Below are 278,266 nucleotides of genomic sequence, written 5' to 3'. Positions count from 1 at the left end.
TTGCAGCCTTGAGGGTGGCATAGCCTAGATAAACACTAGACCTCTGGTGATGGGAGGAACCAAGGACCAGACCCTTAATTCAGCAGAAGTGTTTGCAGCCAGCGGAAGGTAACAAAACCCTGCCTCCCCCTTCAGTCACCGCTGATTGCTTTTTCGGCCTCAGCCCACCTGCACCCAGGTGCCTGAAATAAAGTTCTTTTGATACATGATGGCCTTGCATCATAGGTGAGTGACCCCGGCCACTCCACACCTTGCAGATCTTATTCATCTTAAAATCAGATGCTCCAACAGAAGACACTGGGGAGGGGCAAGGGTACTAACTAGTGCCGGTTTAGCACTTTCTCAGTTTTTGTGTCAACAAAATATATTTCATGCGCCCTGGCTGGTTTGGCTAAATGGTTAGAATGTCAGCCCTCAGACTGAAGGGTCTCATGTTGGATTCCATTCAAGGGCACCTACCTCAGTTGCAGGCTGGATCCCTGGCCCTCCTTGGGGCCTGTCGGAGAGGAAACCAATCAATGTGTCTCTCTCACCGCCATGTTTCTATCTCTCCCCCTCCCTTCCACTCTCTCTAAAAATCAATGTGAAAAAAATACATAAAATGATGAACAAAAATAGATGCAGAGAAAAATGGTGGGGGGGCGGATAGGGGGGTTGGGGTGGTTAGAGAGCAACCAAATGACTTGTACGCATGCAAATTAGCATAAGCAACGGACATAGACACTGGGGCGGTGAGTGCTTGCCCCGGGTGGGAATGGCTGGGGGAGCGGGGGCAGGAGGGATCAATCGAGGGGAAAAGGAGACATATGTAAACCTTTAGACAATAAAAAAAAGACCAAAAAAATTTTAAAAAGCTGAAAAAATATCCTGGGTGAGGATTAACAAAAGAAAAAAATTTCACTCAGGGATTTTCTTGTCAAATACAATTGTGTCCTGTAACCCAAGGTTAGTTCTCTTTTCAATCAAAGCAAAAGAGTTTAATGATAACTTTTTACTCTCACACACCTGTCATCAAAACCTAAAAGTTGGCGTGTCATGTGTCCTGAGAAATCCTGTGAGTGGGACTGTGGGAAGGGCTGTACACTGATAAGAGCTTACAGCTTGAGGATGCAGCATCTCCCACCCATGGCCAGCGCATATCTGTCCATGTTATTTGGACCTTATGTCCTTCAGCTCAACTGGACAATGTCCTCTCTGAAATCTTGCACATGTTTTGTTAGATTTCTTCCCAGGTGGTTTGTAGTAGTCACTGGAAATGCCATCTTCCCGATTCCTCTGCTCAGTGGCCATGGGCCGCGTCTAGAAGGCCTGTGGGATGTCAGCGCTGGGCCTGCATTGATGGTGGGCAAAGCTGCCTCGCCGCACTCAGACTAGTTCTAACATTGTGAACAGATGGTCTTGGGTGTTCCGTGTAGAGCGCCATGTTGCTCCTGGTGGTCTCCTCTCCTCCTCCCTGGTCCTCACACCTTTTGTGTATTTCTGATGGCTGTGTGCTGCCTGGAGTCACCTGCCCTGTCTGGGCCTCCCTGTCCATCATCCTTCATTTAGGGACGGGTCTTCCAGAGTGTGTGTCTCCCCCCGACCCCCCACGCCCGCCCCGGGTTTTGCCCCTCCACCCCAAGCATGATGTTTGCTGTGACTCTGGGAAAAGTCACCCTTACGACATTTAGGAAGTCGCCTTTGGCCCAAGTTTGCTAAGAGTTTTATCACAAACTGTGGTTGAATTTATCAACAAAAAAAAAAAAAAGTATTTTACCATGTCTATTGAAATTATCACATGGTTTTTACCATCTATTTCTGCTCCGTTAATGTGGTAAATTGCACTAATTGGTGTTCAACCACGGTGGTTTAGACCTTCCTGGGTTGTTTGGTAATTGTGTTACACATTGGGAGTTGGGTTGATAATGTTTTACTTGGGATTTTTTCAATTATATTCATAATGGAAATTGGCCTGAAATTGTCCTTTATTCCATGGGCCTAGATTTGTTCTCCAGAAAGTGTGCCCGGGAGCTGCCTCTCTTGCTGTCCCTGGAAGATCGCTGGGCCTTGAAGTCTGAGTGTGATTCTCCAGGAAGCCAGGCTGTGGGTAACTCCCCATGTTGTTCTTTATATGTTAGTTCTGGGTGGATGTTCCCCTCCCAGAAGCCGGTCTTTCATGATTATAAATCTGGTCCCGCTTCCCTTTCTCCTAAAGTCAGTTCTCAGGAGTGATACTCGCCTAAAAATGGTCCATTTCACCTGATGGCAAATTTGTTGGTCACCTCTTTATTAGTAATACTAGGGGCCCGGTGCATGAAATTCATGCACTGGGTGTGAAGGGGGGCGGGGGAGAGTGTCCCTCAGCCCAGCCTGCCCCTTCTCACATACTGGGAGCCCTCAGGCGTTGACCCCCATCACCCTCTGATCTCCTGATCGGCCCCTTGCCCAGGCCTGACGCCTCCGCCAGAGGTGTCAGGCTTGGACAGGGGACCCCCATCTCCCCCCGATCACTGGCTCTGGCCCCCGCCCAGGCCTGAGGTCTCTGGCCCAGGAATCATGCCTGGGCAGGGGACTCCCATCTCCCTCTGATCGCTTGTTCCACCCCCCGCCCAAGCCTGACGCCTCTGACCCAGGCTTCAGGCCTGGGCAAGGGGACCATCATATCCCCCCAATCCCCGGCTCCGCCCCCCACCCAGGCCTGATGCCTCAGCCCGAGGAGTTCACCCTCATCACCCTCCGATCACCAATCACCGGATAGGCCCCTTGACCAGGCCTGAGGCCTCCGGCAGAGGTGTCAGGCCTGGCAGGGGACCCCTAGCTCCCTGCGGTTGCAGGCTCCGCCCCTGCCCAGGCCTAACGCCTCTGGCCTAGGCGTCCGGCCCAGGCAGCGGGGACCTGCAGTGGCAGCGGGGGGCGCCGCGATCGTGGGCTTCGCTTTAGGCCCAGGCAAGGGACCGCTAGCTCCTGGGACTGCCAGCTTCGACCGTGCCCAGCTCCCATCGCTGGCTCCACCCCTACTTCCTGCTATCACTGGCCAGGGCGGCAAAGGCGCCTGATTCTCCGATCATGGCTGGGGGGCAGGTAACTGCCCCCCAGCTCTTACCTCCCCCCTGGGTTTCAGATCACTGTCAGTGGCAGGGGGCTTCTTCCTGCTTTCCCTTTCACCTCCCTGCATTGTGCCTACATATGCAAATTAGCCGCCATCTTGTTGGCAGTTAACTGCCAATCTTAGTTGGCAGTTAATTTGCATATAGCCCTGATTAGCCAATGAAAAAGGTATCGCCGTACGCCAATTACCATTTTTCTCTTTTATTAGTGTAGATTATTTTTGCATCATGTTTCCTGCCTGATGGATCTTGCCACAGGTTTGCCTATTTCATTAGATTTAAGGAGCTCACTTTTGGCTTTGCAACCCTGTAATTTCTTTATTATCTAGTCCAGGGGCTTCTTTTATTTGTTTTAAATTACTCCTGACTTTCTTCCTTTAGTTAGCCTGTCTTTTATTCTATCCTTTATGCTCTCTTTCAGTTTCCTCTGACCTAATTTTTCTCACTTCTTGACTTAAACATGACATTCTCTGTCCTATTTGTACTAAATCCAGAAAGGACTAGTCATTTCCCTGCAGATACAAGTCCCCAAGTCCCTGTGAATATTAGTAACTGGGATTTTCACCTTTGTGAGTTATATATACTTTTTAATAATCATTCTCACATTTCTTTAGAAATATGTTTTTTTAAATTTCCAGATGTAGGAGGGCTTGTGCCCATTTTTGAGGTAAGTGTGAGAAAGCTTAAAATAATGTGGCCTCTTGTTTTCCAATACAAGGCAATTGTAAGTGACCTCTGAGAACAAACATTCAGGCTCAGTATTTACCAAAGAAGTAAACACAGGCAGAGAAATAAAATATCCAGCGTCAGTAACAAAAGATGGTTCACAGGACGCCCCTCATAAACTCAGACAGTGAACTTATTGGCAAGTGGCCTTGTCACACGGTGTTCAGCTATAATCTGTTCCTGGTCAATGTCTATCAAAGTCATATGTCACCATATAACTGCAAGTATTCGGCCCTTCCCAAACCATGCAACTGAACCACCACACACACACACACACACAAACACAGGCGCATACATGCACGTATTCCCACACACATGCAGACGATGATGCATGGGCACATATGGAGGGAGGCCCTAGGAGGACCCAGTGCAGGGAGAAAAGACTGGGGCTGAAAACTCAGTCCTGGGTGGCAGTGTGCCTTCGGGACCCTGGGCTTCCAGCTTCTTCCCAGCCGGCCCTGGAGCCAGGGGGAGAAACAAGGCGACACACCTGGCGATGCTCCTGGCAAAACTGATCTCCTCAGGGGAGAGCAATCCAACAACCAACCAGGACGCTGGGAATGTCCCACAGGGAGGCGGCTGCACCTCCACCTGCGGGGCCTGTGCAGTAGGAGACCAGCAGGCAAAGCCTAGGGAGCCCAGCTGATGCCAGTCAAGATGCCCACCCATTAGAACCAGGTGGGACCAGGGGGCCTGGGTCTCCCGGGGGAGGGAGCATGGAGAGTGGAGAGCAAGCAGGAGGCAGGAGGGGACGGTGGAGGTGGAGCCCCGACAGCCTGAGTGTCACAGGCTGGCACCCGGGTCTAGGACAGAGGGCCTGGCTGTGGGAGGACAGCCACCAGGAGAGGTGCCAGGAGCAGCGCACAGAACTTGGGAGCCTTTGTCAGAGCCCCAGCCGGAGGACACTGGGGAGTGGGTGCTGCCTGGGAGCCAGTCACAGGCGCTGCCCTCGGTGAGGAGCAAGGCCGTCCTGTGGACACAGAGCTGCGCTGTGGCCTGTGTCCCTCTGAGCCGTCGGGCAGAGTGAGTGAGGTCAGTGTCATTGTCAGTGTGGTCACAGGTGTCCCGTGGTTGGTGGGGCCCGAATGGGACAGCCTGTGCCATGAATGAGGGCCTCCAGGAGCCATCCCTGCCCCGGGTCCAACACCTCCATTGTGACCCGTGAGGACCCGTGGACGCTGGCACATTGCTGCCCCCTCAGCACCCCCACCCGCCCTCGCAGGCCCAGCCTCCACTGCAGTGTTGCAAAATGAGGCTGTTAGGTAACAGACGCTGTGCCCTTTGCCCACCTGCCCTCAGCCTTCCCCTATCAGGGCTCAGACATCCTCATCACAGCCCCAGCTTTGATCCTGACCCTGATGCCCACGCAGCCCCACCCTCACCCTGTGCATCCGTTCCTGTCACTCAGACCCCCCACCCTGGGGCCCCCAATGGTGGCCTCAGTCCCGAAGGACTCCTGCTCAGAGCAGCATCCCCTCTTCTTATCTTTTTTGTTAATCCTCAACTGAGGGTATTTTTTCCATTGATTTTTAGAGAGAGTGCAAAGGACAGGGAGAGAGGAGAGAGAAAAGCATCAGTGTGAGAGGCATATCAATTGGTTGCCTCCTGCAGGCACCCCAACCCGGGGCTGGGGATCAAACCTGCAACCCAAGCACATGCCCTTGACTGGGGATCAAACCCAGGCCTCTTCGCTCTGCGGTCCAACACCTCAACCACTGAGCCAAACCAGCCAGGGCCCCCTCTTCTTTTTTTAAATTTATTTGCAGATCCACACCATGTCATAAATATAGACATCATGAGAGCTTTGTTTTTTTCCTTATTAATTTTATCCCCACCCTTCAACTCCCTCCCCTTGGGCACCACCCACTTGTTCTCTGTACCTCTGGGTCTGTTTCTGTTTTCTTTGTTCCTTTGTTTTGTTCTGTTTTAGATTCCACATATGAGCTGCTCATTTCTCAACATCTTTGCAAACATGTGGTTTTGTTGCACTTTTTCATTCTCTCCTCCCTGATGAGGGTGGCACTGCCTGTCCGTTCCTTCCCTCAGATTTCCTCTGACTGTGGAGGAGCCCGTCAGTGCTGGTGGCCGCTCAGGGGCGTCTGAGAATGGCATGCGGTGTGTTTCCCATTAGTGCCTGTTTCCTGTGTCCCACACCATTCCTCCGAGTGAGCATTTCTTCTTCCCGGAATAAATCCTTAAGTAGCTCTGTTAATGAGTGCCTGCGGGTGATAAGACACTCTGGGTGTCTCCTGTTTTGTAATATCACTCTTTTTCCTCCATATTGTGTGACAGTTTATCTGGGGGAAAAATTTTATGTTGATGGTGATGTTTCCTCACCACTTCCAAGGAACTGCTCCAGGGTCTCCTTCCACCTCCTGTTGCTGATCAGCGATCCCCTGTGTCTGACGTCATTTCCTTTTAGGTTAAACTCTCACTTTTCTCTGTGGGCTTTTCATGCGGACATTGTGCAGTTTCACTAAAATGGGTTTAGGGGTAAAATTTATTTGTGTTTATCCTGCTGAATTTCACAGGGCACTTTCCACTGAAGGGTCACAATTTTTCTTTGATTCTAGAAAGTTCTCAGATATTTATGTACAAATACTACGCTTTTTGTTTTTCCAGACAGGTTTTTACGTTCCTAACAAGGGGATCTCAATCTTTAATGAGCCTCTGAAGTTGGAGGCTCTCAAACCATCTAACAAGAAGCGCTTTCATGTTTTATGGGGTTTTTCATGATTCCTCTGTTACTGACATGCTGATGTTGAAAACCAAACAAGCCAACATTCAAGTTCACTTTGTGAATGGTCCTCCAACCACTAAATCCCTTCCAAGCTCAAGCCTCTGTCCCCACCACCTCTGTCCCCACCACCTCTGTCCCCACCTCCTCTGTCCCCACCACCTCTGTCCCCACCTCCTCTGTCCCCACCACCTCTGTCCCCACCTCCTCTGTCCCCTCCACCTCTGTCCCCACCTCCTCTGTCCCCTCCACCTCTGTCCCCACCTCCTCTGTCCCCTCCACCTCTGTCCCCACCTCCTCTGTCCCCTCCACCTCTGTCCTTACCTCCTCTGTCCCCACCTCCTCTGTCCCCTCCATCTCTGTCCCCACCTCCTCTGTCCCCTCCACCTCTGTCCCCACCTCCTCTGTCCCCATCTCCTCTGTCCCCTCCACCTCTGTCCCCTCCACCTTTGTCCCCACCTCCTCTGTCCCCACCTCCTCTGTCCCCTCCACCTCTGTCCCCACCTCCTCTGTCCCCTCCACCTCTGTCCCCACCTCCTCTGTCCCCACCTCCTCTGTCCCCTCCACCTCTGTCCCCACCTCCTCTGTCCCCACCTCCTCTGTCCCCACCACCTCTGTCCCCACCTCCTCTGTCCCCATCTCCTCTGTCCCCTCCACCTCTGTCCCCATCTCCTCTGTCCCCTCCACCTCTGTCCCCTCCTCCTCTGTCCCCACCTCCTCGGTCCCCACCTCCTCTGTCCCCTCCACCTCTGTCCCCACCTCCTCTGTCCCCTCCACCTCTGTCCCCACCTCCTCTGTCCCCTCCACCTCTGTCCCCTCCACCTCTGTCCCTACCTCCTCTGTCCCCTCCACCTCTGTCCCCACCTCCTCTGTCCCCACCACCTCTGTCCCCACCTCCTCTGTCCCCACCTCCTCTGTCCCCTCCACCTCTGTCCCCACCTCCTCTGTCCCCACCTCCTCTGTCCCCTCCACCTCTGTCCCCACCTCCTCTGTCCCCACCTCCTCTGTCCCCACCACCTCTGTCCCCACCTCCTCTGTCCCCACCTCCTCTGTCCCCTCCACCTCTGTCCCCACCTCCTCTGTCCCCACCTCCTCTGTCCCCACCTCCTCTGTCCCCACCTCCTCTGTCCCCGTCTCCTCTGTCCCTCTGCCCGGAGCCTCTTCCCCCTAATGCTGACCGTTGCTCATGATTCATGAGCTGGGCCTGGCAGCTCATCCCCATCCAACCCTCCGGGCAGGTCCAGGCTGGAGAAACACTGTGTCACCCCAGCTCTGTGTTCCGCACTCACCTCCACACCGTGTCCCACACTCACAGCGGGGCTGTGGTTATGTCTGTCCTCACCTCCCTGTGGGTTCCAGGGGCCCAGGAACCCACTCAGTGACTCCTTGACCCCGAGACCTTGTCCATGCTGGGCACATGTGATCAAGGATAATTAAGGGAGGGAGGGAGGGGAGGAGGGAAGTAACACGTATGAAGTAAGAGAGAGAGAAGAACATAGAAGAGCAGAAAAGAAAATAAGAAGCAGTGGAAGGAGGGAGGGAGGAAGACAGGAAGAGGAAGTGAAGGATGGAGGGCGGGACACTGGGACAAGCATAACCCGCATGAGCTCCCAGAAATGCCATCACAGGGAACTGAGCCCTGGAAACCTCCTCACACCCAAACACGGAGACCTGGGCCCCGGGCACTCTCAGGGAGGCCCCCACTGCGCCCTCCGTCACCGCCATTATGAGTCCATGCCACTGTCTCAGCCACGGCTTGGAGTGGCTTTTCCAAGTTTAATAGGAATCAGAGGGTGAGCAGGAGGCCATGGGCCCAGGCCCCTTGTCCTGGCCCCTCTACTGTGAGAGACACCAGCCTGCGGAGCATCTCCTGTCTCTGCCACCCCAAAGTCAGGACAGAAGGAGACCCAGAGGGCAGGAGGCTCTTGACACAGTGGAGGGTGACATGAAGGATGAGGTGGGAGGATGAGGCTGGATTTGGGAAAGAACAGGGGTGCCAACAAGGAAGATTGAGGGTCTCCCCATCATGGGAACCCTGCCTGGCCTCATCTAGGATCCAGGGGGCAGAGGGACATACTTCCGGATCCAAGAAATGAAGCTCATCACCCGGGCATACACCCCAGGGAAGTCGCGATGACCACAGCTGTATCCCCAGCTCACGATCCCTACCTGGACCCAGGTGCCTTCCCAGCTGCACACCAGGGGCCCCCGGAGTCACCCTGTGGGGAGAGGCAGGACTCAGTGATCATCTCCACACGGGCCACTGCATGGAGCTTCTGAGTCCCGATTCCCTGGGCCAGGAGGGGACGGAGGACAGAGGACGGGGCAGGGGGGGCTCACCTGGCAGGAGTCCTGGCCCTCACTCCCAGCACACAGCATGTCATCCCTGATGATCTGGTCAGTGTTGGTGGAAGAGTTCTGGTAGCGCTGGTTACAGACCCTGTTCCCCACAATGGGAACCATCACCTCCTGCAGCTGGTAGAGCCAGAGCCGTGGAGCTGTGGGGAGGGGCTGGCTGAGAACCAGGGCTGGTCCAGGTTTCTGCTCCTTCCCAATAAAAAGGTACTGTTTCCAGTCCTTCTGGGCCCTGACACTCCAGTCTAGAACAGCTACACCTGGCCCTGGGACTGAGCTCCCAGCATCCACTACACCCATTCATTCTAGGACGCAGCACTTCATCAGACACAGTCTGGGCTCCACAGGCCTGAGAGTGTTATCCCGGGATTGTTCTCCTTGAAAAGGAAGGGATCAGGGCTCATCCCAGAGAAATGCATCACAGCAGGAAGGAAACACTTCTGCGCTGATGGGTTGGGTTTTCCTTCTGATTTAGGGCCCTGCCTCTCGCTCCCAGACTGACTCATCCTCAGGAGGATGATCCAGGTCCACCCACCCCCACGGGGCGAGGGGAGGACCCAGGCAGAGCCGCGGGAGGGCCTGTCGCCTGCAGAGCAAACACCTGTGTCCTCAGGGTCCATGACTCTGATCATGAAGCCCCAGCTCTGCACACATTTAGGCTCAACAGGAAATCCCCCCTCTAGTAACCAAATGTAGAATTAGCACATGGCCCAGAACTGCCACTCCTAGTCTGTGCCCCAAAGAACGGAAAACAGGGATCCAAGGTGGAGACAGAGTAGGTGGAAGTGACACTCACCTCCTCCCGGGACCAAATCGGAATCACAACTAAATTATAGACACTCAACCTGAATAACCAACGGAAGACGGATGAAAAGAGGTCTCCTCATTAAGGACACATGGAAGAAGCTACATGGAGAGGGCAGGGAGGGTGGAGACACAGGAAGGGCTGCATTGAGAGTTAGGAGGTACACCTCAGCTGCAAAGGTCCCCTCTGAGAAGGGAGGGGTCTCCACGCCATCCTGAGCCCCCAGCCTGGAACACCAGTGCCTGGAAGAGGAGCTACACAACATCTGGCTGTGACCATCCGTGGGGACTGCACTTGCCAGAGTGAGACAGGGGACTGCCAGGCACCCAGACGTCCTTTTAAAGGGCCAGTGCACAAACATCTCATTGGCAGGTACTCAACCTGACTGGGGTCCGTCCAGTGGAGCGACAGCGGCCCAGAGTGGACAGGACCCACACTGGGAGAGATTGGTTGTATGGCTTTAGGGAGAGGGCTAGAGGGGCAGCCTCTATTGTCCAGGGCTGAGAACTCTCCCACATGCCCACGGAGGCCATCTTACCTGAGTTGAACACTCCCCTCCATAGGGCATCAGCCTGGGGGAATGAACGTGCCTCACCCCGCCACCCCCCACCTACTCCAGGCTGCCAGTTGGCTCACCCAACCAAGTTCATGCCCTGCAGGGGAGTCTGCCAGCTGCAACCAGCCTGGGCCCACACAGTCTTTCTCAGAAGGAGGTCTGAGCAGACTCCAGGGCTGTTGGAGACACACATGGAGAGACTGAGTTGTGTGACTCTGAGGTGAGGGCCATTTTCCCCAGGCACCCGACTAGCTCCACTGCACAGAGCCCTCCCTCCTCATTGCCAAATCCTAATCTGTGTGATCCTGATGAACTCTACTGGCCTCACCCTGACGACTCCCAGAAACCCTCCCCCCCTGCAAAGATTTGAAGACCCCAGGTGGGTGGAGGGTAGTGGTGGTGGCTGGCCTTGGTGTGCCCTGAGACTTTTATTGAGTGATGTCAGACCCAGCACTGGCGCTGAGTTTGAATCTGTATCAACCTGATGAACACCACTCGCTCCAACCCAATGACTCATTGAGAAACTACCTCATGCAACTCAACTATCACAGCAGGGCCCACCTCACCACACAAGGGACATTTCTGGGCACCTAGCTTAGCTGGAGGCTCTATCAATGGCAGGGCCTAATGGCAACTGGCTGGCAGAGGCAGATTTTGGGGTGCTTTGGGCCTTTTGTGCCCTGATGCAGGTTTGGTATTGCAGGGAATCACCTCAGTATGCAGCTTGGCCCTTCCCACGTGCACCCAGGCCTAGCAGAGGGAGCCACCAACTGTGGATCACGTTGTAGCGTCTAACAGGCAGCCCAGGATAGGTCACAGGCAGTGTCTGACCTTGACCTGCACCACGTGCCTCCCTGGAGGCCCAGAACCAGCCCACAGCAGAGTTCAACCAATTAGCTCCACAAGCGGCACACTCAAAGGCAGATCTCTGCTGGGGCAAATTCTGCTTCATGGGGTCAGCCTACTCACAGCAGCTCATACAGTGTGATCGGGGTCAATACTCAGTCAGTCAGCTTGAGGGTCAACCCTGCCTACCACAGGCCAACAACAATCAGGACTCAACTACAACAGCAGGGTTCCCCGAACCCACACCAGGGACATTCCTGGGGCACCCAGCTTAGGGAATCAGGGAGACTGCTCCACTGAGCTCCACAGGACATGTGCTCCAAAAAGTTACCCTACCAAGACTGAGGGACATAGCAGATCTACCTGACACAGAGAAACAAATACAGAGAGGCCGCCAACATGGGGAGACAAAGAAGCATGCCACAAAAAAAAGAATAGGAGAAACCCCCAGAAAAAGAACTAAATGCAATGGAAACAAGCAATGTACCAGATACAGAGTTCAAAACAATGGTCCTAAGGATGCTCAAGGAACGTAGGGGAAGGGTGGATGAGCTCAGTGAGGACTGCAATTAAGAGACAGTAAGCATAAAAAAAGGACTAGAAACCATAAGAGAAGACAGTCAGAAATGAAAAATATGAGATCTGAAATGACTACACTAGAAGGAATCAATAGCAGGTTAGATAAAGCACAAAATCAAGTCAGCAGTTTAAATGACAAGGTAGCAGAAATTACCTAATCAGAGTAGCGAAAAGAAAAAAAAGGATTTTTTAAATTAGGATAGTTTAAGGGGCCTCTGGGACAGCGGTCACCAACTGGTGGTCTGTGAGGCCTAAAATGTTGGCAATCGCTGCTCTGGAACAACAGAAAGCATAACGTTTGCACCATAGGGGTACCAGAAGAAGAGAGAGAGCAAGGGGTGAGAACCTATTTGAAGAAATAATGATTTAAAACTTCCCCAACCTGGTGAAGAAAAAAACATACAAGCCCAGGAAGAACAGAGAGTCCCAAACAAGATGAACCCAAAGAGCCCACACCAAGACACATAATAATTAAAATGGCAAAGGCTAAAGACGAAGAGAGAACCTTAAAATCAGTAAGAGAAAGACAGTTACTGACAAGTGAGGTCCCATAAGACCAATTTCTCAACGAAACATTTCAGGCAGAAGAGATTGACATGAAATATTTAAAGTGATAAAGAGCAAGAATCTACAACCAAGACTACTTTTACCCAGCAAGGCTCTCTTTTGTCCTAGCTGGTCTGGCTCAGCAGCTAGAGTGTCAGCCTGGGGAATGAAGGGTTCCGAGTTCAATTCCAGTCAAGGGCACATGCCTGAGTTGCAGACATGATCCCATAAGGGGCATGCAAGAGGCAGCCTATCAATGATTCTCTGTGATTGTTCATGTTTCTATCTCTTTATCCCTCTCCCTTCCTCTCTGAAATCAATACAAATATATTTAAAAAAAATATATATATATGCCACTATGTTCACTGCAGCATTGTTTACAGTGGCCAAGATGGAAACAGCGGAAGTGTTCTTTACTAGATGATTGGATAAAGGTGTAATACAAGTTTACAATGGAACACTCCTCAGGCATCAGAAAACATGACATACAGCCATTTAGGACAACATGGATGGATCTTGAGAATATCATGCAAATTAAATAAGTCAGCCAGAAAAAGTTAAAAACCATATGATTTCACTCACATATGGAATATAAAACTGAAAGCAGCAAATGAACAAACAAGAAAAAGAAACAAACCAAAACTTATAGATACAGATAACAGTGTGGTGGTTACCAGAGGACAGGGGGTGGGGTGGGAGGAAAGGATAAAGGGGTCAATACAGGTGACGGAAGATGTGACTTTGGGTGATGGGCACACAATGCAAGATACAGAAGATGTACCATAGAACTGCACACTGAAAACCTCTATAATCTTGTTAACCAATGTCACCACAATAAATTGTAGAAAATGAGATATAAATAGCAAAAGAAGGGCATACAGAAAGCCAACAGACATATGAAAAGATGCCCAATGTCACTAATCATTAAAGAAATGCAAATTAAAACCACAATGAGATATCACCTCCAACCTGTCAGAATGGCTGTCATCAATACATCAAGAAGCAACAAGTCTTGGTGAAGATGTGGAGAAGGGGGAGCCCTCACGCGCTGCTGGTGGCAATGCAGACTGGTGCAGCCCTGTGGGAGACAGTGTGGAGGTTCCTCAAAAAACTAAAAATGGAACTGCCTTACGACCCAACCATTCCACTTCTGGATGTACATCTGAAGAAACCCAAAACATAATTGGGAAGAACATATGCACCCCGATGTTCATTGCAGCGTATGTACAATAGCCAAGATATGGAAGCACCCCGAGTGCCCATCAATAGACAAGTGATAAAAACATGGTGGTACAAAGGAGGTGGAGCAAAAGTAGGCTTACGGTTATGAGTAGGCAAAATACAGAGTTTCTTCTTGTATTACTATTTATTTATTATTGTATTATTTTCCGTATGAACAACTATAAACTTACTTTTGCCGCATCTTGTATGTACAATGGAATATTACTCAGCCATACAAAAAGAAACCTTACCATTATGCTAAGTTAAATAAGCAGTCACAGAAACACAAATACCATATGATTTCACCCATATGTGGAAACTAAAGAATAAAACAAACAAACAAACAAAAGAGAAACAGGCTTATAGATCATGGAACAGACTGGTGGTTGCCGAGGGGAAAAGGAAGGATTAAAAAATACAAATTGGTAGCTACAAAACAGTCACAGGGATGTGAAGTACAGATTAGGGAACATACTCAATAATATTGTCATAGCTGTGGATGGTGCCCGGGGGGGTATGGAAACATCGGGGGGAACGACACTTTGTAAAGTATATGATTGTCAAACCACCATGCTGTACGCCTCAAACTAATTCAAAATAACATTGAATAGAAACTGTCATTGAAAATGTTTTAACGACTTGAGAACAGGTTCCCAGGCGGTGCCCGAACACACAGGTCACAGCAGCGTGACTCACAACAGCCAAAAGGTGGAGACGTCTGTCGTTCAGGAAGGACGACAAAATGCTCCCTCCACCCAGTGGGAGGTTCCTGGGCCACAAAAAGCAATGCAGTTCTGACAGGGTTACAGCACAGCTGGGCCTGACAGCGTCATGCTACGTGAAAGAAGGCAAACACGCGGAAGCCACACGTTGCATGATTCACATTGACATGAAACATCCAGAACAGGAAAATGCATAGAGGAGGAAAGGAGCTCCGGGGTTGGCAGGGCCTGGGGAGGGGAGTGACCGTGTCATGGAGACCAGGCTCCGTGTGCGAGGATGAGAATTTCTGGAGACGGTGGTGCTGAGGCTGCACAACACGGTGAATGTGCTGAACGCCACTGAACCGCGCGCTGACCAATGTCAGGTATAACGTTGTGCACATGTTGCCACAAGAAAAAGGTGGAGGATTCCCCCAAATTGCAGAGAATAAAGTGTTGTCAGCAAAGCCACAGCCACACACCCAGCGGGCTGCCCTGTGTCCACATGCCCAGCCGGCTCCCTGAGCCTTACCTCTGAGGCTGCTGTAGCCCCAGCCGGTCACCCAGCACATCTTCCTCTCAGGGACCCTCAGCGAGGCAGGAGGGAGGGGGACCAGGCCGATGCGCTCAGAGAGCGTCACAGGGGCCTCCAGTTTCAGCAGGGCCACGTCCGCGCCCCCCTCTGCAGACAGGCTCTGGTTGAACTTGGGGTGGCGGACGATCTGAGTCACATTTGTCAGTGAGTCATGGTCATAGAGTCTCAGCCGCCCAACTTGAACCCTGAGGCCATAGGCCTCCCAGTCCTCCCTGGGGAGAGGGACCAGGAGCCTCTCAGAGGAGCCTCCGGGGCAGGGCCAGTCTGGGCACAGCAGCAGGGCTGGGGCTGCACTAACTGTGTCTTTCCCCGAGGCCCCAGGCCCTGCCCATAGCCCCCCTCCCATCAGTCCTCCTTGAGTTTCCCACCCCCACCCCTGCCAGGGGGCCTCGGGCTGTGTGGCTCACCGCTGGGTGCAGTGGGCTGCGGTCAGCACCCACTGGTGGTGGATGAGGGAGCCCCCACAGATGTGCTGCCACAGCTCCAGCTCCTTATTGTACCGTCGGACGCTGACCTGCCAAGGCCATCGCCCAGCGGGGGCATTGTGCGCCCCCATGGGGCCACCCTGCTGCCTCCCTGAGCCGGGACCTGGGAACACAGGGGACGCCATCAGGGACCCAGCAGGGCCCCTCGCACTCAGTCTCTGCCAGGACGAACCAAGGAGTCCCACCCTGATTGACGCTGAGGGGCCAGGGCAGCCTGAGCAGAAGATGGGGACAGGGAGTCAGGACTCACCTGGGAACGAGGGCACGGAGCCCCCCAGGCTTGGGAGGCTCAGGAACAGCAGCCACAGCATCTGCGGGGATGGCAGGGGCCTGGGTGAGACCACCAGGGGCCAGGGGCCCCGTGTGAGGATGGAGAAGCCGCGGTCTGAGCAGCGGCATCCTCACCTGGAGGGACCCTCTTTGGGACTCTCTCTGCACCCCTTCATCCCCTGGCACAGGAAGGGCAGGCAGGGGCCCCCTGGCTGGGCCATGGGCAGAGAGCTGCTACCCTCTCAGGCCCGCCCCAGGTCGGGGGTCAGTGAGCAGGCATCGGGGAGCTGCTGCTGGGCCCTGGCGCTGCCTCTCCCGGACCTGCCACTGAGCAGCAGCCATCCCTGGCTGCAAGGATCTCAGCCACAAAGCACAGCCAGGCCTGTGGCTTGAGCAAGGAGAGCTGCCAAGAGGGTGCAGTTTTGCTAGAAGAAGTCCCACAGCGCTGGGCTCAGGCAGACAGGCCCAGTTAGGCAGAGCCCCAGAGCTGCTGCTGGGCCCCTCGAGCCACAGGGCAGCCCCTGAATCCGCTGAATCCTGTGAGGCAGCGGGGAGCTCGCCACCATCTGACCAGAGCATGCCATCTGCCTGGCACGTGGCCTATGGCCACCCTCACTGACACCAGCTGAGGCCATGCACACTGCCCTTTGCAGGGTGCTCCTCGGAAGCTGCACTGAGAATGGCATTCTTGTGGGTACAAGTCAGGGAGAGGCACGTGGGAGGCAGGTGGATGGAGCAGAGATGGGCAGAGGGCAAGGCTGGAGCGCAATGCAGGCTGAAGACCAGCCCACAGGGAGACCCAGGCCACGGCCCCCACTGGGACACAGGGCCAGCCCGGCCACTCCCTGTGCCAGCCTAGAGGGAACTGTCATGGCGAGGCAGCCAGAGGAACTGCCAGGCCTCCCAGACGCTGTCATGAAGTACTGTCCTGAAGGGGGACCTGGCCCGCCTCTGTGTCCGGCAGCGTCCACCGCCTTCTGCCTGGTGTGCTAATGAGGGGCCACAGGACCCCCAAGGAGTCCCTGCCCGGGAAACTGGGAAGCAGAGGGTCAGGGTACAGCTGAGGCCGCCAGGGCCCCTCCACTGTCCACCTGGGTCCCACCCTTTGCTACTAACCGTGACTCTGGGACTTGCCTGGTAGCACGACCCAGACCCGCATTCCTGAGGGGCTGAGCTCTGGTCACAGGGACTTCTCAGGCCGGGTGGCTACACATGTCCACCTGCCATCCCATTGAGGAGGAGGAAGCAAGGGACACGCAAGGGCCCTCACCTTCCCTGCCCCCCATTGTGACACAGCAGCCCTGCCTCTGCCTGGTGCTCAGTGTCATTGTCCCACCAAGATGGTGGCACATCTTGCTCCCTGGACTCCAGACACAAGGAGCTCAATGAGCCCAGACAGCAGCTGTCACTCACATCTCAGGAACAGTCCTCAGTGCAGGCTGCATGGCTGCCCCCCGCGGGGCTTGCCCATCACCAATACTTTTACCACCATCGTGTCTGCTGGGACCTGTGAGGCCAGTGCAGCTGGACCTGCAGCAGAGCCCTGCCCAGCGCTGGGACCACTCCGAGCCGGCGGCCTGTTGTGGGGCCAGCGTCACGGGCTGGAGGGCACTGTGAGGTGGGGAGCACGCTGCTTCCCTGACAGGGCCCGAGGCCCTCACTGGCCTGTTGTTTTGATGGGGCCCCTGGGTGCTGGGCCGTGGGAATCCTAAAGATTTCCTGTGGCCAGGCCCTGCCTCCTCAGGGGCGCTCCCCTCTCAGGAGCACACAGCCTGGCGGCCTGTGGTCTCACCAGTGAGGGAGTCAGTGTGCACCAGCGCGGCCCTCAGAACCTGACCTGCTTTAGGAATCAGTGCAGATGCAACCAGTTCAGATGGGGTCAGAGTGGAGGGGGAGGCCCTAAATGCAATGACGGTTCCTTGTAGGAAGAGGTGAGGATGCGGAGAGCACAGCGGGGTGGGGAGGACGGGGTGGGGGTCCAGGGGTTCCTCCCCAACCAAGGGTCCCAGCACCACCAGTAGCTGCAGGAGGCAGGAGCCTGGGATTAGGTGTGGCCCCAGAACAACTTGAGTGCGAGCTCCTGGCCTCCAGCCGCTAAGAGGATGCATTTGTGTTGTTTTAAGCACACACTCCCCAGTCGTAGGCTGTCACTGGGACCCCAGGACACCACACAGGGGGAGAGCCTGGAAGTGACTGAGGTGTGATGTCCTCGGAAGGGCATGGCCCTGCATGGAGTCTCCATTCCAAGCCCTGAAGGTTCTGCTTGTCACCTCAGACAAGGGGAAGAGGCCAATGCCTGTGGGCCCTCCCAGGGTCCCCATGGGCACTGACCTGGCCTGCAGAGGTCTCTTTTCGGGGACAAAGCCCTGCTGGCTCAGTGTCCCCCACCTCTGCACGCCCAGGGCTCATTCAGAACAGATTTCAGAGATCTGCGGCAACACGCCCTCCTGTCCATCTCCAACCTAGGCATCTGGCTCGCCACCTTCCCTTACTGCTGAGCCCAGGAAGACAGGTGCTGGGGTGGTGATTCCAGGCAAGTGTGTGTGTTGGGGGAGGGGAGGAACAGCAGCCCTGATTCCATCCTCTCATCCTCTGGAGTGAGAGCCCTGCGGGGCCACCCCGTCGCCATGCCAGCAGACACAGCCGCAGGCCCAGGTGTGTCTTACTCCAGCCTTCCTTCCAACACCAAGTTCTAGGTCCTTCTCCCTCCCCTGGGAGCGCTGGCCTCTGAGTGACTCAGACCCCCATTCTTAACCCTGGAAACACTAAAGGTCTGACTGCACCCTCACCCAGGGAGGAAAGCCCTGCAAAGACTCACAGTCCCCCAGAATCCAATGGCAAGGCAAGCAGCCCACACCCTCCTGGCGGGCACAGGGGACCTGGATGTGTGTGGACCACCTGGCAGCCGCCAGTACACCGGGCCCCGTGGACAGGCAGTCACTTAGGCTGGCTGGTCCCGGGCCCCTGCAGGTCCGCCCTGCTCGGGAGAAGCTCCGGATGGGAGACTGAGGATCTGGTGGAAATGAGGCTGCACTTCATTTGGTCCCAGGAGTTGATCACATTGGAAAATGGGGGTTCGGCGCGCCCCCGGGTCAGAGGGAGCAGCGGTGACCATGGAAACACAGCACCTCCTGTTTGCAGGCGGCCACGTCCAGGTCATTAAAGCCTCCATGACACACTGGCTACGACTGAAGGAGGAAGAGGGACGGTCTGCACCCTCTGGGGGCGGCCCTCCGGGCTGTGGCCTCCCGCCCCGGGCAGCAGACTCCCCCCACCCCAGCCAAGAGAGCCGCCAGGTCGCCCTCTTCCAGCTGCAGCCATAGCTGCCCCTCCACCCGGTCCCCCTCCCAGAGCCTGGGCTCCCCCAGCAGCCGGACCGCCCACTGGCCGCCTTGGCCGCGCCCACAGGTAAGTGCACCGAGTCCAGAGCAGTTTTCATGCAGTTTAATGAGCTCCAGAGGGTGGGGAGGAGGCAGGAAACCTGCAGAGCCCGCGGACTTCAGAGCACATCCCGCCTCTCCCTTTTGCCTGTCAGGGGAGAGAGGCTGCTGGAGGTGCTGAGGCGGGAGGATCTCAGAGCAGGTGGGGGTGGGGGGTGGGGGAGGGGTGGAGGAGGCGCTAGGGGCAATGAAGAGCTGGCACTGGGAGGGAGCAGGGCTGGTCCCCAGGCACCCTGGAGGGCCTCTCTTCATCTCATGGGCAGCATCCATGCCCGGCCCCGGGCTCAAAGAGAGGAACGAATATGACCGCGGATCCAAGGCAAGAAGGATGTCACTCGGGCATAGACGGTAGGAACGTTGGGAACACAGTACTTGGGCCCGAAACTCACCACGCCTACCTGGAGCCAGGTACCCCTCCATTTACAGACCAAGGGGCCCCCAGAGTCACCCTGTGGGAAGAGGAGACAGGTGGTCAGTACTCAGGGCCCCTGCGGCGAGGAGCAACGAACGGAGGACATAGTCTGGGGGTCTCACAGAGCAGGCGCCCCGGCCTTCACTCCCGGCACACAGCATGTCGTCCTGGATAACATTGCCATATTGCTGCCGACAGATCTCATCCGCCACAATGGGGACCTCCACCTCCTGCAGATTGTAGGGCGGCGGCAGCGGCTCTGTGAGAAGAAGCCCAGTGAGCCTGTGGTCCTGAGGGGCGGACAGGCACAGGCCGCGGGTTCTAGAACCACCGGCTGAGCCTCAGTGCCGCCAGGGGGACCCAGGGAGTCACCCAAGTCCCCAACTGTCTGCGTTCACTCGAGGCCAATGGGCTGATAATCTCTAGGCTGACACTGTGGGCACCAAGCTCCAAAAAGAAACAGGGAAATATATTTTTATCCACAAATAATTTCTATTGGGAAATATCAGAGCAAGTACTTTCCCCAAGAAATGCAGAGTGAGGGGCCCTACTAACAAATTTGACTTTGTCCATTTATAGTGAATCCTTGAGCTCGTCACTGAAGTTCTCTCTCCTCATTCTCCATCCCACTATGGAGACTCGGGGAGAACGGGGACGCCCGGAAGGGGAGACACAGGGCCTGCTGCAGAGTGAGGGAGAGAAATGCCCATGGCACCCTGGCCAGTGTTTCCAGTGGTGAGAGCACTGGCCTCAAGGGTCCCAGGTGTGATTGTTGGTCAAGGGCAAGTACCTGGGTTGCAGGTTCAATCCCCAGCCCCAGTTGGGAAGACAACTAATAGATATGTCTCTCACATCAATGTTTCTCACTCCCCCTCCCTTCTACTCTCTCTAAAAATCAATGGAAAAAATATTTCAGGGTGATATTTTTTTAAAAAGATGCCCATGGCCATGCCTCACTCTTGCTACTTTGGTCTCTGCTCCTTAACAGACTCCTCTCGAGCTGTCCGCCTCCTACACCCAAGGGAGACCCCGGAGGGACCCCAGCTCAGACCCCAGCTGAGCCTCCTCTGTAAAGCCTGGCCCGGCCCCTGCATCGCCCTCAGTCTCCTCCTCCCACTCCCACATGTCACCTGGTTCTCACCTCCAGGAGCAATGTCGCCCCAGCCAGTCACCCAGCACCGTGTGCCTGGGGGGAATTTGGAGGAGGCTGGCGGGAGGCGGATCCACCTGACGAGGTTAGATGGTCGCACGGGGGCCTCCAGTTTGAGAAGTGCCACGTCCGCCCCACCTACTGCTTTCTTTTCAAGCCTGTACTTGGGGTGGCGGATGATCCTGGCCACCGGCACACTGTCACTGTATGAGGGTCTCAGTCGTCCTAGTTGGACCTTCAAGTCCCGAGTCTCTGGGTTTCTCCTGGGGACAGAAGGCCAAAGGCTTCTGAGAGGCTGTGGCAGGGAGTGGGCCAGCCCCTCAGAGCCCAGAGACCTCCCCTCTGTGGTGGGCAAGGGGAGCCCCAGGAAGCTGAATCCTGGTGGGGGATCTTCAGCCACTCAGCCCAGCATCTGCCCCCCACACATCACATGCCTCCCGATTTGTCCACCCCTCCACCCCCGCCACCGGGTGCTGGCAGAGTCAGACTTACCCTGGAATGCAATGGGCAGCGGTCAGCACCCACTGGGGATGGATGAGGGAGCCCCCACACCAGAAAATCCACTGAGAACTTGTTTGATTCCTGACCCACAGGCCCACCTGCCACGGCCACGCCCCATTGGCAGCATCATGCCCCCCTATGATGCCCACCAGCTCAGTCCCTGGGCCAGGATCTGGGGAAGCAGAGGAGGAGCCATCAGGGACCCAGGCACCGCTGCCCGGCACTCAGCATGGCCCCATCCTCAGTCCCTCCCAGAGCCACCCTCAGAGGGGGATCGCCACCCATCCCAGGGGCGGCCTCTGAGAGGTCAGTCAGGGGTTAGGAGAAAAGCCAGGCTTGGGGGTCAGGACCCACCTGAGGTCACAGGTACGGAGCCCCCCAGGCAGGGGAGAGTCAGGACCAGCAGCCACAGCATCTGCAGGGGGAGAGGGGAGTGTAAAGAGCCAGTGAGGAGATGTGGGGCGGGGACACAGCCTGGGAAGGGAGAGGATGGGGCTTTGAGCAGTGTCCTCACCATGCCAGGTCTGTCTGCCTTCTGTCCTGGACTCTCTGAGCCCCTTTATCCTCCTGCCAGACTGGCCCAAGGAGATGCCACCCTCCTTTGGGGTGGAGCATGGGAGGTGGCGGGACTTATCTCTTCAGTGGGACCAGTGGTGACCAGCAGACCAGCTATCAGATAAGAAATACGGTGTTTCCTCTCTGAGAAGACACTCAGTATTGGTGCTGGAACCCCAGCTGGTTTGGCTCAGTGGGTAGAGCGTCAGCCTGTGGACTGAACGGTCCCAGGTGCGATTGCAGTCAAGGACACATACCTTGGTTGCAGGTTCCCAGCCCTGGTTGGGGTTCATGCAGGAGGCAAACAATCAATGTGTCTCTCTCACATCAATGATTCTTTTGTCTCTCCCTCTCCCTTCCACTCTCCCTAAAAATCAATGGAAAAATATCCTTGGGTGAGGATTAACAAAAATAAAAATAATAAAAATATTGGTCTGGAGATATTTCAGTGGTAAGATGACAGTTTGCACATGAAAAAAAAGAAACGAGATGCTTTACCTCATCCTGTGCACTGAAGGGTCTCCGGTTCGATTCCCTGTCAGACCTCATACCTAGGATGAGGGTTCATTCCCGGATCGGTACAAGTACAGGAGGCAACCGACCGATGTTTCTCACATCTCTCTCCCTTCCTCGCCCTAAAATCCATAAGCATATCCTCAGGTGAGGAACTAAATAAATGATAAGTAAATCAGATGCTCTGAAACAACACAGAGCAAGAGGCACGGATGGGGGCTGGCACCTGAGCCAGGAGCAGGGGCGGGGCCAGGGGGAGGAGAGCAGCAGGCCCAGTGCTCCCCTGCCCCCCTCCTTCTTTTGAGACTCACAGTGTTCCCCAAAAAGGACTGACTCACTGGACCTGCAAACAGAGTTAGCCAGCAACACCATGACATGGAGGAGGCAGCTTCCCTGGAGCCTTTGGAGGGAGTGGGATCTGCTGACACCTTGATTGTAGATTCCAGCCTCCAACACTGTGACAGAATCAAGTTTTATTTAAAGGTCCGGGTCTGTGGCATCTGTAACGGCCGCCCCAGGACACTCAGGCATCTGCTCAGCTGTCCTCATACATCCTATGCATGATCAAGCTTTGTCAAAATGCACAAGAAAGGGTGTGAGAGGTGCCAATTTAATGCTAGTTCTCCTCACCTTTCCTCACCTCCTGCACACGCCAGCACCCCGACAGCGCTGGGAGCCAACCCCCTTCTCACACTCCCTGCTTTCTGAATGGAGGAGCTGTGTCCAACGCCAGGCAGAGGCCGGCCACCTGCCAGGGACAGGCTTTCCTGCCCTTTGACATTCTGAGAATCATTCTCCACCAAGCATGGGACAGGACCAGGCAGTGGTTTGAAAGGAGAAGGAAGAGGGGTTCCCACACTCCTGAACCACTGCCCGGTCCTCTGTCCCCCGTGAGCCCCGGGAGGAGACCATCAAGGGATGCTTTGCAGCACTTAGAGAGCTCAGGTCTCTAGAAACCCTTCATTCCCTCCTGGGGCCAGAGTCCCTGTCATCCTTGCTGAGATGTTGGTGTCTCCGGGGACACCTAGAATCTTTAGCGGACACTGGGGATCTGGACAGGAAACAACCAGGATCCAACATGGCCGGGGGCCCCATGGTGGGGGGAGCGATCACCCAGGAGGGAAGGGGCTGGGCTCCCAGACCCAGCAAGTCCCACAGGCCCAGGGGCGAGACCTCTGGGTGATAAGGGAGGGCTTCCTCCATCCCTGCCTCTGGTCTGGACGGAGCCCCCACCTTCACCCACCTCAACAGTGGATGTGGGTTTGGGGCTGGTTCTGAGCCCAGATGACAGGAAGGCAAGTCACAGCGGTGTCAGCGAGAGGCCACAGGCCCCAACGCCCAGCCTGATGCTGGACCCAGGCTTCCCGTCCGCCGGCACCAGGCTGGGCGATAACCAGCTGGGCCAGACCTGGGAAAAGACGGCATTTGAGCATTAGGAGCAGATCTGCCCGAAACTAAAACAAGAGTTTTGAGGGTCGGGGGGCGGGGGGGGGTGGGAAATGTCATGACTATCATTAGCAGATAATACAATCTTCCTCCCAGAAGAGCCAAAAGCCTCAATGAAAAGGTTTGAAGATTAAGTTTCCCAAGGTTTCTAGATGGAAGACAAACATTTTACACACAAATCAGGAGAGAAAGAAGGAGAAACTCATCTTTAACCTCAGGCATAGCTAATGCGATGCCATATGGTAGAGACCCTGTTCACGGCCAGGTCCATACATTCCTGATCTAGAGTCCGTGACAACCACAAAACTTCCTTAAAGAGGACACTCACATGATATAAAATGTCATTCAATGTTGTTAACAAGAGACGGTGTTATCCAATATCAACTCTTCCAAACTCCCAATAGAATGTGAACTGCAGGCAAGTCTGGAACATTCAAAGTGACCCCCAAGTTTGCCAGGAGGAAAATACAGGTGGGGGTGTCCCAGGAAGCCAAAGGGCAGAGTGAGGCAAACTAGGCAGTTGGTACCATAAAGCTGAGGGAACGGGAACTGAGTGGCCGTCCAATGTCACAGGGCGGGGGAACGGCCCGGCCGACCTGCCCATCCGCCTAGACCAGTGATGGCGAACCTTTTGAGCTCAGCGTGTCAGCATTTTGAAAAACCCTAACTTAACTCTGTGCCGTGTCACATGTAGAAATTGATTGATATTTGCAACCATAGTAAAACAAAGACTTATATTTTTGATATTTATTTTATATATTTAAATGCCATTTAACAAAGAAAAATCAACCCAAAAATGAGTTCGCGTGTCACCTCTGACACGCGTGTCATAGGTTCGCCATCACTGTCCCAGACCCAGCCTCAGTGACAGCACAGCAGCAGACAAATGCACGGTACCAGCTCACAGCAAAGAAGGAGGAGACGGCATCGGTGAGGGGCCCTGGGAATCAGATGGGGGGGATGAAGAAGGGGGGCTTGGGGAGAAGTGCAACCCCCTGTTCTGGTGCTTGGGCGAAGCCACCTCCCTGTGCAGGACACAGGCAGATGGGGCCACCTTGAACGTGAGGGACCCAGGCAACTCAGGTCTTGGCAGGGGCTGGAGAGGGTCACCCAGCTCAGAGGAAGGTGGTGAGAGCCAGGAGGCTGGAAACACGGTCAGGACCCAGGCCGTCCTCTCCCTCTGCAGTCGGGGTCACCCCAGGAGGAGGGTGAAGGATCATCTCTAGAGAACCTCTGGTCCCAGCCAAACAAGGACTGGCATCTGGGAGGCCCAGGTCTCCGCCCAGTCATCTTAGAACAGAATCAACTAGTCCACCAGCCAACCAGGCTGACAGATGCGAGTCAGCATTGGAACTGTTAATAAACGCAGTTGTTTCTGTTCCTTAGAAAAGTGTTCTTGCACCCGACTGGTGTGGCTCACAGGTGAGTGTCAGCCCAGGAACCAAAAGGTCCCTAATTTGATTTTGATCAAGGCACCTACCCACGTTGCTGGCCCAATCCCCAGTTGGGGGCGTGCAGAAGGCAGCTGATCAATGATGTCCCTCTCTCTTTCATTGATGTTTCTATCTCTCTATCTCTCTCCCTTCCTCTCTCTAAGTATACTTGTGTATGGTGGTAATTTATAGAGAAACCAGCCCAAAACTTAGTGATTTGCTCTTACATATGAAGAAAACTGTTGGGGCTGACCAGGAAAGCATTGAGTTGGAAAGTTAGAAACCAAAGTAAAAACAAATGAAAAAAAAGTTATTCAAACCTATTCAACTGGCAATGATGAGAAATAGAAGAAGTTTGAGTAAGTTTTCAGGGAGGTAGGAGAAGACACTGCATTTATGAAACAAGGATTACATACTGTTTTCTTCTTATAGCAGATAATAACCAAGTGCCTTTGGACATTGAAAATATAACAAATTAATCCGAGCCAGTGGTTAGAACAATAGTCAGAACAGTGGCCCACTCACCTAACGGTCACCGGTTGGATTCCCAGTGCAGGTTCCCTGTGTGGGAGGCAACCAATCAATGTGTCGTTCTCACCTCCATGTTTCTCTATGTCTCTCCCCCTCCCTTCCACTCTCTCTAAAAAACAATGGGGAAAAAATACAGAAACTGATGAACAAAAATACATCCAGAGACAAATGGCGGGGGGGGGGGGGCGGGGGGCGGTGGCGGTTAGAGAGCAACCATAGGACTTGTACGCATGCATATTAGCATAAGCAATGGACACAGACACTGGGGCAGTGAGTGCTTGCCCAGGGTGGGAACAGCTGGGGACAGGGGGGCAGAGAGGGGTCAATCGGGGAAAAAGGAGACATGTAAACCTTTAGACAATAAAAAGAAAAAGACACCTAAAAATAAAAAAGCTGGAAAAATATCCTTGGTGAGGATTAACAAAATCAAGAAATTTCACTGAGGGATTTTCTTGTCAAATCCAATTGTGTCGTGTAACCGAAGGTTAGTTCTCTTTTCAATCAAAGCAAAAGAGTTTAATGATAACTTTTACTCCCCCAAACCCGTCATCAAAACCTGAAAGTTAACCTGTCATGTGCCCTGAGAAATCCTGTGAGTGTGACTGTGGGAAGGGCTGTACATTGATAAGAGCTTACAGCTTGAGGATGCTGCGTCTCCCACCCTCGATCAGCACATATCTGTCCATGTTATTTGGACCTTAAGTCCTTCAGCTCAGCTGGACAATGTCCTCTCTGAAATCTTGCACATGTTTTGTTAGATTTCTTCCCAGGTGGTTTGTAGTAGTCACTGGAAATGCCATCTTCCTGATTCCTCTGCTCAGTGGCCATGGGCCGTGTCTAGAAGGCCTGTGGGATTTCAGCGCGGGACCTGCGTTGATGGTGGGCAAAGCTGCCTCGCCCCACTCAGACTAGTTCTAACATTGTGAGCAGATGGTCTGGGTGTTCCGTGTAGAGCGCCATGTTGCTCCTAGTGGTCTCCTCTCCTCCTCCCTGGTCCTCACACCTTTTGTGTATTTCTGATGGCTGTGTGCTGCCTGGAGTCACCTGCCCTGTCTGGGCCTCCCTGTCCATCATCCTTCACTCAGGGGCGGGGCTTCCAGAGCGTCCCACCTCCCCCTTCTGCCCCTTCACCAGAAGCAGGACATTTGCTGTGGCTCTGGGAAAAGTCACCCTTACAACATTTAGGAAGTCACCTTTGGCCCAAGTTTGCTAAGAGTTTTATCACAAACTGTGGTTGAATTTATCAGTCAAAAAAAATGTATTTTTCCATATCTATTAAGGTTATCAGATGGTTTTTACCATCTATTTCTGCACCGTTAATGTGGTAAATTGCGCTAATTGGGGTTCAACCGCGGTGGTTGCGACCTTCCTGGGTTATCTGGTAATTATGTTACATACTGGGAGTTGGGTTGATAATGTTTTACTTTGGGTTTTTTCAATCTATGTTCATAATGGAAATGGTCCTGAAATTGTCCTTTATTCTATGGGCCTAGTTTTGTTCTCCAGAGAGTGTGCCCGGGAGCGGCCTCTCTTGCTGTCCCTGGAAGATCGCTGGGCCTTGAAGTCTGAGTGTAATTCTCCAGGAAGCCATGCTGTGGGTAACTCCCCGTGTTGTACTTTGTATGTTAGTTCTGGGTGGATGTTCCCCTCCCAGACACCGGCCTTTCATGATTATAAATCTGGTCCCGCTTCCCTTTCTCCTGAAGTCAGTTCTCAGGAGTGATACTCGCTTAAAATGGTCCATTTCACCTGATGGCAAATTTGTTTAATGTGGTTGTTCATACTAACCTCTTCAGAGTTTTAAAAATCTCTGCCCTGCCCATGTGTCTGGTCACCTCTTTATTACTAACTAGAGGCCCGGTGCACAAAAATTTGTGCACTCGACGGGGGACAGGGGTCCCTCAGCCCGGCCTGTGCCCTCTGACAGTCTGGGACCGTTCGGGAGATAACGACCTGATGGCTTAGGCCTGCTCCCGGGTGGCAGAGGGCAGGCCCAATCCCTAGGTGCAGCCCCTGGTCAGGCTCAGAGCAGAGCTGATTGGGGAGTTGGGGCACTGCCCCCTGTCACATTCAAGGCAGAGTCGATGGGGAAGTTGCGGCACCACCCCCTGTCATGTACAGAGCAGGGTCGATCAGGGGGTTGGGGAGCTCCCCCCTGTCACGCACAGAGCAGGGCCAATCAGGGGGTTGGGGCGCCGCCCTCTATCAGCCACAGAGCAGGGCCGATCAGGGGGTTGGGGCGCTGCCACTCTCACACTCAGGGCAGGGCCGATGGGGAGGTTATGGCTCTACACCGTCACACACAGAGCAGGGCCCGTGGAGGGGGGCGGTTTGGGGCACCGCACCCTATCACACACAGAGCAGGGCCGTTCAGGGGGTTGGGGAGCTCCCCCCTATCAGGCACAGAGCAGGGCTGATCAGGGGGTTGGGGTGCCTTCCCCTGTCATGAACAGAGCAGGGCAGATAGGGAGGTTGTGGCCCCGCCCCCTGTCATACACAGAGCTGCAGGGCGATCAGGGGGTTTGGGCGTTGCCCCCTGTCACACTGATCCCGGTGCCGGGAAGTCTCTCAGTTCTGCTGATCCCAGTGCTGGGAGGCATATTACCCTTTTACTATAAAGGATAGAGGCCTGGTGCAACGGTGGGGGCCAGCTGGTTTGCCCTGAAGGGTGTCCTGGATCAGGTTTGGGGTCCCCACTGGGGTGCCTGGCCAGCCTGGGTGAGGGGATGATGGCTGTTTGCAGCTGGTCACGCACCCTTCGGGGTGGGGGTCCCCACTGAGGTGCCTGGCCAGCCTGGGTGAGAGGCTGAGGGCTGTTTTCAGGCTGGCGGGTGACTGAAGCTCCCAACTGCTCCTTTTTTTCTTTTTCTATTTTTTCTGGGCCAGCTTTGGCTCTGGCTCCAGCTCTGAGGCCTCTGCTGCTGAAAGCAGGTATCTGGTTTGTTTGGGTTCTATAATCAAAACACTGTATCAACTCAAGCTGAGATCCCGGAGGGCTGAAAGCAGGTTTCTGGGGGTTTGTTTAGCTTCTATATTTGTAACAATGTTTCAAACTGCAAGCTCAGAGGCCAGCAAGGCAGGCAGGGAACGTTGGTTTCCTCCATCACTGAAGCAAGCAAGCCTCGTGTTAGCTTCAAGCTGCCTGGCTGCTGGCCGCCATCTTGGCTGGCAGTTAATTTGCATATCTCGCTGATTAGCCAATGGGAAGAGTAGTGAACGTACGCTAATTACCATTTTTCTCTTTTATTAGATAGGATATTACTTGTGCATCATGTTTCCTGCCTGATGGATCTTGCCACAGGTTTGCCTATTTCATTAGATTTAAGGAACTCACTTTTGACTTGGCAACCCTGTAATTTCTTTATTATCTAGTCCAGGTGCTTCTCTTATTTGTTTTAAATTACCCATGACTTTCTCCCATTTGTTAGCCTGTCTTTTATTCTATGCCTTATGCTCTCTTTCGGTTTCCTCTGACATAATTTTTCTCACTTCTTGACTTAAACATAACATTCTCTGTTCATTCTCTGATCATTTCACTCCAGATAAAAATCATGTCCCTTTGAATATGAGGAGGTGGTATTTTCACCATAGTGAGTTGTATACTTTTTAATTTCATTCTGACATTTCTTTGGAAGTATATTTTTTAAATTTCCAGATGTAGGAGGGCTTCTGCCCATTTTTGATATAAGTGTAAGAAAGCTTAAAATAACAAAGTACCTGTTGTCTTCCAATACAAGGCAACTGTAAGTGACCTCTGAGAACAGACGTTCAGGCTCAGCATTTACCGAGGATGTAAACAAAGGCAGAGAGATAAAATGTCCAGCGTCAGTAACAAAAGATGGTTTACAGGTCGCCCCTCATAAATTCAGACAGGGAACTTGGCAAGTGGCCTTGTCGCATGGTGTTCAGCTGTGATCTGCTCCTGTTCAACGTCTATCAAAGTCATATGTGACCATGTAACTGCAAGTATTCATACCTTCCCAATCCATGCAACTGAACAACCACACCCACACACACACACACACACACACACACACACACGCAGAAGATGATGCATGGGCACACGTGGAGGGAGGCCCTAGGAGGCTCCGGGGCCAGGAGACCAGCCTGGGACTGAAAACTCAGTCCTGGGAGGCAGTGTGCCCGCGGGACCCTGGGCTTCCAGCTTCTTCCTCAGCCTGCCCTGGACCAGGGGAGGCAGCCCGGCCACTGCACCTGGCGCTGCTCCTGGAAAAAATGATCACCTCAGGGGAGAGCAATCCAACTACCAACCAGGACGCTGGGAATGTCCCACAGAGAGGCGGCTGCACCTCCAGCTGCGGGGCCTGTGCAGTAGGAGCCCAGCAGGCAAAGCCTAGGGAGCCCAGGGGATGCCAGTCATGATGCCCGCCCATTAGAACACAGTAGGGACCAAGGGGTCAGGGTCTCCTGGGGGAGGGAGAGTGGACAGTGGAGAGCAAGCAGGAGGCCGGAGGGGATGATGGAGGTAGAGCCAGGACAGCCTGGGTGTCACAGGCTGACACCCGGGTCTAGGACAGAGGGCCTGGCTGTGGGAGGACAGCCACCAGGAGAGGTTCCAGGGAGCAGCACTCAGAACTCGGGAGCCTCCGTCAGAGCCCGGGCGGACACTGCAGAGCTGGAAGCCGGTCACAGGCGCTGCCCTCAGTGAGGAGCAAAGCCGTCCTGTGGACAAAAAGCTGCGCTGTGGCCTGTGTCCCTCTGAGCCGTCGGGCAGAGTGAGTGAGGTCAGTGTCGATGTCAGTGTGGTCACAGGTGCCCCGTGGTTGGGTGGGGCCCAAATGGGACAGCCAGTGCCATGAATGAGGGCCTCCAGGAGCCATCCCTGCCCCGGGTCCAACACCTCCATTGTGACCCGTGAGGACCCGTGGACGCTGGCACATTGCTGCCCCCTCAGCACCCCCACCCGCCCTCGCTGGCCCAGCCTCCACTGCAGTGTTGCAAAATGAGGCTGTTAGGTAACAGAAGCTGTGCCCTTTGCCCACCTGCCCTCAGCCTTCCCCTATCAGGGCACAGACATCCTCATAACAGCCCCAGCTTTGATCCTGACCCTGATGCCCACGCAGCCCCACCCTCACCGTATGCATTCATTCCTGTCACTCAGACCCGCACCCTGGGGCCCCCAATGGCGGCCTGAGGACAGAAGGACTCCTGCTCAGAGCAGCATTGCAGGGCACTGCCCCCAGCCCTCCCACACACAGCTGCTGGCCTGAATGCCCACGTGCACTTTATCTCAGCATCCCCTCTTCTTATCCTTTTTCTTAATCCTCAACCGAGGGTATTTTTCCATTGATTTTTGGAGAGAGTAGAAGGGAAGGGGAGAGAGGAGAGAGAAAGGCATCAGTGTGAGAGGCATATCAATTGGTTGCCTCCTGCAGGCACCCCAACCCGGGGCTGGGGATCAAACCTGCAACCCAAGCACATGCACTTGCCTGGGAATCAAACCCAGGCCTCTTCGCTCTGCGGTCCGACACCTCAACCACTGAGCCAAACCAGCCAGGGCCCCCTCTTCTTTTTTAATTTATTTGCAGATCCACACCTCGTCATAAATACAGAGATCATGTCAGCTTTGTTTTTTTCCTTATTAATTTTATCCCCACCCTTCCACCCCCTCCCCTTGGCCACCACCCACTTGTTCTCTGTATCTCTGGGTCTGTTTCTGTTTTCTTTGTTCCTTTGCTTTGTTCTGTTTTAGATTCCACATATGAGCTGCTCATTTCTCAACATCTTTGCAAACATGTGGTTTTGTTGCACTTTTTCATTTTCTCCTCCCTGATGAGGGTGGCACTGCCTGTCCGTTCCTTCCCTCAGATTTCCTCTGACTGTGGAGGAGCCCGTCAGTGCTGGTGGCCGCTCAGGGGCGTCTGAGGATGGCATGCGGTGTGTTTCCCATTAGTGCCTGTTTCCTGTGTCCCACACCATTCCTCCGAGTTAGCATTTCTTCTTCCCGGAATAAATCCTGAAGTAGTTCTGTTAATGAGTGCCTGCGGGTGATAAGACACTCTGGGTGTCTCCTGTTTTGTAATATCACTCTTTTTCCCCCCTCACTATTGTGTGACAGTTTATCTGGGAATAAAATTTTATGTTGTTGGTGATGTTTCCTCACCACTTCCAAGGAACTGCTCCAGGGTCTCCTTCCTCCTCCTGTTGCTGATCAGAAATCCCCTGTGTCTGATCGTCATTTCTTTTTATGCTAAACTATCATTTGTCTCTCAAATTCTAATGACGACAATTTGCAGTTTTACCAACATGGATTTAGGTGTAGAATTTATTTGTGTTTATTATGCTGAATTTTCACAGGGTATTTTCCACTGGAGGTTCACAATTTTTCTTTGATTCTAGAAATTTCTCAGATATTTATGTACCAACATGATGTTTTAGTTTTTCAAGACAGTTTTTTTTTAAGTTGCTAATAAGAGGTTCTGAATGTCTAATGAGCCTCTGAAGTTGGAGGCTCTCAAACCATCTACCAAGATGCTCTTTCATATTTTATGGAATTTTTAAAGATTCCTCTGTTTCTGAGATGCTGATGGTGAAAACCAAACAAGCCGACATTCAAGCTCACTCTGAGAATGGCCCTCCGCCCCCTCAAATACCTTCCAAGCTCATACATCAGTCCCCACCACCTCTGTCCCCACCACCTCTGTCCCCACCTCCTCTGTCCCCACCTCCTCTGTCCCCACCACCTCTGTCCCCACCTCCTCTGTCCCCACCACCTCTGTCCCCACCACCTCTGTCCCCACCACCTCTGTCCCCACCTCCTCTGTCCCCACCACCTCTGTCCCCACCTCCTCTGTCCCCACCTCCTCTGTCCCCACATCCTCTGTCCCCACCTCCTCTGTCCCCACCTCCTCTGTCCCCTCCACCTCTGTCCCCACCACCTCTGTCCCCACCTCCTCTGTCCCCACCTCCTCTGTCCCCACCTCCTCTGTCCCCTCCACCTCCGTCCCCACCACCTCCGTCCCCACCACCTCCGTCCCCACCTCCTCCGTCCCCACCACCTCTGTCCCCACCTCCTCTGTCCCCACCACCTCCGTCCCCACCACCTCTGTCCCCACCTCCTCTGTCCCCACCACCTCCATCCACACCTCCTCTGTCCCCACCTCCTCTGTCCCCACCACCTCTGTCCCCACCTCCTCTGTCCCCACCACCTCCGTCCCCACCACCTCCATCCACACCTCCTCTGTCCCCACCTCCTCTGTCCCCACCACCTCCATCCACACCTCCTCTGTCCCCACCTCCTCTGTCCCCACCTCCTCTGTCCCCACCACCTCCGTCCCCACCACCTCTGTCCCCACCTCCTCTGTCCCCACCACCTCCATCCACACCTCCTCTGTCCCCACCTCCTCTGTCCCCACCACCTCCATCCACACCTCCTCTGTCCCCACCTCCTCTGTCCCCACCTCCTCTGTCCCCACCACCTCTGTCCCCACCACCTCTGTCCCCTCCTCCTCTGTCCCCACCTCCTCTGTCCCCTCCACCTCTGTCCCCACCTCCTCTGTCCCCACCTCCTCTGTCCCCACCACCTCTGTCCCCACCTCCTCTGTCCCCACCTCCTCTGTCCCCACCACCTCTGTCCCCACCTCCTCTGTCCCCACCTCCTCTGTCCCCACCACCTCTGTCCCCACCTCCTCTGTCCCCACCACCTCTGTCCCCACCTCCGCTGTCCCCACCTCCTCTGTCCCCACCTCCTCTGTCCCCACCTCCTCTGTCCCCACCACCTCTGTCCCCACCTCCTCCGTCCCTACCTCCGCTGTCCCCACCTCCTCTATCCCCACCTCCTCTGTACCCACCACCTCTGTTACCACCTCCTCTGTCCCCACCTCCTCTGTCCCCACCACCTCCGTCCCTACCTCCTCTGTCCCCACCTCCTCTGTTACCACCACCTTTGTCCCCACCACTTTTTCCCCACCTCCTCTGTCCCCACCTCCTCTGTCCCCACCTCATCTGTCCCCACCACCTCTGTCCCCACCTCCTCTGTCCCCACCACCTCTGTCCCCACCTCCTCTGTCCCCACCTCCTCTGTCCCCACCACCTCCGTCCCTACCTCCTCTGTCCCCACCTCCTCTGTTACCACCACCTTTGTCCCCACCACTTTGTCCCCACCTCCTCTGTCCCCACCACCTCTGTCCCCACCTCATCTGTCCACACCACCTCCGTCCCTACCTCCTCTGTCCCCACCTCCTCTGTTACCACCACCTTTGTCCCCACCACTTTGTCCCCACCTCCTCTATCCCCACCTCCTCTGTCCCCACCTCCTCTGTCCCCACCTCCGCTGTCCCCACCTCCTCTGTCCCCACCTCCTCTGTCCCCACCTCCTCTGTCCCCACCTCCTCTGTCCCTCTGCCTGGAGCCCCTCCTCCCTAATGCCCACTGTTGCTTCATGAGCTGGGCCAGGCAGCTCAGACCTGTCAAACCCTCCGGGCAGGTCCAGGCTGGACATGCCCTGTGTCACCCCAGCTCTGTCTTCCGCACTCACCTCCACACCGTGTCCCACACTCACTGCGGTGCTGTGGTTATGTCTGTCCTCACCTCCCTGTGGGATCCAGGGGCCCAGGAACCCACTCAGTAACTCCTTGACCCCGAGGCCTTGTCTATGCTGGGCACATGTGATCAAGGATAATTAAGGGAGGGAGGGAGGGGAGGAGGGAAGTAACACGTATGAAGTAAGAGAGAGAGAAGAACATAGAAGAGCAGAAAAGAAAATAAGAAGCAGGGGAAGGAGGGAGGGGAGGAAGACAGGAAGAGGAAGTAGAGGGGTGGAGGGAGGGACACTGGGACAAGCATAACCCGCATGAGCTCCCAGAAATGCCATCACAGGGAACTGAGCCCTGGAAACCTCCTCACACCCGAACGCGGAGACCTGGGACCCGGGCACTCGCAGGGAGGCTCCCACTGAGCCCTCAGTCACCGTCAGGATGAGTCCATGCCACCATCTCAGCAACGGGTTGGAGCTGGCTCGTACTAGTTTAATGGGACTCAGAGGGTGAGCAGGAGGCCATGGCCCAGGCCCCTTTCCTGGCCCCCCTACTGTGAGAGACACCAACCTGCGGAGCATCTCCTGTGTCTGCCACCCTAAAGTCAGGACAGGAGGCTCTTGACACAGTGGAGGGTGAGACGAAGGGGAGGAGGTGGGAGGATGAGGCTGGGATTGGGAAAGAACAGGGGTGTCAACAAGGAAGATTGAGGGTCTCCCCATCATGGGAACCCTGCCTGGCCTCATCTAGGATCCAGGGGGCAGAGGGACATACTTCCGGATCCAAGAAATGTAGCTCATCACCCGGGCATACACCCCAGGGAAGTCGCGATGACCACAGCTGTATCCCCAGCTCACGATCCCTACCTGGACCCAGGTGCCTTCCCAGCTGCACACCAGGGGGCCCCGGAGTCACCCTGTGGGGAGAGGCAGGACTCAGTGATCATCTCCACATGGGCCACTGCATGGAGCTTCTGAGTCCCGATTCCCGGGGCCAGGAGGGCACGGAGGACAGAGGACGGGGCAGGGGGGGCTCACCTGGCAGGAGTCCTGGCCCTCACTCCCAGCGCACAGCATGTCATCCCTGATGATCTGGCCAGTGTTGGTGGAAGAGTTCTGGTAGCGCTGGTTACAGACCCTGTTCCCCACGATGGGAACCATCACCTCCTGCAGCTGGTAGGGCTGGGGCATCGGAGCTGTGGGGAGGGGCCGGCTGAGAACCAGGGCTGGTCCAGGCTTCTGCTCCTTCCCAACAACAAGGTATTCCTCTCACTCCTTCTGGGCCACCCCGGCCATCAGCCAAGGGCACAGGGAGTCCCTCTGTGGGACCCGATCCTCGGGTCTAGAGCAGCTACACCTGCCCTGGGACTGAGCTCCCAGCATCCACTACACCCATTCAGTTCTAGGACTCAGCACTTCATCAGACACAGTCTGGGCTCCACAGGCCGGAGGAGAGTGTTATCCCAGGATTGTTCTCCTTGAAAAGGAAGGGATCAGGGCTCAACCCAGAGAAATGCATCACAGCAGGAAGGAAACACTTCTGCGCTGATGGGTTGGGTTTTCATTCTGATTTAGGGACCTGCCTCTCGCTCCCAGACTGGCTCATCCTCAGGAGGACGATCCAGGTCCACCCACCCCCACGGGGCGAGGGGAGGACCCAGGCAGAGCCGCGGGAGGGCCTGTCGCCTGCAGAGCAAACACCTGTGTCCTCAGGGTCCATGACTCTGATCGTGAAGCCCCAGCTCTGCACACATGTAGGCTCAACAGGAAACCCCCCTCTAGTAACCAAATGTAGAATTAGCACATGGCCCAGAACTCCCACGCCTAGTGTGTACCCCAAAGAACGGAAAACAGGGATCCAAGATGGTGACAGAGTAGGTGGAAGTGACCCTCACCTCCTCCCGGGACCAAATCGGAATCACAACTAAATTACAGACACTCAGCCTGAATAACCAACGGAAGACGGGCTGAAAAGAGGGCTCCTCATTACGGACACATGGAAGGAGCCACATGGAGACGGCAGGGAGGGCGGAGACACAGGAAGGGCTGCACTGAGAGTTAGGGGGCACACCTCAGCTGCAAAGGTCCCCTCTGAGAAGGGAGGGGTCTCCACCCCATCCTGAGCTCCCAGCCTGGAGCACCAGTGCCTGGAAGAGGGGCTTCACAACATCTGGCTGTGACCATCCGTGGGGACTGCACTTGCCAGAGTGAGACAGGGGACAGCCAGGCACCCAGACGCCCTTTTAAAGGGCCAGTGCGCAAACATCTCATTGGCAGCTACTCAACCTGGGCTCCAGAGGAGCGACAGCCGCCCAGAGTGGATGGAACCCACACTGGGAGACACTGGGCTGTATTCCTCTTTGGAGAGGGCTGGAGCAGCAGCCTCCATTAACCAGTGCCGAGTCCCTCTCTCACATGCCTTGTATTGGAAGACAACAGGCTACATTGTTATTTTAAGCTTTCTCATACTTATATCAAAAATGGGCACAAGCCCTCCTATGTCTGTAAATTTAAAAAATATACTTCTAAAGAAATGTCAGAATGAGAATTACAAAGTATATACAATTCAGAAAGGTGAAAATCCCACCTCCTAATATTCACAGGGACTTGGTGACTTGTACCTGAAGGGAAATGACCAGTCCTTTCTGGATTTAGTACAAATACGACAGAGAATGTCATGTTTAAGTCAAGAAGTGAGAAAAATTATGTCAGAGGAAACTGAAAGAGAGCATAAAGAATAGAATAAAAGATAGGCTAACCAACCGGAGAAAGTCAGGGGTAATTTAAAACAAATAAAAGAAGCCCCTGGACTACATAATAAAGAAATTACAGGGTTGCAAAGCCAAAAGTGAGCTCCTTAAATCTAATGAAATAGGCAAACCTGTGGCAAGATCCATCAGGCAGGAAACATGATGTACAAATATTAGTAATAAAGAGGAGACCAGACACATGGGCAGGGCAGAGATTTTTAAAACTCCGAAGAGGTTAGTATGAACAACCACATTAAACAAACTTGCCATCAGGTGAAATGGACCATTTTTAGGCGAGTATCACTCCTGGGAACTGACTTTAGGAGAAAGGGAAGCGGGACCAGATTTGTAATCATGAAAGGCCTGCTTCTGGGAGGGGAACATCCACCCAGAACTAACATATAAAGAACAACACGGGGAGTTACCCACAGCCTGGCTTCCTGGAGAATCACACTCAGACTTCAAGGCCCAGCGATCTTCCAGGGACAGCAAGTGAGGCAGCTCCCGGGCACACTTTCTGGAGAACAAAACTAGGCCCATAGAATAAAGGACAATTTCAGGACAATTTCCATTATGAACATAGATTGAAAAAACCCAAAGTAAAACATTATCGAACCAACTCCCAGTGTGTAACATAATCACCAAATAACCCAGGAAGGTCTCAACCACCATGGTTGAACACCAGTTAGTGCAATTTACCACATTAACGGTGCAGAAATAGATGATAAAAACCATGTGATAATCTCAATAGATATGGAAACTACATTTTTTTTTTGGTTGATAAATTCAACTATAGTTTGTGATAAAACTCTTAGCAAACTTGGGACAAAGGTGACTTCCTAATTCGATAAGGGTGGCTTTCCCAGAAGCCACAGCAAAGGTCCTGCTTACCTGGGGCACAGTGGCAGCCCCGCCCCTGAATGAGGGATGATGGACAGGGAGGCCCAGACAGGGCAGGTGACTCCAGGCAGCACACAGCCATCAGAAATACACAAAAGGTGTGAGGACCAGGGAGGAGGAGAGGAGCCACCAGGAGCAATACGGCGCTCTACACAGAACACCCAAACCATCTGCTCTCAATGTTAGAACTAGTCTGAGTGCGGCGAGGCAGCTTTGCCCACCATCAACGCAGGTCTCGCGCTGACATCCCACAGGCCTTCTAGACACGGCCCATGGCCACTGAGCAGAGGAATCAGGAAGATGGCATTTCCAGTGACTACTACAAACCACCTGGGAAGAAATCTAACAAAACATGTGCAAGATTTCAGAGAGGACATTGTCCAGCTGAGCTAAAGGACTTAAGGTCCAAATAACATGGACAGATATGTGCTGACCGTGGGTGGGAGACGCAGCATCCTCAAGCTGTAAGCTCTTATCAATGTACAGCCCTTCCCACAGTCCCCCTCACCGGATTTCTCAGGGCACATGACACGCCAACTTTCAGGTTTTGATGACAGGTTTGTGGGAGTAAAAAATTATCGTAAACTATTTTGCTTTTATTGAAAAGAGAACTAGCCTTGGGTTACAAGACACCATTGTATTTGACAAAAAAATCTCCGAGTGAAATTTTTTGATTTTGTTAGTCCTCATCCAGGATATTTTTTTAGCTTTTTTATTTTTTTTCTCTTTTTATTGTCTAAAGTTTTACATATGTCTCCTTTTTCCTCTCCTTGCCCCCCCCCCCCCCGTACCTCCCCGCTCCCCAGCCATTCCCACCCTGGGCAAGTACTCACAGCCCCAGTGTCTGTGTCCACTATTTATGCTGATATGCATGCGTACAAGTCCTTTGTTGCTCTCTAACCGCCCCAACATTCCCCCCACCTCCCCTGCCATTTGTCTTTGCATTTATTTTTGTTCATCAGTTCCTGTATTTTTCCCCCCATTGATTTTTAGAGGGAGTGGAAGGGAGGGGGAGAGACATAGAGAAACATGGAGGTGAGAGAGACACATTGATTGGTTGCCTCCCACACACGGAACCTGCACTGGGAATCCAACCGGAGACCCTTAGGTGAGTGGGCCACTGTTTTAACCACTGGCCTGGACTAATTTGTTATATTTTTAATGTCCATGTGCAGTTGGTTATTATCTGCTATGAGAAGAAAACAGTATGTAATCCTTGTTTCATAAATGCAGTGTCTTCGCCTACCTCCCTGAAAACTTACTCAAACTCCTTCTATTTCTCATCATTGCCAGTTGAATAGGTTTGAATAACTTTTTTTTCATTTGTTTTTACTTTGGTTTCTAACTTTCCAACTCAATGCTTTCCTGGTCAGCCCCAACAGTTTTCTTCATGTGTAAGAGCAAATCACTAAGTTTTGGGCTGGTTTCTCTAAAAATTACCACCATACACAAGTATACTTAGAGAGAGGAAGGGAGAGAGATAGAGAGATAGAAACATCAATGAGAGAGAGAGGGACATCATTGATCAGCTGCCTCCTGCACGCCCCCAACTGGGGATTGCGCCAGCACCCTGCATGTGCCCTGATCAGGACCTCTGATTCCTGGGCTGACACTCAACTGCTGAGCCACACCAGTCGGGTGCAAGAACACTTTTTTTTTTTAAAATATGTTATTGATTTTTTTACAGAGAGGAAGAGAGAGGGATAGTTAGAAACATCGATGAGAGAGAAACATAGATCAGCTGCCTCCTGCACACTCCCTGCTGGGGATATGCCTGCAACCAAAGTGCATGCCCTTGAACGGAATCGAACCTGGGACGCTTGAGTCCGCAGGACGACACTCTATCCACTGAGCCAAACTGGTTAGGGCAAGAATACTTCTTTAAGGAACAGAAACAACTGTTTATTAACAGTTCCAATGCTGACTCGCATCTGTCAGCCTGGTTGGCTGGTGGACTAGCTGATTCTGTTCTAAGATGACTGGGCGGAGACCTGGGCCTCCCAGATGCCAGTCCTTGTTTTGCTGGGACCAGAGGTTCTCTAGAGATGATCCTTCACCCTCCTCCTGGGGTGACCCCGACTGCAGGAGGGAGAGGACGGCCTGGGTCCTGACCGTGTTTCCAGCCTCCTGGCTCTCACCACCTTCCTCTGAGCTGGGTGACCCTCTCCAGCTCCTGCCAAGACCTGAGTTGCCTGGGTCCCTCACGTTCAAGGTGGCCCCATCTGCCTGTGTCCTGCACAGGGAGGTGGCTTCGCCCAAGCACCAGAACAGGGGGTTGCACTTCTCCCCAAGCCCCCCTTCTTCATCCCCCCCATCTGATTCCCAGGGCCCCTCACCGATGCCGTCTCCTCCTTCTTTGCTGTGAGCTGGTACCGTGCATTTGCCTGCTGCTGCGCTGTCGCTGAGGCTGGGTCTGGGAGGATGGGCAGGTCGGCCGGGCCCTTCCCCCGCCCTGCGTCACTGGACGTCCACTCGGTTCCCGTTCCCACAGCTTTATGGTACCAGCTGCCTAGTTTGCCTCACTCTGCCCTGTGGCTTCCGGGGACACCCCCACCTGTATGTTCCTCCTGGCAAACTTGGGGGTCACTTTGAATGTTCCTAGATTTTCCTGCAGTTCACATTCTATGGGGAGTTTGGAAGAGTTGATATTTGAAGACATCGTCTCTTGTTAACAACATTGAATGACATTTTATATCATGTGAGTGTCCTCCTCAAGGAAGTCTTGTGGTTGTCACGGACTCTAGATTAGGAATGTGTGGACCTGGCCGTGAATGGGGTCTCTACCATATGGCATCGCATTAGCTGTGCCTGAGGTTAAAGATGAGTTTCTCCTTCTTTCTCTCCTGATTTGTGTGTAAAACATTTGTCTTCCATCGAGACACCTTGGGAAACTTAATCTTCAAACCTTTTCATTGAAGCTTTTGGCTCTTCTGGGAGGAAGATCATATTATCTGCCAATGATGGTCATGACATTTCCCCCAGGGCCCTCAAACCTCTTGTTTCAGTTTCGGGCAGATTTGCTCCTAATGCCCAAATGCCGTCTTTCCCCAGGTCTGGCCCAGCTGGTTATCGCCCAGCCTGGTGCCGGGGTCGGGAAGCCTGGGCCCAGCATCAGGCTGGGCGTTGGGGCCTGTGGCCTCTCGCTGACACCGCTGTGACTTGCCTTCCTGTCATCTGGGCTCAGAACCAGCCCCAAACCCACAGCCACTGTTGAGGTAGGTAAAGGTGGGGGCTCCGTCCAGACCAGTGGCAGGGAGGGAGGAAGCCCCCCCTTATCACCCAGAGGTCTCGCCCCTGGGCTGTAGGACTTGCTGGGTCTGTGAGCCCAGCCCTTTCCCTCCTGGGTGCTCACTCCCCCCACCACGGGGCCCCTGCCCATGTGGGATCCTGGTTGTTTCCTGTCGAGATCCCCAGTGTCCCCTGAGGATTCTGGGTGCCCCCGGAGACACCAACATCGCAGCAAGGATGACACGGACTCTGGCCCCAGGAGGGAATGATGGGTTTCTAGGGACCTGAGCTCTCTAAGTGCTGCAAAGCATCCCTTGATGGTCTCCTCACGGGGCTCCCGGGGGACAGAGGACCGGGCAGTGGTTCAGGAGTGTGGGATCCCCTCTTCCTTCTCCTCTCAAACCACTGTCTGGTCCTGTCCCATGCTTGGTGGAGAATGATTCTCAGAATGTCAAAGGGCAGGAAAGCCTATCCCTGGCAGGTGTTCGGCCTCTGCCTGGGGTTGGACACAGCTCCTCCATTCAGAAAGCAGGGAGTGTGAGAGAGGGGTTGGCTCCCATGGCTGTGGGTGTGCCAGTCATGTGCAGGAGGTGAGGAGAACTAGCACTAAATTGGCACATCTCACACCCTTTACTGTGTATTTTGACAATATTGGTCATGCATCGGATGTATGAGGACAGCTGAGCAGATGCCTGAGTGTCCGGGGGCGGCCGTTACAGATGCCACAGACCCGGACTCTTTTTTTTTTTTTTTTTAATATACTTTTATTGATTTTTTACAGAGAGGAAGGGAGAGAGATAGAGAGTCAGAAACATCAATGAGAGAGAAACACCGATCAGCTGCCTCCTGCACACGCCCCACTGGGGATGTGCCCGCAACCCAGGTACATGCCCTTGACCGGGATCGAACCTGGGACCCTTCAGTCCGCAGGCCGACGCTCTATCCACTGAGCCAAACCGGTTCCGGCCAGACCCGGACTCTTAAATAAAACTTTATTCTGTCACAGTGTTGGAGGCTGGAAGTCTCCAATCCAGGTGTCAGCAGTTCCCACAACCTCCAAAGGCTCAAAAGAAGCTGCCTCCTCCATCTCATGGTGTTGCTGGCAAACTCTGTCTGCAGGTCCAGAGAGTCTGTCCTTTTTGGGGGACACTGTGAGCCTCCAAAGAAGGAGCGGGGCAGGGGAGCACTGGGCCTGCTGCTCTCCTTCCCCCCACGCCCCCAACCCCCACTCTAGGCTCAGGTGCCAGCCCCCATCCCATCTGTACCCCAGCTCTGTATTGTTTCAGAGCATCTGATTATTTATCATTTATTTAGTTCCTCACCTGAGGATATGCTTATGGATTTTAGGGAGAGGCAGGCAGAGAGATGTGAGAAACATCCACTGGTTGCCTCTTGTACGCGTCCCGATTGGGGAATGACCCCTCATCCTAGGTATGAGGCCTGACTGGGAATCAAACCGGAGACCCTTCAGTGCACAGGACGATGCAAAGCATCTCATTTCATTCTTTTTCATGTACAAACTGTCATCTTACCACTGAAATGTGTCCAGCACCGATATTTTTATTATTTTTATTTTTGTTAATCCTCACCCACATATTTTCCATTGATTTTTAGAGAAAGTGGAAAGGAGAGGGAGAGAGAGAGGGAAACATCGATGTAAGAGAGACACATTGATTGTTTGCCTCCTGCATGAACCCTGACCAGGGCCGAGGAACCTGCAACCAAGGTATGTGCCCTTGACCAGAATCAAACCTGGGACCCTTCAGTCCACAGGCTGACGCTCTACCCACTGAGCCAAACCAGCAGGGGCTCCAGCACCAATACTGAGTGTCTTCTCAGAGAGGAAACACCATATTTTTTATCTGATAGCTGGTTTGCTGGTCACCACTGGTCCCACTGAAGAGATAAGCCCTGCCTCCTCCCATGCCCAACCCCAAAGGAGGGCGGCTTCCGCTTGGGCCAGACTTGGCCGCAGGATAAATGAGCTCAGAGGGCCCAGGACAGAAGGCAGACAGACCTGGCATGGTGAGGACGCTGCTCAAAGCCCCATCCTCTCCCTTCCCAGGCTGTGTCCCCGCCCCACATCTCCTCACTGGCTCTCCTCCCTGCCCTCTCCCCCTGCAGATGCTGTGGCTGCTGGTCCTGACTCTCCCCTGTCTGGGGGGCTCCGTACCTGTGACCTCAGGTGAGTCCTGACCCCCAAGCTTGGCTTGTCTCTGAACCCCTGACTCTGACCTCTCAGAGGCCGCCCCTGGGATGGGTGGTGATCCCCTCTGAGGGTGGCTCTGGGAGGGACGGTGGATGGGGCCATGCTGAGTGCCGGGCAGCGGTGCCTGGGTCCCTGATGGCTCCCCCTCTGCTTCCCCAGATCCCGGCCCAGGGACTGAGCAGGTGGGCATCATGGGGGGGCATGATGCTGCCAATGGGGCGTGGCCGTGGCAGGTGGGCCTGTGGATCAGGAATCAAAGAAGTTCTCAGTGGATTTTCTGGTGTGGGGGCTCCCTCATCCACCCCCAGTGGGTGCTGACCGCTGCCCACTGCATTCCAGGGTAAGTCTGACTCTGCCAGCACCCAGGGGTTGGGTGGACAATGTCGGGAGGCATGTGATCTGTTGGGGGCAGATGCTGGGCTGAGTGGCTGCAGACCCCCCACCAGGATTCAGCTTCCTGGCGCTCCCCTTGCCCACCACAGAGGGGAGGTCTCTGGGCTCTGAGGGGCTGGCCCACTCCCTGCCACAGCCTCTCAGAAGCCTTTGGCCTTCTGTCCCCAGGAGAAACCCAGAGACTCGGCACTTTAAGGTCCAACTAGGACGACTGAGAGCCTCACACCAGGGCAGTGTGAAGGTGGCCAGGATCATCCGCCACCCCAAGTACAGGCTTGAAAAGAAAGCAGAAGGTGGGGCGGACGTGGCACTTCTGAAACTGGAGGCCCCCGTGCGACCATCTAACCTCGTCAGGTGGATCCGCCTCCCGCCAGCCTCCCTCTCATTCCCCCCAGGCACACGGTGCTGGGTGACTGGCTGGGGCGACATTGCTCCTGGAGGTGAGAACCGGGTGACGCGTGGGAGTGGGAGGAGGAGACTGAGGGCAATGCAGGGGGCGGGCCAGGCTTTACAGAGGAGGCTCAGCTGGGGTCTGAGCTGCGGTCCCTCCTGGGACTCCCTTGAGTGTAGGAGGCAGAGAGCTCGAGAGGAGTCTGTCAGGAGCAGAGACCAAACTAGCATAAGTGAGGCATGGCCATGGGCATCTTTTTGTGTTAAATATCACACAAGGATATTTCTTCCATTGTTTTTTAGAGAGTGGAATGGAAGGGGAGAGAGAAACATTGATGTGAGAAGCATATCTTTTAATTATCTTCCCGACTGGGGCTGGGGATTGAACCTGCAACCCAGGTACTTGCCCTTGACCAACAATCACACCTGGGATCCTTCAGGCCAGTGCTCTCACCACTGGAAACACTGGCCAGGGTGCCATGGGCATTTCTCTCCCTCACTCTGCACCAGGCCCTGTGTCTCCCCTTCTGGGAGTCCCCGTTCTCCCTGAGTCTCGATAGTGGGATGGAGAACGAGGAGAGAGAACTTCAGTGACGAGCTCAAGGATTCACTATTAAATGGACAAAGTCAAATTTGACAGTAGGGCCGCTCACTCTGCATTTCTTGGGGAAAGCACCTGCTCTGATTTTTCCCAGTAAAAATTATTTGTGGCTGAGACCGGTTTGGCTCAGTGGATAGAGCGTCGGTCTGCGGACTGGGGGGTCCCGGGTTCGATTCCGGTCAAGGGCATGTGCCTGGGTTTCGGGCATATCCCCAGTGGGGGATGTGCAGGAGGCAGCTGGTCGATGTTTCTCTCTCATCGATGTTTCTAGCTCTCTATCTCTCTCCCTTCCTCTCTGTAAAAAAAATCAATAAAATATATTTTTAAATAAATAAATAAATAAATAAAAATAAAATAAAATAAAAATTATTTGTGGATAAAAATATATTTCCCTGTTTCTTTTTGGAGCTTGGTGCCCACAGTGTCAGACTAGAGATTGTCAGTCCATTGGCCTCAAGGGAACCCAGACAGTTGGGGTCTTGGGTGACTCCCTGGGTCCCCCTGGCGGCACTGAGGCTCAGCCTGTGGTTCTAGAACCCGCGGCCTGTGCCTGTCCGCCCCTCAGGACCACAGGCTCACTGGGCTTCTTCTCACAGAGCCGCTGCCGCCGCCCTACAATCTGCAGGAGGTGGAGGTCCCCATTGTGGCGGATGAGATCTGTCGGCAGCAATACCTCAGGCTCGACAAGGTTATCCAGGACGACGAGCTGTGTGCCGGGAGCGAAGGCCGTGACTCCTGCCAGGTGAGACCCCCAGACTGTGGCCTCCGTCCACTGCTCCTGCCTGCAGGGGCCCTGAGTACTGACCACCTGTCTCCTCTTCCCACAGGGTGACTCTGGGGGCCCCTTGGTCTGTAAATGGAGGGGCACCTGGGTCCAGGTAGGCGTGGTGAGCTGGGGGGAGAGCTGCGGTCTTGCCGACTTTCCTGGAGTCTATGCCCGAGTGACATCCTTCTTGCCATGGATCCACCATCATATTCGTTCCTCTCCTTGAGCCCGGGGCCGGGCAAGGATGCTGCCCATGAGATGAAGACTGGCTCTCCAGGGTTTCTGGGGGGCCCTCCCTGCTCCCTCCCAGTGCCAGCTCTTCATTGCACCTAGCGCCTCCTCCACCCCTCCCCCCGCCCCCATCCCACCTGCTCTGAGATCCTCCCGCCTCAGCACCTCCAGCAGCCTCTCTCCCCTGACAGGCAAAAGGGAGAGGCGGGGTGTCCTCTGAAGTCCGCGGGCTCTGCGGGACTCCTGCCTCCTCCCCACCCTCTGGAGCTCATTAAACTGCATGGAAACTGCTCTGGACGCAGTGCACTTACCTGTGGGCGCGGCCAAGGCGGCCAGTGGGCGGTCCGGCTGCTGGGGGAGCCCAGGCTCTGGGAGGGGGACCAGGTGGAGGGGCAGCTATGGCTGCAGCTGGAAGAGGGCGACCTGGCGGCTCTCTTGGCTGGGGTGGGGGGGAGTCTGCTGAGGGGCTGGAGGCCACAGCCCGGAGGGCCGCCCCCAGAGGGTGCAGACCGCCCCTGTTCCTCCTTCAGTCGCAGTCAGTGTGTCATGGAGGCTTTAATGACCTGGACGTGGCCGCCTGCAAACAGGAGGTGCTGTTTCCATGGTCACCGCTGCTCCCTCTGACCCGGGGGAGCGCGGAACCCCCATTTTCCAATGTGATCAACTCCTGGGACCAAATGCAGTGCAGCCTCATTTCCACCAGATCCTCAGTCTCCCATCCTGAGCTTCTCCCGAGCAGGGCGGATCTGTAGGGGCCCGGGACCAGCCAGTCCCCCTCTTCCCGCCCCTCCCTCCTGCTCCCCCAGCTCCCGGGTCCTGGTTGGTTGGAGGCGGCAGGAGGAGGGGTGGAGAGGGTACCCCGTCCCCCGAGGCCGCTGTCCTGGCGCTGGCGCCCCTGCTGGAGACGCACCGCGGTGCACCGCCCCTCAGGCCCGCAGAGCCCCCCCTTTCTCCCCGGGGGTGGGCGGGGCTCCCAGCGGACAGAGGAGCTTCAGTTTCAAATCCAGGGAGTGAGAAGGGGCTGTGGAGCCCTCCTGCCCCAGGCAGTGACGTGCACTTCCTGCTGGAGTAGGATTTGGGGGGCATGGCTGGTGCCCGGCTGGGGTGGGTCCCGCACCTGCAGGTTGGGGCCAGGACCCATGAGGGCCTGTGGAGCCTGAGGCGGCCTGTACTGTGGGTGAGGGGGCGCCATACCCTGCAGCGACAGGCTGCTCCCCAGTCTGATTGTACAATGGGGTGGCGGCCTTCCTGACCTTTCAGTGCCAGGACCCCTGACCCGAGGGCAGGGTGGAAAGCCCTCCTCTCTCACTGTGACCGGGTCCTTAGGGGAGGCCTGGACTCGGAGTTAGGGAGAGTGGAAGCTGCAGGGTGGGCGGATCAGGAGCTGTGTCCCCCATGTGCCCGGGACTGAAGTCTGGGTTCCTGGCAGCCAGGAGCTCTCCAGGAAAGCCTTTTCCAGGGAAAATGAGCCCTGAGATTCAGCTGGAAGGCACCACCGGGCAGATGGCCCCCCTTGGAGATCTGCTCTGCCCAGGGAGGGAGGAGGGGGTGACACAGCACATCCTGGCCCTGTGCCCTCGCCCTCGGGTTGCAGGCACACGTTCTGCCTAAGTGACTGCCTGTCTACGGTGCCGTGTTGGTGACAGCTGCCAGGTGGTGCACACACATCCAGGTCCCCCTGTGCCCGCAAGGAGAGTGTGGGCTGCTTGCCTTGCCATTGGGCTCAGGGGGACTGTGAGTCTTTGCAGGGCTTTCCTCCCTGGGTGAGGGTGTAGTCAGACCTTTAGTGATTCCTGGATTAATAATGCGGGTCTGAGTGCCTCAGAGTCCAGTGCTCCCAAGGGAGGGAGAAGGACCTAGAACTTGGTGGTGGAAGGAAGGCTGGAGTGAGACACGCCTGGGCCTGGGGCTGTGTCTGCAGGCATGGCCACAGTGTGGCCCTGCATGGCTCTTTATCCAGAGGACGGGCTCAGGGCTGCTGCCCGCTACCCTCACTCCCTCCATCTTGCCTGGAATCACCACCCTGGCTTAGCTTCCTGGGCTCAGCACTAAGGCTGGTGGGCGGAGCCAGATGCCTGGGTGGAGATGGACAGGAGGGCCTATTGCCTCAGGTCTCTGAAATCTGTTCTGACTGAGCCCTGGGCCTGCAGAGGTGGGGGACACTGAGCTAGCAGGCTTTGTCCCCCAAAAGAGACCCCTGCAGGCCAGGTCAGTGCCCATGGGGACCCTGGGAGGGCCCACAGGCGTTGCCCTCTTCCCCTTGTCTGAGGTGACAAGAGGCACCTTCAGGACTTGGAATGGAGACTCCATGCAGGGCCATGCCCTTCCAGGTGGAAGTCACACCTCAGTCACCACCAGGCTCTCCCCCTGTGTGGTGTCCTGGGGTCGCAGTGACAGCCCCCAACTGGGGAGTGTGCTTAAAACAACACAAATGCATCCTCTTACCACAGGAGGCCAGAAGCCCGCAATCAAGTTGTTCTGGGGCCACACCTCTTCCCAGGCTCCTGCCTCCTGCAGCTGCTGGTGGTGCTGAGACCCTTGGTTGGCCAGGAACCCCTGGACTCCCACCCCGTCCTCCCCACCCCGCTGTGCTCTTCGCATCCTCACCTCTTCCTACAAGGAACCGTCATTGGATTTAGGGCCTCCCGCCTCCACTCTGACCCCATCTGAACTGGTTGCATCTGCACTTATTCCTAAAGCAGGTCAGGTTCTGAGGGCCGCGCTGGTCCACACTGACTCCCTCACTGGTGAGACCACAGGCCGCCAGGCTGTGTGCTCCTGAGAGGGGAGCGCGCCCCTGAGGAGGCAGGGCCTGGCCACAGGAAATCTTTAGGATTCCCACGGCCCAGCACCCAGGGGCCCCCCTCAAGACAACAGGCCAGTGAGGGACTCGGCCCCTGTCAGGGAAGCAGCGTGATCCCCACCTCACAGTGCCCTCCAGCCCGTGACGCCGGCCCCACAACAGGCCGCCGGCTCTGAGTGGTCCCAGCTCTGCTGCAGGTCCAGCTGCACTGGCCTCACAGGTCCCAGCAGACAAGATGGTGGTAAAAGTATTGGTGATGGGCAAGCCCCGCAAGGGGCAGGCCATGCAGCCTGCACTGAGGACTGTTCCTGAGATGTGAGTGACAGCTGATGTCTGGGTACATTGAGCTCCTTGTGTCTGGAGGCCAGGGAGCAAGACGTGCCACCATCTAGGTAGGACAATGACACTGACCACCAGGCAGAGGCAGGGCTGCTGTGTCACAATGGGGGGCAGGGAAGGTGAGGACCCTTGCATGTCCCTTGCTTCCCCCTCCTCAATGTGATGGCAGGTGGACACGTGCAGCCACCCGGCCTGAGAAGTCCCTGGGACCAGAGCTCAGCCCCTCAGGGATGGGGGTCTGGGTCGTGCTGCCAGGCAAGTCCCAGAGTCACGGTTAGTAGCAAAGTGTGGGACCCAGGCGGACAGTGGAGGGGCCCTGGCGGCCTCAGCTGTACCCTGACCCTCTGCTTCCCAGTTTCCTGGGCAGGGACTCCTCGGGGGTCCTGCGGCCGCCTCCTCAGCACACGAGGCAGAAGGCGGTGGACGCTGCCGGACACAGAGGCGGGTCAGGTCCCCCTTCAGGACAGGACTTGATGGCATTGCCTGAGAGGCCTGGTAGTTCCTCTGGCTGCCTCGCTCCGGCAGGTCCCTCTTGGCTGGCGCAGGGAGAGGCAGGGGCTGGCACTGTGTCCCAGTGGGGGCCGTGGCCTGGGTCTCCCTGTGGGCTGGTCAAGGTGTCATCAGCCTGCATTGTGCTCCAGCCTCGCCCTCTGCCCAGCTTTGCTCCATCCACCTGCCTCCCAGGTGCCTCTCCCTGACTTGTACCCGAATGAAAGCTGGTCTCGGTGCAGCTTCTGAGGAGCACCCTGCAGGGGGCAGTGTTCAGGGCCACAGCTGGTGGCAGTGAGGATGGACACAGGCCACGTGCCAGGCAGATGGCATGGTCTAGTCAGATGGTGGCTAGCTCCACGCTGCCTCACAGGGTCTAGTGGATTCAGGGGCTGCCCTGTGGCTCCAGGGGCCCAAAGCAGCTCTGGGGCTTCTTCCAGCAAAACTGCACCCTCTTGGCAGCTCTCCTTGCTCAGGCTGCCGGCCTGGCCGTGCTTTGTGGCTGAGATCCGTGCAGCTAGGGATGGGTGTTGCCCAGTGACAGCAGGTGGCAGGTCCGGGGGAGGCAGTGCCAGGGCCCAGTAGCAGCTCCTCGCTGCCTGCTGACTGACCCCCCGTGACCTGGGGCGGGCCAGCGAGAGGAGCAGCTCTCTCTGTCTATGGCCCAGCCAGGCGGCCCCTGCCTGCCCTTCCTGTGCCAGGGTATGAAGGGGTGCAGAGAGGGTCCCAAGTAGGGTCCCTCCAGGTGAGGATGCCGCTGCTCAGACCCCGGCTTCTCCATCCCCAACGGGGACCCCGGCCCCTGGTGGTCTCACCCAGGCCCCTGCCATCCCCGCAGATGCTGTGGCTGCTGTTCCTGAACCTCCCAGGCCTGGGGGGCTCCGTGCCCTCGTTCCCAGGTGAGTCCTGACTCCCTGTCCCCATCTTCTGCTCAGGCTGCCCTGGCCCCTCAGCGTCAATCAGGGTGGGCCTCCTTGTTTCGTCCTGGCAGAGACTGAGTGCGAGGGGCCCTGCTGGATCTCTGATGGCGTCCCCTGTGTTCCCAGGTCCCGGCTCAGGGAGGCAGCAGGGTGGCCCCGTGGGGGCGCACAATGCTCCTGCTGGGCGATGGCCTTGGCAGGTCAGCGTCCGACGGTACAAAAAGGAGCTGGAGCTGTGGCAGCACATCTGTGGGGGCTCCCTCATCCACCACCAGTGGGTGCTGACTGCAGCCCACTGCACCCAGTGGTGAGCCACACAGCCCGAGGCCCCCTGGCAGGGGTGGGGGTGGGAAACTCACAGAGGGCTGATGGGAGGGGGGCTGTGGGCAGGGCCCGGGGTCTCAGGGAAAGACACAGTTAGTGCAGCCCCAGCCCTGCTGCTGTGCCCAGACTGGCCCTGCCCCGGAGGCTCCTCTGAGAGGCTCCTGGTCCCTCTCACCAGGGAGGACTGGGAGGCCTATGGCCTCAGGGTTCAAGTTGGGCAGCTGAGACTCTATGACCATGACACACTGACAAATGTGACTAAGATCGTCCGCCACCCCAAGTTCAACCAGAGCCTGTCTGCAGAGGGGGGCGCGGACGTGGCCCTGCTGAAACTGGAGGCCCCTGTGACGCTCTCTGAGCGCATCGGCCTGGTCCCCCTCCCTCCTGCCTCGCTGAGGGTCCCTGAGAGGAAGATGTGCTGGGTGACCGGCTGGGGCTACAGCAGCCTCGGAGGTAAGGCTCAGGGAGCCGGCTGGGCGTGTGGACACAGGGCAGCCCGCTGGGTGTGGGGCTGTGGCTTTGCTGACAACACTTTATTCTCTGCAATTTGGGGGAATCCTCCACCTTTTTCTTGTGGCAACATGTGCATAACGTTATACCTGACATTGGTCAGCGCGCGGTTCAGTGGCGTCAGCACATTCACCGTGTTGTGCAGCCTCAGCACCACCGTCTCCAGAAATTCTCATCCTCACACAGAAAGCCTGGTCTCCATGGCACCGTCACTCCCCTCCCCAGGCCCTGCCAACCCCGGAGCTGCTTTCCTCTTCTATGCATTTACCTGTTCTGGACGTTTCATGTCAATGTGAGTCATGCAACGTGTGGCTTCCGCGTGTTTGCCTTCTTTCACGTAGCATGACGCTGTCAGGCCCAGCTGTGCTGTAACCGTGTCAGAACTGCATTGCTTTTTGTGGCCCAGGAACCTCCCACTGGGTGGAGGGAGCATTTTGTCGTCCTTCCTGAACGACAGACCGTGTCCACCTTTTGGCTGTTGTGAGTCACGCTGCTGTGACCTGTGTGTTCAGGCACCGCCAGGAAACCTGTTCTCAAGTCGTTAAAACATTTTCAATGACAGTTTCTATTCAATATTATTTTGTATTAGTTTGAGGCGTACAGCATAGTGGTTAGACAATCATATACTTTACAAAGTTCCCCCCTCTAGAGGGCCGCCTGGGAGGCACCTCAGCATTTTCTTTTTCTTTTTTTTTTTTTTTTATATATTTTATTGATTTTTTACAGAGAGGAAGGGAGAAGGATAGAGAGTTAGAAACATTGATGAGAGAGAAACATCGATCAGCTGCCTCCTGCACACCCACTACTGGGGATGTGCCCACAACCAAGGTACATGCCCTTGACCGGAATCGAACCTGGGACCCTTGAGTCTGCAGGCGGACGCTCTATCCACTGAGCCAAACCAGGTAGGGCAGCATTTTCTTATAATTATTGTCAGCTGACCTCAGAGCATAGGCAGAGCCACACCCTGGGAACATGCTTCCTCAATAAGGCTGGACATGTTAATCAGGCAGGGGTGGAACTAGGGGTAAATCTAGGCCTTTAAAATAAACCTGCTGTGTGGCTCAGCCTGCTTTTTGCCGCCTCTCCATCAGAGAGGATGGCGCCCACCTGGCCCCAGCTTAAAATCTATTTCTGCATCTCGGTCTTTCTTTAATTTCTTATTCCCCAGCTCCTCCACTCAGCAAATGGACTGTTTCCTTTCCATGCGGGACATGGAAAAGAGAGAAACAGCCCCCCACATTTGGCTCCCCGAACAGGGACTGAGTACGGAGGCAAAAGAAGAAAGCGAGGGGGTCACTCCCAGAAGCGTGTGCACACAGATTTAAAGGACTAAGGTAAGGGGAGTGTATTGTTGTGAATTGATATGAAATAGCCAGGTGTAAAACGTGGGTAATCCTCAAAAAATGCTTTAAACTATGCTCTGTTCATTGTAGTCAAATTCTTGATTTCTTTCTTAAGCTTTGTTGATGAAACCTGGGGAAAGGTTAGAAAGCAGTTGTGTGACCAATACTCAGCAAAATGTCCAGAGAAAATTCCTATTTTAATTGGTGATGGCCTTGATTCAGCACAGGAGAGTTTAAGAATGTCTAAGTGGGGTGCAGCCATGGCCTTACAGCCTTGAGTGGAAGGGTGCGAGTCTCTAAGAATACCATCTGCACCTCCTCTGCCTCCACGTGTAAACTACTTGTAACCAAGTAAAAAAGGATTAAAGGAATTTCTCAGCAACTGCCAATGATTCTTTATCTTAAAAAATCTTTTCTTTCCTTGAAAAATAAAATAAATAAAAATTGAAAAATAAATAAAATAAAAAGAGTAAATGCCAGACCATTACTGAATCTTCCCCCTAAGAAACAAGGAGGTGGGGGAAGCTCACATGGCCATCCAATATGGACGTCACTCCCCAAAAAAGCCACTTCTTCGCCTCATCTTTGCCATCTTTATCCTTTTTTTTTTCCAGCTAATAACTTAAAGCTTTTACAAATTCATAAATGCATCCCGGATTTCTGTGCACATGTAAAGGGAAAAGGCCAGTTTCTGAACTTGACCTTTTGCTGTGTACAGAATAAAAACCCAAGACTGTTTTGGCCTTAAAAATGGCAGAGATGAACCTAAGAAAGAAATACAGGCTCGTTTCCCAAGGCGATTTAAAGTAGCTCTTTTGAAATTTCCTGCCTTGAGGCAAGTACCACCAGGAAATTGATAGTCAAGTTTATATATGAATAGCTATGGGTTTGCTTCTTGACTTCCCCAGCAGGAAAATTGTGACCATTTTGAAATTTAGCAGCTATTCCAGGCTTATTGGCTGGAAACTTAAAACTTTTAAGTTCAAATCATCTGAAAGTATTGAGATTTATAATACTGACATGTTGATCTGAGTATGCCTAGTATGAAGTCTAGATGATAGAAGTTAATCTATTAATTGAAAATGCCTTATATTTTATTTGAAATGTATCCTTAAATGTAAAAGTATTGATTTGAAAAATGCTAAGTATTTAATTTGCTACCTAAGATTTAAAGCTCTGAAAATTTAAGGTCTCTTTTCTTGCCATTAAAAAGTTTAAAGCTACACCCTTTTTTAATGGAGGGAGAGGTAGACACGCCCTTCCCCCTAGCATGCAGGTAATCCAATTCCCGCCAGCAGCCATCTTTAGGAATGTTAATTTGCATTTCAATGGCTACACCTTTTGCTAGCCCACCTTCCCAGAAAAGGTCAAGTGGCCAAAAGGTGGCTCCTTTGAAATCAGCTTTCCCCAGTAGTCATTTTTTAATACCTACAAGTTTGCTTCTCAGTTTCCCCAGGCAGAAAAAAACATGGTTTAAAGTTAATTATTAGATTTTAAAATTTATTCTTAAAAATATAAAGGTGTAGTTAATCAAAGAACTGCTAATATTTGACTTGTAAGCTCTGAAAGTTTAAAGTGCAAATTGAATCGGGAGAAATTAATTAAATATCTAATGTATAACTTGTTTTTGAAAAAATAAAATGTGTTTTCTCTTAAATAATTAGGAATTCAAAATATGTTACTTCTTGGTCTGATTTTAAAAAGAGGATTAATTTTATGATCTCAACTGAAAATTTTTTAATACAAAAACCAGTTTAAATTTAATTGATATTCTTTAAGATAATTATAAAGGGTATAAACAGCTAATGAGATTTCCATTTATTTGAAATATAATGTTGGTCATCTATCTTTTAGGGGTTTTGGGTTACTCTGTCAAAGAACAGTGTAGACAGCCGCCACTTTGCGCTGCCTGACTTGGCAGCCGCCATGTCAGCCACATGGCTTACTGCTCCCCTGGGGGCTGCCATCTAGAAACAGCAAAGGCCCCTCCCTCTGATTTAGTCAATCACAGAAGGACTGTCTGCTCACTGAGGCAGGATGGAATTTCAGAGGTAGAATTTTAAGGCCGAGTTTTACTACAGAAATACGGATAGGGCAGAAAGTGTACTTGCCTCTCGAATTTATTCAATACTATTTTTAAGAAGATATTTTTAATGCTTAATAAAGTTAGCAATCACGGTCTTAATATAATTTAAGTGATATGATAGACCAATGTTTTGAGCTGTTGGCTTTATAAGGGCCGACAATAGAGCTCATATTCCTTTAAAAGGCTAAGTCATTTTTCTAATCTCTTAAATCTAGAAAACCCTACTTTCCTTAAACTAAGGACAATTAAAGGTTGTATGTTCCCTCCCTAAACAAAAGTTAAATAGCTTATGTCAAAGTATTTAAAAGGGACTGATAGCAGTAATCCAATTTCTGTGATCCCAACCGAAATTTTAAAACCAGTTTAAATTTAATTGATATCTCCTAATAATTATAAGAAGTATATACTTTTTAAATCATATATATATATATATACATACATATATATATATATATATATATATATATATATATATATATATATATATATATATATTTGATGGTCTTTCAAGTTGGATTTCAAAACTATAACCAAGGAATGACTTTGAGAAATTTCACAGGCCCTGAAATGTTTTCAAAAATTTATTCTCTCTTTTTAAAGGATTTTTTAATTTAACCAAATTTAATATACTTGAAATCACATGGAAAGCTTTATCAAATAAAAATTAATAAATAGAGAGAACCAAGATGGCAGCATAGGTTAACGCCAGAGTTTGCTGCTTTGAACAACTACTTCAAAAGTGAAACCAAAAAACGGAAGGGACATCACCCAGAACCACAGGAACGCTGGCTGAGTGGAAGTCCTACAACTAGGAGGAAAGAGAAACGCATACGGATACTCAGAGGAGGCGCAGTGCTGAAGTCAAATTCTGAGGTGCGGAGTGCGCGGAGCGGGCTGGCGGCGGAGGGCGCGGTTGGTGTTTTCAATCGGGAGGGAGTCGCAGACTCTGAGCTCCAGATCCGGGTGAGTCTTTAGGGACCCAGACTCAAACGGGAGAAGAGGGACTGTCTGGCTTCGGTCAGAGCGAGTGCAGCTTTCTCTCCGAGCTTTGCAGCGGGTGCTGGGACTCAGAGAGGCAGAGCCCCTGGGGACAGGACTGAGAGCCGCCATTACTGCTCTCTCCGGCCCACCCTGTTGATCCTGTGCGACCCGCCCCGCCCAAGCCCTGCACAGAGGCATTTGCCGGATAGCCTCAGGCAAAGGCTAGATTAGCACCTCCCTAGAGGACAGAAGTTCTCTCACTGCAGACACAGCTGATTCTCACAGCCACTTGGCCTGGAGGTCAAACCCTCCCTGGAATTAGCTACAACAATCAAGATTTAATTATAAGACTGCGAACAAAGACCACTAGGGGGTGCACCAAGAAAGCATAACAAAATGCGGAGACAAAGAAACAGGACAAAATTGTCAATGGAAGATATAGAGTTCAGAACCACACTTTTAAGGTCTCTCAAGAACTGTTTAGAAGCCGCCAATAAACTTAATGAGATCTACAAGAAAACTAATGAGACCCTCGATGTTATATTGGGGAACCAACTAGAAATTAAGCATACACTGACTGAAATAAAGAATAATTTACAGACTCCCGACAACAGACCAGAGGAGCGCAAGAATCAAGTCAATGATTTGAAATGCGAGGAAGCAAAAAACACCCAACCGGAAAAGCAAAATGAAAAAAGAATCCAAAAATGCGAGGATAGTGTAAGGAGCCTCTGGGACAGCTTCAAGCGTACCAACATCAGAATTATAGGGGTGCCAGAAGATGAGAGAGAGCAAGATATTGAAAACCTATTTGAAGAAATCATGACAGAAAACTTCCCCCACCTGGTGAAAGAAATGGACTTACAGGTCCAAGAAGCGCGGAGAACCCCAAACAAAAGGAATCCAAAGAGGACCACACCAAGACACATCATAATTAAAATGCCAAGAGCAAAAGACAAAGAGAGAATCTTACAAGCAGCAAGAGAAAGACACTCAGTTACCTACAAGGGAATACCCATACGACTGTCAGCTGATTTCTCAACAGAAACTTTGCAGGCCAGAAGGGAGTGGCAAGAAATATTCAAAGTGATGAATACCAAGAACCTACAACCAAGATTACTTTATCCAGCAAAGCTATCATTCAGAATTGAAGGTCAGATAAAGAGCTTCACAGATAAGGAAAAGCTAAAGGAGTTCATCACCACCAAACCAGGATTATATGAAATGCTGAAAGGTATCCTTTAAGAAGAGGAAGAGGAAGAAAAAGGTAAAGATACAAATTATGAACAACAAATATGCATCTATCAACAAGTGAATCTAAGAATCAAGTGAATAAATAATCTGATGAGCAGAATGAACTGTTGATTATAATAGAATCAGGGACATAGAAAGGGAATGGACTGACTATTCTTGGGGGGGAAAGGGGTGTGGGAGATGCGGGAAGAGACTGGACAAAAATCGTGCACCTATGGATGAGGACAGTGGGTGGGGAGTGAGGGCGGAGGGTGGGGCGGGAACTGGGAGGAGGGGAGTTATGGGGGGGAAAAAAAGAGGAACAAATGTAATAATCTGAACAATAAAGATTTAATTTAAAAAAAAATTAATAAATATATATTTTAAGTTTTTGCCTCTGAGAAAGGGCAAAACAAGTTATTTTGTTTAATATTTCTTAAAATACAGCAGTGGAATTTTAAGATGTAATTTGAAATAACAAAAGCTCCTTGCTGCTGCATTTTAAAATATGGCTGGAGGTGGGGCAGCGTTTGCCCCTTGTGAATCAGAAGTATACTAAATTTACTTGCTTTGCCTTTTTAAAAAATACTTACTTAAATTACTATTGTTGTAATGTACCCCGCGAATCACAGAAGGACGCCTCAAGAGGTCAAATCAAAGAGTCACATTTATTGCAATCCGGGACTATGAGGGGTCATTCCCAAATCTCATAGCCATAAGATGGTGGCAAAACCAGACTTATATAGGCAAAAATCACAAAGGTATTGATTACATCCCAGAGTTTGGAATGAGGCACCTGGCTCGCAAAAAAGCAGATTACAGAAGCAGAATTAAGCATATTAATTACAGTTTCGGGTCTCTGGATCACTGAGTTGATAGAAACACATTATCTAGAGCCCTCAGGTCTCCCGACCACTGAGTTGTCAGGACAATTTAGAGTAATTGTGCTGTCCTGGTCTCGGGACCCCTGAGTCAGCTGGAACACACCACCTGTGGCCACTAAAACAATTTAGGGTAATTGTGCTGTCCTGTTTCCAGGTACAGTAAAATGTGTTCTCTAAGGCCAGTATGATAACAATCAATGGGATAGTCATTCAATCGATAAGGCATTCAATCGAATGGGATGACTTATACACTTCAGAAAATCAAAGTAACTTTTCTATTGTTAAACAAAGCAAATAAGTACCATACTTCACTATCCTTGTAAACAATTGAATCCTAGTAAAAGACACATTTTTCCTTTACCTGGGAGGGACAGCACAGCTATCCCAAGGTCAGAGGGCTCCAGTTAATGTGTCGGCTCAGTGTTCTGGAGACCCAAAATCGTAATCTAGATAAAGTACCTAAGTTTAACACAGGTCACCCAAAGATTTGAAACCCAAAACTGAAATTTGGATAACATGCCTAAGTTTAACCTGGGTTACCCAAGGACTCTAGATATGTGTTTACCCAAAACTGTAGTTTTGATGGCATGCTGTCTCTGTTTCTGTAAATTGCTTTTTTTTTTTGCAAACTAGGTTCCTCATTCCAAACCTCGACACAGCCAATTTAAAATTGAATTGTCATGACCTAGAGCAAAGAATATTCTTACATGGTATTATTCTACAAAGTTTTATTAATAATTTTTGATGCTTTACAACAGTACCTTATGCATTTATCTCAAACAAACTTAAAAATTAATTCTTTGAATGTTTTAAGGACATGACAGGATTTATTCCCTCCTGGGAAGGCACTTAAGCATTCTGTATTGACCTCTCTTGACCCTTTTTTTTGCCAAGAGGATTCCAATTGTCTACAGCTGTTATCTGAGCTCTCCGTTCAAACTGAGATCATGAAAAGCTGGTACCATGGATCTGTCTCTTGCCCAATGGCGTAAGCTGGGCCCTCTCTGGAGAAGAAACCTGGGTTCCCTATGATCAATACCGGGGCCCCGCCAGCCAGCGAGGGGATCCAAAGACAGTTGCTGGACATGGAGGCCAGAGGGACATAGGCTACCAAGGAGACAGAACTGAACCTCACATCATCCTACTTGGCCCAGAGTACGGCTGGTAGTCAATGACAGGTAAGACCCCTCAGGGAGGGGCAACCTAAGACAGGCACAGTCGGGGGGGCCAGTAGAAGAAAACTTGGGGTTCAACAGAGGTGGGGCACAGATCCTCACCCCGCCAATGGTTCAGGTGCTTGAACACTTGCCCCTTCTGAGGAAGGTCTCCTGTCCCCATGGCTGCTTCTTGCTTCCCATGCCCAGCCCAGATCAGGAACCAAATAACAAAAGAGACATGGTCCAGCTAAAAATGGTACCCAGAAAAACGAAGACTTAGTTAACAGACCCTAAATTTAAATCTAGCCTAACAACAGGAATGCTTAAGCCTCCTCAAGGATGTAAAGTGATCCTTTCAATTAATATTTACAGTGTAAATTAAGATTATTGTTAAAATATTAAATTTGACAGTAAAATAGTTGTCAGGTTTTCAAATTAAATTTGGCTAATTTGAAATAAATAATTATTCAAAAGGTATTAACCAAAATTTTCATTTTGTGATAAAATTGCTTAACATGCTATGAACCTAAAGCAGTCATATTTTTGTGCAAAAAGTTGGAATTTAAAGTTATCTAGACTGCATTGTAAATTTTCCAAAAGGCCTCCTAATAATTAAATCAAAAAGGGGGGATAGTGGAAAAATACCATGTAAAGAAAAATATCCTATAACTAAATTACGTTTAGATAAAATTTTTCATTTAATGCTAACAGCGAGACACCCGGAAAAAACACATGGTGTCAGGGAAAGCCAGGAGAAGATCATTTCAAAGAAAAAACCCCAAGTAAGGTTTTCTTTATTAACCTTTGGTTGAGAATACGTTTGTATATTTTCAGAAGAACAGCTCCCAGACCATGTGAATTCCTGCAACAACAGATCCCAACTGACCAGATTGCTCCAGCCACAAAGACAGGAAAGACAGTTCAAAGATGGAGATAGTGAAGACGCCTTGTCATGATAGCAGTCAGCACCTGTGCATTGCTGCAGGTTGCCCAGGAAGAAGGAGCAATGCAGCCAATTTGGGTGCCAGAGCGTTACATCCGTCACCACAATGGACTCAGACAAGCTCCTGTGTCCATTCACTCAAAAGGACTAAGTACTGCCCTAATGACAGCAAAGGGAAAGAAGAAGAAAACTAAAAGACGAGACTGTTGTGTCAATATGGAGCCATCTGAAGAAGTTAATGACTGAAGCACAACAGATTGTGGAAAAGCAAGAAGTTGAAGCTACTTCTTCAACCATGTTCCTGCTCATGCTAGCATCTGTTAGCTGCCAGTCTTCTGCAAAGTCTTGCGCAGCCAAGTCCAAGGACTCTGAGTAAATATACACCAGCAGCAAAAGAGACTCTTTTTTCATTTAGTAGCAAAAATGTTAATATGTCCATAGTTCTGATTTCTCATATTGTTGTTTTGCATTGGCATTGTTTTGTTATTATTTAATAACCAGTTTTGTTCTTAACGTTCAAATTTTGAAAATGATAAAATATATGTAGTTTAGTTTTTGCATTTGCATTGTTTGCAATTGTTTTAATTCTAGAGCCCTACTATTAATGTTTAAAATTTTACTTTTATTATAGTAGCTTAAAAAACAAAAATGGGGGAGATGTAGAGGGCCGCCTGGGGGGCACCTAGGCATTTTCTTATAATTATTGTCAGCTGAACTCAGCATAGGCAGAGCCACGCCCTGGGAACATGCTTCCCCAATAAGGCTGGACATGTTAATCAGGCAGGGGTGGAACTAGGTATGTAAATCTGCAAGGGGCCAGCCCCAGCAGGTCCAGGGGTTCCCAAAGGTGTGGACGGAGTCAGCGAAGAATGTCAGGCACAGGGAAGATCCACGGAGACTAAGGAAAGCTAGAGAGTTCTGAACGCTGTCTCCGTGTAAAACATTCTTCGCTGACTCCATCCTCACGTTTGGGAACCCCTGATTCGCTGGGGCTGGGCCCCAGCATAAATCTAGGCCTTTAAAATAAACCTGCTGTGTGGCTCAGCAAGACTTTGCCGCCTCTCCATCAGAGAGGATGGCGCCCACCTGGCCCCAGCTTAAAATCTATTTCTGCATCTTGGTCTTTCTTTAATTTCTTAATCCCCAGCTCCTCCACTCAGCAAATGGACTGTTTCCTTTCCATGCGGGACATGGAAAAGAGAGAAACAGCCCCCCACAGCCCCCGCCTACCCCCTGAATATTTCCATTCCTACCGGCACCATCCACAGCTATGACAATACTATTGACTATAATCCCTGATTTATACTTCACATTCCCTGTGACTGTTTCGTAGCTACCAATTTGTATTTTTTAACCCCTCCCCTTTTTCACTCAGGACCCCAAACCCCCCTCCCCGCTCTGGCAACCATCAGTCTGTTCCCGTATCTATGAGCCTGTTTCTCTTCTGTTTGTTTTATTCTTTAGATTCCACATATGGGTGAAATCATATGGTATTTGTCTTTCTCTGACTGACTTATTTCACTTAGCATAATGGTAACATTTCTTTTCTTTTTTTCCGGCCGAATAATATTTCATTGTATATACAGTGTGGGCAAAAGAAGGTTTATTGTTGTTCATATGGAAAATAATACAATAATTAATAAATAATAATACAAGAAGAAACACTTTATTCCTCCTCCTCATAACCATGAGCCTACTTTTGCCCCACCCTCTATGTCCCACCGTAATGTTATCACCTGTCTATTGATGGGCACTCGGGCTGCTTCCACATCTTGGCTATTGTACATACGCTGCAATGAACATCGGGGTGCATATGTTCTTCCCAATTATGTTTTGGGTTTCTTCAGATGTACATCCAGAAGTGGAATGGTTGGGTCGTAAGGCAGTTCCATTTTTAGTTTTTTGCGGAACCGCCACACTGTCTCCCACAGGGCTGCACCAGTCTGCATTCCCACCAGCAGCGCGTGAGGGCTCCCCCTTCTCCACTTCTTCACCAAAACTTGTTGCTTGTTGATGTATTGATGACAGCCGTTCTGACAGGTGGGAGGTGATATCTCATTGGGGTTTTAGTTTGCATTTCTTTAATGATTAGTGACATTGGGCATCTTTTCATATGTCTGTTGGCTTTCTGTATGTCCTTTTTTTTGCTATTTATATCTTATTTTCTACAATTTAATTTATTGTGATGACATTGGTTAACAAGATTATAGAGGTTTTCAGTGTGCAGTTCTATGGTACATCATCTGTATCTTGCATTGTGTGCCCATCACCCAAAGTCACATCTTCTGTCACCTGTATTGATCCCTTTACCCTTTCCTCCCACCCCACCCCCTGTCCTCTGGTGACCACCACACTGTTATCTGTATCTATGAGTTTTGGTTTATTTCTTTCTCTTGTTTATTCATTTGTTGCTTTCAGTTTTATATTCCATATGTGAGTGAAATCATATGGTTTTTAACTTTTTCTTTTTTTATATATAATAAATTTTTACCCTAGTGTTTTTTGGTTGTTGTTTTTTAAATATATATTTTATTGATTTTTTTTACAGAAAAGGAAGGGAGAGGGATCGAGAGTTAGAAACATCGATGAGAGAGAAACATCAATGAACTGCCTTCTGCACACTCCTTACTGGGGGTGTGCCTGCAACCAAGGTAGATGTCCTTGACTGGAATCAAACCTGGGACCCTTCAGTCCGAAGGCTGACGCTCTATCCCCTGAGCAAAACCAGTTAGGGTGGTTTTTAACTTTTTCTGTCTGACTTATTTAATTTACATGATGTTCTCAAGAGCCACCCATGTTGTCCTAAATGGCTGTATGTCATGTTTTCTGATGGCTGAGGAGTATTCCATTGTAAACATGCATCACACCTTTATCCAATCATCTAGCAAAGAGCACTTCCACTGTTTCCGTCTTGGCCTCTGTAAGCAATGCTGCAGTGAACATAGGGGTGTATATATATTGTTTAAAAATATATTTTATTGATTTCAGAGAGGAAGGGAGAGGATAAAGAGATAGAAACATCAGTGATGACCAAGAATCACTGATGGGCTGCCTCCTGCACACCCGAGACTGGGGATCGAGTCTGTAACTCAGGCATGTGCCCTTGACCGGAATTGAACTCAGGACGTTTCAGTCCACAGGCCAACACTCTATCAGCTGAGCCAGACCAGCAGGGACAAAAGAGAGCCTTGCTGGGTAAAGTAGTCTTGGTTGTAGATTCTTGCTCTTTATCACTTTAAATATTTCGTGTCAGTCTCTTCTGCCTGAAATGTTTCTGTTGAGAAATTGGTCTTATGGGACCTCATTTGTCAGTAACTGTCTTTCTCTTACTGATTTTAAGATTCTCTCTTGGTCTTTAACCTTTGCCATTTTAATTATAATGTGTCTTGGTGTGGGCCTCTTTGGGTTCATCTTGTTTGGGACTCTCTGTTCTTCCTGGGCTTGTATGTTTTTTTCTTCACCTGGTTGGGAAAGTTTTAAATCATTATTTCTTCAAATAGGTTCTCACTCCTTGCTCTCTCTCTTCTCTTTCGGGTACCCCTATGATGCAAACGTTATGCTTTATGTTGTCCCAGAGCAGCAATTACCAACATTTTAGGCCTCACGACCACCAGTGGTCCATGGACCACCAGTTGGTGACCGCTGTCCCAGAGGTCCCTTAAACTATCATCATTTTAAAAAATCTTTTTTCTTTTCACTGCTCTGATTAGGCATTTTCTGCTACCTTGTCATTTAAACTGCTGACTCAATTTTGTGCTTTATCTAATCTGCTATTGGTTCCTTCGAGTGTAGTCATTTCAGATCTCATATTTTTCATTTCTGACTATTTTCTCTTATGGTTTCTATGTCCTTTTTTATGCTTACTGTGTCTTTATTGAAGTCCTCACTGAGTTCATCAACTCTTCCCCTTTGTTCCTTGAGCATCCTTAGAACCATTGTTTTGAACTCTGTATCTGGTACATTGCTTGTTTCCATTGCATTTAGTTCTTTTTCTGGGGGTTTCTCCTATTCTTTCTTTTGGGGCATGCTTCTTTGTCTCCCCATTTTGGCCGCCTCTCTGTATTTGTTTCTGTGTCAGGTAGATCTGCTATGTCCCCATCTTGGTAGGGTGGCTTTTGGAGTACATGTCCTGTGGAGCTCAGTGGTGCAGTCTCCCTGACTCCCTAAGCTGGGTGCCCCAGGAATGTCCCTGGTGTGGGTTCGGGGAACCCTGCTGTTGTAGTTGAGTCTTGATTGTTGTTGGCCTGTGGTAGGCAGGGTTGACCCTCAGGCTGACTGACTGAGTATTGACACTGATCACACTGTATGAGCTGCTGTGAGTAGGCTGACCCCATGAAGAAGAATTTGCCCCAGCAGGGTCTGGTGCCTGCGGAGATCTCCCTTTGAGTGTGCCGCTTGTGGAGCTAATTGGTTGAACTCTGCTGTGGGCTGGTTCTGGGGCCTCCAGGGAGGCACGTGGTGCAGGTCAAGGTCAGACACTGCCTGTGACAAATCCTGGGCTGCCTGTTAGACGCTACAACGTGATCCACAGTTGGTGGCTCCCTCTGCTAGGCCTGGGTGCACGTGGGAGGGGCCAAGCTGCATACTGAGGTGATTCCCAGCAATACCAAACCTGTGTCAGGACACAATAGGTTCAAAGCACCCCAAAATCTGCCTCTGCCTGCCAGTGGCCATTAGGCTCTGTCATTGAAAGTGCCTCCAGCTAAGCTAGGTGCCCCAGGTATGTCCCTTGTGTGGTGAGGTGAGTCCTGCTGTGGTAGTTGAGTTGCATGAGGTAGTTTCTCAATGAGTCATTGGGTTGGAGCGAGTGGTGTTCATCAGGTTGTACAAATTCAAACTCAGCGCCAGTGCTGGGTCTGACATCACTCAACAAAAGTCTCAGGGCACACCAAGGCCACCCACCACCCACCTGGGGTCTTCAAATCTTTGCAGTGGGGTAGGGTTTCTGGGAGTCGTCAGGGTGAGGCCAGTAGAGTTCATCAGGATCACACAGATTCAGATTTGGCAGTGAGGAGGGAGGGCTGTGCACAGTGAAGCTAGCCGGGTGCCTGGAGAAATGGCCCTCGCTTCAGAGACACACTACTCAGTCTCTCCCTGTGTGTCTCCAACAGCCCTAGAGTCTGCGCAACCTCCTTTAGTGCTTCTGAGAAAGACTGTGTGGGCCCAGGCTGGTTGCAGCTGGCAGACTCCCATGCAGGGCATGAACTTGGTAGGGCGGGATCACTTAGGGCCTGGAGTGGCAGGAGGGGCAGCGGGGAGGGGAGGACGTGCTTTCACCCAGGCTGATGCCCTATGGAGGGGAGTGTTCAACTCAGGAAAGATGGCATCTGTGGGCATGTGGGAGAGGGACTCGGCACTGGCCAATAGAGGCTGCCCCTCTAGCCCTCTCCCTAAAGCCATACAACCAATCTCTGCCAGTGTGGGTCCTGTCCACTCTGGGCTGCTGTTGCTCCACTGGAGCCCAGGTTGAGTAACTGCCAATGAGATCTTTGTGCACTGGCCCTTTAAAAGGGTGTCTGGGTGCCTGGCAGTCCCCTGTCTCACTCTGGCAAGTGCCGTCCCCACGGATGGTCACAGCCCGATGTTGTGTAGATCCTCTTCCAGGCACTGCTGTTCCAGGCTGGGAGCTCAGGATGGGGTGGAGACCCCTCCCTTCTCAGAGGGGACCTTTGCAGCTGAGGTGTCCCTCCTAACTCTCAATGCCGCCCTTCCTGTGTCTCCGCCCTCCTTACCGTCTCCTGTGGCTCCTTCCATGTGTCCGTAATGAGGAGACCTCTTTTCAGCCCGTCTTCAGTTGGATATTCAGGCTGAGTGTCTGTAATTTAGTTGTGATTCCGATTTGGTCCTGGGAGGAGGTGAGTGTCACTTCCACCGACTCTGTCTCCATCTTGGATCCCTGTTTTGCGTTCTTTGGGGCACAGACTAGGAGTGGGAGTGCTGGGCCATGTGCTAATTCTACATTTGGTTACTAGAGGGGGGATTTCCTATTGAGCCTAAATGTGTGCAGAGCTGGGGCTTCACGATCAGAGTCATGGACCCTGAGGACACAGGTGTTTGCTCTGCAGGCGACAGGCCCTCCCGCGACTCTGCGTGTGTCCTCCCCTCACCCCGTGGGGGTGGGTGGACCTGGATTGTCCTCCTGAGGATGAGTCAGTCTGGGAGCGAGAGGCAGGTCCCTCAATCAGAATGAAACCCAACCCATCAACGCAGAAGTGTTTCCTTCCTGCTGTGATGCATTTCTCTGGGATGAGCCCTGATCCCTTCCCTTTCAGGACAACAATCCTGGGATAACACTCTCAGGCCTGTGGAGCCCAGACTGTGGCTGATGAAGTGCTGCGTCCTAGAACTGAATGGGTTAGTCCAGTGGTCGGCAAACTCATTAGTCAACAGAGGCAAATATCAACAGTACAAAGATTGAAATTTCTTTTGAAAGCCAAATTTTCTGAACTTAAACCATATAGGTAGGTACATTGTTATTAACTTAATTAGGGTACTCCTAAGGCTTAGGAAGAGCCACACTCAGGGGGCCAAAGAGCCACATGTGGCTTGCGAGCCACAGTTTGCCGACCATGGGGTTAGTGGATGCTGGGTGCTCAGTCCCAGGAGCAGGTGTAGCTGCTCTAGACCTGAGGGTCAGGGCCCACAGGGGGACTCCCTGTACCCTTGGCTGATGGCCAGGGTGGCCCAGAAGGAGTGGAAGGAGTACCTTGTTGTTGGGAAGGAGCAGAAGCCTGGACCAGCCCTGGTTCTCAGCAGGCCCCTCCCCACAGCTCCGCTGCCCCCGCCCTACCAGCTGCAGGCGGTGATGGTTCCCATGGTGGGGAAGAGGGTCTGTAACCAGCGCTACCAGAACTCTTCCACCAACACTGGCCAGATCATCAAGGATGACATGCTGTGCGCTGGGAGTGAGGGCCAGGACTCCTGCCAGGTGAGCCCCCCCTGCCCCGTCCTCTGTCCTCCGTGCCCTCCTGGCCCCGGGAATCGGGACACAGAAGCTCCATGCAGTGGCCCGTGTGGAGATGTTCACTGAGTCCTGCCTCTCCCCACAGGGTGACTCCGGGGGCCCTGGTGTGCAGCTGGGAAGGCACCTGGGTCCAGGTAGGGATCGTGAGCTGGGGATACAGCTGTGGTCATTGTGACTTCCCTGGGGTGTATGCCCGGGTAATGAGCTACATTTCTTGGATCCGGAAGTATGTCCCTCCGACCCCTGGATCCTAGATGAGGCCAGGCAGGGTTCCCATGATGGGGAGACCCTCAATCTTCCTTGTTGATTCCCCTGTTCTTTCCCAATTCCAGCCTCATCCTCCCTCCTCCTCACCCTTCGTCTCACCCTCCACTGTGTCAAGAGCCTCCTGCCCTCTGGGTCCCCTCCTGTCCTGACTTTGGGGTGGCAGACACAGGAGATGCTCCGCAGGCTGGTGTCTCTCACAGTAGGGGGGCCAAGACAAGGGGCCTGGGCCCATGGCCTCCTGCTCACCCCCTGATTCCTATTAAACTTGGAAAACCAGCTCTAAGCCGTGGCTGAGACAGTGGCATGGACTCATCATGATGGTGACGGAGGGCGCAGTGGGGGCCTCCCTGAGAGTCCCCGGGTCCCAGGTCTCCGTGTTCGGGTGTGAGGGGCTTTCCAGCGCTCAGTTCCCTGTGATGGCATTTCCGGGAGCTCGTGCGGGTTATGCTTGTCCCAGTGTCCCTCCCTCCACCCCTCCACTTCCTCTTCCTGTCTTCCTCCCCTCCCTCCTTCCCCTGCTTCTTATTTTCCTTTTCTGCTCTTTTATGTTCCTCTCTCTCTCTTACTTCATACGTGTTACTTCCATCCTCCCCTCCTTTTCTCCCTTAATTATCCTTGATCACATGTGCCCAGCATGGACAAGGTCTCAGGGGCAAGGAGTCACTGAGTGGGTTCCTGGGCCCCTGGATCCCACAGGGAGGTGAGGACAGACATAACCACAGCACCGCAGTGATTGTGGGACACGGTGTGGAGGTGAGTGCGGAACACAGAGCTGGGGTGACACAGGGCGTGTCCAGCCTGGACCTGCTGGGAGGGTTTGACAGGTCTGAGCTGCCAGGCCCAGCTCATGAAGCACGAGCAATGGTGGGCATTAGGGGAAAGGGGGGCTCCGGTCAGAGGGACAGAGGAGGTGGGGACAGAGGTGGTGGGGATAGACCAGGGGTGGGCAAACTTTTTGACTCGAGGGCCACAATGGGTTCTTAAACTGGACCGGAGGGCCGGAACAAAAGCATGGATGGAGTGTTTGTGTGACTAATATAAATTCAAAGTAAACATCATTACATAAAAGGGTACGGTTTTTTTTTTTTTTTTAGTTTTATTCATTTCAAACGGGCCGGATCTAGCCCGCCGGCCGTAGTTTGCCCACGGCTGGGGTAGACACATGAGCTGAGAAGGTATTTGAGGGGGCAGAGGGGCAGTTTTAGAGTGAACTTAAATGTCAGCTTGTTTGGTTTTCACCATCAGCATATCAGAAACAGGAATCTTAAAAAACCCATAAAACATGAAAAAACATCTTGGTAGTTGGTTTAAGAACCTCCAATTTCAGAGGCTTGTTAGAGACTCAGAACCCCTTTTAGGAACTTTAAAAGACGGTCTGGAAAAACTAAAATGTGGTATTGATACAGAAGTATCAAGAATCTTTTAGAATCAAAGAGAAATTGTGAACCTTCATTGGAACATGCCCTGTGAAAATTCAGCAGAATAAACACAAATAACTTCTACACCTAAACCCTTTTTAGTGAAACTGCACAATGTCCACATGAAAAGCCCTCAGAGACAAGTGAATGTTTAACCTAAAAGGAAATGACGTCAGACGCAGGGGATTTCTGATGAGCAACAGGAGGTGGAAGGAGACCCTGGAGCAATTCCTTGGAAGTGGTGAGGAAACATCACCATCAACATAAAATTTTACTCCCAGACTAGAGGCCTGTTGCAGGAAAAGATTCGTGCAATAGGCCTTCCCTTCCCCTGGCTGTCGGCACCGGTTTTCCTCCAGGACCCAGGCCTTCGCTCCGGCCATGGCTGCCTTCAAGCCTTCACTGCTCCAGCCGGAGCCGCCTTCAGTCTTCACTCTGCCACTTCAAGCCTACGTATGCAAAATAATCGCCATCTTTGTTGGTTGTTAATTTGCATATCACTCTGATTAGCCGATTGTGGGCGTAGTGCAGGTATAGTCAATTTGCATCTCTGTCTATTATTAGATAGGATAAACAGTCACACAATATTGAGGGGAAAATAGTGATATTACAAAACAGAAGACACACAGAGTGTCATATCCCCTGCAGGCACTCATTAACAGAACTACTTAAGGATTTATCCCAGGAAGAAGAAATGCTCAGTCGGAGGAATGGTGTGGGACACAGGAAACAAGCACTAATGGGAAACACACCGCATGCCATTCTCAGACGCCCCTGAGCGGCCACCAGCACTGACGGGCTCCTCCACAGTCAGAGGAAATCTGAGGGAAGGAACGGACAGGCAGTGCCACCCTCATCAGGGAGGAGGAAATGAAAAAGTGCAACAAAACCACATGTTTGCAAAGATGTTGAGAAATGAGCAGCTCATATGTGGAATCTAAAACAGAACAAAACAAAGGAACAAAGAAAACAGAAACAGACCCAGAGGTACAGAGAACAAGTGGGTGGTGCCCAAGGGGAGGGAGTTGAAGGGTGGGGATAAAATTAATAAGGAAAAAAACAAAGCTGTCATGATCTCTATAGTTATGACATGGTGTGTATCTGCAAATAAATTTAAAAAAAGAAGAGGGGGCCCTGGCTGGTTTGGCTCAGTGGTTGAGGTGTCGGACCGCAGAGCGAAGAGGCCTGGGTTTGATGCCCAGTCAAGGGCATGTGCTTGGGTTGCAGGTTTGATCCCCAGCCCCGGGTTGGGGTGCCTGCAGGAGGCAACCAATTGATATGCCTCTCACACTGATGCTTTTCTCTCTCCTCTCTCTCCCCTTCCCTTCCACTCTCTCCAAAAATCAATAGAAAAAATACCCTCAGATGGGGATTAAGAAAAAAGATAAGAAGTGGGGATGCTGAGATAAAGTGCATGTGGGCATTCAGGCCAGCAGCTGTGTGTGGGAGGGAGGGGGCAGTGCCCTGCACTCCTGCTCTGAGCAGGAGTCCTTCGGGCCTCAGGCCGCCATTGGGGGGTCCCAGGGTGCGGGTCTGAGTGACAGGAATGGATGCACAGAGTGAGGGTGGGGCTGCGTGGGCATCAGGGTCAGGATCAAAGCCGGGCTGTGATGAGGATGTCTGAGCCCTGATAGGGGAGGGCTGAGGGCAGGTGGGCAAAGGGCACAGCTTCTGTTACCTAACAGCCCCATTTTGCAACACTGCAGTGGAGGCTGGGCCAGCGAGGGCGGGTGGGGGTGTTGAGGGGGCAGCAATGTGCCAGCGTCCACGGGTCCTCACGTGTCACAGTGGAGGTGTTGGACCCGGGGCAGGGATGGCTCCTGGAGGCCCTCATTCATGGCACTGGCTGTCCCATTCGGGCCCCACCAACCACGGGACACCTGTGACCACACTGACAATGACACTGACCTCACTCACTCTGCCCGACGGCTCAGAGGGACACAGGCCACAGCGCAGCTTTGTGTCCCCAGGACGGCTTTGCTCCTCACCGAGGGCAGTGCCTGTGACCAAGGCCCCCAAGTTCTATGCGCTGCTCCGTGGCACCCCTCCTGGTGGCTGTCCTCCCACAGCCAGGCCCTCTGTCCTAGACCCGGGGTGCCAGCCTGTGACACCCAGAATGTCGGGGCTCCACCTCCACCCTCCCCTCCTGCCTCCTGCTTGCTCTCCACTCTCCATGCTTCCTCCACCGGGAGACCCAGGCCCCCTGGTCCCCACCGTGTTCTAACGAATGGGCATCTTGACTGGCATCACCTGGGCTCCCTAGGCTTTGCCTGCTGGGCTCCTACTGCACAGGCCCCGCAGCTGGAGGTGCAGCCGCCTCCCTGTGGTTTCCCATGGAGCAGCGTCCAGCAGAGCGAAGAGGCCTGGGTTTGATTCCCCGTCAAGGGCCTGTGCTTGGGGCCAGGCAGCCACGTCCAGCTCCAAGGCCCCTCCCAGAGTGGCCTCCTCAGGTCCCACCCGGCTCCAGCTGCTGCGGGCTGGGCTCTCAGAAGCCACAGTCAGAGGCTGGGCAGCCTCCACAGGAATCAGGGGTCAGGAGCAGGAGGCCCCTGGGTCAGGGAGGGCCAGGCCTGCGTAACTTCCTGTCATCCACTCCAGGTGCGGACAGCTGGCAGGGGCATGGCCCTGGCGAGCTGGCCCCAGCTGGCCCAGCAGCAGGGCTGGCCCCTCCTTCCTGAAGGGTCCCGAGGGAGGCTTGTCAGCATCTGCCAGGTGCCCGCTCTGAGGAAGTCACCGCTGAGGGCACATTGCATCCATGGCCAGGAAAGCGCGTCAGCTGCTGGCCTTGTTTCTGTCCCTCCAGGCGGCCAAGCCTGGTTCCCACGGGGAAGGGATATGGTGAGGGGCACAGACTGAGGCGACCCGCAACGTGTCTCCGTGTGCCAGAGAAGAAAGGAGGAGTGGGTTCCAGGAATGAGGGAGCAACAAGGGCACACCTGGAGGAGGGGCGCCAAGGAGGGGAGAGGTCATGGGGGGGTCATGGTCTCAGTGAAGGTGCTGTGCAGCCAGCGGGTGCAGGGGACCTCAGAAGAATGGATACCCAGGTCACTGCACTAGCAGTGGCACCCGTGTCCTAGCAGGGGCACTGGCTCCACCACCTCCAACCCCAGCACCCACCCCGCCCCTGGAGGACAGCGGGAGAGGAAGAAAGGGTACTAAGCAGAAGCCAGCCTTTGTGGCCTCCCCCCACTAGAGGGCGAGGGTGAGCCCCCAATGAAACCTGGGGGAGAGCGTGGGTCCCTCCTGCAGAGTCCTCAGCATCTCCCAGCACCTGTCACTGTCCAGGTGCCCACATACCATAGGCCGCCTGCAGGTGCAGCTCGGGGCCTACGCCCCGGTGCCCACAGAGGGGTCCCCTGGCTCAGCGCTGAGCCCAGCCCAGAAGCTGCACTTTTGTCCCCCAGCTCCTCTCTAGCCATTTCCCCCAGAGCACCAGACGTCCTGGGAGCCCTTTGATAGCAGGGCCAAGACTCAGGTTCATCTCTGAACCCCAGGAGCGTCGGGGAGGGGCTGGGAGCAGAACGGGAACTCAGTTTTCACCCCCAAATGTGAACAGAAAACTGCCTAAGAGAGGGCACCCGGCTGACAGGAAGCAGCCACCAGGGGACAGGGGGCGGCAGAGAGCAGAGGCTGGGCTCCTGCAGGGTCCTGGCCCAGAGCTCCCACCAGGGGGCGGCAGAGAGCAGAGGCAGTGGCTCCTGCAGGGTCCCCACCCAGAGCACCCAGACCCTCCCCCAGTCCCTGCTCCATGTTTCCTCCTTAAATTTGATCAAATGCTGTACAAATTGTCAATTATAAAAACAGTCACAGGGATGTACAGTATAGCATAGGAAATATAATAATGTTGTAATAACTATGTATAGTGTCAGATGGGTACCAAACTTATGGGGGCGAGGTGGATGATCCCTTAAGTTATAGGTTATATGAATGTCTAATAACTATGCTGAAGACCTGAGACTAATATAATGTTGTATGTCCGCTGTGATTGAAGTATTTTAAATTATTATTTAAAAATAATAAATTTGATCAGATATTTAATAAAATCTGGAATTTCAAAAATTCTATTACTGTTAGAAATGAAATAAACAGAAAAAGTATGGAAAATAGAAACAATGCGCTATTTTGTGGTCCAGGTAGAGGCTGGGGCTGCCGGCTCCTCCATCCCAGGCAGCTCTGTGTCTGGCCTAGGAGACTGAAGAGAAACAGCCTCCGCTCCAGGGACAAACCCCCACCCACTCAGGCTCCAGCCTCCCGGCCCAGGTGTCCCTCATCAGAGACTGGCTGCTGTGGGGCCCTGAGCAAGGCTTTCACCTCTCTGAGCCTGAGTGTTTCTGACTCAGAGTGAGGGATGATGTCTGGCCCTTGTGCTGTGGGAGGTTGGGTGGGCAGCACAGGTCCAGCCTGGCCAGGGCTGGAGGGAGGGAGACCCGGCTGCCATGAAGGGAGAACGTCACGGCGGCCTCCAGGTTCGGCAGGGTGATGCGCACGCCCCCCACAACAGACAGGCTCTGCTTGAACTTGGAGCGGCAGGTGCTGGCCGTGATCATAGCCTCGGCTGCCTGACCTGGACCCTGTGTTTGGAAGCCCTGCCCCCGTGAGGCGATGTCCTGCTGGGAGAATAGACAGATGATATGCTTTTGGAGCAGGTGAGTCTGGAGAAGTGCATCGGGATAATGGGGTACAGTGGGTGAATTTTGCTTCTCCGCTAACATTTGGAAACAGGAGGTAAGAACCTGCCAGGGATGTTCCTACAACTGCCGGGGTCTGGAGCCCAGGGCCCAGGTGCCCATGGACCAAATGCCCCCGATGGTCCCCTCTACCTACACCACCTGGGCCAAACCTCACATGGGCCAACGGCTGGGGGTTGAGAAAGGATAGGTGCCAGGGATGCTGGACACGCAGGACCCCAGGCACACACAGACCCAAAAAGACCTCGCGTTCAGGGTGTCTGGTTGGCGACCCCAATCCTGCCTCTTGTTGCTTTTCTTTATGCTTTCCCAGCGGCACACATTGCTTCGGAGTCACGCAGTGGGTTTCCTTCTTGACTTGTGTCTGTGGAGTCTGCTGATGTTGGTGAGACCCACCCTGAGGCTGGGGACTGCTGCTGGCACGCCCCCTTGTGGCTCCGTAGCCGTCATTCCCGTACATCTTCCAGCACTGATGCTGGTGGAGCCTGCGCTTGCCACCAAGAATGAGGGAGAATGAGCAACTGTGCCCAGATGCAATGGTGCCTGTGTCCTGGGGGCCCAGGCCGCAACTTTCCCAGACCCTTGTCCATCCCACACTCAGCCCACATGGGACCCTGAGTCATACCCGTGTCAGGCCGCTGGCCACACATCTGCTGACTCCTGGGCCAGGGACGCCCTGGAGACCAGCCACACAAAACTCTGGCGACTGCAGCAGGAAAGGGTTTTCAGGAAAGGGTGCTGGGTGCAGCTCCAACCCCCCAGGAAATGGGTCCATGTGGAGCCCTGCGGGTAGCGCAGCTGGTTAGAGCTGCGTCCCAATACACTAAGGGTGAGGGTTCAATTCCAGTCAGGGCACACGCAAAGATCAGCCAATGAGAGCGTCAGTAAGTGGAACAACAAATCCATTTTCTCTCTCTTCCCCCCGCCCCACCCCCTTTCTCTCTTTCTCCCGCCACCCCCTTCCTCTCTTTCTCTAAAATTAAAAAATAAAAAATACTTTTTCAATAAATAGATCCATGTAGAGCCTGGCTCCCTTTCCCAGGCACAGAGAGTTGGCACAGCGTCCCTGCAAAATCATGCCCACCGTCTTTGCAGATGGAATGGAGTCAAGGTCATCCATGATCAGGGTGAGTCCTGAAAGCCATGGCTGGTGTCCTGAGAAGAAAAGAAAGAGAGGGGAAGGCCATGGGGGACAGAGGCAGAAACCGGAGCGATGGTCTACAGGCCAAAGGATGCCAAGAATTACCCGCCAGACGCCGGGAGAAGCACGAAACAGATCCTCCCTCAAAGCTTCTGGAAAGAACTCACCTGTTGGCACCTTGATTTCAGATTTCTGGCCTCCAGAACCGTGAAAAATTAATTCCTGTTCTTTCAAACCCCCCAGTCTGTGGTCCTTTGTTAGGCAGCCCGGGAATACACCCTCCTGGCCACGGAGAAAGCAGGAGTGAAAGCTGTGTCAGATAGAGGCCAGGGGGCCCCCTGGCGACAGGCAGGGGACAGCAACGGCCTGGTGCTGAGGGGCGATGGCTGGAGGCACCCAGGAGGCCGGGCAAGGAGAGGATGTGAGGGGGTCGGGGCTGCCCCCTGTTGTCTCTGCAGGTCGCCTCCGCCAGGGGCAACAGGACGTCCTGGGAGACTGTGAGCATCTGTCAGGACTGAGGGCTGTCACAGCGCACACTTAAAGCTGGTGCACGTGTCCAGGTACGTGCACCCAGTGAGCCCGCCTTCGTGAAAAGAGGAGGGAAAGCAGGCACCCCCCCACACACACACCCCCAGGCTGCTGTGAGCGTGGCTGGCAGGGTTCTCGGGATCACCCCTGTCAGAAAGGAAAACCTAAACACACAGGCGCCAGCAGAGGTTGGGGGACGTAGAGAAAGGGGACTCCCGCATGCTGAGGGGGTGGGTTTGTTCATTTCCTGGGGCTCCCGCAACAAACTGCCAAACCTGGTGGATGAAAACACAGGAATGCGTTTATTTTCTCTCTTTTTATGAATTGAGGGGCGGCCACCGCGCTGCCCTCCCTGCCTCCGCGCTCACGTTGCCTCTGGGCCTTTCATAAAGACCCATGTGGTTGCCCTTAGGGTCCCCCCCCACCCCGCTCCCCCTAATCCAGGGGAAGCTCCTCCTCTCAAGATCCTTAATCACGTCAGGTGCCGGGTTATGTAATTTCCGTTGGTTCCAGAGATGAGGACCCAGACAGACCTGTGGGAGCCGCTGTTCAGCCCCGACGGGGCGGGGGGTGAGGGTGGGGGGGGTACAAGCACATACACCCAGTCTGGAGGCTCATCTGGCCCCACTCCGTGAAGTTGGGCCCCTGGAAAGATAACCCAGAGGAGATTCTTGCAGAAGAATGGGATCATGGATCATCGAAAGAGGGGAGCAGCCTAGCAAAGAGGAAGCAAAGACCACAAGTTCATCCAGCGACGCAGCGAGCCCCCAAAGACACCATGTTGAGTGAGCGGAGGGATCCCCTGAACTGAATCCCCTACTCAAGGAGGATGAGAGCAGACACCTGGAGTAGGGCCCACGCCAAGAGGTTCGAGTTCAACAGTGGCCTGTCAATCGCGCCCCTAGGAGTCCAGGCAGCCCAGCCCCCACCTGCACAGCGGCCAGGTGTGGGGGCACCTGTCCACCAGCTGCCTGCCCTGACCACACCCATCCCCTCAGAGAGCGTGGGCCCGGACGCGCCCCCGTGTGGCCACGAGGGTTAACTGCAGGCCCCCCTCTACAAGCATCTCAGCAGGCAAGGTCAGCGACCAGCGGAGGTCAGCACCCCATGGTGCTGGCCAGGAGCGGTCCCCAGGGCCCAGCACACCCAGCCCACATGCCGGCGCGGCTCCCGGCTCAGGCCCCTGTGCCCTCTGAGGGGTCCCCACTGGCTCAGCGCTGAGCCCAGCCCAGAAGCAGCTCCAGTTTTGTCCCCCCAGCCCCGCTCCAGCCACTTCCCCAAAAGCACCCGCCGTCCTGAGAGCCCTTCAAGGGCAAAGCTGTGTCTTCGGTTCGTCCCTGGACCCCTGGCATGGAGTGAGCACTCGGTGTGTACCCCCAAACGTGAATAAAAAACTGCCCAAGTGAGGGAGCCCGGTCGACAACGTGCGGCCAGCAGGGGGCGGCAGAGAGCAGAGGCCAAGAGCACAGAGATTTGGGGGGGGGGGGGGGGGTAGGGGGGCGGGCCTTCACAGCCCAGTGAATTCACAGTAGGGTCCCTGCAGACACTGCGTGGGTTGTGGTGCGTGTCGTGAGCAGCAGCCGTGGCTGTGATGCTGGCATCTTGACTAGGACAAATCGGCACAGCCTTGGGCTCTTGAAAGGTGACTTCTGATCTGGTGAGTTTTTTCCAATCCCCATCAAGAGGGAGGGTCACAGCAGCTTGCGGTCGCCTGGAGGGGACACCAGTGAGCACCCGGAGTCTTGCCCGTGATCAGCCACCCATCCAGCAGGGCCCCCCACGGGTCCTGCGCTCAGATGACATCACGGTCATTAGAACGGAGATGCCGGTCTCTAGTGAGACACCCGCCTGGTGTGGGCGTGACTCATCGAAGGCGTTTATGGGTGCAGTGCTTGGCGGTGGCTGAGACACCCCTTCCAAGGTAAAGGGCACCCTATATGTTGCACCTCCTGCCACCAACACAGAGGCTCGGGCCCCGTTGGCTTGGAGGCAGAGTGTGCACTAGGGAGCACGAACTACGCCAATCCAGTTACCAAGTGACACCCACTGGTCACTGCGGTGTGGCCTGGAGCCCAGACAAGAAGGGTCTGCACAGCACAGGCGGGCGCCGCGGCTGGTGCTCAGGCTGTGCGAGGCCTGAAGTGCACGGTCTCCCCAGGGTCCCCAGCCAGCCGGGAGAGCTGGCGCTGGAACGCCGAGTCCATGGCTGGTGGCCCTTGATGGGCACCTTCCGGCTTCCTGCCTGCCCTGCTCCCAGTTCTCACTGCCAGCTGCTTCCCCGGCCTCCCCACCCACCCCTCATCCCGCAGCCCAGCCCTTGTCGTGCCAGGCACCGCAGCCAGTCTGCTGACGTCACCACCACCAAAGCACATACCCCTTCACAAGCCCTGTGTGGTAGGGACCTGCCATCCTATCTTGCCCAGAACTGAGGGGTTTCCAGGAGGAGAGACTTCAGGGCCTTATTATCCTATACTACAGGCCTGGTGCATGAAATTTGTGCACTCAGGGACGGGGGGGGGGGGGGCAGGGGAGGGGGGTCCTCAGCACAGCCCTTGCCCTCTCCAAGTCCATACTTCTCACTCCTTACCGCCCACCTGCCACAAAAGTGGGAGAGGATTCCACCACCACCACTGTGCTCGCCAGATATGAGACAGATTTTGGCTGAGCAACACTCTCCCTGTGGGAGCCCACTGACCACCAGGGGCAGCTCCTGCCTGGAGCATCTGTCACTGGTGGTCAGTGCATGTCATAGCAGCCGGTTGTTCCGTTGTTTGGTCCATTTGCGTATTATCCTTTTATTATATAGGATAATAAAAACCTAATATGCTAAGTGTTCGGTCATCTGGTCATCCATTCAACCAATCAAAGTATAATATGCTAATGATATGCTAAGGCCACTCAGTTGCCTGGGAGGCTCAGGAACAGCAGCCACAGCATCTGTGGGGATGGCAGGGGCCTGGGTGAGACCACCAGAGGCCGGGGTCCCCGTGTGGGGATGGAGAAGCCGGGGTCTGAGCAGCGGCATCCTCACCTGGAGGGACCCTCCTTGGGACCCTCTCTGCACCCCTTCATCCCCTGGCACAGGAAGGGCAGGCAGGGGCCTCCTGGCTGGGCCATAGACAGAGAGATCTGCTCCTCTCTCAGGCCCACCCCAGGGTCAGTCAGTAGGCGGCAAGGAGCTGCTGCTGGTCCCTGGTACTGCCTCCCCCGGACCTGCCACCTGCTGTCCCTGGGCAGCAGCCATGTCTGGCTGCACGGATCTCAGCCACAAAGTACAGCCAGGCCGGCAGTCTGAGCAAAAAGAGCTGCCAAGAGGGTGCAGTTTTGCTGGAAGAAGCCCCAGAGCGCTGGGCCCAGGCAGGCGGGCCCAGGGAGGCAGAGCCCCAGAGCTGCTGCTGGGCCCCTCGAGCCACGGGGCAGCCCCTGAATCCACGGAATCCTGTGAGGCAGCGTGGAGCTCGCCACCATCTGACTAGAGCATGCCATCTGCCTGGCACGTGGCCTGTGGCCACCCTCACTGCCACCAGCTGAGGCCATGCACACTGCCCTCTGCAGGGGGTTCTCCAGAAGCTGCACAGAAAACCCTCTCTGCACCCCTTCATCCCATGGCACAGGAAGAGCAGGCAGGGGCCCCCTGGTTGGGCAGTGCAGCCTGCATTACTTGCGGGTACAAGTCAGGGAGAGGCACCTGGGAGGCAGGTGGATGGAGCAAAGCAGGGCAGAGGGTGAGGCTGGAGCACAATGCAGGCTGATGACACCTTGACAAGCCCACAGGGAGACCCAGGCCATGACCCCCACTAGGACACAGTGCCACCCCCTGCCTTTCCATGCACTAGCCAAGAGGGACCTGCCAGGGCGAGGCAGTCAGAGGAACTGCCAGGCCTCCCAGACGCTGCCATCAAGTCCTGCCCTGAAGGGAGACCTGGCCCGCCCCTGTGTCCGGCAGCGTCACAGCCTTATGCCTCGTGTGCTGAGGAGGCGGCTGCAGGACCACCGAGGAGTCCCTGCCCAGGAAACTGGGAAGCAGAGGGTCAGGGTACAGCTGAGGCCGCCAGGGCCCCTCCACTGTCCGCCTTTGCTACTAACCGTGACTCTGGGACTTGCCTGGGAGCACGACCCAGACCCCCATCCCTGAGGGGCTGAGCTCTGGTCACAGGGACTTCTCAGGGCGGGTGGCTGCACGTGTCCACCTGCCATCACATTGACGAGGGGGAGGCAAGGGACACGCAAAGGCCCTCACCTTCCCTGCCCCCCCATTGTGACACCGCAGCCCTGCCTCTGCCTGGTGGTCAGTGTCATTGTCCTACCAAGATGGTGGCACGTCTTGCACCCTGGCCTCCAGACACAAGGAACTCAGTGTACCCAGACACCGGCTGTCACTCACATCTCAGGAACAGTCCTCAGTGCAGGCTGCATGGCCTGCCTTGTCCTGCCCGCCGTGGGGCTTGCCCATCACCAATACTTTTACCACCATCGTGTCTGCTGGGACCTGTGAGGCCAGTGCAGCTGGACCTGCAGCAGAGCCCTGCCCAGCGCTGGGACCACTCAGAGCCGGCGGCCTGTTGTGGGGCCAGCGTCACGGGCTGGAGGGCACTGTGAGGTGGGGAGCACGCTGCTTCCCTGACAGGGGCAGAGGCCCTCGCTGCCCTATTGTCTTGATGGGGCCCCTGGGTGCTGGGCCGTGGGAATCCTAAAGATTTCCTGTGGCCAGGCCCTGCCTCCTCAGGGGCGTGCCCCCCTCTCAGGAGCACACAGCCTGGCGGCCTGTGGTCTCAGCAGTGAGGGGGTCAGTGTGCACCAGCGCGGCCCCTCAGAACCTGACCTGCTTTAGGAATAAGTGCAGATGCAACCAGTTCAGATGGGGTCAGAGTGGAGGGGGAGGCCCTAAATCCAATGACGGTTCCTTGTAGGAAGAGGTGAGGATACGGAGAGCACAGAAGGCTGGGGAGGACGGGGTGGGGGTCCAGAGGTTCCTCCCCAACCAAGGGTCCCAGCACCACCAGCAGCTGCAGGAGGCAGGAGCCTGGGAAGAGGTGTGGCCCCAGAACCACTTGATTGCGGGCTCCTGGCCTCCAGCTGGTAAGAGAATGCATTTGTGTTGTTTTAAGCAGACACTCCCCAGTCGGGGGCTGTCACTGGGACCCCAGGACACCACACAGGGGGAGAGTCTGGTGGTGACTGAGGTGTGATGTCCACCTGGAAGGGCATGGCCCTGCATGGAGTCTCCATTCCGAGTCCTGAAGGTGGCTCTTGTCACCTCAGCCAACGCCTGTGGGCCCTCCCCAGGGTCCCCATGGGCACTGACCTGGTCCTGCAGGGATTTATTTTGGGTACACAGCCCTGCTGGCTCAGTGTCAGCCACCACTACGAGCCCAGGGCTCAGTCAGAACTGATTTCAGAGAAAAGAGGCAACATGCCCTGCTCCACAATCTCCATCTGGCTCTGCCCACATTTGTTACTGCTGAGCCCAGGAAGCCAGGTGCTCTGGCTGTGATTCCAGACAAGTGAGGTTGCGGGAGGGGGCACAGCCCTGAGCCCATCCTCTGGAGAGAGAGCCCTGCGGGTCCACCCCGTGTCCATGCCTGCAGGCACAGCCCCCGGCCCAGGCCTGTCTCACTCCAGCCTTCCCTCCAACACCAAGTTGGGCCTTCTCCCTCCCCTGGGAGCGCTGGCCTCTAAGTGACTCAGGCCCTCAATCTTACTCCTGGAAACATTAAAGGTCTGACTACACCCTCACCCAGGGAGGAAAGCCCTGCAAAGACACACAGTCCCCCAGAGCCCAATGGCAAGATAGGCAGCCCACACACCCCTGGCGGGCACAGGGGGACCTGGATGTGTGTGGACCACCTGGCAGCCGCCCACACACAGAGCCCCGTGGACAGGACAGTCACTTAGGCAGAACGTGCGCCTGGAACCTGAGGGCGAGGGCACAGGGCCAGGCTGTGCTGTGTCACCCCCTCCTCCCTCCCTGGGCAGAGCAGGTCCCCAAGGTGGGCCATCTGCCCGGTGGTGCCGTCCAGCTGAGTCTCAGGCCTCATTTTCCCAGGAAAAGGCTTTCCTGGAGAGCTCCTGGCTGCCAGGAACCCAGACTTCAGTCCCGGGCACATGGGGGACGCAGCTCCTGATCCGCCCGCCCTGCAGCTTCCACTCTCCCTAACTCCGAGTCCAGGCCTCCCCGAAGGACCCGGTCACAGTGAGAGAGGAGGGCTTTCCACCCTGGCCTCGGGGCAGGGCTCCTGGCACTGAAAGGTCTGGGAGGCCGCCACCCCATTGTACAATCAGACTGGGGAGCAGCCTGTCGCTGCAGGGTATGGCGCCCCCTCACCCACAGGCCCACAGGCTCCACAGGCCCTCCTGGGTCCTGGCCCCAACCTGCAGGTGCGGGACCCACCCCAGCCGGGCACCAGCCATGCCCCCCAAATCCTACTCCAGCAGGAAGTGCACGTCACTGCCTGGGGCAGGAGGGCTCCACAGCCCCTTCTCACTCCCTGGATTTCAAACTGAAGCTCCTCTGTCCGCTGGGAGCCCCGCCCACCCCGGGGAGAAAGGGGGGGCTCTGCGGGCCTGAGGGGCGGTGCACCGCGGTGCGTCTCCAGCAGGGGCGCCAGCGCCAGGACAGCGGCCTCGGGGGGATGGGGGTCCCCTCTCCACCCTCCTCCTGCCGCCTCCAACCAACCAGGACCCGGGAGCTGGGGGAGCAGGAGGGAGGGGCGGGAAGAGGGGGACTGGCTGGTCCCGGGCCCCTGCAGGTCCGCCCTGCTCGGGGGAAGCTCCGGATGGGAGACTGAGGATCTGGTGGAAATGAGGCTGCACTGCATTTGGTCCCAGGAGTTGATCACATTGGAAAATGGGGGTTCGGCCCGCCGCGGGGTCAGAGGGAGCAGCGGTGACCATGGAAACACAGCACCTCCTGTTGGCAGGCGGCCACGTCCAGGTCATTAAAGCCTCCATGACACACTGACTGCGACTGAAGGAGGAACAGGGGCGGTCTGCACCCTCTGGGGGCCGCCCTCCGGGCTGTGGCCTCCCGCCCCGGGCAGCAGACTCCCCCCACCCCAGCCAAGAGAGCCGCCAGGTCGCCCTCTTCCAGCTGCAGCCATAGCTGCCCCTCCACCCGGTCCCCCTCCCAGAGCCTGGGCCCCCCCAGCAGCCGGACCGCCCACTGGCCGCCTTGGCCGCGCCCACAGGTAAGTGCACTGCTTCCAGAGCAGTTTCCATGCAGTTTAATGAGCTCCAGAGGGTGGGGAGCAGGCAGGAGTCCTGCAGAGCCCGCGGACTTCAGAGGACATCCCGCCTCTCCCTTTTGCCTGTCAGGGGAGAGAGGCTGATGGAGGTGCTGAGGCGGGAGGATCTCAGAGCAGGTGGGGGTTGGGGGGGGGGGGAGGGATGGAGGAGGCGCTGGGTGCAATGAAGAGCTGGCACTGGGAGGGAGCAGGGAGGGTCCCCCAGACACCCTGTGGGCCTGTCTTCATCTCATATGGGCAGCATCCTTGCCCGGCCCCGGGCTCAAGGAAGGAATATGACGGTGGATCCAAGACAAGAAGGATGTCACTCTGGCATAGACTCCAGGAAAGTTGGGAAGACAGCACTTGTGCCCCCAGCTCACCACGCCCACCTGGACCCAGGTGCCCCTCCATTTACAGACCAAGGGGCCCCCAGAGTCACCCTGTGGGAAGAGGAGACAGGTGGTCAGTACTCAGGGCCCCTGCAGGCAGGAATAACGGGCGGAGGCCACAGTCTGGGGGTCTCACATGGCAGGTGCCCCGGCCCCGGCTCCCGGCACACAGCATGTCGTCCCTGATAAACTCCTTGATCATGAGGTATTGCCGCTGACAGATCTCATCCGCCACGATGGGGACCTCCACTTCCTGCAGATTTTCAGGCGGCGGCAGCGGCTCTGTGAGAAGAAGCCCAGTGAGCCTGTGGTCCTGAGGGGCCGGACAGGCACAGGCCGCGGGTTCTAGAACCACAGGCTGAGCCTCAGTGCCGCCAGGGGGACCCAGGGAGTCACCCAAGACCCCAACTCTCTGGGTTCACTCGAGGCCAATGGGCTGATAATCTCTAGTCTGACAGGGTGGGCACCAAGCTCCAAAAAGTAACAGGGAAATAGCCAAAACCGGTTTGGCTCAGTGGATAGAGCTTCGGCCAGCAGACTGAAAAGTCCCAGGTTCGATTCCGGTCAAGGGCATGTACCTGGGTTGTGGGCACTTCCCCGGTGGGGGATGTGCAGGAGGCAGCTGATCGATGTTTCTAACTCTCTCTCTCTTCCTCTCTGTAAAAAATCAATAAAATATATTTTGAAGAAAAAAAAAGAAACAGGGAAATATACTTTTTATCCACAAATAATTTTTATTGGGAAAAATCAGAGCAGGTGCTTTCCCCAAGAAATGCAGAGTGAGCGGCCCTACTGTCAAATTTGACTTTGTCCATTTAATAGTGAATCCTTGAGCTCGTCACTGAAGTTCTCTCTCCTCGTTCTCCATCCCACTATTGAGACTCAGGGAGAACGGGGACCCCCGGAAGGGAGGACACAGCCTGGTGCAGAGTGAGGGAGAGAAATGCCCGTGGCACCCTGGCCAGTGTTTCCATTGGTGAGAGCACTGGCCTGAAGGGTCCCAGCTGTGATTCTTGGTCAAGGGCAAGTACCTGGGTTGCAGGTTCAATCCCCAGCCGGGGCCGGGAAGCAACTAATAGATACGCTTCTCACATCGATGTTCCTCTCTCCCCTCCCTTCCACTCTCTCTAAAAATCAATAGAAAAAATATCCTTGGGTGATATTTAAAAAAAAAAAAAAATGATGCCCATGGCCATGCCTCACTCTTGCTACTTTGGTCTCTGCTCCTTAACAGACTCCTCTCTTTCTGTCTGCCTCCTACACCCAAGGGAGACCCCGGAGGTACCCCAGCTCAGACCCCAGCTGAGCCTCCTCTGTAAATTCCGGGTGTCATCCTGGTTCTGGTTCTTACCTTGAAAATCAATGTCACCCCAGCCAGTCACCCAGCACCGTGTGCCTGGGGGGAATGCGGAGGCGGATCAACCTGACAAGGTTAGATGGTCGCCTGGAGGCCTCCAGTTTGAGAAGTGCCACATCTGCCCCACCTGGTCCTTCATTTTCAAGGCTGTAGTTGGGGTGGCGGAAGATCCTGGCCACCGGCACACTGTCATTGTATGAGGGTCTCAGTCGTCCTAGTTGGACCTTCAAGTGCTGAGTCTCTGGGTTTCTCCTGGGGACAGAAGGCCAAAGGCTTCTGAGAGGCTGTGGCAGGGAGTGGGCCAGCCCCACAGAGCCCAGAGACCTCCCCTCTGTGGTGGGCAAGGGGAGCGCCAGGAAGCTGAATCCTGGTGGTGGGTCTGCAGCCACTCAGCCCAGCATCTGCCCCCAACACACACGCATCCCTCCCGACATTGTCCATCCACCCCCACCCACCCACCGGGTGCTGGCAGAGCAGGGACTTACCCTGGAATGCAGTGGGCAGCGGTCAGCACCCACTGGGGATGGATGAGGGAGCCCCCACAATCGAGATTCCACTCGGAATATCTTGGATCGAAGACCCACAGGCCCACATGCCACGGCCACGCCCCATTGGCAGCATCATGCCCCCCCACGATGCCCACCAGCTCAGTCCCTGGGCCGGGATCTGGGGAAGCAGAGGAGGAGCCATCAGGGACCCAGGCACCGCTGCCCGGCACTCAGCATGGCCCCATCCTCAGTCCCTCCCAGAGCCACCCTCAGAGGGGGATCACCACCCATCACAGGGGCGGCCTCTGAGAGGTCAGAGTCAGGGGTTAGGAGAAAAGCCAGGCTTGGGGGTCAGGACCCACCTGAGGTCACAGGTACGGAGCCCCCCAGACAGGGGAGAGTCAGGACCAGCAGCCACAGCATCTGCAGGGGGAGAGGGGAGGGAGGAGAGCCAGTGAGGAGATGTGGGGTGGGGACACAGCCTGGGAATGGAGAGGATGGGGCTTTGAGCATTGTCCTCACCATGCCAGGTCTGTCTGCCTCTGTCCTGGGCCCTCTGAGCCCCTTTATCCTCCTGCGCAGACAGGCCCAAGGGGAAGCCACCCTCCTTTGGGGTGGGGCCTGGGAGGAGGTGGGGCTTATCCCTTCTGTGGGACCAGTGGTGACCAACAGACCAGCTATCAGATAAGAAACATGGTGTTTCCTCTCTGAGAAGACACTCAGTATTGGTGCTAGAGTGTCCCGTCCCGCGGGACAACAACGAGGGAACGAAGAGACACCCTAGGAGAATGAGACAAACAAGGGACACGAAAGAATGGAGGCAAGACAAGTTCTGATCAAGCCTCAAACTTTATTCTCACAGCGGCAGAATATATACTGTTTTAGGGAAGGGGGGTGGGTAAAGGGGTCTATGGGCAGTAACCTTTTGTTAGAGATTGATTAGGCTTTTGATGGCTGTGCTTATCAGCGGAGATGTGTGATTTAGCAGGCTCTGGATGGCTGTGTGTTTATCAGTGGAGATGTGTGATTTAGCGGCTGTGTGAGGGTAGTTTATCTGTAACTGCTGGCCAATTTGCAAGACACAGGTGGTTTCTGGTAATTAGGAGTTTCTGGAGGAACCAGAAACTTATAGTTCTTAAGATGGCTTTGTTTAAGCCAATATCTTTAATTGCTCCCAACAATTCCTCCCTTTTTCTTTATTAAGGGTGGGCTTTAACCGACTGGGGGAGTAGGGACCTGGTTCCTCCCGTGGGATGGTGGGGTCCCACCGTCAGTGGCTCTTGGTATCTTTTGGGGAGGAGAGGCAGAGCCGAAAGTTATGTATGGATACCAACCTCTATGCAAACCAGGTGTGCTCACAGGGAAATCCAGAGGCGGTCGAAAATTTTTGTGACCTTCCCTTGCAGTGCTTTGCCGTGCACCCAGGTCGGTGCCCATGCCTTTCTCCTTCTATGGGGAGTAGGCAAGCATCCCTCTGGCGTCATGCTGTCCCCGCAGGGAGGGAGTTTTAGCAGTCATTATAATCACATTCACGGTCTAACATGGCTAAACGATGGTAGTGTACCTGAATGGGTTTGGCCAGGACGCTATCAACCTGCTCTTTTACAAAGTCTGTTAATTTCCTAAAAGCCCAGGGGCCGAAAGCTAGGATTAGGAGAAGGCTTATAAGGGGGCTGAGAATAGGAAGCAGGTAGGGCAGGAGTCCGTTCAATCCGCTCCAAAGGGGGTTCTCGAATAATTCTTTCTGTCTTTTCACTAGATCTTCTTGTAACTTCTTTATCTTGTCTCGGACGATCCCGGATTTGTTGGCATAAAAGCAGCAGCGTTCCTGTAGGGCTAAGCATATTCTTCCCTGTTCTGCTGTGAGCAAATCTAACCCTCTTCTATTTTGTAGTACTACTTCAGCTAAGGAATCTATCTGATCTTGGAGATCATTGATAGTGCCTGAGAGAGCTTGGACATCATCAATTAGCTGGTTAGATAATTTGTTATAGGTATGCAATGCTGTTCCTAAAAAAAGGTCAAGAGAGGTCAATACAGAATGCTTAAGTGCCTTTCCCTTAGTTAATGGGCTAGGTAATATACTGTGAGCCCTGATGTGGGTGATATAAAAAGGGTATTTTCTCTGCTGCACAATCTGTTGAACTTGCTTAAATAGTAAGAATAAACTTTGGTCACTAAACCATTTCAACCGGGCAGTTTCAATTCTACTTACTAGGCCCGAAGCATAAGAGGAATCAGAAATTATGTTAACAGGCTGTTGGAAATCTTGCAATGCAGCCTTAATAGCTTCTAATTCAATTCTTTGCACAGAAGTATGACTGGTCAGTATGAGTCGGTCAGAATTTATAGTATGACAGGCAGCTTTCCCATTTGATGACCCATCAGTAAAAACAGTTAAAGCTTCAGGAATTGGTTCCTGCCTAGTATTTTTTGGTATAATGATGGAGGTCTTATTTAAAAATTGTAGAAGTTTATCTTTTAATAGGTGACAGCTAAGTTCCCCTGAATATCCACTTAACCCAATTTGTCAATTTACGTCAGTTTGAAATAACATTTATTCTTTTAACTTTACTTGTCCTAAGTTATGGACAGTAAATGACATTAATTAAATTTCTGGTATAGTCTTTAAGTAAATTTACATAAACTTTGTTTAAGGAGGCAAAACATAAATTATTTAATTTAGTTTATGAGGCCCAATATATTGATTCTTAATTTTAGTTAGACATCTGAAGGAAACCTCTTTTTATTTCCTTCTAAACAGCTTTCTTTCTCACACAAGCAACAAATGTAAGGAACATGGTTGCCTTTTGAGATTTTAACAAATACTGTCGCAAAGCTATATATTTCAAGTGATTTTTCATTTATGATGACTAATTATTGTCAGATTTAGTATTTTAATAACAATTTGTAAATGTTAGCAATTATATTTTTAAAGAATATACCCTTTGGCTTATATGCATATACAGAGGAATCATGGGAAGCCTTCAGTAACTTTTTTTAGAAGAATTTTACTTTACTAGGATTCAATTGCTTACAAGGACTAGTAAATTCAGTAAAGTTTTATGACTGATACACGAGGTGCAAACGCTGCCCCACCTCTAGCCTAATTTAAAATGCAGTAGTGAGGAGCTTTTGTTATTTTAAATTACATTTTAAAATTTCACTGCTGTATTTTAAGAAATATTAAACAAAATAACTTGTTTTGCCCTTTCTCAGAGGCAAAAACTTAAAATATATTTATTAATTTTTATTTGATAAAGCTTTCTATGTGATTTCAAGTATAGTTTTGAAATCCAACTTGAAAAGACCATTAAATATATATATATGATTTAAAAATTATATACTGATTATTATTAAGAGATATTAATTAAATTTAAACTCATTTCTCAATCAGTAACATTAAGACTAAACTTTAAAAATGCAAGATATAATCAACCAACAGATTTAATACTGTCCTCTAGATTTTGTATGAGGCATACTCAGATCTCATTTAATTCAGTATTATGTCATTTCAAGATACCTAGGTGTAAACTCCAAGTTCTTAAATTTCCCAGCAGCTTTGGAAAACCACACTTGAGGCTGGCAAGGCAGGCTTGGCGCAGCCTTTGATTTTAAAAGGACCATAATTTTTTCCTCTGGGGAAGGTCAAGAAACAAGGTTTAGCTACATTGTTTTCTGCCCCTTGCTTGCCGGTGGGAAGTTTCAAAATTGGCCTGGGGGGCGGGGAGGCGGGGGAGGAACTGTTTTCCCTGGAAGAACAGGTTTGGCCTACCCTGGATCAATCAGATGTAAATTGACCACATTCTTTAAGAATTTGCTACAGGCGGAAAGCAGCCCCTTTCTCCATCAGAAAGGCGTGGCTAGCCTTTTTAATTAACAAAGGGCCGGTTTTTTACCAGGCTACTTAGATTTTTATAATTAAGATATTTTTAATAATTCTTGGGGTTTGAATTATTTTAAGGCATTTACTTTAGCAAATTTTTGTAACAGAGACAATTATACTGATATTTCTTTTAGAGGTCTTAAAGCTAGCTTTGAATCGGTTTCATTAACATTATTATGGGAAAATACCAATCTTGTTGCTAGAATTTCTACCCTGGGTCAAATTCGCCATTTTATTTAGGAAATAATCAGTCTTGGGTTTTATTCTGCACATTTGTAAAGAGATTCTAGCTTAAAACTCTATCTAAATGTCCAAAATCGGAACTTGCGCGCATCAGTTTCAAGCCAGGTTTTCTCTTTACACGTGAACAGAAATCCCAGACGCATTTTAAATTTTTGTAAAACTTTTCAATTACGAGAAGGAGACTTTAAATTAGAATACTGGGGAGGGGGTGTCCATATTAGATCGCCATGTGCTCCCTTTTTCTTTCCACCACATCCTGCTTTGGGGGAAGTTTCAGCAAATGACTCAGATGGCGTATTTTCCCCAAAGTCATGCTTAATAGAAAAACAGATTTTAAAATGTTTTTCCTTTTTCGCTTTCCAAAGTAATAGCTAGCATCCAGGGTGGCCTTGGCTAGACTTTGCACTTCCCGACATGTTCTCAGCTAATTCTTAAACAGAACATTAGTAATCTCATTGCAGGAGAGCTTGTAACTCTGCTCTCTCTTGCCACCTTTGAATCTCTCCACACCAGAGGCGGATTCGGTAGCGGGATTTCATTTCTTATTACAGATTTTAGATTCTAAATACAAATTAAGATAAGAAAACACATTAAGATGACCATAGCACTATTTTTTCAGCCTGATTTTAAGGAATACCTTTTACTATTCCAATTTCTTTATAATTTGGCCTTTTTGCACAGGTGATTCTATTAACAGCAAATTAAACATTTCAGGATTAGGACATGGAGGTGGAGGGAGCCATGAAGGCCATTTCTCCCATTTTTTTTTCTTTCTGCTCCTCTTAAGGAGCGGAGGGTGCAAGAGGGAGGAGATCTATCCTCCTTGACCTCTCCTAAAGCCTCTAGGAAATGAAATGCCATGTTCCACAAGGGGAAACAATTTTTGGCAAGTTCTGATTAACTTTTTGGCAAACTTTTAAGATCTAATGTACCTTTTTCAAGCAAAACAAAGGTTATATTCTATAATAACATGTAAAAACTGTAAAAGATTTCCTCCTAAAATTTTAACACTTTAAACATGCAAATCAAAAGTCTATAATAAACCATGAGCAAAGGTCAGTGACAAAAGTGAAAAAATTCCTTAAATCTTTCTTTTTAACCCGAAATCCTCGAGCCTTGAGGGACTCCCTGAGCCCCCTGAGAAATGCTTAAATCTTTCTTTTTTAACCTGAAAATCTCGCGCCTTGAGGGACTCCCTGAGCCCCCTGAGAAATGCTTAAATCTTTCTCTTAACCCTTACTCCCCGTGTCCTGAGGGACTCCCTGAGCCCACCTAGAAATACCTCATGAGAGTTCAATGAGTTGCCCATTATTTTGACTGGGTAGTTCTCAAGATTTCCTCCTCCACGTAAGCCTCTGGGACGTATAAACCCCGTGCCAGGTCAGCTGGGAATTTCTTAAATCTCTGGTGATCCTTATGTAACCGCTCTCCTTTTACCTTACGGCCTCTGCTCGCGTGTCATAGGTTGGGATGTATAAGCCCCATACCAGGATGGCAACCACTAAGACTTAACGAGCTCAGAGTTTGCCAGAGAGGGCGACACAGGTCGGGCCAGAGAAGAATTACTTTTCCCAGTGATTCAGAGTTTTCACTGCCGGTGTCGGGTACCCTTCACTCTTCCCCGAACGGCGAGGTGAAGTGCTTATTAGTGGACTGGAGGGAGATCAAGAAAACTAAAAAGGCCAGCCAAAGAGGGTGAGGGCTCTCAAGAGGTATTTTGAAATTCTTGTTTGAAAAGTTTCGTCTGCTTACCTTCACAACGATCTGTCTCACGGGCGGGCGAAACCGTGGCGATCAAGATGCCGAGTCTTCACTCACGAGTCAATACTGCGCGGCGACTCTATGGGGTGCCTGGCCAGGCGCTTCCAAGCAGACGTTCTCGCAGGGGGTCCCCAAGTCGCCACGCGTTGGGCGCCAGACTGTCACGTCCCGCGGGACAACAACGGGGGAACGAAGAGACACCCTAGGAGAATGAGACAAACAAGGGACACGAAAGAATGGAGGCAAGACAAGTTCTGATCAAGCCTCAAACTTTATTCTCACAGCGGCAGAATATATACTGTTTTAGGGAAGGGGGGTGGGTAAAGGGGTCTATGGGCAGTAACCTTTTGTTAGAGATTGATTAGGCTTTTGATGGCTGTGCTTATCAGCGGAGATGTGTGATTTAGCAGGCTCTGGATGGCTGTGTGTTTATCAGTGGAGATGTGTGATTTAGCGGCTGTGTGAGGGTAGTTTATCTGTAACTGCTGGCCAATTTGCAAGACACAGGTGGTTTCTGGTAATTAGGAGTTTCTGGAGGAACCAGAAACTTATAGTTCTTAAGATGGCTTTGTTTAAGCCAATATCTTTAATTGCTCCCAACACTAGAGCCCCTGCTGGTTTGGCTCAGTGGATAGAGCGTCAGCATGTGGACTGAAGGTTCCCAGGATTGACGCCAGTCAAGGTCACATACCTTGGTTTCAGGTTCCTTGGCCCTGGTCAGGGTTCATGCAGGAGGCAAACAATCAATGTGTCTCTCTCACATCGATGATTCTCTCTGTCTCTCCCTCTCCCTTCCACTCTCTCTAAAAATCAATGGAAACATATCCTTGGGTGAGGATTAACAAAAATAAAAATATCGGTCTGGACTCATTTCAGTGGTAAGATGACAGTTTGCACATGAAAAAGAAAGAAATGAGATGCTTTGCTTCGTCTTGTGCACTGAAGGGTCTCTGGTTTGATTCCCAGTCAGACCTCATACCTAGGATGAGGGTTCATTCCCTGATAAGGACATGTACAAGAGGCAAACGACCGATGTTTCTCACATCTCTCTCCCTTCCTCTCCCTAAAATCCATAAGCATATCCTCGGGTGAGGAGCTAAATAAATGATAAGCAAATCAGATGCTCTGACACAACACAGAGCAGAGGTACAGATGGGATGGGGGCTGGCACCTGAGCCAAGAGTGGGATGGGGGGATGGGGGGAAAGGAGAGCAGCAGGACCAGTGCCCCCCAGCCCCCTCCTTCTTTTGAGGCTCACAGTGTCCCCCAAAAAGGACTGACTCGCTGGACCTGCAGACAGAGTTTGCCAGCAACACCATGAGATGGAGGAGGCAGCTTCCCTGGAGCCTTTGGAGGGAGTGGGACCTGCTGACACCTTGATTGTACACTTCCAACCTCCAACACTGTGACAGAATAAAGTTTTATTTAAAGGTCCGGGTCTGTGGCATCTGTAACGGCCGCCCCAGGACACTCAGGCATCTGCTCAGCTGTCCTCATACATCTGATGCATGATCAAGCTTTGTCAAATTGCACAGCAAAGGGTGTGAGAGGTGCCAATTTAGTGCTAGTTCTCCTCACCTCTCCTCACCTCCTGTACACGCCCGCACCCCCACAGCGCTGGGAGCCAACCCCCTCTCACACTCCCTGCTTTCTGAATGGAGGAGCTCTGTGCCCCAAGTCCAACCCCAGGCAGAGGCCGGCCACTCGCCAGGGACAGGCTTTCCCGCCCTTTGACATTCTGAGAATCATTCTCCACCAAGCATGGGACAGGACCAGGCAGTGGTTTGAGAGGAGAAGGAAGAGGGGTTCCCACACTCCTGAACCACTGCCCGGTTCTCTATCCCCCGTGAGCCCCGTGAGGAGACAATCAAGGGATGCTTTGCAGCACTTAGAGAGCTCAGTTCTCTAGAAACCCATCATTCCCTCCTGGGGCCAGAGTCCCTGTCATCCTTGCTGAGATGTTGGTGTCTCCGGGGGCACCCAGAATCCTCAGGGGACACTGGGGATCTCGACAGGAAACAACCAGGATCCAACATGGCCAGGGGCCCCGTGGTGGGGGGAACGAGCACCCAGGAGGGAAGGGGCTGGGCTCCCAGACCCAGCAAGTCCCACAGGCCCAGGGGCGAGACCTCTGGGTGATAAGGGGGGGCTTCCTCCCTCCCTGCCTCTGGTCTGGCTGGAGCCCCACCTTTACCCACCTCAACAGTGGGTGTGGGTTTGGGGCTGGTTTCAGCCCAGATGACAGGAAGGCAAGTCACAGAGGTGTCAGCGAGAGGCCACAGGCCACAACGCCCAGCCTGATGCTGGACCCAGGCTTCCTGTCCCCCGGCACCAGGCTGGGCTATAACCAGCTGGGCCAGACCTGGGGAAAGACGGCATTTGGGCATTAGGAGCAGATCTGCCCGAAACTGAAACAAGAGGTTTGAGGGTCTGGGGGGGAGGGGGGACATGTCATGACTATCATTGGCAGATAATACAATCTTCCTCCCAGAAGAGCCAAAAGCTTCAATGAAAAGGTTTGAAGATTAAGTTTCCCAAGGTTTCTAGATGGAAGACAAATGTTTTACACACAAATCAGGAGAGAAAGAAGGAGAAACTCATCTTTAACCTCAGGCATAGCTAATGCGATGCCATATGGTAGAGACTCCATTCAAGGCCAGGTCCATACATTCCTAATCTAGAGTCCGTGACAACCACAAAACTTCCTTGAGGAGGACACTCACACGAAATAAAATGTTATTCAATGTTGTTAACAAGAGACGGTGTCATCCAATATCAACTCTTCCAAAATCCCAATAGAATGTGAACTGCAGGCAAGTCTGGAACATTCAAAGTGACCCCCAAGTTTGCCAGGAGGAACATACAGGTGGGGGTGTCCCAGGAAGCCACAGGGCAGAGTGAGGCAAACTAGGCAGCTGATACCATAAAGCTGTGGGAATGGGAACCGACTGGCCTTCCAGTGATTCAGGGCAGGGGAACGGCCCGGCCAACCTGCCCATCCGCCTAGACCCAGCCTCAGCGACAGCACAGCAGCAGACAAATGCACGGTACCAGCTCACAGCAAAGAAGGAGGAGACGGCATCGGTGAGGGGCCCTGGGAATCAGATGGAGGGGATGAAGAAGGGGGGCTTGGGGAGAAGTGCAACCCCCTGTTCTGGTGCTTGGGCGAAGCCACCTCACTGTGCAGGACACAGGCAGATGGGGCCACCTTGAACGTGAGGGACCCAGGCAACTCAGGTCTTGGCAGGGGCTGGAGAGGGTCACCCAGCTCAGAGGAAGGTGGTGAGAGCCAGGAGGCTGGAAACACGGTCAGGACCCAGGCCGTCCTCTCCCTCTGCAGTCGGGGTCACCCCAGGAGGAGGGTGAAGGATCATCTCTAGAGAACCTCTGGTCCCAGGAAAACAAGGACTGGCATCTGGGAGGCCCAGGTCTCCGCCCAGTCATCTTAGAACAGAATCAGCTAGTCCACCAGCCAACCAGGCTGACAGATGCGAGTCAGCATTTGAACTGTTAATAAACACAGTTATTTCTGTTCCTTAGAAAAGTGTTCTTGCACCCGACTGGTGTGGCTCAGCAGGTGAGTGTCAGCCCAGGAACCAAGAGGTCCCTGGTTTGATTCCCAATCAGGGCACGTGCCCAGGTTGCTGGTCCAATCCCCATTAGGGGGCATGTAGGAGGCAGCTGATCAATGATGTTCCTCTCTCTCTCATTGGTGTTTCTATCTCTCTATCCCTCTCCCTTCCTCTCTCTAAGTATACTTGTTTATGGTGGTAATTTTTGGCATAAACCAGCCCAAAACTTAGTGATTTGCTCTTACATATGAAGAAAACTGTTGGGGCTGCCCAGGAAAGCATTGAGTTGGAAAGTTAGAAACCAAAGTAAAAACAAAGGAAAAAAAAGTTATTCAAACCTATTCAACTAGCAATGATGAGAAATAGAAGAAGTTTGAGTAAGTTTTCAGGGAGGTAGGAGAAGACACTGCATTTATGAAACAAGGATTACATACAGTTTTCTTCTCTTATCAGATAATAACCAAGAAGATAATAACCAAGTGCCCTTGGACATTAAAAATATAACAAATTTGCCGAAACCGGTTTGGCTCAGTGGATAGAGCGTCGGCCTGCGGACTGAAGGGTCCCAGGTTCGATTCCGGTCAAGGGCATGTACCTGGGTTGCGGGCATATCCCCAGTGGGAGATGTGCAGGAGGCAGCTGATGGATGTTTCTCTCTCATCGATGTTTCTAACTCTCTATCTCTCTCCCTTCCTCTCTGTAAAAAATCAATAAAATATATTTTAAAAATATATATATATAACAAATTAATCCGAGCCAGTGGTTAGAACAATGGTCAGAACAGTGTCCCACATACAAAAGAGTCACAGGTTCAATTCCCAGTGCGGGTGCCATGTGTGGGAGGCAACCAATCAATGTGTCTCTCTCCCACTGATACCTCTCTCTCTCTCTCTCCTTCTCTCTCTCTCTCTTTCCCCCGCACCCCTCTCCTTCCCTCTCCATCCCTTCCACTCTCTCCAGAAATCAATAGAAAGTATATCCTTGGGTGAGTATTAACAAAAAAAAATTTTTTTAATACAACAAAAGAACAAAATAGGGGCTTTCCTGTTCTTTTAACACCCTGAAACAAAAAAGAAAAAAGTGTGCTCAGCTGGCCCACCACTGGATGTTCCATGGGCCATGCCATTCCGCCTGCTTCCCCTGCCACCAGAGGCGCATGGCCAGCTGCGCAGACTAGTAAGAGCCAGGTCTCAGCGGGAACAGCTCTCACAGGTGCACCTCAGACCCGCTGCCCAGCGCCTGGGCCTGGGAGGAGCGGCATTAGGAACAGCTCCCCCGGGAGAAGCGGCAACTGTGAGCCATCAGCCAGGGCGAGTCATTCTGCGCAGCCCCCAGCGTTCCTGGGCCACTCCCTGAACAGATGCTGAGGTGGGCGGGGGGCACTGGCTGGTCTCCACAGGAGCCATGGCAGGTGTCTCAACAGCCTGGAAACTAGAGCCAGGCTCTCAGGTGCCCAAGCAAACGACTCAGTGCCCAGGAGGGTGACCGCCCAGGGCTTCTGTCCCTGGCCCGGCTGGGGAGCAGCCCCTTTGGGCTCCAGCAGACGCTCCTCCTGGGGAAGCCAGAGAGAAGGGCTGGAGGGCAGAGGCCAGCCCTGCCTCTGCAGGGTCCCTATCATGTTCTCCAGGTCCCCTCCCCCTCAGCCCTACCTCTGAGGGCCTGGCCCTGACTTGCACCCCTCAGGGACCTCATTCCTGGTCCCAAGCCCTTCGGAGGCCTTGCCTGCTCCAACTGTCCCATTACCATCAAAATAGGGCAAGGGAGCCTGGGATACCCCGGAGTTCACCTGGTCTACACACCTTCCTCCTGTCCATGGCGGCCACAGCTCTACCCCCTCTGGGTTAACAGAGTCAAGTGTCCCTGCTTTTAGGGGGTACATGTGTCCCCCAAAACATATGCCTAAGTCCTACCCCCTGGCACTTGTGAATGGGACCTCCTTTGGAAATAGCCTTTGCAATGCAATCAGGCTTGGATGAGGGCATGAAGGAGGAGCCCTCATCCAATATGACTGGTGTCCTTGTGGGAAGAGGACAGAGACAGACAGGAGGGCAGACCATGTGGCCATGGAGGCGGAGACTGGAATTAGGCGGTGCAGCCAGGAACACCAGGAATGGCCGCCCCCAGGAGCTGGGAGGGAGCCTGGGATGCATTCTCTCCCTGAGCCTCTGAGAAGGAACCCCCTGCTGGCGGCTGATTTTGGACACTTGGCCCCAGACTCAGAGTAAATACCCGATGTTTAAAGAACCCCGAGTGTCTGGTAATTCCTTAAGCAGCCACAGGACACGAAGACACCTGCCACCTCGGTGCCTCCGCTTCCTACTGCCAGTCCCTGGGCACTGGGAGATCCAAGAGACAGGGCACAGCTATAGCTGCTCAGGGGCCTCTGCTGTCCCCTGGCCGAGTTAGTCCCCTTCTCGGGACCAGGACTGACACCCCTGTGCAGGGAGGGGAGCACCACACCCCCAGGTCCCAGCAGTGACACAGGCAGGGCTGCTCCTACTTCCAGAGTCATTGCCCCAGCCTCCTGGAACCCGGCCCCAGGTGACAGTCACTGGTGGGTGTTAAGGGGTGACCCGCGGAGACGACCACCAGGCACTCAGATCAAAATTTAGGAGCCTTTATTAAGCTGGCCGGCGACTACAGTTACAGCACCCCGCCGAAGCAGAGGCTGAACTGCAGCGCAGACTACAGGAATTACAGCATTTTTATTTGCAAAAACCACAAAGTTACAAAACCTTAGTTCCCGACACAGTATAGTATCAGTACCTTCCTATCTGTGTGTTTTAGGAACAGACAGCACAGCATGACCCATCTGGCCAAAGCGCCAGATATGCAGCCCAGCACATTCCCCACTGGTTTTATGTACATGAGTCAAATCATTGACTCTTTTGGGTCATTGTTGGGGAGGGAGTTATATCGACCCCTGAGGAATTCTTTGCCAAATAATGTCAGTGGGCCTGTTTATAAGATAAGGGCCAGGAGTAATCTCTAGAGGGTCCGAAGAGTCCTGGACTCTCTGTTTTGCCAGGGCTGTCTTAAGCCGGGTGTGATGAAGCCACATCAGGATCCCGTTAACCTTGACTGCCGTGGGAGTGGTCCTTTCCAGGTAGGAGTCAGTCCTTGGGTGGCAAATTTCTTTACCCAAACAGTGTCACCAGGTTGGAAGGGATGAACCGGATACAGGCAGAGCATCTCGGACGTGCTTCTGGTCTGCCTTCTGGGTAGACTGTAAAGCCTGAAAGAACTTGAGTAAAGATTGGTTATGGATTTCAGCTTTTTTAGATTGGGTTTCCAAGTAAACTGGTGGGATGGGTAGTTCAGGGTCTGGAAGAGTCACTAGAACAGCCGTGGGCAAACTACGGCCCGCAGGCCGGATCTAGCCCATTTGAAACGAATAAAACTATTGGAAAAAAAGACCATACCCTTTTATGGAATGATATTTACTTTGAATTTATATTAGTTCACACAAACACTCCATCCATGCTTTTGTTCTGGCCCTCCGGACCAGTTTAAGAACCCATTGTGGCCCTCGAGTCAAAAAGTTTGCCCACCCCTGCACTAGAATCTGTAAAGGCCCCACTGGTTTTAGGGCAGCCTCCCGGGCTGCTTCATCTGCAGCCTAGTTCCCTCTTGCTTCTGGGGAGTCAGTGCCAGTTGGCCCATCGTCCTTGCTCTGATCATGTCTGTCTAACTGCCTACTATTACCTTAAGGATCCTGGCTCTGAATTCTTTCAGGGAAAATGGGCGTTGGATTGCTTCTGTAACTGCTTCGTGCTGAGGCGGGACAGAGTTTTCTCTCAGAGCCAAGAGATCCTTGCTGTCTGTCAGAGGGACTAGGAGGCCTGGGAACAGAAGGAATGGGCTTGTGACCTGGCAGAGACAAACTGTAACAAATGGTTGTGCTTAGTAGCAGCTTGCGGCCTTGAGTCCAGCATAGTTCAGATAAGTAAAAATCAACATAAAACTATCTCTCCCTGCTCTCCCCGCTGATGCCCCCCCTTTTTCTGCATTAACCATTTCCTCTGTCCTTAGCTGCTCTCCCTCCTAGATTTTTCCTTCTTTACTCTAAGCCCCAGAGGCTCAAATCCTTCTCCTTCTTTAACACTTTTGGCCTCTCTGACCATCCCCCTGTCCTCCAGCCTAAGGCTCCTCCATCTCAGCAGGCTGAGAGCTTACTACCCTATCTAGTGAATCCTACCACCACTACCCCATCTCACACCCGCTCCGGAGCAGTTTCCAGCTCTCTTCCTCCCCCAGTTAGAGCAGATGCTGTCCCCAAAAGAGACCTACTGTAAAGAGAAAATGTACTAATCTTAACCTAACAAGCCTTTGCTTAAACTTCTTTTTTTTTTTAATTTTTTTTTTTATATATATATTTTATTGATTTTCCACAGAGAGGAAGGGAGAGAGATAGAGAGTTAGAAACATCAATGAGAGAGAAACATCGACCAGCTGCCTCCTGCACATCCCCCACTGGAGACGTGCCCGCAACCCAGGTACATGCCCTTTACCGGAATCAAACCTGGGACCTTTCAGTCCGCAGGCCAACGCTCTATCCACTGAGCCAAACCGGTTTCGGCTGTTTAAACTTCTTTTGGTTGCAATCTTATACCTTTAAATTAACCCTAGACTTCTAAAATTTTAACCTAACACAGCAAAATTACACATCAGGGAAAAGCAATTAAAAGTTCTCTACTGTCTTCCCCCTATAGCGCAGTTTGCCCTATCTTTAAACAAATTAAACAGAACAAATACTCTTATGTGTACAGCCAGATGGCACAAAGACAACAAAGAAAAAAGACAAAACAAACCAGACAAATGCAACCTAAGGTTGCCCAGACCAGGACCCCAAGACTCCATCGCGTCGGGCGGTCAGACTCTGCGGTTCCGCTGCGTCCAGCCCTCTTTTGAGTCCTAAAGGGAACGTTCCACAGACAGATACCAGATTCTTACCTCCCCGCTGGAGGTCCAGGTGGCTCATCGTTTTCGGATTGCAGTTTGGGGAGGAAAACACTCCGCCTCCCTGGGACCCGGGACAGAGACTGGAGAGTCCTCGCCTGGGGCGTCCGGGGTGTCCACTGGCAATTCAGCCAGAGTGGATCTCACTAGGGGCCTCCAAATGTTATGGGGTGACCCGTGGAGACGACCACCAGGCACTCAGATCAAAATTTAGGGGCCTTAATTAAGCTGGCCAGTGACTACAGTTACAGCACCCTGCCAAAGCAGAGGCTGAACCGCAGCCCAGACTACAGGAATTACAGCGTTTTTATTTGTAAAAACCACAAAGTTACAAAACCTTAGTTCCCGACACAGTATAGTATCAGTACCTTCCTATCTATGTGTTTTAGGAACAGAGAGTACAGCGTATTGAGAAGGGGCCAAGACCATATCTCAAGGCCTGGCCTGATGTCAGTACCTTCCTATCTATGTGTTTTAGGAACAGACAGCACAGCATGACCCGTCTGGCCAAAGCGCCAGACATGCAGCCCAGCACAGTGGGGAGCGTGCCCTGTGGCCTGCAGGACGGGCTTCTTGCCCAGAGAGAGCCACCTTCACAGCTTCAGCTGTGCTTCCCAGGTCCCGACCTGAAGGTGTAGTTTTGATGCCTCCGCTTGGGCCCCAGTGTGGGAGCTGCACCCACAGGCCTAAGCACCACTGTGGTTGGGTGGCCACCAACCACCTGGGTCCCCGGTTGGGAGACGGCAAATGAGCAGCAGGTGGGCCTGGGCCTCCCGCCAGCAGCAAGCTCATGGGGAGGCGGCACCTCTGACCATCACGTCCAGCCAGAAAGGAAAGCCCTGCCCTGGCCGGTAGGGCTCCTTGGTGACAGCGTCAGCCCTGCACTGAAGGGTCTCGGGTTCAATTCCCAGTCAAGGGCATGCACCTGGGTTGCAGTTCCCTCCCTGCGCCCCAGTTGGGTTGCGTGCAGGAGGCAAGCAGTTGATGTGTCTCTCTCACATCCATGTTTCTCTCTCTCCCTCCCTCCCTACTTTGCTCTGAAAGCAATGGGAAGCGGATCCTCAGGTGAGGGTTCAAACAAAACCTGGGCTGTAGGTTCAGCCCAGACCATGGGGGAGGTTTGCCTGGTTGGCTCCCCAGGTGGCTCCCCAGCTTCACTCCCACCAGCAGCCCCTGTGTCCCCACTGAGCGGCCTCCCCTGAACCCGGCACGCCTGCGCTTTTCGGCTTTGCCAATCCGCTGCCTGGATAACAGGACCTCAGTGTGGCTTTAATTTGCTTGTCTCACCAGGTGCTTTTTTCCCCTGAGAGAAAAATGGGCCTTTGACGGCGGGTAGGGGTGAGTTTCCACTGGAAATGAGGGAGTGGGGAAGGGAGTGTGTGTCCGAGAGCGGCTGTGTGCGCCGGCAGGCCCTGCAGGGAGGCCGTTTGGTCACTTCTTGGAGGGGGCCCCACCGAGCCCGAGTGTGACCTTTTGAACCCGGTGCGCCCTGTGGCTGTCAGGTGGGAACTTGCCGTGAGAAAAGCGCTCCTGGGGCCGCGGGTCCGATGGGAGGGAGGCTGGTGGGGACGCCAGAGGAAGAGGCAGCGAGACGGTGGCTACAGGTCCTCACACATGTCCAGCCCACAGGAAGCACAGCGGTGACCCTGCGGTGAGCTGTGGGCTCAGCTAATAACAGTGGGCGCGTAGCGGTTCCTCAGCTGTAAGGAAGGAATCGCACTAATGAGCATCATTCGAGGGAGGGACACTGGGGGGGGAGGGGGGGAGGCTGGCCTTTTGCACAATTTAATGAACCTAAAACTGCTCTAAAACATATTTTTAACCCCCCACCCCCATTTATTAGCGAAAAGGTCTGAGACGGGCTCAAGGCAAAGAGGGAACTGAGGGAGGTGGCAGATGTGGAGGCAACAAGGTGACAAAGGTGACGAGGTGGAGTCTGCAGTCACAGAGCAGAGCTGGAGTGAAGGCTGGGGCACCATCAGAGGGGCAGCCAGGTGTGCACAGTCCCCGGGGACACCAGTGCTGCATCTGACAACTGGGAGGAGCAGCCCTCGTGCCCAGCCCACATGGCTGAGGTGAGGGCTCCGTGGGGGCAGGGGAGGGCGGGGAGGGTGGTCTGGTGTCAATGATGACTCTTTATTGCTTTCAAGGGCATATCCATGGCTGTGACGGTTCACTGCAGGTGGGGGAGGACCAGGGGAGAGGGAGGGATGGGGCACACGCTCTCCCTGCCCCACAGCCAGGGTCCCAGCCTGCAGGAAGCTGCGTGTCATGGGCGTGGATGTGCAGGAGTGTTTGGGTCCGACAGTATGTACCGCCCAGGGAGCCAGGCCCAACCTGCAGGATCAGGGAGGGTGGAGCCAGGTCTCTCGCTGGACCCTTGTCCATCCCACACTCGGCCCAGGTGGGACCCTGAGTCATGCCCGTGTCAGGCCGCTGGCCACACATCTGCTGACTCCTGGGCCAGGGACGCCCTGGAGACCAGCCACACACAACTCCGGCAACTGCAGCAGGAAAGGGGTTTCAGGAAAGGGTGCTGGGTGCAGCTCCCACCCCCCAGGAAATGGGTCCATGTGGAGCCCTGCGGGTAGCTCAGCTGGTTAGAGCTGCGTCCCAATACACTAAGGGTGAGGGTTCAATTCCAGTCAGGGCACACGCAAGGATCAGCCAATGAGAGCGTCAGTAAGTGGAACAACAAATCCATGTTTCTCTCTCTCTTTCTCCCCCCACCCCCTTCCTCTCTTTCTCTAAAATTAAAAAATAAAAAATATTTTTTTAAGAAATAGATCCATGTAGAGCCTGGTTTCTTTTCCTGGGCACAGAGGGTTCACATAGCATCCCTGCAAAATCATGTCCACCAGGAACCTTGGAATGTGATGTTTCAATCACAGGGTCCTTGCAGATGGAATGGAGTCAAGGTCATTCTGGATCAGGGTGAGTCCTGAAAGCCATGGCTGGTGTCCTGAGAAGAAAAGAAAGAGAGGGGAAGGCCATGGGGGACAGAGGCAAAAACCGCAGCGATGGTCTATAGGCCAAAGGATGCCAAGAATTACCCACCAGACGCTGGGAGAAGCACGAAACAGATCCTCCCTCAAAGCTTCTGGAAGGAACTCACCTGTTGGCACCTTGATTTCAGATTTCTGGCCTCCAGAACCGTGAACAATTAATTCCTGTTCTTCCAAACCCCCCAGTCTGTGGTCCTTTGTTAGGCGGCCCGGGAATACACCCTCCTGGCCACGGAGAAAGCAGGAGTGAAAGCTGTGTCAGATAGAGGCCAGGGGGCCCCCTGGCGACAGGCAGGGGACAGCAAAGGGCTGGTGCTGAGGGGCGATGGCTGGAGGCACCCAGGAGGCCGGGCAAGGAGAGGATGTGAGGGGGTCGGGGCTGCCCCCTGTTGTCTCTGCAGGTCGCCTCCGCCAGGGGCAACAGGACGTCCTGGGAGACTGTGAGCATTTGTCAGGACTGAGGGCTGTCACAGCGCACACTTAAAGCTGGTGCACGTGTCCAGGTAAGTGCACCTAGTGAGCCCGCCTTCGTGAAAAGAGGAGGGAGAGCAGGCACCCCCCCCCCCCCCACACACACACCCCAGGCTGCTGTGAGCGTGGCTGGCAGGGTTCTCGGGATCACCCCTGTCAGAAAGGAAAACTTAAACACACAGGCGCCAGCAGAGGTTGGGGGACGTAGAGAAAGGGGACTCCCGTGTGCTGAGGGGGTGGGTTTGTTCATTTCCTGGGGCTCCCGCAACAAACTGCCAAACCTGGTGGATGAAAACACAGGAATGCGTTTATTTTCTCTCTTTTTATAAATTGTAGTGGTGGCCACCGAGCTGCCCTCCCTGCCTCCGCGTCCACGTTCCCTCTGGGCTTTTCATAAAGACCCATGTGATTGCCCTGACTGGTTTGGCTCAGTGGATAGGGCATCGGCCTGCGGACTGAAAGGTCCCAGGTGTGATTCCGGCCAAGGACATGTACCTTGGTTGCGGGAACATCCCCAGTGGGAGGTGTGCCGGAGGCAGCTGGTCGATGTTTCTCTCTCATCGATGTTTCTAACTCTCTATCCCTCTCCCTTCAGCTCTGTGAAAAATCAATAAAATATTTTTTTTAAAAAAAGACCCATGTGGTTGCCTTTAGGGTTCCCCCCCCCCCCCCCGCCCCGCGCTCCCCATAGTCCAGGGGAAGCTCCTCCTCTCAAGACCCTTAATCACGTCAAGTGCCGGGTTATGTAATTTCCGTTGTTTCCTGAGATGAGGACCCAGACAGACCTGTGGGGGCCGCTGTTCAGCCCCGACAGCGGGGGGTGGGGGTGGGGGGTACAAGCACATACATCCAGTCTGGAGGCTCATCTGGCCGCGCTCCGTGAAGTTGGGCCCCTGGAAAGATAACCCAGAGGAGATTCTTGCAGAAGAATGGGATCATGGATCATCGAAAGAGGGGAGCAGCCTAGCAAAGAGGAAGCAACACACCAGAAGTTCATCCAGCGACGCAGGGAGCCCCCAAAGACACCACGTTGAGTGAGTGGAGGGATCCCCTGAACTGAATCCCCTACTCAAGGAGGATGAGAGCAGACACCTGGAGTAGAGCCCACGCCAAGAGGTTCGAGTTCAACAGAGGCCTGTCAATCGCGCCCCTAGGAGTCCAGGCAGCCCAGCCCCCACCTGCACAGCGGCCAGGTGTGCGGGCACCTGTTCCACCAGCTGCCTGCCCTGACCACACCCCTCCCCTCAGAGAGCGTGGGCCCGGACGCGCCCCCGTGTGGCCACGAGGGTTAACTGCAGGCCCCCCTCTACAAGCATCTCAGCAGGCAAGGTCAGCGACCAGCGGAGGTCAGCACCCCATGGTGCTGGCCAGGAGCGGTCCCCAGGGCCCAGCACACCCAGCCCACATGCCGGCGCGGCTCCCGGCTCAGGCCCCTGTGCCCTCTGAGGGGTCCCCACTGGCTCAGCGCTGAGCCCAGCCCAGAAGCAGCTCCAGTTTTGTCCCCCCAGCCCCGCTCCAGCCACTTCCCCAAAAGCACCCGCTGTCCTGAGAGCCCTTCAAGGGCAAAGCTGTGTCTTCGGTTCGTCCCTGGACCCCTGGCATGGAGTGAGCACTCGGTTTGTACCCCCAAACGTGAATAAAAAACTGCCCAAGTGAGGGAGCCCGGTCCACAACGTGCGGCCAGCAGGGGGCGGCAGAGAGCAGAGGCCAAGAGCACCGAGATGGGGGGGGGGGGGCGGGGGAGGGGGAAGGCCCGTCACAGCCCAGTGAATTCACAGTAGGGTCCCTGCAGACATTGCGTGGGTTCTGGAGCCTGTCGTCAGCAGCACCGTGGCTGCGATGCTGGCATCTTGACTAGGACAAATCGGCACAGCCTCGGGCTCTTGAAAGGTGACTTCTGATCTGGTGAGTTTTTTCCAATCCCCATCAAGAGGGAGGATCACAGCAGCCTGCGGTCGCCTGGAGGGGACACCAGTGAGCACCCGGAGTCTTGCCCGTGATAAGCCAACCATCCAGCAGGGCCCCCCACGGGTCCTGCGCTCAGATGACATCACGGTCATTAGAACGGAGATGCCGGTCTCTAGTGAGACACCCGCCTGGTGTGGGCGTGACTCATCGAAGGCGTTTATGGGTGCAGTGCTTGGCGGTGGCTGAGACACCCCTTCCAAGGTAAAGGGCACCCTATATGTTGCACCTCCTGCCACCAACACAGAGGCTCGGGCCCCGTTGGCTCGGAGGCAGTGTGTGCACTAGGCAACACTGACTACGCCAATCCAGTTACCAAGTGACACCCACTGGTCACTGCGGGTGTGGCCTGGAGCCCAGACAAGAAGGGTCTGCACAGCACAGGCGGGCGCCGCGGCTGGTGCTCAGGCTGTGCGAGGCCTGACGAGCACGGTCTCCCCAGGGTCTCCCAGCCAGCCGGGAGAGCTGGCACTGGAACGCCGTGTCCATGGCTGGTGGCCCTTGATGGGCACCTTCCGGCTTCCTGCCTGCCCTGCTCCCAGTTCTCACTGCCAGCTGCTTCCCCAGCCTCCCCACCCACCCCTCATCCTGCAGCCCAGCCCTTGTCATGCCAGGCACCGCAGCCAGTCTCCTGAACTCACCCCCACCAAAGCACATACCCCCTTCACAAGCCCTGTGTGGTAGGGACCTGCCATCCTATCTTGCCCAGAACTGAGGGGTTTCCAGGAGGAGAGACTTCAGGGCCTTCTTATTATTATTATTATTATTATTATTATTACTACTACTACTAGAGGCCCGGTGCACAAAATGTGTGCACAGGTGGGGGGTGTCTCTCAGCCCGGCCTGCGCCCTCTCGCAGTCCAGGAGTCCTCGGGGGATGTCCAGCTGCTGTGGAGACAGGAGAGGCTCCTGGGCTGCGCTCGCCAGCAGTGAGCCTGACTTCTGTCTGAGCTGCACTCCACACTGACCACCAGGGGGAAGCTCCTGTGTTGAGCATCTGCCCCCTGGTGGTCAGTGCGCATCATAGCAACCCGTCTTTCTGCTGTTAGGTTGATTTGCATATTAGCCTTTTATTATATAGGATTCTTATAAAGTAAACAAAACATAAAATTTGCATTGTAACCATTTGTTAAGTAAACAGTTCGGTGGCATTAGAACATTCCTAATGATGAACAGCCACCATCTCTATCTAGTTCCAGAACATTTTCATGGCCCACAAGGAAGCCTGTAAGTGTGAAGCAGCCACTCTTCCCCCACCCGCTGCCCGGAGTAACCACGTTCTGCTTTCTGTCTCTGTGGTTTGTCTGTTCTGGGCATTTCACACAACTGGAATCACACACTCCGTGACCTTTTGTGCTGGCTTCTCTCACTCAGCATGTTCTCCAGATCCATTCATGCTGTGGCGTGTGTGGGGTTCTTCCTTTGTATGGCCTCCTATCAGTCGATTGTGTGGGTGGACCGGTTTGTTAACCGTGTGTCTGTTGATGGACCTGCGGGTTGTTTCCACTTGGTGGCTGTGGCGAATGGTAATGCCATGAACATTCCTTGACATGTTCCCGTGGGCTGTCCTGCTTTCAATTCCTTTGAGTCTATACCTAAGAGTGGACTTGCCGGGTCACATGGGAAAGGACTTTCAATATTAAGACCAAACTGGAACAGGCTGCCTGCCCTCTCAGGCCATCTCCCTGCTGCTCAGCTCTCCTTCGTGCTGCCCCACCTCCCACCTGCCCTGTGTGCATCCTCTGTTGGCTCCTCTGCAGAGCCACTTGCCACCGCCTGTGAATGCTGGTGGTCTCAGTCTGCCTGACAGCAGGCCTTCCTGCCCTCCGGCCACCCTGCCTGGGTGCTCTCCTCCATCCTGGGGCTCCAGGTCCACCTGCACAGCCAGGACGCCCAGGTCTGCACCTGCTCGGGTGTCTCATGGCCCTCGGAACCCAACACGCTCCACACTGGGGTCCACAGACCCGCAACCCCCAGCCTCCCCCGTGGGTCCTCCTGCTCCCAGCCAGCCGGCCTCAAGGCCGGGTGTCACCCTTGACCTCCCCTGCTCTCCCACCCCCACAAGCCCAAGTCCTGAATATCCCTCCACCCACCCACCTCTCTCCTCTTCCCTGTCTGGGCCACCAAATCTCCCCACCCCTGATTTCATCAAGAGTCAGCTGGCCTCCCTGGAGGTGCTGACCTCTTGTGCACACTCTGTGATCTACTAGAACACAAACCCATTCACGTCAACAGGACCCTTCCCACCTCCACCTCCCACAGGACAACACTGAAGTTCCTTGCTGGACATAGCCCCTGCTGTCCACCCTGGCCATTCTGAATCACTCCCCAGCCCCTCCCTCTCTGACTGCACATCCCTTGCCATCAGCTCTGAAAACGCGCCCCTGGCCTCCCAGCACTGCCCCCAGGAGGCAGCCGCCCTGTGTGACAAGGCCTCCACAGGGCTCCGTGAGGCCCTTCCTCCATCCCCCTAGTCATGTGACTCACTGTACGGCCAGCCCCCCTTTGCTCAGCTACCTCACCTCTGGACTGTTCACTCTGGGGGCAGTAGGGATGGGTTCTCACTTGTGACTCCTTGCACCCCAGTTCCACGCTGGGCGCACAGCACGAACACACACTGAGTAAGGATCTGTTGTCTCAAAGGGAACAAAGAATATTATGATGTTGGAGACCCCTCAGGGGTTCGAGCTCATTATCTGGAGGAAGCACAGGGGAGGTGAGTCAGCATGGCAGCCTGCCAGGTGGGAGCCAGTGGGCAAGGCCAGGCAAGGGGCAAACATGGCTGTCATCCCCTGGGCGGGGCCCTGGTGGAAGGGAAGATGGTGGGGCTGGCCCTGAGGCAGGAGAGGCCCTGAGGTGGCTGAGCTGACCTTCCTGCCTCAGGGCTCGGGCAGGGTGTCCGCCGCTCTGAGACTGTCTCCCTCCTCGGGGGCAGGCAGCCAGGGACCCAGACCCAGCTCAGCAGTAGGGACAGGCCCCTGAGGTCTGAGCATCACCGGGACCTGGAGTCCAGGATGTAGAAGCAGCACCAGGAAACCAGGCGGGGACATGTCACCATGGCCTGGGAGCACGTTGAGGTTCACTCTAAGCTCATCGTTTCGAGTGGGAACGTGGAGAACACGTGTCCACAGATGTTTCTTGGGGGTTCCAGCAGCCTGCATTAAATAACTTCGAGTTAATGACTGAAGAAGGCATTCTTGTTTCTTGGAAAATCCTTCTGATTAAAGCAAACGGAAAGGCTCTACTTTGGGCCACGGTGGTTACTTTCACACCTTACCAAGTCTGGGTGTCCGCCCTCTCTCCCTCCCCCTCTCCCACCTTTAACAAGAAAGAACTGGAGCGGCCCGAATCTGGGCGGGTCACGCCATCCTGGTATAAATTAGCGTCATCTGTTCTGCGCTGTTTCTACGGGTGCGAGGGAGGCATGGATGGCTGTCCCTACCCAGTTGTGAGGGAAAGTCTCCTTTTAACACATGTATTTACCTAGATGAGTAAGCAAACAAATGCTCGGTCAGCGGTGCCCGGCTGCGCGCTGCCCACCACTGGCCCCCTCGGCACAGGATGAACCTGCCTTGATTGCGCTGCCACTTGGGACCTGCGGGAGCTTTGCTGCCACCTGGCGGCCACAGACGCCAACGCCTAGAAACGCCGATGCCACATTAGAATAACCCGAGCCCGGTAGGCTCCGGTTTCTGGCATTTTTCCGCCTGGCATATTTTGAACACCTTCTATAACCTGGGCGCAGGTGGGGAGGCAGACTCACTCACCCAGCCCCCGCTGTCCCTCTCCCCTCACCCCCCAAACAGATGGTTATAGCATAACCTGGGAGGATTCCCAGAGGCTGGGGGAGCGGGAGGGGATGTAGACCAGGTAAGAGGGGTTACCTAGCTGCAGTTGGGGGAGGGAAGGGCGCGCCCTCGGAGGGGCTGGTGTGGGCAAAGGCTTGGAGGCAGGAAGGTCGAGATGGGTGTGTTGGGGGGCGGGGCGTAGGAATGATCTGGGCGGAGTCAGAGGTCTCTGCACCTTAGCCTCCCGATTAGGGGTGAGATGGCTGCCGTGAATGAGGAGACTTGCCTCGCCCAGGTGGGCAAGGACGACCGCTGGCAGCGGCTCTGGGGTCCTCAAAAGGCCTCATTTACACATGGGGGGGGGGGGCGGAGTCTGACGGAGCATCCGGGGGAGATGCTGGGCCAGGGCTCTGAGAATGCATTCATGGGTGTGTGCACCTGCAGGGTATGAGGACTGGTACCTCTAGGTGTGCCCATTTCTCTCTCTCTCTCTCTCTCTCTCTCTCTCTCTCTCTCTCTCTCTCTCAAAACAAACCCTTCCTTGGCCCCATGTTCAGTAAGCAGGGAGAGATGATGACTGAATGAGTACATGCAATACATGTATGACTCGGTGGGAAGCAGTCTGGAGAGAGAAGGCAGGCCACCAGCCCATGCATTCTGCTCCAAGCCTTTTTCTGCTGTTTCGGGAGTTTGGGGGCCAAGCTGCTGGCACCAGGTTCTGTCTGCGCAGTGGTGAGGGGGCGGCCCAGCCCCACCTGGTAGTCCTTTATTCTCTCCTTTCAGAGGAAACACTCAGCTACGGTCTCGCCCTGGAGGCTCAGCTACCTGCTGGCCAGGGTGGAGCAGAAATGGAGATCCCCTCTCATGGTCCCAACCCCTGTGGCTGGGAGGGGGACACAGCAGGAGGCAAGCTGCCGCCAGGTTCTGAATGCTCAGCCTGGTCACAGCCTCTCTCTTTGGTGACTTGATCTGGCAGTTGGCAATGATGGCACCCAATGACCCTCTTCCTTTCTCATTGGGGGCACAGAGAAGCACAGGCAGACAGAGCCCATCCCAGACTGAGCTCCTTCCTCAGTTCTAATGCAGGAACCACCCAGTGGATGGGACTGTGCAAGGTCGAGACCAGCCGACCAGCTTCACACGTGCACAGATGGGGGGGGGGTGCATGATACCTCCCCTCAACCCCAGCACCGCAGCTTGGGGACACTAGACTGTGCTCCTGTCCCTGTGGGGCCAGGCCAGGAGCTGAGGAGCCAAGGAGGGATGAGGGGTGCCCCAGCCCTTTGGGGATAGAGGGTTCCCTTGGGGGGCTTGCAAAGAGAGCCTCTTGGAAGGGAGGCAGTGGGACCAGAGTCCCAGCCAAGTCACTGCTACACAGGAACAATGTGTGAAAGGCTCAGCCTGGCAGGCTGGGCTGCAGGGCAGGGAGACCCTCGGAGACCCAGGGTGTGTCCCAAATGCAGCTGCAGCCAGGAGAGAGCACAGCACCTGCTAGGATGGCGGAGAGGAAGGCTGCGGGGAGGGAGCCGTGGGCACAAGTGCAGTGCCCCCCGCCAGGGTCCCCTTGCAGTCTGCCTGCACCCCCCGCCCCAGAGCTGCAAGTTGAGATTCTTGATCCTCCGAGGATGGATGGTTCCCCTGCTCCAGGAGACGAGTCCAACATTTCTACAGCAGCTGCACCATTTCACATACCCACCAGCAACGCACACGGCCTCTCCTCCCCCACATCTCCACCAGCATTCATTATTCTCCATTTTAAAATATATAAACCACCTAATGGGTGTGAAGTGGTGTCTCTTGGTGGCCTTGATTTGCGTTTCCATTATGACTAAAGGTGTTAAGCTTCTTTTCATGCGCTTCTTGGCCGCCTGTGTATCTTCTTTAGAGAAACGTCTATTCAGACTCTTTGCCCGTCTTTGAACTGGGCTGTTTGTTTTTTTGTTGAGTTGAAGGGGTTCTTTATACTAGGATAGTATAGAGCAGTGATGGTGAACCTTTTGAGCTCGGTGTGCCAGCATTTTGAAAAACCCTAACTTAACTCTGGTGCCGTGTCACATATAGAAATTTTTTGATATTTGCAACCATAGTAAAACAAAGACTTATATTTTTGATATTTCTTTTATATACTTAAATGCCATTTAACAAAGAAAAATCAACCAAAAAAATGAGTTTGCGTGTGACCTCTGACACGCGTGTCAGAGGTTTGCCATCACTGGTATAGATACTAACCCCTCATCAGATATATAATTTACAAATATTTCCTTCCATTCTGTGGGATCTCTTTTTACAATTGTTAATTGTGTCCTTGGATGCACACGTTTTTTTATTTTAATGAATCCAATGTATCTATTCTTTTCTTTAGCTGCCTGTGCTCTTGGTGTCATAGCCAAGAAATGATTGTCATATCCAGCGTCATGAAGATCTCCTCCTATTTTCCCTAAGAGGTTTATAGTTTTGGCTCTTATGTGGAGGCTGTTAATTTTGTACATGGTATGGGTAGGGGTCCAACTTCATTTGTTTGTATGTAGATCTTGTCCCTTTTTCATTCAGCCCCTGGAGCAGGGGCACCTGCACACAAGCCTGTGTGCCCACATCTTGGCCCCCAAAAGGCAGCAGGGAGAGCTGGGAGTAGGAGATGGATGTGTTGGGGGGCGGGGCGTAGAAATGATCTGGGTGGGGCTCCTACTCCAGACAGCTTCCAACCATACTGCCCCCTCCCACAGGGTGGGCATGCGACCTGGGACAATCAGCCAGAATCCTTCTCCTGGGTTTGATATTCACCGACTGTCCACAAAGCCCTCACCCTCTGCAGCCTCAGTTTCTCCTTTGTACCCAGGGGGCTGAGCCCAGGGAAATACCCTCTCTCTCCCCGATGCACTTTGGACACACGGCATCCTCCTTAGCGCACTGGAAATGCCATGTAAGGTCTGGTCCCAACTGCCTGTTCCAGCCCCATCCCAGACCACCCTTCCCCCTGCTCACCCCACCTTCCGCTCCTTTTACCCAAGTCTTTCCCCAGCTCTCCCCACAGCTGCATGCTGCTCCCCCTTCAGATCTGTTTGGAGGCCACCCCCTCACAGACCTCCCTGACCACCTGTCTAAGCAGGTGCGTTCCTTAGCTGTTACCCTGTAACAAATCACCACAAACTTGGCAGTTTTTAATGAGGCACATCTATTATCAGAGGATCTGTGCATCAGGAGCCCAGGCTGAGGAGGGTCCTCTGCTCAGAGTCTTGCAAGTCTGGGGTTGCATTCTCCAGTCCTCCCCTGAGGCTCAGGAGCCTCCTGCAAACTCACTGGTGGTGGCAGCATTCAGCTCCTGCTGTTGAAGGCCCAGGGTCCAGCTTTCTTGCTAGCTGTCAGCGAGGGGCCACTCTCAGCTCGTGATGCTGCCTGCTGTTCCCTACCACGGAGCCCTGTCTACACAGCAGTGTGCTTCTAGAGGCCAAAGTAAGTGCTGGATAAATGCTGTGAATTGACTTTTGAATGGGTGATCAAGCCATTACCAAGAACATGTGTGCCACCCTAGCTGGTTTGGCTCAGTGGATAGAGCGTTGGCCTGCGGACTGAAGGGTCCCAGGTTCAATTATGGTCAAGGGCACATGCCCGGGTTGCGGGCTCGATCCCCAGTAGGGGGCGTGCAGGAGGCAGCCAATCAATGATTCTCTTTCATCATTGATGTTTCTTTTTAAAAAAAAAAAAAAAAAAAAAAAACATTAAATTTTAGTATTAATATCTCAGTTTTATTTTTTTTTAATATATTTTATTGATTTTTTACAGAGAGGAAGGGAGAGAGATAGAGAGTTAGAAACATCGATGGGAGAGAAACATCGATCAGCCACCTCCTGCACATCTCCCACTGGGGATGTGCCCGCAACCCAGGTACGTGCCCTTGACCGGAATCGAACCTGGGACGCCTCAGTCCGCAGGCCGACGCTCTATCCACTGAGCCAAACCGGTTTCGGCAACATCTCAGTTTTAATCAGTGATCTATAACAACTTCCAAATAAGTTCTTTAGAAAATTAAAAGCAACATAAGCCAATAACTAAAAAACTGATGTGCAAATACTATTTAAAATTATTGATGTTTCTTTACCAAGAACCTACAACCAAGATTACTTTATCCAGCAAAGCTATCATTCAGAACTGAAGGTCAGATAAAGAGCTTCACAGATAAGGAAAAGCTAAAGGAGTTCATCACCACCAAACCAGTATTATATGAAATGCTGAAAGGTATCCTTTAAGAAGAGGAAGAAGAAGAAAAAGGTAAAGATACATATTATGAACAACAAACATGCATCTATCAACAAGTGAATCTAAGAATCAAGTGAACAAATAATCTGGTGATCATAATAGAATCAGGGACATAGAAAGGGAATGACTGACTATTCTTGTGGGGGAAAGGGATGTGGGAGATGTGGGAAGAGACTGGACAAAAATCGTGCACCTGTGGATGAGGACAGTGGGTGGGGAGTGAGGGCGGAGGGTGGGGCGGGAACTGGGAGGAGGGGAGTTATGGGGGGAAAAAAGAGGAACAAATGTAATAATCTGAACAATAAAGATTTAATTAAAAAAACAAAAACAAAAAATAAATAAATAAAATAAAATTATTGATGTTTCTAAACATGTGTGCCAGGGTCCTGGGCTGAGGATACCAGATCTGAGGCAGCTCTCTGCCCACCCCCTGCCCTCCTCCAACCCACCCTCCAGGTAAGTGCTCCCTTCTCCTTCCGCCAGTCCCAACACTCTCCTTCCAGCGTGAGGGCCTTTGGGCCTCACACTGCTTCCCACCAGGATGGGAGTTCTCTCTGCTGGTTGGAACTCAGCACCCAGGGCTGAGGGGCCGGGTCTCCTCCATCTCCAAATACCCCCTCACCACACACAAACGGAACCAGGACATCGTCTTGCATCTCTTGCTCCACCACCTTCCATGACTCCTCAGGGCCCACAGGATCTGGCCCAGGCCCTCCACAACCACATGCCACACCTGGTCACCCCAAACTACACCCCTCCTTAGCCCACCTGGTCAGCACCACCCCCTCTCTGCCCCCGCCCCCCGCCCCCCAGCTGAGCTGAGCTCACGTGGGCCTGGTTCTCCTCTCTTCACTCCAGCAATGGCCACCACCTCTTCCCTGGCCCCTGCAAAGCTCCTGGAATCGGAGTGAGAAAGATGGGGTTGGAGCCAGAGACCCCTGTGCCTCAGCAGGAAGCTGTGTTCTTCCCCTGCAGCTCAGCAGCCACGTGCTGTGCAGCAGTGAAGCATGGTAGCAACCATGTTTGGGTAAATGTTTAATATTTTAACCCTGCTGACTTGGCTTCTGTCATTATTCGCTTGCTAAAATAATAGCAAAGTTATTTTGATTTTCTGAATTATATAAATCATCCCATTCGATTGTAATGTGACTACCCCACTGGTTGTGGTCATACTGGTTTTAGAAAGCACATTTTTCTGTACCTGGGGACCAGGACAGCACAATTATCCTAAATTGCCTCAGTGGCCACAGATAATGCGTTCCCGTTGACTCAGGGGTCCCAAGACCCGAGGGCTCTAGATAATGTGTTTCTGTCAACTCAGTGGTCTGAAGACCCAAAACTATCATTAATCTTTGTAGATAACGAATCGGCTCAATTTCGCTTCTGTAACTGCTTTGTGCAAACCGGGTCCCTCATTCCAAACCCAAAGGTGTAATCGATACCTTTGTGATCTTTGCCTATATAAATCTGGTGGTGCGGCCATCTTATGACTGCGAGATTTGGGGAGCAAAATGCCCCCTCGTAGTCCCGGATTTGCAATCGATGTGACTCCTTAATTCGACTTCTTGAGGCGTCCTTGTGTGATTCGCAGGGTACATTACAACAGTGGGTCCACCTGGGGCAACTGTTACAATGCCCAGTTCCAGGACCACCGATGAACTAAAAACTGGGAGCCCCGAGAACAGGTGACTCACACAAATCCCTGAGGGTCCTGCACCCCAAAGTGGAGAACTGCAGCTGCCTGGTGAAGGGAAGGATGGAGGCACGTCCCCAGCCCAGGCCCAGCTTGGGGAACCCAGAAGCAGGCAGCCCCTTTGGAATTCGGAGTCCGGGATGGATTCGGGATGCTCAAATTTTGTTCAAGGGGGTCGGCCCTCTGGCTTTGTCACCTGAGACCCTGGTCACTACCACCACCAGGCCCTCTCTCTGGGCCACTGTTGACCAGGAATTACCCAAGGCGAACCCCCCCTTCAGCCAGCAGAGCCACCACACCCCCAAGACCCCCAGCCTCATTCTACTCCCGCAGAGTAAAGGAATGCTGGGCGCACATGGAACTCATCCACCGGCATTGCTAGGAGCACTGGGCCAGATGTGGGCCATAGGACACCGGACCTGTGGTCCCCGCCCCGGGACCAAATAGGAGGGGGGGGTGGGAGCTGGGGGGGGTAAGGAAGCAGGGAGAGAGAAAGAAGGGAGATGGGGGGACGTGGGGGGGGGGGCAGTGAGTGAAAGCAGGTAGCCTCCGCTGTCCTGGGCCCCCACCCCCGCCTCTGGCGCCCAGAAGCCCTCCGCACCCACCGCTGCCTGATCCCAAAACGCCCACAGACGGGCTGAGCAGGCGGACCTATCAGGCGCCCTCTCCCCACCCAGAGCTGGGGTTTGGCTAGCGAAGCTGGCCCGGGGGGCTGGGGCTGGGGGCGGCCCCACCCGGAGGTGCCTAGCGGGGCCAGTGAGGGCCTGCGTTCCCACGGGGCTAGGGGTGGGCCCCAAACCCTGACTGCAGCGGCGGGGGGGAGACGGGGGGCGGGGGAAGGTTGGGGGGGGCTCCCAGCTGGCCCCTCCCCCGCCCGCTGGCAGCTCCGGAACCCCTCCCTCTGGGCCAACACCAGAGTTAGGGAGCGTCCTCAATTCTCTTCCCGTCGGTCAGGCCCGCTCGGGGCCGTTTGTACCGGGCCAGCTCATTGGACGGATTTGACATACGCCCCACCCAGCGCTCCGAACTGGCCAATTGCAAAGGGTGTCACAGGGCGCCGTAATCGGAGGATCGCCGCCGTGCTGCGACGCTTCTGGGATTCCTTAGGCCTCGGTGGCCTCTGTCCCCCAACCCTGGGCCTTAGCCCTAAGGAGACCAATGGGATCCGTGCCCGGAAAGGTGCCCGCGGGGCATCCGGGGAGCCCTTGGAGATCTCGGTCTCCGCCTCCCCCCGCTGCTTACCGGCGTGTCCTCGAGTGGACGCGCGCATCGCAAAGGGGAGTTTGCAGACACTCCCTCACATTGTGGATGCGGCTCCTTTAAGAGCACAGGTGTCCAGGGCGCCGCCTGACTGGAAAGCAGCCCCCCCGGCTGGGCTCCCTGGGCGAGCCTGGGGCGCGGACGCGTGGCGGCGGGGCGCGGGCAGCACGTGGCATGCGGCGGCGAGGGCCGATCGGGACGCCGGGCGGCGGCGGCGGCACGAGATATGGGCACGCGGCGGACAGACCCCCGCAAGCCCCGCCCGCGCCCCGCCCGCGCCGGGGTCCTCGGAGCGCTCGGGCTGCGCGCGGAGCGGGCTCGGGAGGGAAGTCCCGAGACAAAGGAAGTGCCGAGCCGCCTCCGTCGCCGCCGCTTCGTCCGCCTCGCTCGCCGGGCCGCGGCCGCCCTAGGTGAGCCCAGGTGGGAGGCGCACAGGGTGCGGCGGCGGCGGGACGGGGGCCAGACCTCGGCAGCGCGGGCCTCCGCCGCCGTCGGGCCGGGCTCCTCCACCCACGGTCCCCTGGGCCCCCACCCCCGCCTCCTGCGCGCCCCCCGACCTGACCCCGACCCCGCGCCCGGGAACCGTCCGCCTGGGAGCTGTTGACGCCGCGGGCTACGGCGCGACCCAGCTGGGCCGGCCTCGGCGGCTTCCCGGCCTTGGGGCTCCGTCGCTTTCCCTTGTGAAAGTGTCGGCGTCCCCTCCGGCGTGGGCTCGCGGTGCGGCCGGGAAGCCACGCGGGGTTGACAGCAGCTTCCCCTCCGCGGAGGGACGTGCGTTTCCTGGGTCACGGGTCCGCACACAAACCTGTGGCGCTCAGAGAGGCCCAGCGGAGAGAGTTAAAAGTCTTGGATTGCAAAATTGCTGGTTGGATTGGGGGTGGGGGGGAGGTGATGCCTGAAATGCAAAACAAGTCTGAGTTTTCCTGCGCCTCGAAGGAGCTCCCCTGGCCGTTGGTGGGACCCTGAACATCAGCACTCGGCTGGAGGGAGAGTTTCCTTTTGTGTTTAAGATGGCTTTGTACCCGTTGAAGGGAGCTTGGAACTGATGTTTTCGTGAGTAGGAGGGAAAGGAAGGGAAGGCGGATCACGGCCTGCAGTCGTCCCTAAATCACCTTTTTTTTTTAAGTGGTTTGGTTGGTATATTTTGAAAGCATGCTTAGCTCCTCGGTTTGCAAAGTTACTGTTTGGCTAAGTTGGCTTTTCTGTTTCTTTTTCCAAGAATACAGCTCTGAATGCAGCTGGCTGTTAAGGACTCGCCACCTTTAGGTAGAGAACATGTCCAGCAGGCAGAGGAGATGGACACTAGTTTGTCCTGATTTGCTTGTGACCTTTTGGGTGGTTCCGGGGTGAGTTGTGCGTGCTGTTGTGTGTCTGGCGAAGTCTCGGGGTTGGAACCTTGCTTCTGAAACAGCCTGGGATCCTGGGAGATTTGTCGAGAAAGAACCGGAAGTGCAGCCTGGGCAGAGATCAGGCAAAGTGCATACCTTCCCCTGAGGGAGTTTGTGTTTGTTTCAACCTGGGCTACCTATGCCCATGTTACAGATGAGGAAGTTGAGGTTGCGGGGAGATGAACAACTTGCCACACTCACAAAGCCAGTAAGTGGGTCTGAAGTCTCTGCTGTCAGCCAGCAGAGCTGATCTGAGAAGCCTGGGCTCATGGGCAGACCTCCCCACTGAGCCTGGGGAACCCAGCCTTTGTCCCGCGGGCTGCCGTGTCTAGTAGTTCATGGATGTTTTATCTTTGCATCTGCAACTTTGCTGCTCTGAAGCATCTAGTAACTTAGCTGCTCCTTATGTGGGAAGGCGGAGTCAGTTCTAAGTGGGATTCTGAGTGAGGCTTCTGTTTTGTAATTAAAATGTAACAAACTGGCTGCTTTCTCCTGGACTGGAAAGGCTCCCAGGAGTGGAAGCACCATCTTGAAGACAGGTGTCTGCCTGGGACACTGCAGGTAAACACCTGTGGCTCTTTGCCCTGATGGCGGAAAGCATCTTATTAGGGCTGGATCTGGTCCATTGGCACTCCTGCGGAACTGCCGCTCACTATGAACCTTTCATACCTGGGACCACCACGGCGAGGCACGGGGTCTTCGTGTGCACTTTGTTCCAGCCTCAGCGCAGAAGAGGCGGGTCCTGGCGCGGTCAGCAGGAGGCAGGCCACGCTTGGGATCACCCTGCCGGCCTCAGCCCCTGAGCATTGTGTGGCCCTGCCCAGTATCCATGGTTGCTCGGTGTCCAGAGCTGGCCTGGGCTTCAGCAACCAGCTTCGACGCCTGGCTACGGGCCTTGTGCCTCACTTCAACAATGCTTCCCAGGTTGCTTGTCTTTGGTCACTGACTTCTGTGTTAATTCGGCAGAAGCATCCTGCCAGCCTGTGCTGTCTGCTTTGCCATGGCCAGCGATGAGGGGCAGGGGCAGTATGTGGGAGGCTAGCATGTGCGGTGCCCTCCAGCCCGGAGGCGGGGTGTGGATAGCATGGGGTCATGCCATTTAGAACCAGTTGAAGTGAAGACTTTTCCGACATCAGGGCTACAATCAAGCCTCCCAGGCAGTCCCCACTGTCACTGCCCACTTCTGACAGAAGCTGCTGGTTTGCTCCTCTGTGCACCCCCCCGGAGGCCCTCACGGCCCTCATGCAGGCCTTCCCTTTCCACGCTCCTCTGGCCCACCAGCCCCACTGTTCCTGAACCGTGTTGCCTGGCACGGTCTCCTGCCAGGCGGCCACTGTTCCAGAGCAGGTGCCTCTGGTCCCCATAGTGCTGCTTTGCATCTCCAGCACCTCGCGCTTCCCAGCACGTAACTTCCTCCCCTGTGAGCCCCCAGGGCAGCATCCTGTCAGGCTCTTCATGAGCACCTCAGTGGTTTGGTCAGACATCCCTGGGCAAGAAATGGGCAGACCAGAGCTCGGGGTTGTGTGGTGCAGTGAGCAGTTCCACTGGGTGCAAGCCTGATGTTAATCTACTTTGGACTTAATCTTGGATAAGGTGTGTTCTGGAGTCACGGTGCTGGAGCTGGGGACCACAGTCCAAGTTGGTGCACCTGTTACCCTTGACTGAAGGGCTCTGATTTTTCCCCCCACTTTTCTTGTGATAACATAAGCATACCTGTTTCTTGAAAATGTACTACATCCAGTTGGTCTGGCGGTTTATATAGTAACTGGCTCCTGAGACCTGGGTTCCTAGGTGGGATTGGAGGCGACAGTGCTTTTCTTAAATTAACCCCATACCCTCCTTCTGTGCCTACTTCTTGGGAAAATAGTCATTCAAGAGCTGCCCAAAACCCAGAGCCCTGGGGCCTCCCAGAGTTCCTGACTCCACAGTCGCCTCTGAGCCCTGGGAATGTGCATTTGGTGCCTGCTGTTGAACTGTTGGCCTGACCTAACACCTCTTCCACAAATAGTGTGAGCCTTGGGGGACTGCGCAGGACAGCCAGGTGGTGTGGCTACTGGGGTGAAGGGCGCCATCTGGGTTGCCGAGGGAGTTGTAGATCAGCCTGGGGTGGGGTGGGGTGGGGTGGGGAGGTTGAAATAGTAGCTACTAAGCGAGGGGCACTGCAGCAGGAGAGAGAGTAGCCCTGCCACCCACCCCCTCGTCAGAAGACCACCTGGGTTTGCGTTGAGGCCCCGGCCTCAGGGCAGGTCCTTCTGGACCACCGTTCCTGTCTCCAGAACAGGCCTGTGTGGCGGCTGGGCAGTGGGCCGGCTGGGCAGGAGAGCACGGCTGCTGTCAGTGATGCCCTGCTGGAGATGTGTTTTTTCCGTGCAGGGTTGAGCACCCTGTTGTGGTTGTGGAGGGCACCCCACATTGTACTCAGGCCCTTGTGCCGGCCCTTTTCCCTGCAGAGGCAGAGAGGAGACCTCTCCCCTAGCCTCAGTATCAACCTGAAGGCTTGGGGAAGCCTTTTTATGGTAAATGCATGTGCTTCATCCAAGGTATCTTCAGTGTTTCCATGGACTTTGAGGACCAACCAGCACACTTAGGGTCAAATTCTCCAGCAGGTTTTGTGACCATGTCACCTCTGCATCTGCTTTCTCATGGGCAGCCGGAGGCGACGTTACGATTCAGTGCCCTGCAGTCTGGTCTGGTGTGCCAGGCACCTGGAGATGCTGCTTTACCTAAGGGCTCCAGGCTGTTAATTTGAACAGCTAAAGGCACGGAGCCTTGGGAGTCTGTGGTCCTGGCCTGCTGAGGTCTCACTGCTGCCTGGTGCTCCTGAGTTCCTGGGCTCTGTTAGCGGCTTCACTTTTGTTGACTTTCCCAAAGTACATGGGAGACGGGCCTTGACCCATTACTTGTTTTGGGAGTGCCAGGGTGGGGCTATAGGGTGAGAAAGTGGAGGGGGCAGAGGAAAGAGCCCAGGACCCTGGGGACACGAGGGTCTGTTGGTTGCTGGGGCCCGGTGAGCTGTCTGGACGTGTCCACAATGAAGCAGAGCTGCCCTCTGCCCTGGTGCACTTTTCCACTTGGTTGCCTTCAAGAATAAGGTCATCCTGGCTAGGCCTGAATCTGAATTCTGAGCCCTGATGCCACGTCCCGGCATCAGCAGAGGGAAGCGATTCATCCCTGCCCTTCCCAGGTCTCAGCCAGCATTCTGGGTATCCCCGCCTGGGCTGCCTTTCCTGTGTATATGATGGTAGGACTGGACCCCACTGCTGGGTGTGACTAAAGTGGGGGTTGGGGGCACGGGTGCCAGGTGTCTGCTGGGAGTACTCGGCATCCCTTCCTGCACAGCACCCAGCAGCTCTGAGACCCACGCCTGTGGCTTCGCCTCTCCGAACCTCTGTGTCACCATGTGATGGAGCGTGAGGGGTTGCCGTGGAGCCCTGGGGCAGGCAGTTGACAAGGCACCCACATGGCGGTGTCCAGGAGGCCCAGGCCTCTTCTCTGGTGATCTGCCTGTAGGAGAAGGCTGGAGTCGGGGCCTGGGGCCTGTCCAAACGCTGGGTGGGGCCGCTTGCTAAGAGCATGCATGGTCTCTATGGGCCATGTGAGAGCCTTCACTCACCCGCTTTTCTTGGAAACAAGTCTGCTCGCTGGGCCGGTGAGGGAAGGGGCCGAAGGAACCAGGTTTTCCTCCTGATCGCGTTTCTGCTGTCTCTTTCAGGACTTTGAATATGTCGGGGATCGCCCTCAGCAGACTCGCCCAGGAGAGGAAAGCTTGGAGAAAAGACCACCCATTTGTAAGGAAAGCTTGATTTCTCCATGTAGCTCAGTGGGTCCTCTCCCTGACGGGGTGAGAGGCACAGGGTTCCTGTGGGCAGCGAAGATGAGCTGCCACAGAACTGATGCGCCTGTGTGTGGTTTTCTCGCAGGGTTTTGTAGCTGTCCCCACAAAAAACCCCGACGGCACGATGAACCTCATGAACTGGGAGTGTGCCATTCCAGGGAAAAAAGGGGTAAGAAGCACCCGTGCTCAGTGTGGGGTGGACTGTTGGGAACACTCGGACCCTTCAGAGGGACTTAGGTTCAAGTGTACATAATGTGATGGTCACACAGGCCAGGGGACATGAAATGGTGGGGCAAGGTTAGTGTGACATGTGGCACCACCCCACCCACCCCTGGCAGTTTTAATGCTGAAGGAAGGAACTGAGCTGCGGCAGGGGAGTAGGCCCAGATCCTGCTGCATCTTTGGGAGCAAAGGGAGTCTTGGAGACAGGATGGAGAAGGGGCTGTAGGAGCCACGCAGGCCTTCAAGTTTATCCTGGATGTGCTGAGACTGGAGCAGCCCAGACCGCAGCACTGAGGGGTGTGTGAGCCCGGACTGGTGGCCAATCCCTGACCCTGTGATGGCTGCATGGGGCCCCACGTGTCCTTCACACACAGCACCGCCCTCCCAAGGTGGTGTCCGCTGGGTATCTGGGCCGGTTAGAACCAGTGCGTGTGAGGCGCTAAGGAGTGAGGGTCTCCAGCAGCCCAGCGTGTGGCTCTTCCCGGTGACTCCAAGGGAAGGAGGCGGCCCCGGAGGCGTTTGGGTTGTGCTAAGCCCTCGTGGCCTCCACTTCCCCCTCCCTGGTCTCCTGAGAATCCACGATGCTCAGCCATGGTGTTTTCTTGACAGTCTCCTTCCCTTGCATTGAGCTGGCAGGATTAGGACTTTGTCCACAAGAAAATGTGGTCTGGGTTTGCTTCAACTGAGACTGTTGAGGGCCCAGCATGCACCCCAGCCTCCATTGAACCCGTACGTGGCCCTTTTCTTAGGTGAGGGAGGCTGGTGGGCTGTAGCCGTCTCCCTCCCAGTTGGGAAGGAGTGTTGGACTGAAGAGCTGGAGGCTGACCAGGGACAGGCGGGACCTGAGGGAGGGGGTCTGCATTTGAGCTCACTTCAGGCCTTACCTAGCTGCTCAGGTACAGACCCTGCACCCCGCCATGGGCCACTTGTCTGCTCCTCTCCAGGGAAGACTCTTTCCCATTGGCCCTCAGGACTCCTGGAGGTCCCGCCAGTCCTGTTGTGGGGTCATTGAGCTGTGGGCAGGGTCACCGGGCCGTGTAGCAGCAGCATGCCCCTCCTCCTGGGCGTCTGCAGCAAGAGGCGGCACACATCTCATCACAGCTTCATTTCCCAACAGACCCCTTGGGAAGGAGGCTTGTTTAAGCTACGCATGCTCTTCAAAGATGACTATCCATCCTCACCCCCGAAATGTAAGTACAACGAAGTCCTCAAAGGTTGGCTTTGATCGTCCTCCAGCAGATCTCCAGCAGAGATCTGAGTCCTCTTCAGAGAGCCCGGCCTCCGGGGGTGCGGTTATTGCACACGCTGCTCCACACAGGGTGGCCCTGGTGCTCTGATCCCTGTGGCTACGTCACACTGATCCTTATGGTTGACTGTGGATCTGAGTGTTTCTAGCCCCGGGGTGGGAGGTGCACCTAACAGACCAAGTCTCCAGTCTTCGCTCTACAACTGGGAAGCTCCAGGCCCTAGCGTGAATGTTCATGAGATCCAGGGGAGGCTCCTGAACCCTTAGTGCCTGTCAGGGATGAGGCCACACATACCTGCCCCGGATGGGGATGGACATGCAGGAGAAGCACCATTCAGAACCTTACTCCTCAGAGGAATTTTTTTGCTGTGTCCTGTCATCTGTTAGAATTTCACACCCAACTCCGGGCCTGCATCTGCAGCCTGGATGGATGGCACACGTAAGCCAACAGAAGGCGGCAGGAAGAAAAGGCCACAGCCATGTTTAAAACGGCCACGGGTAGACCATGATGCAGTTTAACAAAACTCAGGATGAGGGGGAGAAGGCACCAGATCTCTCTCCCTTGGCAGCTAGACATCAACAGATACTGTCCACAGCTGGTTGATTGAATGCGTTGACATGCGCCTCAGTCTGTCGGAAAGTGCCCGGCATGTGGGAAAGCAAGACTACATGTTAACTCGTGGTTAGTGATTTAAGAGATAGAAGTATGTTTCCCATTAAAATAGCATCTAGCAGAAGACTTACTTAAATTATCAATTCATAACGTAACCACTGGGATGGAGACTTACTTCATTTGGAGTGGTTCTTTGCTGTTTGAATTTTGTGTGTGTATGTCATGTGTAGGTATTACTTTAAATAAGAAGTGAGATAGCTGCTTTCATCACTTCTATGCAACATTATATTGGAATTCTAAGCAAATGTAGCAAGGTAGGAAAAAGAAATCCCAGCAGAGAAATGGAAAAGGAAGGCTTACACCATAGACCAGGGGTGGGCAAACTTTTTGACTCCAGGGCCACAATGGGTTCTTAAACTGGACCGGAGGGCCGGAACAAAAGCATGGATGGAGTGTTTGTGTGAACTAATATAAATTCAAAGTAAACATCATTACATAGAAGGGTACGGTCTTTTTTTTCAATAGTTTTATTCATTTCAGACAGGCCGAGTCCGGCCCGCGGGCCGTAGTTTGCCCACGGCTGCCATAGACCATCTTTCTCTAAGTCTGTTTATTAAGGTTGCTGAATAAAACGTTAACATATAAAAACCCATTTCCATACAGTTGCAACAAATGAAAGTTTTTTGTGTGTGTGGGTTTTTTTTGTTGTTGTTGTTAATCCTCACCCAAGGACATTTTTTTCCTTCATTTATTTTCAGAGAGAGTGGAAGGGAGCGGGAGAGAGAGAAAGAGAAATATCAATGTGAGAGAGGCACATCAATTGGTTGCCTCCCACACGCACCCCGACTGGGGCCGGGAATCAAACCTGCAACCCAGGCACGTGCCCTTGACTAGAATCGAACCTGGGACCCTTCAGTCCTCAGGCCGATGCTCTATTCACTGAGCCAACTGGCTAGGGCTACGAATGAACATTTTTAAACTATACCTTTTATAGTAGCATCAGGTACCCTGGATTAAATCCAATAAAAGACATTTAGGACCTCTATACTGAAAACTGGAACATTTATGAGAGAAGGAAGGAAAGCCTAAATAACCAGAGGTGGCCAGGTTTACGGATGAGAAGGCACGCTGTTAGGAAGATGTCAGTTCTCTCCAAGCTGATGTACAAATTCAGTGTAATCCCAGTCAAAACCCAAGCAGATTTTTGTGGAAATTGTCACACCGCAGGCTATAAAATGTAGGAAATGCAGAGTGCCAAGACTTGCTGTGGCCCTTGGAGTTCTAGGAGGGGAGGATGGTGAGGCCTAAGTTGGGGCTCACTGGGTAAAAAGTACCCAGACCCGTTAGCAGGACAGGCAAGACATGAATCCGTTGAGACCTCCTAAAGTAGTTGAGATGCAGAGAGTCCAGAAAAACGCAGGTGTACAATGGAGTGACTTACGAGAGGTGAACTGCAGTGCGTGGGGAGAAGATGGTCTTCTCACGCGTGGACTGGACAGCCGACTGTCCTAGTGGAAGAATAAGGAGAGCTCAGTTTCCCCCTATAGACCAAAGCCTTCCTGGTGGATTGTGATGCCCAGTGGGAAGGTGGGTGGGACAGGAAAGCAGGAGGATGTCTTCATGACTTGGATAGGCAGAGCTTTCTTAACCAGGAAGGCTCGAAAAGTGCTTTTACCCAGAGGGGGAAATGATCGATTGGACTACACTGAAATTAAGACCATCTCTTGACCCGGCTCTGCACCAGCTTTGCGCACCGAGAGAGTACCTTCTCCGCACCAGGGAAGCCCCACCCACCTGAAGCCAAGATGTCTAGTAAGCGAGCCAAGGTCAAGACCACCAAGAAGCGGCCACAGCGGGCCACATCCAATGTCTTTGCGATGTTTGACCAGTCGCAGATCCAGGAGTTTAAGGAGGCCTTCAACATGATCCGCCAGAACCAAGATGGCTTCATTGACAAGGAGGACTTGCGTGACATGCTGGCCTCCCTGGGGAAGAACCCCACGGATGAGTACTGGGAGGGCATGATGAGCGAGGCCGCTGGGCCCATCAACTTCACCATGTTCCTGACGGTGTCTGGGGAGAAGCTGAATGGCACAGACCCCGAGGACGTGACCCACAATGCCTTTGCCTGCTTCGGCGGAGAGGCTGCAGGTTTTACCCATGAGGACCATCTTCAGGAGCTGCTCACCACCATGGGTGACCGCTTCACAGACGAGGACGTGGACGAGATGTACCACGCGGCACCCATTGTCAAGAAGGGCAACTTCAACTACGTGGAGTTCACCCGCATCCTCAAACACGGTGCCAAGGACAAAGACCACTAGGCCTCCCAAGGCCCCCATGTCCAGCCCCTGTCCCACTCACCTGCTCCACACACACACAGTCCACCTCCTCATGCCCAGGGGACCCACTCAGGGGAGCCTCCCTCTGAGAGGTTAGGGCCCAACTCCCAGTGGAGGAAACAGGCCCAGAGAGGCGGTGCCAGGCAAGGATCACACAGCCACTGTGAGGCAGGTGTGCCCACTGACCCTCCAAGAAAGGATCACCTAGGGAGCTGGGCCTGAAGATGCCAAGGGAAGGCCGCAAAGGAGAGCCCAGGCTCAGCTGTTGCCTGCCCATCCCCCGGCTGTCCCCCCAGGAAGGGCCCTGTGCACCACTTCACGTGCTCCCCATGGGGCATGAAGCCCTTTCCCAGACACTGCCACAAACTCACAAACCTCACCACACATGGTCCTCCCAAGGACAGGGTGACAGAGCCCCCCCGCCCTGCCCAGAACACCCCACCCACAGGGAGTGGGCTCCTCCAAGGCAGAGTCTAATAGAAGGCTGAACACTGAAAAAAAAAGACCATCTCTTCACCAAAAGACACCACTGGCAGTGAAGAGGGGAGAAAATTATATATTAATACTTATATTGAATATATCAAGAGCCTCCACAAATCAATAAGACAAATACAACCATTTGATGGAACAGGCCCTTGGCAAGAGGTTCTCCACCTGGCCAATCAGCACAGAAAGAGATGCGTAACTTCTTACCGGAGAAGGACAGTTACAGCCACGGAGTGAACAGGCTGCCGAGCAGCAGAAGCCCACGTAGGTGCACTAGAGAAAGAGTAAATTTTGAACATTTCCTTTGGAAAGCTGTCTGCCATGTCTGCTGAAGCTAAACTTATCCCTCCCCTAGGACCCAGCTGTTCAACTCAAGTAAATATTCAATAGAAATGCATACACATGTCCACCAAAAGGCATGGACAGCATGTTTATGACAGCTCTGTCTGTAAAAGCCAAAAGCTGGAGACAGCCCAAGTGTCCATTCAGAATAGAACGGGCAAGTGCAGCAGCAAGAATGAGGGACCTGCAAGTGCTCAGCAGGAGTGAGTCTCCCAAACGTGGTGTTGAGTGGAGAGAGCCAGGCACAGAGGAGCGTATGCTGGAGTCCTGTTACGAAGGTCAGCAGGCCATGCGATGAATGATGTGCGGAGTCGGGAGGTGACTTCATATGGAAGAAAGCCAGAAGAGCCAGGGAAGTGGGGCTGGGGGGCCTGGGGAATGCTAGTATTCATCATTGGTACACTTCTCTAGCTAAGAAACAAGATTGATAAATCAGATTAAATTCAAATTAGGAACTTGTGTTCACCAAATATACAATTAAAAGAGCAAAAATGCAAACTCAGAGTGGGAGAAGATATCTGTGAGACATGTAATTGACAGAAGGCTTGTATCCAGAATATCTAAAGAGCTCCTGCAAATCAACGAGACAACCCAATAGAAAAGTGTACAAGAGACTTGAACAAGAACTTCTCCAAAGAAGTAGCCAGTTTATCCCAGTAAATGAAAGGAGCTCACCCCCACAGGTCATCAGGGAAATATAACTTAGAGCCATGAGAGGCAACCACGATTCATTTAAGAATGGCCGAGTCGGGGCCCCAGCCCGGTTTGGCTCAATGGATAGAGTGTCAGCCTGTGGACTGAAGGGTCCTGGGTTTGATTCTGGTCAAGGACACATGCCTGAGTAGCAGGCTCGATCCCCAGTAGGGGGCGTGCAGGAGGCAGCCAATCAGTGATTCTCTCTCATCATTGATGTTTCTATCTTTCTCCTCCCTTCCTCTCTGAAATCAATAAAAATATATATATTTTTTAAAAATAATAATAATGGCCGAAGTCCACAGCTAATACACCAGGTGTTGGCAGTACTGTGAAGCAGTGAGTTGTAAGTAGGTACAGCCACTTTGGAAACTGGCAGTATCTATCCACATTCAACACAGACACCCTGTGATCCAGCATTTCCACATGGAAATGCACATGTGTGCACCAGAATTCACATCCAGGAGCAATCACAGCTGTATTAGTATTCACTCACATGTGCACCTGCAGTGAGGTGGGCAAGTTGCGTGCGGCCAGTCTCCCAGGGGCTGCTGCGCGGCAACAGGAGTGAGTAACTGCCACCGCCTGTGAGGGGGCGTGACCCATGAGTGGGGGTGGGGAGGGGGGGCGAGCCTCTGTGGTTTGTGCGCAGACAGTTCAAGATGTGCTTTCTGGGATTACAGGTTGGCTTAGTTGGGCAAATGGAGTGGGCGATCTATGAGGGAGTTTTCTGAGAAGCTGCTGCTGTTAGTGGATTGTGTTTATTTTTTGTCAGTAATTCATCAGGTTGTACTAGACTTGCTACACTTTTCTAGGTAAAATTAATGTTTAAAAAAAAGAGAAAGTACCCAGAAAAAAGGATAAAGAAATAATGCTAAAATGTCAGCTGTGGTTAATGGTCCCTGGGTAGTGCTCATGGCAATTTTTTTTCCTGTTCTTTTATATTTTCAAACTTTTTACATGTGTTAATTTTTTAAAAAGAAAATAAACTCTCATTTGGAAGGACCTTGGCTGCTTCCCCGGGACCTAGCCACCTGCTGCGGCAGCCCCTTCCCATCTTCCCAAGCCCAGACCGGCCGGGGAGGCCACCTGGGCTGTGCTCTGCCTCTCACTGTCCTGAAGCAGGTCCCGGGGAGTGATGTGGCTCTACCGCTGCGTCCACTGGAAGGACACTTGCTCCTCTCCTACCTCTGCCCACCTCCTCCTGCCTTGTGGCCAGTTTTGTTTTTGTAAACAGTTTTTGGGAAATGCCTGATGACCAGCAAGGTGCAGGGAAGATTGGGGGGGGGGGAGGGGTCATCAGGACAGGACGTTCTGTAGGACAGCTGTCACCAAAATACATTCTCTTTTCCATGTGGCCTAGGCAAATTTGAACCACCATTATTTCACCCGAACGTGTACCCTTCGGGCACTGTGTGCTTGTCCATCCTCGAGGAAGACAAGGACTGGAGGCCAGCCATCACAATTAAGCAGGTATGCGGCCTGAGGGCCTCGCCTCGGCTTCCTTCAGGACCAGAGTTTGCCTTTTGACTGCTGACCTCCCACCTGGCTTTGTTTTTCTCTCACACAGATCTTATTAGGAATACAGGAACTTCTAAATGAACCAAATATTCAAGATCCAGCTCAAGCAGAGGCCTACACAATTTACTGGTTAGTGATCTGGCCCCTCTTGCTGTGACCTCTCTCATCAGCTCGCACAGCCTTCCCCTGCCCCAGAAGTCCCAGCCTGGCTGCCTGTAGGAAGGGGAGCAGTAGGCAAGCTGTGGGCGGGTGGATAGTCCTGACCCTCCCAGCAGCCTCGGAGGGCGGCCTGCACACAAGCTCACCTGGCAGGTCACCTGGGTCGGTGCCGAGAAGGGGGGACTGAGGTGACCAGGGAGGCTTCCGAGGAGGAGCTGCATGTGCAAAGGGCCTATGGTGACAAGAATGGGCGGCCAGGGCTGGTGTGGCCAGAGCCATGTTGGTGGGGGTTGGCAGGCGGCAGCCCGATGACATGGGCTCCTATTGGACTACTTTGCCCCTGATGGGATATCGCCAGTCAAACACTGTGCCTCCTGGAGCCCGTTTCAGCTCAAAGAGAAGGGTGTGGACACTAGAGGAAGAGGCCATGGACCTCCCACTCTGCCCTCCTTGGGCCCAGCCTGGGTGTGGCAGGTCCAAGGGGATGGTCCGCTAGGGAAGTGGCGTTCCCAACTTGCTCTTGGTCATCTGGGTGCTCTGGAAGAGGGCCTGGTGTTTCTTAGTGTGAGCAGTGGCGCTAGACCTGGCACGTGGGGCTGGCAGGGTGGACAGTGGGGAGGACGCTGGCCTTCCTGGCCAGCCTCCCCAGCTGGTCTGGGCAGGGTGCTCTGCCAAATTGGCAGCTTTGACCCTATTGCTCCACTTACCATGTTCAGAAACCTGACCCACAGGGAGAGGCTGAGCAGGGGCTTGTTCTTTCCAAGGGGGCGTTTCTGGAATTGCAACAGGTAGGCCTCTCTGAGCAGGTGGCCTGACTTCATCTGAAGAGAAGCACCAGGTTGCAAGAGGTGCCCCCTCCCCTCCCGTATGGCTTCAAGTTCCTGGGTCCAGCCCAGTTTTGGCCCGGGGCGCCCCCTGGTGGCCAAGAGTGGCAAGCCGCTCCTGGGCAGGGGCCGAGTTTCTCCTCCCAGCCAGAGGAATTGCTGTGAGTGATTCCAGTGGAGCTGCCTTAAATTTACTTGGCTGCTGTGCGTCGGCAACTCCAGGAGTTCTCATATCTTGGCCCTTGAACTGGATGCTGTGTCGTTTGCACTGCAACATCTGTCTGCATCAGGCCATGTCAGCCTACGCCTCTGTAAATAGGGCCACTTGGGTCCTTAGTATCTGAGCCATTGCGATAGGCCCACAAAGCCAAAATGTCTTCTGGCTGGCCTTAGAGAGAGCTTGCCAGGCCCGGTGTGTTGCCGTGTGGGTGTGATGCCTTGGGCGAGTTGTGCATGTCTTGTTGGTGCGCCACTGGCCCACAGCCCCGTCTGCCATGGCGCTCACTGTTGAGCTGTGGTATTGCGGCACTCGCAGCATGGGGTCAGCGGGCACCGCTGTGTGCCAGCGGATGCTCCCAGCTGGTGCCTACTCGGGATTGGAGCATCTCCTTTGTACTACGGGTCCTTACATGCCAGGTGGCATCATCCACTACTTCACAGGAATGAGACATCATTTCTCCTGTAAGCATGTTTAAAAGCACCTTCTGTGAAATATGCTTAATGTCTTTTTCCAGATCTCTTTCTTGTGTTTTCGGAAGGTCGCAGGGTGTGCCCTACACTGGCAGGTGCTCTAGGGCAGACACCCTGTGCCAGACCTCGCTTGGTCAGTGGCAGGGCTGGACTGGGCTGCCTCTGCTATTGCCTCCAGCTCCTTTCAGAGCCCTCCTAGCTAGCTGCCTCCACCCTGGGGGTCTGGGACCTCGGCCAGGGGGGAAGCACAGGAGTGCAGACTGCTCGCAGCACGGCCTGGCACTGGCGGTAGAAGCTTGTCCTCTGGCCTTCACTCTTGGCTCTCGGCCAGGCATGGTGCTGACACTGGCCTCCTGGGACCGTGTGCACCTGGGCACCATGCCAGCTCAGGGCAGGCTCCAGGCAAGTGTCCGCCTCTCCTGGTGCGGGCATTGGAACCTTTCCCCAGAGAGGCTGGAGAGGAGGCCTGGGGTACCAGGCCTGTGGTCTGCACTGGGCAGAGCTAAGAGAAATTCTGTTGGCCCCTCTGTCCCAACCCTGGGCCTGCACCGTGGCCACAGACCAGTGATCTGAGGCCTACTTGTTGCGAGCACAGCTTGGAAAGAGCCCTGGCTTTCTTATCAGGGTATGAGTACACACACTGCGCCTGAGCTTCAAGGAGGGCTCCTGACCGGCCCCTGAAGTATTTGATGAGACCTCTGACCTGGTGTGTCAGGGAGCCCTGTTCATAAATGCATCGTGTACCCAAGGGCCTCAACGTCACAGTGATCCCCTGGTGGCATCTGGTCTCCTCTGATGGCAAGTTTGCTGCACTTCCCTGGCCTAGGGCAGTGCCCACCAGCCCCCTTCCCTTGGCAGCTCATCTCACACTGGAGTCCCAGCTGAGGTCCTCCGACCACCAGAAAGCTGCCCCCACTCCATACCTTCACACTCGGGACTGAGTCCCCTGGGAAAACCCACCAGATGTCTGTGTCTGTTGTTAAAGACTAGATGAGCAATCCATATTTTCTCCAAAATGACTAATGCTGTTTCAAACAGAAGAGAGAGAAAACTGCTGGTCACTGGTTAGACCAGCCCAGGCTATTCTAACCTGTCTCTCTCTTGACCTCCTCAGCCAAAACAGAGTGGAATATGAGAAAAGGGTTCGAGCACAAGCCAAGAAGTTTGCACCCTCATAAGCAGCGACCTGCGGCAACATCAAAAGGAAGGGATTGGTTTGGCAAGAACTTGTTTACAACATTTGCAGATCTAGCGTTGCTCTATACAATAACTAGTCACCTAGGGGAGGTGGGCGGGCGCCATTTTCCATTTCCGCCACTGGTACACAGTTCTCCACTTGCTGAATTGCCCAGTTTTTCATACAGGGTCTCTTCCTTCAGTCTTTTGTATTTTGATTGTTATGTAAAACTTGCTTTTATTTTAATATTGATGTCAGTATTTCAACTGCTGTAAAATGATAAACTTTTATACTTCTATGAGTCCCTGAGGAGCTAGTTCCCTTTGCTCGCGGGTGCAGGCATGCTTCCCCTGTCAGAGCTACACTACCCTCCAGCTGGCTGTATGGAAAGGAAATCGGCCTGTCCCCTTCCCTCGCGCCTCTGTCCTTCTCTCCGCAGAACCTGGGTTGTGTTGCTATGAGCCTCAGATCCAAAGTCAGCCAGCCTCTTGTTTTCGCATCACTTCCTTTGTGTTTATATGGCGTTTTGTCTGTGTTGCTGTTTAGAGTAAATAAACTGTTTATATAAAGGTTTTTGTTGCATTATTGTCATTAAAAGTATGAGGAGGCAGCCTCAGGGGGTATCTCCCCACCCCCTTTCCACAGCTGCAGGCCCCACAGAGCACCGCCTTCGGCCCCAGCAGGCCTCGCTGCCTGTTCCTGGGTCCTGCGTGCCACCTGTCCTGGTCCTTTGTAAATAGCGCTGTGCACAGAGATGCTGTGTGTCGGGGTTTCTGTCCACCCCACCTGGGTCTTTGGGCCGTTGAGCACTGGAGTTCAGATCTGGGCAAGTTGGAATTGGTGTCGAGACTCTCCTAAAGCGCGCTCTGCCTGAGCCATGGAGGAGATGCCTAAACCCAGGCCAGGGTGGCTGAGCCGTGGCATGGAGCCTCCTCACATCCGGCACTGCCCTTGGGCCTCTGCATGTAGCATCCTGGCCCTCCACGCTCACCGCATAAGTCCCCACCCCTGGGTGCAGGTAGTCTCGGGCACCGGGACACCCCTAGCGAGCAGCTCCGGGGACCACTGTCACCGGTTCTTTCTGTGTCCTGAAACGCTCTGAACCTGGGAGCCCAGGGAGAACCCTGGAACATGAGCCCACAGCGGATCTTCAGGAGTCCCGAGTCCTGGCTCAGTGGGGAAGTGCGTACATGGAGACAGGAAGTGACAGAGGGGACCTGGCCTCGGTCCCAGTGAGCACGCTGACGAGTACAGGGGTCCAGACGTGGCCCTGGATCAACCAGCCTCGCCCTCCCGCCCGAGGACCCTTTCAGAACCAGGCTGCCTGTGGCTCTGGCATGCAGACTGAGGTGGGGATGGTCCCCCAAGGGGTGAGGAACACTAGGTCAGCCAGGAAGGGGTGCCTCTGTTCACCCTAAGAAATGTGGCCCCTCAGCCAACAGCATGGCCCAAGGGCCCAGTGCCTTGTTCACTTGCTTAGCTGGACGTCTGTTGGGTTTCTGAGCTCTCGGTTTGATGTTCATGATTATTTCTAATGCAGAGGGTCTCGTGGGGGGTTCAGTGGGTCATATGTGTATAGCCCCTCCCAGAATGTCTTATTTTGTAATGACTGAATTACACTTAGTAATAGTTACACATGTATATGGTTAATATATATGGAAATGCAATATATTTTCTAGTTAAAGCATTCTAAAGTAATCGATGTTTCTAGCACATTGTCGTGACTTTGGCTAATGAAATGTCCTTTTGTGCCACAGTTCTTGGCTTAACAAAGATGTGAATCTTGTAACAGGAGAACTATGAAATGTGATCATTCTGTTTCTACTGTAAGGGAAGAGAGTGTGTTCCCAGCATGAGGCGCCTAATTAGTGAGGAATTGTGGGCAATAGATTAACCACTGTATCTAAGAATCCTCTAATTAAAACATTTCCACAAACTGCTGCCTGCAGGGTGTGTCCTTTCCTGCCCCCTCCCACACAGGCCACCCCCTGCTCCCTATTGCTGTGGTCTCCAGATTAGACCCTCAGTGACCCAGGGGTGGGGGTGATGTCCCCTGGTGCTGTGGTCAGATCCCTCCTGTGCCCGCTGAGACCCTGGCATGGGCAGGCAAGGTTGGCACACATCTGTTCTGGCCACTGGCCGTGCCCTGCGTCTTCGTGGCCTGCTGGAGCATGGTCTCCCAGCTCTGGGGCTGTTGTTGTCACCTAGATGGACCTTCTCGGGGAGCAGGACGCCATCCTCACAGCCAAGGTGCACACAAGCTCTCAGTTCAGACCCTGATGGGGCCCCTGGGGTGTTGTGTCCAGGGCTGGCGGGGGCTTGGTCCGGCCATGGCCTGGGTGCAGAGCAAGGAGCCGACCACGGGTGGGATGGGGCTAGCTAGCCCTCAGCCTCCATCTCCCCAGGGGTGACTGCTCAGAGGCCCAAGTCGTCTGGCCAGGCTCGGGGTCCCCTGTCCTTCCTGGGCTGTCCCGGCTGGGCCAGTGCTGTGTCCTCACACCTGTCTGCCCACACAGGCCACACTGCTCCCTGACCTGCTGGCCCAAGGCCTTCCCACATCAAGCTCTGCCATGAGCAGCCTCCAGTTTGAGACTGAAGACAAGTTGGCAGGTCGCAGGCCCGGCATTGGTAGGCTGACAGGTCTGAGTCAGCTTCCGCTGGGAGGCCGAGGGCACCTGTGTGGCAGGGGCCCAGGAGGCGCAGGCTTCCAGCACAGTGACCCCATGCGGAGGCTGTGGGCCCCACGGGGCTGGAGCACCAGGGTCCCATTCTCCCTGCTGCCCCAGGCCCACAACTGGCTCCAGCAGTTTGGCCCAAAGGCTCCGGCATCTGTTAGGAGGCCGTTTTCCCTGATCTAGAAGAAAATAAAGCAGCAGTCACAGAGCGCAGACCCGGGTTCCACACTCCTGGGCTCTGCCCTTCCAGGTGCCCACCCACCCCTTCCAGGATGCCCTCCTGCAGAAAGGTCAGCTGGGTGCTCATGCTGCCCCTTCCATTCCTCCAAGGAGGAAGGACTCGAAGCCTCCAGAGCCAGGGACAAGGCATCTCAGCCCTCAGCTGTGCAAAGAATGGTGCTGTTCTGTGGAGGAGCGGCCGCTGGGTCCACCGTTCGCTCTCTCTCCTGATACTGCCCTGGCCCCACCAAGGGGTGAGTGCCGGAGGTGTCCTTGCCGGGGAGCCACACCTCTGCTCCTGGGCCAGAAGCTGACAGAAAGGCCAGCGGACAGACAATGGATGGTGCTCTGCTGCCATGTCCCAGGCCTGGCACAGGCTCACCTGTGCAGGTACTGGCAACAGCAGGACCCCACTGAGCTGCTGGTGACTGCGCCCCAGGAAGCAGCCTCTCAGGCAGGGGGCCATTTGGGCCAGACCCCTTCCCACCTGGAGCCACCTCTGCTGGCAGAACCACTCACAACGGCCCAGGCAATGGAACAGATTCCCGCAGTCCTCAGGGTCCTGCCACGAGGGCAGGCAGGAACCCTGGCCCCACTCCCATGGCCCACCCCTTTTCCTGCCTCTGTCCTGGACTGGCACAGAGGCTCAGAGGGCCTGGAAGGACCCTGACTGCCAGGAGGCGGGGCCTGCAATTCCAAGGGCTGCCCCCAGAGAGTGTGAGCTGGTGGGTTATTTAAGCCTGTAGGGGTGGGGTGGACTCACCCATGTCCTCATCTCCTGTGCCAGCCTTTCCCTGCTCTGCATTGGCCTTCAGAGTGCTTATCCAGAGCTCAGAGCCTTTTTTTTTTTCCTGGCCCTAGGAGGGAAAGCCACACCCCCACACCCCCAACACACACACACCTGCTAGGCGCTTTCCTGTCAGAGCCCAGAGGGTATGACCCCCACCTCCCCACCAGCTCCACAGAGCCCTGACCTCTAGGCAGAATGTTGTGCCCTAACAGCTGCTGTGACGTGACCCCCTCCTGCCCCCCACCTCCCCTTTCCACCTCCAAAGCAGGGCACTGGCCGTGCTGCGCAGGACCACTGTCAGGGGCCTGGGCCAGGGGAGCCAGGGTGACACCGACTCAGGTGGGCCTGACCTCAGCCTCAGAACAGGTCGGGAGAATGAAGGGATCAGCTACAAATGGGACCGTCGCTCCAGCCCCTGGCAGTGTGTGTGGAGGGAAGTCCTAGGGCTCCTCCTTTCCTAGGGAAACAGGCTCAGGGCTAAGCTTGGGACCCAGCCTATTGCTGTGTGGCCCTAGACAAGCCCTTTCCCCTCTCTGGGCTTCAGTTCACTTATCTACAGAGAATGGTGAAGTCTCCTGGGGCCTTCTGCCATCTGGCTAGTTAATTAGTTTCAGGGCTGGTGCCTCCGCCCTGGGCCGCCCCTGGGTCCCCCAGGGCATGGGTGGGTGGTACACGCAGGGGCCTCCTCCCCTAGCAGCCGCCCCTCCTAACTTCCTGTTTACAGCTGCTACAGTCTCAGTTCTTTCTCCCAAGCCATTATGATCACCATGGCAACCGGACTGGTGTTTGTTCCAACAGGTTGATAGAACCTGACATAAAATCGCAGGGGTGGGGGCACCAGTTCCAAAATCCTGGCTCAGGACCTGCCAGTCCCCCAGGGAAGGACAAGCTGCCCCCATACGGATTGCTGCACCCTGCAGAAGGAAGCCCAGGAGCAGCCGGTGGCCTGACTCCAGGCCCCGCTCCTGCTTCCGTGACTCATCTCTGTCCCAAGCAGCCCATGCATACCCTGAACAGCCTCTGCCTCATCTCCCGGCTGTGCTGGGTGAGGATGGAGGTAGGGCCTCGGGACAGAGCTTATAGGAAAACCTAACCTGCAATTCTGTCCCCGCACCCTGTAATGTGGTCTCTAATCCCCCTGCAGTGCCTCTCTCTCTCTCCCTCCCTCTCTCTCTCTCTCTCTCTCTCTCTCTCACACACACACACACACACACACACACACACACACACACGGTAGTTCTTTGTTTCTTCCTACGACGATGGGTGGGTATAGGGCAGCATGATGTGAGTCTGGATCTGGAAGCTGCGACAGGTGGTGGCCCCATCAGAGAGATGTCCACCCCACCCCTGTGTACGGGGAGAAGCACCCTGTGGGTGGGCAATTCGCTGAAAGATGCAGTGGTTAAGGTTGGTGCCTCCCTGCGTGGAGCTGTGCTCTGGAGCCCTGCTATTCCAGCCTTTGGGTCTCCCTTCAGCTGGCCTGACCCCTGGCCTTGCCTCTGGGCCTGAGCTATGGGTTCCAGGCTTGTGTTTCTGTCCTCCAGGGTGAAAACTCCAAATCTCTGTCTGATCCCCAAGGACAAGGTGCTCTGAGGATCCAGCAGGGTGAGCCCAAAGCAGGGCTGGGATCCGGGGACCCTGTGCACCGCAGGAACAGAACCTCTGCACAGCCCCCACAACCCTCCAGCGTGGCCAGACGCCCAGCAGCACTGGAGCTTGGAGACCTGCAGATGGCCCGCCCCAACCCAGACTTTTGGAATCAGCAGGTTTGGGGTGGGCCAGCAATCTGTGTTAACAAGCTCTCCAGGTGACCGCGGTCAAGTTCCAGAATGTTGTGTGGATATGGAGTGGGGAGCCCAGAAAGGGACCCTAAAAGTGGGCTGGGAAATGCGCGGGTGGGGTCCAGCTCAGGCTCTGGGGTTCCACAGGCCGTGTGACCAGGACTGTGGCTCAACCTGGGGTGGATGGGGCCTCATCGGGACCATGGGGACGATCACCTCAACAGGTAGTCGAGGTCGTTACGGGCATCCTGGGTGGATGACTGCAGCACCCCTCGCCCCTGGTGTGGACTCGCCCCCTTGAGAGGAGGGAGCCGTTAGGCCCGAGGTGGCGAAGTCCCCAGACCCAGGCCTGCTCCAGGTTGCCACCGGGGACAGCGCGGGGCTGGGAGGATGACTCCGGAGGTGGCTGCACAGCCCTTCCCCAAAAGTCTCTGGTTCGGTCTCGGCGACTCTGGCCTCGGGAGGGGCTCCTGCCGCGGAGCTGAGCCTGCTTTCAGGTCGATGGGTTGACTGACAGCTCTGCGCCCCGACCCCGGGGGGAGGGAGCTCCTTGGCCCCGGCCCTGGCAGAGCAGGGACCCTCGCCCGGCCTCGCTCACGGTAGGGCACGCGGGGGTGCGGGGGAGGGGGAGGGGGCGTGCGGGGGTGGGCCCGCAGGGGCGGGGCGAGCCGGCCAGGTCCCGCCCCCACCCCCACGCCGGCCGCAGCCGCGGTGGGTCAGCTGCGCTCAGTCGTAGGCGCGCCTGGCTGCGAGCGGTCGCTGTCCAGGGCGTCCCGGAGGGTCCGTGTGAGAAGGGGGCCCGCAGGGACCCCATCCCCGCCGCAGGACCCCAAGCCCACGGTGAGTGTTGCGACTCCATCTCGCGCCGTCGAAGCTTGGCCGGCGCCCACCCGGATGGACCTGGGATGCCGACCCCTTACCTCCTGCGTGGGTACCTCCAGGCGGCACTGGGAGGCCCCCCGGCGGAGGGCGGCGGGAGGTCGCAAAGACTCGCCCCCGGCCCCGGGGAAACTGAGGCCGGTGCGAGCTCGGAGGAGCGGATCTCCGGCATTTCTACCCCCCGCGCCCCGCTGTGCGCCCTCCCCCGGCGGTGCGCCCTCCCCCGGGAGCACAGGAGTGGGAGGGGGTCGGGGGAGGGGCGGCTGGTCAGTCTGCGGCGGGGGTGGGATCCGGCTGAGGACCCTGAAGACGCTTTGCGGTGTTTCCCAGGCAACCGGCCGGGAAGGAAGACGCCCCAGCGCACCGTCCCTCCCACCCTCCCACGATCCTCGTAGGATCCTGGCCTCCCCGAAATCCGAGTCAGTGAAAGCCCCGCCCATCTCCTTCACCTACCCCAGGGTGCTAGGGGGGTTAAAAATATACATACTCATCTGATCATCTTCCGAACTTCCTGGACCACCGTCCCTCCATTGGGGGAAAGACCCCTGCAAAACTGGTGGGGGCCCAGGCTCCCGTGGGCAGCACGGAGGGGTTGGGGAGGGGGGTCAGTAAGAGAAGTGGGAGGAGGAATATTGCATGGAGAACATTGCGTGGAAACGGGTAAGGACGGTAAGAGGGGACCTCGAAGGAATAACGAACTCACGGGGTAAAATCATTGTTCATGCGTTCATTCCAGAAGCATCTAGCGACCCTTGACAGCTGGTCTCATGGAGCTCTAAGAACACTTGCAGAGCTGGTTACAATTCATACTCCTGGGCCCCTCCCCAGGGACCCGGTTGGGCTGAGACCCCAGGGAGCAGCATTTGTAATGGGCATCGCCCTTCGGGTGTGCAGGCTTCCACTGTCTGGGAAGTCACTGCGGCCTGGGAGAGATGGGAGTCAGGAATCAATGAAAAAGGGGAAGGGGTAGTAAGGGCCAGGCTGGAAAGAGAAGACCAAGAAGATGGCGTGGAGAACTAGCAGGTGAGGCCAGACGTCCTGCCACTCCCTACCCCCACCCCCAAGTTGCCAGGGACCTGATTTCTGTGAGAAGGGCATCCAGCGCCCTGAAGGTGTTTATCCCTCTGAGGATGCCCAGCTGGCCACGGGGGACGCTGACGGAGGAGCCGACCTGGCTTTTTGGTTCAGCTCAGCCGCCCCAGACTCACCTGCCTCAGAACCACCGAGAGGCTAGTGGGAGACAGCCTGGCCTGGAGTCTTGGGTTTGAATCCTGGCTCTGAGCAAGTCACCCCAGGCCTGGGCTGTGAAATGGGGCATCCACTTTGCAGAACTGTCATTTTCCATTCACCCCGGGCCTTGGAGACAGCCAGGGGACCGAGCAGACCCGGCCATTTGGCTTGGTCCAGTGCCACCATGGCTGGCCTCAGTTCGCTGGCTGGCCCAATGGGAGCTGTGGTTCTGGCCCTGGTGCCTGGGCACGAGCAGGGGTGTTCTGTGCTGCTGTCCAGGCCCTGAGGGTTGGAGGCAGGGACAGCTTGGGAAGCAGTCCCACTGGGGCCCATCACACAGGTAGAGGGCTCTGTAGCTCTGCGCCAGGCTCACTCCTGCCCCATATGGGCTGAGGGGCCTTGGCAGCCAGTGAGTGCTTCCTGGGGGGCTGGCCACAGGCCCACTGTCGAAGCTCTGGGTGAGGTGCTGGTTGGCTCCCAGGCCCGAGGCTGTTGGGTGCCACGAGATCACCACCAGCCCAGGATCCCAGGGGACCCTGAGGCGACTCTGAGCACTCGGAATGAGCCGTCACTCCCAGACACCTGTGCCCAGACACCGCTGTGGCGCCCATCTCGGCATTGGGCTAAGGGAGGAGGGAGGTGCGGTCAGAGAGGGGTAGGGTGGCCCTCCTAGACCCTAGGACTCGGGATGTGCCGGGAGCTTAGTGCTTGGACACAGGACCCAGGGGGGCCTGGCCTCCACCACCGGCTGCCTGCTGGCTCTGTGGCCTTGGGCAGCTTCCTAACCCGGGGCCTGAGTTTCCTCATCCGGATGAGGGGAACAGAGCAGCACCCCTCTCCAGGGCTGAGCATTATGCAGGGAGATGCTGAGTGGAAAATACAGGTAGGGAGCGCCCCCCCCGCCCCTCGCCGCACCACCTTGAACATTTGGTTCTCACAGACACGTCCATCCCTGCAGCTCAGGCCACTGGCTCCTGCGTCACGTTTGCCTGTGAGATGTAGAGCCCCTGGAGCCCCCGTCACATGCAGACACAGCGGCTGGCGGTTGCCCTGGCAACAGCTCAAGCAGCCGCTGCTACTCTGGCTTTGGGGGCTGCAGAGGGAGCAGCCCCTTCCACTCAAGTGGAAATGACAGTGGCCCTCTGCCCAGGCTGATGACTTAGAGAGACCAAGTGACTTGGCAGAGTCCGGGGCGGGGGGTGATCTCCCGGGCCTCTGCCCTCCCAAACCCCCGGCCTCTGGTGGCCATGATAGTGCCAGCCCTCTCTTTGCCGAGGTGCCCTCTCCTCCTGCCTCAGGCTGTCCCCAGGATCATGGCTTCTGTTGGTTTTTGGTTAATTTAGTAATTGCTAAATCTGCTGTGCGAAGCTTCTTGGGGAGTGTATGGCGATGCTGCTGAACTGACGGAGGCACGGAGGACCGGAAGGCACAGCCGTGTTCTCTGCCCGCAGGCCCCCACCATGTCCACCTTGCTGGAGATCAAGAGCAGCGTGCTCAGGCAGGTGCAGGTCTGCCCGTCCTTCCGCCGCAGGACTGAGGAGGAGGCGGGGAGCGCCAGTGCTGACCCGCAGGAGCCTGCCACGGGGGCCTGGTGGGTGCCCCACGGCCCAAAGGGAGCCCGGGAGGGTCTGGACCCAAGAACATGGGGTGCCCTGTGGACATCGCGCTGTGCCCAAGGCCTGCCTTCAGTCACGTGGGTGGTGGCCGGTCCTGAGCCGGCAGCGTGTGCTGTGAGCCCTGAGCTTTGGGGACGGGCTGTTGATCCCACGCCTGGCCTTTCTCGGCAGGAAACCAGGGGATGGCGTGGAGTTCTTCACCCAGATGCGCCTCATCCTGAAGAAGGAGGAAGGCAGACGGAGCCTGCCATGCCCTGAGGTGAGGATGGATCTCGGGCACTGCTGTGTAGCATGGGGGCATTGTGCCAGGCCTCCTCACCTGCCCCCTCCACATCTGGCCTCCATCCCTCCCTGGATCACCCCCCACCCAATCAGCCACAGGACCCCCACCTTCGGAGACCCTCACCCCAGCACCCCCTCTTAGGTCCTATTGCGCAGCAGCTCGCCAGCCCCCACCGAGCCTGTGGACCCCAACCGTGGCCTGAGAGCCCTGACCCAGGAGGAGGTAAGAAGGATGGGGTTCCGGCCCTAGGGTGAGGCTGCGAGCACCTATTGTGTGCCAGGCCAGAGTCTGGGGCTTGGTGGACAGTAAACGTGTCTGGGTGGTGGGCCAGGCCTCCCCGTGCAAGTGAGTAAGGAGCAGAGGTCAGGGATGAGTAACAGCCCCCAGCAGAGGGCTAGGCAGGTGCAAAGGCACTGAGGCAGGGCGTGGATCTCTGCCAGTGGGAGGAGCTGCTGAGGGCTGGGGGCTGGACACATAGAGGGTGGGCCCAAGGGGCCTAAAGGGAGACAGGGGTGTGGTGGCAACAGACTCAGGATGTGCTCCCCACACCACCCACAGGTAGAGATGCTCTATGAGGAAGCCTTGTACACCGTCCTCTATCGAGCAGGAACCATGGGCCCCGACCAAGTGGACGACCAGGAGGCCCTGCTGAGCTACCTTCAGCAGGTGAGCCCCATTGGCCCGGTCTGTCCTGCTCTGAAAAGGACCAGGACCACTGCCCACCACTGACATCACTATCAGTCACCTGAACAACACACAAATGTGCACCATGTACACAACATACACGTATGTGTGTGTGCACAGACAGACACACATACAGGCTGACCGGCACACTGGAAGGATGGACACACACACGCACACACAGAAGGGTAGGAAGGACAAGCAGACACATCTTTTCTCTCTCCTGTGTGCTACCCCCACCCATGACATTTGCAGTCGGGCATCCCTGTCTGGGGCCATGCCTGAGGCCCCCATGGGGATGGCCGGCCTTGCTTTGGGGGTCATCTGGGCCCTCACACCTGCCTGCACCCCACAGGTGTTTGGCACCAGCCCCGAGGAGCATGCAGAGGCCATTGAGAGTGTGAAGAAGGCCAAGGTGAGGCTGCCACCTGCCTGTGCAGAGCTGACCAGCCACATGCCCATGTTCAAGGACTTGGGTGGAGGGCACAGGGCAGGGCTGAACCCCTAGAGGCTCCTCAGCATCTCTCTGCCCACAGGCCCCCACATATGCCCTGAAAGTGTCGGTCATGCGTGCCAAGAACCTGCTGGCCAAAGACCCCAATGGTGAGCGAGGACTGACCCGGACGGGTTCGCTGCTCCCAGACCTGGTTACGATGGAGAGGAGGGGGTCTGGGGTCAGGGACTGAGGCACCTGCTGTGTCCCAGGCTTCAGTGACCCGTACTGCATGCTGGGCATCCTGTCCGCCTCGGGCACCCCGCGGGAGCCAGGCCCACACAAGGAGCAGCGCTTCAGCTTCCGGAAGGGTGCCAAGCGTGGCAGCCCGCAGCCAGCGAAGAGCATCCAGGTCACCGAGGTCAAGAGCAGCACCCTGAACCCTGTCTGGAAGGAGCACTTCGTCTTGTAAGCCCCCTCACCCAGCAGATGGTCAGGGAGGCATTGCCTGTGGTGCCAGACCAGCCCTGGGACCACGGGGGTGGCTGTGACCAGAGGATGACCCCTGTAAGTAGCCTCAGTGACTGCCTAGGAAACAAGGTGGCTTCATATGCCCACTTGCTAGAGGAGAAACTGAGTCTCAGAAAGATCCGTGTCCTCAGGGACACACACCCTGTCATGGACGCTTCCCTGTGTCTCCTAAAATGGTCCCTGCCCAGCCCTGGGCAGCCCCTCACGGATATCTCTCTTTTCCTTGTAGTGAGATCGAGGATGTCAGCACAGACCAGCTGCACCTAGACATCTGGTATAGACCCTGTGCCCTGCAGGCAGGGGCTGTGGGTGCCTCTGGGCTGAGGGGAGTGGGAGGGGGCACTCAGGCTGGGCTGGGCTCCAGACAAGCCGGGTGCCCCTTCCTCAGGGACCATGACGATGATGTGTCCCTGGTGGAGGCATGCAGGAAGCTAAATGAAGTCATCGGCCTGAAGGGCATGGGCAGGTACAGCAGGTGGGACCCTCGTGCCCTCCCAGTGCTGGTGGCTCCCCAGAGACCACACGTGTGATGCCCACCCTGCTGTGCTCAGGTATTTCAAACAGATCGTCAAGTCAGCCCGGGCCAACGGGAAGGCGGGGCCCACAGAGGACCACACCGATGATTTCCTGGGCTGCCTCAACATACCCATCTGGGTGAGTGGGTGCGGAGGCTTCACTCACGGAACACCTGCTTGCGGGTGCCTAGGCTCCTGGGGCACTGCCAGTGGCTGTGTCCTGTAATTCCCCCCCCCCCCAGTCCTCCATCCTTCTAGGGCCATGGGGGAAAGCCTCACTGAAGGGGGGCGCAGGGCTAGTCTCCTTGGGACTCTGTCCCGGCACCCCCGAGTGCTCACTCTGTGCTAGTCACCCCAGTCCCCTGGGAAGCGTGGAGGCCTGTGTTCTCCCCACAGCCCCACAGCCTCTGAGAACTCGCCATTCTGAGTTCCCTTTCTGCAGGAGGTGCCCGTGGCTGGCGAGGACCGATGGTTCAAGCTGGAACCACGCTCCAGCGCCTCCCGCGTGCAGGGAGACTGCCAGCTAGTGCTCAAGCTGATCACCACGCAGGTGGGGAGCCGTGGGGAACCGTGGGGACCCCGGCCCTGCACCCCAGCCCATGGCTCGGGCCCCTGATGAAGGGCCCTGTGTTCCAGAGAGATACGGGCATGAGCCAGCGCGGGCGGTCGGGCTTCCTGTCCTATCTGCTGCTGCTCAGCCGTCTGCTGCAGTTCGAGCACCGAGCCGACGAGGTAGAGGCGCCCTCGGGTCCCCGCGGCAGCTGGGCACGGCCTGGGGAAGGCAGGCGACGGGGACCGCAAGCGGGAGGGGATGGGGGTCTCCCACCTCCACCCACGCCCAGTCCCTCCACCAGCCCAACTCCAGCAGCTGGCGGGGCGACCTCAGCGCGCCGGCGGCCACTGTGCTCTGCCTGCACGGCGCTCAAAGCAACCTGTCTGCCCTGCAACTGGCGGTGCTGTGAGTGGGCGGGGCGCACGGCGAGGGGCGGGGCGGACGAGGGGCGGGGCGGTGGCATTGGCTGGGCGGGGCATGAGAAGGCCATTCCCGTGAGTGGGCGGGGCGCACGGCGGGGGGCGGGGCGGTGGCATTGGCTGGGCGGGGCATGAGAAGGCCATTCCCGTGAGTGGGCGGGGCGCACGGCGGGGGGCGGGGCGGTGGCATTGGCTGGGCGGGGCATGAGAAGGCCATTCCCGTGAGTGGGCGGGGCGCACGGAGGTCTCTTAGACGTAGGGTCCTGTCCGACACCGCTGCCCTGGCTCTGGGCTGGGGGCCCCCATAGGCACTGGCAGGTTAGCAGCCGCCACCATCAGACCTGCACCCTGGACTACGGCTACCTGCTGGGGCTGCTGGAGGACATGCAGGCGCACTGGGAAGAGGCGGCCTCACTGCCCCAGGAGCAGGTGGGCTTGGCCGTGCGGCCTGAAAATGTTCTTGGAGGGCGTGCCGAGGGCCTGCTCGGGCTGGGGCCCGCAGTGAGGGGCAGTCCTCTCTTCGTCGGGTTCATGTCCCGCGAGGGCGTTGATTTGGGGAAGAGCGGTGGTGTGCAATACTGAGACGGGGCGGGGGATGTTGGAGGGGGTCATGCCTGTCAGCAGGAACAGCAGAGGGAGTTCTGGGCGCTGCAGGGACAGAGCAGAGGGAACAGGGGGTGGTGCAAACGCGCGGCCGTCGGTGCCGCTAGGCCCCAGGGGAAGCTGTGGAGGCTGAGGTTGGAGAGGGCAGCAGGGAGAGGTCAGTGGGCTGGAGGCTGCTCCTGGGGCAAAGCTTTGCTGACTCGCTGGCCCCGCCCTGGGGGAGGACCCGAGGGATCAGCTCCAAAGGGCCCTGTGCCCCCAGGAGGAGAGCCTGGCCGACAGCTTCTCTGCCTTCTCCGAGTTCGCGCTGCGGCTGCTGCGCCAGCTCCGGGACTACTTCCCTGCCACCAACAGCACCGCCATACATCGCCTGGAGCTGCTGCTGAGGTGGGTGCGGCTGCTAGCACAGGACGGGCAGGGGGCCAGGCCCGGCAGCCGCCCGGCAGCTGTGGCTCCTCCACCAGGTGTCTGGACAAGCTGCAGCTCTTCCAGCCTTCCTTTGAAGTCTGCCCCTTCGAGACGGAGCTCAACACGGACATCACTGCTGCCCTGAAAGTGCGTCTGGTAGCCTGGTCAGGGCCACCTGCCCCGCCCCGCCCCTGCCCTGCACCTCTCGCTGCCAGTGCCCCACCCTCTGGCCCTGGCCCTGGCCCTGCTGTAACCCAGGCCCTCTGCCCTTCTTTCCCCTCCCCGTACTGCCGCCATGCAGAGAGGAAACCGGGAATGGTACGACAGGCTCCTGAACGCCAAGAGTCCTTGCGAGCAGGTACAGCTCAAAGAGGGTTTGGCCACGGGGGCAGGGAGGGGAGTGTGGCAGGGGCGCAGTGTGGACACAGTGTGAAGCCTGCTTCCTTGCAGCCGGGGCCGCAGCGACTTGCTGGGCTGGTGGAGCTGGTGGACGCCGTCTATGAGGACCTGCAGTCCTGCTATAGCATCTATGCCAGCCTCTTCCACAGGTGCCCCCGGGCTCTTCCTGCCGCCCCTGCGCCCAGCCCCTCAAGTGCTGCCGCTGGGGCCGGGGGCCAGGGTCGAGCAGGTGTCTGAGATGTGTCCTTTGCAGCATCATCAAGATCGACTTCTTTACCCTCACCTTCCGGCAGCTGGAGCGTCTGGTGAGGCAGGGGGATGGGGAGAGCCTTTCTGGCTGGGAAGGGGTCTGGGTTTCCTTGCTGCTGGCAGCTTGACTCCACCTTTCGGGGCAGGTAGCTGAGGAGGTGTGGGTACTGACGGAGGACTTGAGCTCCAAAATGACCCTCGAGGTGGCGTCCCGGCTCTTTGAGCTCTACCTGTCCCTGGCAGACATCCAGCGTTTTTGGAGCAGCATCCTGGGCCGGTGGGTGTCCTGTCCCCCTCACCCCTCCCTTTCCCCCTCCACCACCTACTCCCTCCCTCCACTTCCCCCTCCATGCACCTGTTTCCCTCCCTCACCTGCCCCCTCCCGTGTTCTCTAGTTTCCTCTAGGTGGGCTCTGGAGCAGGAGCCCAAGGGCCCTGTGCAGGAGGCTCTCCTGGGTGCTGCTTAGCCCAGGGACCCTAGGCCACGCTGGCTCAGGGTGCCTGAGGTGGGCGTGCTTTGACTGCTGGCCTCCTGCTGCAGGGACAGCTGCTCCCTGGCCCTGGTCGGCATCCACGCCCCATTCCTACCTGCCGTGAAGCTTTGGCTGCAGGTGCTGCGGGACCAGGCCAAATGGAGGCTGCAGGGAGCTGTTGATGTGGACACAGTGAGTGAGCACCTGGCTCGAGGGTACTGGGACCCATCCAGGGCCCCCCCAAACCCAGGCTGCCTTTTGCCTTTCCAGCTGGAACCAATGGAGAACTCCAAGCACAGCAGCTCGGTGGCCACTGCAAGTCTCTGCTTCAGCCACATCCAGGAGCTGTGGACCTGCTTAGCATGGCCAGACCCTGTCCAGGCCCAGGGGCTGGGCACCCAGCTTAGCCAGGTGGGAACTACAGCCCAAGAATAGGTCGGGGTCCGCAGGGCCAGATGTGGCCCACAGCTCTCGAGCCCCTGTGTCCTCCCAGGACCTGTGTGAGGCTGCCCTCTTCTACACTGAGCTGCTGCGGAAGAAGGTGGACACTCAGCCCAGGGCCTCAGGCGAGGCAGTGAGTGAGCCGGTGAGTGGGCTGGCAGGCAGGTGGATGGGGGTAGGAGGTGGGGGGGCCACCATATGACCACAGGAACACTAACCCCCCCAACACACACAATCTGGCACATCTCTCCAGCTCTGCGTGGTCCTCAACAATGTGGAGCTCCTGCGCCGGGCTGCTGGCCAGGCACTCCGAGGCCTGGCATGGCCAGAGGGGGCCGCGGGGCTCACAGGAGGGCTCCCGCGCGCTCTGCTCAACTGCACACAGGCCCTGGACGAGGACCTGCAGCGGGAGGCCTGCACTGTGACTGCGCACCTGACCTCCAAGGTGGGCAAGGAAGGTGGGGGTAGGGACCTGGCTCCCCCTCTCCCCCCACTCCCCTCAGTGCTGAGCCCTGCTCTCCCTCAGATGGTGGGTGACATCAGGAAGTACGTGCAGCACATCAGCCTCTCACCTGACTCCATCCAGAACGATGAGGTGAGTGCTCGGCCAGCTGCGGGCTCAGCCTGGTGGGGAGCGTGTGTGGTGGGGCCCGGGTGCAGTCTGGCCCTGAGGACTCTCCCCGCAGGCTGTGGCCCCACTCATGAAATACCTAGATGAGAAGCTGGCCCTGCTGAACGCCTTGCTGGAGAAGGAGAACCTGAACAGGTATGGACTGGGCCGGGCGGAGCAGGGCGGGCCAGGGTCCAGTCACGGATGCTGTGTCCCTGCAGGGTGCTGGAGGCCCTCTGGGAGCTGCTTCTGCAGGCCATTCTGCAGGCGCTGGGCACCAACCTTGACGTCTCGGCCGACTTCTACAGCCGCTTTCACTTCACCTTGGAGGTAGGACCTTGTGGAGGTGCCACCCTCTGCTGGGCTGCGAGGGCAGGGGGGCCGGGGGGAGGCTGCTGCCCCAGGCCAGATGCATTGGCTTGCCGAGTCTGGACAGCTCTTCCTCGAAGCACCCACCAGGGCATTGCTCCCTGCCAGCCCACCTGGGTCAGTAGCACCTGTGCTACCTGTTAAGGCAGTGTCTGGCTTCAGCATTCCCCCAAGCTGCTGGGGGCCTTTGATATGCCCCTGGTGTGACAGGTGGCTCTGCCCGGGGCTCCCAGGACCCTGGTGCTACGCAAACTCAAGGCTCCACCTGTTTTGGTCCCCTGCCCCCAGCACACGCCAGTCTGACATCTCTCCCTTCTTGCCTCGCCCTAGGCCCTGGTCACTTTCTTCCACGCAGATGGACAGGGTCTGCCCCTGGAGAACCTGAGGGACGGAAGCTACAAGGTGAGGCCTCACCTGGGCCACTGCCCTGCACGGCCCTGCCTTCAGGGAGCTGGCGTCCACCTTCTTCCCTCCTCTCCCCGCAGAGGCTGGAGGAGGAGCTGCGCCTGCACAAGTGCTCCACCCGCGAGTGCATTGAGCAGTATTACCTGGACAAACTCAAGCAGGTACGTGGGCCAGGAGTGGGCACGTGGCCTCCCCCGGGCCCAAGCTGAGCTCACGGGCCCACCGGCCTTCTTGCAGAGGTCACTAGAGCATAACCGGTGTGGGCGCCTGAGTGTCCGTTGCTACTACGAGGCAGCTGAGCAGCGGCTGGTGGTGGAAGTACTGCACGCCGCTGACCTGCTCCCCCTGGACGCTAACGGTAAGGGGCAGAGGCACGGCTGGGTGGGGACAGGCCAGTGGGATGGCGGCAGCTGCTCACTGCCCTGCCCCCCAGGTCTGAGTGACCCCTTTGTGATTGTGGAGCTGGGCCCGCCGCACTTTTTCCCGCTGGTCCACAGCCAGCGCACCCAGGTGAAAAGCCGGACACTGCACCCGGTGTATGATGAACTCTTCTACTTGTGAGTGTTGCCCCTCCTGCCCGACGCCCAGCCAAGCAGGCAGCAGGGCTCTAGGTGACTGCCCTCTGCCCGCCTGCAGCTCCGTGCCAGCAGAGGTGTGCCGCCGCCGTGGTGCCTGTGTGCTCTTCACGGTCATGGATCACGACTGGCTGTCCACCAACGACTTTGCAGGGGAGGCAGCTCTCGGCTTGGGCAGCATTGGCGGCATCGTGCGGCCCCAGGTGGGGGGGAGCGCGAGGACTGGGCAGCCCATCACCCTGCACCTGCGCCGGCCCAGAGCCCAGGGTAAGTGGGGAGCCAGGGGGCAGAGGGTCTAAGGGCTGGCGGGGCCTGATGCTGCCCCTGCCCTCCTGCCTGCAGTGAGGTCTGCGCTGAGGATGCTGGAGGGCCGCACCAACCGGGAGGCGCAGGAGTTTGTCAAGAGACTCAGAGAGCTGGAGAAATTCATGGAGGCGGACCCATGAGACCCCTGCGGCTGCGAGCCCCAGAACCCCCCCAAGTCCCCACGGTGCCATCTCACCCTGTGACCAGCTTAGTGCAGCCAGGGCTGTGGTGCCCCCTCCCCTGCTATGTGGCGTTCGTGCTATAGTTGGGTCCCCCAGCTCCTGTCTGCCCTGGCGTGTCCATGTGGTATGTGCTATGAACTCCCTGCACCCAGCAAGGCCCCTCTAACCCTGTATCTGGGCAGTCAACTTGGTGGGGCCTGGCCAGCAGCTACCCGCTGGACAGGGAATACAGGAAGCCTGGCCACCAGGTGAGCTTCCCCAGCTGCCCCCCCGGGGTTCCATTGCCCCCAGGCACTCGATTCTCAGTGGGAGGGGACATTAGGTCATGTTGGGAGATATTTTATTGTCACACCTGGAGGTTGAAGGGGATGCTTCTGGTACCAGTGGACAAAGTTCAGGGATGCTGCTTAATATCTTCCAATAAACCAGACAGTCCTCTCCCCAACTAAGAACGGTCCCTCCCCAATGTCACCAGTGTTGCAGCCGAATTGTCTTAGAAGTTGGGGTTGTGGGGAGGGCGCTCACTAGGCTGAGAGGCAGGAAGGCCAGGGATTGAGTCTGAACAACCCAAACCTTGGAGTGAAGCAGCTCCCAGGGCACCAGGTGGAGGGAAAGTGACAGCCAGAGTGTTCTCACCCTCTCTGGGCTCCAGAACCCTCCACCCAGGGAGGGCATGTGGAGGTTTGCTAAGAATATCACAGGTCTCCAGTCCCCCACCTGGACCCTCAGCCCAGGAGGGGGTCCCTTGAATCACTCTGTGAGGCTGGTGGGTCAGTGTAAGGAGCTCCACGCTGGCTTCTCCTATCACACACATGTTCGCGCCCACACAAGACCTCCTCCGTGGCCCGCCACCCCCCTGTCCAGACCTTTCCAGCCAGGGTCTGCCTCAGCAGAGGCTGAGAGTTCCCCCAAGCGCCGAGGCCAAGTGCAAAGAAACAGAGGCTCACGGAGTGTCCCTGCAGCTTCATTAGGGACTCTGAGGCAGGACCCAGAGCAAGGCTGTGACAGAAGCTTTGGGAGAGAACCTGACAGAGCCCAGTGCTGCTCGTAGATGCGATCGATGAGCCAGGACCGCCAGGCCTGTCGTTCCCACCAGTTCCGCTGCTGTCGCTAGGTTTCCTCATCACTCTGCCTTGAAAAATACACGCCTGGAACCTTCAGTCTCTCTGCCGTTTCTTGATTCCTTTCCAAACCTCGGCAGGGGCCCTGGCCTCTGACCCCTGCTCCCACGTCTCCTCCTCTTCTGGGCTGCTGCTGCTGTGGCCTCCATCCTCAGCTTCGGGCCCCAGTGCCTCAGACTCCTCCTCACTGTCACTGTCATCACTGTCCCTGGGCAACCTGGAAGTAGTTGTTTCACTAAAGGCACCACCTGCCCCACAAGAGCCCTCAGGCCGGGTACAAATTCCTCTTACTCCCCGTGTTCTTGAATCCAGAGCCTCTCAGTGGGACGTCCACACCCCCCATCTCCACAGCCAACCCTCCCACCCGGTTTCTGCAGAGCAGGAAGGGCTGAGGCCAGAGGCTGAGGACAGCCTGGGTCTGAGCTGTCACGAAGGTAGGAAGCCTAAGGACCTACCGGGTGCCAGCCACGGGCCTGTTGGGATTTGCAAACTCTCGACCTGAATCCACATCAAAGGGATCTGAACAGAGGGAGCAGAGAGGACAGTGACAGGTGAGCTTTGAGCAGAACCCAGCCTTCCACCTCTAGATCTTCTCAAAGAGGTGGCAGGCATGGAGGGTCCTGGCTCCCAATTGGGGGGGCGGGGGGGGCCTCACATCCATGCCAGGCCTCACCGATCTCCTCCTCTGGGCGCTCCTTGGCATGGGCCAGGAACTCCTGCTCTGCCTGCAGCACCTCCTCTGGGCCACAGCAGGCTGCATACTTGTCCAAGAGCTGACGGTTCAGGTCTAGGAAGGCCTTGCCCCACTTGAACTTCCGCAGCAAAATGACAGCAAGGTCTGAGAAGCCTGATGCCGCAGAAACAGGAAACCCAGGAATGTCAACAGTCCCTTTCCAATCCTGAGTGTGTCCCCAGCGTACCCAATGCTGTCCCAGGAGCTAAAAGCGCCTGCCAGACACTATCCTAAGCCCAGACAGCCCATGCCTGCCTCTGCAGCCCACTCAATCCCCCTGCCCATCTGGGCCTCTATTGGGACCATAAATTCCCTGAGGATGAGTTGAAGGGTGCTGGAGGACTCTCAGGGCAGTGGTGCCAAGATAACAGGCAAATCTGAGTGCTTGCAGGCCAGCTATTCATGTTGCCACCTCAACCCCACAGGGGGAGAACTTTTAAGTGGGAACTGGGATAGAAACCCTGACCTTTCCACCTCAACCACCGCTGCCCACACCCTCACGGCTTCTCCTGGGACTTGCCAGCAGAAAACACCCTGCTGGGAGCACAGCCAGCTGCCAGGCCGACACTCACCCAGGATGCAGAAGGTAGCCGCAAATGCCTCCACACAGGACAGTTTGCAGGGCCGGCCATAGTTCACAGGGTTGGCAGCCACCAGGTGAGGCAGCAGCCGAAAGTGACTGCCCCGCATCTTCCCAAAGGGCGTCTCCTCCAGTCTGGCCCAGGAGCAGTCGATGACAGCCACGCCCGACTGTGCCACCAGCTGTCTGCCAGGAGCAGCATAGGGTTCTGGGGGCCAGCACCGCGTTGGCGATGGCCCTAGAACAGGTGTGTCCCTGGAGACTGGCCTCGCCAGGGATACAATAACGCCATCCCCTGCCCTGAACTACCTCCAGGGGCCCTTTATAAGCCAAGCTGTGGGGCAGCTGGGAACTAGAACAGGCTCATTTCTTCACGTTTATTTGAGATCTACTATATTCTGGGCTCTACGCTGGGCAATGGGGGCAAACTAGACAGATAGGTATCAATAGGTGAGCCCTGAAAGGGTGATGCGCCAGAGTCGGGGGCTTATTAAGATAAGGGTCAGGCAGGCACCCCGCCCTCCCGGCTCCTCGCGCCTACCTGTCAGCGGGGGACACGTACTGGGAGCCCATGGGGCTGAGCACGAGGCCGCCGAACCTGTGACCGAGGCGCAGGCAGCGCACCAGGCCTAGGCGGGCCAGCTTGCGGCCGGTGCAGCGCCGGGGGTCGCAGTGGCCCAGCTCCCACATGGCTAGCGTGCAAGGCAGCGGCGCCGGGCTCCGGCTGTCCCTGTCCTCGGCCGTCTCTGGCTCCACGGACGCTGCACCGGGCGGAGAATGGGGCCGGGTCACGCGCGGCTCCGCCGACCTGCCCTGGCCTCCGACCCCAGCCCCGGGCCCGCCGCCGATCACACCGTACTTACCGCGCAGCGCGACGCTCACCTCCTCGGCGAACGCTTCCAGAGAGCGGCCCGCGGTTCGCCGAGTGCGGCCGCCTTCGCCGCCCGGCCCGCGCGCTGCCCTCCGGCGGCCCATGGTGGGAGCAGGGCCCCGAGACCCGCGGGCGAGCCCCTCCACGGCAGCCCGGCTACACCGCTACACGCGCTAAGCCTGCGACGGGCGCGCCTACTATTTCCGGTGCTCACGTGACCCGGCGGCGCTCACGTGACCCGGCGACGTTCACGTGACCGCGCGCCTTGCCAGCGCCGGGAGTGATGGCGGCGGCGTTGGCGCGCCTGCTGCTGCTGGCACTCGCAGCGTACGGTTAGTGTCCTGGCCCCTGGCGCGGCCGCCCTGCCCAGGCTCCGGTGACCCCGAGCCCCTTCCCTTCCTGTCCCCGGGCGCCCCTCCCCGACTCGTCCCCGGGCCCCCCTCCCCGACCCGTCCCCGCCTCCTCACGCCCCGTTCCCCATAGGACCCAGGTACGCGGGCGCCGCCAAGATGAAGGTGGTGGAGGAGCCCAACACGTTCGGGTGAGCAGCCTTGCATGGAGCCGCGGGCCGGGCCGAGGGGCGACCCAGGGCCCGGTTTCTTCCTGACCCTGCCAATTCCCGCAGGCTCAACAACCCGTTCCTGCCCCAGACCAGTCGCCTGCAGCCCAAGAGGGACCCTTCCCCCGTGTCTGGTGAGTGCCGCCCCTGGCCGCTGACGTGGTGGTGGCCAGCGGGGAGCCGGGAACTGGCCTGGATTCCGGGGGCACCGGGACAGCGCTCGGGAGCTGGCCCCAGGGGGGGCCAGGTAGGGACGGACGGCGTCGGATGAGGGGCCCTGGGAGTTCGGGCTTAGAGGCTCATGCATTGGTTTGTCAGCCTTTTAAAATAATTTTTGAGTGCGTGACATTTCAGAACATTCTTGTACCAAGTTAAATAGTTGCCCCCGAACTTAGTGCTGTATTTCCTTCTCTAGAGGTGACTTCTGTTAATAGTTTGGTGTCTGTCTTTCCAGACGACTTTTATGCTTTTTCATGCATAAGTATACAAGTAAGAAAAGTGTAGTACTTTTTCTGTGGCCTTTGCATTGTGTTTTTTAAAATAGTGCCACTATATGTATAAGTTTGTGCATTTACTGTTGTCATTCACTGTATGTCTTGTATTCTTCATGGTGGTGGATGTAGGTCTTCATTCTTTTCACTTGATGCTTGGTATTCCATATGATGGCTCTGCATTCTGCTATTATTAAGCAACTAGGGGCCCAGTGCGTGAAATTCATGCACTGGTAGGGTTTCTAGAGGCCACCAGCCGGGACCTCCCTCCCTTCCCCTGGCTGGCCTAGCCCCCTGGTCAATCTCCCGGTGGAACTCCCCGTGGAGGGGACAATTTGCGTACTATGCTTTTATTATATAGAATATGTTGTTTACATTTTTTGGCCATTAGAAACAATGCTGTGAAGAACATACCTGGTAGGGACTGCCTCTTTGTAAGTCATGTGACAGGATCCCAGAAGTGGTTAGGTTGATAAGTATTTTTTTTAAAATATATTTTACTCCCCGGTGAGGTTGAGACGGCCCCTGTGAGGCTGCGACGGCCCCTGGGAAGCTGAGAAAAATACCACATGATCTCATTCATTTATGGATAATAAAGACCATTATAAACTGATGAACAAAAATAGATACAAAGGCAGAGCAGCATTGAACAGACTGTCAAACTACAGTGGGAAGCCTGGGGAGGGTTGGGGGGCGGTGGGTAAGAGATCAACGGAAGGACTTGTATGCATGCATATAAGAATAACCAATGGACACAAGACACTGGGGGGTAAGGGAGGCCGGGGGAATATCAAAGGGGGGGGGGAAGGAGACATGTGTAATACTCTTTGTAATACTTTAAGAAATAAAACAAAATTAAATTAAAAAGAAAAAGAAAAAAAATATATTTTACTGATTTTTTACAGAGAGGAAGGGAGAGGGATAGAGTTAGAAACATCAATGAGAGAGAAACATCGGTCAGCTGCCTCCTGCACACTCCCCCCGCAACTGGGGATGTGCCCGCAACCAAGGTACATGCCCTTGACTGGAATCGAACCTGGGACCCTTCAGTCCGCAGGCTGACGCTCTATCCACTGAGCCAAACTGGTCAGGGTGATAAGTGAGTATTAAATATGAGAAACAAATTGCAATAATTTTTTAATTGAATACTATGTGTGTTAGGGTCTGTGCTGAGGATACAGAAAGAACAAAACGTACAGTACTTGTCCTCATGGACTTGAGAATTTAATGGGGTGTAGGCAATAAACAAAGAAGTAGGTGAAGTGTAGAATGTTTGATGCTCTGTAGGTATGATAAGTGGAGTGTGTGTGGGTGTGTGGGTGTTTTATTTATTTATTTATTTATTTATTTATTAGAAAAACAAGCAATAACATATTGAAATATGCCCTTGGTGATTTAATAAGGATTGCATTGAATCTGTAGATTGCTTTGGGTAGTATGGACATTTTAATAATGTTAATTCTACCAATCCATGAGCACGGTATGTTCTTCCACTTGTTTATATCTTTCTCTGTCTCTTTTTTCAACATCCTATAGTTTTCCAAGTACAAGTCTTTTACCTCCTTGATTAAGTTTATTCCTAAGTATCTTAATTTTTTTGTTGCAATGGTAAATGGGATCGTTCAATTTCTCTTTCCGACAATTCATTATTGGTGTATAAAAATGCCATAGGTTTTTTGGGTGTTAATTTTGTATCCTGCTACACTGCTGGATTCATTTATTAAATCTAGTTTTTTGGTGGAGTCTTTAGGGTTTTCTGTGTACAATATCATGTCATCTGCAGATAATGAGAGTTTTACTTTCCAGTTTGGATTCCTTTTATGTTTTCTTCTTGTCTGACCACTGTGGCTAGCACTTCCAGTACCGTTGGGATTTGTATTTGGATTACATTGAATAACTAGGCCACTTTCGGTAGTTGAGTTCTTAATATTAAATCTTTTTATCCATGGACACAGGAAATCTTTCTATTTATGTATATCTTTAATTTCTTTCAGCAGTAGCTTGTAGTTTTCAGGGGATAAGTGTTGTGCCTCCTTGAATAAATTTATTCCTAAATGTTTTTCCTTTTCTATTTGATGTTATTGTAAATGGAAACATTTTCTTAAATTTCTTTTTTTGGATTGTTCATTGTTAGTGTATAGAAACACACTGGGTTTTGAGCATCAATTTTATATCCTGCAACTTTGCTGAATTTATTTGCTCTAGCAGATTTTTGTAGGGTTTTCTACATTTATAAATATGCCACCTGCAAACATGACAAAATAATTTTACTTCTTCCTCTCCAACCCATCCTTTTATTATTTTTATCACTATTACTACTACTACTACTATTTACTACTAGCCTAATTGCTCTGGCTAGAACTTTCAGTATGAAGTTGAATAGTGAATAGCAGTGCTATGAGCATCCTTGTCATGTTTCTGATCTTGGGGGATGCTTTTAGTTTTTCACCATTGAGTATGATGTTAGCTATGGATTGTGCATAGATGCTGTTACTACATTAAAGAAGCCTCCTTGTCTTCCTCATTTGTTGAGTTTTTTATGGTGAAACTGTTGAATTTTGTCAGGTGCTTCTAGAACAGTTGAGATGATCATGTGATTATCCCCGCTTTCTGTTAGTGGGTACACTATTAGTTGATTGGTTTTTGTCTTTTGGACCATCCTTACATTCTAGGATTAACCCTACTTGGCCATGGCGTAGAATCCATTTAATGTGTTACTGAATTCAGTTTGCTAGTATTTTGTCGGGGGGTTTTACATTAATATTCATAAGAGATGTTGATCTGTAATTTTCCTTTCTTGCATTGTCTCTTTCTGGCTTTGTTGTCAGGGGAATGCGGCCTTAGAAAATTGAGTCAGGAAGTATTTCTCCCCTTTAGTTTTTTGGGAAGAATTTGAGAAGAATTGATAATTGTGTGTGAATTGTCCAGTTCATCTAGGTCAGTGATGGCAAACCTATGACACTCATTTTCTTGGTTAATTTTTCTTTGTTAAATGGCATTTAAATATATAAAATAAATATCAAAAATATAAGTCTTTGTTTTACTATGGTTGCAAATATCAAAAAATTTCTATATGTGACACGGCACCAGAGTTAAGTTAGGGTTTTTCAAAATGCTGACACGCTGAGCTCAAAAGGTTCGCCATCACTGATCTAGGTTATCAATCTGTTGGTTATCAAGTTGTTCATAGTATTCTTATAATCCTTATTTCTGTAAAATTGATAGTAATGACTCTCCTTTTATTTCTGATTTTAATAATTTGAGTAATCTTTTTTCCTTAAACAGTCTAGCTAAAGATTTGTTGATTTCTTTTGAACCAGCTTGATTTCAAGAATGAACTTTTGGTTTTACTGATAAATTTCCTCTTTCTTCCTGCTGCTTTGAGTTTAATATGCTCTTTTTCTGACATATTAAAATTTAGGTTATTGATTTGAAATCTTATTTTTGAATTTTTTAATATACTTTTATTTACTAGAGGCTCAGTGCACGAATTCGTGTACGGGTGGGGTTCCTCAGCCTGGCCAGTGAACGGTGAGATCAGGGCTGCGATCAGGGCTGCGGGAGGTTGGCTGGTAAGGGGGAGGGGCCACCGGAGGTTGGCTGGCCAGAGGGAGGGACCGTGGGAGGTTGGCTGTGGGAGTGTCTGCACCCTGGTTGTCAGTGTGCATAATAGTGACCAGTCCTTCGGTTGCTTAGGCTTTTATGTATATAGATTTATTTATTTTAATCCTCACTCGAGGATATTTTTTCCATTGACTTTTAGAGAGAATGGAAGGGAGAGGGAGAGACAGACAGAAACACTGATGTGAGAGAGAGACACATCGATTGGTTGCTTCCCGCATGCTCCCCGACCAGGGCCGGGAGCCTGCAATGGCGGTACATGCCCGTGTTCAGAATCAAACCCCGAACCCAGCAGTCCACAGGCCAGTGCTCTATCCACTGAGCCAAACCGGCCAAGGCTTGGATGTTTTCACAGCTATAAATTTCCTGCTTAGCATTGCTTCCACTGTATCCTGTAAGTTTCGGTATCTTGTGTTTTTGTTTGAATATATTTTCTAACTTCCCTTGTAATTTCTTCTTTGACCAAGTGATTAAGATTGTGTTATTTAATTTCCATATAGTTGTGAGTTTCCCACTCTTTATTGATTTCTATTTTTCAGTGTGATCAGAAAAGTAACTGTGATTTCAGTCTTTTTAAGTTTATTAACAAATAGTTTTGTGTCATAATATGTGGTCTGTCCTGGAGAATGTTCCATCTTTTCATTTTCAACCTGCTTGTGTAGGTTTTCCACTTTTCCCCCTTTGTGTATATTTTACATATAGTTATTTTTATCAGTGGTTACTATGGGGATTATGTAACATTCTAAAGCAAGTCTAAACACCTAAAGTGAGTCTCATATAAGTAACTTATTTTCAGTTCATTTGGCCAATCTGTGCCTTTTTTATTTTAAATACATTTTTATTGATTTCACACAAGAAGGGAGAGGGGGAGAGAAAGAAACATTGATCAGCTGCCTCCTGCACACTCCCTACTGGGGATCGAGCCTGCAACCCAGGCTTGTGCCCTGGCTGGGAATTGAACTGTGACCTCCTGGTTCATAGATCTGTGCTTAACCACTGAACAACACCAGCCGGGCCAATCTGTGCTTTTAAGAAATATGTTTTTATTGATTTTGTCCTTTGTTTCTTCCATTAGTTTTTTGTTGTTAATCCTCACGCAAGGATAGTTTTTCCATTTTTAGAAAGAGTGGAAGGGAGGGAGGGGAAGAGAGAGAAAGACGGAGAGACATCAGTTGGTTGCCTCTGTACACCCCCCAAACTAGGCGGGGAATCAAACTTACAACCCAGGTATGTGCCCTTGACAGGACTCGAACCTGTGGTCCTGCTGTGTGTGGGCCTAAGCTCTAGCCACTGAACCACACTGGCCAGGGCTTGTCCATTAGTTTTTATTGATTGTTTTTCTTAGGTGACATGTTTGATTTTCCACTTTCCCCCCTTTGTGTATATTTTACATATAGTTATTTTTATCAGTGGTTACTATGGGGATTATGTAACATTCTCAAGTTCTTAGTCTATTTGAGTTTATACCATCTTAACTTCAATTGTATATAAAACTACTCCTACACAGCTGTTTCTCTATCAGCCTTGTTGTTTTTACAGATTACCTCTTAAACATTGTGCACCTGCTAACATAGATTTATAATTTTTTATGCATTTGTCTTTTAAATTCTGTGTATTTACAAAGCAGAATTGCAATGCTGGCTTTGTAATTTGCCCTTTACTGGAGGTTTTTATAGTCCTTTCATTTGAACTTGAAGGACTCCCTTCAGCATTTCTTGTAGGTCAGGTCTAATTGACAGTGAACTTCCTCAGCTTTTGTTTACCTTATTTTTGGAGGATATTTTCCCTGGATATACTAGTAGAATCCTCGGTCGAATTTTCATCCCACTGCTTTCTGGTTTCCAAAGTTTCTGCAGAGAAATCAGCTGATAGTCTTATTGAAGACAGGTCACTTCTTACAGCTTTCAAGACTTGTTTTTGTTTGTTTGTTTGAAAAATAGTTGTAGACCATTTTATTTAAATATATGAACAACCAGTGGGCTACTTCAGTCCAAGGAAGCTCTTCACATTTAGAACCTTGGTGAAGTATATATAGTAAGATAAAGTAAGGCTGCTGGTCTTTTATAGATGCCTCCTGCCCCCCAGACCGGGACATAGAGATACAGATAAATGTTTATATAGTTAAAGAGCGGAGGCCCAGGTGAAATTCCCCACCCCAAACTGGCTCCCCAACTCAAAAATTACCATTGGCCCCTGGGAACCGCAAAGACCACCCTCCCAGGTTTCACACAATATCAATTGCAGGAACAGTCGTGCATAGCAAAGTGTAAGTTCTATGCATTTCACAGCACAGAAAACCCTTCTTTCAGAGGGCATGCAAGTTGCCGGAGATTACGCCCCCAAGTCTGGTGCTCTTGTGATGAGCAACTTACTGGCAAACACATCTCCCAGTGCTGTAAGCAGGCAAATACATTCAGCACATTTTGCTGTAATTCCATCTACTTGTCAAGACTTGGTTTTTGACATTTGTCTCGTGTGTCTTGATGTGGGTCTGAGTTCATTATACTTGGAGCTTCTGGGATTTGGAGATTCATGTCTTTTATCAAATTGGGAGGTTCTTGACAATCATTTCCTCAACTAATCTGTCCCTCTTTTCCTTGGGGGGACTCCCATGTGTCCCACAGGTTTCTTAGGCTCTGGGCTCTGATTCTTTCTTCTGTCCAGATCTACCTCTGCCCACATCATTTTCCTGATATCTGTTAGTTATTTGTGTTTTCTTTTAGTTTTTGGAGCATATTTAAGATATTTAAGTGTTTAGTAGCCCTGGCTGTGGTGGTGTGGCTCAGTTGGTGGAGCATTATCCCATGCACCAAGAGGTGGCTGGTCGCCAATTTCTGGTCAGGGCACATACCTGGGTTGAAGGATTAATCCTCAGTAGGGAGCATGCAGAAGGCAGCCAATTGATGTTTCTCTCTCTCCCTGTACTTTCCTCTCTCTCCAAAATCAATAAAAACATATTTAAAAATAAAGTTTTTAGTAAATCCACTGTTTGGGCTTCTCTCAGGTGGTTCTGTCAGTATTTGCCTTTGAATAGGCAGTGTGTTCCTGTTTCTTAGTATGCCTTGTAATTTTTATTGAAAAATGGGTCTTTGAAAACAGATACCTCTGCCAGTTAGTTTGCAGACTGGCTCTACGATGGGGCAGATCTTCACCAATATCTGGGCATATTCTGAGTGTGGAGAGCAGCCTGAGGTGCATCTTGCTATTAGGCATGTACATGTCTTTACTTCCTAGAGTCTTGCCTCGAACTTCTGAGTCTCTAGGCCCCCTGCAGCTTTCATGAGCAGGGCCCACTTTTCCCACCTGAGGTCTGAGGTAGGCAAAACAAAGACCAGGCCTCCGCAGCCCCCAGCCAGGTTGGAATGTTGCAGATACGGTCGGCCTGCTCCTTGTGACCACGCAGGAGGGTCATGGGGGTGGCACAAGACACCTGTGCTACCTACCAGCTTGAAGGTGCTTTTGTTCTTCTGTCCACGTGGTTGCTGTAAACCTGTTTTTCAGAACTCCTCCTAGGTTAGCCCAGCCTGTTCCTGCTTGCTCTTTTGATGTTTCACAGGGAAACGAGCTTGGAGCTTAGTCTAAGATTTTGCTGACATCACCCAAACTCTCGTGCTCCATTTTTAAAGTTTAAACCAACCTTTTTCCTGAATGGCCCCAGTTTTGTGGGTTGTCAATTTTTTCTGCCTGGTCTGCTTTTCCACGTGCCTGCTCTTACACGGGACTCAGCATGTTGCATTTCCCCCCTTCTAGGGCCTGCGCATCTCTTCAGACTTTCTGGCAAGTGCTTCAGCCTGGTGGAGTCCACGTGAGTGAGGGGAGGGGTGGCAGGGGCGGGGGCTGGGAACACCCCTGACAGCAGCTGTACCCCCAGGTACAAGTACGAGTTCTGCCCATTCCACAACGTGACCCAGCACGAGCAGACCTTCCGCTGGAACGCCTACAGTGGGATCCTCGGGTGAGCTGGGGATGGGGATGAGTGAGTAGCTACAGGCTGCTTGGTGTGGAGCACTCCCCAACCCAACCCAAACTTACGCTCTGCTCCTCCTCAGCATCTGGCACGAGTGGGAAATCGCCAATAACACCTTCAGGGGCATGTGGATGAGGGACGGTGACTCCTGCCACTCCCGGAGCCGGCAGAGCAAGGTGGAGCTGTGTAGGGTGTGGCCTGGGGAGGGGGGGCACGTCTGCTTTACCCACTTACCAACCAATTCTCCCCCAGGTGGAGCTTACCTGTGGGAAAAGCAACCGACTGGCTCATGTGTCTGAGCCAAGCACCTGTGTCTACGCGCTGACCTTCGAGACGCCCCTTGTCTGTCACCCCCACTCCTTGTTAGGTAGGACGCTGGAGCCCGGGGAGGGGGGGAGAGGGGCTCAGCCAAGTCTGAGTTCACTTGGATCTTAGTGTACCCAGCCCTGCCTACGGCCCTGCAGCAGAGGTGGGACCAGGTGGAGCAGGACCTGGCCGACGAGCTAATCACTGCCCAGGTGAGGTGCTGCGGTGGGCACCCCCTTGGCTGGGTGCAGCACAGCGAGGAACTTAAGAGGGGTTCCCTCTTCATCTTTGACCTGCAGGGCTATGAGAAGTTGCTCAGAGCACTTTTTCAGGATGCTGGCTATTTAAAGACCCCAGAAGAAAGTGAATCCACACAGGAAGGCGGTGCTCAGGGTCTGGTGTTTGAGACCTTGGACAGCTGCAGTAAGGTACAGATTGGGAGGGTGGGAGCCGAGTTCTCTGGACACAGACGGCCTCCCGCCCAGGGGCCTGACGTGCCCTTTGAACTTCTCTGTTTCAGGCACATAAAGAACTATCAAAGGAGATTAAAAGACTGCAAAGTGTGCTGACCCAACATGGCATCCCCTACACTAAGCCTGTGGGTAAGTCGCGCCTGGGGGCCCAAGCCCACCTTGGGACCTGCTGCCTGTGAGCCAGATCCTGACCTGTCACCTCCTGGTGTTTTGGTAGAAACTTCCAGCTCTGAGCACTTGGGCTCCAAGATACCCACAGACAGGACAGCAGAGCAGCTGCTTGGCAGCCCAGGGCTGCTTGGGAACACCTTATGACCTGGGAGGGGGCTGAAGACAGACCAGATGGGCACCTGTAGCAGGAAGGAGCAGCAGGCCGGGACCCTGGTGCAGAGCGAGAAGGCCCGGGAAAAGCACGCGGCAGGCAGGTGTGCTTCCTCTCTGCCTTCCAGGCCAGTGGCGCTCAGGATTGTACTCAAAGACACGGACAAATAAAGATTCAAGGTTTTAATTCCATACTGATAAAAATAATTCCATGAATTCTGTAAACCATTGCATAAATGTTGTAGTGTAAAAAAATTTAAACAAGTGTTAACTTTAAACAATTCACTAAAGTAAATGATTATGCCTTATAAATACTACCTTCTGGGTTAAGAAAATTCCATTCCAATAACATTCTCATCTAAATACTCAGAACAAACATACAGATGGGGGGCTTTCATAAATTAGTCCACATGAAGCGTCCACACACTGAGTGAGGTTTGCTGATCAGCTGCACAAGTAGTATGACAATAATATTACTGCTAATATTGAGCACTAGAGCTGAGACACTGAGCACCACACGGCTTTCACTGCTACACCCAGCACTCCCCTCCCACCCACAGAGGGGATGGTGAGGCCCCTAAGCCCATGAGGCCTGCAAAGGGTGGCTCCCTCATAAGATCAGGGCCCCTGCAGGTGGTGGGGGAGGACCCCAAGGAGCAGCCCCCTGGGAGTGTACCACAATGACAGCCCTAACTGCGCCCGGGCACCCTGGGAGTTCCATTCTGGATGGTTCTTTGGTCTTCCCACCACACATCTATTCTCAGAGCCAGTCCTGACCTGAGAAGGCTAAGTGCTCAAGGGCTGCGCCCGAACACCAGCTGTGATACCCCTGTGGGCACTACACCTATGGCCCCCAAACTCCACAGAACTGACCGAGTAGCTTATAAATAGACCTAAAGCTTAATTGTTCTTAATTGTTTATAATTGTAAAATGTCTAGGCTAGATATCAGTAATAAACACCGTCCTGTTATCCCCAAAAAGGCCGAAGGCCTAACATGGAAAACAAGTGCATAAATATTAATAAAAAATAATTTTAAACAGTGATAACAGCACAAAATATACGTAATTTCTAAGACCTAATAAATCATCATCACTATAATTAAAAACAGGATTAAAACCAAGTCAATAGTTAACCTTTAGTAGCACACTAGCTGTGGAATGTCATAGATCCACCTTTAAAATGGAAACTGTTTATCAGTTTGTCTTATGTTAAAAATGTTTTAAACTTATTATAGTAAATACATTCTAATTTGGTCACTGATAAAAATTTTTACCTAGTCACTTTGCACTTTAAAAATGCTATTAAAATTCTTTGGCAAAGCCCCAGGCAAGTAGAAACACAAGTGTTCACTTCCAGGCTAGAGGGGCCAGTACCTGCTCCTGCCTCCCAAATGGCAGGTTCTGCGAAGACTTCCTCACAGCAATCTAGATTGGCCTCACTGAGCAAAGTTGGGGTAAACTACAGACATCTTTTACTTCTTCCCAGATTTCTAGAAAAAAATGACCCATCACAGACCAGAAAAGACTCAGGTCATCACTAAATCAGACCTGTTCTCGGGCGTTTCCTCCATGGACCCGAAGCCAGGCCGCTACTTGGGGGCCTGGGGACCAGCATTAGAGCCAGGTCCTCAGGGCAGCCCCCTGCCCTGGCACAGCAGGTCTTCACGGATGACTGACAATACCTAGACACAACAGTTCAGACAACAGTGTCCCAGGTGTGGGGAGCGCCCAGGGGCCAGCTCCAGGAAGCTATGCAGAGCGGCTTGTAAAACAGATGTACCCCCTTGGTTGCACTTTTCACGAGTATCAAATTGTCTTACAAAGTTTCAAGGGAGAAAATAAAACCAAATGAACCATTCTCCTTTTGCAAGGCACAGGCACTTAGAAAAAGTGGCCACGGGTCGTAGATGCGTGACTGAGCTCCCTCATTTTGCACGGTGTTGGGAAGTAAAACTCCAATTAGTGTGCACGAGCACATGGTTAGGAACAGTTCCTTTCATAAAATTAAAAACATCTAGATGTATGTCTTTCAATAATCACTCTGCTATAAATACTATTTGCACTTAATTTAAAACCTATAAAAATCCTAGGCATTTCTCACTACTAGATAAATGCTCATTTCATAAGTACTAATTTCCGAATATGAAATCTAATATATTTACCATACTATGAATTACAATAAACTGATAGGAAATACTTTTAAGTTCACAGTACACATACAAAGCTTCATATGGCATATTAAAAAGACATGAACCTAGAAAGCAGCTTATAGCAGCTGAGACCGTCCACGTAAATTCCTCTGCTTACAAAGTGCTTGGCCGGGACGTGAACTCCCAGGATGTGGTCACAGTAGTGTCAGGACCGCAAACCCCATGTCTTTACTGTGCCCACCCGAAACCTGGGCTGCAGGTGGGTGCGTGGGTTTGCCTTTAAGGTCTACGAGAATACCATGAAACGATGCAGCTGGGCTGGGGTCCCGACGTCGGTGGCACCAGGAAGTGAGGCCACCATGGCTGCTGTCACCACTGGAGGGGCTGGCCCTCGCAGTAGGGGCACTCAGGCGCACTGGTCACACAGGGCTCGCAGAGCACACGGTGCTGGCAGGGCTGCAGGACGGCGCCGCGGGCCGGCTCCCCGCACACCACGCACTGCTTCGCTCTGAGCTGGAAGATCACCTGCAGGGGAGAGGTTGGCGGGTCACAGAAGGCCCCTCCCACCACTGGCCCCCGAGGTGACCGAGAGCACGTGGCGAGCGCAGGAAGGCTCAGGGCTAGGATGGGACATCCGTGCCAGGGGGTCACCCCGGGAACACAGAGATGGAGGTAGAGCTGCTTTTCCACAAAACCTTTAAGTGGAAGACTGGCTCCTGGGGTCCAAGCCTGCGTGGGAAGGACAGGCCAGGATGGAGGCCCGTGACCTGTGGCTGGTGGGTCCAGACGGGCTCAGTGGAACCCTGACCCGAGACCCAGCCCTCTAACCAGGGAAGAGCCGCAGCCCGCAGACAGTGTCTCGGAGGTGAAGCGATCAGGTATGTGCACTGCAGCCAGACCTTGGCCACAGTCAGCAGAGGAGGAGAGTGTCAGGAGGCAGGGCTTTAGAACCTTCCAGATGCTCTGAGTTCTAACAAAATGCCCGGTGTGGAAGAAGCTTGTAGCTGAGCTGAACACCAGGTTTTTGCTACTCCAGAAAAAATGAAATCGGGCAAAGAGGTGATCAGTGACATGCCTCAAACATAACCGTGGTTCCAACTGTGTGAGGCAAGAGGGCTGTGATTCTATCCATGAGGGCACAGGAGCAGGCTAACGTGGAAGATTCCAGAAAGGAAGGGAGGGCCAGACTGGCAGGAGAGGTGGTGCACACGCTCCTGGGAGCAGAGCATGAGCTGCCATCTGAGGAGCCGATGAGAGAAGGACCGCACGGGAGGAGGAGGAGTGGTAGGCCAGGCCCCAGCCATCACCTGTCCCACACACGGCCAGGGGCAGACATCAGGTACCTTGGAAGCCGAAACCAGGACTCACCCCGTCCACCGCCTCCAGATCCAGGCGTAGCTGACTCTGCAGCGACTGTAGCTTGGGCAGTGAGATGGCACCGATGTCGCTGCAGCCCCGCAGCCCCGGGAGTGTGGACATGCCCCGGCCTTCCAGCTCCTCCTGCAGCTGCCTGAACTGGGCCTCCACCTCCTCCTTCTTCTGCAGTGCCAGCTGCCGGGCACTGTCCGCTGCCAGCGCACGCTCCTTCGCCTCCTTGGCCTCCCGCTGCCATGCGTCACAGGCCTGAAACCCAGGGGGCTGTAGTGGCTGGCACGGGGCAGGGGCACCCTGCATACACACTGGTCTCCCCTGAGCTTGGCACCTCCCCAGGACTCACCTGCTTCACTTGCTGCCAGGACTCCTCCCACTGCCTGATCTTCCTCTTGGCCTCGTCCAGCTGCCGCCTGACCCGTGCCAGTTCGGCGCCATTTGGACTTGCACTTGCAGTGGATGTGGGGCCGGCATTCAGAATGGGGGACGGGCTGGGAGAGAAGCTGCCGGAAACAAAGTCCCAGATGCTCCCAGGGACGCCATTCAAACCTGAGTGTGGAGGAGACAGATGTCAGCCCCAGGCGTGCTGAGACGTCACGGACACCCAGGCAGGACCTGGGACCTCTGGGGTTCCACAGACAAGGCTGCTGCCCCTGCCCTTCCTGCCAGGCCCCCCTCCAGCCACCTGTGGGGTTTAAACAGAAAGAAATGAATTCAAAGTTTCTGTGACTGCAGCCTGTGGAGCAGGACTTCGCAAACTCTGGTCCTCGGGATCCTTGAAACATGTAGGGTCCTGAGGCCCCGGAGAGCTTGGGTTTAAAGAGCTCCCACAACAGACAACGTGACACTTGTTGACAGAGTCACGTGTCACTTAACAACAGGGGAAACTTTGAGAAATGCACCATCAGGCAATTTCGTTGTTGTGTCAACAACACGGAGTGCACTCACACAACCTGAAATGGTGTCGTGTAGCCCGCTGTACACCGGGGCCGTCGGTACAGCCGACTGCTCCCAGGCTACAGGCCTGTACCGCGTGTCACTGTATGGAATACTGTAGGAAACGGTAACACAACGGTAAGTTTTTGTGTATCTGAACAGAAGACACAGTAGAAGTACAGCATAAAAGGTGGACACTGGCACACCTGCGAGGGCACTTTGTGTATCTGAACAGAAGATACAGTAGAAGTACAGTATAAAAGGTGGACACTGGCACACTTGCAAGGGCTTAGTACTGAGCTGCAAGCCTGGCAGCAGTTGCTCCGGGAGAGTGAGTGGTGAGTGCATGAGGCCCAGTTATTGCTGCCACTGCCGCAGACTTCACAGACACCGTCCCACACCCCTCCCAGCGGGTCAGAAGCAACACTGACGCTGTCAGTGCTGCTCCCTGAACAGATGTGGGCTGGACCGACTGGAAGTACACGGAGAGACTGTTTGGGTGAGACCTGATCACAACAGCGACTGCCAGGAGGGAGGGAGGATTAGTCAGAATAAAAGTGAAGCCGGAGAGAGAAAGGAACATGCACTGTCGTGGCCATGTGGTTTTGGCTACTGCATGTTGGAGCAGTGGTCAGATTAAAGAACCCTGTGGTTTTCATTAAAAAAGGGGGTGTTTAACATGGAGAGGGGGTAGAACTGAGGACTCAGTATTTTGACTTTGGGAATTTGGTTCTATTGACTCATCTGGCATAAAGGGCTCTCATTGGCACTGAATTAATGGAAGAAAAACCTTATCTATGCTTTACAGCATTACAACCTGAAAATATTTCCAAAGTACAGGGACAGGCTGGCTCCACAGAAACCATCTTCTAAAGTGACTGTGTGGCTGGCGTGGCTGTGGTTGAGCTTCAACCTATGAACCAGGAGGTCACAGTTCGATTCCCGGTCAGGGGCCCATGCTCAGGCTGCGGGCTCCGTCCTCGGGGGTGGGGGTGTGTGGGTGTGTGGGTGTGTGCAGGAGGCAGCCGATCAGTGATTCCCTCTCATCACTGATGTTTCTATCTCTCTCTCCCTCTTCCTTCCTCTCTGAAACCAATACAAATATATTTGAAAAAAGAAAAAAAAAAAGTGGCAGCGGCACTTAGTCCTTGTTAAGCCCCTCCTGTGGACCGGACAGGAGCTGAGGTCCTCAACAAACAATGTACAGCGATTACCCTGCAAGGCGGGCGCCCTCTGTGCTGACACAGGCCGGTGACTGACGGACGGGACTAACCGACTCTAAACAGAGGTGCTGAGAGGGGAAATCTGCCAAGCTCCACATGTACTGCTCCCACCAGAGAAGACAGTTCCCCCTGAACCACAGAGCCTCCCATTTCTCACAGAAGTGCAGCTCCATCAGAACCCTAAGGACCACGTCACATATGCAGTCTGTTGACCAAAAAGTCGTTAGGTGGTGCATGACCAGCTGGGAATTAAAGAGATATTTAAAAATACTAATTCTTTTAAAGGGTAACAGGTTACATAAAACAAACACTTTCAATGAAAGGATAATGTAAAACAAGAAATGGCACTGTTCCCTGTTTTTGCAAATCCGCCTGCTCCTGCGTTGGGTCTCTGGTGACGCCGCCCCTGCACAGCCTCCGAAGCTCCACTGCACGCGTGAGTGCGCACGGCAGGTCGCGCTGCAGTGCTGTCGCACCACGGCCGGGCACAGAGCCCCTGACAGAGGTAGACAAGCGAATCCGGTCCGAGCCCCAGGGCACCACCGGCCAAGCAGCAGAAGTGTGGACAAGGGGTCGCCTGGGATATATGCCAAGGCCCACACCACAGGGAGTGTGCAGGCGGCACGATGGAGCCTTAAATGAGAGGGCAACCAAGTGGGGACACCCACCCGCACCTCGGTTTGTTTAGCAGTAAACTGCCGCCATAGGGTAGCCCCTCCCCCACGAGCCCCAGCTCACCTAGGGAGTTGTAGGACGAGGCCGAGGAGCCCAGCACCCTGGGCTCCGACTTGAGGGGTGGCGGCTGCTGGGGGGGCGTCATGGCCGAGGAGACAAGAGGCCCCGACAAGGACTGGGAGAGCGAGCTGAGCGGGGAGGTGGACAGGGATGACGAGGACTGCAGGGATGGGGAGCGGGCCAAGCAGCCAGGAATGGTGACGGGCTCTGAGCCCCCCAGCGACCTCTGACCTGTGCAGAGTGGAGGGGCCGGGTTAGTGAGAGGCAGCAGCAGACCTCTGCCCAGGAAACAGCACAGCATTGCCTCTGAGCTGGGGTGCAGCAGCCAGGGCGAGGGGGCACGGGGTGGGGGTGCTGGGGGTCCTAGACCTGCAGCGACCATGTGGCGGTGCAGAGACAGATGTGTCCATAGCTCCCAACCACTCAGACAAGTGGCAAGTGCACAGGACAAGGGTTTCAGCAGGGATCCCACAGAGACAAGACACCCACTAGGACCCGACAGCCAACGTACCCACTGGCATGGTGGTCCCAGGACGTTTAGGGCCCCCAGAAACATTAATGTGTTTTAACATCAGAAGAAAAAGATAAGCCCGTCTGGGGTGGCTCAGTGGTTGAGCATCGGCCTATGAACCAGGAGGTCACAGTTCCATTCCTGTGAGGACACATGCCCAGGTTGTGGGCTCGATCCCCACTAGGGGGTGTGCAGGACGCAGCCGATCAATGATTCTCATCATTGATGTTTCTACCTCTCTCCCCCTTCCTCTCTGAAATCAATAAAAAACATATTTTAAAAAAGAAGAAAAAGATGAGCTTTTAGGCCAAAGAAAATGATTCAGTATGTGTTTATATCCGTCTTCATGCCAATGCAGTGGTTAAACATTTCGGAAGGCTGTGAAGGCTGGCCGTCCGTGGCCCCCATTCTGCACACCCCACCCCCATCCATCTCTGCAGGGGCCGCTTTGCTCAGATGGAGGCAAACTGAGGAGATGTGAGGCTGGTCCTGCCGGGGCTGCAGGGTCCTGGAGGAGGGGGATGGGACCTCTCCCACCATAGGACCATGTAAGGATTCTCGAAAGGAAAGGCCCGGCCAGCCCCAGGCACCCTGACAAGAGCGCCAGTGTCTTCGTTCTTACCTGTGGGTCCCAGGTCACTTCCGTCCTGCTCGTCCAGCTCCTTATCCAGGGGAGCGAGGCTTACATCACTAAGATGGAGATCTAAGGCAGAACCTGTCCAACAAGACACCTGTTATTGCTCAGAAACACTCAGCTGCAGCAGGGAGGATGCCTGGCTCTCCGGGGAGCGGGGACACCCCGCCTCAGAGCTGGGGCGGGGAACACACCCCTGCCCGCCCTCCACAGCTGGACTTACTCCTCCTGCACAGCCAGAGCCTCCAGGCGCCCCACATGTGGGCCCTGAAGCACGGCCTCACCTCAATGACGTCAGCTTCTACATTTAGATTTCACGGGACGACATTTGACCAAGTAAACACACTTAACTAGTAAAAGAAAATTCCAAGAGGGTGATACCCACGGGAATGCAGTTCACAGTCCACGGTGCGACGCTGCACTCGCACTAACACAGGGACCACCGACCCCCGCACCAGGGTGACCCGCATCCTGCTCTCCCACCCTAACACTGAGCAGGTCCCTCCCATTCCCTCTGTTCACCGAGGACACCATACACCCCAGGCACGTCAGCTCAACAAAACGGAACGAACGGTGGGGCCCTCGGAGCTGCCCCGCCCCCAAAAGCTTTCCTCAGAAACCTGCAGGCAGGACGGAGGGAGGAGCACTGACTCGGCACACGAGCAGGAAGCTGTCTTAGGGTGGCCGAGGTCAGGCCAACCAGCCCCCTAAGCCGGAGCATGACTCAGGAGTCTCTGGGGTCCCACAGGATCAGCTCAGGGAAGGGGTGGCCCCAAGACCCTTGGGAAATGCCCAGGGGAGGGGCAGCAGGCAGAGAAACCCTGGGACACACCCCGTGAGCCAGAGCAGCCTTCCCACCCCAAAGTAGGTCTCATCTACAGGAGAGCGTGGTGGCATCGAAGGCACAGCACACAGGAGTTCTGCCTCTAAGCACCTTTCTCCCTCCACCCCCCCACCTCTGGGGACCCTCTCGCTCCCCTATAGCACCCCCTCCCAGAAGTGGGCCTCTCCTATGTAGCTGAGCCCTGTCCCCGCTGGTGGCTGAGGGTCCCCTAAGTCCCCCATGATGCCTGGTCAGATGCACCAGGTCTCATTTCAAGAGGCCACAAAGTTACCCTACCCTGCCCCTGCCCCCAGGACAGACATCTCCACAGCCCAGGGGACACACCACGGGGACCCTGGTCAGACCTGCTTCTCTGGGTGAGCGAACTGGGCTTCTGGAGGCTCCTATCTCCGCCCTGCCACCAGCTGCCTGGTGCCAAGTGTCCCAGAGTCCCCTGGACCACGTCCTACCAGCAACATCAGGTTGAAGCTGCCCAAGGAGAGGAGCCACTGTCCAGTCCGATCATGTCCCGCACTTGGCTTTGCCCAGACTACAGGCCACGTCAGAGGCACAGCCATGTCTCCTGCACAGCGTCATGCAGGAAGCAGCTGGGCCCAGGCTGCAGGAGGAGCTGCTGGGCTGGGCGGTTCAAACAACTGCATTCAAATATAAGAGTTGAGCAAAGTGCGACTCAAGGGACAGGGGAACCTGCCTACGTTGGGGAGGGGGCTGCTGCCTTTTTAAATGAGACGCACTTACTGTCATCAGCAGGAAATATGGGACAAGAGATGTGTGACTTCCAAAGAATGTAAGTCCTCAGCACAAGCAAATCTACGGGGAGCCCGCTGTGGTACACATGCAGAGCGGACGCGGGGTCCAGCCCAGACAGGCATCCCCAGCTACTGTCCTCAGCCGCTGGGGGGACTATGTGAGTTGACCACAAGATGGCTCCTAGCCGATGAGTGTGGTGTGAGGTCTGCTGCGCACACTGACAGGTAGGGGGCCTCGTGTCCAGGATGCAAGGGAGCAGCACTGCCTGGTGAGGCCCAGGGCCTGCATCTGTCCCCTTGTGTCATCACTGCTGTGTCATCACGACATGGCCCCGCCTGGGAACCAGGGCCCAGAGCAAAGAGTGAAGACCATGCTCCACTGACCAGAGAGGGTGTTGGGGGATCACTCTGCGCGCCCCGCCCCAACCTCAGCATCAGAGCATCCCAGCCAAGCTACCAAGTCACCTGGAGAACACTGTCTCCCCCCCCCCCCCCCCCGCCCCCGATAACACACACTGTTTGTTATCTGTCACCAGGAGCAGTGGGAGGTACCAAGGCCATGCCCACTCCCAAGGAGAACTACTGACACAAAGGTGTTAAAGACTTTGAAGGTCTTATCTGGAAAAGTGGGGTTCTATCCCCCCCACCCCCCTACCCCGCAAGAATCCCTAGATTCCATTCTGTGAGAGGCGGGAAGGTGCTGGGAAGGTGCCGAGCTGGAGACATTGACCCTACAGATACCTAACTGTGCAAGGACGACAGTGGGGGCAGCAGACAGCAGGCCCCAGGCCAGCAGCACCTCAAGCTCTTTTGTCCCTGAGAAGGTGATGGAAAGACAATGAACATTCCTCACTGTGGCCTGAATGTGCCAACAGCAGCTCAGCTGGACCAGCTCCTCCAGCAGGTTCTCCTGATGCACCCCACGGCACAGCCAGGCAATGTGCAAACAGCCTGACACCACAGTCCAGACCTCAGGAAGACCTTGAGGCAGGGACCCACAGGGGCAGTGCCAACCTCTGCCCTGCTGCCTCCCTAAACCCCCCCCCCCCCGCCCCCCCGTCAGCTGTGCTGCTCAAGTCCTTCTCTGCAGCCAGTTCCTCCCTCTCCACAGGCAGCTCCTTCATAACATCCAGGGCCCAGGAGCCTCTGTGTCTGGGAGCTGCTGAAACCAAGCACCACAGGCCGGGCAGCTTCAAACACCACAAATCCATCCTCCCAACTCTGCAGCCAGAAGTTGAGATCAGGGTGCACAGGGCTGCATTCCCTCTGGAGGCTCCATCCTGCCTCTTCCAGCTTCGGCTTCGACAGCAACCCTTGGCCTTCCTTGGCTGGTGGGTGCATCACCCTGTCTCTGCCTCCATCATCACATGGCTGGCTCTCCTCTGTTCTGTGTCCAAATCTCCTCCCTCTTTTAAGGACAGCAGTCATCTTGGATTAGGGCTCATGTTAATGACCTCATTTTACCTATTTGGCAAAGACCATTTCCAAATAAGGTCATGTTCCCAGGTCAGTGGCAGGGGGTAGGACTGAGGCATACCTTTTTGGAAAACATAATTCAACCCACAACAAAGGAGATTACCTGGGGACATGCCCACCTGATCCATCCCCTCAGGCTGTGCTCTGGTGCTTGAATGGGCACCTCCCACAGACCCGGAGCCCAGACCTCCGGGGGGTCCCTCCACAGACCTGTCCTGTTGCTGCGAATTCCAGTCTCTCGCTGGCACCTACTCCCCAGGACACTACAGCCCTGCAGGCTCTGCAGCATCTCACACAGCCTGTCGCTGTTGGCCACCCCCCTCCTCCTTGCCATCCTCAGTTTCCAATTCACTTTTAAATCTGCCGCCCAGGCCTTGCCCTCCGGCCCTGTGCCCCAAAACCTCTCCGTCAAACGCAGCCCCTGCCTGCTGCCAGTCCCTCTCCACCCTCCTCTGCCAGGGGCAACTTCTTAGCCCTCCCACTCGCCTCGGAAGGGAGCTCAGCAGCCCTTCCAGGCCCAGACACACATGGTTTCTGCAGTCCTCACAGCTAGATGCCCCAGATGGCCCTCAGTACAGCTGCACTGCCCCCTCCATCTGCGCACAGGTGCCTCCCTCACACTGGTGCACCTGGGATCACTCACTGAACAGGAGCCCTGTGGGCACCCTCAGCTCCTCCTCCTCCCTCAGCACACATCGGTTAGGCCCCACACTCCAGCCATTTCTGCAGGCTGCCCTGCCCCTTCAGCCTGACCTCAATTGTCTCTCAAGAGTGGCCTTGGCAGTAGCTAATCCTGCCTCCCAAAAAAGAATGCGCCACCTTGGCATGCAGGTCAACACTTCCCGGCTGGACTCTGCCCCATTCTGGTCCTGCCAAAGCAGCCTTTCCACCCCAAAATGGTTCCTCTTTTGTCCTCAAGCCGTGACACTGCTGCCATAGGCTGCGGCTTCCATTAGCCCCACTAGTCCTGGGAGAACTCCTGCTCAGCCTCCAAAACCCTCTTAGAATCTCCCCTGCTCCATTCCTGCACGTCAGCCTAGACTATATGAGTGCACCCGAACCAGAGCTGACTGATGTGCGGACTCATCTTCTAAGAGCACTGACCCCCCACCCCCCACCCAACCCTTCCACTCTGCCCTGCCTCCTCCATCTCTCCAGGCTCCCAGTGCTGCAGCCAGAAGAATGGAGGCCCACATGCACCCTTCATGAGCTGATCTGGCATATCTGCTCAGCCTGGGGCTCTGAACGTGCGGGTTAGTTGGGCCTGAAAACATGGACTCAGCCCTCAGCACCTGCAGTCCTGGGATCAGATTAGAGAAAGTCAGCTTCGAAGCTAACAGAGTTCCAGAAGCACCGTTTGAATAACACAGGCACAAAGGGGGAGGCAAACTTGACTGCTGGAGCCTTTGCTCACCTGGAAGCGATTTATTTCCCGATGCTCCCCCAACCCCACCCCATGACTCGGCACCTAAGTGCACCCCTCTGCCCCCTCGGGTGCAGAGGAGCATCAGAGGGGCCAAGCCTGGCCTGGCAAACCACAGTCTGCTTTCAGCTTACAAGGCAGACCAGGCTCCCAGGATGTGTCCTGGCCCACTTTCTCACCAGCAATACTTCTTTCATCCTACCACACCTTGCTGCTCCCTGAGCGCAGGACCCAGTCTCCCAAAATAAAGGAAGAACTGACTTTTAAAAGGCTCCAACGCTCAAAATGCAGATAAACCCACCTACATACATAAATTGTGCCATCTGACCCAGAACCGGTCTTGCCAAGATCCAGGGACCTCCCCGATGGTAACGAAAAATTAGCTGAAAGCTGCTGAGTAATGGCTCTGGCAGAGCCCCGTTGCTGACGTGACACAGCACATTGGAGAGGCGCCGCGGTCCCAGGGTCAGGGACTCACGGGGACAGCGCTTACCGTGCACAGAATCAAAGGCCAAACTGGGGGACCCGCGGCCGGGGGAGCTCCCCGCACCCACCCGGTCCGCGCCGTCCTCCCCCAACTACAAGACAGAGAAGCACCTGGCACACCTGCTACTCGCGGGTCTCCCTTCCCGACAGGGTAGGCGCGGGCGGCGATTCGCGGATGAGACGGGAAACCGTCCTCTCCCGGGAGCAAGACGCCCACCTCCGCTAGGCGATGAAGGCTCCGCCGAGCAGCCTGGCGGCGGGCGCCCACGCAGGGACCCGCGGGCGCCTCTGCAGAGCAGCTCCTCAGGCGGGCAGACCGCCTTCCCCTCACGCCGCAGCCCTAGGAAAGCGGGTGCCCACCCCTGCTCTCCCACCGGGCGCGGGCACCGAGGACCAGAGCAAGCATCGGGAGGGGAGGGCAGGCACACCTGAGGGGCAAGGTGCGCGAAGGAGAGGTGGGGAGACGCACCTCACCTGGGGTGTGGGCGCGCGGAGGGGGCGCACCACACCGGAGGGGGGCGCACGGTCCGCTCCGCAGCTCCGCCTAACGACGACCCGCTCCCGGAGGACACAGGGCTGCGGATGCTGACTCACGGTCCGCTCCACTGCTGCCGCCGCCGCCGCCACCGCGGATTCAAATACGGCCCGCGGCCCGCCCACCGCGCGCCTGCCCCGCCCACGAGTGACGCAGGCGTTTGACGCACCCCGCCTCCGGCCCCGCCCCGATTACGCAAGCCTTAGGGGGCGGTGCCCCACCCCGGCCCCGCCCACGAGTGACGCAGGCCTTCGACGCGCCCCGCCCCCGGCCCCGGTCCGCCCCACGCCGACCCAAGGTGCTGGGAATCATGGCTCTCGCTGCTCTTTGCCGCTGGCCGCTTCCAGCAATGAGCTCCTCTGGTTACTATTTTATTTTATTTTTTATTTTATTTTTTTTTGGGGGGGAGGGCTTGGAGGCTGGAAGAGAGGGAGGGAAGTGTGGTGTACCTGGGGTGGGGTTTGGGGCAGCAAGGGAAAGCAGGGTGGGAGGAAGGGGTAGGGGATGGCAGGAAGAGCAGATAGCAGGATCCTCTGGTTACTATTTTAATGGTCACTGTTTTTAAATTTTATTAATTAATTTATTTATTTTAATCCTCACCTGAGGATATTTTTCCATTGATTTTTAGGGAGAGTGGAAGAGAGAAGGAAAGACAGGGAGAAACATCGATGTGAGAAAGATTGGTTGCCTAGACCAGGGCCTGGGGAGGGGAGGAGCCTGCAACCAAGGTACATGCCCTTGACCAGAATCCAACCCGGGATCCTTGGGTCCACAGGCAGACGCTCTATCCACTGAGCCAAACCGGCTAGGGTTGATGGTCACTATTTTTAAATATATATTTTTTTTATTAATTTCATAGAGGGAGGGGCAGATAGAAACATCAATGAGAATTATTGCTTGGCTGCCTTTTGCATGCCCCCTACTGGGGATCTAGCCGAAACCTGGGCATGTGCTCTGACCCATAATTGAAGCATAACCTCCTGGTTCATAGGTCAACACTCAACAACTGCAGGACTTAATGGTCACTATGATGATGATGATGATGATGTTAATCCTCACCAGAGGATATTTTTCCATTGATTTTTAGAGAGAGAGAGAAACATGGATGTGAGAAAGACACATCGACTGGTTGCCTCCTGCATCGGGCAGGATGGAGCCCTTCAGTCCATGGGCTGACACTCTATCCACTGAGCCAAACCTGCTTAGGGCAATGGTCACTGTTTTAATCTGAAACCTGTTCATATGAAGTGAAAGGAAAAGGAAATGAAATCTGACTTGAGATGATTCCACAAAATCCATTAAATACAGAATAGTCGGGAAACCACACCTATTTTTTTAGTTTACTCTAAGTGAATAAATGAATAATTTTAAAATGAATTTTGATTCAGTGCATTTGTAATAATATAACCTGAATGAAACTGTACCCCAGGAGGAAACATCCAGTCTACACCTGTTAGCCCCAAAGCACATCGGTGGTAGGAGTTCTCAGCAGTGGAAACACTGCCCAGCGAGGGCCCTCCTGGGGCCAGAGGGCAGTTACTGCCATAACTGGGGCAGTATTAGGCCATAATCTTACATGTGATCTCAGGGGGGTGAGCACAGAAAACGTGAGGATCACACTGATAGTAGAAGCTCATTATTTTAACAGCAGCAACAGGAATGTATTATCTGTAAATGGAGGCAATGTTGATCTTGATCAAAAATTCACCTCTTTACCTCCTGGTAGTTGTTGGTTCAAGAATATTTAAGTCAATGAAAGTATACACAGCAAGATGGTCAATGATATACTAAAACAGGCTGAGGACGCCCCCTTAGGTGTTAGATGACTGCAAAAATTACTACAAATATGTAACTCCAATCTTAAACCTGTCCACCGAGGCCCCTTTCAAAGCATAGATGCACCTGGTTCTATATTTCGCTCAGGTGAGCAAAGCCTCACCTATTTAGGGGCAGGAATTTCATTTTCCTAATTAATTTTCTCTTATGATCAAATTTTACTATTACTATCTTTATATTGGGGAAAAGAAGCTTTCCTTTAAGAATTGTTTGTGCTTATCCATAACAATAAAATTTTGTGCTGCCCAGGCTGGGACTCTTATCGGAGCAGCAGCCAACTCCTGGCCAACAGCCACACCTCCCCAGCCAACTCTGGGACAGAGAGTTTGGAACTTCCACAAACAGAAGGCCTTCCCTGAACCTCCCGGTACCAGGACAGAGATGTGTGTGAGGGTCAGCTGAGCAATGCAGAGCACCCTCCGCCGGTCCCAGGTGCCCCACCACTCCAATGTGGCCTGAGGGGGCCAAGGGGACAGGCACAGCCCACCACCACCCTCTTAGCTGTCAGTCCATCTTGCTCGTCCCTACATTTTCACCACAGTTCCCACCTGAGCCCCAGGCCTCCATCCAGGCCGTCAGGCAGGTTCCCCCAGCCTGGCTCCAATCACAGGGCTCATCAGTCCACAAACCCTCAATAACTCCTAGCAGCTAGGGAACCACTAGAGTCGGCAGCCGTGCCCAGTGCCTTCTGCACTCATCCCTACTCCCTCCCACCCTCGTCATAGCCCCCCACCCTCCAGTGCCCTGGCCGTTGCCCCCAACTCCCACTTCAATTTCCAGAGCCTCCCATTCTCTGCCTTGCCCTGAGGCCTGTGCAGTTGCCCCACCCGAGGGCTCCTCATCAGATCTGCAGCCCCAGCCCTGGGCTGCTGGTAAGGCAGGTGTTTCCACAACCACGTGCCAGACAGCCAAGGTGACAGATGACCAAAATCACAGGTGGGTTTTCCACCTTATTCCCCAAATGCGACAAGGTAAGTGCTAAGAGAAGTCAGGGAAACCAGAGTCTTGGGCTTACCTGGGATGGACTCGAGGGCACTGCCAGTGGGGTCCAGTGGGTGGGCACGGGCCGAGAGAATGGGCAGAGCAGTGGGGGAGGAGCCGCTGGAACCAGCACTGGATGCCAGGCTGGATGCCACGCTGGAGCTCACGCTGGGCGCAAGCGGGTGAAGCACTGTAAACACCGCCAGGTGGTTCTGTGCAGAGACACAAACAGGATGAGCAGACGCACCTGCACCGACAGGAGCAGCATGACCTTAGGGCAGTCCCGGGCAGACAGAAGCTCTGGCTAACTCCACCCCCAGAGCAAAAGGAATGCAAGTGGACTTGACCCCTAAATGTCTACTTATTTACAATGACCTAGACAAGCAGACTCACTAGCTACCAATCGCCTAGGGACAGGAACAAATGTATCTAGGACAGTGGCCGGCAAACTGCGGCTCGCGAGCCACACGCGGCTCTTTGGCCCCTTGAGTGTGGCTCTTCCACAAAATACCGACTTCTGCGCATGGGCCATGAAGTTTCAATCGCACTGTACGTGCGCGCCCACACGTGGTATTTTGTGGAAGAGCCACACTCAAGGGGCCAAAGAGCCGCATGTGGCTCGCCAGCTGCAGTTTGCTGACCACTGATCTAGGAAGTCTCATGTAATGAACTACTCTGCAGAAAGCGGTTTTCAAAAGTAGGCATTCAACACTAGAAAACAAACCACCCACAAAGAGGTTGAGAACCAGCCATCTTCTGAAAACTGATGAAATGGTCCCATAACCTCATCACCGAAGAAAAATAAAAAATGGGGACATTCACGTTATCTTTATATGATAGACAACAGATGAAACAGAGAGAGCTGGCCCAGTCTTGGATGAAGAGCCACGAATGTGCAGGGCGCTGTGCACAAGAAAAGCCTGCAGTGAAAATGCCCCGGACAGAGCTGGGAGCCAGCCCACACTGTGTTTATTATTTCATTTTATTTAAAAAAAAAATTTTATTTTTATATTACAGTTTACTGTACATTCAATATTATTTTTATTATTTTCAGGTGTATAACATATTGGTCAGACAATCATTCTAGGTGTACCGGTTAATAATGCGGATTTTGTAATCAAAGAAAACACGATAATTTCAAGAGAAACATCAAAAGTGCTTTATTCAAAGTAATTCCATCACTAGCTACACATTTCCCCCATCTTTCAGGTAATCTGTAGATACTGTCCCAATAGAACTTTTCTTATTTTGAGGCAAACCATTTAGAGACCCAATTTTCCACTTCTTTGTACGTTTTGAAGTGCTGCTCAGAAAGTGTGTGTGTGCCATCGGTCGGAACAAGTGGTCATCTGAAGGAGCAAGGTCTTGTGAATACGGTGGGTGGGTTAATATTCCCAGGCACGATCTTTTAACGTGTCTTTAACTGGTTTTGAAGTGTACACCTGGTATACTTTACAAAGTGTTCCCCCTGATATTTCCAGTGCCCCATTGGTACCATATAGGTTTGTCCCTTCAGCTTTGTCTCCAATCCCGAAACCCCTCCCCTCTGGCAACCATCAGTCTGTTCTCTGTATCTATGAGTCTGTTTCTGTTTTGTTTGTCCATTTATATTGTTCTTTCTTTTTATTGATTTTATTTATTTTTAAATATAGTTTTATTGATTTCAGAGAGGGAGAACTGGTTTAACTGGTCATGAAGCAAAATTACTTTGCTGTGTCTTCTGGCACATTCTGGTCGTTTTACGATCAAAGCGTGGTTCAAGTTGATTATTTGTTGTTGGTAGCGATCAGTATTAACGGTTTCACCTGGTTTTAGAAGCTCACAATACACCTCACCTTCCTGATCCCCCCAAACGCAGAGCATTGTCTTCTTTCCGAAGCGATCGGCCTTGCAGTCGATGTTGATGGTTGACCTGGATCAATCCATGACTTTGTGCATTTGGGATTCTCAAAATAAATCCACTTTTCATTGCCAGTCACAATTTGATGCAAAAAAAAAAGAAAAAAAGACTTTCTTTCGTGCCGCTGAAGCAACATTTTACTCATGACTTTTCGATTTTCCATTTGTCTTTCGTTCAGTTGATGTGGCACCCATTTTCCTTCCTTTAAAGTCTTTCCCATTGTTTGTAAATGATCAAAAATTGTTTGCTGAGCAACGTTTAATATTTCTGCAAGTTGTTTTTGAGTTTGACACGCACCTTCATCCAATAATGCTTGTAATTGTTGGTCTTCAAACTTTTTTGGTTGACCTGGACGTTCTTTGTCTTTCACATCAAAATCATCACTTTTAAAGCGTTTAAACCAGCGTTTACGCCCTGACCGGTTTGGCTCTGTGGATAGAGCGTTGGCCTGCAGACTGAAGGGTTCCGGGTTTGATTCCAGTCAAGGGCATGTACCTTGGTTGCGGGCACATCTCCAGTAGGGGGTGTGCAGGAGGCAGCTGATTGATGCTTCTCTCTCATCGATGTTTCTAACTCTCTCCCCCCGATTCCCTTCCTCTCTGTAAAACAATAAAATATATTTTTAAAAAATAAAAAATATATAAACCAGCGTTCACAAGTATCTTGAGATGGAGCATGTTCACCATAAGCTTCCCGAAGTATATGATAACTTTCAGCAGCACTTTTCTTCAGAATAAAGTAATGAATTAGAACTTCCCACAAATGCTCTTTTTTTTTTTGGCACAAAACTCGACATTTTTAAGTGTAAAAATATCTATGATGTTAACACCTTCAGAAAACGACATATGAAGTTTTTTTTTTTTTTAAATATATTTTATTGATTTTTTACAGAGAGGAATGGAGAGAGATAGAGAGCCAGAAACATCGATGAGAGAGAAACACCGATCAGCTGCCTCCTGCACATCTCCCACTGGGGATGTGCCCGCAACCCAGGCACATACCCTTGACCGGAATCGAACCTGGGACCCTTCAGTCCACAGACCGACGCTCTATCCACTGAGCCAAAACGGTTTCAGCGACATATGAAGTTTTAAAGCTTGATGTCAATTCAACAAAATAGCATACATATCAAATTGCATATATATCAACATATGTGTAACTCCATCTATTGAAAAAAATCCGCATTATTAACCAGTACACCTGGAATACTTTACAAAGTGTTCCCCCTGATATTTCCAGTGCCCCACTGGTACCATACAGGTTTGTCCCTTTAGCTTTGTCTCCAATCCCGAAACCCCTCCCCTCTAGCAACCATCAATCTGTTCTCTGTATCTATGAGTCTGTTTTTGTTTTGTTTGTTCATTTATATTGTTCTTTCTTTTTATTGATTTTATTTATTTTTAAATACAGTTTTATTGATTTCAGAGAGGGAGAAGGAGAAAGATAGAAACATCAATGATGTGAGAGAATCATTGATCAGCTGCCTCCTGCACGCTCCTACTGGGGATTGAGCCTGCAACCCAGGTATGTGCTCTGACAGGCATGTACCTATGACCTCCTGGTACATAGGCTGACATTCAACCACTGAACCACACCGGCCGGACCGCACTGAGTTTAAAGGCAGACTCTGAAGTTACTAGGACATCGGGAGTCAGAGCTCTATGGAGGTGAAATGATGTGATGTCTGGGTTCTGCCTCAAAATAATACAGAAGTTAACCTGGGGTTGGGGCAGCTACAACAAGACCAACGACAAGGTGGGGTTACCAGTTTGTCACCTAAGGGAAGTTTTCCATAATAAGGAGTGTTACTATGCATTTTGTCAGACAGAAATCTGCAGAGAACAGTTTTTCAAAGTGAATATTACTTGGCCCCACGGCCTGTGTTCATGGGCTCCCAACCCCCTCCACTGGTTTTGCTCAAGAAAGCGCCCCTTGGCAGACCACGGTCCACAGGTGCAGAGACCCTGGAACTGATCACCACTGTATGTTTGAAGTGACAATCCTATATAATAAAAGGCTAATATGCAAAGCGACCAATGGCAGAATGACCAGTTGCTACGACATGCACTGACCACAAGGGGGAAGACGCTCAATGTAGGAGCTGCCCCCTGGTGGTCAGTGCGCTCTCACAGGGGGGAGTGCCGCTCAGCCAGAAGCTGGGCTCACATCTGGCAAGCGCAGCGGCAGTCGGACATCCCCCGAAGGCTCCTTAACTGCAAGAGGGCGCAGGCCGGGCTGAACCCCCCCCCCAACCCCCCAGTACACGAATTTCATACACCGGACCTCTAGTTTAAAAATAAAAGCTCAAACTGCAGAAGTCTGGAGAGTTGTGTCCCCTACGCTCCCTGAGGTCACCCACAGCAAGCGTTCCTGTCCCTCCAGCCGTGGAGGTGTGACCACAGGCCTCCCTGTAACCCATGGAGGACATTGCAGATGCCCAAATTAAATCCCACACACAGCCTGACCCGGAGCCACCAGCCTGAGGCACGCACTGTGACTTCACTTACCCACACAAATCAAGTCACACTGCAGGAGGACATGCCCAGTGAAAGACACCAGGGACAATTTGTCCTGGAATTTGATGACAACATCCTGTTGGGCCCTTTCACTGAGGCCATGGTAGTTACACATGTACCAGGATGGGCCAAGCATGGGGTCCCCATCAGCAAGGGAGTGTGACACACATGGCAAGATGGGGAACCCTGCCCATAATAGCTTTGTCTGCCTGGTTCATTTTCTTCTTTCTTATGGTAAAATACACTAACATAAAATTTACCACTTTAACCGTTTTTATGTGCACAATTCAGTGGCACTAAGGACATTCACACTGTTGAGCAACATCTCCACCATCCATCTCCGTAACTTTCCCATCTTCTCAAACTGAAACTCTCTCCCCATTAAATACTTACTCCCTCCCCCTACCTCCCCCAGCCCCTAACACTACCATTCCACTTTCTATCTGTATGAATCTGACTCTTCTAGGGACTCTTATGCATGAAATCATACAATACGTGGTCCTTCGTGTCTAGCTCACTTCACTTAGCAAAGTTATCTTTTTTATGGACTGAATGTCTATGTCCCTCCAAGACACCAGTGTTGAAGCCCTAACCCCCAGATGACTGTGTTTGGAGACAGGGCAGTGAAGGAGGTGATTAAGGTTAAATGAGGTAGTAAGAGTGGGGTCCTGATCCGATGGGACTGGTAAGACTGGTATCCTTATAAAAAGTCAAAGAAATACCAGGGATGTGCACACACAGAGAAATAGAATGTGAGCACATATGAGACTCGGGCAGTCTGTAACCCAAGAGAGAGGCCTTGGGGAAATCAAACCTGCCTACCCTTTGATTTTGGACTTCCAGCCTCCGGAACTGTGAGGAAATGAATTTGTTACTTTAGCCAGCCAGTCTATGGTGTTTTGTTATGGCCCAAGCTAATAGTCTTGAAGGTTCACCCAAGTTGTAGCCTTTTTAAGGCTGAATAATATTCCATGGTATGTATACACCACAGTTTGCTTATCCATTCATCTGTCGATGGGCACTTCGGTTGCTTCCATCTTTTGGCAATTCTGAATCATGCTGCTATGAACATGGGTGAACAAACATCTCTTTGAGACAGTACTTTCAATTCTTTTGGGTATACAGTATATCGAGGTGAAATCGCTCCATCATATGGTAGTTCTATTTTTAATTTTTCAAGGTACCAGCATACTGTCTTCTAATGCATAAAAGTTGAAATTTCTCCACATTTTCACCAACACCTCTTATTGTCTGTTTTTGTTTGTTTCTTACAGCAGCCATCTTAATGAGTATGGAAGTCATATCTTATTGTGAATGTGTTAGATAGGACAAGAATCTCAATGGACAGTTCTAAATGTTATTTCTTGCTAAATGTTAAAATATAGCACAGTATTTTGCAGATGCAGCAGTGAATAGGATAAGCTGAAGGGGGAACTCAAGACATGACAGTAGCCAACTGCAAAGAAGCAATCAACATGTCATTGACCAAATAATGTAGGTAAGCAATGGCCAAGCCCCCTTTGAGGAGGCTTAGCTTTGGATGTGAATCCTCTCTCCTTTACTTGCTGCAAGTAAATAAAACTACCTCGTGACAACCACTTCTTGTTTTTTGTTTTTTAATTCTCTCCTGAGGATATTGGTTTTTAGAGAAAAAGGGGGAAGAGAGAGAAAAAAACATTGATATGACAAGCACTAATCTGTTGCCTCTCATACGTGTCCCAACCAGAGATTGAACCCGCAACCTTTTGGTGTATGGGATGACACTCCAACCAACTGAACCACCTGCCAAGGCTCACCTCTGTCTTTTTATTTTTATTGACTTTTAGAGGAAGGGAGGGGGAGAGAGAGAGAACCATCAATGTAAGAGCATAACACTGATTAGCTGCCTCCTATACGCCCTCTACCAGGGATCAGCCAGCAACCCCAGACATATGCCTTGACCAGGAATCAAACCAGCAACTCTTTGGTGCCCAGGCCAATGCCCAACCAACTGAGCCACACCAGCCAAGGCCTCTTTTTATTTTACTTTTTTAAGATTTTTAATTGATTTTTAGAGAGAAAAGAAGAGAGAGGGAGAGAAACATTGATGTAAGGGCAAAACATCAATCAGCTGCCTCCTGCACATCCCTCGTGGGGATCGAGCCCACAACCTGGTCAACCCTTTGGTGCATGGGAGGATGCCCAACCGACCGAGTCACACTGGCCAGGACTCACCTCTTGCTTTTAAATAGAGTACCCCAAGTGGCGAACCCCTGGAGTTTGGTAACAGATGTGAATTGTATTTCCCCAATGACCAGTGGTGTTGAGCATCTTTTAATGTGCTTATGAGTTTTTTGTATATCTGCTTTGGAGAAATGTCTATTCAAGTCCTCAACCCATTTTTCAGTTGGATTGTTTTATTGCTGTTGAGTTGTAGGCGTTCTTGTTAAATTGTGCATGTTAACCCCTTATCATACACATGATTTGCAAATTTTTTCTCTCATTCCCGTGGGCTGCCCTTTCCTCTGTTGACAGTGTTCTTTGACACAAAAGTTTTTTTGTTTTCCAGCATTTTTGTACTAATTTGAGAGAGAGAGGAAGGGAGAGCAAAGGAGAAACATCCATGTGAGAGAGAAAAATTGACTGGCTACCTCCTACATGCCCCCTATTGGGTATGTGCTCTGGCTGGGAATTAAACCGATGACCTTTTGGTGCACGGGATGACACAACCAACTGAGCCACACCGGCCAGGGGACACACAAGTTTTTAATTTTGATGATGTGTGACGTCTATTTTCTCTTTTGTTGTCTGTGCTTTTGGTGTCATATCCAAGAAACCATCACCAACCCCAGTGTCATGCAGCTTTTCCGCCTGCCTGTTTTGAGCGGCAGGCTGGAGGAGAGCCACTCCCACCAACATGAGACACTTGGCCAAGTGGACCTTGGAGTGACTTAGGGTCTCACCAAAGTGATAACCTTGAAAGTGTGCATGTTACAACAGGCTGACGTAGTTCAGAGAGAAGGGGGGTCAGGAAGAATTAACCAATGAACTTACAGGTATGTATGCAAAACCCACGGACAGACAATAGTGCGGGAAAGGCCTGGGAGGGGACGGGTGCGGGTGGAGGGGATCAATAGGATGATGACTGTCCAACCATGGGGCTTGCACAGGGTGTGCTCTGGGCCTGGCTGCCTTACACTGGGTCTCTTGGGAGGAGCAAGAGTGAGTCCTGGGCTCGGGCACACCGGGGGTAGCGTCTCCGGCCTCTGCAGCCCACATGGATCATCTCCTGGGCCACGATGGTGCCTTAACTCTTCTGAGTCATGTGTCCCACCACGTGTGGCCTGGTAAGCAGGCTTCTGAGGAGGAGACCACCAGGAAGGAAGACGGGAACTGGGGAGGGGCCAGACTAAGCAGCAATTGAGCCACCTCAGTTTATCAACAAAAACTCTGGACAGAGAGGCACCTGGCACCCACTCCCACCAAATGGCCGAGGCCCCAGAAACAAGAGCCAGTCAGGGCTGGTAACACAGGGACAGTGGGGACCCATGGACCTGCAGCTGACACAGAGGAGATGGGAGGGGTCCCAGGGATGTATTGACCGGTGCCCATGTGCAGGGAAGGGGTCCCCAGGGCAGCCGCCTGTCTGAGAGAGCGCTGTGCCGCCTCAGCGTACCCTCCAGCCTTTCTACCTGAGCAGGAATCTGGGGGCAGGGAGTGAGGGGTGGGAGTAGGTCTTGGGGGGGTGCGGGGGGGAAGGCTGGCAACACTAACCTAGCCTAGGGACCCTTGCAGCTGGCCCTTTAATCCTGCCACCCTGGCGCTCGCTGCCCCTGGAGCCAGGCTTTGGGACGGAGTGGACGGGGTCTCTGAGCACAGGCAAGAGCTGGCTTGCAGATGAACGTGGCCAGTTTACTCACAGCGCCGAGTGGGGCAGGTGCCACCATGTGAGGCACAGCAGCTGGTGGGGGCAGCGCGACCCCAGGGCGGCTCACACACTGGGACCGCCCACCCTTTCCGGGGGCTGCTGGGCCCTGACTGGCATGGGGGTCTCTTGCCTTGCGACTTCCTCCCGCAGCCCTGAGACAGGCAATGTGCCCACTGGCCGCCTTATTCCTCACATGTCATGTTTCAGGTTCTTAATGAACATTCCGTCAAATTTCATCTCTTAAGGAAAAACCATCACAAAATAACTGAGTTGCATTTTTCCTTTCAACTAACTATCCTTCTGCCTCGTTCAAACGCCTGCTTCAGAAGCTCTGAAGAGAACACGTGACTACAGAAGCTGCTCAGACAGCCATTTGGAGAGAAATCTGCCCTGCGGGGAGGGGGGCGGGGCGCCCAGAAGACCAGGGAGAGGGGCTGTCAGGTAGGACCTTAAAGATCCCCAGACAGTGTGGGCCGATGAAGTCCTGCCGGAGGGGAGCCCCTGCTGCCTGCCCCCCTCGCCAGGCCTTCCGGATGTTTTCAGCTCTGCTGGTTACAGGGACGGATGAAAACAAGTGTTCTGAGTCCTTAAGGCACCGGTTTTGAAAAAAAGAAGAAAAAAAAAAGGTTTCTCCAGACAGACTAGGTTTGAACAAGCCTGAAAGCTGGGCTGGGCAGAACAGAGAGAAAGGTCCCGACTTTGCTGAAGCCTCGGGACAGGGGGCTCCGCTGGAAGCTCCCCCTCAGCCTCCCCGAGGAGGGGAAACAGTGAGCAACACCCCAAAGAACATCCTGACCATCATCTCAGGATGTGACAATAAGCTGTGGCCTGGAGCAGCGGTCGCCAACTGGTGGTCCGTGAGGTCCAAGAGGTTGGCGACCGCTGACCTAGAGAGACCAAGTCCATGATCCTGGATGCTGTCTGGGCTGACCTGTGTCCCCAGACCCTCCTATGTTCGAGTCCTGACCCCAGAACCCCGAGTGTGACGTTACCTGAACACGGGATCTTTAGCGCCCTGGGAATCGAGTTAAATTAGAGTGGGTCCTCATCACTGTGACTGGTGTCTTTATGAAAAGGGGAGATTTGGAGACAGACAACAGGCACAGGGGAGATGCTGCGAGGAGACAGGGAGAAGGCAGTGTCCCTGACCCCAGGCTTCCAGCCTCCACACTGCAGAGGACCCACTTCTGTTTCAGCTCCATCTGCAGCGCTTTGCTACAGCGGCCCCAGGACACTGATCAGAGCAGCTACTGGTGCTCATCTTACTTCCCCGCGGGGGAAACGTTCAAAGGTTTGGGTCTTATTATTTCCAAGGCACAGGCAGACCTTGTTTTATTGCACTTCGCAGATGTTACCTTTTTTTTTTTTTAAAACAAACTGAAGGCAAAACCCTCCAGCAGGAAAAAGATTACAACTCACCTGACATACTCGCTTTATTGCAGTGGTCTGGGAGCCAAACCACAACTTCTCCAAGGTCTGCCTACACGATGCAATTTTTTAAACATTAAAACAAAGGACACATGGAACAGACGACTTTAAGAAGATAATGAAAAACACAGTTAAACGCCCTGGCTGGGTAGCTCAGCTGGTTAGAGCATCATCCCGATATCAGGTTGCAGGTTTGATCCCCAGTCAGGGCACAAACAAAAGATGTGTGTGTGAATGCATAAATAAGTGGAACAACAAATTAATGTTTCTCTCTCTCTCTCTCTCTCTCTCTCGCTCTTTCTGTCTCACACAATCTCTCTCATCAATAAATTAACTAAGTAAATACGTAGTTAAATTACACGTGAACATTAACCAGGCCACTTTGTGTCAGGAGTGAGCATGACCAAGTTAGGAAGCCATAACCCAGGCCTGCTGTCCCGTGACCACAGGACGATGGAAATCCCGCCACAGGGGAATGGTACCTGCTTACTGTCGTGCTCACTGGCTTTCTGGCTGCCGTCAGCAGGTGAGTCCCTCCACTTTGCCTGCAACAGAAAAAAGAAAACATAGTTGATTAAAAATAAAAATACACAGAGACCCAAGCTTTGACAAATACTAAAGTCTCCTAACATAGAAAAAGCATTCAGATCTGCTAGCTCTGCATCGGTCCTCCTGGATTCCATTTCTTACACCTGGACTTTGACCTCTGACCTCCAGGCTAGGCTGTGTGAAGGTAGCATGCAGCTCCATACAACCTGAACCCACAACGGGGACAAACCCCAGACAAGCCTTTCACTACGGGGTCCCCTTCAGAGCTGGGGAGTTTTGGAAAGACTGACACCTGAGGCCAAGAATGACTTAGGGCAATCTCCTCCCCACCCCTGGGCAGGCGGCCCCTCCCCTCCCCTTCCAGAACACCACCTCTTTCTTTTGTTCTTTTTTTGTTAATCCTCACCGGAGGATATTTTTCCATTGATTTTTAGAGAGAATGGAAGGGAGGGGAGAGGCAGAGAGAAACACTGATATCAGAGAGACACGTTGATTGGCTGCCTCCTGCACGCCTGGCCGGGGAACCTGCAACCAAGGTACATGCCCTTGATTGGAATCGAACCTGGTACCCTTCAGTCCATAGGCCGACACTCTGTCCACCGAGCCAAACCGGCTAGGGTGAGGAGACCGGGTATCGAGCCTGCAACCCAGCATGTGCCCTGACTGGGAACTGAACCAGTAACCTCTTGGTGCAAGGGCCAACACTCAACCACTTAGCCATACCGGCTGGGCTCAAATCATTTTAACGAACACTTCTTAGAGGATTTTAGCTTCTTCCTCATTTTTCACTCCCAGCCCTCGGGTCCATGTGAATTGTCTCATGGAAAGACAACCAGGGCTGAGTCCCGCTAGAGAGGTGGTGGCTGCATCCTGTGAATGCACAAGATGCCACTGTTGTCCAGCTGGTGTGGCCCAGTGGTTGAGCGTCGACCTATGCACCAGGAGGTCACGATTGGATTCCTGGTCAGGGCACATGCCGGGGTTGGGGGTTCGATCCCCAGCCGATCAATGATTCTCTCTCATCACTGATATTTCTATTGCTCCCTCTCTGAAATCAATAAAAATATACATATAAACAAAAGATGCCACTGTTAACTTCGAAATGATTAAATTTGCATATATGAGTCTCTCCCAGTGTAACCGAAGACCTGTGAGGTGGCAAATCCAGGTGCAGCCCTTCCTACCCTTCCTAAGTGCTGGAGGGGCTCCCAGAACCCGGACCCTCAGTGCGGGCCTGACCCAGGGGGACCCTAAGTGTGGGCCTGACCCAGGGGGACCCTCAGTGCAGGGCTGACCTAGGGGGACCCTCAGTGCGAGGCCTGACCCAGGGGGACCCTAAGTGCGGGCCTGACCCAGGGAGGAGGATGGGCTCGCCTGTAAGAGCAGCCCAGCTCGCTGCCAAACTGAAGGAATTCAGCCTCGTCCGCAGCCAGATGCCACTTTCTTGGTGACTCCAACAGGACAAATGGAAACGCTCATGCACCCACGTCACCGAGCTCGCCTGAGGAAGAGGGTCCTCTCTGCCCCTCAAAACACCCCGCGTGAATGCACACATAGGCGGCCACGACCTTGGCAGTGAGGGCGGGACACCAGGTCTGAACCCTGTCCCCAACATCGTACTCTGTCCTCAGCGACATGGAGGTCCTAACCCAGCAGGGCCATCAGCTCCCAGAAGTGACCCCCCATCTCTCACTGCCTCTGCAAACCTCTAGGACCACCCTGACTGAGACCCAGGGGTGCTCAGGGTCAGGGACCTGCCCACGCCCGCCCTCAGCCGGCACCTCCCCTCCCAGGGGGCAGACAGCCCTCAGAGGACCCTGCTGGCTGTGGGCCCTTCCTTTACGGTCAGCCCAATACCGTGCATGCATGTGCGGGCAATATGCGAGCGCCTGGCAAACGGCAATCCTCTAGCGCAGCGGTTCTCAACCTGTGGGTCGCGACCCCTTCGGCGGTCGAACGACCCTTTCACAGGGGTCGCCTAAGACCATCCTGCATATCAGATATTTACATTACGATTCATTACAGTTATGAAGTAGCAACGAAAATAATTTTATGGTTGGGTCACAACATGAGGAACTGTATTTAAAGGGCCAGAAGGTTGAGAACCACTGCTCTAGCGTCTTCTAGGAGCTGCCAACCCAAAAGCAGATTGTCTTCAACTGCGTTACTCAGGAAGCACAACCATCTGCCCCTTACAATTTGATTTAAAACCAAAGGACAGAGTCAGCCGCCCACCAGGCAGCCCCCTCGGGGTGCCACCCACTCACGTTTCCAGGTGGGCCGCTGCTGGCCGTGGAGCTGCTGGTGGGCGTGAGGTCTCGGCAGCCCCAGTCGGTGGCCATTCCCAGGTTCTCTGGGGAAAGGGAGAGCAGGCTGTGAGCGGCTGCTGGCTTCGCAGGGTCATTGGCTAAAGGATCCCCTACAATTAGGGAAAGAGCCTGCACTGGCCTCGGAGAGGGCGTCTGAAACACCCGGGAGCTGTCAGGGCGACAGGACCCTCTAGTCTTCGGTGTGAGACGCGAGAGATTTGAGCATCAGAAACAATGTGAACTTTCAGCAAGAACAGCCACCCTCCCCACCCAAAGAACAAGCAGAAAGTAAACTGGAGCTGGCCAGTCTACACACACCTGGATCCCAACCCGCAGGCGTTCAGGAGGAAGCCGAGGGACACCAAGGGGGGGGGGGGGCCGGTCTGCGTGCACCCCCGTCACAGAGGCTCGCTTCTGCCTTTGGGAACATTCTATGGGCCCATCTGGCATCAAAACTAGCCCCGACCCACACAAACTGTGCCAGTGCCCAGCCACTGTACTCAGGAGCCCGGAACACCTGGAGGCAGGGCCCCTCTGGGCCCCACAAGGCCCAGCCTGCAACAGCTCCCACCCCAGGAACCCTGCTCCCCCGTCCTGAGAGCCGGCTCAGGATGAACAGAGTCGATGAGCCTGTGCGCTGTCTCCCCTGATGGGCTTACGGCAGCGGCTAAGCCAGAGCCCGCTGGGCGTCTGTACTTACTTTCCACATGTGCGAAGGCACAGAAAGGACCCCGAGGGCAGTAGCCGGTTTGGCGCATGTCGTTGCACTTTGTGGATTTGTAGATCTAGGAACAAACATAAAATAAAGTGGAGACTCGATTGGAAATGGGTTTCCGTGGGCAGCCCAGAGAGGATGCACCACAACATAGAGGACTAAGCTCCCAATCGCAACGGGAGTCTTCAGAAGAGAGGGGTGTGGGCGTGGCCTCCTCTCTGAAGGCCTGCAGTCCCAAACCCCCTCCTCAGCACAGGGCCAGCCAGTCCGGGGACGAGGGCCTGGAGCACCTGTCCTTAAAGCCACACACTCAGCTTCTCCACGTGGCGTTTTCTGAAAGATGCACCTGCTTCAGTGCCTGGTACACAGCAGGTGCATTTCAAGAAATGCCTGTTAAATGAACACGTGTCCACTCCATGCCCAGACCCAATCCACCCCACTTGGGTCGAAGATACTCTCGTGCTGTCAACAACACCGGGGTCTGGCCCCGCAGCACATGGGACCCAGGAGCAGCAGACCAGCCTCAGGGCTGCAGATGCGCCTTGTGGGCGTTGCCACGGCAGGATCTCTGCACTCCTGCCCAGACCCCACACCGACACCTCACCACCCTCCTTCCTTCCCCACCTGCTCAGTTCCCTTGACTCAACTGTCTGCTAGGCAACCACACCAACAAAAACAATTTCAAAGGGTCTCAAATTCACTAAAAACATCAGAAAGCTACATGTCATTGTATGTGCATTTTAAAGCACAGCGCTTTCAGGAAATAAAATGCAATGACCACCCTTTGGATGAGGTCCCCACCCCTTCCTGCAGCCCAGGGCAGCCTCTAGTGCACACAGCGCTAGGCTTGCTGGTGCTCAGTGACCCCTGAGGGAAGGTCATGCTAACTATTCTGAGTTTTGTCTTGCTTAAGTGTCAACAAATGTAATGTATGCACCAAGGCGTGTGTGTAAAAACAGATGGACACCCCAGAGCTAACATGGTATGTGACACAGGACATCACACGTCAATCGGTGCGGCTGCAACTCCACAGGCAGGCCTGAAATAAGACCAGGTGCAAATGCCCCAAGGGTGCCACTGGTTCACTCATTTTCTTCTCGATTAAGTCACAACATTAAGAGTAAACACAGTTAAGTAAAAATTCACTGGTGTCCATGGGTTTTCAGTCCCAATTCTGCACCTACATGAGCCATATAAAAAGAAGAGAATGAGCCCCGACCGGTTTGGCTCACTGGATAGAGCGTCGCCTGTGGACTGAAGGGTCCCAGGTTCGATTCCGGTCAAGGGCATGTACCTTGGTTGCGGGGACATCCCCAGTGGGGGGAGCGGGGGGGGGGGGGTGCAGGAGGCAGCTGATTGATGTTTCTCTCTCATCGATGTTTCTCTCTATCCCTATCCCTTCCTCTCTGTAAAAAAAATCAATTAAATATATTTAAAAAAAGAAAAAAAGAGCATGAGCCCTGGCCAGTGTAGCTCTGTGGTTAGAGCATCGGTCGGTGCACCAAAGGGTCGCAGGTTTGATTCCCGGTCAGGGGCATGTACCTGGATTGCAGCTTCAGTCCCTGGCCCTGGGCAAGGGTGGGAGACAACTAATCAATGTGTCTTTCTCACATCAATGTTTCTCTCTCCCTCCCTCCCTCCCTTCTCTCTATTTAAATCAACTGAAAAATGTCCTTGGGTGAGGATTAACAAAACAAAACAAAAAAAAGGAAGAGCATGAGTCTGGGAAATAGGTAAGAGCCAGAGTGCTGAGCCACAGAAATGAACGGGACAGTCGTGACCTCAGGGTGAGAGCCAGAGGGGAGGTGAGACTTTTTATTCAAACACTCTGGTGTGAACAAGCACAGCATTTTTCTGAGTTTCCAAACTCCAATGAAGAAATGATCATGTGACTAGAAGAGGAGAAAATAAAAACCTGAGACCGGCTGTGGTGGGGCCTGCAATGCAGGTCTAGGCTTGAGAGAGACGGCCTGGAGGTGAAGGCTGGACTTCTATCCAAGTTCACACAAGCCCGGAGCCTGCTGCTCAGCAACAGCTCAGCGCCTTCCGCCCAGCGCCCGAGGCAGCCATTTGCCCGAGGAGGACAACTCACTCCTGACCAGGCTGTGCAGGCCCCCGGCAGCCCTCCTCCGCCACCCACTGGCCCTGCCTCCCCTCTAGGCCCGTGGAGTTCAGCACATGAGCCCACCCCTCAGTTCACAGGGATCAGCACACACATTACCATCCCTGTGGGTGGACATCCACCCTCTCACCCTTGACCCCTCCCGCAGCCCAGCCCTGGCCCCCACCCTCCTTGGGCGCCGTGCTCTCCTGCAAACTCAGGCTCTGAAGGGGGTTTGTTGGCTTAGTCATTTTGAACACAAATCCACGTGAGCTCTGGCTAGCTGAGCAGGCTCTGGCTGTCACACCCTGCACGATCCAAAGGAAGGACTGACCTTGACCAACTCCTGGGAGGGGACCTCGGTGCCCCTCGAACGTCTTGCCCGGTAAGTGTCTGTTTGCCTGGCCTTGGCCACTCGGGATAATGACAACGTGACCTACGGCGGGGGCCCTGGGCCCCACGGCATCAACTCGACCCGGTCAGCCACGTCTCCACAGCCGACCCCCAACAAAAACCCGAGACACCAAGGCTCAGGTGACAAAGGCCCCGGGAGAAGTGAGTGCTGTCCGTCATTCCCTGGGAGAGGACAGCTGGAAGCTCACGCCGGGCCTCCCCAGGCCCTGCCCCCTGGGGATGCTGCCCTTTGCTGACTTCACTCTGTGCCCTTACAGTGTAACGAGCCCTAAATGCGGACCTAATGGCTTTGCTGAGCCCTGTGAGTCTCTAGAGAGACCCCCCCAAACATAGCAAGGAGCCACCAGACCCACCCTCTCCAGGCTTTGGTTACGCTGACCGGCTAGCTGGAGCCCCGCCTCCGCGCTCGTACCTCAGGGTGGAACTGCTGCTCCGTGCGTGAATGGCAGTACTGACAGCTGTCCCCACTGTCACACCTCGAGGGCTCACCCCACTCATCGCCGTGCTTCACGCTGGGGCACGGAGTGGACCTGGGCGACAGGGGGAGTCACAGGAGGGTCTAGAGAAGACCAGCTTTGTGCGTGCCGGGGGTGCTGGTCTACCCGCCTGCCGCCGGGCTCGCCTCTCAGGACGGTGCACCCACAGGCACACGGCCCCTGCAAGGGCGGCCTCTTTCCCTCTGAGGACAGGCAAGCGCAGGGTGAGTGTCATCTGGACCCAGACAGTACTCAGGAGCCCCGGGGTTATTTTCCACAGAAACTAAAGGGAGTCTAATTCGGGGCTCCCCACGCTGGCGTGAGCAGCATCTCGGAGAAGCGGCCGGACCTCCCGAAGCCAGGAGGCGGCGAGCCCATCTTTTCTCGAGGTTGTTTCAGAATTGGATGTGAGGCCCTGGCCGCTTGGCTCAGTGGATAGAGCGTCAGCCTGCGGACTGAAGAGTCCCAGGTCCGATTCCGGCCAAGGGCACATGCCTGGGTTGCAGGCTCGATCCCCAGTAGGGGGCGTGCAGGAGGCAGCCGATCAATGATTCTCTCTCGTCATTGAGGTTTTTTTTTCTCTTTCTCCCTCTCCCTTCCTCTCTGAAATCAACAAAGAAATTTTAAAAAATTGGATGTGAGACTTTTCCCTACACTATGAAAAGTCTAACCGAAATCCTCCCTTTGTCGTGTACTTGGCAGCATTATTGTAACTTGTTCGGTTTCATAGAAAAAATACCACCAGTGGTAAGACTTTTTGTTTTCTTGGTTTTTTTAATCTTTATTTTCTAACCCTTCCATATGCAGTAAACTCACTTTACCTTCTCCAGCTAGTATTTGGTCACTAAAACTTAGCCTACTAAGTTAGGCTCTCTGCTCCCTGACTGTGAAATGACTCAGAGGAAGAACAATGACAGGAACCCAACTCTCCACAGAGACAGCGGATCCCCAGGCAAGGGAGGGGGCAGCAGGTAAGCAGAGGGGCTCTTTGCTCAAAGGAAAAGAGGGACAAGAAGCTCAGGGCCTGGAGGGGGAAGGAGGCAAAGGCCCAGGGGCCTGTGGGCACGGGCTCACCGATACTGGAACCTCCTGGGGTTCCGCCGCCTGTCCCTGCTGTTATGGTAGTGGGGACACGCATAGCCCTGGCGGCAGAGGCGTGGCGGCTTCGGGCACTGCTCGGTCTTGTAGCTGCCCAGCACGAAGTTGGTGTCTGAAAAACAGGAGTCCACATGTAACCGAATACACGCATGCTCACAGCACATGTGTTCGTAGCAGCCCTAGTCATACAGCCAAAAGGATACACACCCAAGTGTCCATCCACAGAGGAAGGAAGAAACACAGTGCTCCATCCGTACAGAGGCATAGTGTTCGGCCATGAAAAGGAATGAAGCACAGACACAAGCTACAGTGTGGGTGAACCTCAAACACATGGTGCTCAGTGCAAGAGGCTACACACCAAAGACCACATATGTGTGATTGCACTTATAGGGAATGTGGAGAACAGGCAACTCCACAGACAGAAGGTAGACGAGTGGTTGCCGGGCTGGGGGAAGGGAGAGGAGGGAGTGACTTATGATGGCTATGGGGCTGCTGTGGGGAAGCCAGACAGAGGGTGGAACCAGAGAAAGGTGTTGGTTGCACATCTGAATATACCACAAACCACTGAGACACACACTTCAAAATGGTTCGCTTTAGCCCTGGCATAAACAATGGACTCTGGGTGATCACGCGTTCACACAGGTTCAAGACTGTACCCAGTGTCCCTCTGTGGTGAGGACGTGGGCATGTGGGGGCAAAGGGCTCTCTGTACTTTCCACTCATGTCAAACCTAAAACTCCTCTAAAACCTAAAGTCTATGTTTTAAATGATTAACTTCATGTATCTGGATTTTATCTCCAAAGCAAAAACACACAGAAAGCCACCAGGGTCATTTAAAAGCAGTAGCCAGCCCTAGCTGGTTTGGCTCAGTGGATAGAGTGTCGGCCTGCGGACTGAAGGGTTCAATTCTGGTCAAGGGCACATGCCCGGGTTGCGGGCTCAGTCCCCAGTGGGGGGGACGTGCAGGAGGCAGCGGATCAATGATTCTCTCTCATCATTGATGTTTCTATCTCTCTCTCCCTCTCCCTTCTTCTCTAAAATCAATAAAATATATATTTTTTAAAAAAGCTGTAACCAATGAGAGGATTCCTAAAACTCCTATCCTCTCTTGGGCTGGTTAATAACTAATACCTTATTACATATCTGGGTTTTATTTCAATTACAGCTGACATTCAATATTATTTCATACTAGTGTACAGCACAGTGGTTAGGCATTTACACAATTTACGAGTGATCCCCCCGATAAGTCTAGTACCCACCTGACAGCAGACATAGTTATAATATTGGCCATGTTCCCTATGCTGTGCTTTACATCCACGTGATTATTTTGTAACTAGCAATTTACTTATTAATATGCTGTTGTTTTTAAATGCATCTGCTCGGTGGGCTAAACATTGGTAACTGAGGAACCAGCAGGAGGGTGGGAGGGGCGAGTCCTGCCCACGGTGCAGGTGAGAGCAGCAACGCTATGCACAGGGTACGTTACATGACCATACCACCCGTCCAGGCCACATTCAGCTTCAAATTGCTTCTTACATGACAAGTGATGCTAGCCACACAGCAGGGCATAGAGACAACCAAAGGGGTTTGAGCAACAAGAAAGCTGACTTTAAGACATTTATTCACAAGTACTGACTGAGTGCCTGGGACAGATACGAGGTCCTGTGCCAAGTGGCATGAAACACACATAAATGAACTGCATGACAATAATCGTGAGACACAGAGGCTCACAGGTGTCCTTCAGTAGGTGAACGGATAAATAAACCACAGTCCATCCACACCAGGGAATATTATTCAGTGACAAAAAGAAATGAGTTATCAAGCAATGAAAAGACAGGAAGGAACCTTGAATTCATATTACTAAGTGAAAGAAGCCAGTCTGAAAAGGCCACACTTGGATGATTCTGGAAAAGGCAAAACTACCAGAGACAAAACAATGGAATAAAGATCAGTGGTCATCGGGCCTGTGTGGCTCAGTGGTTGAGTGTCGACCTATGAACCAGGAGGTCATGGTTCGATTCCTGGTCAGGGCACAGTCCCCCGTAGGGTGTGTGCAGGAGGCAGCCAGTCAATGATTCTCTCTCTCTCTCTCCCGCTCCCTTCCATAAAATACATTGAAAAAAAAGAGAGAGAGAGAGAATACACAGCTCCATGTGAAATGAAGTGAAACAGTAAAAACAATTTAAAAGGAAAAAAAAAAAAAGAGAGAGAAAAGCTCAGTGGTCTCCAGGGGGTGGGGGGACAGAGGGACGACTAGGCTGACAGAATTTTTAGGGCAGTGACACTACTCTGTGCGATGCTACATGAATAGATACACATCATTATACATTCGTCCAAATCCAGAGAATGGACAGCACCAGGGTTAGCCTAAAGTAAACTGCGGAGGTTAATAATAATGCATCGCTCTTGGTTCACCAACGGTAATAATGCACATAATGCAAGATGTTCAAACTGAGGGAACCTGGGAGGGGGCATGGAAACTCTGTACTATCCGTGCAAGTGCAAATTTTCTGTAAACCAAAAACTTCCCTAAAAAATAAAATCTACGGCCCGAGCTGTTTGGCTCAATGAATAGAGCATCGGCCTGGGGACTGAAAGGTCCCAGGTTCGATTCCAGTCAAGGGCAGATGCCCAGGTTGTGGGCTCGATCCCCAGTAGGGGGCGTGCAGGAGGCAGCCGATCCATGACTCTCTCTCATCATCGATGTTTCTATCTTTCCCTCTCCCTCTCTGAAATCAATAAAAATATATTTAAAATAAATAAATAATTAAAATAAAATGAAATCTACTAATTAACAATCTAAACCACCACCTATGGGTGAAAAACAAAAACATGGAAAGACAGTGTGCAATGGCTCTTCTGAAGAAGAAGGTGGTTTCAGCGCCACTGGTGGTGTCTAGAGCAGCGGTTGCCAACCTTTCGGGCCTCACGGATCACCAGTGGTCCCCGGACAGCCGGTTGGCGACCGCTGATCTCGAGCACTTGGAAAAGGGAAGCCAGAGCACCTGAACCAGACAGACTCCTGACCCAAACCCAGGTGCAGGCACCAAGGTTACTCCGTAGGGCCCTGCGAAGCTTTGGGCCAGCCTGCCATCACCTCCTCCCACTGTCCTTCCTCAAGCTCAGCCCCTGATGGTGCTGGGGACCGTCGCCCACACCTGCGCTGTGAACCAGAGCACCGGCTTTAGCAGGTAGAAGTCAGGGATTTTCCGATCAGGGAGGCCTACCAGCTGGGAAACAAGAAATGGAACGTTCTCAAAGGCGTTTTCCAGAAAAAAACAAAAAATCCTGAGTGAAGCAATTATCCTGGATGCTAGGGAGCGGGGAGCTGGGCACACAGCGTTTCCCGTGGGGAGATCTGCCCCCAGCAGTGACATCACAACATGGGGAGGACCTCAACAGCACACGCGGTCGCCCTGAAACTTGGAGCAGGGCCCCTGGGCCCCCTCCACATCCCAGACGAGGCCAAGGCCATGGTCCTCAGTCCTGGTTGAGCCAGGGGCCCAGTCCCGAGTCCTCGGTGCTGGCCACGCAGGTGCCACACACAGTGCCAGGGCCAGAGCGGGGGAGCAGGAGGTGGGAGGGGAATCCGGAAAGGCCTGTGCCATCACCTTTATTAATTCACCCCTGGAACCGCAGCCCCAGCACAGACATCCTGTGAGCAGAGGAACTCACTGCTCACGGGACTACAGCCCCGCAGCGTGGTTCATGCATGTTCAAGCATGAGAGTCAGTGAAGGAAGGTGGGGGAGACACAGCATTACTCAGAGGGGTTTTCTTAAACCCTCACTGCTCTTTGGGATGCTCTGAAACAGGCAAATCCAAGGACAGAACGCAGACCAGTGGGGGCCAGGGACCAGGGAGGGACTACTTAATGGGGACTGGGTTTCCATCCAGGAGATGGAATGTTCTAGAACTAGAGAGTGTTGGTCGCACAACATTGGGAATGGACTAAATGCCACTGAATCGTTCACGTTAAAATGGTTAAAATGACAAATTTATATGATGTATATTTTACCACAAAAAAAAAAGATTTCACTGCCCATCGCCATCATCTGTGGAGGCTGCCAGGGGTAGGGCCCCACAGTCCCAAGGGATATGGCCATATTTCAAACAAACCCCCAGGGACCTAAGGCTGCTGATCTGAAGGCCATGCAGAGGCCCACAGGGCAGGGTAGGGAGTGCCATGAACAGCAGCCCGGTTCTGGGAGGGCCCATGTGGTAAGGAGCTGTGCCAGCTGTGCACCCTCCCCCCAGAGAAGCCGTGGTGTGAAGTGGCCGGGTGGCCGGATGCCTGAGCTCAGACCCCCCTCAGTCCCAACAGCCCCCACAGCCCCAGGACCGAGGGTAAAGTACTCGACTCAGTGAGTCCCAGTTTCCCCCATCTGATCTACAAACGAGGTCACTTTACAAACAGTGCTCGGGGCTGCCCTGCCCACCCTCAGTGGCGGCCATGGGGTTACCTTGCCACCGGGGGTCCTCGCCCAGGATCTTCTCGATCATGGCCTGGCTGGCTAAGACCCCAGGCTGCAGATCAGGGATGCCATCCCCACCGCCGAGCTGGCCGTTCTGCAAGGCTTCCTGGGCCTGCAGCTCCCTGCGACCAAACAACACAGCGATTACGGCTCTGGAGTGTGTCCAAGCCCTTCCCGAAGGTGGAAGACTCATTTGGTTCTATCACTTTAAGGAGCCCCCATATGTCCCTGGAGGGGCTGGCGGGCTGGAGGGTTCAGGACAGTATCCTGCATCCCTCGGGCACCCCCCTGCCCTGGGACAACGGTCTTGACCCAAATCCTAATGACTTGAGAGCTGGGTGTGTTTAGTAAGGATTCGCTCATCGCCTTCATCCCCTAGGGAACTCCCCATTGCACGAGTCAGAAGGAAGGAAACTTTTTAGAATAAAATCAAAGCCCAGGAAAAGAGCTGCTTAGGACCAGTGATGCCTAAAACTCTGGGGAAGTGAGCCGGTTCCCCGCCTACCCGGGGCGGGATGCCCACTCACCGGATGTCACACACTGGGGGCCGCAGGTCCAGGGGGCCGTGGGCGAAGGCGCAGTGCGGCCCGTTCTTCACGCAGTGGCCCCGGGCGTCGGTCTCGTGGATGCACGTGCCCGTCTTGTAGTAGCGCAGGTGGTACTTGCGCTCGGTGTCGCCGGTTGTCCGGTGCAGGTACGGACACCTGGGGAGCAGAGGGGGGACACAGGCCGTCTGGGCCTTAGGGCCTGGGAGCCAGGCCATGGCTGGAGGAGGACGCTGGTGGGAGACAGGCCAGGAGAGAAGCGAATGGGATGGAGGGACGAGAGGGGCAGTCACACAGGCCAGGGGCGGCTGCGAGCCGCTCGCTCCCTGAGAGGGCCACACGGTCTCAGGCTGCCGAGCACTGACCCGGTCCCACGCTGCAGGGAGGCAGCAGCTGCAGATGTGGTTGAGAAGGATTCAGTCCATGTGCAACATGGGGACTGCGCCTGCCGTGAGGTGGTCCCCCAGACAAGGCACACGGCAGGAGGGGAAGAGAGACACAAGGGATCCTTGTGGCAATGACCCCTTGAGCAGCCTGAGAGTCAAGGCAGGGCCAGTTGCTACAAGTCCCCAAATCCAAGGACAGTGAGGCTTGGGAAAGGTCCACTCCCACCTTGCTGTCTGGCAGGCTGTGGACTTGGACCTGGATGCTGGGGGGGCCCGGTGGGCATGGCTCCCCACGCAAAGCACAGATGGGTGGCGCTTTGCCACCTTACAGGACCCAAAAGTAAAGTAACAAACGACTTAGTGAGCATCCATTCTAAACCCTTATCTTATGAGGAAACTAGGCTCAGAGTGCAGACAGCTCACCCCAGACCTAACTGAGCACCTGGGTGGGCAGGGCCTAAGGGGAGACAGACACAGGGCGCCAGGTAAGTCCCAGGTCACTGGAGCCAACCAAGCAGAAGGCAGGTTAGAAGGCCGCTGGGAGCCCAGATCACACCCAGAAGAGCTGGATGAAGGATTTCCAGAGATGTCTGTGCACCACGATCGTGGCAGCATGATGCTCACTAGCTCAGAGCCGGAAAGGACCCAATGCCCATCAGCTGATGAACAGATAAGCAAAGCGTAGGCTATGCAGACAACAGAATACTATCCAGCCATAAAAGAACAAAGTACTGACACACGCTACGTGGATGAAACCTGTAAAACCTCATGCTAAGTGAGAGATGCCAGGCACAAAAGGACACATATCACGTATTCCACTCACATGGGGTCCCTAGAACAGTCAGATTCATCGGGACAGGAAACAGAGGAGGTTACCAAGGGCTGGAAGAGGGGCGAATGCGGAGTGACTTCTCATGGGAACAGAATTTCTGTTTGCCGTGATGGAAGGAATTTAGAAATAGTGATGATGGTTGTCTAACACTGTGAATGTAACTGATGCCGCTGAAGTGTACGTTTGAAAATGGCAAATACTGCCCTTGTCGGTTGGGCGTCGTCCCATGTACCAAGAGGCTGCCAGTTCTATCCCCAGGCAAAGGCCCAGGCCCAGGGTTGCAGGCTCAATCCCTGGTAGGGGACTGCGGGAGGCTGCTGATTGATGTGTCGCTCTCACATCAATGTTCCTCTCTTTCTAAAAACCAATTAAAACTCTTTAAAAAAAGAATTACTATCGTATCACTATGTATTAGTATGAAAAGGAGGTGTTGTGCATACACACAGCACTCTACGTGCCCACAGAGAAGATGACTGTTCCCTTTATGTTCCCAGCAAGGAGTTCCAAGAAACATTTTGGGGAGATATAAGGGACATGACAAAATATTAGCATAATTACTATCTCCTAATTGACACACCCTTGCCTAAAATCCCTATTATAAAGTTACAGTTTAATATATATACGATATATTTTATATATATTTCAAGCTCCTCCAAGCCCTTCCCTGTGTCCGCACACAGCGCTGCCATGTAACAGAGTTTCTGGCACCCGGGACCGGAGGATGTCATGGAGAACCCTCTGCCACGCCAGGGAACCTGATCTAGAACACAGGACCCCTCCCCGTTTACTCATACAGATTGCTATCATCATAAATAAAGAACTTGAAGAAATAAAGAGGCCAGGAATTCACAGAACAATAGACTAGGGAAATAAACAAAGAATCTACAAGACAAAAAAATGTCATGGGTCATGACCACTGGGAGGCACTTGGCATGGAAAGCCCCCTGCTCCAGGGCAGGACCCAGAGCGGGGCTGCGGCTGCGGAGAAGCAGACGCCGTGGCCGGAAGAAAGCCAGAGCGCAGCGACTTCTCTGGAGGGGCGTCTGGTGACACGGAACGAGACGGCAGTGCATTTACTCTCCCCGAATGACCCACTTCTAGAGACCGGCCCCCGAGACAGCTGGCAAAAGAGAAAAAGACGGCCCCCCAACACGATCTCTGCAGGGCTGTCTGTCACCCTCAAAGGCTGCAGACAGCCAAAGTCCTGGAATAAACAAGATGGCAGTGCAGCTCTGAGGAACAGGGGGTCAGTATGGACAACCAGGGAAGGGGCGCCAGGAGGTGTTGTGAGGGAAAAACATGAAGAAATGGGTGTTTATATCGGAAGATGGGGAACAAGAATACCTATATTATTTGCTTATATCAAAAATTATGGAAGGAGCAGCAACTGTTTAATGGGGAGAGAATTTCAGTTTGGAGATGGAAAAGATCTGGAGATGGATGGTGATGACGGCTGCCATGTGAATGGACGTAATACCACTGAAGTGGACACTGAAAAAAAGTTAAGGTGGTAACTTTTATTACGAAGTAAACAATTGAAGCTACTAGGAAAGCCACCATTTTACAAAAGCAGTTCCAACCTTCAGACCTACCTATGCATGTACTACAAGTCAGGCATAAGAAGCCCACAGTCTGGGGAGAAGGCACCAGCGCACCAGAGCTGAGGCGGCCTTGAAGTTTCTCTACAGAACTCACTCCAAACAGCCGCAGCACAGCAGCAGGCTCCCCACTTCCCTAATGTTAAATCTAAAGTGTCATTTGTTCCCTAATGGCCCCTCAGGGTAGCTCTGTGCATCATTTGTTTCTTCTCCAGTACCATTGCCACGGCAACTAGAGTCAGGCCAAGGCCTCTTGTTCCCCAGCACTGAGCACCAAATAGACACTACAATGTCACTCAGAGCATGTCACCTTCTTCATGAATTAACCCTTTGCGGTCGTTTGTCCACTCTCAGCCACCAAAGCTTTTTTACCGTTCCGGTTGTATGTCTGCTCTCAGCCACCACAGCAAGGAACCGTACGAATCTTAACTCTATTCATTCATGTATCAGTTCATAATTTCTCTGAAAGCTCTTAAGTGTCTAAGCGACCCTGTCACGAACCAAAACACTGCCCAGACAAATCGGAGATATCGAAACTCAACATAAACAAACGCAGTCGTCCCACACTCGCCATGCAAAACACCGTGGCGAGTCAGTCGCCTTTTGAGAGTGAAGAAATCGACAAGCTTCAGAGATACTTCGCAGAATTTCAAATAAAGCTTTACAAATGACGTTTAACTGTAATTAGGCATTCTCGCTTGTTAAGATATTTCAAAATAATACTCCAAAATGGCAAAAAGAAAGTTACCGAAAGAAGTGTACTGCGAATCTGAAAGTAACAATGAAGAGTTCTATTTTGGCACCTTGAATACTGACTCTGACGTAGAAAGTGATAACGTTTGTAGTGATTCTACCAGTAGTGACGTAGTTCCAAAAAAGAATTAATAAATCTTGTTTATCCTTCATAATCTTGCATGGTATGTATCACTGCTCTTTCGATGGAAATTAATTCCGACCAGTACGACACCCATGTCCAAACTGAATACGACCGCAAAGGGTTAAAACATGAACTGACCTTAAAATACTGGAGAACACTTAATAAGAAGAAATTGGCTTCACCTTAAGAACATTTAAGAGGTGAAAGGGGAAACCTCAGAGATTACCCAGTGACAAAGCCAGGCCCCCTCCTGGGCTAGGGAAGAGGCCCCCAGGGACGGCCTGACACCACGTGCAGATTCCTCCTTGCGCCCGAGTGCACTAAGCCATCCCCAGGACGGCTGCCAGCCTTGCAGCACTCGCCAAATTCAGGGTGACATCCATGGTTCTCAAACTTGTCCACAACAATTAGTGACCTGAACAGTGTCACTAAAACAGGGCTCCTGATGGCATGGCGCAGGGGCACGCGGCGTGGTGCATGCCGGCCCCCGGACATAGCTCTACCACAGGGCTGTGCAACCACTGAACCAGGAGGGGAGGAACAGGGAGGAACACAAGATTGTCCCTAACCAGCCCAGGCCTGGCAGCTCAGTTGTGTAGCCAAGGCTGTGGGTTTAACCCCTGGTCAGGGCACATATAAAAACCAACCAATGAATGCATACATAAGTGGGACAACAACAAAGGCTGCCCTATCCCTAAGGCTCCAGGAGAGCCTAAAATTGCCCCTTTCTCACCCGAAACAAAACTGGACCCACCAAACTCGGACCTACTGCACAACAAGACCAGTCTATGTGTGTGAGACCAAGGTGGCCACCGAACTCAAACCCACTGCGCATTAGCATCCACCTGTGAACTGGACTGGGCCTGGACCAGGGCTCCCACACGGGAAAATGGGTCAGAATCACCTGGAGGGCAAGTTCCCCGGTGATACTGCTGCTGCTAGTCTAGGGCTGGTCCAGGAGACACACTGGGCTGAGAATGACAAGGAGGATGACCCCCTCCAAGTCCTCCAAGCTCCGGCGCAAGTGGGAGAGCAGAACACAGCACAGAAATGACTGAGGCGCAAAATGGAACAGAATGAAGCAAACGGATAGGAGTTTGGAAAATGAGCAATGGCAGAAAGACCTGTGTGCTGCATACAACTGGGGGGCAGGGTCAGAGGTCCTGAGGTCAAGGTGGGGGGATGGTAAAAGGGTGGAGCTTATAGGGAGAAGCCAGTGTGTCCTCTTACTGCCTCTCCTCTCAGACACTGGGAGTGAGGGTTTGCCAGCCCCCCATGTTGACCACATCCATCTGTTCATCCCTGGGCCCTGCAGCCTCTGGCTTCCAAGGGCTGGCCCTGAACTCCTGAGCCAGGACAGTGACCCCTCATTAGTCCCTAAGGGGGAGCATCAGCTCCAGCAATGAGTGCACCTCCTTCCTCTGCACCCAAAGAGCTACCACTCTCTCCCAAGGACAGAAACGTCTCTCCACCGGCCCCAAGGGGCACCTGATCTCCCCGGGCCAGGCCTTTCATCCTGGTCACCATCTCTGTCCCAGCCCTTCACCAAAAGCAACAGGAACTGAAGTGCTTGCAATCAGTCAGTGCTTTTAACATTTTTATATGGGTCTCTTACAGATCTAACTCAGTCACCTAATTGTAATTCTCTTAAGCTGGTTAGTTTGTAACCAAAACTCTGTTTTCACCCTGGCCCACATGCTCAGTGGTTAGAGTGTCGGCCAGAGCACGGAAGGGTTGCAGGCTCATTCCTGGCCCCGGTCAGGAGTGTGCAGGAGGCAACCAATCAATGTGACTCCCTCAGAGGGGTGTTTGTCTCTTTCTCCCCTCCCTTCCACTCTCTGAAAATCAATGGAGAAAATATCCTGGGGCGAAGATTACAAAAAAAAAAAAAAGTGTGTGTTCTCTTCTAGTCTACAAGTAGCCCCAACTATTGAATATGATGCTCTAATAGTCTACACCTGCCCTTGGCTTTCACCTTACCCAAAAAGCACAAGCAGAATGCACTTGTAAAATGCTTAAACAACAAATTTATAACCACCCTGAAGAGAACGAACTTCCATCTAAGCCTCAGGTACTAAGACACTCAACTTTAAAAAATTAAACATTGCAAAAGTATCTTTCAACAAAAGGTCAAACTATACACAAGTATGATACAGCAGGGACACCAAACTTCGGGCATGTAGAAAGGCTTCCTTAAATCAACAAGCTACCACCAGGATTCACAAGGGAAAGCCCGCTGAGTCACACATCATCTGCTCCACCTGAGAGGCCTGTGCCCCCAGCTGCCCGAAGCGCAGGGAGCAGGGAGGTATCTATGGTGAGAAATGGCAGATATCCAGAATCAACCCGTAAAGTTACTCCACATAATGAGCAGGCCCATCTATCTATCTATATACCTATATATATAAAAGGCTAATAAGCAAAGTGTCCCCTCCGGCATTCCAACGGGAGACTGGGAGTTCGATAGCTCGCTATGACCTGTGCTGACCACCAGGGGGTGGTGCAGAACAAAGGAAGGCCCGGATTGCCCGCCAGGACTAGGGACCCTACCTGTGCATGAATTTTGTGCACCAGGCCTCTAGTTTCTTATTAAAACAAAAAAACGTGTAACTGTGCGGGTCAGGGACAGCCTGTCTAGGGGAGGAGGAGGGTTAACAGAGAACAAAGCAGAAAAATTCACTCAGCGCACATACAGTTAGGAACTGCCTGAATTGTTTTCCAATAAAAATGTTCTTCTGGAGGAGCGCTCACACCCCTGGGGAGGGCTTTTTCTTTTTAAATGTCAGAGCCCACACCTGTAAGTGCCTGACCAGCACCGAGAACTCCGCACACGCAGTATCCTGTAGCGAGAGGTCTCAACCAAACCTGGGTTCAAGGTACGAAAACCAAGACCGAAGCTGGCAACTCTCAGTCCCCGCGGGGAGCAAGCCGGACAGCAGGGGGCCGAGGGCCGTCCACACCCGACGCCTCTCTCAGGGCAGTTTTCAATACGTGGCTGGACCCACAGAAACTTCCGGACAAAAGCCGCTTTCCTGGCAGCCCCAGCCTCGGAAATACCTGAGGTGGATCCGCCCAGGTGGGAACACCGACCCTGTGGAGCTGGGCCCGCCCCGGGAGCGGTTTTCTGCGCGGCCAACTCTGTCCGCAGGTTAGAGAAAGCGCACAGCGCCCGCCGCACACACCGCACACAGCGAGGCGGACCCAGGCGGTCCCACCGCGCCCGGGAGAACAGTTCCCACGGGGGCGGGGCGCGGCGCGGTGCACGTGACCCGGGCGGCCAATCGCGGCCCGCGCCGGGTAAGGGGCGTGTCCACCAGAACAAAGGGCAGTGGGAAAGGGAGGACCGCTGCACGCCAGCGCAGAGGGGACCCTCCCTGACTAAGGGGTGCCCGTCCGCCGAGGAAAGGGGGCGGCGGCGGGGCCGTGACAGTGGAGAAGGCCGCAGACGGAGGGGTGCGGGAGGTAAGAGGGTGACTGCCTGCCCAGGAAAAGGGGTGACAGTGGGGTGGGGCATGACAGCGAGAGATGAGAGACGCAGAGGTGACAGGGAGAATGCCCATGGAGGGGAGGGTGTGACAGCAGAGGAGACTGACCGCCGGCCAATGAAAGGAAGTGGCAACAAGAGAAGGGGTCACCAGAGAAGAGGTGAGCGCAGGAGGAAGGGTAACTAACTGCCTGTCAAGGAAAAGGGATGACAGTAGGGGGGCCCACGGAGATGGAGACGAGGAGGGGGGCTCTCAGGAGGTGACGGCGGGAGTGGGGGGTGACATCAAGGGAGGGCACCACTGGGAGGTGGGTGATAGTGAGAGGGGGAGTGTGACTGCCCGCCAAGGAACAAGAGTGACAGTGGGGGTGTGACAGCCAGGGAGGGGCCCCTGGAGGAGGGTGATGGCAGGTGTGTCAATCCTCCTGCAGGCCTCACCCCTTTCTGGCTGGGCCCCATGTTGCCCCCAGCAAGTGTCAAGAACAACATTAGATGCTTCTGTCACCTGACAGAAGGGTTGGCTGGAGGGTCTTTGTTCTTTGATACATAGTCATGTTTTAAAATAATAGGTTGACAGTACAAATGCTCAAAATAGAAATTTCAAGAACCAATGAACTGAAATAAAAAGGAAACAGATACTACCTGTCCTTGCTCTGAAAGGTAGTATCTATTTACAAATCCATGGCAACCTTTTGTGGACCAGAATATGTAATTCCACAGGACAAACTCCAGGGTATTCCATTTGTAGGTGACAGGAAAGTCCCTCTCCCAGAGAATGAGTAAAACGAGCAGTGATTGCTAAGGAGAGGGCCCCTGGGGAGATGTCCGGCTGTCAAACTCATCCTGAAGAGCTGAAGCAAGTCATCTGCTCAAGAGAAGTTACAAACATCTTTAATAAGACACATGTGACTTTCTTACTGTGCACAGATGTACAAAGGATGTATCCAAAACAGAAAGTGCCAAACAAGCATCTTGGTCCTGTTTCTCAATGATAACCGTATACCATTTAGACTACACAAATATTTTTATTTTAATAATATTTTATACTTTTATAATGAACAATTGCATATCACTTGGTTACTATTTGCGCCCAGCTTAAAATGACCAGCTGCAGGTAGGTGTTCACTGCAGAACTCTCATCTCAAAAGAATTGGACCCCATCCCCAGCAGTGGGACTGAATCAACATCAAGACATCCAGACTCTGGGACCCAAGACAGCTGTTAAAATATGCTTTCTTTTCACGTATTAAAAGCACCACCAATGAATACTGTCGCTTAATCCCGATACGGGACTCTAGGATGGGGTCAGACATGCCAGGAGACTGGATCCCCAAACCACGGTCAAGCAGCAGGGCGACTCAGGACCCCAGATCCAGAGAGGTGACAGACATGACCACGGGAATTGGGGGACTGATACCAGGCCTCGGCTAGACAAAAACATCTCTCTTCTGAAGAGTCATCTGCAGAAAACATCGGCTCAAGAACCATACAAAAAGGCACTTTTCAAACTTCACAGAAGTAGAGCAATCCTAACCGTGGTGGAGCAGTCCACATGATTTCAACAGACTTCAAGCTGCCTTAACAATACCATGGAATTAGATGGTGTTCAACGAAACACCTTTCAGTAACTGAATAAAGTCTATAAAATAATGACCACAGATTAAAAATGGACTTCGTGGCCTAAGCATTCTGGAAAATGAAGGAAAACAGACTCATCACACCAGACTCTGTGTGTGGGGGAGTGAAAACTGTCTTCATAACTGAATCATCTCCCTTCAGAGGATCAGGGGATAGAGCCTGAAGACCTCCCCAAATTAGACCCCCTTCCAGACAGAAGCTGAACAAGCTGCTCTTTTCAGAGGATCGGAGGGCACAGTGATGCCACCCCACCTCCTGGCAGGAATGGATGTCCCCCAGCCCCATCAAACAGCCCACAGGAAAAAAGCAAAACCCACTGCTGCCTACCAAGCTGTCTATGAATATACAAGCTGACTGTACTTTTCCTGTTTTCCCATTCTATACACAGGGTGGGGCAAAAGTAGGGTTACAATAGTTCATAATGCAAGAAGAATCTGTTATTTCATGCACTCACAACTATAAACTTGGTGTTCAAAACACCATTAGGAAACTTGTAAAAAAAAAAAAAGTCAACACAAACAAAATCTCAAGTTCCTAAACTTTAAAAGTGCTGCATAAATGGCAGCCTGCAAATAAAATTGCTTAAAAAAAACAACTAAACATGTAAACAGCAAAAAAAGGAACATTCCAGATACATTTGCATAGTGTGAGTATACGTTCTAACTAACGCTCTCGTTATAAACACAATGGACAACTACAAAAATGGTCCTAAACCTAAAAGCTGTACCTCCTTTGGGCTGGTTCTAATATAAGAAATTTGGAGAACTGTAGCAATCAGAAGTGGGAAGTGAAGCAAATTCGGTTTGAATCATGCAAGGTTTATTCCGTGAGACACACAGTTCTTCCCACACTGGCCTAAAGATAGGAAAATCCTCCCCCCCCCCGCCCCCCAACCCCCATCAAACCAGTCCTGGTCATCGGAAAAACTTCAGAGAAAAGAAAGGATCCCCTGTACAGGTGTGCCAGATGATGAAAATAACCAGGGGTCCGCCCCTCCCCAGCCCCAGCCCACCCCCTGCAAGGCCAGGTCCAGGGGCAGAGCAGCTGGTGCTGCCCCCTGAAGGCCAGCACTCCCCTCCTCCCCCCCCGCTCCCCCCCCCCCCACAAATACACACACACACTCACTCGTCGCCGTCGGGGCACACGCCACTGGCCTCGTCGTACTTGGAGCAGTACACGTCTGGGCTGTAGTTGAAGGTGCCGTCGCGCCTGCGGAGCGGTCTGCGCCGACGCTGATTTAGGAAATGCCAATGGAAACAGGTAAATGGCCTGTGCTGGGTGCACTTGTGCTGCACAAACAGGGAGCACTGCTCTGTCCTAAACTCCTTTAGATACCTAAAAAGACAAACAGTGTTGCGGGTCGCTTCCGCCGCCGCCGCCGCCAGCAGGCAGCCGGAGACTCGTGGGTTGGGGCAGGGACGAGGGTTGGCCTGACCCGTGGGCCCAAGGCAACGCGACCCCAGGTGCGGCCCCCATTTCGAGTCCAGATGGCCCCAGGCTGCCGCCCTCCCCCACCGTGAGCCGAGGCGCGTTTCCCGGATCTCAGGCGCGATCCCCCAGAACCCACGCACAGCCCCCCATTCCGACCACAGGCGCGACGATGCAACTCCAGGCGCGCCCCGGCCCACAAGCCCAGGTGCCATTTCCGACTCAGGTGCAGCCCCCCATCCGGACCCCAGGTGCAGCCCCTCACTCCGCGTCCAGATGACCGCCCCGGCCCCCCTCGTCCCCAGCACAGGCGCATTCCTCCGATCCCGGCCATGGTTCACCGATTGCAGGCACGACCCTCAACCCCAGGCATGGGCCCTCCAGGCACAGCCCACCCCCATCCCCATCCCCATCCCAATGCGCGACTGCCACTCGGACTACGATGATCCCAGACGGCCGCCTGCCCGCTCCGGGGCCAGGAGCGTTTCCCAGACCTCAGGTGTCATCCTCCAGACCCCATGCATTTACCCGCCATCCCGACCACAGCCACGACTGCCCACTTTCAGGCACGACACCGAGACTCCAGGTGCGCCGGACCCCAAAGCCCAGGTGACGTCTCCGACCCCAGGCAGAGGCAACCGCAGCCCAGATGGCCGCCCTCCCCGCCCAGGCACGGTCCCACATCCCGGCTCCCAGGCGCAGTCTCCGCGCCCCTCCCCGACCGCAGGCTCTGTTCCCCGACCTCCAAACAGAGGCGCGTGGACCCCGGACCCCCGGGCGTTCCCCAGCTACCAAGCCCCGGTGCCACCCAGACCCTGGGCACCGACTCCGACCTCAGGCAGTGGCAGCCCGAGTCGGATGGGGATCCACCCGCCCGGAGTCCAGGCGCCACTCCGGCGGAGGCCGGGCGAGGCGCACACCCGGGATGGCGCGGGGGGCGGGGGACGGGGGCGGCACCGGGCCCCAGGCCGCACCGGGCGGTGGCACCCAGGCCCAGGAGCGCGGGGGCACCGGCTGGGAGCGCACGGGGCCGCTCCCGACCCGCTCCCGTCCCCGCCGCGGCGGCCGAGGCACTGACCTGTAGTGGGTCGGCTTCTCCGTCTGCGGGGGGGACCCGCTCAGCGCCGCCGCCGCTGCTTTCGAAACAGACGGCATTTTCAGTCAAAACAATGCAGCGCGCATGCGCCGCGCGGGCCCGCCCCCGCCCCTCGGGATCTTCCCCCACGCGGAGCCCACCGGCGCCCCCGGCCCCGCGGCCACGCCCACCCGGCCGCCCGGGCGCCGCCTGGGCTGGCGCCTCTCGGGGAGGGGCAGCTCCGCCAGCGCCCAGCGGCCAGCTACCATCTCCAGGCGACCCTCGCGGACCCTAGACCAGGCCCCGCCGGGGACACACCCCGGACATGGGCCGCTACCACTCCCGCATCCCCCGTGCATAGCGTTTCCCCCACCCCCGCGGGCGCCCGTGGTCCAGCTGCACACCCATCCTGCGCTCGCATAGCTCTCCTCTGCCCACTGCTGCCCTGAGCATTCTGCTCGCCCGGTGCGACCGTGAGCTGGGCTCCAGGAGATGGAGCCAACAGGTCTCGGGATTTAGACAACCTACACAGGCTGCTCGGTCACACTTCACTCACTCACTGACTCTGATGCCATGCTGGGTGCTGAGGCTGGAAGGATGGGTCCAACTGCTTAGGGCTGGATGTGGGAGAGATGGGGAGACATAGGGCATGTTGCTCGTGGGAACGGAGTTTCTTTTAGGGAGTCCGAACATGTCCTAAAATTAGATTGTGGTGATGGGTGCCCCCTGTGAATATACTAAATATCTTTAATAGGATATTTAAATGGGTGAGTTAAGCTGATTTTTAAAGAAGAATCCAAAAGACGCATGGACACCAACAGGGTGGGAACTCCGGGAAGCAGGCAGCAGCGGCCCCAGCTCAGCTGACCCTGGAGTAAGAACCAGGGTGTGCATTTCAGGACACAACCCAGGCCCCAGAGTACATTATTCTGTAAACATTTTTTAAAATGTTCAACTTCTCGTCAGGCATGGCTCAGAGGTTGAGCATCCATCTATGAACCAAGAGGTTACAGTTCAATTCCTGGTCAGGGCACATGCCCGGGTTGTGGGCTCGATCCCCAGTATGGGGCATACAGGAGGCAGCTGATCAATGATTCTCTCTCATCACTGATGTTTCTATCTCTCCCTTCCTCTCTGAAATTAAAAAAAAAAAAATGTTCAACTTCTCTAGTAATTTAAAAAAATGCAAATGAAAACAAGGCAAGAGCCCTGGAGTGGGCGGAACAGCATTCTGCAGTGTTGGTGGCCTGCAACCAGATAAGCTGCAGCACAGCTGGGAGGACAAACAGGCGCTGAACTTCACAGAAAATGATGTTCCATGTCTAGGAACGGACCTAAAATCAGATTCAGATAAAGATCATTATCAGTCACTCAGCAAACACTTGAGAGCGCCTAACAGAACAGTATTGGTGACACGGTTAAGTTCGAGGGCTATGCCATGATTGAACAACAATGCTCCCACTGACATGAAAAATGCTCCTATTTAGGTTAAAAACAAAGCAAGGTATAACAGTTCCACATATTTGTTCTCAAGTATGTAAGTTATTTTTTGAACTACAAGTATTACAGTAAAATAAAAGCTATCATTTGCTGGTGGGGTAAATGATTATCTTCTTTTTATGTTCATTTTCCAAATGAATTATTACCTTTACAAACATTACATTTAAACCTGGGAAATGGCAAAAAATCAATATGGTATTTTCTAAGAAAATCAAGGAGGAGAATGAAGCAGAGGACAGGACTCATTCGTTGGAGGAACGAACAGATCTTGAAGGCTGCTAGTAAGTGGGGAAAGAAAAATAAGTCTAGAATAATTTCAAGGTCCCTAGCTTGGAGGAATACATAACAAAGAAACAGGTTTGGGAAGAGATGAATTCCATTTTGCACCTAAGCTGTTTGAGGAACCTATGAAGTCCAGTACTGATGTACAGAGAGCCACTTTGGAGCTCAAAAAACGAAGTTGGCTCAATTTAAAAATTAGTGGTTGGGCATTGTCCCATACACTGAAAGGCGGCTGGTTTGATTCCATCAGGGTACCAAGAAGAAAAATTTTAAAAATCTGGGGATCTTCACTGTAGAGGTGGGAGTAAAGGTGCCTACTGTTCCTTCTTACCCATGAGATGTCTTCCTTGAAGAGATCAGAGAATTGTGCAAGGCTGTGAAGACCCAGAGTAATTTTTTGTGCTTCCAAAGACCTTTTTTACTTTTTAATATATATTTTATATATATTTAATATATATATTTAATTGATTTCAGAGTGGGAGAGGGAGATAGAAACATCGATGAGAATCATCGATTGGCTGCCTCCTGCATGCCCCCTACTGGCCATATGCCCTGACCAGGAATTGAACTGTAACCTCTTGGTTCATAGCTCCATGCTCAACCAGAGTCATGCTGGCTGGGCCCAAAGACCATTCTTAAATGGCTGGGGGAGTACCTAGACATATAAAGTAACACTTCACTGTAAATTTAGAAGTGTTTTACTTTTTCGGGGGGTTGGGATTGAGGGAAATGCACAGCACTTCCGAAATTGCTCTGCTGCTTGAAAGATGTGAGGCCATTTAGTTAACCTCTTCTTCCTCGAACTTTCTTTCTTTTTTTAAAAATATATTTTATTGATTTTTTAAAGAGAGGAAGGGAGAGAGATAGTTAGAAACATCGATGAGAGAGAAACATCAATCAGCTGCCTCCTGCACACCCCCTACTGGGGATGTGCCCGCAACCCAGGTACATGCCCTTGACCGGAATCAAACCTGGGACCCTTCAGTCTGCAGGCCGACGTTCTATCCACTGAGCCAAACCGGTTTCGGCCTCGGATTTTCTTTAAAACAATTTTCTCCTCCTTCTGCCCAACAATTTCTCATCTCATGAATCACTGCAACTGCTTCTGTTATAGCATGCTTACACTAGTCCTCTCCTGCTCAAATCCTCATCGGGTGCTTATCTCGGGAAGCGAATGTGCCAAGCACCCTGGGAAAAGAAAAGCTACAGCCAGTTGGGGAATAAGATGAGCACACTACAAAAACTGCTAAATAATGAAAGGATTTCAGTAACAGTTCACCTGTCTGCCTACTCTGCTGCCAGCCCTTTGCCAAATCCAGGTATGGGAGGGTCTGCCTACACTTGCCAGCGAGCCTGGGGTTCTCCTTTAGCTCATGACAAAACCCGTAACAGCCTTCACCGATAGCCACCCTGGAGGCACTCAGGATCTGTTGCATGTGGCATGATGTGTTTTCTCTTCCTTTTGCCTAACAAAGTTAGTGTCTAGCTTCCAGATCAAACACATTGCTTTTCTCATATGGTTTACTTTTTCTTTTATTGGAGAAAAAGATCGATTTGTTGTCCCACTTATTTATGCATAGATTCTTGCATGTGCCCTGAACAGGGATTGAACTTAACCTACAACCTCGGCATAGTGGGATGCCGATCTAACCAACTGAGTGACCTGGCCAGGGCTGAGTCACTTTTAATTAACATAAAAAAAATTTCTCATTAGTTCTGACATTTTTTTTTCTGCAAGAGCTAGTAAGAGTAAATTAAGGGTTTGAGTGTGAATGCCTGTTGCTCAAACGAGAGTTCACAACTGTCGGGCCAATGTGGCTCAGTGGTTGAGGGTCAACCTATGAATCAGGTCACCCTTGGATTCCTGGTCAGGGCACATGCCCCAGTTTCGGCCTTGATCCCCAGCAGGAGGCAGCCAATCAATGATTCTCTCTCATCATTGATGTTTCTCTCTCTTCCTCCTTCTTCCTCTCTGAAATGAATACATAAATAATTAAAAAAAAAAAAAAAGAGGCCCTGGCCAGTGTGGCTCCATGCTGGAACATCTGCCCAAGGACCAAAGGGTCTCAGGTTTGATTCCCAGTCAAGGGCTCATACCTGGGTTGCAGGTTTGTTCCTCAGCCCTGGTCGGGGCATGTGCAGGAGGCAATCAATTGATGTGTCTCTCTTACATCAATATTTCTCTCTCCTCACCTCCCTCCCTTCCACTCTAAAAATTAATTTTAAAAAATATCCTCCGGCAAGGATTAACAACAACAAAAAAAGAGTTCATAACCACAGTAGGCCAGAGGAAGGACATCTTAGTTCTTTGTTCCCACTAGGGACTAACAATGTAACTTGAGCTGATTAGGTCAATCTTTCCAAACCTTGGATTCTCCATCTTTTGTTGTTGTCATTAATCCTCACCCGAGGATATTTTTCCATTGATTTTTAGAGAGTGGAAAGGAGGAGTGAGACAGAGAGAAACATCAATATGAGAGAGAAACAAGGATTGGTTGCCTCTCGCATGCACGCTGACCAGGGCTGAGGATCAAGCTTGCAACCGTAGTATGTGCCCTTGACCAAAATCAAACCCGGGATCCTTCAGTCTGAGGGCTGATGCTCTATCCATTGAGCCAAAACTAGGACTCTCCATCTTTAAAAAAATGCACCCACTGCCCTGGCTGGTGTGGTTCAGTTGGTTGGAGTGCCATCCTGTAAACCAAAAGGTCGAGGGCTCAATTCCTGGTCAGGGCACATAACTGGGGTTATGGGTTCGATCCCCAGTCAGGGTGCATACAAGAGGCAACTGGTTAATGCTTCTCTCTCTCTCCCCCTTCCTCTGTCTAAAATCAATAAACATATCCTCAGGTGAGGATTACAATGAAAGAAAAAAGCACATACTTGTATGAGTCCCACCTCCCTGACAAGCATAATTTACCAAGGTGCGCCAGGCACTTAGAGAACTTCAGCAAAGGCCTTGTGAGAAGCCCATATACTCATACAGCCTTTAAACTTCCTCGTGAAGGAAACCTCCAATTAACTTCAGCAGCGTTTACTAGTACATGCCACGGTAAAACCTTTCACTAGAAGCTTCTGTAAATAAGATCTTCCTTTTATGTATCTTGTATTTCAGAATTAAGCAGGATTCCTACGTAGTACTTGAAAAACATAATTTAGTACCCCAAATAGTGTATTTTGTCAAAAGAAAAATTCATCGGTTTTATTTTATTCAGAAAGTTTGTTGCCTTGATAAAAAAAAAAAAAAAAATAGAAGAAAAAGAAAAACCCACAAAGGAGCCCTGCCAGTGTGGCTCAGAGTTGAGCATCGACCCATGAGCAAAGAGGTCACCAGGACTGAGGTAAAGGCACATGCCAGTTTAGGGCTCAATCCCCAGTAGGGGGCGTGCACGGGCAGCCAATCCATGATTCTCTCTCTCATCATTGACTTCTCTCTCTCTCTCCCTTCTTCTCTCTAAAATCAATTTAAAAAGAAGGAATTGAAAAAGGACTAAAAGGCTCCCTTTGTTTAATGAGATGCAAAAGGGGGGGGTTGGCTTAATTCCACATTAGCTAATTAACATTTATCAATGTGTTAGTTTGTAAAACTAACATCAATTTATACATACCACAATACATTGTAAAATAAAAAGCTTAACTCGTCTGAGTTATTCTGTCTCAAAAGCAAACTAGATTACACTGGATTACAAGTGTGACCAGACTTGCTTTGGAAACATAACGTTGAACAAAATCACAAATCCAAAACCTTTCATATGGATCTAAAAAAAGTCTTTTGTGCATATTCGTTGGGCATCAAAGTATCAGGCCAAGAGCTGGGTCCCGTCTGCTGACATTCTGCTCTCTCCTCCCCCGAGGGTCAGTGTGGCCAGGTGCGCCATCCAACCCTTCAGCCTGGGGACGCACAGAACCAGACAGAAACTATCAAACGCGACGTCAGGCCTAAGGGCGGCTGCCTGGTCCCTCGCTGCCTGCCCCCGCGGGCGCCTCTTTAAGTTCTCTCTCCACAGGCAGCGGGAGTGCCAGGCTCCTCGGAGGGATCGCTGAGCTCCGGCTCCTCTTCCTCCAATACCTGTTTCAACCAGCGGTCCGTGCTGGTCTCGTCCCTAACGACGCACCAAATGAGCAGAATCATGAGGGACAGGCTTATGGGCAAGACCCTCCACCAGGATCGCTGCTGCTCCTTTCCCAGGGAATGCTCCACCGTCCAACGGGACGGGTTGGCTTTGCTGGTGGAAAACGGAATGGGGCGGTCAGGATCGTCCTCTTCCTCGCCCTTGGCTGCGGACTGGGCCTGATCCCGGCCACCGGGCGGCGGATGCAGGCTTCGGGAAGCCCAGCGCACGAGCCTCAGCGCCCGGGCAGCCCTGGAAAAAAAAGAGCAGTGAGCTTGCCGCACGCTGCGCCCGTCCTCCGCCCCGCCGAGAAGGAACAGAGCTCACCCAGCCGCCGGCGCACACAGCACACAGCTCATCACGACCTCAGCTCTGCACTCGGCTCTGCGTCGCGCGCCGCGCACGTCAGTTCCGTCGCGCGAAACCGGAAACCAGACGCAGTTCCAGGTCTCCACTCACGACTACAGAACGTGGGACCACTTGCGCAGCGGAACTGACGCATAGTCTCTCGGCGGCCACTTCCGTCGCAGGTCGGATCGAGGAGCCGCGAGGGAATGATGGGAAATGTAGTTTTCTACCGGCCCGAAGAGGAGGTAGCCTGCGGGTTCCTAACCTGCGGTGCAGGGATTGAGGCCAGCCGGCGGAGCGGGGTACTGGCGTCTTATTCCGACAAACGGGTTCCCTAGCGGGCAGAACCGCCCCAGATTGGCGCCCTGAGCCTGCACCCCTCGCGCTGTGCTGGCGTAGTCCCTGGACGCTTCCTCGCTGCCTTGCGACGCCCCAGTTGGCTCTCCTCGTGGGACTTTGAGTCACAGGAGTCACCTTGTTCCCTCGATTAGTGTTCCCCACTAGGATCGAGTTCCGTGAGCACATAGCCTGCCCATGGGTTCCCCCCTGGCAGTGAGCACCCCTGCGCCCTGGGACCGCAGGCATCTGCACCCAAAGCTGCTCAGGTCCCAGGGCTGGCCAAACCGCTCTGCAAGACAAGCTTTACCGCGCAAGGCCATGATTCCCTAACCCTACGCAGCAGGGCACACCTAGAATCATAGGAGCCATCTATCTTGCACTTGGACACATCCGCCTCTCCAGCCCAACGGAATCACGTTGCACGAGATAGCACTAATCCTCTGCGGCTGCAGTGTGCTCCGGTTCACCTGGAGTCAGGCTGGGAGGGTGTCCTGCGGGGATCCCAGGGTTTCTGCTCTACCTGGTACCCCAGTTGGCTTCTTGGGAAAGTTGCTGGAGTATTCTGCCCTCAAGGCAAACTGGCCCTGGCTCTGTCCGAGCCATCCTGTCTGAAGACCACATAGGGAGGGAGGTACAGGCATCATCACAGACTCTGTGGGGATGTGTGTGTGTGTGTGTGTGTGGGGGGGGGGGGGTTGGGGGGCGGATGATGGGGGTAACTTAGTGACAAAAATCAGGTCAGGAGGCCACCTTGTGGGCTGTAATGTGCTGCCTCCCTAGCTCAGCCTCTTTGCCTCTGGAGCGCCCCTCACCTGCACCTTTTTTCTGGCAGAAGCACCAGACTCAAGACCAGTTTTGCACCCTCAGGAACTCTCCAGACATTAGAGCAAGGGTGGCGAGCTAGAGGTGTCCTGAACTCAGCAACATCTGGGAATGTTCCCCACCCCAGGAAACCTAGCTCCAGATGCTTGGCAGCAGTTCAGCTCCCCACCTAGGAGTTCCAAGTTGCTGTGTCAACAGATGGATCTGTGTACCCAGATCCTCCTCATTGGGCCCCACTCCACCATTTCCACCCCAGAACCCCGCCCAGAATCACTGCCCAACCAAATGGCCCACAGGGACTCCCAGGAGCACCCACTGTGGGTGGTAGGAGGAGAGGGCAGGAAGTGGGAGGAGGGGCCAGAATCTTTTTGGAGGAGGTGGAGATCAAAGAGCCCTGGAGTTAGGTGTGGAGTTGCTGATTAGGCTGATGCAGCTACCTGGTTGGAATGCTTTAAGGCAGTGGCTCTCAACCTTCCTAATGCCGCGACCCTTTAATACAGTTCCTCATGTTGTGGTGACCCCCAATTTCATTGTTACAAATTGAACATAATTAAAGCATAGTGATTAATCACAAAAACAATATGTAATTATATATGTGTTTTCTGATGGCCTTAGGCGACCCCCGTGAAAGGGTCGTTCGACCCCCAAAGGGGTCAAGACCCACAGGTTGGCGACCCACAGGTTGAGAACCGCTGCTTTAGGGCATCAGGGCACAAGCTGCGCTGGGACAGCAAGTGGGGGCAGAGCCGGGAGGCCAGGACAGGCACTCAGGCTTCACTCTGAGGGGCCACTAAGCCCGTCTCAGTCTCGATGACTGCCCCGGATGGGTGACGGAAAGGGTGACGGAAAGAAGACACCTTGCATGGGTGACTGAACCCCTCCAGCTTCTGTTTCATCAGCTGTAAAATGTCACGCCTCCTTAGCAGGCTGCTGCTAGGACTGCTTCTGTGCCTGGGAAGCCCTTGGTGGACCCCAGGACAGCTGTTATGATTAATAACGGGACAGCATAGAAATGTCCTATCCTGAGGCAGTGGAGGGAATTCTTGTTGTGCCCAGATTTCAAGATCCCCAAGAAAACCACACCAGGGGGCCAGCCAGTCCGATGCAAAAGCAGAGGGTCCTTTACTGAGCTAGCTCGACTCCCGCTCCTGGCCGACGCAGCGACCGGAAGCAGAGTGAAACCGCTGTAGGAGAAACAGGGTTTTAATAGGGGGTGGAGTGAGGGGAGGGGAGCTGACTGTGGGCCCTGCCGATTGGCCAGGCACCAGTCGGATCTTCTTACACAGGATGTGCTCATCTCTATGGCGCACACGTCCCTTGATTGTCATTGGTTAGTTTAAAGAAATTCTCGGCGTGGCCAGCAGGGGCCTGGGCTTCCGGGAAGAAGGTACTCTCCTGAGCACGTGGCGGCTGCCCCAACATGGAGGGTACGGGGCAAGATGGAGGGCATAGCCCTCGCCCTTTCAATTCTTACCGCCACTGGCTCCTGGGGCGCTCTGAGGCCAGGGTCTGGAAGGAGCAGCTCATGGCCATAACAAGGAATGAGCAAACCCGGGTGTCCGGATGACCTGTCCTTTGTCCCAAGCTCCTGCTGCACCTTGGTCTCTGTTGTAGGTAAAGGCCTGATGCAAAGATCATAGCTTTGTGGAGTCTGAAGAGGATGGCAGCCCCTGGCCCCCATGGGGTGCCTGGTGCTCAACGGGTCTGCTGTTGGACATAAACTGTCAGAGGACATCCGCACGAGACCAGGCCACGCCATGACTGTGATGGCTCCACATGAAACACACCCTCTTGTAATCACATCTGAACACAAACAAGGACACAGCCCAAACCTCAAAAAGGAACAGACACCTGTTCTGGCTAAAGGAGGGAAGGCTGTCCTTTACCAGCCATGGGGGAGCCTTTCCTCCCCTGCCCTCCTTCTGATAAGATATATTAAGACTAGAGGCCCGATGCACGAAATTCGCACAAGAGTAGGCCTTCCTTCTCCCGGCTACAGGCACCGGTTTCCCTCTGGCACCCTGGACCCGGGCTTTCCTCCGGCCTACGGCAGGCACCCAGGACCCAGGCTTCTCTCACAGACCTGGCTTCATCTGGAAGGTTGTCCGGAAGGATGTCTGGCCTGATTAGCATATTACCCTTTTATTATTATAGATGCTGTACTAGAGGGCTGGGTGGAGGTGGGCGAAGGTGGGGGAAGAAATGGGGACATCTGTAATAGTGTCAAAATAAAAATAAAGTGGCCCTAGCTGGTTTGGCTCAGTGAATAGAGCATCAACCTGCGGACTGAAGTCCCGGTTTTGATTCTAGTCAAGAGCACATGCCTGGGTTGCGGGCAGGATCCCCAGTAGGGGGCATGCAGGAGGCAGCCAATCAATGATCCTCTCTTATCATTGATGTTTCTATCTCTCTTTCCTTCTCCCTCCCTCTCTGAAATCAATAAATATATTAAAGTAAATAACTAAATAAAAGTAAAACCAAAAATAAAATATGCTGTACTGGGCCGAATGGTGTCCCTCACAAATTCACATTCACCCAGAACCTTGGCACATGACCTTATTTGGAAACAGCATCTTTGCAGATGTAATTTGTTAAAATGAGGTCATAGGGGACGGGGTGAGCCCTAAGCCCAATGACGGGTGTCCTTATAAGAAGAGGAGAGAGCCGAAACCGGTTTGGCTCAGTGGATAGAGCGTCGGCCTGCGGACACAAGGGTCCTGGGTTCGATTCCGGTCAAGGGCATGTGCCTGGGTTGCGGGCACGTCCCCAGTGGGAGATGTGCAGGAGGCAGCTGATCGATGTTTCTCTCTCATCGATGTTTCTGACTCTCTATCTCTCTCCCTTCCTCTCTGTAAAAAAAAAATCAATAAAGTATATTTAAAAAAAAAAAAAAGAAGAAGAAGAGAAGACCCTGAGCACACAGGGGAGGAGGACGTGTGAAGAGCCAGAGGCCAAGGCGTGCCCGGGGTTGCCAGCAGCACCAGAAGCTCAGACAAAGGCCTGAGGAGACTCCCCTGGAGCCTTCAAAGGAAGTACTGGTGTGTCCCTGCTCACACCTTGGCTTTGGGTTTCTGGCCCCCAGAGCTGTGAGAAGACAACTTTTCTGTTGTTTTAAGGCATCTGGTTGGTGGTCCTTAGTTAGGGCGCCCCAGGAAACTGAGGCAGGCACCCATTCAGAGAGCCGCCTGCTTCCTGACAGTGTGTAACCCAGGGCAGAGCCTCTCACCCAGCCCTGGCCTGAACCCACAGCCCTTCCTAACTCCCTTCTACCGAGACATCCGTGTCCCCGGGGACACATTCTCCTGGCTGCAAGCAGATAAACTCACCTTGTCCAGCCACAGGTGTGCTCCGGCGGGGGGCAGTGACAGCCCCACCTACTATGGTGCACTGGACCCTTCGATGCCGTGGGGCCCACAGTGGGCAAAGCCACAACCAGATGGATCGAGGGCCTCCTCTGTCTCTGGGGCCCTCCCCTCCTCCCCCCACCCTGACCCCAGCAAGCCCAGCCGAGCACTGGGTGACAGGTACCTGGTACGGCCAGCCCTGCCTGCTCTTGGTCATGGTCCCCCTCCCCGCCTCCCAGGGACATAAGCTAACACCTCAGCCTTCATTATCTCAAAGCACACAGAGAAACCTCACAGGAGGCCTAATGTCCCACTAATGGGCAGGAAGGCTGCAGCCCTTGTGTGCCCAGTGCCGGGAATAATTCATCGTAGCGCCACTTGAGAGCTGACATATTGGAGCTATTGATTTTCCCTGGGACGATCGATACGGGATGCGTGGAGACGGGCAGGCCCACCGCCTTTGGAAGGGCAGAGCCTTTCTCCTGGGGACTGAGGCCTGACAACAGGTGGGGGCTGGTGGGGACAGGATGGGCACAGACCTCCGAAAGGCCCAACGCTGCCCCAAATGGGAAGCTGGCTGGGAGCAGATGCTGGGACATATGCTCGGGCTCCGGGCCTGGCAGTCAGAATGCCTGTTCCCCAGCCCCACTCTAGGGGCCCGGTGGGCCGCAGGGGCCTGGGGGACACCCATGCCACTTGGCCTGGCTGGCCACCCAACATGGGCTGGACATGTGTAGGAAACTGGGTCCCTCTGCCCATCCAGGGTCCCCTCAGGGTGTACCCCAACCCAGCCTCACCAGTAACGAAAGCGAGTCCACCTGCCAGACCCCTGCCTCCATCAGGAACCTGGCCTAGGGGCAAGGAAGTGGGTAATTCTCTGACGCCTACTGAGGCCCCAGATCTGCTTCTTTAAATCCTCTCACATCTGCCCCCCCACTCTTAACCCCTCAGACTCTGCCTTGTGGCTCCATCACTGACGGCTGGCACGGTCGTACCCCTGCCCCGGTCTCTGGCCTCAGGCGTCTCCTGTCCGGATGTCCTGCCCACACACCTGTGTGCTCCGGTCCCCCCGCCCCGCTCCAGAAGTCTGTGTCTTAGGCTGGGTTCCCTCCTTGGTCTCTGGCCAGCAGAGACAAGCACTGGGTGATGCCAGCAGAGAACAGGGGCCGCTGTCTGTCGGCGGTATTCCCATGGCTGGTGAGAGCGGACATCTCCTCCCTGGGCCGCTTACGGGACCCAAAGCTGCTGCCGTGACTCCTCTGAGCAGGGGCCTGGGGCAGAGGCCAGGAGGGGAAAGGAGTCCCGAGGAGGTGCAGCCGCACGGAGGAAGGGGCAGGCCCGGGGCTGACCACCGCGGGCCCCCTCCCCATGAGCGCCCCGACCTCAGATCTGGTTTCCGTGACCGGGAAGAGCTGGTGCTTGGGCTCCCCTGGGGCTGGGAGGAAGGTCCAGACTCCACAGCTGGGCCCTGGGGTCCTGCGGCCGCCCAGCCCCACTGTCCAGCCGGTGCTGCCGCCTGGGAGTTCCCTTCTGCTGCTGAAACCAAGGAGCACAAGCCGAGCGGTGAAAACAACACGGGTTTGTGACCGGGCTGTGGAAATGGGCTTCCCCGGCCGAAATCAAGGTCTGCGGGGCTGCGCTGCGGGGAGCCAGTTCCGTTCGCTTTGATTCTAGAGGCCGCGCCATTCCTCGGCTTGGGGCAACCTTCCGCCTCCAAAGCCAGCAGGGGCTGCTTCTGTGCTCACCTCTCCTCCTCTCACTCGGACTGCTGGCCTCCCTTTGACAGGGACCCAGTATCCCCTCCTCGTCACGGTCCTTCCTCAGCCACCTCTGCAGGTTCCTTTGCCATGTGAGGTGACGTGGCCGAAGCTGCTGGGGCTTAGGGCCCGGACGTCCTTGGGGCCATCGTGCAGTCGACCACAGGGGTGCCCGCTCCTCGAGGTCTGGGTCCTTGCAGGCTGTCCCGTCTGCAGGACCCTTTTCCTGCAGTTCGGCCAGATGAGCTCCTGCTCCCATCAGCACCCGAAAACCGCCTCCTCTGGCCAATTGGTGGGGGGACCTTCTTGAGGGCAGGGTGGCATCTCATCTTCCTCAGTGCCCCCAGCACCCAGCCCATGCCTGGCACGGAGGAGGCCTGGAGGCCAGAAGCGCGGGCCTGACACCGGTCTTTCCTGACCGGCAGCAGGGGGCACTGTGGCTACAGCCTGGGCAGCTGCTGGCCTGAGGGCAGCGATTTTCAACAGGTTTCATTTCATGACACACATAAACGAATTAGGGAAGTTCTGTGGCACCCCAAAAGACACGCTTGTGGCCCATCTGACAAAAGAAAAGACCCGCTTCACACCGGACGGCTGTTGTACTGGCTGTTGTCGACTTTTCACTTGACAATCTAAGGGAGCAGGGGTCAGTGCTCCTGACTGAACAGTTGGGTATTGCATGTGTAAAAAATTCTTGTGTCGCGACAGTGTGCTAGGTGGCAAACCGGGTGAAAATAGCTGCCCTGGGGTAGGGCAGGTAACAGTGGGCAGCTCCCTGGGCCAGCAGGAGGCAGAGCAAGACCTGGGCAAAGAGAGCCCAGGGGCCCCAGCAGCCCCGGCACCACCTGGGACCCCACCCAAGGCCTCCTGCAGATCCTGGCTGACAGCTGGGCAGCGAGAGCCTGGGGCAGGGCCCCCTCACAGGCAGGATCTGGACAACAGTGTCATCAGACCACGGAGTCTCGGAGAACTGCGGCTACGACGGAGGTCAGTCTCCAGGGGACTGAGGTCCAAACACGGACTGGACCCATGCAGCAGATCCTCGCCAGACACCCCCACCTGAGGCCGGCTTCACCCCAGGCCTGCTGAAGGGTGCGTGATGACCAATGGTATCCATAGGCCTTAGGGAGGCCTGGCCTGTCACACACCCCTCCTTTCTCCCTGAAGCCTTTCCCTGGGCCTGCGGTGGCCCTGCCTCCCCCCACCCTGGTCCTACTCCAGGCAAACAACATCCGCAGCTTCGAAGACCCACGCATGGCAGGTCACCAACTTGGCCCGGGCAGGACCTGTTCCTGGGGTGGCACCGCACGCCTACATGTGACCCTCCAGATGCCTGAAAAGTGACTGGCAGCAATCAGCAGGGCAGACCCCCCCTCGACCCCCGTCTGCAGGGAAGTCCTGGATATCACTGGTGGGATGGCGTCATCTCCTCCTGAAGGGGGTGGGGCCTGGGGCTGAAGGGCAAGGACCCAGGGAGAGGTGGGGTGGCATCCGACACCCTCCCATCCCCTTGGATGGGTGGCCCCCACTTCGGGGAGTAACAATGGGGCCCGGGGGCGGGACACATGCCAAGCGGGGAGGGGCTGCTGTTCTGCCCTCAGAACCTGGACCACAAGCGGTGGTGGCTTTGGGAGCCACAGTGGATGGGACGCTGGGGTCCTCCCAGCCAGCCCCACAGGGGCTGGTCCAGGGCAGCAAGGCTCTCGGCAGTGGCCACAGTGATGGGTGGGGGTGGGGGGGCATGGTCACACATAGAGGGCCCTCCCTGGACTGAACAATGTACCCCAAACTCAAGTCCCCCTGGACATCAGAATGTGACCTGATGTGGAAATCGGGCCTTTGCATTTATGATCAAGTGAAGAGGCATTCAGGCTGGAGTAGGGTGGGCCTGACCCAGTGGTGGTGCCCCTGTAAGAAGAGGGAGCATGGACACGGGCACTGGCATGGGGACAGCCGAGTGACCAGGGAATGCCAGGGATCGCGCGGTGACACCAGAGCCCAGGAGAGAGGTGTGGGCCGGTTCCCGACCAGAGCCTTAGAGAGGAGCCAGCCCCGAAAACCCTGGGTTTTTTAAATTGGTTTTAGAGAGAGAGGACGGGAGAAAGACCAATTTGTTGTTCCACTTATTTATGCATTGCTCGGCTGATTCTTTTTTTGTGTGTTAATCCTCACGCGGAGATATTTTTCCATTGATTTTTAGAGAGAGTGGGGGCAGGGGGAAGAGAGAGAGAGGGAGAAACATTTATGTGAGAGAGATGCATGGATTGTAGAGATTGAGCCTGCAGTTGAGATACGTGCCCTTGATCGGAATCGAACCCGGGATCCTTCAGTCCTCAGGCTGACGCCTTATCCACTGAGCCAAACCGGGTAGGGCAGCTGATTCTTACATGTGCCCTGGCCAGGGATCGAACCTGAAATCTTGGGGTATTGGGACGATGCACTAACCAACTGAGCTACCCAGCTAGGGTCCGAAGAGACTCTGGACTTTAGAGGTCTGGCCTGCAGACTGGGAGAATCCCTCTCTGTTCTCAGCCGCTGCTTGTGGCGATGGTTACGGCGGCCTCAGGACAAGATGCAGCACCACAGGGCAGAGGGGCTGGGGCCTCCGGGACATGGGAGGTTGGCAGGGGGCAGACCCTCGGGGTCCTGCTCCTGGTTGTAACACATTAGGGAGGTGTAGCAAGTACGCCCTGCAGGCAAGCTCCACAGGCTGGGAGGGGGTACACCCCGCCCCCCCCAGAGGAAGGTGTGGGAGCCAAAAAAGGAAGCAGAGAAGGGAGGTGCTGTCTCCGCCTGGACCCTGGGGAGGAAGCCCTGGGGGAGGAGCAGGGGTTCAATGGCAGCTCTGGGGTGAGTGAGGTGGCAGGAGAGGGCGAGCAGGGGCTCCAGGGGCCCCGCCAGCATGAGCCCCCCACCTGGGCCCGGTGGTGGTCCCCGGCCTTCCTCCCTCGGCCTGCTCAGGTGCGCTGCTGGCCAGAGCCCCGCGCACCCAGAGCGCCGCACAAGCAGGATGTCCTCTAGAGAAGGCTACTCCAGAAGTCAAAATAGCATGAAATTTAATTTTCCGCCTATTTGACAAGGCTCGGTCGGGGCCCCAATCAGCGGCGGAGATAAGGGTCCTCGGCCGGGTGTGAGCCAGCTGGGTGCGCAGCAAACACTCTACGGTCCCCAGGCAGGCCGAGGCTCCCCCTGGCTGGGCCCTGGTTGCTGGGCGCTAAAGCAAACGGATTCTATTTGCCCAGTCTGCGATGACAATGCAGTCCCCAAATATTTGCCAGCCTGGCCGGCAGCAGAGCGGCTATAAATGCTTGAGCCCAGGTGGAGGTGGGCCTGCCCCGCAGAGTTGCAGGCCTCACAGGTAAGAGCAGCGCCGGGCAGCAGGCGGGAGGCTAGGGGGTCTCCCTCCCGGGAAGGCTGTGGGCCCTTCTGACCAGGTGGCCTTTGGGGGCCACCTACCCACTGTGGGGGTCACCAGCAGGGTTGCGCAGGGTCAGGCCATCTAGGCTGGGACATGGGGCGGGGGTACTGTCCTAGCTCCACATGAGCAGCCACCCCACAGCTGGGGCCACTAGATGCCCCCACTAAAGGGCAGAGGGACCCAGCCCTGAACCAGATGGGAGCACGGCATGGCCAGCAGGCTGCAGGGAGGGGAGGCCGTGCCCCCCAGGTCCGCCTGACTCCCCGTGATGCCTGTGGACTCACCCGGCCCCCAGGGAGGCGATTTCTGACAATGTAGGAGCCCCTTCTCCTGCTCTCCACATCACAGTCCCTTCCTTCCTTCCTTCTCTCCCGGGTTCACTCATCGGCTTCCCAACTGCAGGGGGCAGGCCAACAGGCCCCTGGTGGGGGAGGCTTTGCATTCAGAACCAGCCCCCAGCCCCCTGCTTGGCTGCAGGTCAAGGGGAGAGCCAGAGGCACCCCTGACAGTCTCTTCCTCAAGCCCCCGCCCGATCCTCCCAGCCCCATCCTCCCCGCCCCATCCTCCCCGCCCCATCCTCCCAGCCCCATCCTCCCAGCCCCATCCTCCCCACCCCATCCTCCCAGCCCCATCCTCCCCGCCCCATCCTCCCCGCCCCATCCTCCCCGCCCCATCCTCCCCGCCCCATCGTCCCGCCCCATCCTCCCAGCCCCATCCTCCCAGCCCCATCCTCCCTGCCCCATCCTCCCAGCCCCAGCCAAGAGGAGGCCACCGGCCCCTTTCGCCTCCTGCTGACCCGCTGCACCATGGAGCATTGTTTCATTCACCCCTGGCTCCCAGAAGGGAACAAATGAAAGCCTGGCACTGTGACTGCTCTTATTAGAATTAGACGGGACGGCAGAAATGGGGGTGGGAGAAGCCCCCTGAGGATGCCAAGCCCAGTCCCCTGGCTCAGTGTGGGCATCTCAGGGATGGTGGGATGCTCCCAACCCAACACTCCTATGAGGGGGCAGACACCACCTCCGTGAGCCATAGCAACCTCGGGAACCATAGCAACCCCATCCTGGGGCAAGGGCTCTGCCCTCCAAGGCCCCAAACCCACTCTCACCCCAGTGCCTGGACGCCTGCTGCCCACCTCCCCTGCTTCTCTCTTCTGTGACTTCTCTCCCCAAGTCGACTGTTCCATGGCACCACCCTGCCATCTACCCCCCACCCCACCCCCACCGACCACCCTTCAGGATGCGCTGCTCACAGGACTGACCATCCACAGGCCGCTGGCTGTTCTAACCCCCTCGGCCTGCACTCTGCAGGCTCCCCCCACCCTGCTCCCGCCACGCCCACTACCATGGTGCCCTGCCCCATCTCTCCCAAATCTCACCCACTTCTGAGCTCAGCACCCTCTCCAAGAACCGGTGGCCCTAGTGCCCAGTTCCACCAGGGGCTGCAGGCCCTGACTGATAACCTGCCCCCTCTCCACCCCCCTCCCCGCAGGCACCCGCTGCCCGGAGGTCCCCGAAGCTCCAACGTGGAGGACATGGCTGCAGGCGTGATCCAGCCTCTCTGTGACTTCCAGCTGCCCCTGCCCTCCCTTCGGCCCTTCCTGCCCCCAGACCCAGAGCCCCCGGACACTTCGGAGGAGGAAGAGGAGGAGGAGGAGGAGGATGAGGAGGTAGGGGAGGAAGATGAAGAGGATCTGGAGGGTGAGGGGCCAGGGGCCCACAGCCCAGCCCCGCACAGCTCAGGTTGGGCCATAGTTGCCCCAGAAGAGGCCCCTCCAGGTCCGAGCAGCCCCGAGATGCCACTGCAGCTGCTGCGGTTCTCTGAGCTCATCAGCGGCGACATCCAGAGGTACTTTGGCCGAAAAGACGGGGGGCAGGACCCAGACGCCTGTGACATCTACGCCGATGGCCACCCCGCCAGCAGCTCAGCCAGGGAGCTTTACTACGCAGACCTGGTGCACCTGGCCCAGGGAGGGTCCCCCAATGATGACAAGGCTGCTGAGCCTGGGGTCCACTCTCCCAGGGGTCCCCAGGGGCAGGTGCATGAGACAGGCCTTGGCGGAGAAAGGGTGCAGCCGCTGGGGCCCCTGGCCGAGTTGTTTGACTACGGACTACGGCAGTTCTCAGTGCCCAGGGTGTCCGCCAGCCACCGGCTGAGGCTGGAGCAGAAGTACGGCCACATCAGACCCATGACGCAGAGGAAGCTGCCCCCCTCCTTCTGGAAGGAGCCGGCGCCCAGCCCCCTGGGCCTGCTGCACCCCGGTACTCCCGACTTCAGTGACCTGCTGGCTAGCTGGTCAGTGGAGGCCGGCCCAGAGCTGCCAGGCAGGGGCGCCCAGGCCCTGGAGGGGGTGCAGCTGGCCGAGGCCCAGTGAGCTGTGGCAGCGGGGGTCTGGAATCTCCAGCTCTGGGCTGTCCTGGGAGGGACTGTGGGGCCCTTGAGGATGGGTGGCCCTGGTGGCCACCAGGAGGACAAACCAGTTTAGGTGGGGACTTTCCAGGCCCAGGAAGAGGGCCAGGGCTCACCTGGGACCTGGAGCTGCCACCACAGAGGCCACCAGGGCAGGGATGGCAGGGGCTGAAGGCTGCGGCACCCGACCCGGCCACCCTGGCCCCCAGCCCTTGGAGCTCTGCCCACAGGAGGGAGGACAGGACAGGAGCTGTGGCCACTCAGAGGCTGTGGGCTCAGGAGGTCTAGACACTGTGCCCAACCAGCCCAGCCCCGAGATTCCCCAGGCGAACGCGCCCACTGCCCACCCACTGGCCGGTCCCAGGTGGCCCCTCCTCAAGCCCTGAAGCCGGTGGCAGGGCCAGCTGCCCAGAGGAGCCACGTTTTCTTGGCAAGGCAGGAGGAGGGCGCTGCTGAGTGTGTGAACAGACACTGTTTGCTCCCCAGATTAGGGCGGGAAGAGCCGCTTCTCTGCTGGGCACCTGGCAGGTGTGGAGGGCATGGGTGACAGACACAGGTCCTGAGGCTGGGGTGGTGGTGGGGGAGGGGCGACCAGGAGTGGCTGTGGATCTCCGGCCCAGGAACACGGCGGGGGCTGGGCTCCCCTAGGCTTGGGCAGGAGAAGGGCATCCTGGGAGTCTGGGGACAGACAGGCTTCAGGGATGGAGCCTCTTGGCCACTCCCACCGCCTGGGTCTCCTGACCCCCTGGAGGGAATGCCAGGCCCTGACATACAGGAGTGGCATGTTTATTTCTGGAAAAGGGGCAAGATGGGGAGCTGGTGGGCAGGCTCCTGGCCAAGGGACCTCTCCAAGACTGTCCGTGGCCTCCGCTTGGCGACCTGGTTCATGAGGACCGCCTTCCACTGCAGCCACCTGCCCGGAGACATGGCTCAGGGCCCACGGGCCTCGGGGCCTCCCCACCCCTGAACCTAGACCCCGAGGCAGCTCCCCACTGCTCACCTCACGGCCTGATACACGCCCCAGCGGTTCATGGGGACCAGCTCGCCAGAGGCCACGTTCTTGATGAACTGCTGTCTCACCAGGGACACGAGGACCTTCCTGCTGTCCAGCGTCAGGGCCCGCGGGCCCTCCAGGCACTCCCTCAGCGCGGCCATCTCCTCCGTGCGCTGGGGGCGGGGGCAGGGGCGGCCCGGGCAGAGCTGAGGTGGGAATGAGGGATGGGACCGAGGGGGGCCTGCAGGCAGGATTATCTTCCTCTGGGCAAACCAGGGCCTTATCTGCCTGGAAACGGTGCTCAGGCCAGACATGCAGACAGACAGACAGATGGCAGGGAAGACAGAAGACAGAGGGTGGGCAGGCTGGGAGGGGCCAGGGGAGCTGGTGGCCGGGCTCTGCACAGAAAGCAGCCCACCCTCTGGCCTGGGAGCCCCGGAGCCAGCCCAGGCCGCTTCTCACCATCTTGATTTGCGAATTAAACTTGAGGTTCTGGATGGTCTTGTTGTCCTGGATGCTGTTTTCCAATTTTATTATTTGGTTCTGAAACTAAATACTGCCCCTCATTCGTGGACATGGAAGCAGCCCCCCCCACCAAGAGCAGGACCTGGCCCCTTGGTGGGATCGGGGGCATTATAGCCCCGTGATGGGGGGGGGGGGCAGCCAGTGCTCAGGGCGCTCCTTTCACCGCGACTGCCGATGCCCCCAGCGTGTGGGGCTCCAACAGTGCCTCCACTTGGAACTTCCAGAGTCTAAGGTGGGGAGTCCCCCAGCAGGACATCCGTGAACCTCCCTGGGCACCCTCCACAGGGGGCTGCCCCCCTCTTCTTAGCGTGACGGGCACTGGGGCCCGAGAGGGTACCGTGGCCAGCTTGCCCTGGATCTCGGCAATCTTCCGCCCGGGGTTGCCCTCCCTGAGCAGCTGCACGGAGGACAGCAGAGCAGCCAGCTCCTGCCGCATGGCCTCAACCTCGAACTCTCTGTGGGTACGGGAGGCCAAGGCTGCCAGGCTCGGGGGAGCGCTCTAGGGTGAGGGGCAAGGTGAGTAGAGGGAGGATACCCTGGGCAGAGTAAGGGGCGCTCTGCTCTGCCACACCCCTCTAGTGGGGGTTGGAGTGACAGAGGGAAAGATTCGGGAATCCATGCAGGCTGCCCCCAAGCCAGGGCTGGGAGGGGTTAGGGCTGCCACATGCTGGGAGCTCAGGTAGGAGCACCTGAGAGAAGGCTTGTTGGTGCAGCAAGTGGTTCTGAGGCAGCTGTGCCCTCCCGGCCACTCCCTGGCAGTCAACCCAGTGGAGTTCCCTCCCCTTCCCAGGTGCGGTCCTGCCAGACTTGCTCTGACAGCGGAGCCTCACCTGGCCTTGCCCTCAGCAGAGATCTTGAGGTCCGAGTCACTCTTGTGCAGGACGCACCTGTCAGAGACAGCTTCTATCTGAAACGGAGCAGAGGCTGCGGTGGGCTGGCGACTAAGGGTGGGCACGCAGGGGAAGGGCGGTCCGACCCCAGCCCTCACCCACCTGCCGAGGCAGGCTGTCCACTGTCTCCCGCACCTCCCTCAGGTAAGCTTGGGCCTCCTTTCGACACCAGGCCAGGCCCTCCATCGATCTCCGCTCCGCACCTTCCCGCTCACTCTTTGCCTAGGACACAGACACCCAGTGAGGCCCGGAGTGTGGACAGACAGACTGGGCACGCCTCTGACCCTGAGCTCATGCACACAGGCCTCGCACAGGCCAGCCAGGCCAGCCACGCACCCTCCAGGCCTGGCTCAGCCCCTCCCCACCCCTGCGGCCCCCGGTGAGTCAGTGGGGATAGGGACAGAGAGAAAGACAGTCCTCCCACACTGCAGGAAGAGGAGGCGCAGGCAGGCCGGTGGGCGGCCTGCCCCACAACCAAAGGGTGTACGTGTGTGCTCACAGCAGCGCCCTCCGTGTCACCAAAAAGGGCAGCCGCCCAGTGCCCATCACTGACAAATGGGTAAACAGTTGTGGTCCATCATATGGTGGAACAGCCAGCACTCAGCCCCCAAAAGGACAAAAATGCCACAACACGAATGGACTTTAAAAAAGCCATCAGCAGGGCGGGGGGGAAAAGGAGACATACGTAATACCCTTTGTAATACTTTAAGCAATAAAACAATTAAAAAAATAAAAAATAAAAATAAAAAAAGCCATCAGCGAGGGAAGCAGACACAGAAGGTCACACAGTGTTTGACTCCATATCTTCGAAGTGCCCAGAACAGGCCAATCCACAGAGACAGGAAGCAGATGGTGGGTGCCAGGGTCCGGGGGCGGGGCGGGAGTGACTGCTAGGGAGGACAGAGCCTCCTTTTGGGCTGATGAAAACCTTCTAAAAGTGATTGTGGTGGTGGCTGTACAACTCTGAATACATGAAAAACACACTGAATGACACACTTCAAAGGGGGGAAGTGTACGGTGTGTGGATTAAACTTCAAAAAGGAGAGAAAAGAACCCAAGGGGCAGAGTTGCTGTGCTGGCCCCTGCATGGAGCCCGCTGTGTGGTCAGGCCTTTGGGCCCCTGAACGTCTCAGCAGCTGACCTGGGCTGCTTGCTCCGAGCAGGAGGGCTCTGGCCTCAGAGCCGCCCTCGGCCTCACAGACCGTCACTGGGGACTTCCGGGACCTGCCGGTCCGGCCTCCACCCTTAGGGAGCCAGAGCGGCGCCAGGACCCCAGCTGTCTAAGCTGCCTTTCCCCCGGGCAGCCTCACCTCACACAGCTTCTGGGTCAGCGTCTTTTCCTGCAGGTCCAGCCTCCAGCTCAGGGCCAAGAAGTGGTCATTCAGGTCCCCCACCTGTCTGACCAGCTCGGCCACGGACGCTTCCAAGGCCTGCCTCTTCTCTTGGAGCTGTGGGAGGTCGGGCCGAGTGTGGGTGCTGGGCGGTGGGGGATCCCACAAGGAGACTGGACCCAGCGCCTGCAGCCCTCACCAGCTCCAGTGTGCTCTGCATCTCCTGCCGAGCTTGCTCGCTGGCCAGCTGCATGGCTTCCATGTTCTCCTGCAAGTAGGCAGCCAGCTCCCCAGCCTGGCTTTCCTCCAAGTGGCCCTTGGCGTCCCTGGGGGTTGGTGCCACTGAGAGAGACTGTCCCTCAGCGGAGATTGGCCCGCCGCTCAGAGCTGGGCCAGGGAGGGGAGCCTGGCTGCTGGCTCCAGAACCTTCCAAGAAACTCACTGGAGCAGAGGATGGGAGTGCCGTCACAGGGGCCACCAAAACAGGGCTGCGTCCATCGCTGCCACAATGAGTCCCCCCGTGAGGGGCAGGCTGAGGGTGCGTGGCTACTCTGCCAGGCACCCCACTGGGCCTGACACTGGGATCAGGAAGCTGGGGTCCAGGGAGAGGGGCCATTTCCATCCACCCAGCCTGACAACTCCCGCGTTCTCTGCCCGCTGCCCCGTTTGGATACCCACTGGGCCTTCTGCTCGGCCAGCAGGACGCGGTTCAGTGACACCTGGTTCTGGCGCACAAACTTGGTCAGCTGGACCACGGCCCTGTCCAGGCCCCGGCACTGCTCCAGGAGGTAGCACTCTTCCTGCTGTAGTGCAGAGGTGGCCTGAGACCTGGGCCCCCACCAGGTGCCCCGCCCGTGCCCAGCCCGAGCTGCCCACCTTGCACTGCTCCCGCAGGGCCTGCAAGCGCTCCTCGGCCAGCTCCTGGAGATTGCGCCACCTGCTTTCCAGCTCCTCCCGCAGGCTGCTCTCCACCTTCAGCCGTGTGCTCTCCGAGGCCTTCATTCTCTGGGGAGACCCCGTCCACTGCTGTGAGCCAGGGAGCAGGGGCACAGCAGAGCCCCGCCAGCTGCCAGCTCCCACCTTCTCCAGGGCCAGGAAGCTCTTCTGCAGGAAGCCACACAGCTTGGCCTCCCTCTTGAGGAAGCGAAGGCTCATCTCCTCACCCAGTTTGGTCACCTGGGCCTGTGGAGGGGGCACATGGGCACCGTGCTGCCACCGTGCTGGGCGCCCTCTTCCCACAGCTGCCCCCGCCCACCAGGCCATCTCAGACTTGTTTTCTTGCCCAACCGTCTCCATCAGGGGGGCTCTGTGCCCTGTGTCCCTGGCTGTCCCTGAGCCTAGCAGAGCTGGGCCCGCCACACCCTCCTTAGGAAGAAAGGCAGGGGTCACATGTCCTCCCAGAGGGCCAGGCACAGGGTTGTGAGGGGTCTGCAGGCCAAGCTCATGTAGGTCTAGAACACACTTGGTGGCCACAGCAGTGACGATCGGAAGAAGGCATAGCAGCTACCACCAAACCACACCCAGAGCTGGGAGCCTGAGGAAGGGAGGTCGAATGCATGTGCTGGTGCGCACCAGCCCTGGCCAGCTTCCCTGCCTGTGCAGGGTGACCCGGAGCAGGACTGGGCAAATGATCTGTAAAGAGCCAGAGAGTAAATGTTTCAGGTTTATGGGCCACAGGGTCTATGTACAGCTCCTCAGCTCTGTGGTTCCAGCGCAAAAGCAGCCGTGGACAATAGTAAATGAATGGGAGTGGCTGTCTGACGATAAAACTTTATTGACAAAACCAGGTATGGGCCATAGCTTGCAGACCCGGGCCCTAGAGTGGGCTGAGGGAAGAGGCAGGCATCCCACCAGGCGCCTGTCATGTTGGGAGTCCCCGGGGCCCAATGCCACCGGAGCTCCTGGCCAGTGGGCAGCAAGCAGCCACGTGAGGGAACCAGGCGGGAGGGAAACTCCCGAGCTGAGCAGCCGAGCTATGTGGGCAGCAGCTGGGGCCGCCCTGGTGTGCAGCGCAGTCCCTGGTCTCTATTTGCAGAGCGGAAGAGGCTGCCCCATCCCCTGACCCACCTCCTAGGCCCGTGGTCAGCAAACTGCGGCTCGTGGGCCACATGTGGCTCTTTGGCCCCGTGAGTGTGGCTCTTCCTAAGCCTTGGGAGCACCCTAATTAAGTTAATAACAATGTACCTACCTATATAGTTTAAGTTTAAAAAATTTGGCTCTCAAAAGAAATTCAATTTCAATCGTTGTACTGTTGATATTTGGCTCTGTTGACTAATGAGTTTGCCGACCACTGGCCCAGGCCCTCCCACCCCCGCCTCCCGCTGGAGGGGGACCTGCAGCAGCCCAGGGGCCCGAGCACTGGGAGGTGCGTCTTCAGGAAGGTAAGCTCTGGGGTGCATGAGGGCAGCACCAAGGTTGAAAATGGCCGAGGAAGGGGCTTCGGGCTTTGAGGTTGTTTCTTACTTTGGGTGCTGGTTGCACAGGAAGGGGAGGAGGAGCGGTGGCTGAGCTGGTGCTAACGACACTTTCTGTGATGAAGATGCTCCATCTCAGCGCAGCCCCATCTGCAGCCACTGGCCACACGTGGCCGCTGAGCATTTAAAATTTGGTTCACATGATGGAGGAACCGAGTTTTAAATTGTCTAAAATGTTAACTAATTTCGCCCTGGACGGTTTGGCTCAGTGGATAGAACGTCAGCCTGCGGACTGAAGGGTCTGGGGTTAGATTCCCATCAAGGGCACGTACCTTGGTTGCAGGCTCCTGGCCCTGGTAGGGGACATGTGGGAGGCAAATGTGTCTCTCTCACATCAGTGTTTCTCTCTGTCTCTCCCTCTCCCTCTCCCTTCCACTCTCTGTAAAAATCAATGGGCAAATATCCTTGGGTGAGGATAAAAAAAAAGTTAGCTAATTTCAATATACAGGGCCACCTGTGGCTAGTGGCCACTGTATTAGACAGCGTAGGACTTGGGGTTACCCCCCAAGTCTGATCACGTGGAGGGAACTAAAAAGATAGCTGGAGAGAGGGAGGAGCCTGTAAGGGGAAGGACACAGGCTGGGCTGGGCGTGTGGGGGTTTCCTCCAGACGGACCCTCTCTCTGGCAGCCTAGCTGCCTGCCCGCCCTGCCTGGTACCTGCAGCCTGGCCACCTCCTGGTCCACCTTCTGGCTGGCCTCCTCCTGGCTCCTTTTCAGGGCACTGCAGGCCACCTCCCGGTTCTGCTCCTCCTGTTCCAGCTTCCTGGCCAACTTGGTCAACCTAAGGGCACTGGCCAAAGGTCACAGCAACCCGGCCAGCCGGAGGGGCTAGCTGGGGAGCCACAGGGAAGCTGGCAGGGCCTTTCTCAGGCCAAAGCTGCACTGGGGGCCCTAGGCTGACCTACAGGCCTGAGGAGCAGGAGGTGCATAGCTCACCTGAGCAAACACAAAGAGGGGACAAGACGCTGGTGTTCCTGCAAGCGCCGCCCCCCACCCCCCCCCCCGCCCCCCGGCCCCTGACGTGGTGAGAGCTGGGCCCTGGTAGGGAGGGACCTGTGGGAAAGAGGATGGTTGGGGACCCAAGTTCAAGTCTCTTTTTCCCACAGAAGACCCACAAGGTGTCTGAGGCTCCCTGTCAACCGCAGCTTGGCACCGAGGGTATGTGAACACCTCCCTGCCTTGGTGACGCCCACATGGCCACACACAGCAGGTCCAGAACCAGCCCCTGGGGAGGGAGGTGAGAGGTGCCCACCTGAGGTTGGCCTCCTGCTTGGTGCCCTTCCGCTCTGAGTCCTGGAGTGCCTGCTTCTTCCTGATCTGGGTCAGGGCCTCCCGGACCTCCACCAACCTGGCACACAAGAGCCACTTCTGCCTGGGGCCTGCCCGGCTACCCTCCTGGTGGCCAGGAGAAGCCCAGAGCAGGCTGGGCAGCCTTCAGGGTCTGGAAGCCCAGCCAAGGGCCCCAGCAGCAAGCTTCCCACCCCTTTCCCAGGCCTCTGTAGGCTGCCAAGGCTCACACAAACCCAGACCTTTTGAGTTCTGCCACGGGCATGTACTGCTTACCGGGGCAAGACAACTATCTGGGAAAACAAAACCCTGTAGCTGATGCTCTGAGCGGTCCGGCACCAGCCACTGCTCTCCCCAACCCCTTCCCTCCTGCTGAGACCGACACACAAGCATGGGGATACCTCTTGTCCAGGGCCTGCATCTTGTTCTGGTTCTGGGGGCTGGGGAACTGCAAGGAGGAGGGTGTGGGCTGAGTGTAGGCCTGGGCCCTCACAGCCTGACCAGCACAGACACAGCCTGTGGGATTCTCTGGGCTCCCAGCCTGGGCAGCAGCATGGAGCTGGGCTCAGGGTCCAGGAGGCAGCTGCCCGACCCCTGGGAATGGGGGAGCCCGGCCTGTGGGTGGGGATGAGGTGCCTCCCAGCCGGTGGGTGTCTCACCTCCAGGGCCTCCTTTTCAGGGGCCCAAGCTGCCTGTTGTAACTCCTGCTTCAGCTTCCTCAGCTCCGAGTCTTGCAGCTGCACACGGGCCTGCACCTGGCGCAGCTCTTGGAGAAGGCTCAGTGTGGCACGCTCACAGTCGTTCTTGTGTCCCCGTAGGGACACCACCTCGGCCTGCAGGTCGGCCACCCTGGCCAGGACGAGGAGCAGGCCGAGTCGGCACACGTGCCTTGGGGCTGACGTGTGGCTCTCCCACTCCGCCCCCGCGGGGCTCACCATTGCTCCAGCTGCTTCCAGCGCTTGGGGGTGTCCTGCTCTGGGACGGAAGTGGAGGACGCCAGGCAGCTGGGCTCATACCTCTCTGAGACCTCCTCCAGACTCAGGAGCTCGGGGCTGGCCAGCCCTTCCTCCAGGAGGAGCCCCAGGTCCTCCAGGGTGATAGTGCTTAGCTGAGAGGGGGGCGAAGCCCCGGATGAGGAGTTGCAATCAGCCAGCTCTGCAGGAAGGCACCTTCGAGCTCGCCACTTGGCCTCCTGGGCTGGCAGGGACGCTGGTTCCTGGATGGAGCCTAGGGTAACGGGCCCAGAATCAGTGTGACTGCCACGGAGTGTGCCTGGCCAGCTCACTGGGCTCCTTCTGCTGTCACACAGCCCGGCCCAGAGAGGGCTTGGCTCTCACTGCTCCACCGGAAACTCGGCCTCAGAGGTGCACTCCCTGCCTGAGGACACAGCACTGGGCAGCAGAAATGGGACAATGTCCTGCCTGACCAGGCCAGAGGGAGCCCCCAGGCTGTGAAGCTACCTGGGGATCACACCCCTCTGCAGGCCCCTCCCTGGATCGTCCTCCTGGCTCTGACCCCAGTTGCACCTGGTTCACTGGACCCAGCTTCATCAGCAGCCACTGTTTTGGCTTCGGCCACTGCCAAGAGACCCTGGCCTAGTACCCTGTGGCCGTCCAGAGCTGGAAACCAGGGTGGTTGCAGGGGGAGAGGGGGAGTGGCTCGGGGAGGCAGGGAAGTCAGCCCTGGACCTTGGGGGGACACATGGGGTGTGAAGGGATGAGCTCCGGTCCTCATATCTCACCTCCTTCCAAGACAATACCAAGGTAGGTAGGGCAGCGGGGCTCTTCTGGAACCTTTTCCTTACCAGAACTTCGTGAATTTCTGGCCCAACTGCCAATGGAACCTGAGCCCTCAACTCTCATGTTCCTGCAAGGCCTCCCCAACTGCCTGTTTCTGGAAGGATCTGAGGTGGCACCAGAGGTTAGGGTCAGGAGACCTCTGGCCTGGGCAGAGGCAATGCCAAGGAGCAACTGCTGGCTCCATGGTCGTTAAACCAGAGCAGGAAGGCCGGGACCCCAGACGGACTGAACACAGCCAGTCCTGCAGCCAAGAAAACAGGCCCTGAAGGACTATCAAAGGAGACAGGGTGTTGCCATAGGTGTGGGCTACATCGGGACATTAACTTTCTTAGCAGCCACAGTAAGGAAGTAGCCAGATGGAGCCTGGCTGGCATGGCTGTGGTTGAGCATCTACCTCTGAACCAGGAGGTCATGGTTCAATTCCTGGTCAGGCACAAGCCCAGGTTGCGGGCTCGATCCCCAGTAGGTGTGCAGGAGGCAGCCGATCAATGATTCTCTCTCATCGTTGATGTTTCTATCTCTCCCTTCCTCTCTGAAATCAATAAAATGTTTTTTTTTTGGTTGCTAAGAAAGAACATGACAGTTTTAAAATAGGAGTAGCACGGTACTGCCTTTGATTCAAATATTTCAAGTTCTTGTTTTCTGTAACTGAGTGCTTGCTGTTCCTGAATATGCAAGAATAACTTTTACACCATTCCCACCCAACACTTGATTGGCTTTGCAGAAAATAAAGTTCTAAAAAATATATAAAATTCATTAAAAAAAGAAGTAGCCAGGTGGAGTGAACTTCAATAGTCCATTTAACCCAGTTCACCTAAATACCATTTCAACATGTACTCAACACAAAGTGAGTGACATGCTGTCCTCGCTTCCTCCCCACCGCGTGCGAAGGCTGGGGAAGGTTAGGTCTCACTTCAGGCCAGTGCACCAGCCCCTCTAGCCCCTTCCTCCCCATGTCACCTAGACCTGCCACTGAGGGCTGGCTGGGGCTTCCCTGGGACAAGAATGCTTGTCAACTTCTCCTCCAGGGGGAGCCACACCACACGCCTCGTGGCCAAGCAGGTCAGGTTGGAGACATGCGCTGAGCCGCCTGCTGACAGAAGGGCCTCAGGTTAGAAGCCCTCCCCACCGGGCTCTGTAGCTGCCCAGGAACAACACTGCCCATTCAAATGAGGATGCGTGGATGGTGCCTGGGGGTCCCCTCCTGAGGAAGTGTGAGGGCCCAGCTACACAACCCCCTGGTTTCCTGGCCTCTCATCTGTGTCTCCCTCCCAGTGACATCCTCTGGGGTGCTGCCCACCCGCATCACGCAGAGGAGGGTCTCATCCCAGACACCCCCACCCCATGGCCCTGGAATCCCGGGCTGCTAGACTGTGGTCCATGCTAAGCAGAAACAGGAAGCTGGCGCAGGTTGTCTGGGTACAATTCCTTTATTTCTCCTGCTCAGACTTCCCACATTCAGATCTGCTCCCCCCACAGAGGACTCCCCACCAGGACTGGCCCCACCCCCTTGAAAGGGGCTAAAACCAAGGCGCAGCACCCACCAGCTCCCACTAAAGCATCTGAGTCACCTCATCAGAGATGGGTGGGGACTTGGGAATCACCTTTAAAAATCTTCCTCGGAGGGGAACAGCATCCCTGCTGCAGGCTCGGCAGCTCAGCCCAAAGCCCAGCGGCGTGGCCCGGAATCAGAGCCGCCCAGAACATGGCTCCTGGCCCACCCCAGCCCCCATGCTGAGAAGACCCGCCTTCCCAGCCTCAGTCCCAGTGGCAACAGCTGTTCATCTGGACTCCAGCTCCAGAGGGCTTGGGTGGCATGTGTGACAGAACTCGGGTTCAGGCCCACGGGTGGTTCTCAGCTCTCCTCTGGCCAAGACTTCCTCACAGAGCCCATGGCCTCCCGAGTGGGGCTGCGGCCCAGGGCACAAGCGGGAATCTGGAGAACAGCTGACTTCCTGACAGCCTGCTCCAGTCTGCTGCCCCAAGCCCTTGCCTTTGGTCCTTCGGCTGGGCCTTTGCCCAGGTAGGTCCCAGATGCACAGGCCTATCACCTCACGGCCGCAGACTGGGCCGTGGGGACAAGGCCCGAGGCCTCCAGCTGGCAGTGTCCAGGCAGCGTGGTCTTTCTGTCCAGCACTGAGAGTCATGAGGAGCAGAGAAGCAGGATGGCCCCGCCCTGGGGGGCCTGCAGCACTCAAGTCCACAGGGCCCAGCCTGCTCGCTGCCTCACACACGTGAACACACCATGAACACACGAAAACACGCACTGAGACGCACACATGCACACGCGACCTCTTGCTGGCTCTGAGGAAGCGAGCATTTGCATGAACATCTGCTCCCTGAGGGCGAAGAAACAGGAGGATGGAGAGTGACATCCAAGGGGCTGAAGCAAGGGGGAGGATGGGGAACATTGACAAAGTGCCCATCGATGGTCACGCTCACACACCAGCTGGGCCATCCCGAGGTCTGAGGACAACAGATCTGCTGCCGCCCGAGGAGCGTGTTCAGGACCCCAGGTGAGGTGCCAGGGCCAGGGTCTCACGTCTGGGCCAATGAGAGCTCCTCCAGGCCCCCCTTCCCAAGCCGGTACCTGGCCAGGTCTTTCCTGGTTACCAGCCCGACCACCTGTGGGAACAAAGCCAGGTCATAGGAATCCAGTGGCTCCACTCCTCCTCTGTGGAAGCATGTGGGGGGAGCAGCACAGTTTAGGGGAGACCCGGAGGTGGACATATGGCCAGTCTGTATCCTGGGACTCAGAGTCTCCTGCAGAGAGCACCTGTGCACCTATGGCCAGGGCAGGCAGGCCAGCAGGAAAAGGGGCCCTCTACCCTCCCTGGCTACTCACCTGATTGTGGTTGTCCACGACCACCAGATGCCTGAGGCCCAGGGCCCGGAACAGCTTGAACACCCGAGGGAGAGACGCCTCCTGCAATGTGGTCAGGGCCTCAGCTTGCCCACTGGCCCAGACTGGCTCCAGCCACGAGCAGAGGCAGGACCCACAAGCTCAGGGCTGGCCGTCTCCCATCACACCCGCCGTGACCAGGACATCAAGATGTGTCCTAAAGCACCCCTTCCCCCCATGCCAACCAGCCCTATCCCAGTCATGCTGCTGGTGTCTGGCTCTACAGCCATGCCCATCCCCCAATCCTTGTCCTGGGTGTAAGGACGGAGCTCTTCCCATTTCTCCATGGATTCCACCCCAGCCCTCCCTGGCAAGCCACTGAAGGCCACTCAAGACCCTGCAAGTGGGAATCAGGCACCTGGGGCACCGTATACGGGGAGGGGTTCATGAATTCAGAGAGGTCCATGGTGCACTCGCGCTCATCCTGGGACACATGGATGGACTGGATTGGGGGGAAGCGTGGGTAGGCATCCCGGAAGTCCTTCAGCCTCAGCCGCCGTTGTACCAGGCCCCTGTTGGACCGCTCAACAAACACCTGTGGGCAGCAGGTGACAGGCAGTGGGCAAGGCATGTCAGAACCCCAGCTCCCGGCCTGCATCTCCCACCACCTGGAGGTGCCGAGGAGCCTACCTTGTGCTTCAAGAGGACAATCAGCTGGGAGCGCAGGATCAGGCCCTGGAGCCGAGCTGACTGCAGGGAAGAGACAAATGGCCTTGTCTGCGAGCAGAGCCCAAGTCCTAGCACCTGCCTGCCTGGCTGAGGCCCTGCTGAAAGTTCAGAGGTGCGAACGGGAGGGCAGGCAGTGTCTGAGCAGCAGGTCCAGCACGTCTGCTCGGGGACCTTGGCTCTAGTCAGGTTCCCCGTCACAGCCCCCATCAACGTATGGTCAGTCGACGGGCACTGGCTTTGCCGAAGGCACAGGCTTGCTAACCCCCAAACACCTGGGAGGGGCAGGGGGACTCACAACTAAGAGCAAGGAACCAAGTGCCTGGGTTGCGGCATGTGCTGGGGGAGATGCAGACCCGGCCCTGACAAAATTCATCCCAAACCTTTGGAGCTTGGGACTGGGTGGGCCACATGTGTTGTCAGGCCTCTCCTGACAGCAGGCACAGCCACGGCTGACGGTGTGGCGTGGGGTATGAGCATGACACTGGGCCTGGCCTAACCTACCCACGGGGACAGCGCTCACACAACTGTGGGACTCGGCTCCTTTCAGTTAGTGGACTTCTACCATAAACCCAGACAAGTCTCTATGTCCCTACAAACCAACCCTGCCCACGCCCTGCTTGACAGGTACAGGGGAAGAGTATGGCTTCCCTGTGAGGGAGGGAGGCAGGACCTGGCCTGAGGCCATGGGCTCCCGTGGGACAGCAGCGGACCCAGGTCCACCCACCCAGGCCCTGTACCTGGGTATCGTCAGTGGACTCCACCACAGGGAACCCGTTGTGATTGGACGCCGTGTTGCTGAGCACATCCACGATGACGCCCACTTTCTCCCTCCTCCGCAGGCAGGTGACCGGCGTGCTCATCACCTCCCTGTGGGAGAGCACACACTTGTCCACTGTTGGCCACAGGGTCACAAACCATGTGTCCCTGGGGGTTCCTGAATGGTCTCTCTTCACAGCAGAAATGAAGTTCAACCGGCAGGAAGCTGCTGGATGCAGTAGCCACGAGAAGGGAAGTAGGAAGCCCGGAGGCCACAGAGCCCCGGTGCTGTCCTGGGAGAACCGTCCTGGGTGGTGCCTGCAGCCCCGACACCTGCAGAGCATCTCCCAGATGTTCGCACACAGGCGGGTGGCTTCCTTCCTGCTTCTGGCTGCCCACACCCACCCTGCCAGAGCGTTGGCACCACTCACTGTCCGCGACCTAAGTGTGGAGAGGAAGCCCCAGGCCTGCAGGCCATCAGCCTAAACCAAGACAGGGAGAGAGGTGATACCTGGCGGTGAGCGAGTGCGAAGTAACCGGGGCTTCCCAGTGCAGGAAGGGCACACTTTGCAGCTGGATGTGCATGTCGTACAGGCCCTGGGGAGGAGCAGACAGGCATCAGGCACAGTACTGACATGAGGGAGGGGTTCCAGGGTGCAAAGACCAGCTACCAAGGGAGGATTCAGGGAGAGCACTGTGCCTGTCTCTGCGGGAGGGGTCCAGGCACACTGTGCCTACCACCAACGTGGGGGATGTCTTTGCAGGGGCCCCCTTCCCTCCTCTGCTGCTACAGAGCCCAGTCCCCACATTCTCAGGCTCTGAGACCCGGGCATGGGGATGGGACCCACAATGAGGGCTAGGCAGGCAGGCCTTTCCCTCCAGCTGCACCTCAATGAAAATGTCTCCCACGATCTTGGCGGTCATCAGGACCAGCATGATAGGGAAGCCATAGGTCACATTGCTGGTGGCCTCCATCATGATAACTGTCAGGCTCAGCGTCATCCTCACGATCCCACCTGCCCAGGGAGGGAGAGGTGGGCTGGGGTGAGGTAGGGTGGTCTCGAGCCCCTGTAGGCCACTCCACCCCGCCCCTCCCTGCCCACGTTCTCTGTGCAGGGCCCATCACCATCCATTCAGGGCCCAGCTACACCCTGCAGGGAGTGGTCGATGACACTAAATTGAACACCCGGCCTTCAAGCTCCATGAGGTACCTGCCCCTCCTGACCTTGGGTTGCCCACGTGGCAGACAGGACTCACCTAGTTGGGCAGCTGCTCCCATCAGGGCGTACTTGCCAGGGTCTGCCCAGATCTGTGGGGATGACACAGAGGTGGTGTTGGGGGTGGCACCCCCTCCTCAAACCCACCAAGATGCACGAGGCTGCCTGGGCTCAACAATGTCACATCCAAGAGAGCTTATGCACATGTGCAAACAGCCTGCTCCTCCTCAGTAATACAAAGCCTGGAAATACCCACTGAGTGGCCCAATCCAGGACGCCCTGCATGAATCACGCCGTCGGCGTAAGCTGGAGAACCCGGGAGCACGAGGCAGGAGGACACTCTGCGTATGGAGGAGGCAGAGCTACAGGTGCGTGCAGGGACAGAGGCCAGCACCATATGTGCAGTGACTGTCATCTGCAGAAATGCCTGCACCACACAACTGGGGAGTGCCAGGAGTGACAATCCAACACGTGCTACCACACAGATGAGCCCTGAAAACTGCACGCTCAGTGAGGGAAGCCAGACACAGATGGCACCTGGTGTGTAACCCACTCACATAAAACGGACAGAACAGGCAAGGCCACTGAGACAGAATGCAGATACGGTGGCCAAGGGCTGAGGGGCATGGGAGTGAATGCTGGGGGACAGATTTCTTTTTGGGGTAATGAGAATGTCCTGAACCGACAGTCACAATGGTTACACTCTGAACACACCATAGAACCACTGGATTGTACTTTTAAAGGGTGGGTGTATGCTGTGTGAATCATGTTGCAATTAAAAGCCACAAAACATTGTGTCCGAGAGGAAACCTGAGACCCGAGGAAAGCCTGTCCCACGTCTGGCCAGGGGAGTGGGTGGTGGGACAGTGCGGGAGAGACTCACCTGCTCTGTTTAGTTTTTAAAAAACCCTTACTTGAATAACTAACGTTAAAAAAAAAGAACTGCACATAAAATTAAAATCATGCTGTCCATGGTGGCAGGTGGAGAGGGAGGCCAGGGAGGCCGCGGGCGCAGGGCAAGTCCTGTCACACACAGAGCCAGTCACCAGTGTCCGCAGCCTGGGCGCCCAATCCTTCCATGTCACCTTCGCTCACTGATAACCACTGAGCGTCTCCCCCTGACATTGTCTCTGGACCACACACATGGACGGCTACATTAATGGCATGTTCCTATCGAACAGCAGCAGCCAGAAAACTGTGACCACGTAAAAGGACCAGAGGCTCTGAGGCGCTGACCACTGCACTGGGAGCCCACTGCCCTCACTCACAGTGGCCCCGAGGCCGGAGCACCAGAACTGCCCCTTCCCTCCAGCCCAGCTCTGGTCCTGCGTGCTTGTTGCATGGAGACCCTACTTACTGCGGCCCCGGTGAGGTAGGACAGTGAGATGCCGAAGAGCCGACCCCAGGCAGCCCCAATGAGCAGGGACGGGATGAAGACGCCAGCAGACACTGTCAGCCCATAGGTCCAGCAGGCCAGGAAAAAGTAGACGAGGGTGAAGAGGCCAAGGGTCATAGGGTTGTAGGAGCCTAGTAGAGAGAGGCTGGCCAGTCAGCACCTCTAGGTCATATCCTGACCCCTAGACACCTACCCCCATGAGCCCCCGGAAGTGTCCCCATTTTCAGAGGCCAGAGCATGGGGTTTTGGGGTCTGGGTCCTTAGAGGCAGGAGGATGGTTGCCCTGCCCGGGGACGGAGGGAGCCAGGGCAAGTGGGGCCCAGTGCAGCCAGCAGGACAGTGACCTGAGGCCAAGAGACTGTGACCATTGAAATCGGTGTACAAACAGCTGGCACTGCAGCTGGTACCACGGGGGTCAGGGGAGAAGGCCACCAGCCACATTACACACTAGGTAACTTCCAGAAACCCCAGACCAGCATGTCAGGAGGCCTGGTGCCAACTGCTGGCTTTACTCAGCACTTTCTAGAAAGGGCGTGGCCTTTCCCCACATGTAAATGCTTCTCTGTTAAATGTGTGGATTCCTGTCACATGCATAAGGACCGGAAAAGTCCCAGCAGTCTTATTTGTGACAGAAAACCATCAGAGACAGCCTAAGGGTCCTAAGGGGCGAGATGACGCTAGAGCAGCACCAGGCAGTAGCACCATGGAAGAGTCTGACGCCATCTACTCTGGCTTCTGTGCCCAGTGTCGGTGGGCTGTTGCAGATCAGGCCAGAGGGGCAGGGCCCGTGGCGATGTGCATCTGACAGCGCTGAGCACGGGCACACACCTGGGGGGTCGTGGAAAAGGCCGACCACGCTCTTCTCCGGGGTGTTAAAGAAGGCGGCAGCCATGGAGTTGTACTCGCCATCTGCACAGAAGAGCTGCAAGGTTGGGAGAGAGGACGGGCCAGTGGAATGGGGCAGTCCTGCCCAGCATCAAGCGCCAACCACGTGGCAGGATGAGGTCGGGCTGCTGCCTCGGAGGGGAGGCAGGCTGCGTTTCTCGGGTCCATACCACAGCCCCCACTTCTGAAGTCCTCCTCGGTCCTTGTCAGGCCACATTCTGGGAGGAGGGCCAGGGAGACTCCAGCCCGAAAGAACACCAGCTTTCCCGACACCCAGCAGGCTGCCTGACCCTCTGAGGACACACCAGCCTGTGCTGCCCAGAGCTCTGAGTTCCGCTGTGCCAACAGCTCTCCTGCCGGGACTGGGGAGCAAGTGCTCCTCCTCAGCGGCCTGCCCTGCCCCCTGCCTGGTGGCCCAACCTCCTACCTGGAGGGGGTAGGACACGGAGTTGCCTTGCAGAGGCTGGCAGTCCCGGGACGAGTAGATCAGCACAAAGGCGACAGTGGCTGTAACAGCGGCCACCAGCATGGCCTCAATCACCTGGAGGCAGGGCCGGTGGATGTACCTAGAGCAAACACTGGGATGGACCAGGCCTCTGGACACCTGGGCAGTTACCAAGGCAACCTGGGCCTGTGATAAGAGCTGATAATACTAAGAGCTGATAATACGACACTAATTAGGCGGGTGATGCAGCACGTTTAGTCATCAACCTACCCAGACTCCTGCACGTCCTCAGATCATCTGGGTGCTCTCCAACATCATTTAAGTTTTTGCAGAAGGAGGAAGTGCTTCCCCAAGCCCAGAACTCGCCTCCACCAGCCCCCCGCCCCAAAGCTCCAGTAATGGCTCTCCAAATGGCAAGAGAAGCCGTGCCAGCTAACTATGCCCGGGCTCAAGATGGCCCTGGGCAGACCAGACTGAGGCCAGAAAGACCCTGACCCCAGGGCTGCTGGATCCACAGGCAGTGCCTCCCCTGCCAGGCCTCCCCTAGCCTTACCCCATCCATCCCCCAGCCCCACGCTGTCCCCTCACATACAAGCCACCGCAGAGCAATGCACACTGGCAGGTGGCATTCCATGTGGCCCTGTGGGCACACGGCCCACAATGAGTCCATTTTCAAAGGCCCCAGGAGCCACAAATCAGGTTTCTCACCTGATTCGAAACATCGTCAGCCAGTAATTCAAGGCATTGAACACAGCCCCAAGAACACCACCTGCGGCCAGGAAGGAGTCCCGTGTAAGGACGGCGGGCTGTCCCGCAGCAGAGGGACTGGGAGGGGTCTGTGGAAATAGCCGCGCTCCATCACCACGCTCTGATGGACAGACAGAGGGGCTTATTTCTGAAAGGCTTTGCCTTCCTTTCAGGGAAAAGGTTTTGGGAGTAATGGATGCTGTCGAGGGGCCAGTCCACTTCTTAGATGGGCTTCCCAATGGAGAAGCAGAGCTCTGGTTTCTTTATGGTGCGGGTTTCTCCCAAGGTGGCCCTGGAGGAGCCATTTCAAAGCGGGCCCTGACCCCACCACATGCTTTGTTCCCCCTGGGGGCTGCCATCTCGAGTGATGGAGAAGTGTGGGGCCAGGTGGGTTGGTGTCCTTCTGGGGATGGCCCTTACCCACCACGCCCATGGCGATGAAGATGGGGATCTCGTGGATCGTGTACACCATCGTCTGTGCAAAGAGGAAGAGCAGATGTTCTGTGAGGAAATGTGTCATCAGCTTCTTGCCACTCAGACTTGACAGATGGGGAGGCAAGGGGGCAGGAAGGAGAGACCTAGGAACACGTCTAGTGACCCAAACAACCCAAGAGCTCCACTGTGTCCCTGTGCAAGGACGTCCCAGGAGCAGGGCCCCCTTGCAATGTCTGGCAACTGCAGTGTCTGGTCCCGGCCTTCCTAGGGGCGCCGGCCTCTCCTACTCACCCTCCCTAAGCTGGTGCATGAGCGCCCAGGACCACAGGCTGTGTCACTGTCCAACAATCTGCAGATGGTGGAGGCAGCCCTGAAGGTGCCCCCGGGCTGGCTACCGGGGCATCCTCCCCTGCACAGCCAGGTTGGATGTGTGCTTCCCAAGAGCACCCCTGGCCCTGGTGCTTATGAACAGAGCTCCATCTCAGCGACGAGATGGAGTTTCCCAAAAGCCCCAGGTCTCGGGCTGAACCTTAAGTAAACAGCCTGGCCGAGCACCGAGAACCAGAAACAGTGACTGGGACAACGGGCCACATTACCTCCGTGTCAAATCTTCCAAAATTGATGAGGCCGGGGCTGGACAGGTCCCAGATGTTTCCATGGTAAATGCTTAAGACGAAGTTCAGTGTGAAGGTGGAAATCATGGAAGCAAAGAACTGTGGGCAGAGAGAGAAACAAGCACCATCAGAACAACAGTGCCCACTGAGAGGAACCTGGGAGCTGGGGGGCGGGGGGGGGCTGCCGGAGAAGGGGCTGCTTCTCCTTTCACTCAGGAGGCACCTGGAGGCCCTCCAAAAGCTAAAGGACAGGAGGCTGGGCAAGCCAGGCCACTGTGGGATCAAGCCAGGACAGAGCCGAGGAAAGGTGTATGAGGTCTGGGGGTTCCCAATGAGGAGTTCAAGGAGCCCCAGGGTGGAACAGTGACCCGACTGACAGGGGAAGGGCAGGAGGCAACACTTCAGGGTCAAGTGAGGTAGAGCTGGGCCATAAAAATCCAACGGGGCGTGGCTCCAACCACAGCTCAACAGGCCCCTCAGGAGAGGGCACCGAAGCGTGGGCCCAGAGTGTGGTGTCCACTGGACCACGGAGGACACCAAGGTGAGACGTGGGCGCTGCCTGACCTGGGGAGAGGCGCCGTCTGTGGGCACTTACGATTCTCCACGTCAGGAACTGGTTCCAGAAGGAGGCACCTTCCTCCAAGCTGAAGAGGACCCCGCCTGGAACGCAGTGGCCCAGCCTGAAGTTTCTACCCAGGCACAGGGAACCCCGCACCCAGAGCCCCTCACACCCAGACCCACGGCACCAAGCCCGCATGAGAGGCAGCCATGGGGCCTTTCGGGAGGCACCCCACATCCTCTCCACCACCCAGCACCGAAGTCTGCAAACACCAAAACTATTCCTTCTCAAGGCACGGACAGCCTGGCTTGCCCAACACAGGCCGTCACTTGTCAACCAGGCAGGGCCCCTGCTCACCCACAGGGGCCCCAAACGCAGCAGACACTCCCGCCGCGGCTCCTGCCGAGACAAAGTCCCGCTTCTCCGTGTCTCTGCGGAAGTACTCAAAGATCTGCAATGGGGCAGAACAGACAGGAGCAGGACATTAGCCAGCTTCCCCAAGGGCACTTCTCAGAAAGGGACGGGGAGAGAGGCAGTGGAGGGAGAGGAAGAGTCTCTAGACAGTCAACTCATCAACTCCTGGGTTCACAAAGACTGCAGAACCGAAGAGGCAACAAGAGAGAACTTCCTTGCACACCAACAACCATGAGAAAACAATGAAGAGATTCTATCACAAGAATTAAACTTTAGGCCCTGGCCGGTGTTGCTCAATGGGTAGAGCATCAGCCCACGCACCAAAGGGTCTTGGGTTCCATTCCTAGTCAAGGGCACATACCTGGGTTACAGGTTCAATCCCTGGCCCTAGGGGGGGGCATGTGGGAGGCAACCAATCAATGTGTCTCTCTCACATTGATGATTCTAGCTGTATCCCTTCCTCCCTCCCTCTCTTTCTAAAAATCAACAGAGAAAATAAAGTGATGGATAAAACAGATCCAGAGACATAGAAGCATGGAACAGACTGATGAATCTCAGAAGGAAGGCAGGGGTGAGGGGTGAGGAGTAGAGATTAACCAGGGAACTTATATGCATAGCCATGGACTCAGAAAATATGCTGGTGAAGGCCTGGGAGGGGTAGGTATGGGGTGGAGGGGGTCAATGGGAAAAATAGAGAACATCTGTAATACTTTTAACAATAAAGATAAATTAAAAAGAAAAAAACTAAAAAAGATCAATGGAAAAATATTCTCAAGTGAGGATTAACAACAACAAAAAAAAACCTTAAGTGTATTCTTGATTTTAAAAGACTGTTCTGTAAAAAAATGTTAACTGTCTCCAAATTCGTATATACATTCAGTGCAATGCCCATCAAAAAGCTGGTGGCTTTCTGGGGAAACGTGACATTATTCTGAAGCGTATCTTGGAAACGAAGCATCTTCTGTCTGCCAGCACGTCACTCCTGACCTCTTTCTAGGTCACACAGGCCTTTGAGGCCATTTCCTCAGGGAAATGCACACCCACCAAACCCTGCGAACCAGGCTCCGAGCAGACTCCTAGGCAGGCCAGGAGAGCCACCCAGCACAGAACTCTGTGGAGACCCTCAGATGCGAAGTCAGGATGGTCTTGATACAGAGCAGGAGGGACCCGCCTTCCAAGGAACATTCATGGTCACCCTCATTGTCGACATCTGCATCAGGAGGACTCACCTTGAAATCTCGCTTCAGTGACGTTGACCTCCCCTGGGAAACCCCAGCAGCAATCACGGAGCCCGAGTGAATCATCGGCCCCTCCTGGAAAGTGCAGGACAGCCCCCATCAGGCGAGTTCAGGGAGAACATGGAGGGCAGAGGGACTCAGGCCCGAGCAGCGCTCCTCCGGCTGCATTACCTTTCCCACCGCCAGTCCTCCCACCACGGACAGGATCACACCAGATACTTTAATCACCAGCGTCTGGAACACAAAGGAAAGAGTGTCAAGTCTCTGATTACAGACTGCATGCTGTCTGAGAACCTGAGCCACAGCCCTGCACACAAAGCAAGACTAGTAACATAACAACCAGCACCCATGAGCGACAAAGGCACTCGGAGGGGCCAGCACAACCGCTCCCCCTTGAGGTCACTCTGCTCCCCAGATGGGGGCGGGAGAAAAGCATCGGCGGAGGCACGCAGACCAAACACCGGAAATGGCCATGGAAGGAAGCCTGACTTGCCAGCCCCTTGGAATGAGTGTGTCATCAAGAACATTAAGCATGAGTGTTAGGAAAACTTTGAGAGATGGAAAGAGCGCACAGCAAGGCTCCCACTCCACGCAGGTGCTCTCATTCTGGAATGCTGACCCCTGTGAGGAGCTGACAAACACTGTCCACAGCGGTGGTCACAGCACGCACACCACTGAAGCATTTCTCTGTTACATAAAATGTGCAGAGAAAGTTTTCATCACTTTCCAAAGAAAATGTACAAAATCTTCCAGCACATCCATGCACATGCTCGTCAGCAGCATACAACATGGTCTGGTGAATTTAGGAGGTGCAGGTGGACAAACAAAAGGTTTCTAACCCAGCAAAGAATCCCCATGATGGGCACCGTGCTCCCAGCCCAGGGGTCACCTCCTCACCTTGAGCCGGACCACGTGGGGGATCTTCACCCCGTTGAGGAAGCACTTGATCTGGGGGATCCCGCTGCCAGCAGCAACTGGCTGGAAGGAGAGAGACGAGAACATGGAGCTGGCCAAGCTGAATGAATGGACGTAGATTGGGAGGCCCAGGGAGACTCAGCCTCATGGTGCTCAGGGTGGGGAGGGGATGACATGGGACTGGACAGGACAGCTGCCTGGGAAGGGGCTTCCCACTTCTCCCCACCCCAGATGTAGAATGACCACTGAGGGGTGCAAATGCTGTGGGGTGTGGGGGGGGGGTTGGGCGTGGAAATGGAAGGAGGTGGTATCTCCCACAGGGGCAGAGTGGGGACGCACTAGGACAGACCGGAGGCACCTATCATGCACTAGCTGAGAGGAACCAGAGTTCCTCAATCCCCCTTGGGAGGGGGGCACCGCACTGCACACCAGATAGAAGCTTCTGGATGTTTCCCCCTCTTCCTTCCAACACCTCATGATAAGGGAAGAGCACAGAAAGAGGCAGGCCCTAGGAAGGGCTTCTGGGAGAGTCCTGGAATGAAGGGATACCATAGGAGGGTCTGATCCCCTCAGGTGGGTGGTCCCCTCCGTTAGGGCCACTGGGACCTCCTAGAAGTGAGCTGTGTGTTTCCCCATGGTCTTTGCCGTGTGGGTGGGCGTGGGTGCACCAGCAGGGTAAGGAGGGTGTTCTTACTGAGCCGTTTAACATCTGTACTAGTGTGACCGCGGGAACCTCACTGCAGAAGCTGCAGTAGGTGAGCTGGAGCAGTTCCCACCATCCAGGGCTCCCTGGTGGCCGTACCTCTATGAAGGCGACAATCATGGAGCCGACCAGCACGAACGCAGAATTCAGCGTGGCCCACAGCAGGAGGGAGAAGGACAGCCCCCCTTTCTCCGTGAACTTGTCGATATCTGGGCTCATCAAGGACGAGTATCAGCTCCACCATCTGAGTACATCCCCAGCGTGCCGCACCCTGATATGAGCATGACCCCCAAGTACACAGGGGGAGTACACAGGCGGGGAGGGGGTGATGCACTAACTGCACATCTCAGAGACATTCCACTGCCCAGTCCCAACTCTCCCAGTTGGAGGGCAAACACCCAGGCCAGAGATATCTCCTGTTGGGCCCGCTCTGGGATGCACAGTCACTCATGGGACTCTACGCTCTGCTCTAAGCTCCACCCTGTCTGTGCTGAGCCCCCTCAGAAAAGGATACTGTCCTTGACGACCTTGTATTTCAGTCCGGCCAAGTTCTCCACCATGATGTCGATGAAGCAGGCCACAAGCCCCGTGAGGATCCCTATCATGGCACAAATGACCCAGCGCTTGATCTCCACTGTCCGGAAGGCCTGAGGGGGAGGCACTAGTCAGAGGTGAGTGCAGTGGCAAGACATCAGCCATAGGCTGCTCTAGTGGCGACATGACTGGCCCTGGAATTCCCCAAGTCCATGATGGCAGCCTCAGGTCAATGTCTACGAGATGATGGAGCATTGGGGTGGGGTGGGGGACGACGTTCCCAACCAAGCCACAATCAGTTGTTGACATCTTGGCCACTGCATCTGACATCTAAGAACAGCCTTCTTTGTTGTATTTGAAATGTGACACACACGCCCTTTCCTGTATCAGGTGTTGGGTGTCTCTTGCTCCAGAACACAAACCAGAACCTGCGGCACAGGACTGAGGGCAGGGAGATGGAGGGGACCCATCACCACCCCCAGGTGGGAGAGTAGCACCAGCCCAGCCCGTGGGTCCCTAGGGCGGTGTCCGGGCTGCCCGGCCAGACTCACCATGTGGTTGATGCGCCGCTCCTCCTCCAGAAACAGCTGGTTCTCACTGTTGTCATAGTCCAAGCTCTGCAGACCAGGGTGACACAGACAACACAAGGACTGACCCTGGTGTCCCGGGTTCACGTCGGGCAGGGGGTGGGGGTGAGGCTGGAGGGGAATGAAGTGCCTGGGGCGGTGTGGGGCAGGGGCACCCAGGGAGGAGGCCCACCTCATACTTGAGGGACAGGAGCTTCTCGTTGTGCGGGATCTCCTTGGGGAAAGGGTGAGGGGGATCCGTATCCTGCAGAGGAAGAGGCAGAGTCACACACTGACAACCCAGCACGTTGAAGAGCAAAGCACAAATGAGGAGAGGACAGAGCACGTGCCTACTCATCTCATGAGGTCACTACTCTCCTGACCCCAAAGCTAAACATGGATGCCACAGGAAAGGAAGCTCACTACAAATACACACCCTTCGTGAACACAGACACAAAATTCTCAACAAGACGCCAGTGGGTTAGATCCTACAACACACCAGGAATGCAAGGGTAGTTTAACATCTGAGAATCAATTTCTGTAACGTCTGTGGTACATTGGAGAATATATTATTGGTCTTTGTGCCAATTTCTAGCACCCGGCTCCTAAAATCCTGGGCATCTCTGGGTAGTGTCTTATGTGAGCTAATGAGAGCTGGAGGGACCATAGGGGCTCCCAGGCTTCAGGATGGGGCTAGTTGCCAGAGAGATCAAGGTGTGATTAGAGGACAGGAACTTTCAGTCCCAACATCGGTGGAGGGAGAGGGGCTAGAGATTGAGCTAATCACCCAATGACCAATGACTTAATCAGCCTGTGTAATGGAACCTCCATAAAAACCCTAAATGAAGGGGTTTGGAGAACTTCTGGGTTGGTGAACATGTGAGGTGCTGTGGGGTGGCGCTCCTGGAGGGCATGAAAGTTCTGCATCCTTCCCTGTGCACCTACTGTCTGCTGTTCCTGAGTTGTAGCCTCTATAATAAATCAATAAACATAAATAAAATATTTCCCTGAGTTCTGTGAGCCCTTTAGCAAATTATGGACCTAAGGAAAGGGTCTGGGGAACTGTGATTTATAGCTGGTCAGTCACAAGCACAAATGACAACCTGGACTTGTGACTGGGGTCTGAAGTGGGGGCAGTAGGACTGAGCCCTTAGCCTGTGGTGTCTGTGCCAACATCATGCAGTTAGTGTCAGAATGAACTGACTTATAGGACAACCAGGTGGTATCCGGAAAAACAGAATTAGTTGGTGTGAGGAAAAACCCCCACATATTTGTTATCAGAAGTTTTGTGAGTGAAACAAGTGTAATGCCACTTTAATAGAATAAAGGACAGAAAATACATATGACCTCAATAGACACAGAAAAAGCATCTGACAAAATTCAACCCCTCCTGCCTTAGCTGGTAGCTCAGTGGTTAGATCATTACTCTCTGCACCAAAGGATTGTGGGTTCAATTCTCGGTCAAGGGTATGTACCTGGGTTGCGGGTTCACTCCCGCCCCCGGTTGGGTGCATGCAGGAGGCAACTAGTTGATGTGTCTCTCTCACATCGATGTTTCTCCCCACCCACCGCTCCCTCCCACTCTCTCTGAAAAGCAATGGAGAAAATATCCTCAGGTGAGGCTAACAACAACAACAAAAATCAACTCCTCTTCATGATTAAAACACTCAACAACGAGGAATAGAGGGAATTTCCTCAACCTGATAAAGGCATTTAGCAAAAACCCACAGGTAACATCACTGTCAATGGTGGAAGACTAAGCTTTTCCCCTAAGCTCAGGAACAAGACAAGGAGACTTGCTCTTGCCACTGCTATTCAGCATTGTCCTGGAGGTTCTACCATGGCAATTAGGCAAAAGAATGAAATAAAAAGCATCCAGATTGTAAAGGAATAAATGAAACTCTATTTGCAAATGACATGATTTTATATGTAGAAAATCCTCCAAAGTAGACAAAAAACTGTTAGAATGCATTCAGTAAGACTAAAGGATACGAGATCAGTATATAAATATAAAATTTATTTCTATGCATTGGCAACGAACCATCTGAAATGCAATTAAGAAAACAACCATAGCCCGGCCTGTGTGGTTCAGTAGTTGAGCCTTGATCTATGATCCAGGTCACAGTTCGATTCCTGGTCAAGGCACATGCCCGGGTTGAGGGCTCAATCCCCAGTAGGGAGCATGCAGGAGGCAGCCAATCAATAATTCTCTTATGATTAATGTTTCGCTCTCTCTCTCCCTTCCTCTCTCTGAAATCAATAAAAATATTTTTTAAAGAAAACAACTCTATTTACAACAGCATAAAAAATAAAATATATAAAATAAAATTTAGCCCTAAAATACATATAACAAAAGTGTAAAATTTGTATGCTGAAAATTATAAAACATTGTTGAAAAGAAGGAACCGAAGACCTAAATAAATGAAAAGATATCCTGTGTTCATCAGAAGGCTTAACATTAAGATTAAACACAATCTCTAAATTCCATCTGGAAGCATTAAAGAAATTGACAAGCTGATCCTAAAATCAACATGGAAACGCAAGAGCTGTCTCAGGGGCAGAACAACCTTGAAAAAGAAGAGCAAAGTTGGAGGACTCAAACCTCCTGACTTCAAAAGTGACTATAAAGCTACAGTTGTTATGACAGTGGTGGTGCTGGCTCAAGGACAGACCGAGATTAACAGCAGACAATCGAGAGTCAGAAATAAAACCTCACATTTATGGCCAATTGATTTTCTGCAAGGGTGCCAAGACAATGCAACAGGGAAAGTATAGTCACTTCATGAAATGGTGCTGGGAAAACTAGACATCCAAACGCAAAACTATGAACCTGAACCTGTACCTTACACATTTACAAAATTAGTGAAAAACGATCAAGACCTAAAAATATAGAAGTCTTAGAAGAAAACACAGCAGTGAATCATTATGACCTTGGACTAGGCAGTGGTTTCTTAGATGTGACAACAAAAGCACAACCCAAGAAAATAGGTAAACCAGACTTCATCAAAATTATAGGGTTTTGTGCTTCACAAGGCCCTGTCAGAAAGTGAGACGACATCCACAAAACGGGAAAAAGTTTCTTCGAATCATGTATCTGATGAGCAATTTGTGTCTAGACTACATGAAGAACTCTTACAGCTCAATTATTAAAACAGGAATAACTTGATTACAAACGGGCTCAGAATCTAAACAGACATTTCTCCAAAGAAGACATACAAACGGCCATCAGCACATGAAAAATGCTCAACATCACTGGCCATCAGGGGAATGAAAATCAGGACCACGAGACACCCGAGGAGGAAGTCAAATGCAAGTCTGGATGGACATTTTCAGGACATGTTCCCCTGGTAGCTGTTGGACAGTCCAAGCCTGACACAGGGGCAGAAAAGGACATCACCGCTGTCCAGGGACATCCACCCCGAGATGCCCGGCCTGCCCCCAGGGCCCTCCTCCAGCCTACCTGGCATCCGTCTTCCACCCACAGCACCCGCCCTGGCCTGCTTCCTCTCTTTCCATCAGCATTCAACACCTGTCACACACTTCCCCTACCTGGATTGGCCTTGGGGAACATGGCCCCTCAGAATAGCCTTCCCTGGTCACCTAGGCTCTGGGGGCCCCAATGTCTGCTCCTCATTATCTCTGAGCTCTGCTCAGCCCATTTCTGTCTCCGAGTTCTGTATGGCCCTGTCCGTATCTGTCCCTGAGCTCTGCACAGAATTGTCCATGTCTGTCACTGAGCCATACACAGAACTGCCTGAGGTCTGCACAGATTTGCGCACGTCTCTCACAGAGCCCTACACCCGCCATCCTCTGGGTTTTCATTTACTGTCTGCCTCTGGCTAGGCTGCAATTCCACCAAGCAGGCCTCGTCTGTCCTTCCTGGGTATAAACGGGAATGACTCCCACTCACTGGGTCCAGAAGCTCATCGTCCGGCTCCACGTTGCTCATCTGTCCGATCTGGAAAGACGCCGAATGGGGCGACTGGAAGCAGAAGAGAAATGACAGGGCACTTAGCCACAGGCCCAAGCTACACTGAGCATCACCACCCCACCAGGACAGCCTGGCCTCATCTGGCCCTGCCGGGAGAGCACAGACCCACACCTACTGTGTGGAGGACGACAGCAGGGCCAGTGCTGGACCCAGGCCTGTCCCCACCACCCACAACCTGTCATCAGGATGTCCAGCCTCAGAATGGGAAGCCCAGGCCTTCCCTACAGCAGGGGCCCTGCCCTTCCTTGTTTTAGTGAGCTTCAGAGATTAGACACCAGAACCCAGGGCTGCAGGCAACCTTGCGGGTGTCCTCCTGGCCCCCCTCCCCTGGCCAAGAAAAACCCGGGCCCAGAGCGCCCCCAACCCACTCTCCATGTGTTCCCCCATCATGAGACAGTGGTTCTGCCACAGGCCTCCAGGCCAGCTCTCAAGACACGTGGTCTGAGGCCCTCCTCTCCAGGGGCAGGAATACCCTCAAACCCCAGAACCCTCCCACTTTGAAGTGAGGCCACATGCTGGGATCCAGGAGGCAGGTCAACCACAAAGGACAGAAAACCAGAGGCGTGACTTCTCTTATGCCCACTGCTGGGGCATGGCAGAGGCCTGGACTAGGAAACAAAACACAGGCATCAGTTACCTTTTCATTTCAGAGAAGCAACAAACCATGTGTTAGCTCAGTATGCTTCAAATATTGCATACTTGACCTCAAATATGATTCTTTGTTTCTCTGCAATGCAAATGCAGTTGGGTGCCCTGCATTTCATCTGGTAGCTACACATGCAGTGGAAAAACAAGCAGCCAGCCCAGCCTGTGTGGCTCAATGGTTGAACACTGACCTATGAACCAGGAGGCCACGGTTCAATTCCTGGTCAGGGCACATGTCCGGGTTTAGGGCTCAATCCCCAGCAGGAAGCAGCTGATCAATGATTCTCTCTCATCACTGACTAGAGGCCTTGGTGCACAAAATTCATGCATGGGTAGGGTCCCTAGGCCTGGCTAGCAATTGGGCTCATTAGGGCCTTCCAGCTGCCAGTCGGAGGGCCTCCCTTCCCGGCTGCCGGCTGGGGCATTCCTTTGTTCTGTGTCACCCCCTGGTGGTCAGTGCACATCACAGCTAGTGATAGAATGCCCAGTCTCCAGTCGAACTCCCACGGGGGGCACTTTGCATATTAGCCTTTTGTATATATAGATAGGTGTTTCTATCTCTCTCTCCCTCTCCTTTCCACTCTGAAATCAATAAAAACATATTTAAAAAAGGAAAACAAGCAGCCATGATAGGACCAAAGTCTGCCATACACTCAACAATGGACCTCAGAGGGGTATTCAGCCAAAGAGTGCACTGTGACTCCAGTATAGGAAGTTTACAGTCAGGTGAGAACTGGCTACTTTTAGGGGGACAGGAAAAGTGAGGGCACGAGTGGGCTCAGAGGACATCAGCTGACTGGAAGTTGTCTGAATCTCCTGGCACTGCTGTAAACAATTGCAACAAATTGAGGGGCTTATATCAAGAGAAATGTATTCCTTCCCAACTCTGGAGGCCAGAATCCAAAATCAAGGTGTCAGCAGGCAGCACTCCCTCCCAAGGCCCCCTTCTGCCTCTTCTAGCTTCTGATGGGTGCTGGCAGCTCTTATTCCTTGGCATCTGGCCGCATCACTCTAATCTCTGCTTCCGTAGTCACACGGCCTTCTCATTGTGTGTCTGTCCAAATTTCCCTCTCCTTAAGAGGACACCTGTCACTGGTGTCAGACTATGCCAATCCGACCTCATCTTAACTTGATCATGTTTGTGAAGATCCTATTTCCATGTGAGGTCCCATGCACAGGTTCCAGGGGCTAGGAGTGGACAGATATCTGGGGAGGTAACATGTGAGGTGCGTGTTCTACTTGAGAACATGCTCCACTTGCATAATGTGCACTTCTCTATGTACATACGGTGAACATCCGCAGAACAGGTGATTAATGAGAGAAAGAGCTGTTTTCTCTTCTAAAAACAATTGACAATGCCCCCAAACGGCTGAATCTTATGAGAAAGGCTGTGTTGACCCAGAAAGGGATCTCAGCTAAGAGTGAACTCGAAACAGGAGGTGGCCAGGCACTGGCTGCAGTCCCCACGCTCCAGACAGGACACACGTCATCTGGAAGCATGCCCAAGCTGCAAGTCCAACCACAGCAACACCAAATACACTTCCTTGGGGACATGCCCACACATGCAGACTGGCCAAGCAGACAGGGCACAAAGACGGACAAGCCCAGCAGAGCAATGCCCAGACAGCGTGAGTCTGACTGTGAAAGGAAAATGGGAAAACCGATTTGCCATCCAACCTGACAGATGGAGCCCACATAAAGAGGCAGTCTGACCACTTTATCTTATTTGTCGCTGATCGTAAAAGCAGCTCAATTACATCAGGCAGTCCTTCCCACCACACCAAGGCAGCCCAGAGTTGAACCCCATAAAGCATTTCCTTTCACATCTAAACGTTTCTGGGGCCAGGCTGTGACCTCACACACAGCCTAGAGAGAGAAGGGGCAGGACTCACTTGTTCAGGTGACAAAAGGTCCTCTGCACCTGGCCTTGATGCCAGATGAGCAGGGGACGGCACCCTGCGGAACCGTGTGGACCCAGGAGGGCGGATGAGCGGGAGGGGCTGAGCCCTGCCGCTGCCTTGGGCTGGGCTCTCTCCCTTCTCCACACCTTCATGCTTTCATCACCTCTTTTCTGAATTTTATGGGCATCTTTTAGGAACTATCTTTTGTGGTAAAAAGGCCATTTACTCAAAGTTCAATAATTTATTGGGTGTTGCATCTGTTTTCTTCTCTTTCCTTAAACACAAGTTAAATTGAATACTGATTCTTCTAACTATGGACATGCACAATAGCCTGGCTGCAATCTTCCAGGACAGGATCTGAGTGAAAGATTTACATACTGTGCGGTTCCACTGACCTAACACTCTCAAAATGTCAGGCTGCAGGGATGAGAACTAATCAGTGGGGGAGGGGTGACTGTAAGAGTAGGACAAAGGGCTGTGCATGGTAACGGGCATGCTCTGTACCCTGACTGCAGTGGTGTGCTCACACAAATCTACACATGGCCTAATAGCAGAGAACCACATACACGCACTGTGCCGATGTCAACACGGGTTTCTGTACTGCACAATGAAAGATGGAACCACTGAATGAAACTGGGGGGAAGGTATGCAGGCCCTCTCTATACTGTCTTTCAATGTCCTGTAAGCCCATAATTATTTTAAAAATGTAAAAGTGTATACACAAATGGGACATCCAACTGAAAATTCTGTGCATCAAAGGAAACAATTAACAAAGTAAAAAGAAAACCTATAAAGTGGGAGGAAATATTTACAAATTATAGATTTGATAAGGGGTTAATATCCAGAATATATAAAGGACTTGTACAACTCAATAACAAAAAAAACCCCACACACCTAATCTGCTTAAAAAATGGACAAAGGACTTGAATAAATATTTCTCCAAAGGCATACAAATGGCCAATAAGCACATGAAAATATTCTCAACATCACGAATCACTAGGGAAAGGCAAATCAAAACCGCAATGAGCCTGGCCGGGATGGTTCAGTGGTTGGATGTCGACCTATGAACAAGGAGGTCACAGTTCGAACCATGATTTCCTGGTTAGGGCACATGCCGGGGTTGTGGGCTCGATCCCTAGTTGGGGGCACATGCCGGGGTTGTGGGCTCGATCCCTAGTTGGGGGCATGCAGGAGGCAACCGATCAATGATTCTCTCTCACTGATTCATCTCTCTCTCCTCCCTTCCTCTCTGAAATCAGTAAAAATATATTAATAAAAGAAAACTACAGCCGTAACCAGTTTGGCTCAGCGGATAGAGCGTCGGCCTGGGGACTGAAAGGTCCCAGGTTCGATTCCGGTCAAGGGCATGTACCTTGGTTGCGGGCACATCCCCAGTAGGGGGTATGCAGGAGGCAGCTGATTGATGTTTCTCTCTCATCGATGTTTCTAACTCTCTATCCCTCTCCCTTCCTCTCTGTAAAAAAAAAAAAAAAAAAATCAATAAAATATATTTTAAAAAAACAAAAAAACTACAATGATACCACCTCACACCTGTGAGTTTGGCCAGAATAAAAACCCAAATAGAATAACAAGTGTTGGTGAGGATGATGAGAAGTTGGAAGCTGGTGCATTGTGGGTATGAATGCAAAATGGTGCAGGCACTATGGAAAACATTATGAAAGTTCCTCAAAAAGTTAAAAATAGGACTATCATAAGATGCAGCAATTCCACCTTTGTATATATACCCAAAAGAATTAAAAGCAGGATCTCAAAGAAGTAGTGTACACTCATACTCATAACAGCATTATGCATAACAACTGAAATGTGGAAGCAACCCCAATGTCTATTGGTGATGAGTGGGTGAACCAGGTACAGTATATACATACAATGGAGTATTATTCAGCCTTAAAAAGGAAGGAAATTCTACAATATGCTATAACATGGATGAACCTCGATGACATTATAGTAGGAGAAAGTAGCTGGTCACAAAAAAACAAATACTGTGTGATTCTCCTTATTTGAGGTGCCTGGAATAGTCAAATTCATAGAGAGAGAAAGTAGAATGGCGGTTGCCAGAGGCGGGGGGAAGGGGAAGTTAGTGTTTAGTGGGCACAGTTTCAGTTTTGCAAGATGAAGAGTTTTGGGGATGAAGGTGGTGATGGTTGTGCAACAATGTGAATGTACTTAACACCACTCAACTGTACACTTAAAAATGGTTAATATGGCCCTGACGGGTATGGCTCAGAGGATAGAGCGTCGGCCTGCGGACTGAAGGGTCCCAGGTTCGATTCCGGTCAAGGGCATGTACCTTGGTTGCGGGCACATCCCCAGTAGCGGGTGTATGCAGGAGGCAGCTGATCAATATTTCTAACTCTATCCCTCTCCCTCTCTCTCTGTAAAAAATCAACAAAATATATTTAAAAAAATGGTTAATATGATAAACTCTGTTATATGTTTTTACCACAATTAAAACAAAATTTAAAAACAACTTAAAGGTTGTTTGCTGTCCTATTCGGCTGCTCTGCATTCTAACATCCTCCAGGCTCCATGCTCAGCGCTGAGCGCGCAAGACCGCCACAGCTAGGGGCTCAAGTCAAAGAAAACAAGTTTCCCAGAAACAAGGAAGTGTAAACTATAAGACTTGAGCTCAATGAGGGGATGAGGAGGAGGCACTGAGGCTGAGACCTACAGGAAAAAAAGGAGCAAGTTGTGCAGGGGAGGGGCAGATGGGGTGGGAACTCTGTGGAGGGGGTGTGGGGTGCCTCGCAAGGCCTCTGGCTAGGCCTGGGGTCACTCTTGTCCCTGAGCTCTCTGCACTGTCAGGCCAGGGGTTCTATCTGCCACTCCAGACTGTGAGCTTCCTGAGGGCAGTGGCTGTCCCGTCCACACTGGTCCTGGACAGGAGCCCTTGGGGAGGAAGCAGGTGGCCAGTCGGGACCCTACAAAGTGGGGCTGAGGGTCAGTGGATAAAGAGGAAGGACAACAGGACAAAGACACTGAGGCAGAGGAATTCCTGGAGGGGATGCCCTGGTGGTGGGAACCACCTAGAGAAAGGCAGGAGCTCACTTAGGATGAGCAGAACTCAAGGGGCCAGATGACAAATGACGGGCCCGCAGCTTCCCTGCAAGCTCCCCACCTCCCTGGCATGCTTAGATGTGTCTGTGGCTCTGGGCCACCAGGGCAAGGCACAGTCTCATGTGGTAACCCCAGTTCCCAGAGAAGTAAGATCCCCAGAATGATTCTAAACACCCACTGGGAATTCTCAGACACAGCTTCCCATAGCAAAGGTCCCCAGAAATGTCCTGCACTTACAACCACTGTAAATACCCAGCCCCCGCCCCAGAGCATCTGTTTCTGGCTCAGATTTCCTTCTGTAAGTTCTTAAAACTGTCCACTTCCTACTGCCCACACACATGACCATGACTTGCTGGCTGGCCTCACCCTCTCCGTGCCCCAGCAGCAGACAGGAACTCACTGGCTAACCAATATCCCACACGAAGGGGACCGCAACCTACAGGTAGCTCTGAACGCCTGGTCCTGGATGGACAGAGGCTGAGCTCAGGCTGGTCCCCAGCCCACCATGCCCAGGGTCGCGCCTGCTCCTGCTCACTCGGCACTTAGCAGCCTGACCTGGGCACAGGGCAGCCACCTGACCTCACTCTGCCCGGAGAAGCTGCTTCAGGAGCGGGGCAGGCTGTGCCTGTGCTAAGGTGGCAATGACACCATGATCCAACTCTGGACATCCTGCAATAAAAACCCTAAGGGCCAGGAGGTGATGAGGTCAAGTTCTCACGTCCGGCTGACCAGAGCATTCCCATAGGGCAGTTGTTGGCCTGGGTCTTCATTTTAGTTCAAATGGCCCTGGACTGAGAGCAGCTTCCAAGCTGCCTTCTGCTGCAGCACTAGGAAGGGTGCACGAGGCTAACCGTGACCTCAGCCTGCTGGTCCAGAGCAGGCCCTCCCTGCATGAAAGCCAACATCGAGTGGCTCAGCTGCCAGGGGAGCTGCACATGAATCGCAACCCAAAGACAATCACTTTTGTTCAGCTGGCTATTTTGTCTGGGCTTTTTTAATCCTCACCCGACGATTCGTTTAGAGAAGGGGAGAGAGAGAAACAGAAACATCAACACCAGAGAGAAAAACAACCATTAGTTGCCCCCTGTATACACCCTAACCAGGGATGAACCCACAACCTAGGTACATACCTTGACTAGGAATCAAACCTGCAACCTTTTTGGTGTGCGGAATGGTGCTCCAACTGAGCCACCCGGCCAGGGCTGTGCAGCTGTTTTCAGGGTTGTGCAGCCGAGAGTGACTAATGTTTTCTGTCTTGTGACAAGCACTGTGCTCAGCGCTGCACATCTATTAACTCCTTTGCAGATGAGGTACCTGGGGCACCTGGCCCAGGGAGGTGCTCCTCATACAAATGCCTCTAGTCTCCCCTTTGCATTTGTTCGCACAAGGTGGGCCAAAGATTCTTTAAATAAAGGATGCTTTCTGTGTCTTGGCGTAGGTGGTGGGGATAAAGCAGCTGTCCCCTGCAAGTCTGACCTGACTTCTCTTTCCAGTCTCCACTCCGATTCACTTTCCAAACTCTCGCAGGGTTGCAAACACACATTCCCTTGTTTCCCATCTGGCTGTTCACCTGAGGCTCTTGCACTCTTTAAAAATGTACCCAAATAGGACCTCTCCTGCCCTTGGGGCCCCTTACACAGTCCTCACAGAGCACTGGCCTGTTTCTCCGTGAGTCTGGAGCTAGTAGGAAGCTGCTTCGTGCAACTCTGTGTCCCAGGCAAATTGCATGCAGCCAGGACAAAGTAGGTGCGCAATAAATTATTCAAAAAGCGTTTAAGAGCAGCTAATCTGTTCTTATTAAATGCAAAACAGACAAAAAAGCTCGCATAGGTTTAAGGGAACGCTTTTTAAGGGAGGAGATCAACAGGCTCCTTCAAAAAAAGCCAACTCAAGTATCTAGTTGCAAAGAGAAGTGGGAAACCCCAACATATTTGTTCAGTCCCGAGATAAACCCAAATCCAACCTCAAGGTTTCCAATCCCTTTACTTGTCAGCCCTTAAAGCCAGTTTTATACTTCTTTTTATAGACTTCAGATAACTTTATTTTTTTAATTCTCATCTGAGGATATGTTTTTACTTATTTTAGAGAGAAAGGAAGGGGAAGAGAGGGAGAGGGAGGGAGAGGGAGAGGGAGGGAGAGAGAGAGAAACACCAACGGGAGAGAGAAACATCAATCAGTTGCCTCTGGCACATGCCTTGACCGGGGATTGAACCTGCCATCTTTTGTTACACGGGAAGACGCTCCAACGAACTGAGCCACACCAGCCAGGGCCAGATAACTTTCTTGAAAGAAAACCAGAAATGTTGCAAGAAAATAACAAAGCACCCACATTCCCACCAAGGCAAGTTTGCGACTTTAGACCTGACACAGAAAGCATCTGAGCAGGCTTCTCTCAAATGAAGCTGAGCAGCACCCTCCCAGCAAAGGGCAGGCTCTGACCTTCACTGTCTAATGAATTTCTAAGGGGCTGGGGAAACCTAACCATAAGTTCTAGAGAAACAGCCTCCTCTCCCTCCTAGTCCTTAAACACTATACAATTATGCAAAGGGCAGACCTAGAACAGGAGGAGAAAAAGTAAAGAATAAGCACAAAACAAAATCAGACCCAGCAACAAAAGTAGTGCATTAACTAAAAATTAACACAACACCTAGGAAAACGTTTAAAGACACAAACTGCATCACGGGCATGTTGAGTACATTTCAACCACCCTGACTTGTTGCTTAGTGTGTCTGGGTGCAGTGAACCGCTAAGGGAAACGGAGTGCAAGGACTTATTCCTGAGATCGCCCTGATCCCTGTAGAGAAGAGCGGCGGACTTCCTCAGTTAATCTCATTGAAAAAGAAAACTCTGCAACCTAAACTGTTAAAACCTGGGAATTGTTAAACTAGTTGCTCAGGCATCTATCACAATTTTGAGAGGAAAAAAAAAAATACTGCAGAACCGGATTCACCTGAGCAGAATTCCATTTGCCTTCCCTTTAAAGCCATTTTGGAGTGAACTGTCAGGAAATATATTAGCTTCGCGCTGTCAAGGACGTGACAGCAAGCGTGCTAGCCCGCCCACCTCGCCCATAAAACACCCGCGTGCAATGGCGAGGTCCACCTGCTCCTGGATCCCTGCTGGGCAGCTGGCCCAGAACTTACTCCCGAGACTCCGGAACGCAGGGCCTAGCTTGCGATGCCAGCTTTGCCATTTGCCAAGGGAGACCTTGGGCGCGTTCCGGAACCCGTCCGCGGCCCAACTTCCTTGTCTTTACAACGGGGATGAAGCACCGAGTCCCCGCGAGGCTCCGCTGGGATCGCGCACCGCGGAGCGCACGCAGCACCGGCCCAGCAGAGCGCCGCCGTCGAAGGACCCTTGGCCCGTCAGAGCCCCAGACCCCGACTCGCAGCGGCCCACGGCCATGCGGCTCCCGCGGGAGGGAAGACTGATGCGCGGACCCAGGGCCGGCCCCGATCAGCAGGAGGCCGCCCGGCCGCCCGGCCCGCGCGGGGCCCGGAGGTGTGGAAGTCTCTGCCGGCGGGCGCCCAGGCGCGAGGCCTCAGTCCGCCCGGGTTCCTCACCTGGCGGGCGGCCGCAGGCCCTGCCCCGTTCAGCAGCGGCGAGCCCTCGCCGGCCGGCGCCTCGGGCCGGGCCACCCTCCGCAGCAGCGGCGCCGCCTCATCGTCATCCCGGTCGCGGCCGGACCAAGACACCTTCTTGGAGACGTTGGCCATGGCCCGCCGCGGCCCCGTGTTTGTTCTCGTGACCCGCGCCGATACCACGTGACCCCGGACAGCGTCCGCAGGACTTTGGTGGCGTCCACGTGACCGCGGACGGGGGAGAGGGCGACCGCGCTGGGCCTTCTGGGAGTTGTGGTCCAGGCGCCCGGCGCGGTGTGGCGGGCGGGACCCGGCTCTGCAGCATTCGAGGTCTAGAAGGGGGCCCACCCGAGTCTGGTGGGAGCAGAACCCCCTCGAGTAGCTCCAGGCTGTCAACCTAGTCCCAGTCCGTCAGACCCAACCAACACTTAGCGGAGGGAAAGAGGACCCGGAACAGGAAGGGAGGGCGGGGAGAGGTAAGGGTCTCTCTCTCCCAAATAATAAGTGTGGAAGAAAGGATGGAATTATTAATTATTAATTATTATTCGCCATTTGCCACCGCCGTAGTAAGGACTGATTTAGGCCAGACTCATTAGTGCAAGCTGAAGCCGTTGGGTTAAGGTTTGTTGGGAAACAATATGTACGCAGTCTCACAGTATCTCCCTGCAGATTATTTATAGTGAGGAAGGGAAAAGAAACCTGCTGTAAGAAATCTGGCAGACTTCATCTGAACCAAGGACAGGCTTAGCATCACCATCATACGCTGGCATCGTCACAAACCTCCAGCTGTGCTGCACTGGGCAGGGCGCAGCATCGCTCCTGTAGCATTCCTGTAGAAAATACTTTTCTGCCCTAGCCGGTTTGGCTCAGTGGATAGAGCCTCGGCCTGCGGACTGAAGGGTCCCGGGTTTGATTCTGGTCAAGGGTATATCCCGGGTTGCAGGCTCGATGCCCAGTGGCCAGGGGTGTGAAGTGCAGGAGGCAGGCGATCAATGATTCTTTCTCACCATTGATGTTTCTATCTCTCCCTCTCCCTTCCTCTCTGAAATCAGTAATTAATATATATATTTAAAAAAGAAAGAAAGAAAATACTTTCCCTATTCCCGTGGCACGGAGGGGAATCAAATAAACCCGAATGGAAGGAACAGCTGCTAACGACTAGGCAGCTCTATTCCGTAGTGTCAGTGTCATGAAAGACAGAGAAAGGCCAAGGAACAGTTCTCCCCTGATGAAAGGAGAGGAAACAGGGCAACCAAAGGCTGCTCTGTGGCTCTGACATTATTGGGACTTTGGCAAAGGTTGGCTGGGCACTGTGGGTTAGGTAGGATTATTATAGCGTTGTTCAATCCCTCATGCGGGCTTACATCAGAAAAGCTTGGTCTCAGGAGATGCATACTGAAATATGTAGGGGGATGTGTTGTGATGCAATATCTGCGACTTAATCTCAAAAGATTCACAAGATAATCAATCATAACATGTAGATGCCCACATAGAGAAAAAATGTGATAAAGTGTTAACACGATGAATCTAAGATAAATATATGCGATATGGAATGTATTGGTCTCACAACTTTATTTAGGTTTGAAAATTTCCAAAAAAAAAAAAGAAAGAAAAAGATTTTTAGAGTTTTTGAAAGGTTAAAGTCGGTGGTGCTTGGGCAGGCTAAATAGCCACCACACATGGTGATTTTTTAAAATTTAATTTATTTAAGGTAAAGGGGTTGGGGGATGGGGAGAACCAAAAGGGAAGGGCTACACAGCACTGAGCCAAAGGGCATTGGGTCCAGGGTGGCAGCAAAAACATACTTAGGACAGTGACACAGGGAAGGGCAGAGAAGAAGCAACAGGAGAGCCCAGGCTGGGTTGCCTCGGCTCGCTGGGAAGTCAGAGAAAAGGGGACCTTGGAGAGAGGTTCACAGGGTTTGCCCAGGAGGAGCTGCCACTGCCCACTGCTCCCCTGGTTGCAAGTCTCATGGGGTCCCTTAGAGGTTGGGGGTATGTGCCTGTGGAGGGTGGGAGGGGCGGGGAGAAGAGAGGACAGGGAATGGCACTGGTGTGCTCCTTGGAGGGAGAGCACGCCCTGGGTCCTTTGTCCTGCGCACGTTTCTCTCTCTCTTGCAGGTAGAACTTTGAGGGGAGGACTCAGGGGAGGACTTCCTAGAATATTCATCAGCTTTCCAGGTGTGCTTCAGGGTTGTGGTCGCCACTGATGGGTCGGTGCCAGGACAGGGGGTCATTAGTCAATGTAACTGGTCCGGAGGCAGGCCAGGTGTCACTTATCTGGTTTTGCTGCTCTTCTGGGCCTGGAGCTGAAATACAACTGAGGCCCAGATGTTATCTTTAGGGAGGAAAAGGCCAGGGGGTGTAAACCGCCTGATCAGCGATGTGAAACATCAGAGGTCCAAACTGCATGGCCAGTGGCGTGCTCGGGGAGGATAGGTCACCCGGGTGAGGTTCTTGTTCCCCAGTTTTGCCCCTTGCGAGGCGTCTGGGGCTTTCTGCCCTGGTGAGTGTCTGTGCCTGGCCCATCGTCCTTGCTCTGCTCATGTCTATCTAACAGTTTTTTAGAGTCTCTGAGGCTGAGAAGATAAAGGAGCCCTTCCTACTATTTCAAAATTTAAAATCAAATCAAAACTAAAACCAAAATAAGAGGAAGGAGATCCAACCGGGTTGTAAATTTCCCCCGTGACTATTGGGCAACACTTTTTAGGAAATACTCAAAACAACATTCTTTCAAAAAAGGTGTTTCCTCATTAGTATGACCTGCCTTTGCCCCTTCTAGTGGTGGTGTCTAGAGTGCTGGCCCCCATTAGTGTACGAGGGCACAAAGGCTGGGAAGGGAAGCTGGTTCACACAAGGCCCTGAGCAGCAGGCAGGGTTGGACCTGGCTGGCTGGCTGACGTGAGTGGCTGCGTGTGGTTTGTGTGAAGGCATCCAGGCAGGCAAAAGAGCTGAGCAGAGCACGGTGTGTGTGTGTGTGTGTGTGGGTGTGTGTGTGTGTGTGTGTGTGAGAGAGAGAGAGAGAGAGAGAGAGAGAGAGAGAGATGAGAACAGTCCCTGGAATGGCAGGCTTGTGCAGGAAGAGTGGACCATCCCTGTGGCTCAACATGGCAGGGCTGGTCCCAAAGGTCGCCCCTGTCAGACAGGTGAGGAGCCTGAACTTGTCCTTCTGCTGGACAAGGGCCCTTGCAGAGGACAAACGGGCCAGGGTAGGAAAGGCGGGGGAAGAGAACGCCCGGCCTAGGCAGCTTGTCAGGACCCAGCTCCCACCGCAGGAGGAGGGGGCTGTGGGTCCTCTTGTCCTCCTTACCCAGAAACCCAACAAACTCAGGTCAAAGGTGAGGTATGATGGAATTAGAGGTGGACGTGGCTCATGCCTCGAAATGCACATGGACTTTGCTGCTGACCCCACAGGAATGGTGGGTCATGTGAGACCATCAGACTCCTCCGCTCCAAAACCTGGACAGTCTCTCCTTGTCCCGTGGGGCAGAGCCCAGACTCCTCAGCTGGACAGGCCAATCCGTATCAAATTCCCAGCCACCTGAGCTCCCTCCAAGTTGTCTCAGCCCCCACTCCAAGCCCTTGCCACAGCCACTTTGCACTCTTCGACGGCCCCATCCCCACTAAACGTCCCAAATGCACAGCCCAGGGTGAATACCCCCTCCACCAAATTCCCATGGCTTTAGGGTCTTCAGACATGCAGCAAAATGCTGCTGTGAAGGGTGACATTATAAGTCCCCGCAGCATTATAAGCACCCGAAAGCAGGGGAGGGGTGGGATAAAATGCCCTGTATGATCTTTTAATGCTGCAGACCTTTTGTTCCTCGGGAAATAGTAATCAAATTGCCAGTCGTCCCAAAGGAAAGATGTCATCCCACCTCCCTTAACACCAGACTGGGATGGAGTAAGGGCTCCAGAAAAGGCCAGAGGAGACGGGTGTGTCCTGGGACAGTGCAAAGGGAAGCAGAAGCCAGTGACCCAGGGGGCCTTCACGTGGCCACCCAGGGGGTTTCCAGTTCTAGATGCCTTCTCTGACCTTGACTCATGAAAGGTGGCGTTGCGGGGGGGGGGGGGGGTGGAGGGGGTGGGGCATGGAGTTGGAGGCTCTGGGCTAAGTCAGCTGAAGGCCTGGAATTGCTGGGACCACAAAGAGCTCTGCAGGGATAGGAACCCTGCTAAGGGACCCAAGGGACTAATTTAGGGCACCTCCCCAGGGAGAGGAGGTGCATTTGGATCTTCTTGGGGGGAATTTCCAATATTATAGGGTTACTTTACAATGCACTGAAATGTAAAGTAAGCCATGCCTATTCTAATTGTGAAGACATTTTTTTTTTAATGTACAACCAGATTCTACAAAAGAAAAAAGTTACGCAAAAGACAGATAACCTCAAGTGTTGGTAAGAGTGTGGAGAAATGGGAGCCTTCATATATTGCTGGTGGGAATGTCAAATGATAACAGCCACTTTGGAAACCAGTTTGGCAGTTTCTTTAAAAGTTTAGACATGAATGGACCATATAACCCAGCAATTCTATTCCTAGGTATCCACTCAAGATACATAAAAATATATATCTAGACAAGGACTCATACGAGAATGTGCATAGCAGCTTTATTCACAATAGCCCCAAACTGGGAACAATCCAAAGAGCCATCAATTGCTGAATGGATAAGCAAAACTGGCCCAACACCATAGGATGTTATTGAGCCAGAGGAAGGAACGAAGCACTGATGCACGCACTACAAGACGAATGAACCTGGAGAACGTTTGCTGAGTGAAAGAAGCCAGACTCACCAGGACAACTCCTGCAGGATTCCATTTATTTGAAATGTCCACAGACGCAGAAGCATATCAGGGGTTTCCAGAGCTGGGGGGAAGGGGCTGGCTAGAGTCAGGAGTGACTGCTAATTGGCATGATTTTTTCAGGGGGAGGGAGCCACAGAAATGTCCTAAAACTGGATTGTGGTGATGATGGCATAATTTGGAAAATTTACTAAATATCTTTGAGCTGTACGCTTCAAATTAGTGGATTTTTATAGTATGTGATTCTACCCCAATACAGTTGCTTTGTTTAAAAGCATTTCCCGCCGAAACCGGTTTGGCTCAGTGGATAGAGCGTCGGCCTGCGGACTGAAAGGTCCCGGGTTCGATTCCGGTCAAGGGCATGTACCTGGGTTGCGGGCATATCCCCAGTAGGAGATGTGCAGGAGGCAGCTGATCGATGTTTCTCTCTCATCGATGTTTCTAACTCTCTATCTCTCTCCCTTCCTCTCTGTAAAAAATCAATAAAATATATTAAAAAAAAAATAAAAAAAAAATAAAAGCATTTCCCGTCCATCCTGAGTGTTTATTTCTGAATAGACTGTGCTGCTTGCAGGGCCGCTCTCCTGGAGGCTTAGGTAACCTCAACAGCCATCACAGGACCTTGAGGGAACCCCCAGGACTCCCCGTGAATGGGGGGCTGTGGTGTTGGGGGCCAGGCAATGAATTCTCTGGCCCTCTTCCTGAGGCTTTGGAACAAGGACCAGCAAAGGGAAACTTCCATAGCCACCTTGAGAGACGGCGATGACAGTCCACATGCTGCCCATGCAGTTTCGGGGAAAACAGTTCTCCCCAGAAGCAGCCTGAATGGGAGCGAGCCCACGCCCTGAGGAGAGGACCCATGGGAGCCCCGCTCTCCCATCGGCCTGGTCCGGCCTTGTTAAAATCATGGCACACCACACAGAGGGCAACTGTAAGGATGCTGCCGCAAGGGAAAGAATGCAATTCTTTTTTTTTTTTTTAATATATTTTTTATTGATTTTTTACAGAGAGGAAGGGAGAGAGATAGAGAGTCAGAAACATCGATGAGAGAGAAACATCGATCAGCTGCCTCCTGCACATCTCCCACTGGGGATATGCCCGCAACCCAGGTACATGCCCTTGACCGGAATCGAACCCGGGACCCCTCAGTCCGCAGGCCGACGCTCTATCCACTGAGCCAAACCGGTTTCGGCAGAATGCAATTCTTAGGGACCCTGACTCGTGTCTCTGCCCGCCGCCCTCTCTCCCCATCCCGGTTCCTTTGTCTCCCCACCCATGGGATGCCCGCATTCTATGTTAGGCGCCAGGTGTGCCTGGCCCAGTGGCAGCATCCTGCCCCTCGCTCCCCAGTCTGGGTGGGGGCCCTCCGTGGAGTGTGCTGGGGTCAGGGATGGCTGAGCACAGCTGGAGACTTGCTCCTCTTGCCAGCCCAGAGCATGACCACAGCTCCTGGGGGGGGAGGGGGGGGTCATACCTCATGGGCAGAGCTCAAGGCAGGTGCAGTTCACCCTCTGCACAAATCCACCTACCAGGGCGGCATTGGCCAGTGTCAGGATGGCGCCCGGCGGGAGCTCCTTGCCAGTGGCAAGGTGTGAGACTTCCCCGGGGACCAGCGCTCGGTCCCAAATGGCTAGGCCAGCGATGCTTCCCACAAAGGCCTCAGAGCCATCAAACCCACCCCCTAGGCTGTCTTGCTCCTGGCCCAGCACCAGGGAGCCCCCGGGGGGGATCTCATAGCCCTCCCTGAAGCGGGAGCCGGTGGCGACCAGCCTGCGGTCCACGTGGAGCCAGTACCTGCCCAGGAGGGACGTCCAGATGACGCACACGTGGTGCCACTGGCCGTCCAGCAGCGGCTGCAGAGGGAGCTCCCTGAAGGCCGGGTCTCCAATCACAAAGTGGATGGAGCCAGGGACCAGCGAGTCGCGGCCGTGCAGCACCAGCTTGTTGTCATTCTCGGTGGTGGCGTAGGAGAGGAGGGTGCCCAGGTGGCCCGAGGCTGTCCGGACCCAGCTGCAGACAGACAGGGCCCGCAGGCCGGCGAGGAAGCCGGGGCGGAGGAAGACCACGTTCTCAGTGGAGGTGTTTGGGAAGACGAGTGTGGGGCCCACGTTGCAGACTGGAAACAGAGGGGGAGTGGAGAGAGTCAGGTCCTGCACCACCAGGTCACCCAGAAACACCCAGAAGCTTCCAGAAACATACATGCTACGGGCTCTTCCTTTGCACCAGGCAGGCGGGCCTAAGACCCTGGCTGTCATCAGGCACTAACTGTGAGGGCTGCGTCTCATTGTATGACAGGCAGGAAAATGGAGCCAGGCAGGCATGTGCCTTGCTGGGGAGCAGGCCTGCGCCCACACTCCTCACCATAAGGGAGCCTCTGTATGAGTTTCCTGTGGCTGCTGCAATGATTCTCCATAAACTCAGTGGCTCAAAACAACACAGATTTTGTACCTTATAGTCCTGGAGGTCAGGTCTCACTGGGCTAGAATCATGGTGTTGGCAGAGCTGGCTCCTTCGGGAGGACTCAGGGACAAGCCCTTTCCTGCCCTTTCCAGCCTCTAGAGATGCCCACATTCATGGCTCACGGCCCTTCCTCCATCTTCAAAGCATATCCCTCTGTCCTCTGCTTCTGTTGCCCGGCCCTCCTCTGACCCTGATGCTCCCGCCTCCCTCTATAAGGAACGCTGTGATGACCCTGGGCCCACGCTATAAGCCAGGATCAGCTCCCATCTCAAAATCACATCTGCACAGTCCTCTTTGCCACATGAGGTGACATATCCACAGGGTCCCAGCATCGGGACATGGACGTCTTTGGGGGCCACCATCCCGCCCACCAGATTCCTGCCAGGTCTGTCTGTCTGTCTGTGTGTGCGGGAGGGGTGGAGGGACGGGGCGGAAGGAGCAGGGGTAGCCTCCAGTTGCTGCACCTGGTCTGAGGTTCTGATTGGCAGGCTGGGGGCGGAGCCTGGAAAAATGCTTTTCTAGACCCATCATCCCATTGAGTTTGAGGATGGAGGGCCTCCTGTGGCTGGCCTCCAGCTCCTCTCTCCACCTCGGGGCTCCTGTCATAATCTAGGGCAGTGGTCCTCAGCCAGAGGTGACTGCGCCCCAGGGTACATCTAGCAGGGTCTGCACAGCATTTTGGTTGTCAAATCTACAGCCTCCATTTCCAAGAGGTCAGTGGGTTGATCCTGTCCTATTTTTTAAAAAAATATTTTATTGATTTTTTACAGAGAGGAAGGGAGAGGGATAGAGAGTTAGAAACATCGATGAGAGAGAAACATCGATCAGCTGCCTCCTGCACACCTCCTACTGGGGATGTGCCCGCAACCAAGGTACATGCCCTTGACCGGAATCGAACCTGGGACCTTTCAGTCCACAGGCCGACGCTCTATCCACTGAGCCAAACCAGTCAGGGCTGATCCTGTCCTACTGGCGAGGCCACCAGCATGCCCGGATGAAGGGAAACCCTGATTCCGAGGAAGGGGCCCCAGAGGCTGCTAACCAAGGCAGCGGGAGCCACCTGGTCAAAAATGCAAGTGAAAGATACAGGGCACTAGTGGGTGGAGGCCGGGGTGCTGCTGAACACCCTGCAATGCCTGGGGCAGCCCCACAACGAAGGACCGCCTCGCCCCAAATGTCAATAGTGCCTCGGTCGAAAAGCCCTCACCTGGGGAATCAGAACTGGCTTTTCAAAGGCCCGGGCCCTCCACGGGCGGGCACAAGCCCCACGAGGTGCCAGCTGAGCCAGGCCCTGCAGAGGCTCGTGCGGCGATAGTTGGGAGCATCGGTGGGATCCCGCCAGCCCTAATGAGGCCAACCTCGGCCATGGAGCGGCGTATGCTAACGCCAGGCAGCACCCCGTGTGTGCATTCACCCCTCATGCCCAGGCCAAGGGGACCTACAGGCTGGCTGTCACCTGGATGGCCCCTTTCTTCTGGGACGGGGTATGTGGGGCGAGAGCCAGTGTTCCCTCCACACAGAACAGGGGAGAGGCTCATTGGAGGGGATCAGCGGCCTACCTCCTTAGTTAGCGAGAGGGAAAGTGGAGGTGGATAAGGGAAGGCAGGCCCATGAGACTTACCTTCTCCCAATCTCTCAGGGCGCCGTGCCCACTGGCTGTTTGGGCCTGGCGGCTCCCGTGTCCCCTGGAGATGGCCAGCAAAATCCCGAGGTAGGTCCAGGGGCTCAGGCGAAGTTCTGAGCACCTGCCTGCCCTCCTGCAGCTTCGGGGAGCTTTGGCTTGGCAGCGCAGGCCGGGCAGGGGGTGTGGTGCCAGGGCAAGCCACAGGAAGCCACTCCTTGAGAGCATCCAGCCTGGCGCCCTGGCTCTGGACAACGTGCGTCAGGCGAGCCAGCGTGTCCTGCAGGGCTCGCATGTCCAGGGCCAGGCTAGACAGTGCCTCCCTCTGCGCCGCCTGCTCCTTCCTCTCCTGGGCGAGCTGCTGGCTCCTCTCCCTCAGGGCGACACCCAAGGCCAGCAGCCGGGAGTCCACCTTCCGGCTTCTGCGCTCTGTCTTCCGAATCCAGGTCTTGAGGTGGCCCAGGTCGCCCTGCACCGTGGCCTGCGACTGGTTGACGGCCAGAGCCAAGGCCTGGCTCTCCTGGGCCAAGCTCTGGAACCGGGCGTCGATGTTGTAGGACAGGTTGTAGTTGCTGGCGATGGCCTGCAGGTGTGTTAGGGTCACCTCCTGGAACCTCCGGAACTGCAGAGGCACATAGCAGCCTTGGGGGCAGGGCCCGGGAGGGCTCCGAACAAGCCTTCCCTGCCACGCTTCTGTGGCGCCTACCAATGGCCGGCCAGTCACCATGACCAGCCCCCTCCCAGCTGAGTTCAGGGAGGAGGGGGGACCAGCTTCAAGTCACTCGGTAGCACTGTGTTGGGTGAGGGCTTCAGGCCACCAGCCTGGTCCCCCACTCTTCACCCCTGACCCTCGGGGTCCTCCCTGTGAGTGGACGGACACCAGGATGGGCCGAGTGAACTGCTTGTTTGGGTCAAGGTGGGGAGCACTTGAGGCAGGCCTGGTCCATGCAGGGCGGGGAACTGGCTACAGACCGCATGGGAGTGTCTGCTCCACGATGGACTGATGGGCCGAAGACCTCACCCGCATGCCCAGTGCTGCTACCTCATCCGCTCCCCTGCCCCGTCTTTCTCCCTCCCCCCTGCACAGATCCAGCGGCCTGGATGCACCCTTGGGGGCTTCCTACCCACTCCCAGCCTCTGACTCCCACCCAGCCCTCATGTGTCAGAACCCTTACTTGTCCACAGAACCTGTCTGGGAAACCTTTCTGCTGGTTTCCAGCTATCGGTGAAAATAACATCAGCTGCTAAAAATAACTACAAACTCCACGCCTGTGTCCATAGAGTGCCAAGGCTCACTACTCCATTTCTGTAAAGTCTGTCCTTCCTGTTGCCAATTAAAAAAAACAAAAAACAAAACCACCTGCCCTGCATGGTGGGTGTTTACCTGTTCCTCCAGTCTGCGGAGCCTCTCGAAAAACGGTTTTCTTTGCCCCGTAGGCCCGGCTTCCTGCAACAAAGCTCCATGCAGGTATACGGGCACAAAAATAAGCAGGAAAGACAGGGTCGTCCTTCCAGGGCAGCCCATTCTGAGAAAAGCAGTGGGAGTTGCCACCAACCTGTAGGATGCTGCTGCCTGCCTTGTGCTCCTGCCTCAGCCTATGCTGCCTCCAGCTCTCAGTGGAGAAATTTTCCTTTTTTGACTCTGGCTGGGAGTCAGGTACTTCCTGCCACCAAATGAAAGGCATTTGCCTCCCGGCCCACGGGCTGGGGAGATTCAGAGGTTCCCAAGGAGACAAGCTTAAAACAGATGCAGTTTCTTTGGAAAATAATTCTATGGGGTGAAAGCCCTGGTCCGGCTGGCTCAGCGGCGGCCAGGGGTGATTGCTTTAGCAGGAGCACAGGGACTCAGGTTCCCACCAAGAGGAAGTTGAAGCAGGACAGAGAACCTGGCTGGGGCCAGGGGATCCTTGGATCCAAGTCTGTAGTGGGGCCCAGCACCGCACCGTGCACAGAGCATCCTGTGAGGACATCTCTCCCTCGAGTAAGACAAAGGACATGGGAGTGGGAGCCACCGTAATTTATTTTGGGAACAGGTTGTGTAGTGGGCTGAATGGTGACCCCCAAAATGTAGGTCCAAGTCTTAACCTCTATACTTGTGCATGGGACTTTATTTGGAAAACGATCTTTGCGGAAGTACGTAGTCCCCCTTATCTGTCGCCCTGGTTCCTCTCTCCTGCTTACTGAGAAAGCTCAGCCAAGCATCACCAGACACCTGGAAACCTCTGAAAAGAGTGACAGAAATCTGCCCAAACAGTAAAGGAGCCCAGGAGACAATGCAGAGGGCCAAGGAAAAGCTCAAGAAGGTTCTAATCAATACCCTTAGAAACATAAGAAAGGCTTTGTGCCCACAAGGCAAGTAATGGATGCTACAAAAAATGGAATCAGAAAGGAAGCTGCTCTTGAAAGGAAAAACTATGATGCCCAGCTAGCGTGGCTCGGGGTTGAGCGTGGACCTATGAACCAGGAGGTCTCAGTTCGATTCCCGGTCAGGGCACACGCCCGGGTTGTGGGCTTGATCCCTAGTGTGGGGCTTGCAGGAGGCAACCAATCAATGATTCTCCTCATTGATGTTTCTATCTCTTTCTCTGAAATCAATAAAAATATATATTAAAAAATAAAGTAAAAACTATGATACCTCTCCCCCTCCCATCCACCCCCCCCACACACACACACAGCTGAAAGGCAAAGTTAAAGCAATTGCTCAGAAAGTACAGCTCCTCTCACCAAGTGCCAGAAAACCCAGGACAAGGAGGAGATCTGAAAAGTGTCCAGAGAGAAAACCTGGTCACATGGGAAGGATCGAGACTTTCCCCAGAGAACTGCTGGCCATCTCAGCAGCAGGGCTGGCTGCCAAAGACAGAGGAGCAAACCTTCACATTTCCGAGTGAAAATGGTTTTCAAATTTTAAAGTTGTGCACCCACCTCAAGTGTA

At 54.2% G+C, this 278,266-nt stretch overlaps 15 protein-coding genes and 1 pseudogene across 19 annotated transcripts; 7 read left to right on the top strand and 9 right to left on the bottom strand.

The window, feature by feature from the left end:
* Positions 1 to 8,598: 8,598 nt before the first annotated feature.
* On the bottom strand, positions 8,599 to 17,000 carry LOC308518573 (mastin-like; the record flags this gene model as incomplete). The annotated part of the gene is made up of 6 exons (XM_081090293.1): positions 8,599 to 8,718; positions 8,890 to 9,047; positions 14,778 to 14,965; positions 15,161 to 15,341; positions 15,489 to 15,549; positions 16,995 to 17,000. 6 exons carry the CDS (start codon positions 16,998 to 17,000, stop codon positions 8,599 to 8,601), a joined length of 714 nt encoding a protein of 237 aa, XP_080946419.1.
* Positions 17,001 to 18,937: 1,937 nt separating this feature from the next.
* On the bottom strand, positions 18,938 to 21,545 carry LOC308518297 (mastin-like). Its single transcript, XM_081089948.1, has 6 exons — positions 21,526 to 21,545; positions 21,366 to 21,426; positions 21,003 to 21,183; positions 20,502 to 20,773; positions 19,483 to 19,619; positions 18,938 to 19,397 (listed from the first exon to the last, which is right to left on the bottom strand). The coding sequence occupies exons 1-6, from the start codon at positions 21,526 to 21,528 to the stop codon at positions 19,233 to 19,235; spliced, it is 819 nt and encodes a 272-aa protein (XP_080946074.1). The 5' UTR covers positions 21,529 to 21,545; the 3' UTR covers positions 18,938 to 19,232.
* Positions 21,546 to 42,872: 21,327 nt separating this feature from the next.
* On the top strand, positions 42,873 to 45,742 carry LOC308517474 (mastin-like). Its single transcript, XM_081088623.1, has 6 exons — positions 42,873 to 42,886; positions 42,986 to 43,046; positions 43,230 to 43,410; positions 43,632 to 43,903; positions 45,051 to 45,196; positions 45,282 to 45,742. The coding sequence occupies exons 1-6, from the start codon at positions 42,884 to 42,886 to the stop codon at positions 45,444 to 45,446; spliced, it is 828 nt and encodes a 275-aa protein (XP_080944749.1). The 5' UTR covers positions 42,873 to 42,883; the 3' UTR covers positions 45,447 to 45,742.
* A 2,747-nt stretch (positions 45,743 to 48,489) lies between these two features.
* LOC308518571 (mastin-like) lies at positions 48,490 to 66,605 on the top strand (the record flags this gene model as incomplete). The annotated part of the gene is made up of 8 exons (XM_081090291.1): positions 48,490 to 48,569; positions 48,949 to 49,021; positions 49,921 to 49,981; positions 50,129 to 50,309; positions 50,505 to 50,692; positions 51,062 to 51,128; positions 66,145 to 66,394; positions 66,516 to 66,605. The coding sequence occupies 8 exons, from the start codon at positions 48,490 to 48,492 to the stop codon at positions 66,603 to 66,605; spliced, it is 990 nt and encodes a 329-aa protein (XP_080946417.1).
* Positions 66,606 to 81,940: 15,335 nt separating this feature from the next.
* LOC308518570 (mastin-like) lies at positions 81,941 to 84,355 on the bottom strand (annotated as a pseudogene). The gene is made up of 5 exons: positions 84,295 to 84,355; positions 83,930 to 84,110; positions 83,439 to 83,696; positions 82,224 to 82,369; positions 81,941 to 82,138 (listed from the first exon to the last, which is right to left on the bottom strand). The product of its transcript is annotated as a mastin-like (transcript).
* A 30,643-nt stretch (positions 84,356 to 114,998) lies between these two features.
* UBE2I (ubiquitin conjugating enzyme E2 I) lies at positions 114,999 to 132,263 on the top strand. Of its 2 annotated transcripts, none has more exons than XM_081090065.1 (7): positions 114,999 to 115,199; positions 119,890 to 119,965; positions 120,098 to 120,181; positions 121,352 to 121,424; positions 127,320 to 127,429; positions 127,527 to 127,606; positions 130,265 to 132,263. In XM_081090065.1, exons 2-7 carry the CDS (start codon positions 119,900 to 119,902, stop codon positions 130,326 to 130,328), a joined length of 477 nt encoding a protein of 158 aa, XP_080946191.1. In that variant the 5' UTR covers positions 114,999 to 115,199; positions 119,890 to 119,899; the 3' UTR covers positions 130,329 to 132,263. The 2 variants fall into 2 exon arrangements, with proteins under 2 accessions (XP_080946191.1, XP_080946192.1); XM_081090066.1 differs by having other exon boundaries at positions 115,110 to 115,209.
* LOC308518360 (myosin regulatory light polypeptide 9-like) lies at positions 123,065 to 125,732 on the top strand. The gene has a single exon (XM_081090064.1). The coding sequence runs from the start codon at positions 123,899 to 123,901 to the stop codon at positions 124,415 to 124,417; it is 519 nt and encodes a 172-aa protein (XP_080946190.1). The 5' UTR covers positions 123,065 to 123,898; the 3' UTR covers positions 124,418 to 125,732.
* A 272-nt stretch (positions 132,264 to 132,535) lies between the features above and the next one.
* Positions 132,536 to 149,110, top strand: BAIAP3 (BAI1 associated protein 3; the record flags this gene model as incomplete). Its single annotated transcript, XM_081090290.1, has 36 exons — positions 132,536 to 132,577; positions 132,844 to 132,955; positions 135,590 to 135,777; positions 139,353 to 139,492; positions 139,689 to 139,776; positions 139,942 to 140,022; positions 140,359 to 140,466; positions 140,837 to 140,896; positions 141,018 to 141,084; positions 141,187 to 141,382; positions 141,675 to 141,719; positions 141,834 to 141,911; positions 141,997 to 142,099; positions 142,403 to 142,510; positions 142,597 to 142,692; positions 142,815 to 142,918; positions 143,241 to 143,361; positions 143,798 to 143,922; positions 144,000 to 144,090; positions 144,245 to 144,301; positions 144,394 to 144,491; positions 144,596 to 144,647; positions 144,738 to 144,868; positions 145,132 to 145,255; positions 145,334 to 145,474; positions 145,557 to 145,649; positions 145,758 to 145,949; positions 146,031 to 146,099; positions 146,191 to 146,270; positions 146,336 to 146,444; positions 146,814 to 146,885; positions 146,969 to 147,049; positions 147,126 to 147,246; positions 147,322 to 147,445; positions 147,525 to 147,730; positions 147,806 to 149,110. The coding sequence occupies 36 exons, from the start codon at positions 132,536 to 132,538 to the stop codon at positions 147,907 to 147,909; spliced, it is 3,807 nt and encodes a 1,268-aa protein (XP_080946416.1). The 3' UTR covers positions 147,910 to 149,110.
* TSR3 (TSR3 ribosome maturation factor) lies at positions 148,900 to 151,469 on the bottom strand. 2 transcript variants are annotated; one of them, XM_081089347.1, is made up of 6 exons: positions 151,249 to 151,469; positions 150,927 to 151,146; positions 150,378 to 150,571; positions 149,746 to 149,919; positions 149,528 to 149,591; positions 148,900 to 149,289 (listed from the first exon to the last, which is right to left on the bottom strand). In XM_081089347.1, the coding sequence occupies exons 1-6, from the start codon at positions 151,358 to 151,360 to the stop codon at positions 149,109 to 149,111; spliced, it is 945 nt and encodes a 314-aa protein (XP_080945473.1). In that variant the 5' UTR covers positions 151,361 to 151,469; the 3' UTR covers positions 148,900 to 149,108. The 2 variants fall into 2 exon arrangements, with proteins under 2 accessions (XP_080945473.1, XP_080945474.1); XM_081089348.1 differs by having other exon boundaries at positions 151,268 to 151,437.
* Positions 151,470 to 151,492: 23 nt separating this feature from the next.
* GNPTG (N-acetylglucosamine-1-phosphate transferase subunit gamma) lies at positions 151,493 to 161,186 on the top strand. Of its 2 annotated transcripts, none has more exons than XM_081089349.1 (11): positions 151,493 to 151,588; positions 151,740 to 151,797; positions 151,882 to 151,949; positions 159,678 to 159,732; positions 159,799 to 159,882; positions 159,977 to 160,070; positions 160,147 to 160,261; positions 160,330 to 160,412; positions 160,500 to 160,628; positions 160,721 to 160,802; positions 160,891 to 161,186. In XM_081089349.1, exons 1-11 carry the CDS (start codon positions 151,540 to 151,542, stop codon positions 160,986 to 160,988), a joined length of 915 nt encoding a protein of 304 aa, XP_080945475.1. In that variant the 5' UTR covers positions 151,493 to 151,539; the 3' UTR covers positions 160,989 to 161,186. The 2 variants fall into 2 exon arrangements, with proteins under 2 accessions (XP_080945475.1, XP_080945476.1); XM_081089350.1 differs by having other exon boundaries at positions 151,512 to 151,588; positions 160,339 to 160,412.
* Positions 161,187 to 161,329: 143 nt separating this feature from the next.
* On the bottom strand, positions 161,330 to 210,715 carry UNKL (unk like zinc finger; the record flags this gene model as incomplete). Its single annotated transcript, XM_081089346.1, has 15 exons — positions 161,330 to 163,670; positions 164,514 to 164,768; positions 164,863 to 165,065; positions 167,414 to 167,641; positions 168,544 to 168,636; positions 176,920 to 177,097; positions 187,119 to 187,181; positions 189,453 to 189,538; positions 190,195 to 190,279; positions 193,137 to 193,254; positions 194,275 to 194,410; positions 198,761 to 198,894; positions 199,300 to 199,476; positions 209,258 to 209,467; positions 210,639 to 210,715. The coding sequence occupies 15 exons, from the start codon at positions 210,713 to 210,715 to the stop codon at positions 163,515 to 163,517; spliced, it is 2,199 nt and encodes a 732-aa protein (XP_080945472.1). The 3' UTR covers positions 161,330 to 163,514.
* A 4,781-nt stretch (positions 210,716 to 215,496) lies between these two features.
* On the bottom strand, positions 215,497 to 216,909 carry UQCC4 (ubiquinol-cytochrome c reductase complex assembly factor 4). The gene is made up of 2 exons (XM_081090509.1): positions 216,857 to 216,909; positions 215,497 to 216,781 (listed from the first exon to the last, which is right to left on the bottom strand). The coding sequence occupies exons 1-2, from the start codon at positions 216,886 to 216,888 to the stop codon at positions 216,406 to 216,408; spliced, it is 408 nt and encodes a 135-aa protein (XP_080946635.1). The 5' UTR covers positions 216,889 to 216,909; the 3' UTR covers positions 215,497 to 216,405.
* Positions 216,910 to 228,091: 11,182 nt separating this feature from the next.
* On the top strand, positions 228,092 to 228,931 carry PERCC1 (proline and glutamate rich with coiled coil 1; the record flags this gene model as incomplete). Its single annotated transcript, XM_081090239.1, has 1 exon — positions 228,092 to 228,931. One exon carries the CDS (start codon positions 228,092 to 228,094, stop codon positions 228,929 to 228,931), a length of 840 nt encoding a protein of 279 aa, XP_080946365.1.
* Positions 228,932 to 229,737: 806 nt separating this feature from the next.
* Positions 229,738 to 238,330, bottom strand: CCDC154 (coiled-coil domain containing 154; the record flags this gene model as incomplete). Its single annotated transcript, XM_081090289.1, has 18 exons — positions 229,738 to 229,879; positions 229,967 to 230,133; positions 230,423 to 230,509; positions 230,823 to 230,940; positions 231,316 to 231,392; positions 231,478 to 231,597; positions 232,686 to 232,823; positions 232,906 to 233,032; positions 233,385 to 233,509; positions 233,583 to 233,711; positions 233,787 to 233,888; positions 235,839 to 235,962; positions 236,434 to 236,529; positions 236,870 to 236,916; positions 237,128 to 237,317; positions 237,404 to 237,695; positions 237,995 to 238,087; positions 238,273 to 238,330. The coding sequence occupies 18 exons, from the start codon at positions 238,328 to 238,330 to the stop codon at positions 229,753 to 229,755; spliced, it is 2,217 nt and encodes a 738-aa protein (XP_080946415.1). The 3' UTR covers positions 229,738 to 229,752.
* Positions 238,331 to 238,826: 496 nt separating this feature from the next.
* CLCN7 (chloride voltage-gated channel 7) lies at positions 238,827 to 266,619 on the bottom strand. Its single transcript, XM_081088700.1, has 25 exons — positions 266,438 to 266,619; positions 257,173 to 257,244; positions 253,456 to 253,527; positions 253,248 to 253,313; positions 252,677 to 252,809; positions 252,262 to 252,371; positions 251,442 to 251,522; positions 250,716 to 250,778; positions 250,536 to 250,619; positions 249,250 to 249,343; positions 248,929 to 248,993; positions 248,316 to 248,432; positions 247,705 to 247,759; positions 247,246 to 247,306; positions 246,520 to 246,658; positions 246,036 to 246,129; positions 245,169 to 245,338; positions 243,852 to 243,903; positions 243,483 to 243,610; positions 243,106 to 243,191; positions 242,576 to 242,705; positions 241,800 to 241,859; positions 241,528 to 241,704; positions 241,113 to 241,193; positions 238,827 to 240,892 (listed from the first exon to the last, which is right to left on the bottom strand). The coding sequence occupies exons 1-25, from the start codon at positions 266,588 to 266,590 to the stop codon at positions 240,806 to 240,808; spliced, it is 2,430 nt and encodes an 809-aa protein (XP_080944826.1). The 5' UTR covers positions 266,591 to 266,619; the 3' UTR covers positions 238,827 to 240,805.
* Positions 266,620 to 272,225: 5,606 nt separating this feature from the next.
* PTX4 (pentraxin 4) lies at positions 272,226 to 276,874 on the bottom strand. The gene is made up of 3 exons (XM_081088846.1): positions 276,719 to 276,874; positions 275,335 to 275,956; positions 272,226 to 273,369 (listed from the first exon to the last, which is right to left on the bottom strand). The coding sequence occupies exons 1-3, from the start codon at positions 276,857 to 276,859 to the stop codon at positions 272,729 to 272,731; spliced, it is 1,404 nt and encodes a 467-aa protein (XP_080944972.1). The 5' UTR covers positions 276,860 to 276,874; the 3' UTR covers positions 272,226 to 272,728.
* Between the last annotated feature and the right edge of the window lie 1,392 nt (positions 276,875 to 278,266).

The sequence above is a fragment of the Myotis nattereri genome (genome assembly GCF_964212035.1).
Source record: "Myotis nattereri genome assembly, chromosome: 4".
NCBI lineage: Eukaryota > Metazoa > Chordata > Mammalia > Chiroptera > Vespertilionidae > Myotis > Myotis nattereri.
The sequence above is the reverse complement of the archived record's forward strand: the minus strand, read 5'-3'. Positions and strand labels throughout refer to the sequence as shown.

Bases quoted from the DNA above. Each gene is read 5' to 3' on its own strand.
- LOC308518297 (XM_081089948.1), bottom strand. The intron at 19,620-20,501 runs GTGAGAACCAGG...TTCTTCTCACAG, and splicing joins GGGCGACATTGCTCCTGGAG to AGCCGCTGCCGCCGCCCTAC. The intron at 19,398-19,482 runs GTGAGACCCCCA...CTCTTCCCACAG, and splicing joins AAGGCCGGGGCGCCTGCTCT to GGTGACTCTGGGGGCCCCTT.
- LOC308517474 (XM_081088623.1), top strand. The intron at 43,047-43,229 runs GTGAGTCCTGAC...CTGCTTCCCCAG, and splicing joins CTCCGTACCTGTGACCTCAG to ATCCCGGCCCAGGGACTGAG. The intron at 43,411-43,631 runs GTAAGTCTGACT...TTCTGTCCCCAG, and splicing joins GCTGCCCACTGCATTCCAGG to GAGAAACCCAGAGACTCGGC.
- UBE2I (XM_081090065.1), top strand. From the start codon at position 119,900: ATGTCGGGGATCGCCCTCAGCAGACTCGCCCAGGAGAGGAAAGCTTGG. The intron at 121,425-127,319 runs GTAAGTACAACG...CATGTGGCCTAG, and splicing joins TCCATCCTCACCCCCGAAAT to GCAAATTTGAACCACCATTA. The intron at 127,430-127,526 runs GTATGCGGCCTG...TCTCTCACACAG, and splicing joins CAGCCATCACAATTAAGCAG to ATCTTATTAGGAATACAGGA.
- LOC308518360 (XM_081090064.1), top strand. From the start codon at position 123,899: ATGTCTAGTAAGCGAGCCAAGGTCAAGACCACCAAGAAGCGGCCACAG.
- TSR3 (XM_081089347.1), bottom strand. From the start codon at position 151,360: ATGGGCCGCCGGAGGGCAGCGCGCGGGCCGGGCGGCGAAGGCGGCCGC. The intron at 149,920-150,377 runs GTGAGTGTCGGC...CTGCGGCATCAG, and splicing joins GGCTACCTTCTGCATCCTGG to GCTTCTCAGACCTTGCTGTC. The intron at 149,290-149,527 runs GTAGGTCCTTAG...AACTACTTCCAG, and splicing joins AGGCCCGTGGCTGGCACCCG to GTTGCCCAGGGACAGTGATG.
- GNPTG (XM_081089349.1), top strand. From the start codon at position 151,540: ATGGCGGCGGCGTTGGCGCGCCTGCTGCTGCTGGCACTCGCAGCGTAC. The intron at 159,733-159,798 runs GTGAGTGAGGGG...CTGTACCCCCAG, and splicing joins TTCAGCCTGGTGGAGTCCAC to GTACAAGTACGAGTTCTGCC. The intron at 160,629-160,720 runs GTACAGATTGGG...TCTCTGTTTCAG, and splicing joins CCTTGGACAGCTGCAGTAAG to GCACATAAAGAACTATCAAA.
- UQCC4 (XM_081090509.1), bottom strand. From the start codon at position 216,888: ATGAGCTGTGTGCTGTGTGCGCCGGCGGCTGG. The intron at 216,782-216,856 runs GTGAGCTCTGTT...TTTTTTTTCCAG, and splicing joins CTGTGTGCGCCGGCGGCTGG to GGCTGCCCGGGCGCTGAGGC.
- CLCN7 (XM_081088700.1), bottom strand. From the start codon at position 266,590: ATGGCCAACGTCTCCAAGAAGGTGTCTTGGTCCGGCCGCGACCGGGAT. The intron at 250,779-251,441 runs GTGAGGAGGTGA...TTTGTGTTCCAG, and splicing joins CCCACGTGGTCCGGCTCAAG to ACGCTGGTGATTAAAGTATC. The intron at 243,904-245,168 runs GTAAGTAGGGTC...TCATCCCCACAG, and splicing joins CCTACCTCACCGGGGCCGCA to ATCTGGGCAGACCCTGGCAA.
- PTX4 (XM_081088846.1), bottom strand. From the start codon at position 276,859: ATGGGCTGCCCTGGAAGGACGACCCTGTCTTTCCTGCTTATTTTTGTG. The intron at 275,957-276,718 runs GTAAACACCCAC...GTGCCTCTGCAG, and splicing joins TCCGCAGACTGGAGGAACAG to TTCCGGAGGTTCCAGGAGGT. The intron at 273,370-275,334 runs GTAAGTCTCATG...CTCTGTTTCCAG, and splicing joins CCCTGAGAGATTGGGAGAAG to TCTGCAACGTGGGCCCCACA.